Source organism: Pelodiscus sinensis, chromosome 1 (genome assembly GCF_052426305.1).
Source record: "Pelodiscus sinensis isolate ZL-2025 chromosome 1, ASM5242630v1, whole genome shotgun sequence".
Lineage (NCBI taxonomy): Eukaryota > Metazoa > Chordata > Testudines > Trionychidae > Pelodiscus > Pelodiscus sinensis.
This window is the reverse complement of record NC_143052.1, coordinates 222191142-222467920: the sequence shown is the minus strand read 5'-3', so window position 1 is coordinate 222467920 and position 276779 is coordinate 222191142. Positions and strand designations below refer to the sequence as shown.

The window sequence follows — 276779 nt, the reverse complement described above, 5'->3', positions numbered from 1 at the left end:
GTTCAGCAGTCATCTTGGGGTATCCTGACATCTGGAAGCAGCCCCTGTTGTTTGGCTTCCAACTATTATAGCAGTTTTGCGCAATGTGGGAATTCCCCATGTTTAGTTTAAACTTTTTCTCATTTTCAGTAGAAAAGTACAATAACTAAGGTGGGTCCCAGCATCAGCTGATCTAAACACATATCCTTGGGGGAGGATTCTCAGACCCTACTATGGCCAAGTCCATAGGAAAAACAAACCTATTTACAGATCATTGTCTTTATCTATGAGCTATCAAGTTTCTGAAATATCCTTAACACCCCCCACTTGCCATTTGTACATCAGTGATGCAGGTGAATGCTTCATATTTCTAACATTAAATACAGGAATGGTACATGCACACATATAGAATATACACATTCAGCAGATTACAACTTTTCAAATGATGCCTTATGCCTTATGCAAAATATTTTGCATAAAGCATTTTCCAGTTGTGCATATGCATATTAATAAACTTATTTGCATAAAGAATATGGATAGCCCAGTGACAACATGCATTAAATGCTTTTCCAGGCTGGCCAGAATACTCACTAGTTTGCAAGGTTGATTCCCATTATACCAGGTGATTTTTCAATACCTGCCAAACAAACTCATTCTCTCTTACATGAAGGCAGTTATAGACAGGGTGTGATAACCATGCATATTTATTTTTCCCTTTGGCTGTAAAAGGAGTAATTAGCTATGACATAATGATCTAGTTTGTTCTTCAGATATTATGGTACATATGCCAATGTTTGGTAATAATGCTGTTGTAACCTGCTCATCAGTATATCCCTACCTCTGTAATTTCCATTCCAGTGCATCTGACTGTGATTTTTTCCCAAAAAAGCTTATGCCCAAATAAATCTATTAGTCTTTAAGGTGCCACAGACTTCCTTGTTGTTCTTGAAGATACAGACTAACCCAGAGACCTCTCTGAGATTTGTCACCAGCTTGAGTTACTGATCTGCTTCTGAATCTAGTCCACAGGGGATATGGATCTACTGCAGCTCTTTAACTCAAGCTGTAGAAATGTGTGCTTTGAGTGCACAATCAACCTGTGGAACTCCTTGCCTGAGGAAGATATGAAGGCTAGGACTATAACAGGGTTTAAAAGAGAACTAGATAAATCCATGGGGAAGTTAAGTCCATCAATGGCTATTAGCCAGGATGGGTAAGGAATGGTGTCCCTAGCCTCTGTTTGTCAGAGGCTGGAGATGGATGGGAGGAGAGAGATCGCTTGATCATTACCCGTTCCGTTCACTCCCTCTGGGGCACCTGGCATTGGCCACTGTCAGCAGACAGAATATGGCTAGATGGACCTTTGGTCTGATCCAGTATGGCCATTTTTATGTTCTTATGAGCAAGAGAAAGTCACCTCTGGACCCCAATTCCATCACTGCTGCAATGGCCAAGACAACAAAAATACAAGCTAAACTGGGATTCAAACCACTGTTTCTAGTACAGTTGAGAACCAACATCTGAAAATGCCAGGCTTCTTTCTGGGTTTGCTTTGAATCGTACCAACACTGGTATAAAGAAGGGGTAAAACAGTCAAAGTCAGTAGAATTAGAGCAGTAATCAACAGTGTAAGAACATAATCAGTGGCAAAGATTTTTATTTGATATATCTCTTCTTCTTTGGCCAGGCATTCTCAAATTTCTTTGCACTGTGACCCTCTACTGTCCACAAAAAGTACTGGATGACCCCAAAGGGAAGGATTGACACCTGATCCTTCCTGAACCTCACCACCACAGAGTGAGTGGCCAAAACCAACCCCCACCATGCCGAGCAAGAGAAAGTAAATCAGTAACTCAAGCTGGTGAGCAAGGAGACCAAAGCTGAAGCCCCCAAGGCTACAGCCTTGAGTATGAAGCCTCTAACTTGAGCACACCTGCCAATGGCTGATGCCCTCAGGCCATGGGCTGTAAATCTCAGGCTTCAGCTCCAAGCCCCCAGAAAGTGTAAGGCAGCGTCTACACTACCAAGTTTTGTCACCAACATACAAATTGAAATGCAACTTTTAGCAGGAAAAAATGCCCAGTTTGGAGACAAAATACCATCTCCATGACAGACTTTTTAAATTTTCCCTTCCTTTTATTGTCAAGAAAGAGTCAATGTAGAAACCATGCCTGCTTTAATAGCTCTATTGCCTACTCTGATGATTTGTTTCCTGTAAAGGTGCACCACAACCCCTGCAAAGACTGTGTTCTTTTGTCCATGTGCAATCTCCATCCCCACTCCCCCTCCCCACCATTCTTTGGGTGTTTGCAGGGATGTGTGCCTGGCAAGGGTCAGTGAGAAAGTGATTGGCATGTTGCAAAAGGTGCATAGAAGCAAAATGTTTCAATGCTGTTATTGAATTTAACAATCCCACTTCTGTGATTATCCCTTGTACTTCACCAGATGTGACCTTCACGAACTCTCCATGCACCACTGCTGACCATCTCCACCAGATAAGAAAGTGGCCAAATTGCAGCAAAGAAGGCATGTTCTGGTACATACTGGAGTGCTCCACTACACAGTGAAGGAAATACAAGGTGCAAAGAACGTCTATAGAAAAATGGCATGAAAGAAAGCCAGAAACCAATATGGGGGCTGAGACAGAAACTAATGCATGAGAGGACAGTTACCATGGTCCCAGGAAGCACAATGATCTGCTTCATTTTCACACAATAGCTAGCAACAGAACATGTCACAAAGCACTCTGGGATACATACCCATAGTGCTTTGCTCATACTTTCAATCATTGTGCCCCAGAGGGAGCTAGCATGTACAATGTATTTCAATTTTTATTGACTTGACTTTTGGGAGTCAGTATAAGTTTAGTTGTCATAACTTGATAGTGTAGACAAACCCTAAGTCATTCCTGGTAACCGTCACAATCCACTTTAGGATCTCAACGTACAGTCTGAGACTGCTGTCTTAGAGAGTAAATCTTGATAATTGTTGTATTACTAATTCACTGTTTTGAAGCCACATTTTATCAGGCTGGTGGAAAGTGAAATAATTTTCATTCTTTCTTTAATTCTTGAGTAACTGAGGGTACATCTACACAGCAGGGCTAAAGTCGAATTAAGCTACACAACTTTAGCCACGTCAACTGCGTAGCTGTAATCAAAATAGCTTAATTTGGCTTTTGGCGCTGTCTACACAGCAGGAAGTCGAAGGAAGAGTGTTCTTCCTTCGACTTCCCTTACTGCTCGTGAAATGAGGGTTACCATGAGTCAGAGTTAGAAGTCTTCCAGCTTGACATTATTTTGAAATAAAGGCCTGTAGTATAGATGCACACTATGTTATTTTGGATTAACTTCAGTTATTCCGAAATAACGCTGCTGTATAGACATATCCTGAGTGTCTCCGGTGTGCCACTGAGGACTGCTAACTCATATTGACCTCATTGAAAATTAAAGGCACATTTCAGAATGTTGCCCTTTCATTTTACTGCAAAATTCTTTGTTCAATAGCAGAAATAATAGAACAATTTTGACCAGTTTCCATTAAAAAAGCCCAGGTATTTTAATGCAAATAGTGCATAATCATAATCAGCGAGTTCCATAAAATTTGATTTTGATAGGTGGATTACAAGTTCTCTATATCAGTTGCAGCTTGTTTGACTTAGTATCAACTGGGCATTAGTATGGTAATTTTCTATTAAAATATAATATATTGTTAAGAATCAAAGTAAAAAATTAAATAGTAAATTAGAATGTGTCACAGTTTTGATGTTATATAGATATTTTCCAGATGACCAGCATGTCTAACTTGTAAAATAAAGCAAAAATGGCCCATTTGGAACTACTCTGAATTCCTTTAATCATTTTTTAAAGAAATGTGTCCCAAACACTTTTTAGTGTAGCACATAATTCTCTGGAAACCATTTAGCTAATTTATAAAAACAAACCCACTGTTTGGAGTGTGGCCTGCATCTAGCAGGATATAATGATGCTGCCTTATGTGTTGTTCACTCTGGAAACAATCAGTCACACACGTGCCAGGAGTAGCAGTTGATATATGCTCTGAAAGTACCCCAACTCCAAAGGCACATGTGTCTTGTTGACAAAGTGAAAAGCATAAAGGGAAATAAGAGTGCCATTAAAAAGCACCACATTATGATACCCAAATCATCTTTTACTTCAAATGTTAGTGATCTCAGAAATTGCTGAGCACTTAGACCATTTATTTAAAAAAAATACATGAAGAGGTGTGGGTAGTCACAGAGTTTAAGGCCAGAAGGGATCATTATATCATCTGATCTAACCTCCTGTATTTTACTACACAGAACTTGCACATTAAAACTAACAACAGAAATGATACCAAAGTAATCGACACCCACAGGAGGCTAGGCTATAATGTGCCAGAAAGGCAGGAGGGAGGAGGAGAGGACGAGAAGGAGGAGGAGGAAGAGGAAAAGGAAGAGGAGCAGGGGGAGGAAGGATGGGGAGAACAAAAACATTTTGTATCACAAACTTGCATGGCTCCAACTGTATTTGAGCTGGGAGTATGCTTCCCAGCTTTCACAGATGTACCCACACATGCTAGAGACAGCATGCTGAAAATGACCACATGAGCTAGCTGCTCAAGTGTGTATCTAGGCAGTCTAGGAATGTTTGCTCTCCGTCAACTAACCCAAGTGGCCATTGTGCTAGCCCAGATACAATTTCATTGTTAGCACACTACCTCAAGCAGAGCTAGTACGGGTATGTCAATGCAAGCTGGGAATCACATCTGTCAGCTCAAAAGGAGATGTAGCCTAAGAGTAAGAGGAGATGCCAATCAAACATCACTTAAAAATATGGTCCTGTTTCTGCAACTCTCACTTTGACAAAAACCATTATACAAGTCATTCTATGGATTGAGTCATTTTCATATAAATGCAATGCTATGAGTTGTTGGCTGCCCCGTTCCTTGCCATGGCCCTGCTCATGGAGTAAAGTACTAATTACTGTGACTAAAATTGGCAGAATATATCCCATAATGTTTATCTGTATAATTAAGTGTTTTGGGACTGGGACTTATTCTCCTAAAGCTCTCTGGGCACTAACTCAGCCTCATTGACTATAGAAGGAAAAGAACTTTTGCTGTGTTTCCTGCCCATCCACTGCTATAGATTAGTGAATGTGGTTGGTGGACCAAGTGGGAAGTCACACTTGCACAGATTTAACCTGGAGTCACAATTCTGAATTTGGACAAGCGTCCAAACAATAGATATGGAAATAATCCACTATGTTTAAACTTTAACTTTATGCCTGGACATCACCTAGAAAACACAACTGGCATCCTAAGATGGAGAGCAGGTGGAAGGTCCTGGAGATCCTCTCATTATTTAGCATAAATGAAAAATGTCAAAGGAAACAAGATTAAACTGCATGTGATGCATAACTTATAAGCACTGGGTCTCTTCTAGGTCATTATAAGCTCAGGGTCTCTGCTAGGTCATCTTACTTAAGCTGCTCTTTTAATTTCATAGTGGAAAAACCTACTAGCAAGTAATCTTTTTGTTGTTGTTGTTGTTGGCTTCTTCACCTAACATATTCATTACCTGGCTTTACATTTATGTTCAGTGAATATTTTTGTGTATACTTTATATTCTTATTTAAATAATTAAAGTATGATTAATAAGAAAATTGAAGGGAAGCTATTTGTTACAAGGGGTACAGGTCATGACTTAAGACCTTGTCTTAAGATCCTGTTTTCAGTTGCTTAAAACTTTGTAAATTTAAATAGTTTGGAAAATAGACAGTTTCTAGGCTTGGTATCTACCCTCAGGCTGAATTTTCTGAGAAAATTTCAGCTAAAATGGTTTAATCATTTCTGAGAAAAAGGTTAGTGAGAAAAATACCTTGTTTCATCCATATAAAAAATTGAACTATATCACTATATCTACACGACAGATAAGATTGCAGCAATTGCAGTTAATATTTCAGGGTTTGAAATCAGCGGCGGATATAGGGAAGGGCGAGAAGGGCGGCTGCCCTGGGCCCCGTGCTGCAATAGGCCCCGCTTGCTCCCACGCGGCGTCCCGGCTGAGCGACGCAGAACTCAACCGAGCACCACAGTGGGAGGCGAAGGGGGAAGGGGCGGTAATGTACACGGCCAGGGGGCGGGAGGCGAAGGGCATGACAGAGGCTCCAGGTCCTGCCCCCTGGCCATGTACATCACCTCCTCGCCCCCCTTCACCTCCTGCTATGGTGCTCGGTTGAGTTCTGTGCCGCTCAGTCGGGACGCTGCTTGGGGCCCAAATGGCTGTTTGGGCTCTGTGATTGAGAGGCAGGATGGGAGAGGACTAAGGAGAAGAGAAAGAGAGAGTGAGGCAGGAGGGGGAGGAGAAGAGAAAGAGAGAATGAGGCAGGAGGGGGAGGAGATTTAAATACAAATGAAAATTTTTAATTATTAATGCAGAATTTTGTTTAAGAATGACTTACAATATAATTAAAATAAAAATTATCCAACTAAATTAAGTTTCTATCAAATTTACCCAATTCACATTTAAAATGAAAATAGCCTTCAATTTGCGCATTTGACGCCTTTTTTCTATTTTTTCTCCAATGGGGGCCCCCATGAAATTGTGCTGCCCTGGGCCTCGCAAAACTCTCATCCGCCCCTGGTTTGAATTAGCAGGTCTAGTGAAGACACCCCGGTTGATGCCGTAGTCCTGTTTCTAAGAGGAATAAGGGAAGTCGAACAGAGAGTGTGCTCCTGTCAACCTCCCATTGTGTGGACAGCGCCAACATTTGAGTTAAGCTACACAATTAATGTAGCCGATGTTGGATATCTTTATTTGAATGTATCCACTAGTCTAGACCAGGTCTGAGAAAGTCTAGTGTCACCTTACCTTGGACAAAGGACTTGAAATGTAGTAAGGGTTCCATGCTAGTGTCAGCAACATGCCTTTTTCCACTCCCATGAAAATCTGTCCAAATTCGGCCAAGCTGTATGCCTCTGAAAAATTTCAGGGTTCATATTCTCAAAAGAAACTTCTTAGAGTTTGGCAAATAAATTCTCCAAATGTTCCATCTGCACAAAGCATGCTCCAACCCCTCAGAACCCTTAATGTGACCAGATTCCACATGTGCCATCTCCATTGAGCATACTCCATCCAAGAGCATGACAGAACATCCAAATGCAATTGTGACTTGCATTTGCTAAGAGCCACTGTGATAGCTCTGGGTACTAGAATTGAGAGCAAGGAGACCATTTCTCCTGTGATCATGTAATAAAAGACTGTCAACATGTATACACACACACAGGAAGATGGATTAATTTTTCAGGGGAAACCTTAATTCTGGACTTCTAAGAGTTTGACTTTTCAATTTGATGTTGTTTTAGTATAATATTTGGGATGTAATTTTAGATACATAGATAGAGCTACAGAATATTAAGGGTCAAATACTTTCTTCAACAATGAATGCTACCTTAAATGATACTATAGGTAGATATGTCTTAAATGATGCCATATTGTATTGTTCAATTGGATATTTCAGCTTTTGTGTTCACCTAACAGAACCAGAGACATCAATCAACAAGAGCAGCGGTGCTGTCTTACTGGAGTGACATATATATTTACCATTAGAAGTGCGTATTGGTATGTACTACCACTGATGCCCCTCACTATCTCTATGACATATTTGTTTGTCCAAATTTTTCCCGCAGACACGCTCACAACTGCATAAGAATTAGTGCTTGGATTATTGTTGCATAGCATACTAAATAATTAAGCATATGAATTCTTTATATTCCTAATCAAAATCATGTCTACATTATGCTTTAGTTGCAAATAAAAAGACTTTTATAAAAATATCTGGTATGAACATGGGATTTTGTTTTTGTTTTAAGTATATAACTGATGGCATTTGGTTAAACCTACTGGGTGGGTTTAAATTCACTGATGAGCAGAAGAGACCTAAGAGAATTTCTGACCTAGGTCAAACTGACTCTGTAAAATTGATAGGATGCAAAGGTCAAGCCCTCTGTTAATTAACCCCAAACCATGTGACCATTATTAGATAATTACAGTAGTAGCTCTCTCAAAGTTGATTTACTATGTATTTGCTATTCTGACATTAAAGAAAGCAGTTAGCCATAAAATGCACAGTAGATTTCTGTGGTCCATTTACCAGTTAGATGATAAATCCCAATACTTTAAAAAATGCTTTCAGCCATATAGGTTTTAGTTTATAAGATGCAAGTCAGATCTAGGGCCAGAAATACTGTCATTAATCAGACAAAACTACCACTGAGATCTTAGAATAAGCAGAGACAGAGACTTTTCATCTCGTTACTGACAGGAAACTGCAATGTGACCTGCTCCTCGACTGATTAAAGTCAATGTGAGATAAGCAGTCTAGATAGTGAGACAAACAGAAGCTCATGGGAAAATATGGGATGTATTAAAAATTGTTGATTGATAATTAAATATTAAAGAAATGCATTTATATGTACTATCAATACAAGAATGATGAAATCTAGACTATGAGCTGGTTTTATGTTGTTAAATTCTCAGATCCTTCCCCAATTTATCAAAACGTTATTCATGGGAATAAAACTATGAATGTAGTCTTTATTTATCATTTGAAAGGGCCAGAAAATTTCACCCATTATTAGTGGGCACAATGTAACCACCACAGTATGTAGTATCTCATCTCCAGATTTAAATATTGTTCTACGTGAATTTAAGTACACTAAAGAAAGTTCCAGCTAGGACAAAATGTGTTAGCCCATCTGCTTAACAAAATTAGTTGCCATGAACATATTGCCTTGGTGCGCTACCTTGGTTTCCTGTAATAAAGTGTCTGCTAGCCCTTTAAATACAACTCCCTCCCCCCAAACCCTCCCCCCTATGTCTGTCCTGTCTTAAGACCAAGGCAGTGTAGGGATTGTAGTAAACTGTGAGTTGGTTCCTAATCCAGGAACTATAGGCTGAAATCAAAGTCTACTGGGAAGGTGGAAACAGCATAAGTCCCCTTCCTTCATATAAGGAGGAGATATATGAAGGGGAGCATTAGCTGTTTGTGTGTCTCTCCATTGAGGGGGACTGAAAGGATCTGCAGCGGTGGCATCAGCAGCAATAGCATGTTGGAATAACTTGGGAAGAACCAAAGGGCTGAAAAGTGAAATCCAAGAAGGGAACTGAGTACAGGATGAACTTCTCTCATCCGGCACCCTTGGGACCTGACCAGTCCTGAACAAGGGGATTTGCCAGGCCAGTAGAGATCCCTCCCCTCATGGTCTGTGCTGCCCTGCTGCCCCCGGACTAGGGCTCTAGCCCAGCCTTGCTGCTATTCCAGTCCCGTGGGGCTTTCTAGCTGCTGTTGGCTCAGCTGCTGCCTGAGCCGAGCGCCACGGCCAGAGCTCCACAGCCCCGTCTGCATGGCCAGAGCTCTGCAGCTGTTTGTCTCTATGGCTGAGGCTGAAGTTCTGGGGCCAGTGCTACCTGGCTGCTGCTGAGGCTGGAGCTCCCTGGCCATGGAACTCTGGCCCCATTCTGGCTCCAGCGGCTGGCAGCCACTGCTGTCTAGGGATGATCAAGCCAGGTATAAGTGGAAATGAGGATTCTGTAAATAACTGTTGGAATTAGAACTGTAGCTTTAATTATTGCCAAGGATGCCTAGAGCTACCATGAGGTAATCTTGTTCTCACTGTACTAAAAAAAAATCAAATAGATTAAAATATTTCTCCTACAGGCAGGGAAGGAAGGGAGTTTGTTTTTCATTGTTTAAATCTTTGGGAGGTACTTGGATAATCTGAGAATGGGGGCTAGAGAATTGCCAAGACAGATTGCTTTTGTTTTCATTATTAATGTAAAATAGAAGGCATCCACCAGCAGTTATTCATGATGAATCTTCAAAGACACAGATCCTCCCTTTATCTTTTATCACTATTTCTTGTTTTCAATATTAGCTGTGTTGACAGCATAATCTTAATGCTTGAAATGGCAAAACAAAATCTGGAAGCACTTCGAAAGCGCAAATGAAGCTGGGATTTAAATATCCCGTGCTTCATTTGCATAATCATGTAAGGGCACTCTTTCGAAAAAGCGCTATTTCGAAAGAGAGCCATTACGTGTTTATGCAAATGAAGCGTGGGATGTTTAAATTTCAGCTTCATTTGCACTCTCAAAGTGCTTCATTTACATCCCTCTGCCAACAGAGGGATGTAGTCTACACACACCCACATAGTTTAATGGATATTTGCTTCTTCTTTTGTGTTAAAGAGAATACATTTCATCTTATAAAAGTACTTACTAAACAATCTTATTGACAATCTGACTATGCTTAGAATTGATAGGTAACTGGCAGTGCAAGTTTCCTCACTTCATGCTCTGATATACCCAAATTCTGACCTGGTCAAATATTAAATGAGAAGTTTCCCATTTACTGTGGGAATTAAAGATGTGAGCACTGTGTATTCTGATTCCAAGAATAATACAACATCAATATGATGTAAGAAGAGAATCAATTAAACATACTTTTCCCTTCTAAAATTCAGAGAATATTTATATCAGATATAAAGTAAATGATGATAGTTTACCAAAAAAAAATTACTAATGTCAAAACACATATTAGGCCAATGCTCAGCAAACTCAGACAGACACCACTGTTAGAACCAGTGGCAAATGCCTTAGTTTGACTCCCTAGGTTATTACATCTGAATTAATAAATTCAGTTGAATTATAGACTACTTCTACAGACTACTTCTAGCTGGAAATGGATTTTACCAACCTAGGTAACTCGTAATTATACTGGATTCAAGCAGGTAGATATCAGGCTGAGATGTGCTCCATAAAAGCCTAAAATAAACTAATAGATTTGGTGGATACAATAATCTCAAACAGTCAAGAATACAGGTGATCTGGAACAAATCACATAGTATTTCTCCTATTTTAGTGAATCAGATTAAAATGGAAATGCAGACAGCAAAATATTATCAATTTACAGCCACAAAAAGTTATTAATTACCCATTTCTTGTTTGTTGTTCCATTTCTGACAAAAGCAAAGGCTCAATTTGGATATTCTTATGATTCTAGTACAACATGTTATACAGGATTTATATGTGTGAACTTAAATGTCCATTTCAAACTAAAGATATGAGGTGAAATCCTGGCAAAATGCCCATTGACTTCACTGGGACATGATTTCTTGACCTTTATCTACTAGCTGTCAGTATGGCAGTATTCAAGCTATAGGAATAAATGCAGAAACAATTCCTCATACACGTATTCAGGTTTTTTTAAAAATAACTTACTTCAGCAATATATACCTTTACTTTTATATATCTTTTTCATGCCTATTTAAACAATCCAAATTCCTGGGGAAAATGGTCACTGAAAGCTAAATTTTTATTCATATATCAGAAATGCTTCGATGCTCATCTAGCCAGAAGCAAAGTTGTGTGATTTACCTGATCAATCACAATTAAACAATATGGTTTGATATATGAATATTTGCAATCAATTCATAGAGTAGACAAGACAAACAGAGAAGAGTATAAATTCAAATAGATATTAGGACATTATAATTTCATTGCATATATTACATAGCAAAAAATAGGTTACATTAACTACTTTTTGCAAATTATTCATTCCACTTTGATTCTCACTAACTGGATCCAGTATTTAGCGCACCCTTAATCAGTGATATTTTGTATCTATACAAAAATATTCGGTTAGTTACTATACAAATAATTAACATAAGAAAACATAAAGAAAAATATATACTGCTGTATGATAAGAACTGATGGGCCAAGATTTTTAAAAAGCAGCTAGGAATTTTATGTGTCTCATTTCTTGGGCACCCAGCTGTTAAGTATGCTCAGCACTTTGTGTATATTATGCCCCTTTTTGGAACGTAAGTTTAATGCAACCAAAATAACAGCTTATCATCTAAATCTTGGCTTCTATTTGTTAATAGGGATTAAGTAACTTTTTATTCCCATTTGAATTTAGCACAATTTGCAAATACTATTCTTATTAATATTATCTTGCATTTATATAGCTCTGTTCAGATACATACAAAAACACAATACAGGGTTTAAGCAAAATTGTGGCCTTAGGTATAGACAATGGGCCATGAAAAAGATGCATGACCAATACATTGAACAGAATGATTTAAAACATGTTGAAATCTACATGCCATGTAGGACTAGGGATCCGTCGATGGACCCATGTAGATGAGTGTACTCGGCAAAGGGAAATGAAGCGACAATTAAAATAATCGCCACTTCATTTACATCAAAATGGCCGCCACGCTGTGCCAATCAGCTGTTTGTCGGCACAGCGCGGTAGTCTAGACGGGGACCAGCTGACCCCAGAACTCTTTGTCGTCAGATCCTGTAAGCCTCATTCATAGGCAATGAAGAGTAAGTGGGGGCAGGAGACTCAAGCTCACAGTTTATATTGGTTACTGACTGTCTTGAAAAAAAGTCAGTAGCAAACAGTTCATGGAGCATATCTTAATAGGAGTTTTTTTCCATCCAATTATTTATACCCATTCTAATCCCTACAGCATCATAAGCATTTATAAATTCACATCGTCCTTTACAATAAGGCTTTGTCACACCAATCTGACAATGTAAAGGATTCTTAAAATTGTTATACCTGTTTTATATTCCTGGGGGGGAAATTCACTAAGAACAATGTGAACAATTCACTAAGCAGATGGATTACTACCTTCTGCTCTACCCAAGAGACAGAACCTGTTCCATGTATACCTCCCCAGAAACACACCAAAGTTCTTAATCAAGTATGCTAAAATAGCTAGAGAGAGAGACAGATTGTCTTTCATTCACACAACTTCCCTGACAGTGATTTACCTCCGTACCAGAAGCTGTGAGAACCCAAAATGATCGGCCTGCACTGTTGGAGATGGGCATGTGACTGTTCTTGCAACTTCCCTTTGCTTCCCTATCAGGCTACGACTGCACTGCAGGCTTCTTGTGCAAGAAGCTTTTTGCAGAAGAGATCTTTTGCAAAAATTTCTTGCGCAAGAGCGCATCCACACTACAAAAGAGCATCGCAAAAGTGGACTGCATGGACGCTCTCTCAAAATAAAGCTCTGATTGCTGTTCACAGAGGCTACATCTAGACTACATCCCTTTTTCGGTAAAGGGATGTAAATTAGGCACATCGATATTGCAAATGAAGTTGGGATTTGATTTTCCCATTTTTCGTTTGCATAATGGCGGCTGCGACTTTTTTTTGAAATGGGGCTTTTTCAAAAAAAACCCGGCAGTTTAGATGGGGCATTTTTGACAGAAATGCCCCATTTCAAAAGATCCTGTGCTCCTCAAAAAATGCCCTGTCTAAACTGCTGGGTTTTTTTTTCCAAAAAGCCCCATTTCGAAAAAAAGAGGTGGCCACCATTATGCACATGAAGCATGGGAAATTCAAATCCCGGCTTCATTTGCAATATCAACTTGCCTAATTTACATCCCTTTACCGAAGAAGGGATGTAGTCTAGACACTGCCTCTAGAATGGCCTCCAGAACACTTGTGCTTTTTTCTATTGGCTCTTTTTGCGCAAAACCCCCCAGTTGCTCATCCATACCTTTTTGTGCAAGAACTCTTGCACAAAAAGGAGTTATTTCTCATAGAAAGTGGAATACCTACACTGCAAAAACCCCTCTGTTCTTTTGATTTACTGTAAATTTACTTGCGCAAAATTGTGCTTGAGGTGTGGATGCTCCATGGGTTTTGGTGTAGAAACAGCTGGTTTTGTGCAAAAACTCTGTAGTGTAGACATAGCCTCAGAAGTCATTTTTGTAGAGGGAAGCAAAGAAATCTGTGGGGCCGTGAATTCTGTACAAGAGCAGTGATGCAGAATTCCTCCAGGAGTAAAAATATAGAAGCTTTTGCTTCATGGGAAAATAACATATGGGAACAGAAAATTCTGTGTGGATTCCCTTGCACTATGTCCGTGGTCTCTTTGCCTCAGGAGCTAGAGTCTTCCCTCTTCTACCACAAGCAGCAAAGTCACCCTACTCAGCCTACATATTTCAGAAAATTTGCTGGAGAGCAGCATAATCTAAGTAGAGACCCATTGTTCCTGCCCTACTCAAAATCCCTTGAAGCCTTCTCCCAGTTCCACATCTTCATCCTGGTCTACATAAGGAGTTATTTCAAAATAACTCCCCTTATTTCGAAATAACAAGTGCAGCGTCCACACTACCAAGCCCATTATTTCAAAATAAAAGGCTGGTTATTTCAAAATAGTAACTCCTATTTTCCACAAGAAATAATGCTTATTTATTATAATAATAGTTATTTTGAAATAGCGGTACTGTGGACTCCCCACTGCTGCTATTTCAAAATAACTACTCCCCAGAGTCATTCAAAGTAATTGCTCTCCAGGAGTTCCTGGGCTCAGCTTGAAGTAGCCCATCCACCAGAAGGGAACCTGTCTTAGGCTAATTTCAATGCTTCCCTGTAGCACAGACAGGCTATTTCAAAATAGTTATTTTGGAGGTTATTATTTTGAAATAAGTTAATTCAAAATAATTTCCTAGTGTAGACATGCCTTTCTCTCTGCTGGAGTCATTCTTAAAAGGGGTTTCCCCAGACTTTTCCTGCTCTAAAAGGGGTCTCTACATTACAAAGGGACTGCTCACAAATTATGGATTAATCCGTCTTCCTCCTCAAACATGGATTTGGATACTAGTCAGGTGTTTTCTGCTGGAAAGTTGGGAGTGCATGTGAAATGCTGCAGAGGAGACACACCTTACCCTGATTTCCATAAGATGAATTCTCATACTCTCTGCAATGTGATCACCAGTTTTTTTTTCAGTCTTTACTCTGGCAAAATACAAATCTCTTTTTAGCTTCAATGAGAATTTCAGGGCTTGGCCCTATGTATTAGCTAAATCTATTTTTAAATAAATGCTTAAAGTGAAGCATCCAGATAAAGAGTTTAATTTTGGACTTAAGCCCCTTATGTAGGAGATTAACATTAGGTTTTTAAAAACAACAAAAATCTTGGCCTTGGGTAAGTTCATTGAAAACTAAAATACTGCTGTTGTGTTTGAGCTGTTCTGCACCTGAAAATTAGCCCCGCGAGCCAGATTCTGACCTCTGCATTTTCCCATTTGTTCCATTTCAATGTGCAAAAGAGCCACAAGGAAATACTTCCAGTTCTAGGAAGTTCTGTACTTGCCTTCCCAGTATAAGGGGCATGTCAAGGAGGTACTGTGGAGGTGCAACTGGAGTATGGTTTGCTCTAAAACCCCTGTTCATATAGCAGCCCATAGGTGCCAGTATGAATTGATGTAATGTAACAGTGCTGAGGTTGCTCTAAGTTATGCATACTGACTAATGGGCCCCAGTGGATCAGAGAAGCATAAAGATTAATAATTCTGTTTTCTTTTTGCCCTTTCCTCAGCTGCGGTGAGCAGAACTTTGATGCATCAGAGGATTTTGGCCAATAGATTTAAAAAATAAAAGCAAAGAATTACAGGATGAAATATTTTAATCTGTGCTGGAATTTAGCCAAAACCTCACGTTGAATAGCTCTGAAAATACCTTGGCATCCTTTCATGACCATGGATCGTTATGCCTTTATGTCTTCATAGTTTACCCAAAACAGAAGTATTTATATAGAGCAGTGGTCTCCAACCTTTTAAAGCACAAGATCACTTTTTGACTTTAAGTGCAATCCAAGATCTACCTCAAACCCAAATATCCTTGCCCCGTCTCCTTTGTGCTCCTGTGAGGCCCCCGCCCCTGCTCATTCCATCCTCCCTCCCCTGTCCTTCCTCACTTTCAACAGTCTGTGGCAGAGGGTTGGGGTGCAGGCTCTCATCTTGGATTAAGGAATTTGGAGTATGAGAGGGGCTCTGAGCTGAGCCTGGGTCAGGCAGTTGGGGTACCAGAGGGGTTTCTAGGTACAGGCTGTGGGAGGGTGTTTGGATGCAGAGGTGCTTGGGGCTATGGCAGGGACTTGGGGTGCAGAATGGAGTTCATGACTGGGGTAAGGTTTGGGGATGTGGGCATCAGCTGGGCACTACTTGCTTCAGGTGGCTCTTTGGTGGTGATGCAGTGGGGCTAAGGCAGGCTCACCCCTGTCCTGGCTCTGCACCACTCCCAAAAGCAACCAGTAAACTCCCTCCCAAGTCCTGTTGTTCCCCCTCTCTGCTCTGTGGAGACAGGATACAGGGTGGGAGTGGAACACCTTGACATCAGCGCCCCCTCTTCTTCCACCCTTGCCCTGCACAGAAAGCAGAGGCTCCTGAGGGGACAGCTCCAAGGCAAAGGGCCGGAGATGTGCAGCAACTGGGGAGGGGAAGGGCAGCTGAAGTGCTAGATTGATAACTTCATGGCCAAACCTGTCAGGATCACCTGTCTGAGGCTTCAAGATCTACTAGTAGATCCTGATCTACTCGTTGGTGACCACTGATATAGAGACATGCTTTATTATATGATTAATAGGTTAACCTATCATGGGATGGATATTTTTGTACAGCCTTTACTAAGGTGCCATAAAGTTGGTTATAAAGTATACTACTAACATGTAGACATGGTAATAACATACTATAACGTGCTATAAGAACACGTTCCATCACACGTACAACAATATGAATATTGTGAACTGCTCTAAATGAATTTCTTTGACATTTTACTACAAAGAATACAGTAGCATGAAGGGTGACTAGACTGTGTCCTAGGATGATATACACAGTCTTCTGGGCATATCAACCTGTCTTTGGGGACATGGATTTGAAAATGTTGTCTCCCATTTCCAATGTTCTACTGTGTACATTAACACCCTCACTATTAAAGCAATTATCCACCTGCATCTCTTCTTCTATATATTTGGCAAATATGCTGTAGGAATCTAATTGTGCTTATTTGGTTCTACTCTGACTAGACCATGTTAACGCACCACACCAACAGTTAATTTTTGCCAGTGGAGACAAGCATCTCATTGATCATAAGGAACATGACAAATTTTTATTAAGTTTCACATATTTTTAAGCTGAGCAACTGGCAAGCTTAGAAGTTGTTTCTTCCATGTACTAAAGAAATTGAGTATGCAGGCTTAGAGAGCTTTGCAGGCTGCTCTCATCTGCCTGGGAGCTTAATTTAAACAGGAGCAGTTCAAAGCACTTACATCAAAGACCTCATTATTTCCCATTAAGGACTGTGGAGGTGGGTTTGGCAGGCTTTGAGTTGTGCGTTCAAAGCCTGAAGCACATTTGTATATTTCCAGGCTTGTTCAGCTCATATTTTCATTAACTGCAAAGAAAGCATCATTTGAGGCTCACTTTACATCACAGATACCACTAAGTTTCCCAGTGTCCTATATTTGAGATGTCTTTAACTCATTCACAAAGTGATTCCATATTTCAAGAGTAAAAAACTCTTTGGCCCCATTTCTGGCTGGCATCACATGATGACATAGCATGGATTTCCATGAACCCATGCCTCCATCAGCACTTGGTGATGATGCATCCTGAACCCTAGTGATGTTAGCAATTCTAGACTCCCTGAGCTGGTTTGTGATTAACTCTTGCATGGGAGAGTTATGAGGAGGAGGAAACTGATGAGAGTTACTTCTTGGCAGGCCCCACCTGCAGGATCCTGGACTGTAGTGCCAATAGAAAACAAGCTTCATTTGTGTCCGTCACACCTGCAGTGACCCGCAGAGACACCCAGAACCTCAGTTGTCCTCCCAGGAGGGAGAGAGGAGGATTATGATTATGAAGGGGCAGTATTACTCAAGTAGTGGAGAGATTCTCTATCTTTTTAACAAAGAGCAAGCAAGGGGAGAAATGAAGGATGGTGGAGGAGGATCTACAGAGTGGAAGAGGCCCTCTTCTCCCTTTCTTGGTGGAAATGGGAAATAAGGGCTATCAAAAGCTCTGTTTACAAATTTGACATGCCCACAGTTACACCAATCACACTTGGAAATCACCTGAACTATGCCACATGGGGCATGCATTTGAGCCAATTTTGTTATTCTAATAGAAAGACTGTATATATAGAAATAAAACAGGTTGGACCTCCCAAAATGGGAAGTCTCTGGTCCATCAACGTCCGTGGTCTGGCAAGACCATGGATGTTCTTGGATGAGCGAGTCCTGGCTGGGAGCCCCAGCAGCAAGAAGGGTGGCGTCTAGAAGCCCAATGGGGCTGAGGCTGAGACTGGGGCAAGAGCTCTGGTAGTGCAGCTGGGGCTGCAACAGCTCAGATAGTGGGGCTGGGGCTGAGGCATGGCAGCCATAGCACTCGGTAGCAAGGCAGGAGCCAGGGCCAGGGGCATAACAGCTGCTACAGTCCCAGTAGCCGGGCCAGAACCAGGGATGTGGCAGCTGTGGTAGTGGGGCCAGAGAAGCGGCAGCCTAGGCTGCCAGATCTGCAGCAGCAGAGCAGCCTGGAGGAGTGGGGAAGATGGCTGAGGATGGCGCCAGGGAGATGGGTGACAAGCTGGGAGGTCAGTAGCAGGGGATCTCCCCTGGTTGGTCCTTCATTTGGGACCGGTCCTGAGGGTGCGGACCAGAGAGGTCCAACCTGTATACAGCTCAGAGAAAAACAAAATAAAATAATATGAACATATGTTGTGATTCTAGAGTTGTTTCTTTCTCTCACTCTCGTATACAGCTCACTAGTTGCCTGGAGCAACCTCCCGACCTACCTGCTCCTTATATAAATCTCTCCTAAAGACCTGTGTCTTTCCATAAAGCCATAAATGTATGGTTGGTCATTTTTAGACAGCAGATTAAGAAAAAAATGTTAAATTATCTGAAGTGATTCCTTCCTTTGTGTCTTTGTTTTGTCTGACTTCTAGATTGCACATTCTTTGGAGCAGAGACTGTACTGACCTCTTCATCTTCTACAGCATCCTGGGGCTAAACATATATACGCTTTTTATTAATACACAAAGTGGCACCAGGGCAATAAAAAGCTCTCAAATCCCCCTTCCCCATATTTCCAAAATTGTCAAGAAGGCTGCTTTAGGGGAAGTGCATAGGCAAGACTGGACCACATAGAATTGGGTTTGATGTAGCCCAGAACAGACATTTAAGTTGAGCTGAAGTAAGGGCAAAGTTATGACTTTGCTGATAGAGCCCCAACATCTGTGAACACCTTCAGGCCAGGCTGGCATCTAGCCAATATTCTAGGACAAGGGATGGGGAGGGGCTTTGGAGCTGCTGCACACGCTGACCATGCTTAGAAGGTAGATTTGGAAACAAACTCTCCTTGTTTCTAATACTCAAAGGCTCTTTACTGAGGCTTTGTTCAAGGAACAGGACCTTAATTTCAGACACGGTGATGATGATTGAGTGGAAACAGAAAATGGAGTTAAAGTAATTGCAATATGTTAGGTCTACATTTAATTCATGATTTCCTCTACATGCAAAGAGAACTGTTTGCATTCAGGCTTTTTTAAATCCATCCCATCTATCTTATGTCTTAGAGCACCCAATGTTCATTCCCCTCTTACATTCCTTTTGGTTGCTACTTGGCTGGTACTTGGCTGGTACTTACAGTTGTTATACTTCAATAGGTCTTTATAGTACATATGGTGGTTTTCAGGAGATGCAGTGATTGATCATCACACTACAAAGTGCATGAGTGCTGCCAGCAGTGCCAGAAAACTTTTGAATGAAGATGACAAACAAACAATGATGATTTCTATGCTGTCGTCGTCACCACCACCCTCCTTTATGGTTGCAATATATGGACTAATTAGTGATGCCGCCAAAGCACTTTGACAATTCTCCTACAAAGTCATCAAGGGGATAACTACAAATAAATGTCAATATTTGGTTATAAACACCAAGGTCTTGGCTGCTGCAGCTGCACAGGCACTGAAGATTTTACAGTGCGTACATCAGAAATACTGGCATCGGTATGGCTGAATGTGGACTAACAAAGGCTGTCTTCTACAGAGAACTGCAGACTGGAACTTGTTCTAGGGAAAGACCAAGGAAGCATTACAAAGACATTCCCCAATCTCCAAATTTATCCTGAACATCCTGAAGCTCTTAGCCCATGTCTAGATCCAGTAATGGCAACTCTGTCACCTTGGACAGAAGGCTTTCAGAGTTTGTGTGTTGAAGCAATTAAAGAGAGACATGTGAAGCAGAAAGTTAAAAGCAGTGCATATTCATCTACAATTGTCTTCACTTGCAGGTGGGGCTGCATATCCAAAAGTGGTCTTTGGTCCTATTCAAGGACACATACTAAGTGACTGTAGCTCATCTCTTAAACTCTATGGAGAGACAGCATCATCATCATCATCATGTATCATTCTTAACACAGAATTGGACACATGGGATGAATCGGATGAAGCTTTTATTCATATGAAAGCTCAAATACAGTCCAAGGCTATGTCTAGACTACATCCCTCTTTTGAAAGAGGGATGTAAATTAAAGAGATCGAAATTGCAAATGAAGCTGGGATTTGAATGTCCTGTGCTTCATTTGCATAATGGCAGCTGCATGTTCTTTCGAAAAAGGGCTTTTCTAAAGTAAAAGGGCTTTTCTAAAGTCTAAACGTGGTTCTTTTGGGAAAAAAAACCCTTTTTCAAAAGAATCGGTAAACCTCATTTTTTCAGGCATTACAGTTCTTTCAAAAAAGGGGTTTTTTTTTAAAGAACCGTATCTAGACAGCAGTTTCACTTTCAAAATACCCATTTTCGAAAGAATGTGCATCTGCCATTATGCAAATGAAGCAAGGGAAATTCAAATCCCAGCTTTATTTGCAATTTCGATCTGTTTAATTTACATCCCTCTTTCGAAAGAGGGACGTAGTTTGGACACCCTGAGCGGCACTGGTCTATAGTGGCCTCTGCTGGCTGAGTGTAGTACTGCAGTCACAGTTCTGCCTCAGTTTCCTCCTTCCCATTGCTATTGTCTATCCAAGAGTTCATCACTCTGTCTAATCACTCAAAGCAGGGATCAGGCTGTGAGGGGGCGGGGAATCATGGGGAAGGATGCTGGAACAAAGAGGAGATGTGAAGTGAGGATACAATTTTCCTTTGCAGAATCTGCTCTTTACTTTGCTGCCCACTTCTTTGCCTCCTCCCCCCCCCCCCAGCATGATCCTCTTTGCACATTATCGTTCTGTTTAACTGACAATTTCAGCCTGTTTGCAGGTACTGCAGGAAAACTGGCAGGTCTGTACATTGTTCAATAATCTGTAGTGCCCCTTGGCATTAGAGCTGGGACATTTGCTCCTGGCCAGATTTCCAGCAGAGTAGTTGCCAGTGCACATTTCTGCTGGCAACTCAGACACTCATTAAGTATTTTCCCTGAGCTCTGAGCTGTGTCTGTCTGGAGCTCATTGCTTTTCCATGAATCAGTCTTCTCCAGTCCCTGTTCTGACCCCGAAGTTACTGACAACACCTCATTGTGATTGCCAGAGAACAAGTCAGGCAGAGGGAGACCTCTCCCTTTCATTAAACTGAAGACTTGTTGGCTTGGGATTTTTAAGCTAAATAGCTGCTTCAACATCTACATATAAAAGTGAATCAATGTTCTTCTTTTACTCTTATTTTCAGAGCCACATCAGAAGCACAAATCTCCGTCATAACCCAGAAAGGCATCAGTGTTCATTCTCCTTCCACAGATGGGAGAACAATAATCAACCAGCCAAAAGGGTTTTGATGTGAAGCTATTTGGCTTCATTCTCACCCTCTTTTCTGCATTACTTCCCCAACCCCCTCCCGCCTCCGAACTCCCTCTTGTACCCCATCCCACACCCTCTCCTGCTGCCAATCTCCCTTCCAGACCATGCCCTTCTGTACCCCACCTACCACCTAGATCCTGCACCCCATCCCTATCCCACTTACTGGCAACCATGTCCAACTCACTGACCCCCTTATTTTTGTTTCCCTCAGAGCCTAACAGGGTCCACAAAATCCACTAACTCTGGAACTCCAGAAAAGTAAATCTGGCCTATGGGAAGCCCTAAACCTCAGTCCTCCCTGTCCCTTCCCCTTGCCTCGTGGAGCTGGGGCACCAGAGGAGGGAGATATCTTAGTTGGGGGCCACATCAGTGAGAGTTGAGTGTTTTGGGCGGAGTTTTTTTGTTTCGCATATGTGTGGTCCCCTCATGATTTTTCTGTGGGTCAGTGCCCCCCAGGTTCCCAAAATTTCCTCACCCCTACCATAAATAAAGAAAATATGGGAACCTTTTGCATTGGAGAAAATTAATATTTTATTTAAAATGAAGTTTGATAAACTAACATGAGAAAGTTAAAACACTTCATCTATTTAATAAAATGAATTAAACCGTTCTTCCCAGCTGAAGCAGTAGCAAAATGGCTCAGGTATAATTATGTAACTAATGATGAGTTTCTATTAGCAATTTGTGGTACGTGGGAAGATTTGCATTTAGCCAGGTGGTCCATGGGCCAAAAAGTTTGAGCACCACTGCTCTAAGTTCAATCTCCTTTCTGGGTAATTAGTCTGAGTAAAAGTTTTTTCTGGCCTTCAGGGCTTCTCCAAAGCCTGCCTTCTAGGTTAGCTTTCAGTCTCCATCTTTTCTTGAAGAGGAGCTCCAGCTCTCTTCCTGGAGCTGTGTAAATTAAGGAATTATTAATCTAACCTTAGGTCAGAATCCCCAGTTTTCCTGGATATAATTTAGCCGCCTGTAGAATAGAAGTCTATTTCTCCCTCAGCTGGCCTGTTTTCCTCAATTTGTCCTCTTGAAGTTTCAGCAAGGCCCCCTTCCCCTGATGGTGTCTATGTAGCTGCGAAGGAAGAGAGAACATAGATGGTGGTCCCTTCGCCCTGATCTTCCCCACTTGGTTAGGTTAGATGAGAAGATGAACTTGCCTGTCCACTCTACAAGGTTTCAGGCCACAGATCCTTAAAGACACAGTCATAATATTTCCTCCCAAGCACCACTTATTCTTAGGCCTCTTCCTCTCTATCAACATCTCCTAGGTCTTTGTATCTATTGTTGACTGTCAAAATCTCAAAGAGCCATGCTGTATAACAGGGTTGGATTGACCACTAAGAAACAATACTCTTAAAAGGTATCCTTCAAGGATTTTGAGGACATTGAGGCACATATGGAGTAACTGACAATCTTGAATTGACTTCATGGAAGATACTCTGATTTTAGAGTAATGGATTTTATAGTAATAGAACTCAAATAGATAGATAGATAGATTTCAAGGAGTGGTGAAGTACTGTGTGTACTGTGGGCAAAGTATGGTCCTCAGAGATAACATTTCTGACAACCAGAAATGAAGGTAACTTTGCAACTGTTAGATTTGTTCTTGTTCTTTGACTGGATGCTCTCCTTAAATATAGATTTCTCCACTGTCTTTCTTCATCTTGTATTGATATTTGTATATAATTGTTATGCGATGGAGCTTCTGGATTAATACTAATTAAAGTAGCTCCCAATTAGCCTCAAAAACCTAAATACTGTACAACAAAAGGAAAAAATATGTAGCACTTAAAGACTAACAAGATAGTTTATGAGGTGATGAGCTTTTGTGGGGCAGACCCACTTCTTCAGATCATATTCTGAAAGTGAATTGGAATACAATGAAGAAAGTAAACAAATGATGTACTGACAAATCAGATATTAGAACAGAAGGTGGGGGTGAGGGACAAGGAAGAGATAAGGAAGGAGGAAATAGCTTATTGTAAGTCAATAAGTGGCTAATCTGGAGTTACTATGACTATCAATAGGTGAGGAGGCTGTCTTTGTAACCTACCAACCGCTATGCCTACCTTCATGCCTCCAGCTTCCATCCTGGACACACCACACCATCCACTGTCTACAGCCAAGCACTGGGGTACAACCGCATTTGCTCCAACCCCTCAGAGAGAGACCAACACCAACAAGATCTTCAACAAGCATTCTTAAAACTAAGATACCCACACAAGGAAGTAAGGAAACAGATCAATAGAGCCAGACGTGTACCCAGAAGTCTCCTGCTGCGGGACAAGCCCAAAAAAGAAACCAACACTGTCTACACTGGCCCCGATCCTCCGGAAAAAGTGCCCTTTTCCGGAGGGTCTTATTCCTACTTTGTAGGGCACTTTTTCCGGAGGATCGGGGCCAGTGTAGACACTCTTTTCCGGCTTTTTTAAAAGCCGGAAAAAAGCGGCGGACATTTTTATTTAAATGCCACGGGGGATATTTAAATCCCCCGCGGATTTCCCTACGACGACTGGTGAAATTTACATGCCCCTTCCGGAAAAGGGGCCAGTATAGACGTAGCCCTACAGTCCTCAGCTAAAACCTCTCCAACGCATCATCAGTGATCTACAACCCATCCTGGACAACAATCCCTCACTTTCACAGGCCTTGGAAGGCAGGTCAGTCCTTGCCCACAGACAACCCGCCAACCTGAAGCATATTCTCACTAGCAACTATACACCGCACCACAGTAACTAACTCAGGAACCAATCCCTGCAACAAACCTCAGTGCCTACTCTGCCCACATATCTACACCAGCGACACCATCACAGGACCTAACCAGATCAGCCACACCATCACTGGCTCATTCACTTGCACATCTACTAATATAATATATACCATCATGTGCCAGCAATGCCGCTCTTCTATATACATTGGCTAAACTGGACAGTCCATACACAAAAGAATAAATAGACACAAATCAGATATTAGGAATGGCAATATACAAAAACCTGTAGGAGAACACTTCAATCTCCCTGGACACACAATAGCAGATTTAAAGGTAGCCATCCTGAAGCAAAAAAACTTCAGGACCAGACTTCAGAGAGAAACTGCTGAGCTGCAGTTCATCTGCAAATTTGACACCATCAGCTCAGGATTAACCAAAGACTGTGAATGGCTAGCTAATTACAAAAGTAGTTTCTCCTCTCTTGGTGTTCACACCTCCAGATCAGCCGCTAGAAGTGGGCCTCATCACCCCTGATTGAATTTACCTTGTTATCTCTAGCCTGATTCTTGCCTGCATATTTATATCTTCCTCTGGAAATTTCCATTACATGCATCTGACGAAGTGGGTCTTTGCCCACAAAAGCTTATGCTCCAAAACATCTGTTAGTCTGTAAGGTGTTACAGGATTCCTTGTCACTTTTGCAGATCCAGACTAACACGGCTACCTTTCTGATACTTGTCTTTGTAATGCGTAAGGTAATTAGCATCTTTATTAAGACCCATTTGCAAAGTATCTAATTTAAGCATGAATAAAAGTTCTGAAGTCTCTCTGTGTAATCTGGTGTTAAATACTGTACAGTATTTCTAGTTTGGATAGCTTGAGTTATGCTTAATTTTGTTAAGGCTTTCTGAAGTACAACGAGTAATATCTACTATGAATATTAGATACCTCTTTCCTAGTTTCCAACTCATGGCTATCTCAAGTAGCTCTGAAATAGAACATACATGATTAAACACTTCAAAAATGCAAAACATGAGATCTAAATTATATTAAGACTGCTCTTCCAAACAAGATAATATCTATTTGGGTGCTATTCTTGGGAAAGCCTGTTTACACTAAGAACCAATGATATAGAAGCAGACCAGATATATGTGAGCTTGGAACACAAAAAGCTAAAGTAATTTCTTAAACCATTTGCTCCTGTTTATATCTGTGTGACAGAGCATGAGATACCCTGTCTGGTATGAAGTGGATGCACCTATCCTTCTTATGTTCAACGGATGTGCCTGGTCTGCTACCAAGTTTGCTCATAGTTGTAGGGGGCAGATTTAATAGCCAAAATCACTACAGTGGCCCACATTCTTAGGGCAGTAAGGCCTAGAGGCCAGCATTCATAAGGGGAGGGATGGCTCAGTGGTTTGAGTGCTGGCCTGCTAAACCCCAGGTTATGAGTTCAATCTTTGCAGAGGCCACTTGGGGCAAAAATTTGCCGGGGTGGTACTTGGTTCTGCTATGAAAGCAGGGGACTGGACTTGATGATTTTTCAAGGTCCCTTTCAGATCTAGGAGATAGGCAATCTCCATTAATCTGTGCTCCAAGCTATAATTCACTGGGCTCACAGTCAGTAGGGTTGCCCTTATTCTAAGGCAGTAAACCCTAATGGCCAGCATCTATAAGGCTGACCTTATCTGCAGGGCTGTATGGTCTGATGCAGGGTTTTCCCTACCCTCCCCAGTTTTGTGAACTATGGTGCCATACAACCCACCTTCACCCTCACAGTCTCACCCCTCAGTGGCCCTGATTCTCCCCCACCCCTGTAAATTCAACCCCCCCCCCCTAATTTCAATTCCTGGGGAGGCTACTGGTCTGATGGCCACATTCATTAGGGTTGCCTTTGTCCATGGGGCAGTAATGCCTAGTGGCCAGAGTCCGTACAAAGGGCTGCCACCTAGGAGTCAACGGTAGCCAGGACAAGAGGGTCTGACCCCTTCCCACTCTACCAGGTCCCAGTAAAAAGTTCTGTCGGTGGCAAAAGTTTCTACCACTGAATAAACGGGGATCTGACTGAAACATACTGATGATACTTGAGATAAGGGATAGCCCTTCCTCCATTCCTCCCCATGGCTACTGCCCACCATATCCCTTGTAGTCATAGTCAAGATGTTTCTGGGTCTGAGCTTGTTAGCACAGGTGGCTCCCTAGGTTCTTCCACATATCCAAGCAAGTATGGGTCTCAGTGTTCCTGGTTCCCATTGTCTGATACTTTGACACTTTCTGGGCTGCAGCCTGCAGCAAACAGCTGCAGCAGACATCCTTCTCCTTCAGCTGTCAGCCCAGGCTGAGCTAAACTGCTTTCTTTCATCTTACTGCTGCACTTCAAGTAAGCCCAGTGGGGATTCAGAAGAATTCTCCAGCTCACTTGTGGAGTTTACCTTTCCCAGTCTAAGGCAGCTGGGAAAGGTAGACTAGTCACACACAACAATTGAATAAACTAGTGAAAATTGAATAAACAAGTGAATATCAATTTGCTGGTGAAGCTTGAATATAATTACACAGACCTCCTCTCTTCCCCCCACAAATACAGGACAAAGTCAAGTCAAAAAATGCAACTTCAGCTATGTTAATTGCATAACTGAAGTCAAAGTAGCTTAACTTGGCTTTTGACACTGTCGACACTGAGGGAAGTCGAAGGGAGAACACTCTTCCTTCAACTTCCCTTATTCCTCATAAAAGCAGGGTTACTGGCATCGACCAGAGTGCCCCTCCCACTTCAAATTAGTGGTCTTAACTAGACCACTCATTTGAACCCTGGAAGATCGACAACGGCAACTTCAATCTTCCTCTGTAATGTAGATGTACCCTGAATGTTTTAATGATATGATGTAGCTCCACAAAATAGGGAGGGAGGGATATGAAAGATTTAGGGACATTTAAGAGATAGAGAGGTAGTCAGGGAACTCTTGTTTTATGACACAGAAGAAATGCCTACTGCGTTACAAAAGGTGACATTTATTTCAGACTTGGAAACAAATAAAAATATTATGAAACATTTTGTTATATGTTCAGGAGGATGAGGAAATGCCAAGTCCTCAAGAATAAGAGTGAAAAATGTAACAAGTGTGAAGAATACTTACTATGAAGTTCACAAAACAGCATTCAAAATACTTATACTAGTGTTGTAGCTCTGTGTCTCTACTGCATTTATAGAACTCTCAGAAAGGTGTGCAGGTAAACAGTTTTCTATAGAAGGACAATCATAGAGTAGGTTGAATCGGGAGAAAGGAGATATTCACTTTGAGGGAAGATCCATATGATACAGGACTGTTGAGATGAACAGAACAGTTATTAGGAGTCACTCCTGAGCATACTTTTAATATAGTTGTAAACACTGGGGAAAGATCTTCAACTGTTAATCAGTGTAGTTCTTAAATCAATGGATCTGTGATGAGTCACATCAGCTGAGGAACTGTCCTATTATTTTCAAAAAGAAATCTAACTTCAGAGAAATGTAAATTGTCCCCAAGACAATGTCTCAAGACAGGGATGTTATCATAAGGAACAAGTTTACTAATTTCATTTTTGATGCTACTGATCCAAAGAGAGTTGCATTACCCTTGTTCACATTGTGAGTTCAGCTTTCAAAATTTCACCTTCAAAGTTTTTTGCCCTATGGGATGACAGTTATTAATTGTTCTGTGACAGGAAGGATAAGTGTAATGAAAGATGCTGTCCTTAAATAGTTTATGATTGCTTGTTTTCTTGCCTTTCCTATCACGAACAAGAATATGCACTCTGTCAAGATTAGAATTCAGTAGGTAGAAGTGCCCCTTTCTGCAGTTGTGCATTAACAGCTATGCATTCACTGCTCTTTTGGTACACATCACTGAAATAATCCCTGATATTTTTATAGTTTCTGAATGATAAAGTTTGACTATGGAGTGTTATTAGCAGAAAGGGTACTGCATAATTTAAAATGGAGTTTGTGTTTCTTAAGTATTGGGAGGAATGAGAGAATGATTGTATAAACACATCAATGTCCCAAGTGACCCTCAGAGTCCAATCTACATAAAGAACAGAGAACGTGATACAAATTAAAATATGAGTTATTCAGTCTTGAAAGTTCAAACTTCAGTTCAGATCCACAATTTTTTGTTATGGTCCCACGACTATTAAGAGTTTTAATAAATAAATCCATATGTTTTCACTTTTTTTCAGACTCCGGTGTCCTGCCTGCATTTGGCTTCCATCTCTGCATTTATAGAAATCAACTACTCAGTCCTTTCTCTTTACAACTGCCTATTTTACCTCCTCATTAAAAATTATACAATAGAATAGTGGCATTTATAGCATGTTGGCTGTACTACATCCATGGAAGGAATGGTGTGAAGATGCTCTGAAATCTGTGATGAGGATCACCAGGTTGATAGGGAATTAACTCATTAGTGATTCTATTTATTAAAAAGGAATGACTGCTTGGTATGGTACTGAACATCTAAAATGATTGTTTACCTTATAGAAGCACCTATGGACTGAAAACAAAAGAATGATTTATTTGTATTACCACAGTGCCTAGAAGCCCTAGGCATGGCTCAGGACCCTGTTGTGATAGGTGCTGTGCAAACAGAAGCATGAGATGGTCCCAGCTTGTGATCTTGTGTGATAAGTGATAAGAGAGAACAGATGGTATCCAAACAAGATTGGTCAGTATGATAGCAGAGGTCTTCACACTCTGGTAGTCTCATTCTGCTAGGTTCTGTGTTTATTGACATAAAGCAAAAAGCAGTGCATGGCCTTACAACTTTACAATCTAAATATGCGAACGAAGGATTCTGATGAGCATTTCACCAGTGGGGAGCTGATGGATGGATGGAGGGAACAGCAGCTTGTCAAAGGTCACAGAGAAAGTCCGTGTAAGTCTGGAATTCAGACACCAGATTTCTGAGTCAAGTGCCTTAACCTGGTGGTTAGCCTCTCTGAGAGGATGTGTAAGATATGATACAATGCTATGTTCATGGTATAGGAGTGAAAAATGTGCTAATGCATTATTTCCTCATGACACTACCTATGAGACTCCTCAATATTCCCTAAATCTGGTGAATCTGCACCCTTCTTGGCAATGAGGAAGGGAAATTCATTGCTTACAACAGAGAAAATAAATCTAAATGACCAAAAATGGAATGACCACAGTAGAAAGTTACTGTAATTGTTAAATTAATGACTGTTTTGTCATAATATTTCACATAGGGTTGCTCAAGAAACAAGCACCAACATTGTACAAGGTATTTGTCAATATTATGTAAGTGGGAACAATTATCAGTCATGCATGGAGAAATATTTAGTGATGATGGAAAACCCAAGCCAAAACTGTCCTTATTTACATGTGATAATATATTTCTACTGTATGAACAATGTTACAGTGTTCCCCAGAAATATACATAGATATCCTTCTATATTTGGCATCCATGTTTCTTTCTAGCTTCTTGTCTATTTAGCATATATTTACTCTTCCTATACAGCATTTATCTATTCAAGGAAATGGCATCATTGTCTTAGCATAATATCTTTTACTAATGGTATCCATGTTTTATTGGGACACTTTTTAAGACATATGTGCTATAGAGAAAATGGCAATGCATGATCTTCAGAACTGGTGTCTTTTAGACAGAAATAGATATTATTTGCATTGTACCAGTTTTGCATATCATCAGCAAGTCTGCTTAAACAGCAGAGAATATTCCATCAGCAGCTATGATGGGATTCGTTTGGATGCATCTACACAGCAGCATTATTTTGGAATAATGGCTGATATTTTCAAATAACAATGCAAGCACCTACACATCAATTCCATTAATTTGAACTAACATTCTGACTTCTTTAATCTTCATTCCATGAGGAATAATGCCTATTTTGAAACTGCTATTTCAAAATAGCAGTAGCGTGGTGCTCCACTGCTGCTATTTCAAAATAACTCCTCCCCAGGGCCATTCAAAGTAATTATTCCCTAGTGCTTTCTGCGGCTCTAAATCGAGGTAGTGCATCCACATTAGGGAAGCCTGCATCAGACTAATTTTGAGGTTTCCCAGTAGTGTAGACACGCTATTTCAAAATAAGCTATTTAGGAGTATTTCTTCAGGAATAGCTAATTCTGAAATGTGTGCAATGTAGACGTTCCCTGAGACAATAAGGAACAACTAAATGCCAGTAAGGGCAGGGTCCTTATTGGGTGACTATCCTATTTCATATTAATGTAAAAGACATTTTTTCCAAAAGCTAGACAGAGAATCAAAAGATGTTTTTGCACTGATCACAGAATGCTCTGTGTGGTAATCCATGTCTCATGAATCCATATCCTTCCTATGTCACTCTTGAGCTAAAACAAAAAACAGGACTATGTAGCACTTTAAAGACTAACAAGATGGTTTATTAGATGATGAAACCATCTTGTTAGTCTTTAAAGTGCTACATAGTCCTGTATTTTGTTTCAGCTACACCAGACAAACACGGCTACATTTCTATCACTACTCTTGAGCTAGTGAGCAGTCTTTCTTAGCAGTAAGCCTCCTGTGCAATGAACTTGCAATATCACTTTCACATATTCTAAGCATATTGGTTCTACATAAATACGAAAATGCTTTAATTCCACTTTAGACCAGGGGAAAATCGGTTCCAAAAATTACCTTGAAATGGGAAAACAATAAGTTCACAACACGTACAGATTTAATACAGCAATACAGAAATAAAAGAAATAAAACAACTGAGTTTTAAAACTCCTGTGCAACAGACATAGTATGAGAAGCACTTTTGTAGGCAGTAGGTAGATGTCTCTAGCACAATGGTTCCTGTAAACTTGAAAAACCAAGGAGCTGATTGTCTCTTGCTTTCACAAATGGAGAAGAGCAAGAACTGAGAATGTATTCAGAGGAACTAATCATGTTGTAAGGAAATAAAATCAGTGTGTATAAGGGGGGCATGTAGCTTAAAAGTCCAGTCTTTTACTCCTATAAACATCTACTTAAGTGACACTAGTCCAGAGTAGTTCATGGAAATAGTCATATATGTAAGGCCTATGCTTCTGAATAAGGGCTAGAAGGACTTTTGGGCCCATGGTTGCCAAGTGGACCTATCATAAAGTGAAGTATTTGTGACCTGTTGTTACTTGTAATGCTGAAAGCTAAAGAGAGAGAGAGAGAAATTTGATGGAATCATAAGATTTTCATTTCAGACTCTGGACTTTTTCTTATGCAAACAATCCATCTCACAGGTATTAAAGTCCACATTACTATTCTCTAAATAGTCCAATACCAGAGCCCTTTTTGGGGTGGAATAATAGCTCTCTCAACTTCTCAATGTGAAAATTGCTCAAAGTAATTAGAAGTATTTCTGTAACTAGCCAATTAGCCCATCACAAGATGAGATTTTCAGATCTCTTCTCCATGTAGGTCTTCTCTCCTGAGCCTCCGGTCTCTCGCTCCGTGTCTCTCTCTCTCCTCCTCCTCCTCTGCCTCCCCCCCTCTCTCTCAGCTCTCCTCTGCCTTCTGCCTCTCTCTCTGTCTCTCTCTTTCTCTTCTCCCCCTCCTGCCTCTCACTCTCTCTCCGCTCTCCGCTGTCTCCATCGGGGATGCACGCTCGTCCAGGCTCTGCCCCCTGGACGTGTACTTCACTGCCCCACTCCCTTCCCCTCCCGCCATGGTGCTTGGCTGCCTTCTGCACCACTCAGCCAGGGTGCTGCAGGGGAGTAAGCAGCGCAAGCAGCTGTTTGGGCCCCGCGCTCCCCATGCAACATGGAGGTACTGCATGGGGACTGCGGCGCCCAAACGGCCACTTGAGCTGCTTGCTCTCCCGTGGTGGCCCAGCTGAGCAGCGCAGAAGTCAGCCGAGCACCAAGGTGGGAGGCGGAGAACGTGACTCAGGCAACAGCGCCACCCAGAGGGAACAGCCAGCATTTCAGGCAACAGCGTCCCCCCCTGAGGGAACAGCCAGCATTTCAGGCAACAGCGCCCCCCTGAGGGAACAGCCAGCATTTCGGTGTTATAGACTCTCAGACACTGGGCTACTATATATATGATGACAGAGTAGCACTGATGTTCTGAAATATAGCACTTTATATAAAGTTGTATAATTTATTCATGATTGTTGAAGTTCTGTGTCAGATTTATATTTTCCATCGTTGTGTGGGAAGACAATAGATGTATTTACCAAATGATATCTGCTATTACATTTTAAATCTTCCATTTAAGCCTTATATCTTACACTATTAATAGTAACTAATAATAGTGCTGAAATGTTTAAGTTAAGAACATATTGGTTCATTTCATTCTTTAAACTAGGGCAATTTTCTGTGTAATTTTGTGTCAGTTTCTAAATGTACTTGGGTTACATTTTGTTTCTGTGTCAATAGATGTGCCACCATGTTTGTGGTGCTTTGTTTCTAGACATAGTTGTGCCATTAAGGCCACATTAAAGTTAATGGAAAACTCCCACTGATTTAGAAGTGTGGATAAGTAGGCTGAAGGGGGTGCTGGCGTGTCATCTACTCCATCCCTCCATGGTAAGGAAGGATTAAGTATTTACACCCTCCCTAGCATGTGTTTGGCTAACCTGCTTCTAAAAGCCTCCATTGACAGGATTTTCACAGCCTTCATAGATAGATTGTTCGGCTATGTCTAGACTACATCCCTTTTTAGGAAAAGGGATGTAAATTAGACGTATCGCAATGGCTAATGAAGCGGAGATTTAAATCTCCCGTGCTTCATTAGCATAAAAATGGCTGGCGCTTTTTTTCGGCACGGAGTTTTGTCGGAGAAAAGCACCAGTCTAGATGCTGATCTTTCGAAAAATAAAGCCTTTTCCAAAAGATCTCTTATCCCTTATTTCAACTGATTAACTGATTCCCTGATTAACTGATTATTTCAAGAGGGATAAGGGACTTTCAGAAAAGTCTTTATTTTTCAAAAGATCAGCATCTAGATTGGCACTTTTCTCCTACAAAGCTCCGTGCCAAAAAAAAGTGGCAGTCATTTTTATGCTAATGAAGCGCGGGAGATTTAAATCCCCACTTCATTAGCCATTGCGATACGTCTAATTTACATCCCTTTTCCGAAAAGGGGATGTAGTCTAGACGTAGCCTTCCAGGTCTTAACTACCTTTATAAAATTTTCCTAGTATCTAACCTAAATCTCTCTTGCTGCAAATTACTCCTTGTCTTGCTTCAATAGAAGCAAGGATGATCATGTCAAGGATGATAGGGGTTCAAGAGAAGCAGAATGATCATGTCATGGGGTGCCATGGTCTATCCTAGTCTGTGTAACTGCTGAGACCTCCAAGCCACCATCCTGGGCTATCTCTCACACTGTGATGCTGATCTGAAGCTACACACCTCTGATGGGCACTGCACTTACACAGACATCCACATTCAAGGACATATTCAACTGAATTACATGAATTATCTCCCAGCCACTCATGAACCATGAATAGGGAGGCCTCAGCCAACTTCCTGTAGTTCCCCCATCTTGCACCAAGAAGTGCACTGGTCAGAAGCCAGGTCAATGTAAGATCATTACCTAGCTCAATACTTCTTCATAGGAAATTAGACATGCACCAGACTTTGTGTCCTGACCTGAGATTCCCTTAGCACTTTAATCCAAAACACACTGGATTTGGTAAAATATAAAACAGATTTAGTAACTACAGAAAGATAGATTTTAACTGATTATATTTAGCAGGCATAGAGAAGAAATCTAGTTACCTTAGGGTATGTCTACACTTGCAGCCTATTTCAGAATAGGGCTGCAAATGTAGGCATTCAGAATTGCAAATCATTGCCTCATTGCAGGAGGAATAACAGGTAGTTTGAAATAGGGCTTTATTTCGAACGCCTGTTTCACTGCCGTGTGTAGACGCGGGCAGTTATTCCGGGTTTGTAAATTTCAAAATATGGCGCCCGGCTGGGAAGATGCAAATCAAGCGCAGGATATTTAAATCCCGGGCTTGATTTGCAATTCTGAATGCCTACATTTGCAGCCCTATTCTGAAATAGGCTGCAAGTGTAGACATACCTTTAGAAACAAAAAGTGAAAATGCTGCCTATTCTAATTTAAACAGACTAAGCAAGATTTGAATCAAGCAATGTCTCACCTGAACAGATGGTACAAGCAGGTTACCATTCCACAGTTGTAAGCAGTGAGGTAGCAGAGGATGCTGAGGTACTGAAATAAATTAAGCAATACTCAGGGGAGAGCTTTTGGTACCTCACTGTGTCTTTTTCCTGCAGACATTCTTTCAGGAGTCAAGATGGATAGGGGTGGGGAGAGCCAAGGGAAGATGTCACTGCTTCTCATTTATACTTTCTTCCATCTTGCTGGAAAGATCTTTGTTGTGACATGGGTTAGTCCACCCTGTGACATATGTGCCTTCTTCAAGAGGTCTCTGGGACAGCGTATTGATGAGCCATTAATTCTTGTCTGACTGGTAATAGCTACTCCTTTGTGGTAATGAGGCAGACTTAACCATGATTCTAGATGTTTGTGGTTGGGAAGGCCAGGGGTCACTCCATTTACCACAGCTAAAACACTGAGGGAACAAAAACAAAAACAAAAAACTCACAGTAACTTTGACCACCCTTAGGGAAAATGGTTATAAAAGAAAATAAATATCTTTGGCAATAAGGTTTTGCTTAACTAAAACTCTATGCAAATTCTTGAAATTCTTCCTGAAAGTATATTTTTGTAAACAGTTCATTTTCACAGTGGGTTGAATCAACATACACTGAATGCAGGAAGCAATCCAAAGGACAGAATCCTGCTTATAACAAATTTCAAACCATACTTCTTTTGTTGTGATTCTATCTTTTGGCTGATTTATTGTACAAAGGTTTCTTTGGTTCTGCTGCTAGCAGGCAGGCAGGCAAGAGAGGATGGGAAGATTCTAAGATGAAGCTCTACAATGAGGCAGAAAGGCTCAGAAAGAATAGATGAAGGGATAATATTGTCCTCCTTTATCTAAAGGTGTGTGCTCACAGTTAGAAGACAAAAACTCTTTGTGATTCCTTGCCAGTTTTTTACATGGCACAGTGTCAGAAACTGAATAATTTTCAGTTATTCAGTTAATAAAAGGAGGAAAAATGAGCTTATGTTCAACCCTCCATGAGACAAGAGTTTATTGAACTCCTAGCATCATCAGAGGGGAAGGAGCATTTAATCAGATATTAAAGAAACAAAGCTTAACAGAGAATGATGAAGAACAAATTGCTTCATTAAATTATTCAATGGGGAGTGAAAATAATATTTATAGATCAAGCACCTTTGCTAAAGAAGAAAATAAGAGGAACTATGGTATCAGTCCTTAAAAAATCTTATTAGTATTCCATTCTAAATGGATATGTAATGCACAAATAGGTGTGCTTGGCCAGAGTACAAAATGCCAGAATAAGGATAGGAGCATTTATAAGAGCAAATAATGAAGAAGTGCAATGTGGGCTTTGATATTAGTAAGGAACATTAAGTAATTGCTTAGTTGTTGGGATATTATACAAGGAATCTTTATATATATATATACAGTATATGTAGTGGCTGAACTAACTCTGAAACATTGATATAAATATATGATTGTCTGACCTAGTAAAAATTTAAGTAAAAGAGTATGGGAGGAAGTTGCTCAAAAATTAACACAGAAAGAATTCCTGTGGGAACCTTGAAGATCCATCTTATGAGACATTACTTCCCAGGACAGAAATATGGTTGGTATAAACAAAAGAGAACAAAGGAAACTTGGTCTGCTTAGCTAGTGGAAGCATGTACAGTAAAGTAAAGGAAGAATGAACAGTACTGAGATTCTTTCAAAGCAAAAGAAATTGGTGAGATTGCCCAATCAAGGATGCGTGATACTGGTTCCTGGAATCTTTTTCCAAAAACAGCATCTATGGACAAGTTAAGGAGAAAATCTCAAGATTTGGAATACTGCTTTTAAGTTTATAATTGATTCAGGGATAGAGGTGATTGATTTGTAAGGAGATGTTACTAGAGAGGATCCATCATCCCAAAGTGGAGAAGTTAGTAGCTCAGAGGAAAGGTCAGTTGCCTAGTTCAGTTCAAAGCCTGTACTAGGTACAAAGGAAAGGTGAGATCATCCAACACTATTCGTAAGCATTTGATGTCAGTTTCCTCCCAATTTAGTGTTATCTTTGAATCTTAGGGTATGTCTAGACTGCATCCCTCTGTTGGCAGAGGGATGCAGATTAGGCAGGTCGACACTGCAAATGAGGCAGGGATTTAACTATCCATAGCCAAATTTGCATAAAAAAAGGCCGCCAAATTTTGCTGACTCAGCAAACCTGCAAGGAGGTTTACAGGATCTGTCAAAAAAGGCTTTCTTTCTCAACAGATCCCCTCTAGACTGCCGCTTTTTGACGACAAAGTGCTGAGTCGGCAAAATGTGGCTGCCATTTTTAACAAACTAGGCTTGGGATATTTAAATCCCTGCCTCATTTGCAATGTCGACCTGCCTAATCTGCATCCCTCTGCTGACAGAGAGATGCAGTCTAGACATACCATTAGAGTCACCAGTGTTCTGTTTAATCCCAACTTTAGATCATTAATGATAACATTAAAGAGTACCAGGCCTAACACAAATATTTCCTATAGAACCCTAATCACGTTTTGCTAATTCACTACTTTGCCACCTATCACAATTCTATGCTGCATACACCATTTTGCAGTCCATATCTCCATGTGCATATTTAACATAATTTGGTTTAACTTTGAGAGTGAGCTTTCATGTCAACTGATTTGCAAAATCCTGCTGTTTCCCACCTATTACTTCTCCTTTATCAATTACTTATTTCAAGTCTGCCAAGAAGAGACAGCACTGACCCATGGCAATGACTGTTATTTGGAGATTTTAGTTGCTTATTGTTCACAGTTACATTATCAACCTGACATTTATCCCCTTTCTCCTCCTGTCAATATTTGTGTCATTTGTTTACTGGAGATAGTGGCTACGCTAAAGTGGATGGTAAATTCCAGTATTAGTCTTTCATTATTTTTTTACATTTTTCATGGTTTTTGAAAAATAATTGCCAGCAGTAAAGTATAGGCTGCATCTGATCTGGACTAAGCTAACTTATAAGAGTATGTCATGACAGCTTGTCATCAATAGCTAAAATGCTGTTTTATTTCCTTAACATTCTGGTTTTTTCCTGCGCTAGTGTTTTCTCTGAAAGTCGTAAGTGACTTAATGTAGTCTTGTTTGGATGACCATTAGCTGATGCCTGGAAAAACAAATCCCCAATTATAATTCTGTAAAATTAAGTCCAGTGTGTCTGGGCTTACATGGGAGAGGATAGTTCTCTGGTATTGATCAGATAACTGTTGGTCCATGCCAGTACCTATGCAGTTGACCTCACCATAATTCTTGAACAATTTTATAGCCCATTAGTGAGTGGCGGTTAGTAGGGAGAGATTTTACAATCTCTTGTAGAAATGTTAATGATGCTTATTGTAAGCAAAATGGGAAAGTAAACATTTACCCACTTCCAACCCACATGCCATCTCACAAGCCTACAATAAGAGTTTCTTTAGAAACTTGGCTGCACTGTTTGCCATGCTGTTTGAGTCTAGATGTACTGTGCATAGCAAGCCAAGAGAAAAATTTGGGTAAAGTCTCCAAGTTTTATTTTATTTGAGATCAAATTCTGTCTGTATTGAAGGCAATGGAACCATGATTTCAACACAGTCTCTGGTAAATTCACTGACACTCTAGTTAACAGTAAGAATAAAAGCATCCATACTACTTTTGCTTCAAAGACAGTTGCTTTGACTTCTTTGTCATTTGATTTGTCCATAATGACAACCCAATAATTTAGGGTGTGCTATAATATTTTCCTTATGCAATTTTATTGTTAGCATGAACTAGGATTTTTTATTACATTTAAACCATACTTTCACTTCCAAATTGATCATTTGACTATCCAGTTAAAATTATGTTATAGCTTTAGAGATGAGCTAAGCTACAAAAACCACATTCTTAATTAATATTGACAGTATAAAAATATACTGACTTAATTAAACTAATATTGGCTTTGAAAGAATCATGGCTGAAAAAATGCTAGTAGTTCTTAGAACAGAAATTTACTATTTTTTCTGCGGTCATAGCTTGAATTGCAGGAAATAAAAGCATCCCAAGGTAAAGTATCTACACTTTCAGAATTGCACTACTACCATTGCTTTGTCTGATTCCCAAGATGCATTTGGATAACTAGTATCAGACACCTCTAAAATAAAAATCTCCTTTCTTGTTATGGATTCAATGTATGGAACAAAAATGGAAATGATCAAGGTGACACCTCCTGAGTAAGAATGAAAGAACTGAGTATGTGTTAATAGTTAGTGGGAAACCAAACATATAAAGATGATTTAAGAAATGTCAACGTTGTGCTTTTTGATATTGTCCAGGCACAAAAACCTATATTGCTCTTTCTTGCATATCTGTCCATCTAACTGCCTCTGTTACTCATCCATGTCTCCTGTTCTGCAGAGGAACTACAAATAGTTTGCTCTGCAATCTAGGCCATTTATTCAACTAACCTGAGTATAATTTATGGCATATGCAGTGTTTGCCAGTCTATAGACACTGCTGACACCTACCAGTTCAATATGTTTTCATGTACTTTCAACAATTTTCTGTAGCTTGCATTCTACCATTAAAATTGACAGCAAATATGTTAGATGCTATAGCAAAATAAGACTATATTCTATAAGTGTTGAACTGACATAAAATATAGTGTACTAGCAATAATTTATAGATACAAATAAAAATGCTTTGCTAAAAGGACAGTTTCTTTAAATCACTTCTCAAATAAATTAGATGAATGAGGGTTCACTATTTGAATGATTTTATTTTCTTTATTGGAAAGATATTACAAGTTTAAAGCTGAAGTAATGTACAGTGCAGAGGGGATATATATAGAATAATTAAATTAGAGCACATTACAGATGACCTATCTATTTATCGTAGGCAAGACCTTAAATTTCATCCCAGCAACAAAAAAAATTGTTCAGACTGATCCACAATAGAAACACTTAGGCTATGTCTACACTCACGGCTTCTTGTGCGAGTAATATGCAAATGAGGCTAAGCGTGGAATATCGCTGAGCCTCATTTGAATACCTAATGAGCCACCATTTTTTCAGAAGAGGCTCTTGTGCAAGAAGGAGCATCCCTACACTGCATCTACGCTGCTCCTTCTTGCGCAAGAAAAACCCTCTTGCGCAATGCCGTTCTTCCTGTCAAGTAATAGGTATAACGGCATTGGGTAAGAGGGTTTTTCTTGTGCAAGAAGGGGCAGTGTAGACGCTCCTTCTTGCACAAGATCCTCTTCTGAAAAAAATGGTGGCTCATTAGATATGCAAATGAGGTTTGGCGATATTCCATGCTTGGCCTCATTTGCATATTACTCCCACAAGAAGCCGCGAGTGTAGACATAGCCCTACTGGGGAGATCAGGTCAAACAGTTGTGGGAAATTAGCAAAAACTTTACAAGATGAGAATCTAAAATGAGAGTGTAGCTTATGGGGCTGGTTCACCACTGTACACCTGCAGTAACTCAGTGGTGGATTAGGCCTTTCAATAGAGTAGAAAACAAAATAATTTGCGGTGAGCCAAACAGAAGAATTCTGTTCCAGGAAGAAAAACTGCATGATTCTTAGTTTTTCGAGGTTCAGTGAACACCTTGCTGTAAGGACATTATAGAAGGGGCTTCAAGAGAATTAACATTTGCTTTCTACAGTAAGCTTCCAATGGACATTCAAGGGCCATGTCTACACTACAAATAAGATTGAAGCAGCTGCTGTCAATTTTCCCAAGTTTGAATTAGTGGGTCTAGTAAAGATACGCTATTTCAAACAGAGGTCACTCCCGTTGATGCTGGCGGTCCTGTTTCTATGAGGAGTAAGGGAAATCAAAGGGAGAGTGTGCTTCCTTCAACTTCCTGCAGTGTGGATGATGCCAAAATTTAAGTTAACATACTACGCAATTAACATAGCTGAAGTTGCATATCTTAATTTGAACTTATCCCCTAGTGTAGACAAAGGGTAAAAGAAAGCAAGCCAACATAGATTAGAAGTGTGGGGCATAGTGCAGAGGGTATGTCTACACTTGCACCCTAGTTCGGACTAGGGATGCAAATGTAGACATTTGAAATTGCTAATGCAGTGGGGATTTAAATATCCTGCGCTTCATTAGCATGATCTCGCCAGCGCACTAGTTCAAATAACAGCTGATTCGAACCAGGAAGTGCGTGCCAGGACGCGTTAGTTCGAACCAAACCCCTTGGAGAACTAATGTTACTCCTCAAAAAATGGAGTTTTCCCTCACTAAACCCAGAGCATGACTCCTCAAAAAATGAGGAGTAATGTTAGTTCAAACCAAGGGAGATGGTTCGAACCAATGTGTCCCGGCACGCACTTCCTGGTTCGAATCAGCTGTGATTTGAACTAACACGCCGGAGAGATCATGCTATTGCAGCATGGGATATTTAAATCCCCTCTTCATTAGCAATTTCGAATGCCTGCATTTGCATCTCTAGTTCGAACCAGGGTGCAAGTGTATACATACCCTGAATGAATACTACTGTTTCCCAGAAATGTTACTGCAGGGCTGTGTCTACATTGGCACTCCTTTCCGGAAAAGGGATGCTAATGTAGACTTCGGAATAGCAAAATCCGCGGGGGATTTAAATATCCCACACGGCATTTGCATTTACATGGCTGCCGCTTTTTTCCAGCTTGGGGATAAGCCTACTTTGAATAAGAGATCCTCCGGAAAAGAGCTTATTTTCTGGAGAATCATGTCTAGACTGGCGCTTTTCTCCGGCTTATCCCCAAGCCGGAAAAAAGCGGCAGCCATGTAAATGCAAATGCCGCGGGGGATATTTAAATCCCCCGCGGATTTTGCTATTCCGAAGTCTACATTAGCATCCCTTTTCCGGAAAGGGGTGCCAGTGTAGACACAGCCCAGATGTTTAAAGGAATTCTATGGCTTTCCCTGTCTTTCAGTGTTCATCTTCTGAATTCTCTAGGTAAGAGGTTAGATAATACTTACAGACATGTTCATGGAGATTCTGAGATGATTAAATTTAAAGCAAATGTTGCAGAATATGTTTGAAAAACTAATTTTGAGCTTCACTGTGAAAGTTTGTGAGCAGAGTCTTGCTATCAGTCATTATTCACATTGGAACCTGCCCCTGTCACAAGATTTGCTACTCACCGCTGGGGTATTTCCTTGTGGTTCATCAGGGATATGCTCACAACCAGTCTGATGCCCCCCTCCTTTCGTTTCTCATCCCATTGCCTGTCTCTCTCTCTCTCTCGCTCTTTCCCTCTCTCTCTGGAATCAGTAATTCCCTCTTTATCACTTGAGGTGCTTCCTCTTCATGGCTCAGTCCTATCTAGGTCACTATAGGTCTCCGGGTATGTCTACACTAGCCACCCTAGTTTGAACTAGGGTGGCTAATATAGGCATTCAAACTTGCAAATGAAGCCCGGGATTAAAATATCCCCAGCTTTATTTACATGTTCCCGGACGCCGCCATTTTTAAATGCCCAGTAGTTCAGACTCCCTGCCTGTGGCTACACGCGGCACGGGCTAGGTAGTTCGAACTAAAGCCCCTAATTCGGACTACCGTTATGCCCCCTGCAATGAGGAGTATGACTTTGCAAGTTTGAATGACTACATTACCCACCCTAGTTTGAACTAGGGAGACTAGTGTAGACATACCCTCCTATATCAGGATATCAAAGTTCTGTTGGACAACTATCTCAGGTAGTTTTCCCATCCACTTCCCACTCTGTGCCCCTTCCCCAGTGGCTGGTAGGGTATCCTGGGCACATCATGACTCTAAGTTCCTGCCCAGGGATCCTACATCCAGCAGTGTCCTACATACTGTCCAAAACCTTGCTGCTGTCACTGTCCCCCTGGACTACTTCACACTTTACCTCTGTCTACTTGACTTCCCACTTCTGAGTATATTCTCCTGGATCCAAGGGCTTCTATTTTCCCCTGATTTCCTCCTTTCTCTCACTAAACCCTGCCAGCCTTCTGCACTGCAGCCTCCTTCTTACGCATAACTTCCTGATTCTATAGCATCTCAATCTACCTTTTCCTGCTGGGTTTTATCTCTTAAAACTTATCAATCCTGATTCTTCCCCAAGTGTAGCTTGCTACGGGTTAACTGGTCCTTTATATCCACTCAGGCCTCCATCACACACCTCGCCCTCCTTAGGTAAACAAACATACTATATGAACTATACACTATATTTACTACTCTTGTAAAAGGGAACAGCTCTGTTGACTTCTGTGGGATTTGACATTGAATATTAGTCAACAACTTGATCCTATGTGTCTAAAAAAAATTCTCAATTTTTTAGTTAGCCACTGATATTGGCCACTTGCAATGAACTACTTTTCCAAGGCCATCAACAGAACAAGAATCATTTGTAGAAATTATCTGACAAATCATTTAATCAATACATTTGAGAAAAATCCTATTTTTTCCCCAGACAACTTGCAAGTAAAAGAGTTTAATCCATCAAAAATATGATTCATTACAAATTGCTATTTTGGTTGTAGTTGAGAATCATAGTTAGGTATTCCCAAAGTTTATCTGCATTTGAGGTGGAATAAATGTCTTGGGAGAAGTCGTAGGCTTTGAAGAACTGAGAAGAGAATTAATTCAACAGGAATATCCTGTTGAGGCATCAGTTCATTAAAAACGTGGCTGCTATAAAAGCTAGAATTGTCCATTTAATGTTCCCCCTTCATGAACAAGTCATCATCATAGGTGAAAAAATCTTCAAGCCTATAACCATAAATTGCTCAGATCTAGACATATGTCACAAGCAAATATTTCCATCAAGTTTCAAGCTGCATCTCCACATTATTTATTATTGTAGGCTGATGGCATGGCCATTATTCAAATCTTCTCACAAGGGCAGATGTTGCAAACAGAGCAAACAGAGGAAGTCCTACCAGGACACAGTGAGTCACACTGGCATCAAGTCATCTGACTGTTTTATACTTTGCCTGCACTTCAAAGCTCATACCCTCACTCCACTTCATAGTGTTATTTCTTTTACAAATGTTGTGATGTCAGTGAGTGGATAAAGGCCAATATTTTAGCTCAAGGCTTTCCTCCGGGAGATTGGCATTTATCCAGGTAATGACAATACAACACCTATAAAAAAGAAGAAAAGAGAACTAAAAAATTATTTTGGTTCATGAGGTAGTGCAATTCAATGAATGTACTTTGAAGTTTGGCTGCAATGAAGCTTTTATCTGTACTGCTTTGTGGGGCTTGAATGGATTCTATTTTGTTACCCTTTATGCACTCCATGTATGATAGCTGCAGAAAACCCGATAAATGATTATAGCTTTCTCCTTTGAGTAGGTACTTAAATGTCCCCTCCCATCATCATATTATCCAAGCACGTTTATGGACAAATATCATTGATATACCCATAGCTGGACACAATAGCATCACCTCACCTAAGTGCATGTGGAGCTGAACATTTATTAGTGGGTAGGGAAATAAAAATGAATGTATAGCTTGAGTCACAACACATGGGCAGGTTGCCGTCAGCACATTCTCCATGGTCGATACAGTGTGTATTCTACAATACTCAGAAATGTTAGCCATCAGGATATTTAGACTGGGCCCTGGTCTACACTAGGGAGATATTTTGAAATAACTCCCCTTATTTAGAAATATCAAGTGGAGCGTCCATACAAGGCTGTAATTTCAAAATAACAAGGCTGGTTATTTCAAAATAATAACTCCTGCTTTACACAAGGAATAATATTAATTTTGAAAGCTATAATTATAAAATAGTGTGGATGCTCCAGTGCCGTTATTTTGAAATAGCTACTCTTCAAACTAATTCAAATTAGTTACTGCCCAGTGCTTTCTAAGTCAAGGTGGTGTGTCCACATTAATGGAGCCTGCCTCAGACTAATTTTGAGGCTTCCCCGTAGTGTGGACACACTATGTCAAAATTATTATTTTGGGAATTATTATTTCGAAATAATTTTCTGCTGTAGACATGCCTTGGAGAGAACCTCAAGAGAATAGGTCTTTGTATACCTATTCAATAATGTTCACCTACTGTCTTGCATTTCAAAGAGAGAAGCCTTTACTTTTAATGGTCTAACATGTATACTGAAAACTTCAGAGGGAGTAGCCAAGTTAGTCTGTACGGGATAAACTTAAATACAACAAATAGTCCGGTAGCGCTTTAACAAAACATGTAGATGGCATCATGAGCTTTTGTGGGCACAGCCCATTTCTTCTTCATCTGAAGAAGTGGGCTGTGCCCATGAAAGCGCATGATACTATGTATATTGAAGTTGACACTGATATTTGCTTTAATTAAAATAATATATTTTTAACAATGGGGAAATAGGAACAGGGATCAAACTCAGAAGTTCATAATGGAGTACTAATTGATTTCATTAGAAATTTCAAACATGGAACATTTTTAGGGCCATTGGGTTTATAATTGGCAACAGATTAATTTCTTCCCCGTGCTCCATTTGTAAAAAAACAAAGGTGAATGAATAGTGCCACTATGCAATCTCATATTAAACAGAAACACTGTCTAATTTTTCTACTGAAGGATAGTAACCAGAAAGTAAATGTTTCAGAATATAAAGGACTCGCAATGTGAAATCGCAATGTAATGTGAGATTTTTGAGACTACTTCCAAAAGTTAAAAAACCACGATACTGCAGAAATTGGTGTTATAAATAGTGATTGCATATGTGATGAAAGCCTTGTGAGATGAGAACTGTCAAGCTTTGAAATACTTAATTAAAACAGGATGCTGTCTCATTAACATTCTCCAGAGCCTGACATGAGACACATGGACACAGAAAAGATACACCATTTGAAACTGGCTTATGGAAGGAGAACATAGAGCTAGGAAATAATAGAAGCCAAAGCATAAGCTCTTCTGCAAGAGATAATTGTGACATTTTCTTTATGAAAATATGCTTATGAGGTGGATATGACATACCTGAGATGTACCTTATGCAAGATGGCTCCAGTAAGATATCATTGGAAAGGTTTGGGTTTACTGAGTGAGATCCAGTTTGCATGCCTGTATCATGTCTGTATCTGAAGCTAAGAATATTGATACAGACCATGAATCTGCATTTCAAATGTGCTGATCGTTGAATGTCATCCATGCTAGCCATACAGGTACAACAAAGAAAAAGCCTGGAGGCTGATGGCACATTAGCCCAAACAATGGATTGTGAAAGCTTAGTTTTCCTGTGGACACTCCCGTCAGCCAGTGTGTCATGCTTGCCATGGGCCCTGCAGAGACAGGGATCCTAGTCATCTGGTATTGTGCACTCCTACATTCCCCCTTCCCTCCCGGAATGCCAGTGTTTTCCCACTGGAAGGCAAAAGGTTCTTGCCTTACACAAGAGTTATATAAGGCAGGGGAGTGACATCAAGATTCTTTCCCCAGTCTCCTCACCCAAAGAAACACCTGGAAGCAATAATTGAACTGGGGGAAGAAGAGTTGGGCCCTAGCTTTAATGGCATCCTACTTGTGAGTAATAATACCTGATGTTTTAAGCTGCAGGCCAGTGCAGCTACCTTTCAAGACTTTCTGTAATTTTCCTTTAACAATATGTAGCATACAGAATTATAATGTGTGACTAATTTCTTTAGTGAATCAAGCTTAGTCTGTGTGCTATATTCTATTTGCTTAGTTATCTGCTTTGCTCTGTTTGAAACTTATTTAACCACATAAAATTCATTGTTGTAATTAATAAACATATTTATTTTTTATATTTTAACCCCATTTGCACAATTCATAACTGGGAGGTGAGCTAAGAAGCTGTGCATGCCTTCTTCCAGATTGAGGGAGGAAGCAAATTTCATATAACTTTGGGTCTGCACTCTAAAAAAGGTGGGCACCTGAGTGCCAGGACAAGTCCCTTACGCTGAGCCTTCCCAGACCTCATCTCAGTGTCTGTCTCATTCTGCAATTGGGTATGGCCCTGCCTATGTGTGTGCTGAAGGAGGCTTAAGAACCTGGTTCAGTAAGACAGTGTTAAAAGGCACTCAGGCTGGCAGAACAGGTGGCTCAGTGTTATCTCAGCACATCAAGTGGCATCCTAAGAGGGGTAGCCCATGAAATAATAAAGCTAAATTTCCATGTAGAAGGATAGTTTATTACTTAAACAGTATGTACAAATTCTAAACATAAAAATACTGAGTAACAGAGTATCAGACTCTATTTACAATTACATTTGTTTTTTACAAAATGTTTTTACAAGAAGCATTTTTGTTCTAAATAACATAACAGACACATACTCACAAATCAACCCTTCTGTATTACCTACATAAATAAATATTGACTTTAAATGACAGTTATGGGAACATAATTTCTACAGACAATTTCAGTGACAGATCAGCAGTTCTGTCATATCTGAACTACAATATAATTAAGTAAAAAGGAAAAATAATTTTACATATAGACCTCTGTTAATTACTTCATAAATTGTATTTTACTAATATATTCAGTAGAGGTAAGACAGTCATTACACTTCATGCCTATAACTGAACAATGAGTTTGGGCATGCAAAACCATATATAATCATCATCCACATCTGCAGGTATTGATTTACATTTTTAAATAAAGTTTTATTTATTTATTTAAACTACATGCAACAGCTTATTAGCATCAGATTCTGGGTTACAATGCACAAGTTTGCTTAACAGTATGTATAATAACTGATGTTCACAGGTACTGATAAAAATGTCAGAATATACTTGGTATACAGGGAAAGAAAAGGAATTAATAAATAAGTCAATATCACAAATACCTTTACAGATACATAGGACAAAAATACATTTTAAAGGGTGTTGTACAAGGGATTTAAAACAGTCTGGGCCATATCCTGTCATCTTTAAGGCGCTGATTTAGGAAAGTACGTAAGGGCATACTTAAGTCCATTCCTATTCAAGACAGAAATTAAATACATGTTTAATTTAAACACATGCTTATGTCCTATTAACATCAATGCAGTTAAACACGAGCTTAATTTCTGTCCTGAATAGCAACGATTTCCTGAAGCAGGGCCTCTATGTCCAGTACTCTCAGTGATTTCAATGAGAGTCTTGCTTATGAAAGGAAAGGAATTCAGATTAGGCCTCTGAAGTAATTCATCCTTGATCCTGCTTCCACTGAAGGCAAAAGTAAAACTCCCATTCACGATGCAAGAACAGGCCAGTTTCTTTGATTTTGTGCGTGATCTTGCAAGGTACTATTGCCACCTGTCAGTAGCTACATTATGCCCTCAACTCCAGATGAATTCTGTGAATGTTGAAGGTGTTCAATGTCTTGCAATTCAGACCTTTAATATGTAAGAAGTTCTTGTCCCCTTCAGCAATATTCCAAGTGACTATCACAACACCCATATTAGTATGGCACATTTCTCCTTTTACGTTTTAAGACTGAAATATTTTCTAGTCCTTACTCTGCTCTACAAAAAACTCAACAATTAATTGCCATTAAAACAAATCTCATTCTTAAACAGTATTCAATGTAAAAAACAGTTTCAAATGCACTAAAATGTTAGAGCAAAATGGCATAATTCTATAATTTTCCATTAGGAAAAAAATAGCAAACAATATGTATGTCATCCAGGATTTACCTGATCAATCAATCAGAATAGTAAGCTAAGTAAGCTAGTAATATGTAAGTGAAAGGTGCAGTATACTTAGAAATATCCCACTATCCATATTAGACCTTTATTGATGAGAAACTGAGAAAAAAATTAGAACATTATCTTTAACTAATAATCTCAAATATGATTTCAAACTGTGTTGCTGAAATCAAGGTTAGCATGATTTAGGCTAGTCAAATTAGATTAACTGTAATATACCCTGTACAATTCAATAAATGAGGATTTATGAACTAGGTACCCTCTTCCTCAAAGTATTTAGGTACCTAACTCTCACTGGATCTGGGCATAAAAGTCTTCAAACATATGATGTTAAATTCAAATAATTATATGAAAATGGCTGGTATTTATGAACTAATAAGATAATCAGTGCCCCATTTGTTAATAGTCTGGTTGACTCTTATGATTTCAGGATCATTTATTCCCATGAAATTTTTATAGCTGAATGTTGAATTGAGAAACTGATCATTAAAGAGTAAAATTACAGTCGTAATCATCTCTTTTTACAAACCATAATCTGTTCATGCCACTTCCAGATCCTTCACTTTTATCTCCAAGACCAAGCCAAATCCCGCTAACCTTATTCAAGCAAAATTCAATAGCATTTGTTCATTGACAGTTTTGTATGAGTGACATTGATTGATTCTATAATAAATAATTTACTTTTTCATATATATATACAAAATCCAGACTATTTTATAAATATTTTAATGAACTTTAGTCTCCTCCTGAAGCATCCAATTAAGAAAAAATAATAAATCTAGCAAGCAGCTCAAAGCCTTTGGAGGAATACGACACTCCACTCAACAATCAAGATCTACCATATAATAATCAAGAACTGTTAATTGCCAGCTTCTACCTTTTTTGATCTAAGGTTTGTCATCAATGTTGGATTTCAAAAAGACAGAGGCCAAGTCTGCACTCAGTAACATCAATGTGAAATCATCATAACTTCATTAACATCAGTCAATTTATTCTTAATTTATTCCAGAGTTACTGAGAATAGAATCTCACCAAAAGGTTTAGGATGATGTTTTCAAAGGAACCTAAGGGAATTAGGTTCCACAATCTAACCACAGAGCACTTTCCTTGTCTTATTTAAGTCCAATGCAATTTAAATGTATGAGTGGTGCCAAATTGCAAAGATTTAGTAATTTCTTTCACAAGATCTGAGTACTTTGATGCATGACAGATTTTCAGATTTCAGCTGGGTGAAAATAATTGACCTTCGGTCAGTTACTGTTCCCTTCAAAGCTTAATTGCATTATGTAATAGGGAAAAGAAGTTGTGGGAGGTGGGAGGTGGGAGGTGGGGAGGGGTTGTTTGTTTTTTGTGAGGGAGTGTTGTTTGTTTTTGTAGTGTCAAAGCATAAACAGCCCTTATTACCTTATGAAGTAATTATCCAAAGCCTGGGACTTGTAGTCCTAAAGACAGCTTTGTGAAGTTACTTGTTCCATGAGTGTATATATCAAAAAGGTACCAGGAAATACAAAGAGAATAGCAGAACTAATGCAATAATCTCTAGTTCTCTTTTCTCTACAAATATTAAAATGTTGCAAAAACTGAATGAACAAACTACTCAGAAATTACTCTTGACTTTTACTATCATTTATTTTGTTTTCTGCAAAATATTTATTGTCGTTGTGACACTGAGTATTTTTCTCCTTCTGGGTATCTCAGGACGAACTAGTGTACAGAATATCTGTAGTCAGATTTGGGTGGGTTGGTTTGTTTTTGTGGCACTTGCTCTTGGGAGATTCCATAAAGTGACTGTTGGTTTATTTGTCAACTTTAAGTTACAGAAATCTTGAGATGTAGCATCCTCCTTCTGCAACTTGAGAATGCACAGGCAGCAATTTTTTGGACAAGAGGTTGCATCAACAGGAATATTTGTATGGATAGGGTGTGTATAGAGAACCTCTCCATCATTTTTTATTATAAATCCATGCCTTTTCTGCTTTCTATTAAAGGCTGTCTCTCTGTGTGGCCTGTTTACATTGCTCAATAAGGTCATCTGTACTCCCATGAAAAAACAAGGGACACTTTATGCCTGAATTTGAAAAATGAATTCAAATAAATTATAAGCCAATGACTCCCAGATAACCGTGTATTGTCACATACTTTGGAGCACCATGCATGTAGCTAGTACATTTATTCTGCTGTTCTAAAAGATCCTTGGGGAACATAGACATGCATACTAAAATGCCAAAGAAGCTCCAAAATAGCACTAAACCTAATCACATAACATGTGCCTTGGAATTTCCATGTGCAAAATGAGAACATTTCCTATTTAGTTCTCTTACAGTCATAATATATATGGCTTCCTTCAAAATAGCAAACAGCAAATTAGGAGATTTTCAAAGGCATATATCCAGCTGCTATAGAACTTCAACAAAAGATAGGCACCTAACTGCCATTTGTGCCTTTGAAAATGTCCCCCGTCAACACATTTTGTAAGAAGAGAGCTTCATGGTACCATTTCCATACAAAATATTCCCTAAGGAAATACATCACGCACTACAATATACTTTTTTATTGTTCATGTAATAGTAGTTTCTATTGTAGACTGAATTAGATGTGTCTATTGTTGCTGCTTATTTGGTTGTATACTAACTTTAGCTAGAGATCTCCTTTCTGGCAAACTACATTACTGTATGGGGTTAGCTGGTGTAAACTGGCATAGTTCCACCGAGTTCAAGCAAGAGATGCTAATTTACCTCAGCTGAAGATCTGGCATCTGGCTTTCAAAACTATGTATACATAAAAAAACAATATTTCAAATATTGTTATAAAGATTAACAAAACAAAACCCTTTGTTATTCACTGCACCTTTCTATTTTAACTCTAGGAAACAAGATGTTATTACAACAAACATACATTTTTCTCAGATGTATTGAATTGGATGAAATCTTCAGTTAGCAGATTAGGGGGGATACTGTCATGATAATGGCTGTACATTTCATCCCAGCATTGGTATAAATGATATTCTTCCTGCCTAAACTATGTAGAAATAGCTACAAATCATACAGGATTGTAACTTCCACTGGAAAAAATTGATTAATTGCTCCTACAGAAGTGCGTTTTTCTAGTCTTCTTGTGGGAGCTCAGTTTTTTTTTTCTGTTACTTGGTTGACTCTAGGAAGCAGTCTAGTATTTTTCTGGGGGTGGCTTGTAGTGATGTGAATGGTGCTGTTTCAGATGAGGTCCTAAGTAAAGAAGAAAGAGTATTCATCACTTTTAATCTTTTGCCATATGTGCAATACAATCATTAGGCCCCCGTTATTATACTGAACACCTTGCAATCTTCAAGATACAGTTTGAACCTCTCTCGTCTGGCAACATCCATGGTTCAACATGATTTTAGTTAGCAGGATGTCCGCTTATCATGGGTGTGGCCAAGTTTCCCTTGGTCCCATAAAGTTTCTTTATAGCCACCAGTCCTGGCTCTCAGTGTTCTGAGCTGCTTGGTGCTAATTTACCCCTAAATATTTTCTAAGAGCCCAGTAAGCAGTGGAAGACAATATTGACCTCCCCATGGTTTGGCAAATTCTCTGGTTTGACATCAGTCAGGTCCCAATGGTCCCAAACTAAAAAAGTTGGACCTGTATTTAAACCTTACAACAATCCTATATGGTACAGTGGTGCTGTTATCACTTTTTTCAGAAGCTGAGAAGTGAGGCAGGGAGATGCTAAGAGGCTTGCACAGAGTATGTGACAAAGAAAGCTTGAAGCTGGGCCTCTGACAAGCCAGGCTGCCATTGTAGCCATTGGACGATACAGTTTTTCAGTTGAATACTTGCATACAAGGCCTTGAATCTGCAAAGAATTTTGCCACTGGTGACATAGGCTCTCACACTGTTCAGATGTCTTCAGTGGCACTCTGCAATGATGGAAGCATCCAAGCAGGTGAGGTTTTTTCTTACTTCGTTGTTGAATCAGGACTAATTTGCCAGACATTTCCTGGGCTCCCATAAAAATATTTCAAATGCTTAGGAAATAGCATTTTGTTACAATCAGCTCCTTAAAATCTAACTGCACAGAAGTGCTGCAAAAAATAACATTTGTTTTTTAAATGAGGAGTCCTGTGCAGCTTAAAGACTTTTGTCAGCTGGAGCCCACTTTGTCAGATGCATTAAGTGGCCTGTTGTCATAGGATTCCTCATAGTTTTTACTGAAACAAACTAACATGATTACCCCTCTGAAACTTGTCATAATTTTTTGTTTATGTTGTGCAATCAATTTATATTGATTAATATTGTTTATGTTGTGAAACAATATGCGATGGTTTGCGGGCACATTCTTCACAGGGGAGAAGGAAATAACCACAGTTCATATGTATACTTCAAATGTAATCAATAACAAATATTCTATAACTTAAGGCTTTGATGGGAAACATTGAGAAGAGCTAATTATGTCCCTTAGGTTTGCTATGCTATGAAGTTCTAAACTTATTACTATGGGTTTTGGGAACTAATGGAACTCCATGACTCAGGGGATAGCTACTAGTATTCAGAATCTTTTACTTCTAGATACTATCTTCTTTGCCCTTAGCAAAGCATAGGCCATCAACAATTTCATTCCAAGCCTCTCTGTCTTGTGCCACCTTTTCTAATTCTCTCCAGCTTTTGCCCATTTTCCTCACATTCATATCCAGGTCTCTTGTACAACTATTCTTTGACCTTCCTCTTCCCCTTTTTCCCTGTGGGTTCCAGGATAGAGATTGTCTGGTAATCCTAGTTGGTGGCTTCCTCAGTATATGGCCAATCCATTGCCATCTTCTTCTCAATATCTCTTGCTCTACTGGGCATTGCACTGCTTTTTCCCATAAGCTAATGTTTGTAACCTTGTGAGACCACTTCAGGCCAATGATCTTACGCAAACATTTATTAATAAAAGTTTGCAATCTTTTGATGTTTGTCCTTGTTGTTCTAGATACTATATTTTTTATTTATTTGATTACTTATGGGTAGAGCCACATTACCCCCCCTGTGGATGGTGGAACTAATGGAACTCCATGACTCAGGGGATAGCTACTAGTATTCAGAATCTTATACCTCTAGATACTATGTTTTGTATTTATTTGATTACATATGGATAGAGCCACATTAGCCCCTCTCTTGATAGTGGAGAAAAAAAACAGTGGAATTCTGGTAAAGGGGACATGGAATGGAAGTTTCTATGTGTAACATCACTCATCCTTCTCCCTAAAAGTCCTTCTATGGGAGCTCCATGGAGTTCCAGATCCACAGAAAGGTGAGGAGATGGTATAGCAGGGAGTTGGTGGGATTATACAATATCTACCCATCAGACCTCTATAAACCTAATGTGAAATAACCCCACAACATTAACATTGTCTAAAGAGCCAATAATTTTCCTGTTTTGTAGATGACCCTTTTGTGGGATTTTGAATACACTAATAAGAAGGAGAGTCCTTAATAGCATGTCTGTATCACTGCATTGTAGTGGGACACATACACAAGAATCATAGCAGAAATAAGGTCATGTAGGATGTGCAGGTGGGCATCCTTGGAAATCCTCAGAGAAATTCATTGTTTCACAGAGCAATGTAAATTCTTCCTTGAATGGCCCCCATCTCCCACTGTCCAATTACTTGGAAACTGAAGGGAATTTCCTGGTGCTTCCAAAGTCCTATAAGACATGTACAGTGGGATGACATGAACCTTCTTTTGTTTCAAAGTGACTTTGATGCTCACACAAATATGGGGAAAATAGAACCAAAACTGTATAGTAAATGTACAGTGAATGGAATTAAAAAGTTCATTCTAGTTTCAAAGTCAATAAATGTCGCACCAGGATTCTCCATTTTCATTACAAGCAATATCCCCAGAATCCATAATATCGCTAAAAACAGAACAGTTTAATATTGTTTGCTGTATAGAAGATTACAAGAATAGAACCTTGAGACTTTGTTTGAATTATTGCAGTAGATAATATTGTGAATGCCTTTCTCTGCATGTACACTAGCCCAAATACTTTTATGTCAAATCGCAACACTTACTGTGGGGTGCAGGTGGCAGCAGGTCAGGTGTTCGAAAAGATTTTATTGTAGCTGGTCCCTCTCCGCCTGTAGTCAGCACTTGCACTTCTAATCGGTAAAGCGTTGAGGGCCTCAGGTTGGGCACTGTCAGCACATAGTGATCCTAAAAATATATGAATGGAATAAATTCTTATGGCAACCAGAAAAAAATAGATACAGTTGCTCCATGCACAGATTGTATGTTAAAGTAGATACTTTCTTTCTTAAAAATATTGGTTTTAAACTGTGTTATAACTCTCACAGATTGCTTTCTTAAGGTTTTATTATAAAGGATTTGTACACTTATTATTTAAGTCACTACTCTTCTGGTTTGATTAGCATGTTCATAAAGAGTTGGTATCGACAAATATTTGGCAGAGCAAGAATTTGAAATAAAGCCAGTTTTCACGCCTGGTTTACACCTAAAATTTAAGTCAACCTATATACATTCATACCCATCAGAGAGACTTTAAGGTTCACAGAGTCAACATACCCATAAAGTTAATCAGATATGTTTCCCGTCTCTTAAAATATAGCATTCCTTATAGTTAATATTTCACTTGCTTATATTTGTGATGTCACTTTCTGATACTTCCAATTTCAATTTTCTTATCAGTTTTCTGAATTTAAAATGTCAGTGCCGTAAATTAAAGTTATTTCTAAGTTGTATTTACTTTTAATTTAACAAATTCATTTTATGTCTCATAAAATATTTTATAGAAGCCAATGTCTGTGTTTAGATGCCAATGATTTGATTTGGCCCTTTTTGAGTCAAGAATGAGAGCCTCAGCTAGTGAAAATAAGGCCAAGTCCTGGTCACTGAGTGCAACTTTCTGGCTCAAGGATGGAATACCACCCCCATGAGTGTAGCAAGATACAGCACTGTGAAGCACCAGTGTAAACGGTGCTACAGTGCTGGAAGCACAGTGCCCAGCACAGCCAGCTACTCCCCTCATGGAGACCTTTCTTCCAGCACTCTTGCCACATCAGCACTTTAAATTTTTAAGTGTAGTCTCACTATAGATCCACTCAGCTACTCAAACTGATGATCTGGCCCTAATTTTAAATCTTGTTTTTGAAGTGGTCAGAGTTGGAATGTTCATTAACATGAGCCAGACTTTGCACGGCTTTGAGCAGAGTAGATGTAAAAGACTTCCAAATTAGAATGCACACTGGCAAATGATTCAAGGAAATTTTCAAGGCAGTGAAGAATCAGACCTTCTGTTCAACTTCTTCAAATCAGTTTGAATTGTTGAATCACCAGACAACCATCCACTGGTCTAGTCTTCAGACTGGACTAGTGGCATTAAACTAAGGCCTCTGGAAGGACATACTGCAAAAGAGATGACACATAAGTGGCTTGCTGTCTGGTGACTGACTGCACGCACCAGACACCACAGTTTACAGCATGCAGCCAATGCCAGCCAGAAATGGGATGACAGTCAAGAGCTGGCACACAGCAGGGGCTGTGTTGACAGATGTGGGGGGAGCAACCAACCCTGCACCCTCCATTTTCTCTCCATCATCAGCTTCGCATGCCCACCCCCCATTGTCAGACACTGGAACCCACCCTCACTGCTGGTGTGAGGGCCACTGGTAAGCACTGATCTGGCCAACAGCAGGAATTGCTACTACTATTGTGGGGAGATAGAAAATACAGGACAATTTGCCTCTTTTTAAGAAAAAGTTGGGACACCTACAAGAGGTCTTAAAAATGGAACTGTCCTTTTACAAACAGGACTGCTGATGATCCTTTGCCTTCATTAAGGCACATCTCAAATAAAGCTGCTAATTTGATAACGTGTGGTGCACCATCAAGATGAGTAGTTGTACCCATTTGTAGATACAGTTGTAAAGGTATCCCAAAATAGGGAGGGAGTCAACCCATTTCCTGCTCAGATACGCAGTACCAAAAAAATCCCAATGGTGCCTTGCAGCTAACTCATGATTAAAAATACAAAAATATTCATGCACACAAACATGCAATAACCCCGGCAATGAAAAGAAAACTTACTGCTGGCAGTATCTGAGACTGGGAAATGATGCTGTTGGGTAAGCTGTTTTGTCTGCTCTCTGTTGTAACCTCTGCCCAGGTGACTTGAAATCCTGTCATGGGCTGGTGAAGATTTGCCTTTGATATCTTCCATGAAAAGTGACCCGTAATGTTTACTTCCTGAACAATGAAAGAGGCAGATAGATTCTCGGGTTTGGCCAGCACTTTGGGGAGAACTGGTGCTGCAAAAATTTGAGGTGAAAGAATGAGTTTAATTTTGAGGAACAGCTGAAATGGTGCTAATATAGCTTGAGATCTCAGGGTTATAGTCTGTTTCTTGACAAGTTTATTGTATTTCTCTATCTGGTTTTCTCAGGACTCTACCAACTTTTTGCCACCTCTTTTCTTAAGGGCTGTGTCTACACTGGCATCAATTTCCGGAAATGCTTAAAACAGAATAGTTTTCATTATAAGTATTTCCGGAAAAGGAGCGTCTACACTGGCAGGCTGCTTTTCCGGAAAAGCCCTTTTCCGGAAAAGAGCCCAGATCGTCATTTCCGCGATCGGGGCTTTTTTCCGGAAAAGACTACTGGGCTGTCTACACTGGCCCTTTTCTGGAACAGTGTTCCGGAATAAGGACTTATGCCCGAGCAGGAGCAGAATAGTTTTTCCGGAATAGCGGCTGATTTTGTACAGTTCAATGTCGTTGCTTTTCCGGAAATTCAAGGGCCAGTGTAGACAGCTCGCAGCTTATTCCGGAAAAGTGGCTGATTTTCCGGAATAAATGGCCCAGTGTAGACACAGCCAAGATGTTTAGCAATGACAGGCTTATTTCAGATGACTTCTGGCTAAAATTCAAACTTCTGATCAAGTTCCTCTTAGCTTGAGATGATGTAAATGGTGACCTATGACAACAGGGAGTGCCATGTTAAAAGTCAGGCTTTTCACGGACAAGTAAGCAGTATTTCTTCACTAAGGTCCAAGAACACAAGCTTGTCTCTTCTTGGCTGGGAGTTCAGGAAAACTCATGGAATGGCACCATAAACCTGATGCTGGCTCTGATAAAGATACTTCTGAAAAAGGAACAGTATAAACTCTAATTTAGGAGAGTTTCAAATTGACTTCTCTATGGCTACATCTACACTGTGGATCAATTTTGGGAGACCTCCTGGTATCCCAAAATAGCTATACTGTGTCTGAACAGCACGCCCATTATTTTAAAACATAACGGGCTCGCTATGCCGACATCGCTATAAACCTTGTTCCACAAGCCGTAAGGGACATTTTGAAATAGCGTGTTATTTTGAAAGTTGGCACTATATAGACAGCACCAAATTATGAAATAAGGTGTTTTGAAATTGACTAGAAATAAGCTATGGAATTTGCTTAGCTGAAATTGCATAGCTTATTTCGAGCTACAGGTGCAGTATAGATGCACCCTATATTGCATCTGGTAAAAAAGGTATATTATAGTCCCATGGTGTGATTCTCAATGGTCTTGTATTTTGTTGGTCACTTACCTGTCCAAAGTGGTACGCAATCTGCCAAATGAAAATGAAAGCTTTTTTATACTCACTTTATACCGGTGTAAATAACTACATAATGTGCAGGCAATTCAAGCTCACAATTTGAAGCCTTGTCAGCAAAGGAAAGTACTTTGGGATATAAACTAGATGTGAATTTAAACTCATATCTATTCCAGTATAATCCTATGTGTGGGCACCTATACCAGTATAAAAATGTTTGTTGTTGTTGTGTGGCTTTTTGCTGCAGCTTATTTGGGAAGGAGGTAAAGTTAAACCTAACCCAACCACTCTCACACTAGAATAAAAGTATTTACAAAGTGGATTATAAAGGTATAGCTAATATTTGTATAATTCTCTCTGTATAACTGATAAAACTTTCCTTCACAAACAAGCCCTTAAAAGACTAGCAATGTCAAGGATAATCCTGCTACAATATACTGTTTATTTGAATAATCCCCTGAAATTCTTATTTAAGTGTCCAAATCTTACTATAATAATCTGTCAGGTAGGTAAAACTAAACCTCTGTGTATTTAATTTGATTGAATTTATAATGAAGAAAATTTTTGAAAGTATTTGTTAGACAAATTTCCTACTAAAAGAATTCAAAGAGTTCATCCAGATCCAAAAAAAAAAAAAAAAAAAACCCTTTACAAAACTTGTATTTGAGTGCCTTGAAGTGTGCTTGAATCTTCTCTGCAAATTCTTCAGATTATGACTTACCGCCTTCAGCAGGACAACTAATGTGCTTGTGGTTTTTTCCTTTAAGAGCAGAGCAAGGTGGGGTGGTAAAGAAAATACTTTCAGCCTTCAAACGACCTTTAGATCTTGCTGGCTGAACGGTCACTTTATATTTACATGAAAATGACAGATCCTGAAGAATTATGTAGTTTTCCTAGACCAAGAAAAACAGTATATGCTGCGAATAAACCATTTTTTAAAAAAAACATAACGTTGGCATAAGATTAAATGTTTTTGTTTCAAGGAAAGAGTTTTTACTCTACATGATTAGCACATGCAAATGTGGTTTTTATTCAGAGAACAAAGCAAATACTGCCTAAAGTATTATTAAATTATAATTTGAAAAACATTATCATGGTAGCGGGATACTTTCTTCAATCCTAAACTGTACCTTCGTCGTGCTGCTTCAAAGTCGCTAACTTCTAACACAGGGAACAATCCCTTGGCAAAAAGGTAGTGGGAATGGCAGTGAGAGGATGAAAAATGCTAATCCAATTAAATAAATGCAAGGAATCTGATTTAAGCTGAGATGAAAGACAGGCTTAGTCTACATTTAAGAACTCCTTTTAAGATACATGCAAATCTCAAAGGGCCTTATATGTCTTTCTTTAAGGACTTCCTACTTTTACCCTTTGATATAGCATGATATCCCCCTAAGCAGGAAAAGATCCATAACTGAGCAATAAAACATAATTATGTGTAGAGTGTAGCTTTAATGTAACAACTAAACAAGATCCCTGATCCCTTTGAAAGTCCATATGTGTTTTTGTGCCAATCAAGTTTAATAAGAGACATGCTAGCTTCTGGTTAAATGTCAAAAGTCACCTAAGTGACTTAGGACCCCAAGTCCCACTGATTTTCAGGCCTTTAAATTGATTAGGTACTTCTGAAAATGTTGTACTCTGTGTCTGATAACAGAGAAAGACTGTTAGAGCTAAGCTAAGTCAATTTTCTCATGATTGACATGGAAAGTGCATTATTAGAGAGCTAGTATTTACTGGACCGACTTTTATTGGTGATAGAGATACAAGCTTCTGTGCTTACACAGAGCTTTTCTTCAGCTCTGAGAAAAGAACTCAAAAGTGCCACTTCTAAATAATAGATTCTTTAGCATAAGTAGTTAACACATATTTCAATATATTTTAATGGGCAACTTCACCTTAAATGGTCCTTTGAAATATGTGTTAACTACTTATGCTAAACAATCTGTTCCAATTTGTAGTTAGCAGTGATACTGTGAACCAGGCCCAAAGAAGAACTCTGTGTAAGCTCCAAGATTTGTTCCTCTCACTAACAGAAGTTGGTCCAATAAAAAATATTACCTCACTCACCTCACCTCTCTAATATCTTAAGACCAACATGGCCACAGCAACAGTGCATACGTGAAAAGTTCATAACTAATAGACTACTGAGAACATTCTAGTGCAGTCCCTCTAGAACAGCACTTGTAAAAAAATTGTCACTTTGATGCTGAAGTAACTACTGGCACGAATAAGGACTGTAGGGATAAGTTCCTTATTTGTTAATCAGATTGTTCAGGGTACATCTGAAGGAGAATATTACAGTATTAGAAGCTGCGAAGAGTATCCTGCAAACTCAACAGGCCTGTATTTCCTACTTCAGATTATTCAGAAGTCAAGTTGTGAACCGAGTAGAGTCTGTGAGAGTTTTACCATTGATAACATTAGAAGCAAGATTAGACCCAAAGGGAGTAAGGTTTTAAACATCAAGCCCTTTTTAATCATATATTGATTGAAAGAAGTTTCTTAACTATTTTAGAATAATAGATAAGATCTCATAAGCATAGGGGTTTCTAAATCAGACTACATGAATTACAAGTAGGACCTCCCTGCTCCAGTACCCTGGGGACCTAACTGGTCCTGGATGAGGGATTTTGCTGCACCAGGAGAGGTCATTTTTTACCCCTGCTATTGCCCCTCTTTCCTGGCCGTTGGCCTCCCAGCCAATTTCCCACCTCCTGCTGACCTCACTGCCCTGCTAACAGAGTGGGCAGCCATCGCTGCTGTGGCTCCGTCAAATAGCCCAGTGCTGGGGCTCCAGGCAGGACTCTGGAAAGCTGCGTGCGCCGGGACTCTGTGGGCAACCCTGCATGTTGGAGCTTCCTGAACAGCCATGTATGCATTGCGCGACAGGGCTCCCAGCCTTGCTGGGAAGCCACACACCAGGTCAACCAACCCTTCTGGGAAACGCCACTGCCACGTGCTGAGTGGCCCTGCTGTCAGCTCCCTGTGCGCAGCCCACTGCTCTGCAGGTCCCACAGGGATCCTTACTGCTGGCCCTCCAGGGGAACTCTCTGGTCCTGCAACATCCATGCCAGACCATGGCAGTTGCTGGACCAGAGAATCACGGTTAAGAGAGTTTCAACCTGTATGTAAGCTTTCCCTGCCCTTAGTATGTATAACTCCAAATACTGTTACTTACCACACACAAAAATCTATCCTCTTTTTAAATCCATCTACACCATCTGACAGCAGTAAATCCCACCTCTTCCATTTGATTTAGACTAGCATTTAGTCACCTGTAACTTCAGTGAGTTGACTTCTTAGAAAGAGGCAGGGTACAAAAGAATGGCTGATCAAGGTTTCTTATATTGAAGTTTCCTTCATTATTCACTGACTTGTGTGTGGTGTGTCAATTTCAGTAATGTAATTGTGACGGGGCAGAACCGCCCCACCACTCGCAAGCGGCAGCGGGGGCCGCGGGAGAGAGGGACGCAGACGCCTCAGTTCCGGAGGACGCAGGGAACGGGGACGGGGAGGCCGTGGCGCGTCATCACGGCGCGCCCGGGAGCGTGGCGGGTGACGTCACGAGCGCGACGACGGAGGGGGGAGGGGGGAACCCAGAAGTGGAGAGGAGCAGAAAAAGGCCGGGACCAGAGCGGCAAGGGGGAGAAGCCAGGAGGAGGAAAGGCGAGCCGCAGGCAGAGGAACCCGAGTGGGGCGGTCCCGGACGGGAAGGCAGGAAGCGGAGCAACCCGGTAAGCGGGGCAGCGGCCGGCGGAGTGGAGTAGGACCCAGGGCGGGTCGTGGATCCCGGGAGCAGGTGTGTTTGGGGTACTACCCCCCTGCTACCACCGAGAGGCACGCTCTCGGTGTCAGGGCCCTGGGTCGGGGTCCGGAGTGAGGGCGGGCCCGGACCCCCCACTCCGCCAAGGAGGTACGCGAGCAAGCGGTGCATTGGGCACTACCTGTCTGTAAGCAAAGCGGTGGGGGCGGCGGACTGGGGCCGCACCCCGTGACACGTGGTGGAGAATGTGGGCAGTTTTGCACCCCTGAAACCGAGGGTGCGAGGGTGGTGGTTTGTTTTATTTTCCGTTCTCGCTGGCTGGTGGCCACTCTATCCTAACTACCATTTCAAAATAGGACACGGCACCATGGATGCCGACAAAATTGTAGAATGGCTGGTGGATAGCCAACGCCAGCTCCAGAAGCAACAAACGGAGGCGTTGCGACAACTAACCTCCGAGTTTAGAGAACAGCAGAAGCAGCTGGTAAGGGAGCTGAAGGATGGGGCGGGCCTGATCGGACCCACCAACGACGAGGAAGAGGAGGCGGCGGGCCCAGCGCGACTCCCCATCAGGCTCACCAAACTGGGGGCCGAGGACGACGCCGAGGCATTTTTGGTAACTTTCGAACGAGTGGCCACGGCGGCCCGTTGGCCCCAAGAACACTGGGCCACTATACTCGCCCCTTACCTGTCCAGTCCGGCCCAACTCGCCTACCGGAGTTTGTCCGACCGGGACTCGCTGTGCTACTACAAGGTCAAGGAGGCGATTCTCGACCAACTTGGTATTTCGCCCGAGACATATAGGCAGAGGTTCCGGGCGGCCAGATATGCAACAGGGGAGCGGCCGCGGGCAGTGGCGCAGCGGATCCGGGAAGCCGGGTTTCGGTGGCTGGAACCGTCCACCAAGACCGCGACTCAGGTGGCCGACCTGGTCGTACTCGAGCAGTACCTGCAAGTGCTCCCCGCGGAGGGCCAACAGTGGGTCCGGCGACATCTGCCCGGGACCCTAGAGGAAGCGGTCACGCTCATGGAGCACTTCATGGCAGCCGAGACGCTGGAAGGACCTGGCAAGGTAGGCGCAACGACCAACCCGGTGGGTCGGGGAGGCCCTAGCCCCAAAGGGAAGGAAGGGCGGGACAACACGGGGCCCAGGGCTGGAAGCCCCCCAGTCCGAGGACCGGAGCGGCGATTGGCCCCGGTATGGCGTGGCACTGAGGACCACGGAAAAGGGGAACCCCGGGCCGAAGTCGGGAAGAGGGCAGAGGACACACAGAAGATCCAACCAAAACCGACGTGCTACCAGTGCGGACAGGAAGGCCACATCCGGCGGGACTGTCCTATGATGGACTGCACTTACGGCCAACCTAGACCCCGGAAGGGCCCGCGGCAGGAGGTAAGCCGGGCCCGCATGATAAGGCGGATACGCTTGAACGGGGAGGTAGTAGAGGCCGTTCTAGACTCGGGGTGTGGACAAACGTTAGTGCGGAGAGACGCGTTAGGAAGATCAGGGCACACGGGGGCCCAAGTTTGGATCAAGTGCGTACACGGGGACACCCGGCCGTATCCGACGGCCCGGGTGAGGCTACACGACGGGAGCCAGGGCGGGGAGTTACGAGTAGCAGTGGCTCACCGACTACCCTACCCCGTGTTACTAGGCCGGGATTGGCCCGGGCTACGGCGGCTGCTAGGGGAACGGGGCCCTACCGGCGTAAGGGACACGCGGGAGGCGTGGGCTACCCAGGAGGAGGAGGAGGAGACGATGCCCCCACAAGGGCTAGATGGGGAAGAGGCACGGATGACCCTAGAGGTCGATACCGGCGACTTCTTAGCCTTGCAGCGGGAGGACCCGTCATTACAGCACGCCTGGGAAAACGCGTTAGAGCCCCGGGTGGAAGACGAGGGGACCCAACAGCAAAGCGAACAGGGACCCCACTTCGAGATCCAAGGGGACCGGCTGTACCGGGTCCCAGGGACAGCAGGCGGGGAAACCCAGCTACTCGTCCCAAAAGCGTACCGGTGGCGGGTGATGGAGATGGCCCACGACAATCCCTGGGCCGGGCACTTGGGAATTGAGAAGACGCAACAGCGGGTGATCCAACGGTTTTATTGGCCAGGGGTATACCAGGATGTCAAGAACTTTTGTAGATCATGCCCCCAGTGCCAACGGACAGCGGAGGCACGGGTCCCACGGGATGCCCTCGTACCCATGCCGCTAGTGACCGAACCCTTCGAGAGGATAGGTTTGGACCTCGTGGGGCCTTTGGAGCGGACTCGGAGAGGGCACCAGTATATACTAGTGGTGGTGGATTACGCCACCCGCTACCCGGAGGCTGTCCCCCTGCGCAAGACCAACGCGGCTACGATAGCCGATGAGCTGGTGAAAATGTTCGCCCGCGTCGGGCTCCCGAAAGAGATCCTGACGGACCAGGGGACGAACCTGGTATCGCGCCTAATGAAAGAACTGTGCAGATGGCTGCAGATAAAGAAGATTCGCACCGCAGCCTACCACCCTCAGACGGACGGGCTGGTAGAACGCTTCAACAAAACCCTAAAAGCCATGTTGCGGAGGCTGGTCCAAGACGACCCACGAGACTGGGACAAGCTGCTGCCACCCCTGCTCTTCGCAATACGAGAGGTACCGCAGTCCTCGGTAGGGTTTTCTCCGTTCGAACTATTGTACGGCCGACGCCCGCGGGGCATACTAGACTTGGTGCGGGAGGGATGGGAAGAGCAGGCATCCACTGCCCTAGGGGCGGTCCAATACGTAATCAAGTTGCGGGACCGCATGCGAACTATAGGCAGGTGGGCGCAAGAAAACCTGAAAAAAGCCCAAGAAACCCAGGCCCGCCATTACAACGCAGGGACGCGGCTAAGGGTCTTTAACCCGGGTGACCCAGTGCTGGTCCTGCTGCCGGCAGGGGAGTCCAAGTTATTGGCCAAGTGGCAGGGACCTTACCGGGTGACCAAGAGGATTGGGGAGGTGGACTATGAAGTCCAGGTAGGGGGAAAGCACCGGCAGAGCCAAGTGTACCACATCAACCTGTTAAAACGATGGGTACCCCGGGAGGAGCCCCCATCGGAAGCCCTTAGTACGGAGATCGAGTTCGGACCCTGGGGCGAGGAAGAGGTCACTTGGGCGGCCAGCCCCATGGGGAGGGAGCTAAACCTTACTCAACAGGCACAACTGCGGGCGGTACTACAACAGGCGGCCGCCAGCCTGACGAGCCGACCAGGGAGGACGACCCGGGCGTACCACGAGATCACGACGGAACCGGGGAGTCGAGTGAGGGATCAGGTACGTCCCATCCCCCGGAAGTTGTGGGACACGGTCCAAAAAGAGCTGCAGGACATGTTGCGGTGGGGAGTGGTGGAGAAGTCACGGAGCGAGTGGCGTAGCCCCATCGTACTGGTCCCGAAGAAGGATGGAGCCATACGGTTCTGCATAGACTTCCGTAAGTTAAACGCGGTATCGAAGTTCGACGCATACCCCATGCCCAGGGTGGACGAGCTACTGGAGCGCCTGGGGCGGGCGGAATACCTATCAACGATCGACCTTACGAAAGGGTACTGGCAAATACCCCTGGCGCCGGCGGCCAGAGAGAAGACAGCATTCGCTACCCCGTTCGGTCTATTCCAGTTCGTCACCATGCCGTTCGGGTTACACGGTGCAGCAGCCACATTCCAGAGGTTGATGGACGAGATCTTAGAGGACCACCGCGACTACGCCACAGCATACATAGATGACATCGTCGTCTTCAGTAGGACGTGGGAGGAGCATTTGCAGCAGCTGGGAGCCGTCCTGCGAGCGCTCCAACGGGCCGGGCTCACGGCTAACCCCAAGAAGTGCCAGTTCGGGAAGAGGGAGGTATCCTACCTCGGGTACACGGTGGGGAGGGGCCGGCTAAAACCACTGCTAGACAAGGTATGCGCCATTAGGGATTACCCCCGGCCCCACACCAAACGACAAGTACGCCAGTTCCTGGGCCTTGCGGGGTACTATAGACGGTTTATAAAGCACTTTGCCTCCCTGGCGGCCCCTTTAACAGACTTGACAAAGAAAGAGAAACCCCAGAGGGTGGTGTGGACGCCCCAAGGGGTGAGGGCGTTTGAGACACTACGGCAGTGCCTGGTGTCGGGCCCAGTACTACGGTCCCCCGATTTCGAGAAGCCGTTCCTCTTGCAGACTGACGCCTCCGAGGTAGGGCTCGGGGCAGTCCTCGCACAGGAGGAGGAGGGCGCAGAGTACCCCGTAGCCTACCTAAGCCGGAAGCTGTTCCCTAGGGAGAGGAACTATGCCGTGATAGAGAAGGAAGCGCTGGCCATCAAATGGGCCATAGACTCCTTACGCTACTTTCTTACAGGCAACACCTTCACGCTGGTGACGGACCACGCGCCACTGAGATGGATGCAGTCCATGAAGGATAACAACGCACGGATAATGCGATGGTACCTGAGCTTGCAACCTTTCCGTTTTGACATTAAACACAGACCGGGTAAAGATAACGTGAACGCGGACTGTCTTTCGCGGCTGCCGGGTGACGAGCAACTGGAGGGCGGACAGACCGTAGGAAGGGGGGAGATGTGTGACGGGGCAGAACCGCCCCGCCACTCGCAAGCGGCAGCGGGGGCCGCGGGAGAGAGGGACGCAGACGCCTCAGTTCCGGAGGACGCAGGGAACGGGGACGGGGAGGCCGTGGCGCGTCATCACGGCGCGCCCGGGAGCGTGGCGGGTGACGTCACAAGCGCGACGACGGAGGGGGGAGGGGGGAACCCGGAAGTGGAGAGGAGCAGAAAAAGGCCGGGACCAGAGCGGCAAGGGGGAGAAGCCAGGAGGAGGAAAGGCGAGCCACAGGCAGAGGAACCCGAGTGGGGCGGTCCCGGACGGGAAGGCAGGAAGCGGAGCAACCCGGTAAGCGGGGCAGCGGCCGGCGGAGTGGAGTAGGACCCAGGGCGGGTCGTGGATCCCGGGAGCAGGTGTGTTTGGGGTACTACCCCCCTGCTACCACCGAGAGGCACGCTCTCGGTGTCAGGGCCCTGGGTCGGGGTCCGGAGTGAGGGCGGGCCCGGACCCCCCACTCCGCCAAGGAGGTACGCGAGCAAGCGGTGCATTGGGCACTACCTGTCTGTAAGCAAAGCGGTGGGGGCGGCGGACTGGGGCCGCACCCCGTGACAGTAATGTTTGTAAAGCATGTGACTTGAGTAGAATAGTACTAGACTGAATGGCACATTCAGAAGGAAGAAATGCCATTGCTAAAATATAATTGAGATAAAGTATTTATTTATACACAAGGATAATAATCTAGAACCTTTCTCTCTTTTATCTAGGTTCTTATATTGCATCACTACTTGACTTTAAGGACCGTATGGACCACTGTGATTATCTAGTCTGACTTACTGCATAATACAAGTCATGAGACTTCCCCAGATTTAATTCCTATTTGCACTAAAGCATATTTTTAAAAAATTAATCTCGATTTTAAATTGCCGGTGATGGAGAATAACTGTGATATCTTTGCACCTTCCAGAATTAATATCTAGCATCTATCATTTGAGGCTCTTTTCTTCATCTCTTACTCTTCTCAGGGGGAGCCTGGAAACTTCCCTTTGTTTGAAAACAACCCTAGCTGCTTATTTTGCTTAATATTCAGTATTTGTATTGCGGTGGTTTCCAGGGGTCCATCCATTAGGACCCCTTTGTAGTAAATGCTGTATAAGTATATGTGCATGGTACAAACAGGTTTGCCTTGTAGTGTAATATAAACACTTCAGATACTCAGTTAAAGCATTTGAATGCACTAAATTCATTTAGACTACTTTTTATGTTTGTTTAAATTAACAATCCCAAATATATCACTACTCTTCCATGAAATAAAGAAAACCCACTCCTACTGTACCTGTGATAGGCATAAAACATGCTTTGTTCTATTATATATCCTTTCCCTCTTCCTTTCCATCCTCCCCATGTCTCATTCTTGATGACTGTATACTACTACAAGTTAAGCAAGAGACTGAATGTCAACTTACATAGGTAAGGCCAGTTGCTTTTTCAGGCCCTTTAGTTTCATTGTGCGCACAGGATTCTGGGAACCACTGGACATGATATCGACTCATGCTAGTGTCTAAATGAACAAAACAACAACACAAAAAGGAAAAAATAAACACATATTACAGCTATGCTTGAGCCCTCTGCAGCTTCCCTGACGTTCTGGATATAAAACTTTGGGGCTTTAACAACTTTGGAAGTGTCAATTTCTTGCTCCTCATAAGTATTTAAAGCTCTCATGAATTAAGAGAATATTATACAGGACAATAATTTAATCCATGTGTTAATGCAATACAGGTAAACTCAAAAAATATAAAGAGATTTGACAAAAATGTAAGTGTTGATGAGAGTGAGAAAAAGTACCCATGGCTTATGCTGCTAAACATCTTGGGAGTGATGGGAATGAGACAATGCCAACTGTCTGTAATTGCTTATATCGTCAGATCATCACAATGCTCCTGCATGGCACTATTCAATAAATCTGTGTTTGGACATGTTTAAAAATTTCCCGGAACCTTACACTTTCAGAATGTATCGTGAAACCACTTCCACAAGTGGCCATCTTCAAAGTTAGTCAGACCTCTTAAGAACAATACTAAAGGCTTGATTTTGCTCTCATTAAAGCCAGTGGCAAAGGTCCCATCATGTCAATGGTGCAAACAACTATTCCACAGTTATTAGAGTGATTCCTGGTATAAATTCTCTGAGCACTCCATACAGAATTGTAGTGGTAGGCATAACATTTATAACCACTCCTCTCAACCCAGACGGCATGATAAAGCAGATTAGGGCAAAACAAAGATCAATGAAGAATTAAAACAAAAAATCTCAACATAGTGGTACAAACATATCTTGTTATTTTCCTGGATTGCTCATTCATATTTCCATGTATAGTAAATATGCAATTAAACATCTATTACAATAATTAACATCATGTGCCATGTTTGTTCATGCTAAGTGCATTATTATGGTTTTCTGGAAGCAAAAAGAAATATCTTTGATGGCATTAGGGTTGATATGGCAATAGACTGCTATGAGCAATTTGGAAGCAGAAGAGAGAGATTACAAATTAAGGAGAAAATAAGTGAACTCAAAAGCGAACACAAATGGTATTTGGTAAGAAAGACTAATTGGAAGTTTGCTCAGAATGGATTTTTGTAGTTGTCTTCATAACAGCATATACACTAATATATATTTTCATGGTGGTTCTCAAAGCCCTACATTTTTCAGTAAGAAATGAATAAACACCCAACTGTGTTCTCATTATTGTCTCACATATTTTTTAAAAATGTAGATGTTCTCACTTTCATCTGACTTTTGTGAGTTTGGTATTACATACATCTGTTAGAGTGAGTTACAAGCTCACAGTGCCTCTGCAAGTAAGTCTCATCTGATTTCATATGATTCATTCAGTTATTGCCTAGTCTCTGTTTGTTCCCTCTCCTGAGACAAACACATATGACATGCAGTCCATCATCTGGCATCCAGAGACCTGAAAACTCAGTAGTATTCTATTAACCATCTGAAGCTTCTTTTGAATAATTCTTTTTATTGATCTCAAACTATCTGATAACACTGATCTACAGTCAAAATGCTTCTGAAATAAATGTAGTCAAACTTTACTAATTCTGGGTCACTGAGAATGAAAATGATGCTTAAAATTGTTGATTGGCTCTAGTTTTTAAGATTGGGTCAGTATATACGACTATTGGGTCAGTATATACGATCCTTGACTTGTGAATGGCGGAAGATAAGTGAGTTATAAAGGGAAGGGATCTCAATTTAAACCAGAAATGACTAAAATACATCTTTGACTGGATCTATGAATAAATCTATGACTGGGTTTGGACAGTACTTGCTTTTTAGGCAAAACAATGAATGTTGTAATCTGAAGCTGGTATTGCATCATACATGATATGAATTGCATCATGTTATTCCTAGAAGTTATGGATGTTTTGCTGCATAATGGCAATGTTTTACCATCAATTCCAGTTGGTCATGCAGTCCATATGAAGGAAACCTATGACAACATGAAACAACTCTTGAGGTGCATAAACTATGACCAACATCAGTAGCAGCTTTGTGGTGATTTGAAGGTTGTTGCTCTCTTGCTTGGTCTGCAGACTGGATACACAAAGTACTACTGTTTTCTCTGCGAATGGGATAGTCGTGAAAGAGATTCCTACTACATCAAGATAGATTGGCCACTCCGACAGTCATTGGAGCTTGGGAGGAAAAGTGTTCAGCATCCACCACTTGTTGAATCAAGGAAGATTTTGTTACCACCCTTACACATCAAGCTGGGTCTGATGAAGAACTTTGTCAAGGCCATGGACAAAACACAAGCAGCTTTCAAGTACCTCCGTGCAAAATTTCCAAGGTTAAGTGAAGGTGTCTTTGTTGGTCCTCAGATTCGTGAACTTCTTCGAGATGATGCATTTGACCATGCAATTCATGGCAAGGAAAAGATGGCATGGTAAGCCTTCCAGTTAGTGGCAAGAAATTTTCTTGGAAACAACAAGGCAGACAACTACAGGTTGTTGGTGGAAAACCTCCTCAAGGCATACAAAAGCCTTGGTTGCAACATGTCACTAAAGATACATTTTTTGCACTCTCATCTAGATTTTTTTCCACCGAATTATGGAGCAGTGAGTGTCAAGCACGGCGAGCGATTTCACCAGGACATTGCAACAATGGACAAATGCTATCAGGGCAAATGGACCCCATCAATGCTTGCAGACTATTGCTGGACAGTGACAAGAGACGCTCCATTTAACGAATACAAGAGACAAGCCAAGAAGCGCCGAGTAGACACTGTAGATAGGATTAAACTATCTACATAATAATTTTTTGCCTTTTATTTCATAATAAATTTTATTTATATAACCCTTTTGCTGATTTTTAAAGTGTTACATAAACAGAACAGGTGAAGTATGACCATGTAAAGCAACCATAAACACATGAAAGACCTAGGTTTACAATTTATGATTAAAACTCTACTATTTACACAATATACATAGACGTAAAATGTAAAAACGTAAATATCTTGGAAACAGTAGCAAATCAGTTGTTTTAATTGTCATATTTGAATTCAGCACATCAAAATACATAATAAATAGCACATTTTATCTCTGAAGCAGTCGACTTCTAAAAAATTGTAGACCGGTGTAATCAACAATTTATTCTTTTAAAATATACTTTTACTCGAGGCAGACCATTTATAGATCCAGACAAACTTTAAATTCAATGCACATGAAAGTATTGCTGTAGGCTTTGGTAGAGATTGACTGCAGCCAGGTTACTTGTCCACCAAGAACTGGAGAAGACCACTATTTCATATAGACCACTCAACACTTCCCATATGAACCGTCAATGAAAGATGGAGCTGGCTTTGATGACCTCTTGAAGTCCTTGTCAGCTCTACATCTCTATGAGTCTATGAAGCTTGAGGTTTAGAAGTTTATCTAATTCACCAGTCTGGAGTTTAGCTAATCTTTGGTCTGAAAATCTCATGAAATAAGGCTTTCAATACAATATTTTGTGTGTTTCCTGGTTTTGACCAGGTAGGAAACTCTATGGGAACTGTTTGGCTCTATCCGGATTCCCACTTGTTATCTAATCTTTCCACACATCCCCTGCCAGGACCTCATTCCTTTCATCCTTATCCTGCTTATCCATGTAGGTAGTGACAGCCTCTTTATCACTCATTGGTAAGATTCTGATGATCTCTCTCTACATGAGCCAAAACAAAATACAGGACTATGTAGCACTTTAAAGACTAACAAGATGATTTATTAGATGATGAGCTTTCGTGGGCCAGACCCACTTCCTCAGATCAAATAATGGAAGAAAATAGTCACAACCATATATACCAAAGGATACAATTTTAAAAAAATGAACACACATGAAAAGGACAAATCACATTACAGAACAGAAGAGGGATGTGGGGGTGGGGGGAAAGGAAGATGAATGCCAGTGAGTTAATGATATTAGAGGTGGGGAAGGGGAGATGTCTGTGAGTTAATAGTATTAGAGGTGATAATTGGGGAAGCTATCTTTGTAATGGGTAAGATAGTTGGAGTCTTTGTTAAGTCCCCTGCGGAGAGTGTTGAATTTTAGCATGAATGCCAGTTCAGAGGATTCCCTTTCAAGTGCAGATTTGAATGTCTTCTGAAGTAGGATGCAGGTTAGCAGGTCATTCAGACAGTGTCCTTTCTGGTTGAAATGACAAGCAACTGTTTTTTCTTTGTGATCCTGTCTAATGTCTCTTTTGTGGGCATTGATTCTTTGGCGAAGTGTCTGAGACGTTTGTCCAATGTACATAGCAGACGGACACTTTCGGCACATGATAGCATAGATTATATTTCTGGAGGCGCAGGAATATGTATTCTTGATCTTATAACTCACTTGGTTAGGCCCAATAATGGTGTCAGCAGAGTGAATATGTGGACAAAGCTGGCAGCGGGGTTTGCTGCAAGGGAAAGTACCAAGGTTGGTATTAGTGTGGTATGTCCTGTGGTTGTTGGTAAGAATCATCTTGAGGTTAGGTGGTTGTCTATAGGAGACTATGGGTCTGTCTCCCAGAGCTTCTTGTAGTTTAGTGTCCTGTTCCAGTATAGGCTGTAATCTATTGATAATGTGTTGGACAGGTTTAAGTTGGGAGCTGACGGTGATGACAAGTGGTGTTCTATTGTTGGTTTTCTTGGGTCTGTCTTGTAGTAGATGGTTTCTAGGTATTCGTTTGGCTCTTTCAATTTGCTTTTTTATTTTTTATATGATCAAGAATACATATTCCTGAGCCTCCAGAAATATAATCTATGCTATCATGTGCCGAAAGTGTCTGTCTGCTATGTACATTGGACAAACGTCTCAGACACTTCGCCAAAGAATCAATGCCCACAAAACAGACATTAGACAGGATCACAAAGTAAAAACAGTTGCTTGCCATTTCAACCAGAAAGGACACTGTCTGAATGACCTGCTAACCTGCATCCTACTTCAGAAGACATTCAAATCTGCACTTGAAAGGGAATCCTCTGAACTGGCATTCATGCTAAAATTCGACACTCTCCGCAGGGGAATTAACAAAGATTCCAACTATCTTACCCATTACAAAGATAGCTTCCCCAATTATCACCTCTAATACTATTAACTCACAGACATCTCCCCTTCCCCACCTCTAATATCATTAACTCACTGGCATTCACCTTCCTTTCCCCCCGCCCCCCACATCCCTCTTCTGTTCTGTAATGTGATTTGTCCTTTTCATGTGTGTTCATTTTTTTAAAAATTGTATCCTTTGGTATATATGGTTGTGACTATTTTCTTCCATTATTTGATCTGAGGAAGTGGGTCTGGCCCACGAAAGCTCATCATCTAATAAACCATCTTGTTAGTCTTTAAAGTGCTACATAGTCCTGTATTTTGTTTCAGCTACACCAGACTAACACGGCTACATTTCAATCACTATTCTACATGAGCCAGGAAGCTAAGAAATGAACTCAAAGGACAGCTTGCCAAGAGGTCTCCTTTTGCTGCAGTCAAATGAGACTGTTGATGGGTTGATGTGAAGAAGGTCTGTAAGATCTCGAATTACTGCTCATATTTTCTGTTGTTTTTTGTTGCCATTCACATTTCATCTCCCAATAGCAACCTGAACACTGTGCCCTTAGACAAAACTATCACAACAAAACCATGTTCTTTCACTTTTTTAGGTTTTATAAACAGTTAACATTACCAGAAATACTTGTTTCAACATATCTATAACCAGTCATGGCAGGAATCAATGAATAGTAATAGATACAGTTAAGGTTACTCAATGTATTTCACTATTTCATTGAAATGACTTTCTTAAACTTGGTCTTTTGGGGCTAAAATTTTCTAGGTCTTGTTTTTGGAGTGTTTGAGCAAGAAGACTGAAAGGAAATAAAATTAATAATACCCCAAAAACCCACAAACAAAATCCACAACTCTAAAGCATGTGTGATTTGGACAGAAAAGTAAAATGTGGGTGGGTAAGAGAGTATGTGGGAGAATGTTAGCAATGCACTTTTCACAAATGGTTGAATGGATATTTTTGATTTGGCAGAGCAACAGACATAAATTATTCTGTTTTCTGCTTGCAGGACAAATGTTCAGTAACGTCAACTTTAAAATAACTACATCCTTATATTTAGAGAGCGTATGTCTACACTTGCAGCCTATTTCGGAATAGGGCTGCAAATGTAGGCATTCGGAATTGCAAATCAAGCCCGGGATTTAAATATTCTGCGCTTGATTTGCATCTTCCCGGACGGGCACCATTTTTGAAATTTATAAGCCCGGAATAACTGTCCGCGTCTATAAGCGGCAGTGAAATGGGCATTCAAAATAAAGCCCTATTTTGAACTACCTGTTATTTCTCTTGCAATGAGGTTTAACAGGTCGTTGAAATAGGGCTTTATTTCGAACGCCCGTTTCACTGCCGCGTATAGACATGGGCAGTAATTCCGGGCTTGTAAATTTCAAAAAATGGCGCTCGGCTGGGAAGATGCAAATCAAGCGTAGGATATTTAAATCCTGGGCTTGATTTGCAATTCCGAATGCCTACGTTTGCAGCCCTATTCCGAAATAGGCTGCAAGTGTAGACATACCCTATGAAAACAAATAGGATCTAGTGTATCTGGGGTTTGAAAGCCAAACATAGTGAGAAACTTCTAAACCTTTGAAAATATATTTCCTTTTTGTGCTTTGAGTGTAAATTTTGTCACTCACTGATTTTTATCTACGGGGTAGTGTATATCTGTCAGATTTAAACACAGGCAAAAGAAAAACTTCCTGTAGCTTTTCCCACTGAGATCACTATTGTACTTTTATTGGGATTTTTTTTGTTCATCAATCAAATATAAATATGGCAAGCCGCAGTTTAGTTTAAAGGCAGGGTCACCAAGGCTTATGATTCAGAATTATAGACAGTTTAAGTTAATACATTATAATATATAAAAATGCCCAGAAGTTGCATATGAGAAGGTGTTTGTGAAGTTAATATTAATAAGCATATCCAGTATGCAGTAAGACTTTCATGATCAGAGTTTTAGAACAAAAACCCTTTTCTATAAGAAAAAAAAACATCAAATGGTCTGGTAGCACTTTATAGACTAACAAAACATGTAGATGGTATCATGAGGTTTCGTGGCCACAGCCCACTTCTTCAGATGACCCAAGATTTGAGTTTAGGATGTGCAGACCCACAATAAATGGGAGAGAAGGGAAGGAGAGGGAGGAAAATGAGCAACTTACTTACAGTGAATGATATTAAAAGAAATTGAGTTTCAGAGGGTAGCCGAGTTAGTCTGTAACAGGAAAAAGTGAAAAAACAACAAATAGTCTAGTAGCACCTGAAAGACTAACAGAACATGTAGATGGTATCCTGAGCTTTTGTGGACACAACCCACTTCTTCAGATGACCCTTTTCAAGAAATTGAGTGTACTTTTGGACACAGGAAGATTGTAATTTCCTTTCATTTATTCTCGATTCATAATTACTCAAATCATTTGTTGTGTGGATTCTTCGCTTTATAGATGGATGGCAAATAATAAGTATTCTATATGATTTGAAATGTGTTGATTGGCTGTAATTAGCCACATAAGTGACATGGTTTAGTTTCTGTTCTTAAGGATTTGACCCTTTAAGTTTCTGAGCTCTTTGGCTCTGATTTAATGAAGCACTTAAGCATGCAAGCAGTCCTGTTGAGTTCCACAGTTAAGCACATGCTTAGGTGAATTACAGTTAGAATGCTTGGCCCCTGGCAGGATCACATCCTGGATGCAAATGCAACTTATTAACAAGAGAAGGGCTTGAATGTGTTTCTAGGGCATGATGCTCTTAGAAAGAAGGTAGAAGATAAACAGGATGCAAGAAGTTAAACAGTTTCCTTTCTGGATCATGAAGAACTATTCCAACTCATTATTTCTAGAAAATTACATGACACCAAGATTTATTGGCTGGCTAAAGTTTTAAATTTAGCTTCACATCACAAAGTTACATTTGTACCAAGCCGGTGAAGTCTTAGTAGAAAGGGGCATGTCCAGAGACTTCTCTACCTTATTTGACTATCTCTGAGGCAAGTGTTATCACAAGAGATTTGGAGAACTGCATACATAGGCTGTCATGAGCAGTATTTCATCATCCTATATAGAATATACTATTTTCATAGGGCTAGATGGTCACATGAACGGAATCAAGTGCAGAATCAAGAGCAATGTGATTTTCTGTTGCTTGTGGAACAGCTTAGGAACATGATTCTGACTCTCCAAGTCATAGACTCTCTTCTTGACTTTCTGCCACTAGCAGGAGGGAGAAAACAATGCTGGGTCTATCCCCTCACAGTATATAACCCTTGGCAAGCCAAGGCAGCTACATTGCTGGATGGGCTGGAGGGAGTAGAGCCAAGGTTCTTCTCACTGCTCACCCGGTCCTACAGAGGGATAAGGCATGGAAGCTCAGTGGAACCTATTTCTGCTCCCATGCTACTATCTATAACACCAATAGCTGGTGCATATGCAAAAGGAGACATCTTTTACCTCTGTGCCACCATGGTAGCTGAACCATGCTTTAGCTCTGGGTGAATACTGAAACATGAAGTTGAGTATTTACTTTTCATAAGCATTCAAATACTAAGACTTAATTGCTCTGATGTCCCGGGAAAGCAAATATAAAAAAGCCATGGACCTCAATAAAGTTCAAGTCAATGCATGTAACGTAAACATTCATTTATTGATTTGTGTTGCTCCTCCTATCGACTTATCTCCACTGTTAAAAAGCAGCAAAAGCTATGGTGATGCAGAAAGTAACAACTCTTGATAGAAGACAGTAACCCTATAAAATGGTTTAAGAAAGAGAATGAAGAAACTGCAGATAGTCAGAATGTAATTATTGGTTTCTAAACTGGAATTTGACTAGTGTCCTACTGAGGTTAACAATACTCTTTTTGCAAACAGTGCTGTGGGACTGTTAAGAGACTGCAAGCAAACAGGCCTTTTATGTCTCCTGTGAAATGTGGTGACTTTTGCAAACATTATAAACTCTATTCCAGAACAAGGGCACTAAAATTAGAGGGGAAAAAGTGAATCTATTCACTGGCTCAGTTCTCAATGCCATTTCCCTTGTGGAACATATCGTAGGATAAAGTCCTAATTGTAACATGTGAGCAACAAACACTCTTTTCCTTAGGTGAGTGCCCTGTACTGTCTTACTGGTTTAGTGTGTGTTTGGGGGAGAGGAGGAGTCCCCATAAAAATAATTTACTTTCCTGCAAAGTTATGGTTCTTCTCTGAACTTTTTTAACCTCCTGTGTTATCCTCAGAATGTTTGCTTCTGCAATAACATTTGCATGACAATCTATCTGTTTGTTCCTTTTCCCATCCAATGGCATAGGAAGAAAAGGTTCCAAAATGCTAAGCAGTGGATTTTATGAGCGTTAGAGTTTTAATGACAGCATCATACAGAACAATTAAAATGAACACCAAGAACCCTTGGCTCACATTTAAACTTCTTTCAAATAAGCAGTTATTTGAAAAGGCAAGCTATATTGTTTCCTGCTCTAATATGAAATATTAGCAGTTGTGTTTATATTGTTAAGAATTTGGTTTTGAATGCTTTGCCAGTTAAAACACACACCCACACCCCCTCCCACTCACACACACACATGCATCATTTGGATAATAACATGGTAATTTCCTTCCAAAAATGACATTAACAGAAAGTTTATAATTTAAAGATGGACTTAAGCCACAACATGTGTCCACATCTGGATGCATACTGTACCAACGATAAAGGGTGTTTGTATCCAGGGATTTTGTGTGAGCCTGTCGATAGAGTACATGAAACAGTATATTGTACTGTTTGTCAGTAGTGTCCACAGGCACCCTATGCTTTATAAGGGAAAATTTTTCCTCTTGTAGAAACAATTATGCCTCAGTTTTCCATATATGATACCATAAACTAAGATTTAGGCTAGTTATTCAGGGCTAGATTTTCATAGGTGCCTAAAGGTACTGATGGATGCTTTTGAAAATCTCACTAGATATATAACTCTTATTGCTCAGGTGATTCTGAAAATCCAATAGAGACCTCTCTGTATTTTAAGTAACTAAACACTTATGAAAATCCGCCCCTTAATTAAGGTGGTTAGATCAGTCTTCAAATAAATAAATTGTAATGTTTTTACATGTAGCTTAATAGTGATAAGAAGTCACTTTATGAAAGTCCTTATTCATGGTAAACTACACAAGAAGGAAGCTGAAAAAGTGGAAGATGTAAACTGTATAAACAGATGTTACTGAGGCATAAGAAAGATGATGTTTTTGGAAACATACCAGTCTTTCTTGAACAGTAAAAGAAACAAAAACAAATTCAGACAAACAGTTTGTTCAATGGTTAGCCAATACATTTTTTTAAATTCCTTGTTTAAATGAGTCTGTTCTGGAAATAATTTCCCAACTAATGTGATATTGTATGACTTGCCAGCAATCTTCTAACATTCCACACTAGGGTAAATACACCCTGGACTACATTCATGGCATGTTTTGTTTTTTAATTTGCCCTCAGCTTTCTATTGAACTTTTAATGCAAACTTGAAAGAAATTGTGCTGTTCAAACTTGTACTCTAAACAAATGATATTCTAGAAGTTAGTAGCAATAGAGATCCATCAAAATGATTTTTTCCATGGGGCTGGAGTAACCATGGAAAAAAATAGTTGTGTGCTCAGCACCCACTAGTCACAGATATTTGCTGCCCCAGCTTATCAGCTGAGGTGGGGGAGGCTGCCTCTGCCAAACAGCTGTTGACAGTTCAGGAAGAAGTTTGAGGGAAGATGGAGAGTGGCAGGTCTCAGAGAGGGGGTGGAGCAGGGGCATGAAGAGGTGAAGTGAAGGCAGGGCTTTGGGGGACAAAGCAGAATAGGGATTGGCCTTCAGGGAAGAGTGGAGGCACAGGGTTGGAGCACTCCCAGGGGAAGGGAAAAGTTGGTGCTTATGCTCAGGAGTGATGTTAAATATAGGCATAAGTGTTAAAGGATAGAGACCTACACTTTTTCACACCTACTTACATTTTGAGGTGAGGTTCAGCATCATGGAGGACTGGAATAGAGTATCCAGAACTGTTTAAACCCTGGGATGAGACTATACATGGAAGCAGCAGGTAAAACAGTCTTGTATAGAGCCTCTATATCCAGGCCTGGCCTTAGGGCAAGGCGAGCATGGCAGTTGCTTTGGGCCCTGCACCTTTAAAGCTTTATGCTTCCCAGCACCCACCTGCCCAGCTGCTCACTCTCTGCCTGGTTGGGAGCCACCTGGCCGCACAGTGCAGCCAACCACAGCATGCCGCCTTGGGACCCGCCAACTCTTTGGCCAGTCCTGTTTGTATCCATGCTGAATATGAAGGTTGGATGGGAGGTTTGGGAGTGACTCATGAGCAATGGGCACTGTTTCCATATAGGGAGTATCAACATCTGTAGACACTATTCAAGGCTATTGGGGTCATGAAGAGATTTTTCTGAGGTTCAGGGGATTGTCTGTTTTTGGTGGCTGTGTTCCATTAAGCGTTTCCCACCTGGCAAGCATGAATTTCGCCATTAGTGTTCATTTCTTCTCTTATATGTTACTGTTTCATCAAACTCACCAGGTAGAACTTAAGTTTTGCCAGCATTTAAAGCTTAGGCATAGCACCCAGAATCTAAGCCGGGATGGGCAACAATTTGTAATGGGCCACTCCAAGATTTTGGTAAGTGGTCAAGGGCTGCACTTCTATTGAGAGGCTGTGGGGTCTGGCATGGAGGCTGGGTGCAGAAGGGAGCTTGAGGTAGGAGACTGGGGTGCAAGAGAAGGTCTGAGGTCTGAGAGGAAGTTTGGGTGAAGGACTGGTTATGATCTGTAGCAGGGGCTTAAAGTGGAGGGTCCAGGAGGAGGTATGAGTGCGGGAGAGGATTCTGGTCTGGAGAAGTAGTGTAGGTGGGGGTGCAGGGTCTGGGAGGGAGTTGTGACCTGGAGGAGGTGGACAGGGGGTACAGAGGGTTTGAATGGTGACCTGAGGCAGGAGAGGGTGGTGGCCCGGGGCAGGCTGTTGTAGGTAGAGAAGGGCTGGGGTACCAGAAGCAGACTCTGGCTGAGAGGTGATTACATAGATGGCTCCCAGCCAGCAGCCCTGTAGGTATCTGAGGCAGGTTCCCTGCCTGTCTGCTGCAGTCCCAGGTTGTTTAAAATAGCTGGCTGTTCCATGTGTCTCTGCTTTGGCAGGGTGGAAGGGATGCAGAGGGGGAGGCGGGTTCAAAGGCTGCCCCTACTCCTAGCAATTTCCCACTGAGATTAATGCTGGTAAATGAGCATTAATTTCCCCATCATCACATTAGCTCCTCCTGGAAAAGGTAGGATTGCTTAGCAGTGGTAAGGAACCAACGGAACCATGTAAGCCAATTGGGAGACAAATTGTTCAGTATGGGGAATTCATACAGAGCTGGTCCCCGTGATCTCTGTAGCAGGAGGCAACCCCACTCCTCTTCCTCCCCGTTTCCTTCCCCCTGCTCTGTTCAGTGGTAATGGAGGGGTTATACACACACACACACTTATTCTATAGGCATTGGCATCAGACTTACATAATTTCTAGAGGAGCCCAGAATGGATCTAAGTCCTGCCCTTCACACTTGCCTTGTAAGGTGATATATTTTTAAAAAATAGTGTAAAAAAAGTCAGTTGAAAAGTTTCTCTATATTGCACAAAATCACCATCGCAGTCAAAAATATTTAACTAAGAATGTCAACTTTATTAAAACTTCTTATGGATGACACGCTGAGTTTGAGTACATTGGTCCTGTCTATACATGATAATGACATGGCTCTTTTGAATATAGAAACAACCAGGCACTCTTGGATAAATAACCCTCAAAAGCAAATAGTTTCTAAAATTAAAACAAAATGTAGCCCCTTCTTTTGTGATGTTCTTCTAATTGTTTTCAGGTAAAACACTGTACTGACTGCTCAAACACTCCACTTAAATTAAACCAGAATTTAAGTGCAAAATAACTAGGAGTGTTCATATTTAAAGCAGTATCAAAGACAGACCATGAAATGAATTATATGATATACAGTAATGAATGGTAATTATAGACTCATAAATATAAAGAATGAAAGCAATAAATAAAATTAATAACAAGTGAATAAATTAAATTATTCTCCACTGCATATAAATGTGGTATATAATCATATATAGCTTACAAGTGTATACCAAAATAATTTAACTTGCTGTTAGGGGAACCTGGATGGCCCTGCCTTGACCACAGTGTGGATCCCTAAAAAGCAAAACCCAGTCCTGTCTCAAGTCTGGTGCACATAAGCACACTGCCAAGGTTTGAGAGGCAGGAAACATTTTGCATAACAATTCAGATTAAGCGATACAGCAAGACCAGGTCAAAAACATACAACAATCAACCTTGTACTGGTACTTTGTTTCTGATAAGCAAAAATTATAGATGCAGCCATAAAACTGTTAATTATAGTTTTTTGCAATATCCTGAGTAGCAGAAGGTACCCCAAATAGGGCATTTGTCATTTTAGGTATCTTATGCAATAAGTAATCAATTGGCAAATATTATTAGGATGACCGAGTCTCGCTTTGCTATAAAACGGGCTTAGTAAGAAGACTCAACGAGAGGAAATAAGCAGGATTAACCCACAGCTCCTGCTTGTTGTCACTAGAGGTAACTAGTCCCTTCACACTGGAGACCCCAGTGCATGGAGTTCTGATGTGTGGAAATCAAAGGAACCACAACCTTCTGCCTGGTACTATAGGTAGCATATGGGTGAAGCGTAAGTGAATGAGGCTTTATTATTGTATTATTGTAGCTCTTCTATTAATTGCTTTTGCATTGCTTTGTGCTGTATTAATTGCTTTAGAATTTATAGTATTTAAGATTTAAATTGTATAGTTATTGTTTTTAAGACTTGTAAAATTTAAACAACTCTATTAACTGCTTAAAGCTTATAATAAATAAAAAAGTGGTTAAGTCTCCCTGGAGAGTCCTGGTTTCCCTTGGATCTAAAATAAATTGAACCATACGACACTTGCACATGACAAAAATTAAATTCCCACATGTACACTAATATTATAAAGCACATGAATAAAGCACTTAAATTTCAGAAGAAATGCAATTGAGCACTTACCCTTCAGGAGGCAGAAACACTTTTTGTGTTTGTTCAGTTCTTGAAATGAAGTCATCCAGGGGTCTTGCAATGTCCCAGTCAGAGGTAGAGTTCTTATGAATGGTCTGACATGCCAAGTGATATAGTTCTTAGCTCACTGTCATTCACATAATTTTTTCAGTGTATGCCAGCATCAGAATGATTGCTCAGTGGTACAGGTTGCAGTTGGAATTGCACAGAGCAATTTCAGGAGAACTGTAACTTCTGGCAACATGTCACTCAAGCCTTCTGTGGCTTTACTTGGTTCGCCAAATATCACGCCACGTTTCTAAATGAATAGAAAGCCTCTCGGTTTTAATGCCACCTTATAAAGCTTCATGTATTGGGATGCCATCCTGATCCGAGCCATTTATTGCATCAGCTATATGCTTCTCCAATTTGACTGTGAACATGAATGTCAGTTTTGTAAAACCCAATAAACTCGTAAATCTCCCAGTCTTCACTAGAAAAGAACCTTAAAGAAAAACTTACTTGTTCATTTCTTGACAGATAATTTCATCCATTACAATGACATACACTTAAAAGCCTAAAAAGCTATCATTGCCATCACTTTGATTATTTCATTAATAACCTCATGTAATAACCACGTGTATTTTGTACAAGGCTATTTAGTTCCTCTGAATCTGTATTGTGTAGCAACAAAAGCTGCATCAGATTTGAATCACTCTTATTATGTCCATGTAATGCTATTTCTTGTTGAACTAGGGACTGAACATTTGGCAAAAATTTTGTGCAGCGCATTCTTAGCTGATTGTGATTCCTTTCTGTACCTGATGGACCAAGAAATTCAGAAACATTTACTTGCAATTGCAGAGTGGCAGACTTCATTACCACTTCCTTGGGACAGGAGAATTTTTGTGTGATATAAAACCATGTATTGCATGTCTCCAATCTTGTAATCTAGATGCAATAAACATTGGTTTGGCCTTCACAGAAAATATTAAGATTGTCTTTTCGGAATAGTTTTTGCAGACTGAACAAAAAGCTCTAATTCACTCTTGTAGTCTAACTACTTTAAAACTTGACAGGCAGGATTCCTGAAAATTTCTTTTCTTATCTTGTAAATTTGCCACATTTTTCTCTTCAGTTTGCAAGCTCGTGGTTGAACTCAGTCCATCACTCTTTTCTTCTTTTTCTCTGAGTAACTTTATTAAGAACTTATCCATTGTTGATTATTATTACTGGTCTTAGAAACCGAGAATTTGTTGTAAGGAGAAAATGAAGTGACAGTGCACCAGTGCCACAGCACTATGAGGTGCTATTAAAAGTGGAAAATCAGAAGTAGCACTCACCTGCTTCGATACATTATACTTTCTTATATGCTTAGAGTACCAATTCTATACTTTAATGAGTATAAAATAATCAATTAGTTTGCTAAACAGGATTATACCCCAAGCAAACTGCCAAATTGAAATTGTGTTCTATTTCTCATAGGTACTCATATAGTGCATGAATGCCTTTCACATGAAGCCAGATCAGAACATTATTTGTAAGAGATGCAACAGTGCAGAGTGAGTGAATTTATGACACAGACTTTCAAGTGTCTGCTTAGAAAATGACTAAAGTTATCCAAGTCTGCATCTCAGTATGACCTTTTACATCTGCACTTGAAAGGGAATCCTCTGAACTGTCATTCATGTTAAAATTCGACACTTGTCAACAAGGACTTAACAAGACTTTGAACTTTCTCACCCATTACCAAGACAGTTTCCCCAATTATCACCTGTAATACCATTAACTCACAAACATCCCACTCTCCCTACCTTTAATATCAGCAATTCACAGACACTTACCTTCCTTCCTCCCCCTTCCCCCCCCCCCCCCCCCCCCCGCATCCCCCTTCTGTTCTGCAATGTGATTTGTCCTTTTCATATTTGTTCATTTTTTTTAATTGTATCCTTTGGTATATATGGTTGTGACTACTTTCTTCCACTATTTGATCTGAGGAAGTGGGTCTGGCCCACGAAAGCTCATCATCTAATAAACCATCTTGTTAGTCTTTAAAGTGCTACATTGTCCTGCATTTTGCTTCTCAGTATGTGTTAGTGTTGTCTTGTGTATGCAGACTGTTGCAAGCCTGCTGTCATGAAAAAACTCTGATTATTTAAGCCTGTTTTCATGACACAGGGCTGGCCTACCTTAAGAAAATAAGGTTAAGCATGCCCTTCAAGTGGATGCGCAGGGAATTATGAATGAAGATATTGTTCACATAAATAAGTAAGTAAACTATAAGTCCAAACATCGGCCAAACTTTCCTGTATTTCACTGGGATCTTTTCCTGTTGGAGGGAAGTATCTGGACCAATGTGATATCTTTAAGTGAACCTGTGTAATTGTTTGTGGAAGCATAATGAGATAACATGATACATTAGTAACTGGCCAAGTTAGATATCATACTAGGAAGGATTCACATTATTCTTAATCCTGCAGGATGAAAATGTCTCGTGAGAAACTGTCTGCACAAACAGTCATATCCTCTTGTACTAAAAAAACCTAGTTTTGCTTTCCTGTGATCTGGCTATAACAGCTTTTGTGGCAGCTTTCTATTTGCTTTGCATTGCTGTGCCCTGTGTTTTATTCTTCTGTCATTTAATTGATTATTTCTTTTCAGTTGTTTTATCTGACAGTGCGGGATAGATTCTATGTCCCTTCTTGCTTCAACCCCTGTTTGAGATATTAGTTTTTTGAATTTCTGGTAAGTATTAAAGTAAGGAATCAAATCTGAAGCCAAGTACATATGTTTTTTAAACATCTACACTTTGAAACAAAAGCAAAGGGTAAACAATTCAGCACTAAGTGAAAATACTGATGAACTCGATAAAATTATGTTTAATTTGGGCCAAATGCTAAAGTCATGACTCAGGCATAATACTGATTGAATGGAGTTTGCCTACATAACAATTGCTGTCTTATCCCTAACTAAGAGAGACCACAACCTCAACTGTGTTGCAACTATGGGTTTAGAATACAGTACAGTGACAATTTGCATTGGAAGGAATTAATTCTACTGAATTACCCTATGCTACCCTCACTGATGAGAATTACTACAGTAAGGGTATGTCTACACTAGCCCCCTAATTCGAACTAGGGAGGCTAATGTAGGCATTCGAAGTTGCAAATGAAGCCCAGGATTTAAATATCCTGGGCTTTATTTGCATCTTCCTATCCGGGCGCCATTTTTAAATCCCCCTAGTCCGAACTAACTGCCCACGGCTATACGCGACAGTCAAACGTTAACTCGAACTAAGTCCTTAGTCCATGAGGTGTAACAGTTAACTCAAACTAACGACTTAGTTCAAGTTAACGTTTGACTGCCACGTGTAGCCGCGGGCAGTTAGTTTGGACTAGGGGGATTTAAAAATGGCGCCCAGCGGGAAGATGCAAATAAAGCCTGGGATATTTTAATCCAGTGCTTCATTTGCAACTTCGAATGCCTATATTAGCCTCCCTAGTTCAAACTAGGGGGCTAGTGTAGACATACCCTAAGTGATGAGAATTATCCTAGTACATGTATAGCAGGGTTCTCAGACGGGCTTGTAAACTGGGGTCACAAGGTGGTTACACAGGGGTCACGAGCTAACTGCTCTATGGGGATGACAATTCCTAGTTCCCAATAAATTAAATTAAATTATCCCATCCCATTTTTAATGTAGAAGCAGCTGCTTAGAGGCATGCTTTGTGAAAGGGGTTGCAAATACAAAAAGTTTGAAAACCACTGATCTATAGAGAATATAGTTCCTCTTTTTTTTTCCATGGGAAATATCTCATCTAAAATCCCTGAGGGTATTTCATATTGGAGGAATTTGAATGAGTCTCAACCAAAGTCCAAAACCCTAGCTTCCAAGTCAGCAAACTCCTGTGAAGCAAGGAAAATGTGAGAAACCTTTTATTTTTACAGTTTCAGTCTTAATTACTGCACACAAGTTTTTTAGGATTGTAATTGTCATAAGCAGCTAATTCTTTTAGGCTAGAGATTTAGAGCGCATCCGTTCCTGGCAACAGACTACTCCATGACATTGTAGTTCCTAGCGCCACAGAGTTAAAAGTGATTTGTTTGACTTGGTTCCACTTCATTACATAAATAGCACATAATTTCTAATTTCACACAGTCAAGATGGCCAGAAAATCCAGCCACAAGCAAGTTCTTCCTTTCATTGACAAAAGTTTAATTCATGCTGCTTAAATGTACAGTATTTCTCTAATCCCAGCCCCATGTCCAACAGAGCAAATGCAAGGCATGTTTTTCTTCTGAACTAGAAACCACTGTATTTGTCAAATTACTGTATACTTTTGTGATAATTACACTGGGCAAAATGATGTGGGTTTGCTAAGTGCTTTGCACAACTTGAGGTGCGGTGTTATTCCTGTTAACACACATCTTAAAGTGCATGTATAATTATCATCATAAAAAGATGTTCAGCCTGAATAATATTGCGAACATTGATTTATTTTAACACAGAAGGTCAAGACCAACATTGCTTGCATGCCCTAAGTGACATTAATGGGACATTCGGAATCCAGCCTCTAAAAAAAGAGAAGATCAAGACTAGAGAAATTAATTTTGTCTTTCAACCTGTAGCATTTGTTGGCATATATGTATATATCAAGACTATGAAAGTGTACTCTGAAAGTCCACTCATGCATAAACAGAAATATACATTGGAGGATATAATAAAGCCAAACACTTGTAAAATAATGTATTGTATTATCTCCTTCACTTCCTGGGATAGGAAAAAGTCTGTGGATTCCCATCTGAGAATTATGGAAGGAGTCTATATAGTCTTTATGACATCATTCGTCTCTTCCTTTGGCCCCCAGAGACTCATCTGAAAATGCCACAGAGGGACAGGGGTTTCCTGTGCAGTGTTATAGTGGTTTTGGGACTGTGGAGATGGCTGCAACTGCATCACTGCATTTCCTTGAAATCCTCCAAATTTTTGCAGTGAGTGAGAGTCTCTTTGTGCTTGTGCCTGTAGTAAATCATGGGCTGAAGGCTGAAAACCCCTGCTATTCAATATTCTCATCACTGGCACTCCTATCTAGCACTTCCAACCACCACAAATCCAAAATTCAAAGACAAAACAGAAATACCTTAAACAAACAAATCAGCTAAAACAAACAACAACAAAAACAATCCTAAAAGGGGAGAAGAGCCAGATACTCAAAACTACCAGTGACTCCACTGTCATCAAGTTATTTTACATAAATGTTTACTCAGATATTGCAGGAATGGGCAGCAGCAGAAACTCTTGGATAGATAGGTCCATGGTTGAAGAATAAACCCAGTTTCCAGACAGAAATCCAAAGAAACTTCACCTGTCCAAAGCTGTGGTTTTCCTGCATCTACACAAAATGATCAAGCTCATTGCAACCACATATACAAAAACAATTTCATAATGATTATTATTATAGTACATGAACAACGTTTCATTAATGTTTTATTGAGAAAAAATTTCATGTAATTATTTATTAACAATAAATGGTTTCTCACAGTTAAAATGACTATTTATACCAATATTTCACATTTTACATCAGTTTAACTGTCTTTTGTTTCAAAAGATGACAATAAGTGAAGAATAACACAACCACTTGCAACAGTGGTGGCAAATTGTTTTCTTAACTGTTATCTGTGCAAGACATTGGTACTGAGATCCAGATTCTTGTTTAAAAGATATGAGGCCCCCAGTGCCGGCTTGAGCCATTCCTGCGCTCCGGGCAGCGGGTGCACAACGCATGCGTGGCCCCGCCCCCAGCGTGCTGTGCACCTTTCAGCTGCTATTGGGCGTGTGGCACCTGATGGCAGCTCTAAGGGGTGCCGCATGGCCGGTCATGCGATGCTCCTTACAGCTACCATCAGGCACCCCCCATAGGCTGGCACCCTGGGCAGCTGCCTAGCTAGCCCCCCCCCCTTAATCCAGCCCTGGAGGTCCCTATTTTTACTGAATTTGTTATGCTACTTAATTAAAATGAAATGTTATATTTAAAATATTTTAAAAAAACCCACATGCACACAAAAATAGGTTAGAGTTTTCAGAAGGAGTGGAAAACCACAGATCTATACTTACTTTAACTTTTCATCCCACCATATGTTCCATTTAATGTCTTTGAGGCATAGGAGTGAGTATAGCTTTTACAATGCATTTCATTTTTATGTGTTTGAAAGTAGTAGTGGGCTCTGTGTAACTGCAAAGCTATCTGACTCCCTGCCCCAATGAACTTTCAGTCTAATCTTAAAAAACAATGAGCAGTTATAATTATCAGAGCAAAGACAAGAGTAACAGGAATATAAGCACATACGGTTATATAATCTTGTGGTGGGCAATATAAAATCATTAATTATTTCTTTTAAATACTAAGAGAGAAATCCTTAGACATCACTGACACACCATCAACTTGAATCTGCTGTGGTAAAGAATCGGGAGCCATGATCATGGTCAGGAGAATGATTGTAACCATTGCATGTTGAATGAACCTGAATGGTGGCATTGAATATTGTTCAGCCAGAGAAGAGTAGGCTGACATAGCAGGGACAGGAGATTATGAAGATTTTAATCATGGGCACAGAGAAGAAAAGATCTTTGAACTGTCCTGGAGAAATAAGTGCCAAGATTTGAAATACCCCAAATGTGAGGAGATAACGATGAACAGAAGAATCTTCAGTGTTCTGAAAATCACTTGCAAAAGTCAAGAGAAAAATGGGATCATTCCTTTGGCAGGATTTAACTTCAAACCTGATACTTATTGTAATGTATTTTTATGTGCATATTAACTTGAGAGGCACATTTATAGATAGCTACAAGGCAAAACCACTAACATTGTTAGCATGTATTCAAGTAACCGTGTTGGGATATTGACTATTGTACTAAAGTGAAACAATGTGTAACAATCCCTACTTGATTCTGGAAGGCAGTGAAGACTAATCCCTTTTTTGGCTTCCAAGTCTAATTAGACACTTAAATTTTATGGTATTTGTCTATTAGGAACAATGAAAACATTAAAAAAAGTTGTTAGGCACGATATTTACTGAAAAGCCAGGGATCATAAAACACATGAAACCAGCCCAGTGTGAAGATTTTCTTTTTCTGCTATGAGGATAAATTCTTCATCCATGTTTACTTCGGGGCCTATGCTGGAAGATACTGTGTTGGATTCTGGTGCATTGATGCTGCTGGCAATCAGCACAACCCCACATTTAGGTGGAGGCAGGCCAAGAAATGGACAGAGGCAGGGCAGCCAGGAAGTCCTATTGTCTTTCCATTTACATTCATCTCCTCAATTTCCTGTCTTATAATCCTGATATTAGGCCCAATTCTACAGAGAGGTTCAACAGACCTCAGTGGGAATGCCACATGCAAATTGAGGCTCTTTGGCCTCACTCACCTAAACTACTGCCTACTTCAATGGGAGTTTTGAATAAGGACAAATTCCACACACTCTCCTCCCTCTCCCACCCCACAGTCTTACAGAGGGTATTTTAAGGGGAGTGTGTGTAATCCTCCCCAAGCCCTTAAAGTAGGGAATAAAGGAAGGAGTACCAGACCCTCAGTAGAAAAGGAGGGCCCATCTCCAAGGTTCTACCCCCTGATCATCTTCTTCCCCCTGAGGCCCTGCCCCCTAGCCAGGTCAGAAGTCAGAGCTGAGCAGTGGTAAGAGCCACCTGGAGAGCCCTATACCTTCCACCTGCCCTGGGCATCCCACCCAGGGATGGAACAAGGTCCAGTGCTTCCCACAGCAGCTCAGGATCCCTGAGCAGCTCTTAATAGTGCCCAAATCTGGCTTCCAGCTTTGCCAGAGGTTGGAGCCTTGTGGGGTGGAGGAAAAAGAGGAATGGAGGAAGAGACAGAACTTTTGGTGGGGGGCAGCTAAGGCCCACTCAATTCCCACCTCACCACCTGCACACACATACTGGGAAAAGGCTGGTGCTGCTGGAAAGTGCTTTACCTCACAGTGGGGAAGTGAATTACATGGTGCCACTCCATCGGTGCTTAAAGCTAACAGTTCAAGGGAACAATGCAGCCTCTTGGTCTCAAATTATGCTTGTGTTAAACAAAGGGCATTGCCCTCCTGCTTTAAAAGTATAGGTTCCAGTTGGCCCTGAGTATAGATGTTCCACACTTGTACTTCAATTCCCTGGCTATTATTAACCGCAAGTTTTGGTCACTAGAGCCTTGTAATCACTTCCTTTCACAACATATTACCTCCCTCCAACTGTACCCTAAAGTCCTTCCTTATATACTGCAACAGAGCTCTAGTAGGAAATTTTGGGGGCAGAGATGATTGATAGGGTTCACTAAAAATATATCAGTGCTGGAGCTTCCCCATCTCTGAGATAGAAGGATTAATTGTAGTCCCTGCTTAAAGAGAGAACTTTCAACAAACCTTCTGTCTTCTTCCAGTAGACTTTGACCTGAAGTTGATTGTCCTGATAGAAAGGAGCTCCAATTTCAAGAAGACGAGTCGGTTTCCTTCTTTGAAAGGGTGGAAGAGGATCAGCTAGTCCCTTCTGGATTTTCCCAATTGGCGAGGTCTGTTCTTCTGTAACACACAACACCATCAGAAAATGACTTGATTCAGTACAGTGCAACCTAAACACTGAAGCATTATGCTAATGATGTTTCAGAGTCAGAAAGTGAAACTGACTAGAAACTAACCATTCGTGTTTCATTGCCCCAACGGAGTGAAATAATAATATTTTAAAAGCTATTTTAATGTAAGAATGTTTTATAGTTTTATATTCTCTTCCTTCAAATTCCTACTGTATTTATACCTAGATTTAATTTAATAAAAGTATTGAATGTTTAGTCCTGCCATGAATGTCGGGGACTGGACCAGATGAGCTCTCAAGGTTCCTTCCAGTCCTATGGTTCTCTGATTCTATAATCCTACAAGCAAGAAATGTTGATACTTTCATATTCTAATAGGCATTATATGGTTGCTGTAGTTTTGTATAAAATTTTGGGTGCTATATTTTCATACGGGAGTTAAATACACACAAATGCACAAATACAGTGTATTGTATAACCTACAGAGATGGGTACTACATTGAAAAAAATGTGCCTTTGGTATACTGAAACAGCTTACTAAAATATGCCAGAATTTAGGAACAGAATTTGAATATTCCTCGGGCATCTTCAATATAGAAAAGAGTAGTATTTAATCCAATCATTGAATTAGCACTTTCAATACCTGATACTTGCAGATTCCAATTTAGAGGATAATATTTACATCTGATTTTGAAATATGATATGTTTCATTACAGTGATTGAATGGAAAGTAAAAATGCTAATGATCAAGAAGCTGCTATTGAATAAACAGTACATTGCAAAGAATGGAGAAGAGACTCAGGTTTGGTTTATTACATAAAATAATTAGGTAAAATATAAATTTGAAGGTTCTGCCTTGTTTGCAGTTAAGTTTCAACTAAATCTCCAATTGCTTTATGTTCATAATCAAATAAGTTTTAGTACATTGTTCCTTTCCTTAACCAGATTATTCACTTGTTCTTTTCCTTCATTGAAGAAAAATGAATCACCAAAAATTGATAATTTTATTCTTCACACACACTTCTATAGTGTGACTTCATTGCAACTTATTATAAGCAGGTTGTAAATTAATACAAAGAAGGGTAAACAAAAACTGGACCCATAGCTTGTGTTTTGGTTTACATATGCATATCCTGTTCTCCCTATCTTGGTCTGTCCATTCTTGGGAATAAGGGCCTTGAACAAGATGATCCCTACATATCTATCACTTCAGAAAGAAGTATTCATGTTGTATGTTGCACAAGAAGGAAACAGACAAAAAATGTGGAATGATGAGGTAATATGTTCCTAAGTGTGAAGAAACCTCTTAGGGTGCATCTACACTGCATCCTTAGCTCGAAATAAGCTACACAATTTGAGCTACACAAATTGTGTAGCTTATTTTGAGTGTATTTCAGAATAGCTTATTTGTAATTCCAAAATAAACCACTATTCCGAAATGCCCCTTAATCCTTGTGGAATGAGGTTTACAGGAACTTCACAAGAGCATGCCCATTATTTTGAAAGATATTTCAAAATAAGGAGCATGCTGTCAAGACGTAGAATAGTTTTTCAGGACACTGGAAGTATCCCGAAATAGTTCTGCACTGTAGACAAAGCCTTAGGGTCCTTCTACTAACATTAGTTACCTTATTGTACTGGGCTGTAGATCAAATCCTTTGTTTTCTGTAGTTGATTATCTAGCTGATACGGTGAAACCAAAAAGATTTTCAAGATTAGGAGACATGCTCCAATATATGGCATGATAAGTGAAATTTGGTTTGTTATCCTTGAAAAGTTGTTTTCAGTGTTGTTGCAGCTGGGTTGGTCCCATGATGTTAGAAACTCAAGGTAGGTGAGATAATATCACCGACTAAACCAACATCTGTCAGGATATGTCTACACTACAGCGCTAATTCGAACTAACGGATCCAGACTAAAAAACTAGTTCGAATTAGTGTTTTGCTAATTCAAACTAGCATGTCCACATTAAGTGGACCCTGAACCGGGCTTAAGGATGGCCGGAAGCAGTGCCGTCAGGGCATCAGATGAGGACTTAGAGCGTAGAGCTGCTGCCTCAGGCTAGCCGAGGGCTGTGCTTAAAGGGACCCGACCCCCACCCCAGACAGACAGTTCTCAGGGATGCCCCGCTTGCAAAGCAGTCCTGGCTTGGAGTGCCCAGAGTGCCCACACGGGGCACATCACAGCACTCGGCCATCATACCGGCTGCACTTGCCGCAGGCTGCCATCTGGGGAGAGGGGGCAATTGGGGAGCTGCAGGAGAGCTTCCACCCCCAGAAGCCCACAGAGCCAGCCCAGTCCTCCCCATCGGGGGCTCATACCCCATTCCTCCCTCACATCCTTCCACTTACCCTTCCCTAGCCCCCCTTCCTGATGTACAAAATAAAGAAAACGTGTGGTCAAAAATAGAATCTCTCTTTATTGAACAAAACTCAGGGAGACTGGGAAAAGGAGATGGGAGAGGGGAAGAGAGAGGCTGGGAGAGGGGAGGGCAACTAAAATGATCAGAGGTTTGGAACAGGTCCCATATGAAGAGAGGCTAAAGAGACTGGGACTTTTCAGTTTAGAAAAGAGGAGACTGAGGGGGGATAGGATAGAGGTCTATAAAAGCATGAGTGGGGTGGAGAGGGTGCATACAGAAAAGTTCTTCATTAGTTCCCATAATAGAAGGACTAGAGGACACCAAAGGAAAGGAATGGGTAGCAGGCTTCAAACTAGTAACAGAAAGTTGTTCTTCACAAAGCAAAGAGTCAACCTGTGGAACTCCTTGCTGCAGGAGGCTGTGAAGGCTAGAACTAGAACAGAGTTTAAAGAGAAGTGAGATAAAGTCATGGAGGTTGGGTCCATGGAGTGGTATTAGCCAGGGGATAGGAGTGGTGTCCCTTCCCAAAGTTTGTGGAAGGCTGGAGAGGGATGGCACAAGACAAATGGCTTGATCACTGTCTTCGGTCCATCCCCTCCAGGGTCCCTAGGGTTGGCCGCTGTCGGCAGACAGGCTACTGGGCTAGATGGACCTTTGGTCTGACCCAGTACGGCCATTGTAAGCTCAGGGCTCAGGGTCGGTGGTCTCAGTGGTCCACCTTGATTTTCATGCACACCTGCTCCTGGGTGGCCAGGCTGGCAGCTCTCCTGCCCTAGACGGCCACTTTCCTGTGCCTAGTGCGGAGGTCATGGACGAGGTCCACGATGTCCGCACTGGACCAGGCGGGTGCCCACCTCTTGCGGTCCTGGGCAAGCTCCCAGGAGCCGCCAGCCTGGTCCCAGGAAGAGGGGAAGGGCTGGGGGGCATCGGGTGGCTGGCTCGAGCCGTGCCAGGTGCAGGGTCTGCTACCTGGGTGCTGGCAGGCTTGCACCTGGCACGGGCACCGTAACCAGCCCGTGCCCCTTTAAGAGGTCCGGGGCCGGGAAGGGGGCAATAGAGTTTCCCTGGTGTTGGCCAGAGTTACCACCAGGGAAAGCTGGGGAGGGCTAGCCTCCCACTAGTTCGAATTAAGGGGCTACACACCCCTTAATTTGAACTAGTAACTTCGAACTAGGCTTAGTCCTCGTGCAATGAGGTTTACCTAGTTTGAACTAAGCGCTCCGCTAGTTCGAATTAAGTTCGAACTAGCGGAGCGCTACTGTAGCGCCTATCAAAGTTAATTCGAACTAACGTCCGTTAGTTCGAATTAACTTTGTAGTGTAGACATACCCTCAGTGAAAGAGACAAGCTTTCAAGATGAACAACATTGAAGAAGAGCTCTGTTTAGCCCAAAAGCTTGTTACTCTCAGCAAAAGAAGTTATTTCACTTATCTTTTTTATGTAAACATGCTTGAAAAGTGGCTCTTGGCAATGAGAACTGATAATATTTATTGAGCAAAATGCTCTGTAAATCTCCTTTAGAACTGGATACTGGTGATATACCTATAATGGGATACAGGCTGAATTTAAGGCAATTAAGCATCCAACTCTCTGAAATTTGGCTTTACTTCCTTAGATTTACTGATTCCACAGCTAGAAAGGATGGTTGTGACCATCTAGTCTGACCTCTTGTGTAACACAGTCCAGAGAACTTCCTCCAAATAATTCCTAGAGAATATATTTTAGAAAAAAATGTCTTGACATTTTATCCAATCTTCATTTAATTTCCCTGAGTGACTTTAGAGTGGAACAACAGTAAACAATAGGTAGGAGAAATAATGCTGATAACCCCATTACAGAGGCTTTAAATATCATATTTAGTGGAGTATATCACTTTACAGCAGCAGCTCCTTACCACCAGTGAACTGCTGGCTGCTGGGACGTGGGGACTCTGGGGGTCAGGGCTGGGATCAGGGTTTCCTTGCCCACCCCTTGAGCAGAGCCACGCAGTCACAGCCCCAGCTACTCCTGGGGGCAGGGCCACCCCGTCCCACCCCAGGAGCAGCTGGGCAGTCACCACGCAGCCTGTGTGGTAGCTGCCATAGCTGAAGCCTGAGCTGCCGTACGAAAATGTTGCCAGTCTGCGAAAGGTTTATAAATGTGTTTGCAGGTCCCTGGCATAAAAAAGGTTGGGAGCCACTGCCTTACAGTATGAGAATAAACAGTCTGGAACACATATTCTTTCTGGCATTTTACATACTGAGTAGACAAAAGCAACTACAATATATAAACAATCTATAAAAAATGTATAATCAAGCATTGCAAAAGTCTCTGGGTTAAATTTTCAGTTGATGAAAATTGGTGTAGCTCCACTGAAGTTACTAGTGAATAAATAGTATCTTGACATGCATCTGACGAAGTGGGTCTTTGCCCACGAAAGCTTATGCTCCAACACTTCAGTTAGTCTATAAGGTGCCACAAGACTTTTCCCCATTTTTAGTGAATAATTAACAGCTAGCACAATCACAATATTCATGCCATATTATGCTTCCCATGAATATCCTCACACACATGAGCAAGCAAGTTGTTTGTGCAAATGTTCATGTAAAAAACGAATAAGAAGTTGTGAATTAAAGTGAATTGAATTGATCTGTGATCAAAATGAAATCATTGGCTTTAATTGAGTGAATGTTTGTGAATATTTGCATGCAAATCTACCAAAGACAAGTCTATTAAAGACTATGAAGGTTTGAGACCACCCAGAAATATAGCTCTGACATGTAATTGGATTTAAAAAGCTCTAAAAAACCAGTCAAAGCAATACCCTAAAAATTCACCAAAGTATTATAAATTATATCATGTGCAACAAGAAAACAGAGATGAGGTAGATAGCCAGGGCTGGCCCTCAACATTTTGGCACCTGAGGCGGGGAGCTCAAATGATGCCCCCATGCCCCCTTGCTTGGGCCAAAACTTTAAAAGGTCTCAATTCTGCCTTCTTCCTGTTCTGTTCCTCTCATGGTACTGCTACTGCTCTGCTACCTACATATGCACCAGCAGCAGACACAATTTTGTATACTCTGGGTCTAGTGGCGCACCCCCTCCCCTCCCCGACACACACAGTCTGGCACCTGAGGCGGCCGCCTCAGTTCGCCTCATGGTAGGGCCAGCAGACTTCACAGAAATATAATCCAGTGTATTTTCTTAAGCTAGAGAGGGTAAAAGAGTAAAGGAGAGACTAGACTCTCCTAAAGAAACTGTAGCAGATAATTTAAATTTAGTTGTGACGATAAGTACTGTTGAAATGAACAGAAACTGATGATACCACAAAACTCACGTGCTCAGATTAAGATCACTGAACCCCGGTAGGCAAAAGTTTTGTAAGACAAATATTATTTGCACTGGAGTCTGGAAGAGCAAAGTGTCAGAAGGTAAAAATGAAAGTGAAGCAAACATTCTTTATTCTCTTCCTTTCTCTTCCTTTCCCTTCCCTTCTCCCTCAGCAACTTGACCTGCTAGTGAACTCAACAATGAGGCTGCTGAGGCTCAGTACCACAGTCTCTAGAGGCACTTTTGGGCATGGGTGATGTTGCAATACTAGGCCCAAAACAGTGAGCTAGATTTGGACATTAGTGAAACCAGCCTAAGTGCAGTAGAGGCTACATTAAATAAATGGAGATACTCCAAACTTATAGCAATGGGAGAGTTCACACTCTGCCCAGTGACTATGCTTCAAATGATCTAGTAACAGCAGTAAATACTAATTCATTACACTGATATACCAATTTACATCAAAGAACCTCAAGTTCTTACTAAACGTAACTGATTAACAGATCCTCATGAAATAGAAAAGTACGTTATTATCCTCATTTTATAGGATAAAATGTTTCTTGTGCAATGTCACTCAGTAAGCTAGTATCAGAGGATGGGATTTTTTGTTCCTGATTCTCAATTCAGTATTCTATTTACTTGATCATATCTCATTGTGTCCATAATTTGCATGATTTTCAATTATTCTGTGAAGTTTTTACTTTAATTTAAGCTCCCTTGCTTAGTTTTATAATCAAAATCTACTGATTATCTGCAATAGATCCACTAAGTCGTACATTGTTGGAGTTAATTTTAAAAGCATTTTTAACCAAAATGTCACTAGGATGATGAGGAGTTATGAAACATGTTTCAATAACACATCACCAGCCTCATACAAATTTTCTCAGACTCTTATTTATATCAAATATTGCCACTTATGAACCTTACTTTGAGACAGCACAATAAGCATGCATCTATACTGCAGAGCTTAACTTGAAATAAGCTACGCAAATTGAGCTGCCCTATTTTGAAATACTGTAACTGCTTGCTGTGCAGACGCGGACTAATTTATTTCAGAATAGCACTAATTATTTCAAAATAGTGTTGCAGTGTAGACGTACAAAAGTGAGAGCCTTTGGCCTTTGGAGTCCTGCATTCATGCCTTTGCTATCAGACAAGCAACAGCTCTGCTTATATTTGAACTACCCATTTTAGTGATCTGTTACTATCATCTGAATAACGAGTAAGGAGATTTTGCTGACAGATTCTGGGCTGATTTTGCTCCCCTGAAAATAAATGGTAAAAATTCCCACTTAATTCAATGGGAGGAGGACTGAACCTTTAATTTCCAGTGTTTTGCTAACTTCAGCCAGAATAAGTCTTAGTATTTTCATGTGTGTTAGTGTTGCCTGTTCTCATGATTTTATGGCAGGGCTCCCAATATGTGTTGATTTTCTTTAAAAAGCCTTAGAACCATGTTATGTTATGGAAGAATCTCTGCTTCTGTTTTTTAAAAACTAAGGCCCTGATTTGCAAAGGCATTGAATACAATGGGAATTAGTCACTTAAAAGCCTTTGACGATCATGGCCTTACTTTTTAAAAAACAAAAGCAGAGATTCTAACAGTTCAAAATCCAGAAGGGAAAGAATAACTTCTCTTCTCCCCTAAGTAATTACAATCAGGGCTGGCCTGTGGCTATAGGCTGACTCAGCCATCACCTAGGGCGCAGCCTTCAACAGCACCCGATGATGATGTCACGGGGAGCTCGGGGCACCCGGTGATGATGTCACCCCATTGACGGCTCATTGACGGCCGTGCAGGCAGGGGTGCCAATCGCATGTTCTGCCTGGGGCGCCAGATGCCACAGCCCTCCTCAGGCTGCTCCTGATTACAATTAATCTCATGATTATTTTTAGAGATCAGCATATAATTTTTGAAAGTTTGGGGCTGGCAGTTCTGGGCCATGCTGAACAATTTTTCAACCCTTTCTCACATCTATGCACTTACATAAACCAAACACAATTTACCTGTACTGACTGCAGTGATACTTCTATAAACAGATGTAGTCTGAAGATTTGGGAAAAATGGCAAAATAATCCTGTGGGGGGGCATATATCCAATTGTAATTGACTCATTTCATTAAAAAAAATAATGTATGTGTGTTACAGGCAGAGGGGCAAGGAAACTCAGATCTGTCTCTCCCTCCTGCCAGGCCCTATCAGAGATGTGTGTGTGTGGGAGAAGAGGGAGTGGGAGGACCATTTGGCCCAGGCCTCAGGACACAAAGGGCCCTCAAATTTTGAAACTTTTCTACCAAGTCATTTCCATTTATTATACACATTTTAGTTATAACAGAGACTATAAAAAGCTATATATATTATATACCTGCAAAAAATTCATTTACATCTTTGTGGGACCTTGGGCCATCACCAAATTTTTGGTCACATCCAAGTTTTCATCCGTGTGACTGGAGACTGGAGTAGCATCAGTGATTAGTGATTTTATGTTATGAAGTGCTGTTTATAGTCTTTGCATACTTTAGAGGTTTTGAAAGTCATAATTAATTCTGTTACTGTCCAATGTTCATATTCATAATAAGACACCAGTTATTAGAGGAGTTTAATAACAGGAACATGTTAGCAGATGAAATTTCAAGACTTTGCAATAAGGCTACATAGTCCCCAAACCATTATGATGTAGTATTCATTGTGAAATCTATACAATTAAAATTTTGTATAGCCAATAGCATTTAGTGAATTAATTTATTATGTGTTATTGTATTTTAAAAGAACTCCTTTATAAAAACGAAGTGAAGATTTGACAATGGTACAAGTAAGAGATGGCAAAAGCAATAGCGTGAAGCAGCAGTTAAGAGTTAAAAGTTAACAACATCATTTCTCACAGAAAAGATCCCTCTTCCATTAGATGGCGACGATACTGACAGCAACATTTCCTCAGTTCTGAAAATGAAAACTTTGTACCCACAAATGACACTTCAATGCCACTGCCTCAAAATGAGGAGGTCATTAATCAAGACACAGAAATGCTAGCAGTAGTGACAGATGCAGAATCTACACTCGATTTAGAGACTGTGCAGGCAGAAAATGAAGAGCTCGGAGATGCTGCACAGCAAGAGTAAGAACTTATGACTCACACAGGACACAGTGTAACAACAGTGGCATCAGAACCTGATATTGGACTTCTTGATAAGAACAATGTTGTTCAAATGCAGTCGTTTCTCAGTTAGTTGTTTTCAGAATCCAAGTAATATACCAAAAGATGCTGAAAATTATGCTTTCCCCACACATCTGCTGACATAAAGTCTTCCAAATGGAGAGATCTACACAAGAGACTGGCTCTACTAGAGCATGGAAAAGCAGGCTTTGTACTGTGTACCCTGTTTCATTTTTAACAGTAATACTTCAAATGAATCAGTACTGTCTGATCCATCCAGTTGGAACATCAGTAGAGGTTGGAGGAAGTTAAAAGTCTGAATATCTGCACATGAATATCACATAAAGATAACTATATTACATAGAAATCAGCTAGTAGAGCAGCACTAGCTGACAATACTATTGAAAACTGATTACCTTGGTTGTTCAATATTTTAAAATTGCAGGGAGTTCAAAGGTTTTAATTGAAGAAAGATTCATTTTGTTTGGTAATTTCACAAAAAAGAAACTGGAAAAGAAATAGCTGCTCTTGTATTAGAAATTCTGGAAGGCTTCAAACTAAATTTTCAAGTCTGCATTGGCCAAGCCTATGACAATGAATCCAATATGGCTGAGAAGTAAAACGGAGTACAAGCAGTCCTTCTTGAGCAAAATCCAAATTGTATTTTCTCCACTTGTGGCAACCACACATTAAATCTTGTCAGCATTGATTGTGTTGAATCATGCAAGGAAGCAATCACATACTTTGGAACAATCCAACAATTGTACAACCTCTTCAGTAGCAGTCCTCGAAAGTAGGAAATTCTAAAGCAGCATCTGCCTGTTTCCCTTCACGGCATGTGGACAACAAGATGGTCAGCACAAATTGACTGGCATTAAACCAGTTGCATAGCATTTGGACTCTGTGAGAAAGGCTTTAAGTGAGCTTGAATCTCTTACTCTCACAGCTCAGGTTCACACTGAGCTTAAGTGAATTCAGAAGTATACATCCAAATTTGAATGCATTTTAATGTCACCATGTGGATGAAGCTGCTAAAATGATCCATGAAACTAATCTTGTAATTGAAGCACACACTGCTACATTAGATAACACTGAACAACTAAGAGGGATAACAATTAATGACTTCTTAAAGATATTAAAAAGATTTGTGATCTATGGGATGAAATCTTTTCTGAGTCTAAATAAGTTGTCCAGGGTATTGACATTTCATCTGAGTTTTCTACCAATCTCAGCCTAACATCTCAATCTGATGCAGAAAGGCACTATCGAGTCAATGGTTTTTTTGTTATTATTGACTCCATCAAATCTGGTCTTACACACTGATTTGAGTCACTGCAATAAATTTGTACTGTTTTTGGATTCCTTTGGGAGTTCAGAGAACTAAGTGATGAAGATCTATATTCAGTAGCTGAACAGTTTCAACAAAGGTACAACCACGAAATTTCAAGAGATGTCTGTGATGAGATCATCTTCCTGAAACATTCCACCAACTTCAAATCAGACTGAAAGCCAAAAGAATTGCTTCAGGAAATATTCAATCTCAGCCTGTTGACTGAATTTCCTAATATCACAATTGCATTGCATATTTGTGTCAGTCTCCATGCATCACTGGCTTCAGGTGAATGCACACTAAACATGTAAAAACAAATAAAGAACTGTCATTGTTCTATAATGGGACAGGAACGTTTGGGCTTGCAATGCTTAACATTGACAGTGATGTTGCACGTAAATTAGTTTTTTCTTCAATTATAAATGAGTTTGCACACAAGAAAGCCAGAAAAGCATTCCTAACATGAAGAGTTTTGTTTGAAGTGGAAACTCACAATTAAAGTTACATTTTAATATACATACTATTGGTATAATGACTTAATTGTTAATAAATAAATGTCTCAAGTGTTCATTTTCATATATTCTTTTGGTTTAGTATGACTCTGTGGGTGAGAAATCAGATACATCATGGACCTGGGACTGGGGCTAGGCTGGGGCCTCTAAACTTTGGCTATGTCTAGACTACAGGTTTTTTTTTTTTTAAAGTGGCCTTTTTTCAAAAAAACTTCACTTGCATATAGACTGCCACTGAATTCTTTCTAAATTAAAATCGAAAGAATGTGGCAGTTTTTTCGAGCTCAGTAAACCTCATTTTACAAGGAAGAACACCTTTTTTCGAAAGAGCTCTTTTGAAAAAAAGGCATTCTTGAATGCACACAGGGCTTTTTCAAAAGAGAATATCCATATTGTCTGGGTGCTCTCTTTCGAAAAAGCAGATTGCTTTTTTAAAAAAAAGTGGTGGCTGTCTAGACGATCTCTTTCGAAAGAAGCTTTTTCGAAAGATTATTTTGAAAAAGCTTCTTTTGAAGGAAGCGTGTAGTCTAGACGTATCCAAAGTGGCCTGGGCCTCTATCATTCTCTAAGAGGGCCTGCCTCCTGCTTCGGGGGGGGGGGGGGGGGGGAAAGCGCCATTGTTTATAATGGGATTCTTGTATGGTTGTCAACTTTTATATCTAGGTATATAGAGAATATATCTTATTTCATCCAAAATAGACTGAACATGCTCGCAGAACAGTTCAAATATCTTAGCAATCAGAATATTCAGCACTGGAATACAGAATGATATAAGAGTTAGGAAATTTGTTGTGATTAATTTTCATATTGCTTGTAATATAAATGGGAAACTAATGTGAAAGGAATGAAAGATGGGAAGGGCAAAGATGGGGGAAATGGCAAGCTTTGGAAACTGTGCTCTAATCCTGAAAATTATTATTGTCATAAGCGTCAATGGTTGGATGTGGTTAATCAGATGACACATCAGCCACTGGAAAGGCAGATCAATCTTGACCTTAGCCTCAGACAAAGTATTATTAAGAGAGTATTTAACTAAGATTGAGTGTCACAGTATAGGCACCTTGGGATTTGAAGAATTTTTCCACTATGTTGTTTAGTATGTGAGTTTAGTTTAAGAAAGAACTTAATACCTCAAGACTTCATATTGTAGCTAGGTGCCATGCATGTGATACATGTTTGGGATTAACTTCTTGTCAACCAGGGACATTGTTTTATAGTTTGAGATCCTAGTAGGAGAACTACTTTGCCTGAATCCACAGCATATATAAATGTGCGCTAAGATCTGAATTTATGGGCTACTTGAAATTCTCAACATTTATAAAATTTTTGCCATGGAAAATTGTACGTTAAGCTAGTAATACGGGATTTGCTTCTGCTCTTTTTATTGGAAGGTTCAGTGTGTGTTTGTATTTGGGGGGATTTTAGTACTAATTAAACACTACAGGCCTGATCTTGCAAATACGCACTCTCTTAACGTGGTTTTTTATGTTTTTCAAAAGAGGCAAGGTATGTAAGACTGACTATTCCCAATTTACAGATGAGGAAACTGAGATAGGAAAGTTAAGTGACTTGACCAAAACCACAGAGGCATGCTTCAATGGAGACACTTATAATGGGTGAATTTTTTGAAATCTAAGAAATTATCTATTAAAACAGAGGGTAAGAGGAATTTGGAGGAGGTTACTTACTATTAATAGATGTTTGAGTTGAACTGAAATAGAGAGACACCTTGGCACTTTTTAGTCGCACTTGTCCCCAGTATGTTACTGCCTGTAGTTCCACCATGTAGTTGCTGTTGGGTTGTAGTCCCTCCAGGACCACATAATTCTGGGACTATAATGAAAGAGAATATAAATGCTGAACAATTTTGAGATTACTGAAACACTGACTCTTACTAAATTAAAAGCAGGAATGTTGTCTTAGGCACACAAAACTCTTCTTGGAATAAGAAAGAATTATTTATAAATTTCAACAGAACTCAACTTGCTTTCTTCTCTGATTTTTATTTGATGCTTTCTCTCACTTGGACTTGGTTTTGCTATGTGTTGTTTTAAAATGCTAAACTTAGTGATGTCTGTAGAATTTGCCAGACTTCAGTAACTACAGGCATCAGCTGTTTAAGCCAAGACTAAATTTCTTTTTTATTTCTATAACAAGTTTTTATGATGCCAAAAAGAATCTGGCCAATGAAAGCTAAACTTTGCTCCTCATCTCCTGGACAGACTGGATTAGCTAAGCAAAAGGAAGCTTTGTCTAGAGACAGATAGTCTGAACACAAATGGAACATACTGTGCGGTATATGGAACAATATTTATTTCAATTTGCTTCTGTTGTTGCTAAAAAACCAACAAGAATGCTTTTAATTTTTGTAATAGAAAGAAAAGAAACAAAGAAAAAAGCCAACAACATTTCAGTTCTCCAATGTCATCGCATGGAGAGGCACATGAACTGGATTTTCATTCTCTTGTTAACAATTCACAAAGTAAAGCAAGCCCCATGAGACTGTAAACAAGAGACACAGCCTCTCCAAATTATTTGTTTATATATTTATGCCTAAAAATGCACCCATTGCATATTTTGCCAGGCACAAATATGCCATATTTTACTCTGAATTCTTTTGCAACTTGCCTAAGCTTTCTTGTATCAACTAGGAGTGATGTGTCAACCATATAGTGTTGTACATTATATATTATACAATATTAGTACATCTAAATTATTGCAAATTAAAATAATTATTAGGTTTGTTCTAAGATCACTTTATAAAATTGATTATGCCTCTTGATTTACCCAGTTCATGTAATTGCACTATTCATTTCTAATATTGTAGGCCAAATTCTCTGTTGACAACTCCACTGACTTCATACGGATGTAATCATGAAAACCTATATTCATTTACTTCTAAAAGTAAAATTGGTTAATTACTTTCTGAAGGATCTTATCAAATAAGAGGAATACTTTCCTCTCTCTCCCTGGAAATGGGGTTAATTTAGTACAGTGAAATTTTGCTTTTTTAGAAAAGTTATTCTAATATGCAACGGATCATTGATTAGAACTGACTTCAGTGGAGTTCCATCAAGGAATTTTCCTCTTTCTTGCTATCACAGCATCACTTTTACAGTGTACTGTAAAAGAACAAAGCACAATGAGATACATCTCTTTAGAATAAAAGGAAAGATATTCCAGGGGCTAATTTCTGCTCTTGAATGTAGTACTTGCTTGTCATAGGCTTCAAGAAAGCTGTGAACATTTCTTAAGGCCAGAATTTGAACTTACTAACATAAAAACATGTCTGCTTGTATGATGGAAAACTGAGATAATGATACTTAATCCTTTGTAAAGTGCTTTTGCATCTACTGATGAAAAGTGCTATATAAGAGCAAGGCATTATTTATTACCTGTTCTTAACGGATCTTGATGTAATATACTTACTACTCATACATCTAAAATGGTGTTAAAAATAACACTTGGATCCAGTTCTATTTCAAATTTCCTTCCTTACTGCATATTTGGCTAGGGATCCATGGTACTGGGGCCTCTTTGCTTGAAGATCTCTGACCTATAGTACTTTACCAGGAAACTGCAGACTTCAATTACCTGCTTTTTATAAGCCAGCTCTAGTCCTGTGCCACCCAGTGGAATTTAATATAGTGGTTCTAAGATAGCAGAGAAACCATGAAATGCTACCCTTCCTTTCTAGGTGTTTTTACCATGGGACTTTGAAAGTAAGCTTTTAATTGAAAAAGAACAAAACCAAACCAAACCCCAGAATCTTTGGTTCACTAATTTCACTTTATGTTCTGTGAAACATGGCTGGAAATAGCTAGTGAACTTCCCTTGCATAAGGATACTGTGTTGGTGTAACCATGATGCCCTTCAATCTTCAGTGTGAGGGGAATGGAGCATGTGTCATTGGTGTTCCAGAAGTAATTCCAGGGAATAGAGCTTCACTATGTCTGAACCTCTCTCATAGTTAGGGCCCAAAATATTCACAGTCCATTTTGGTTAATTTCCCAGTCATGGGATTTTCAAAATCTTAAATTTCATTTCAGCTATTTAAATCTGAAATTTCACAGGGTTATAATTGTAGGTGTTCTCACACAAAAAGGAGTTGTGGGATTGTAAAGGAGGTTGCAGTTCTGCTACTTAATTTTGCACTGCTGCTGGTGGCATTGCTGCCTTCAGAGCTGGGCAGCCAGAGGGCAGCAACTGCTAGCTGGGAGCCCAGCTCTGAAGACAGAACTGTCAGCAGCTCAGAAGAAAGAACAGTATGGTATGGTATTGCTACCCTTATTTCTGCACTGTTGCCTGCAGAGTTGGGCCCTCATCTCTGAAGCTTCCCAGCGCTGAAGGCAGCAGCTTAGACGTATGGGTGATATTGTATGGTATTGCCATTTTTATTTCTGTGCTGCTGCTGGAGGGCTCTGCTTTTAGATCTGAGCACCTTGCCAGCAGCCACTACTCTTCAGCCACCCAACTCTGAAGGCAGTGCAGAAGTAAGGGTGGAAATAATGTCACCCCTTAAAATACTCTTGCGAACCCCTCTGCAACTCTCTTTTTGGTCAGGATCTCCAGTTTGAGAATGTTGGTCTCCCCTATGAAATATGTATAGAATAGGGTAAAGACCAGAGTAGGCAATAATTCTTAATAGGGGTCCACTCCAAGATTTTGGTAAGTGATCAAGGGCAACACTTCTATGGAGGGGGCATGGTGTCTGGGATAGTGGGTAATGTGTAGAAGGGAGCTTGGGATAGAGGACTGGCATGTGGTGTGTGAGAGGGAGTTTGGCTAACGGAGGGGGTTATAATCTGGGACAGGGTCTTGGGGTGCAGGGTCTTGGAGGGGATATGGGTGCAGGAGAAGATTCTGGTCTGAGGGATTAGTGTAGGAACAGGTATAGGGTCTGGGAGGGAGTTATGACCTGGAGAAGGTAAGAAGAGGGGATACAGAGGATTTGGATGGTGACCTGGGGCAGGAGGGGGTGGTGGCCTGGGACAAGAAGTTGGGGGAGTGAGAAGGTGGGGTGTCAGAGGCAGGCTTTGGCTGGGAGGTACTTACCTCGGCAGCTCCCAGCCAGCAGCCCTGCAGGAACTTGAGACAGGCTCCGTGTCTGTCTCCTCAGCTAGTTTCTCCACATGGCTCTGCTCCAGCACAGGGAGGGGGGAGTGAGGGAAGGAGGAGGCTTTGCTTACTGCCCCTTCCTCCAGCAAAGTTTCTCAGCTCCTACTGGCTAGAAACTGGCCAATGAGAGCTGAGGAACTTTGCTAGGAGGTGGGGACAGTGCATGAAGCCTCAATGTCCCTCCCCAGTGTCAAGTGCAATGAGCAGCCAGCTCGGTGTATTAAGGGTGCGATCAAGGTGGGCGCGGGCCAGATCCAACAGGTTGTGAGGCCAGATTTGGCCTGCAAGCCTCCTCTTGCCCACCCTGGTAAAGACAAGGAAAAGACCAAATTTTACAGGGGGAAGACCAGATTTCCCAGACCATGGCACATTTTTCATGGCCATGAATTAGGTAGGTTCTAAGTCGTAGTGTAAATTAAATAGGCCCCCTGCAAATCTCACTTCCCCTAGGGCTAGGTGGATGAGGATCAGAGCTGGAATCACCTCCTTGTCATCCAACACTCTGCACTACATTCTCAGATGCATTGGGGAATCAAGACTGTAATATATTGATAATATATTGCTCTTAGAGACAAGAGTCTTGCCTCTGTCCTTTAATTGTTTCTATTTCTATTACCTATCACCTGTTACGCTATTGTAAAAAAAAAAAAGTAATGTTCCTAAGGAGTCACAGAAGCTGTTTTTTCATTAAATCAATGAGGTACATATCAATTCAGAAGCTGACATTAATTTTCTCCTATGGAAATATGTCACTTCATTGGTACAGCAGAATTATGTAAGAAGGATTTTGTTATTCTCTTGGACGTACATGATAACCAAACCATCAGAAATCACTCTGACATGAGGAAACATCACTTCCAGAAATCATTTGTATTAATAAAAGAGCTACACTACAGATGACATTTTATTAAATGAGCAATCCATTGTTCAAAGGGTTCCAGTAAAGTAAAGCTTATGTTAGAGAAATACTTTTATGTTATGTATTAATTGTATATCTACGGACTAGGTTCCATTTTATCTGGATTTAGAGACTTAAACTATTTCCATCCATATATATATGTGGATTCAATTAAGTTATCAATCAACTTTGGCTCCTCCCTTTGATTTCAGTTAGTGTCTATGGAACAATAACAATGCTTATTTCAAAAAGCAAAACTGGTTATTAAACTATCAGAGACATCTTATAAAAATACCTTTCCATCAGATTTCTTTATGTGACATCACATTTATTTAGTACAAGACAGTTTTGTTTTTTAAACCAGAAATATGTTTTAGTCTACCATGACTGAGAAGGAGCATTTGTGCCTCATTCTCAAAGTTTGCTCCTTACCCCATCAGTAGTCTTCCTTCTTTTCTTCTTAGCTGGGATGACAGACTTGCTGCTGACTGTCCAGCTCCAGAAGACTTTATAGTGATGAACTGGGATATCAGGTTCTTCGGGGAGATCCCAAATAACCCTTACAGTTACACTTCCATCACTATTTGTAGTGGAGTTGGCAATTCTGAGATTAGTTGGGGCTGGTGGAGCAGATGGGTCTAGAGAAAAAAACAACAATGAAAACCAAAAATATGAAGAAATACTGATTAAGTAAAGATGACCTCGCTCAGTAACTCTTCTACTACAAATGTAACTGCTGAACTCATAACATCAGCTATCATCATCAAAGTTTGCTTCATTCTTAAGAAACACACTGACTACGTTTCATCAACTTTTGTAAATTATACCATTTGGAATTCAAACTCTTTTTTAAATGTACATTCTGGGATTAGGTTTAGTCATGCCATTATTCTGCAAGTCTTGTTCAACATTTATCATGATGCTCAATGAAAAAAAGAATTAAATTGCAAGTTTTACTTCTGGCTGAAATACAAAACACATGTAACACGCTGTATAAAAGAAAAATGTTTTAGAGATGGTCCAAGAGAAAACATAACCTCCTTTCAGGAATGAAGAGAAGAATACTGAATATTTCTGTTAAGTATCCTAAAAGAATTCTCAGCAGATAAGATCTATGTTTACCCTTATCTGTCCATCCTTCCAGGTTCTTATATTGGTGCCCAGCACAGTAGTATTCAGCATTTCCTTGGAATAAAACTTACAGAGATATACCTCTCTTCCTTTCCTGCCAGATAGAGGAGTCCAAACCCAGAAAGCTAATACTTTACATGCTAATCATTCTAATCTGTGTATTCTGTTTCAAATAAGAGCAATGAGCCATCCTTGCATCTTACAAGCCCTTCTGTTTTAAGTTCTGGGAAGTATTATGTGAAACCTACAGCTCCTTCTGTAGTTATGGATGAATGAACCAACCCAATGATTTATATAAATCAGGGGTGGGGAACATTTTTTGGGCTGGGGGCCCCTGATGCACAGAAAAATCCGTGGGTGGCTGCACACAAGTGAGAAGCAAAAAAAAACCCCCAAACCTCCAAACCCTCACTGATGTAGCCCCCAACTGAGAGGAAGAAAGGCACTCCCCTCACACACCAGAGTTTAGGGGGGCCCAGGCAAGCTGGGGGCTGCATCCAGCCCCTAAGCCTTAGGTTCTCCACCCCGATATAAGTTGACAACATGATTCTAATGTCTCTTTCACCATAGACACTAGGCAGCAATAGTCTCTTCATTCAAGGATCTCAAAGAGCTTTATGAACATAAATTAAGTCTCACAGCACTTTGAGGTTGAGAAGTAGTATAAATAGCCATTATATATATATATGGATTTATAATATAAATAATTTTAAATTCTTTAAAACAAAACATTAAAAATATAGCCAAAATCACCCACCTCAAAACCTGAAAATAATGACAAAAATAATTATAACATTCTTACAAGACTGTCCACCCTTATAATACTCCATTGTCTCCAAAAGCCTGAGTAAAGAGGGCATGCCTTGAGATTCACTTCAAGCTCAATGCATGGACCGTTCCTTACCATGCAAGAAAGTGAATTCAAAGCTCAGGACTCTCTCAAATAATGTCCTATCAACTCCATCCCTCAGTTCATGTAGAGGAAGTATTCAGCTTGGGCTTTTCTTCTGACTTCAACTGGGACAGCATAGCATGGACAGAGTGGCATCTATATCATAGGCCAACAAGTCAGTAACAGAGCTGGCGGAGAATTAGGAGGAGGTCCTGATTCTGAAGACTCTGCATAACTGGAGCCGGTAGCATTATATATTATTAAAGTTCTCTGGCACTTCCCAGTATAAGAGCCTACATTTTAATTGCTTATAACCTTGCTAAACAGTAAGGGCTCGTCTACACTGGCCCCTTTTCCGGAAGGGGCATTAATTTCAGCTATCGTAGTAGGGAAATCCGCGGGGGATTTAAATATCCCCCGCGGCATTTAAATAAAAATGTCCGCCGCTTTTTTCCGGCTTTTAGAAAAGCCGGAAAAGAGCGTCTACACTGGCCCCGATCCTCCGGAAAAAGCGCCCTTTTCCGGAGGCTCTTATTCCTACTTCAAAGGAATAAGAGCCTCCAGAAACAGGCGCTTTTTCCGGAGGATCGGGGCCAGTGTAGACGCTCTTTTCCGGCTTTTCTAAAAGCCGGAAAAAAGCGGCGGACATTTTTATTTAAATGCCGCGGGGGATATTTAAATCCCCCGCGGATTTCCCTACTACGATAGCTGAAATTAACATGCTCCTTCCGGAAAAGGGGCCAGTGTAGACGTAGCCTAAGTGTTTTGGCTGAAATTTTCCATGTCAGGTGTCTGCCGCTGGCCAAATAGTTTTGCAGAATTTCAATCCCAAAAGTCCAGATGTTTCTGAGACTGAGATTAGAGGAAAATACATTGTTCAACCATTGTTAAATAATTATGGAAATCTTTTCTTTGAAATGCTCTAACAGCCATCCATTGTGGGGCAGGTCTTGACATTTCACAAGGGATGATCTTTGTGTCAAGAGGTGCCTTTTGCCAACCCTGTGAAAATCCACCCACATTTCACCAAGATGTGAGCCTTTGCAAAAATCATAGTTTGCACATGCTCAGTAGAGACTTGCTAGAGTTTAATTCTTTTAATCTACACAAATTCCACCCTCACTGAGCGTGTTTGAGTCTCTCACAGCTCCTTGTACTCCCCTAATATGCACCAATCCCTACCGAGCAAGTGATCATGCTTGAGCCTCAGGTGTCAGTGGCTCAGAAGTACATTACCTATAAGGGCTGCCTGAGTTGCTCGGGGCCAGTGTAATGCCCATCACAATAAATGAAAGAGATCCTATCTCCTGTTAGCATCCAGACAGCTGGGATGAAGAAGTCATATGATTTAAATTCAAAAGATAGGAAATATCAAAATTAAAGTTATTTGTGCAACCTTAACTTGCCCCCATTGTGAGTATGCATTACATGCCAGTTTTTAATTACATGATCATATCCTAAGAACATAAGAATGGTCATACTGGCTCAAACCAAAGGTCCATCTAATTCAGTATCCTTTCTTCGGACTGTGGGCAATGCTAGGTGCCCCCAGACAGAATGAACAGAATAGGTAATCATCAAGCGATCCCACCTGCTACCCATTCCTAGCTTCTGACAATAGAGGCTAGGGACACCATTTCTACCTATCCTGGCTAATAGCCATTTATGGACCTATCCTCCATGAATGTATCAAGCATTTCTTGAACCCTGTTAAAGTCCCTGCCTTCACAAAATCTTCTGGCAAGGAGTTCCAGAGGTTGACTGTGCATTGTCTGAAGAAGTACTTCCTTTTAAACCTGCTATCTATTCATTTAATTTGGTGATCCCTACATCTTGTGCTATGGGAACAAGTAAATAACTTTTCCTTATTTACTTTCTCCATGCCAGTCACAATTTTATAGATCTATATCATTTCCCCTCTTATTCTCCCATTTTCTAAGATGAAAAGTCCCAGTCTTTTTAATCTCTCCTCATATGGCAGCTGTTCCAAACCACTGTTCATTCTTGTTGCCCTTTTCTGAACTGTTTCTAATGTTGAGATATGTTTTTGAGATGAGATGACCACATCTGTATGCAATACTCCAGATGTGGGCATATCATGGATTTATACAGCGGCAATAAAATATTCTCTACCTTATTCTCTATCCATTTTTAAATGATTCCTAATATTCAGTTTGCTTTTTAAACTGCTGCTGCATATTGAGTGGATGTTTTCAGAGAACTATCCACAGTGATCTCTGTCTTAATAGCTTATTTAGTCCTCATCATTTTATATGTATAGCTGGAATTATGTTTTCCAGTATGCAAGAGCGGCCTGAGGTGGAACACGCGATCAGCGCCTCCACCTGCAGGGCCATCAATGGACTGATGTCATCGGCAGGCGCCCCAGGCGCCCCCATGACATCATCATGGAGTGCCCCGGGCAGCGGTGCCCTAGGCGGCGGCCAAGTCCAACTATAGCCACGGGCCGCCCCTGCCAGTATGCATTACTTTGCATTCATCAACATTAAAATTCATTTGCCATTTTGTTGTCCAGTTTCCTAGTTTTATGAGATCCTTTTGAAGCTCTTCACAGTCTACTTTCATCTTAACTATCTTGAGTAGTTTGGTATCATCTGCAAATTTTGTCATATCACTGTTTACCCCTTTCTCTGATCATTTATGAATATGTTGCATAGGATTGGTCTCAGTTTAGACCCACTAGTTACCTCTTTCCTTTCTGAAAACTGACCATTTATTCCTGCCTTTGCTTCCTATCTTTTAACCAGTTATCAATCTATGAGAGGACCTCCCTCTTATTTGACAACTTACTTTACTTAAGAGCCTTTGGTGAGGAACCTTCTGGAAATCTAAGTACACTATATCCATTGTTTCTCTCTTGTCTACATGCTTGTTAGCCCCCTCAAAGAACACTAGTAGATTATCAGAGGGGTAGCCGTGTTAGTCTGAATCTGCAAAAGCGGCGAGGAGTCCTGTGGCACCTTATAGACTAACTGAAGTGTAGGAGCATAAGCTTTCGTGGGCAAAGACGAAGTGGGTCTTTGCCCAAGAAAGCTTATGCTCCTACACTTCAGTTGGTCTATAAGGTGCCACAGAACTCCTCGCCGCTTTCACTAGTAGATTAGTAAGGTATGATTTCCCTTTACAGAAACCATGTTGACTTTTCCCCAAACAAATTATGCTCATTTATATGTCTGACACTTCTGTTCTTTACTATAGGTTCAACTAATTTGCCTGGTGATGTTAGACTTACTAACATTTGACTCATCCTGTTGCTCCCATGGGACCCTTGCCACATTCAGTGCACAGGATGGTTCTATTCTCACAACCCCCTTGTTATTATTTTCCTTTTATTCTCTAAGGCACAGAGAGGTTAAAGTAAAAAATATCCATTAAATTGGGGTTCTCAATTTTAGATATTTTTCAGAGTACTTAGCACCACATAGCACCTTATAATTTCAAAGAACAGCTCCCGTTGACTTCAATTACAGCTGTGAATGCTCAGCACTTCTGGGTCTCAAGTCAGGCATCAAGAGAAAAACGAGGAACATACAATTAGTGGCCACCCGTGAAAAGTTTGGTTTAAGTGACTCGTCCAGCATTACTCTGAGATGGAAATCAGTTCCTCTGATGAAGAGACCTTCCTTTTAATTACTGCAATCCCATCTCATTCACAACATGACTCCCAGCTTCTGGAACAAATGAGACTGGGGTCCTATGCAGAACAGTCTCCTTTACTACATGCCCCAATTGATCTCCAGGTCAGGTCCATCCTGTACACTGATACAGAGATCCTGAGGAAATATAGTGTGTGATCATGTGATTAAAGACTGTATCATATTGCATAGACATAAGGAGACTGAATTAAGGTAAATGACATTATTTTAAATGATTAACTCTATAGGAAAAACAGGACAATTTGTTTTCATGTTTATGCTTGTTCTAGCCAAACATCATCAGCTTCAAACCTCTTTGGAAGTGTGAAGAGAAGTCCTTGATCCAAAATAAAGCAGTGAAACAAAAAAGATTTACACTTACATTTAAAAGCATATCAATTAGAATAACACATTTTACAAAATATTAAGGCATATTACTAGCTTATAATAAACAAAGTAATTTGGTTGAAAAGACTTATTTTGCACTTGAATTGTAAGCCAAATAAACCATCACTTATTACCAGAAATAAAGCTGGAGGTGTAGAAAAGGGATACCAGACATTCCTATACTTCATGATTTACCTGAGTGTTTTTATAATAGTAAATGAGCTGTTAAATGAACTTTCCAGGCTCAGAAAGTTCATCAGATAATCCCTATGATAAATGATCTCACTGAAAAATTCCATCAGTTAGGGGATGCAAGCTAACATGATCACAATCAATAAAAGGACAAAATTTCCTACTTAAAGATTAGCAGATGTGAAATAATGAATGACTTATTAATATTACTAAAAATAATTCCAAATAATAATGGTTGCTTCTGCTCCTGATATATTCCACTCAACCTAGTTTGTGGTCATAAAAATTACTAAATTTATTTGAGTTGTATTCTGGCAGATCCATCTGACTTTCCCTATTAATGAAGATTCCTCACTTTTTCAAACTTGCTCAAAATCTTTCAGCTCTCTTGGAAACCAGTTTCCTTTTTTCCCCTCAGGTGATGTGGTGTCCTTATTGTCACATTTCACTAATTGTTAAAAATCCACTGCTTCCTTCTTAAGTACATAATTAATATAGCTATTGATATTGGGGGAACAACTCAAAGTGATGCATTTCCCTGCTTAATCTTAAAATAATGTCAGGTTGTGTGTTCTAATATAATTTATCATCTACTATCTATATTTGTTAAAACTATCTGTACATGAAAATTGTCATCGTATGAGAAGATTTATTGAAATTAATTTACAATAAAAATAAATAAAAACACATTTAAGTTTCATGATTTAAATGTTATGGACCAAATTCTGAAAGTGTTACTCAGGAGAAATCTTTGATTGACTTAAAGATTTAACTATCTATTTGCAAATACATAATTTGTATATTGTACGATGGTGTAAGAGCAATGTATGTTTATCAGCAGGAGTGCTGGATGTGCTCCAAGGCACCAAGATAATACAGACAATAAATACTAATCATGATCATACTGCCTGTGATAGGGCAATTGCGCCACACTGCAAAAGAAGAAGTAAGAATAGCCCTGGGAGAGGACTGTGCCAGAAGCCAATTAGGAGAAGGCTTAAGGCAGCCAAGCAGGGCATGGCTAGGTCTATTAAATGGGCTGCAGGGCAGAGGGAGCTCAGTCTCTTTCTGGCTCTAGAAGGAGAAGGACTTGCTGCCTATATAGAAAGAGGTACCACAGACAGAGCAGTGCTGGGGAAAGTCAGGGGAACTGTGGCCTGACCAGTTACCAGGCCAAGGCCCTGATGCAGTGACTTGAGAGGGTACTAGGGCTATGGGAGATGGCTGGGGTGGGGAGAAGGAAATAGGCATCTGGTCCACCTCCCTTGACAGTGATGAAAGTGGGTAATTCTAAATGCAGCTTGCCCTGGAGGGAAAGGCTAACCAGTTCCTTGAAGGAGAGGAACCCTGGAGTGGGCACCACCAGAATGTAGTACTTGTGGGCACCACAGTCTGGGAGGGGGTATGGGTCTTGATGAGGTGGAGGCAGATGGCGGTAGGTAACCACAGGTAAGACACTACCAGAGAAGGGAGTTCCTGTGCTGGAAAGAGCGAATTCCCAGAGAACCAGCAGTGGCAGTGGGTGCAAACCTGTTACATTGCCCAAGATGGTAAAGCCAAAGGTGAATGTCAATTTAAAACATGTAATACCACTATGTATATGTTACAGATGAATTATTTAGAATATTTTAAATAGTATGTCTTTGCACATGGAAGGATATAAAAATAAGTTATTGAGGCTACTTTTATCCTTTTATCTATAAAGACAGTTGGCTTCATTTTATAGTACAATTGTAGAGAGCTCCGTGGGACTCATAAAAAAACTTCTAAAAATGAACTGAAATAGTGTCTCTAGATGTTTAACTGACAATTTTAAAGTCTGTTATTTCAGGCTCATTAAGGGCTAGAAACAAGTGCTGTGTGTCCCTTTGGGAAGCTGGGACTCTCCCCTTCCCAATTGGATAAAGTTTGTGCTTCCAGCCTTATGGGGATTGCAAGTAATGGATATTTTTATAGAAAAGTGTCTGGTACCTGGAACTCATCCTGGTGCATCATGTAAAGTGACTGTATGTCCTTTTTCACCTGAAACCTCCCAGTGCTCTGGGAACATCTTTCGGAAAGCCTGGAAATGTCCCTATTTTTTTCATTTCATCAGTGAAAACATATAGGGTGAAACTGAAGCCTCATAGAAGCAAAAGACAAAACTTCCACTGAATCACACGATCAGTATTTCACTGAGGGCATTTAAAAAAAAATAATGACAGAACGTTGGTGGAAGACACTGCTATCCCATGTAACATTTGCTCCAACTTTACCAGAAACCATTAGTCCAGGTGACCAAACATGCAGTGTGATTAAAAAAGTGTTTGGTGAAAGTCGAATGGGAATAGATATTACAAGAGCTGTTCTTTTGTTAATGGGGAATGTTAACACCATTCTTCAGGGCGCCATGAAAAACTCATTCAGAATTCTCAGGTCTCAATCCTAACTATTTTAGCTGCCTTTAAATTCCTTTGAGGATCTGGGTCCATGTTCCTGGAAAAGTTTTTTTTTCTAAAGAATTTGTCACATTGCTGAGTCAGAAACCAATAGTAGTGACACCGCTCTATTTTTTCATGTACTTTTTTGTGTACCTAATTTGTGGCCCTGGAAAGATCACCACAAATGTTTCCTGTTTTTTTATTTTTATTTTTATCATCCTGTACCAAGGGGAGGATTACTTTAGAGGGTGAGGGAAGGGACATTTCACATTTGAGGGAGAAACATGTACAATTTCTCTACACTGGTGATTTTTTTAAAAAAATGTAGCCCTGAATAAAGTTGCTTAAAAGTTTGGAATACTAGAATAAATCCTCGGAAGATAGATTAGGAGGCTGAAGGCAATATGAATACTGTCTGTTTGGAGAGAAGCAATAAAATATTGCCTGGAGGTGGAGAATATTTCCAGAGATTGTGATGTAGAGGCAGAACTCCAGATGGTATAAATTGGCATAACTCCATTTAAGTCAATGGAGTCCATTGAAATCAATGGTGCTATGACAATTCACATCAGCAGAAGATCTGTTCCATTTTATCTAAAATTAATATATCATTACTTTGTCCAATGTCTTTACATGCAAATACTAATACACAATTTTATTTTCATCACCACTACAACTGACAAAACTACCTCTTTAAAACTCCAAATATTTGGAAATCTCCCCCTTTTCTGTGATTTAAAAGGTTTTTATTTCTCAGACAAAAGACACAACTGAGAACCAATAGAGGATAAGCCAATCATAGCATACCGTGAACACAAATAAAGTGTGATGTGAAACAAATTTCTTAAATATAATATAGAATTAACATTGTACTAGCCCCCCCAGAATGCTCTTCCCTAATAATGTGTTCCCCAAACATCTGCTATTTTCAAATTATTTCTATTATTGCATTGTTGTGCTTGTACATGCTGCTGACAAACCATATCATGGTTTGTAAATCAAGGCAAATGCTATTGGGAGAGAAATTTTGTATAAAAATACTGCAAAAGCTTGAGGGAACTGTTGATCACTTATATAAGAAAGTTTACAGAAACAAAAAACTGATTAATATGACTACAGTGCTACCTTACTGTAATACTTCATAAACCCCTTTTACTGATCACCTTAAAATATAAATTAGATAGATGCATGTATCTTGATACCTTTTTGGAAGATTTTGCTATTTTATAATTGTGGTTTTAGAATGGAGGCTACTACTAGCCTCCATGTATACTTTTTTCAAATGTATACTTTTATTACTGTTATTGTTGAGCTCATCTGAAGGTACAATCAAACCTTTTAGTTGCAGAAAAACTGGTATCAGTGTTTTGAACTCTGTCATTTGTGGTTGGTACTGTAGTTCAAGTAAAAAAAATCATCATATATACTTGAATTTGGCAAACAGACCCGTCCTCAATCTGGAAGTAGTTGTGGGTTAAGCAACATGACAAGTAAATCACTTATCACCCCAAGAAATGATAGCTTCATTAGGTCAAGGTTGATGTCACTGTCACAACACATTGGACACATAATGCATTTCTCTTCACTATATCTAGCCTATATATACCCAAAGGAGTTAAATTCCTGTGTTGCTGGTACTCTGCCTTCACATGCAAACCTCTGTCTCCATATCTTCCTCACTAACCGCCCCCTCTCAAAAAAAAAAGAAAAGAAAAAAGAGTCCATGTTGTTTAAATCCCTCACTATAGACACAATGTGTACTAGATAATTAAAAAGCTGAGAATTGCTATATAAATTACATTTTATATGTTGAAAACAATGTTGCATGAAATGCACTTTATAACTTTCACAAACAAATATATACAAACTACACAAGGACCACTTCATCCATTACCAAAATATAACCATTTATTCGTCACAAGTTGGCAATTGCATAATGTGCAATGAGCATAGTGAATAAATGCATTGTATTGTATGCCAGCGAGGAAAAAAGGACTCTAGAACTTGGAACTTTCTTTCTGAATTCTGATAGAGCAAGTTTGGTTCTAATTTAGAATCCTTTTTCATTTTTCACACACATAAATATATAATGGATCACCAAACACTGTCTTTTAAACCTTATGCCTTGTAAGTCTTTACAGAATTGTTGAAACTGCATCACAGACAAGTTTCTAGCTATTAAACAGTTCCAAGGCATATGCAGAGAATCAGTTTTGCCCATTGGAAATGGCACACATAAACCAGCTGTGCAACAGAATAAAAAAATCATTGGTCTCATAGGAGCAACAGAAAGGGTTTTATTGTTGGGAGTGGGTGTCTGTTCTGGTTTTACTAACACTCAGTAATGTATGCATGAAATCACATCCAGCATGGTACTAATGTGCTGTGAAAACAATGTTGTCTGTTTCCTTTTTCGTGGTAATTTATACTATGTACACTAGTAACTACCATCATGCTGAAGACAAAAGCAGAGCTAGAGTGTTTTAGCTGTTTGTGTGTGTGTTTGATAACCTATATAGCCTCTTTTTTGCTTAGGAAAATGGCACATTAATCTACAAACAGGCTTGAAAAATAAATGTATTACATGTCAATCTTTAATGTTGATCCCTGTGGTTAACTGAAGCGCCTGTTCTTGAGAGACTAAACCTCCATTATATACAAAGCTCGATTAGGTTAACAATACAACTGGAGCGTCAAAATCCTGACACAAATGCACTTTTGTTACTTCTGTGTAAGTGAATTTCATATCGGGTCACTGACTAGCAAGTCATATTACCACCAAGCACCTTTCAGCCAGGCAACTGAATATCCCTACAAGGTGGATCTCGGCACAAGTAGCTTTCTACAATCTTCTGCTGCCTCCCACCATACACGCTAATGGAGCATAGGGGTTTCTACATGCCAAGGAGCCCTCCTCCTTCCAAGTTTCACCTGATCCAGCATGATCTGGGTAGCAAGTTTGTATTTCTTAACTGTTTAAATAGATTGTTTTCTATGCTACACTGGATCAGGAAAGTTGGCTCAAAGTATGCAACTTCAGCCTCTTAAAATATGTAGTGCGGGAGGCTGATGGAAGCAAACACTCCTATTGGCTTCCCTTCCTCTTCACAAAAGGAGTATGGGATGCCAGCAGGCGCTGCCCTTAGCATTCGATTTATTGTGCTAAATCAACTGCCAGAAGATTGAACTCTGGAGCTTTGATCTTCAAGGTAAATGTAGATGTGCCCCTAATGTGTATTTCTCTCTGCACTATCTTTTTCATATTATTTCACTTATTTAATTTCTCTTTCTGCCATCATCCTCTTACTGTCCCATTATAGGAATTTCATTGCTACTCTTGAACAATAGGTACTGGGAAGTGACTCTTTATCCCTGTATTATATAATTTTTGCTGCTTAGATATGCAAGAATTGTATACAACTTAGGAAATTTTGCTGTTCCATTTATTCACAAATTGACTTTATATTTTACCCAGTGTATTGTAACAGTGATAGCTCTGATAATTAAATGTATCTTCTGAAATATAAAGGATTTAAAAATATATATATTAAAAAAACTTTTTAAAAAGACAATCTTTCTAAAAGTAGACCAAAAGAGTAAAAATAATTTTTTCAGCTACCAATTTAGGAGACAGATTGGAGGGCTAAGTATGATTCAAGGTAGTTGATAACTGTTAGCCACCCAATCTTTCTCATAAATCGGTAGCTGAAAAAATTATTTTTACTCTTTTGGTCTGCTTTTAGAAAGATTGTCTTTTTAAAAAGTTTATATATATATATATATAGTAAAACTCCATTAGTCCGGCATCCAATGCTCCCCTGATGGTCTGGCACCATCAGGAACCTGGAAGTGCTGGGACAGCTGGACAGGCTTCCCCCATTCAGCTGCTGCTGAAACTGACCAGCAGCTGAATCGGGGAAGCCAGGAGAAGAACAGCTGGGGTGCTGCCGGGTTGGTCTCGTAGCGCTGCCCCTCGGGGCTGTGGGACCAACCTGGCAGCACCCCAGCTGCTCTTGGGGACGCCTGGGGCAGAGCAGCTGGAGTGCTGCCGAGTTGGTCCCGCAGCGCCAAAGGACGGTGCTGCGGGACCAACCCGGCAGGACCCCAGCTGCTCTATTGCAGGCATCCCCGATTCAGCTGCTGCTGAAACTAACCAGCAGCGGCTAAATCAGGGACGTCTGGGGCAGAGCCGGACTATCGTAAGGGGGGGCTATGAGGGGTCTGGGGTGGGAGGGGATGCCACCCCAGACCCCTCATAGCCCCCCCTTCTGATAGTCCGGCATATCTGATAATCCGGCACCCCCTGGGTCCTAAAGGTGCCGGATTATCAGAAGTTTACTGTATATGTATGTATGTATGTATGTATGTATGTATGTATGTATGTATATAATGCTGTCCTCCCCTCAGCTCTGGGGCTGATACCCCCCCCCCCCTTCCTGGCTCTGGGGCTGTTGCCCTCCCCTCAAAGGATGCTGCCCTCCCCGCAGCTTTGGGGGTGCTGCTCCCCCCCAGTTTGCCCTCCCCTGGAATTGCTGTCCCCCCCACACTCTGGGGATGCTGATCTTCCCCCTGCTCTGGGGCTGATGCCCGCCCCTGGCTCTCCGGCTGCTGCTCTCCCCCCAAAGGATTCTGTCCTCCACCCAGCTCTGGGGCTGCTGCCCACCTGGCTTGCCCTCCCCCATAATTCTGGGGCTGCTGCCACACCTTGGTCTTGGGCTGCTGCCGGGGGGCCAGGAGCCGTGTGGCACTGAGGCAGGTGGGCTGCTTGCCAGAGGTGGTGAGGGTGGCCTGCCAGGGGTGTCGGGAGACAGGTGGCAGAGCACACCTGCACGAGCTGCTGCAGGAGCTGGCGGGGTATGTGCGCAGGTGAGGCAAGTTGAAAATCCCGTGACAGATAGACAAGAATGGAGACGGCTTAATAGAAAGATTGTCCAAAAAGAAAAAATGCTCAGTGATTAAAAAGGAGAATGATGCCATTGTCATGCTTCAGGAGCCCCATCTGACAACATGAAACTTGTAAACATATGAAATGCCATACTGAATCAGACCAAAGGTCCATCTAGACCAGTTTCCTGTTTGTCAACAGTGGCCAGTGCCAGATTCTCCAGAGGAAGTGAACACAACAAGTAATCCTCATGTGATCCCTCTCCTGCCACCCATTTCCAGCCCCTGATAGAGGCTAGGGACACCATTCCTACCCATCCTAGCTAATAACCATTGATGGACCTAACTTCCATGAATTTATCTAGTTCTCTTTTAAACCCTGTTATATTCCTAGTCTTCACAACCTCCTCAGGCAAAGAGTTCCACAGGTTGACTGTACGCTCAAAACACACATTTCTACAGCTTAAGTTAAAGAGCTGCAGTAAATCCATATCCCCTGTGGACTAGATGCAGAAGCAGATCAATAACTCAAGTTGGTGACAAATCCTGATCTTCACAACCTCCTCTTGCAAGGAGTTCCACAGGCTGACCGTGCACTGTGTGAAGACAAACTTCCTTTTGTTTAAAACCTGCTACCTATTGATTTCATTTGTTGACCCCCTAGTTCTTATGTTTATGGGAACAAGTAAATAACTTTTCCTTATTCACTTTTTCAAACCAGTCATGATTCTATAGATTTCTATCATATCCCCACTTAGGCTACGTCTAGACTGCATTCCTCCGTAGGCAGAGGGATGTAAATGAAGCTGGGATTTAAATATCCCACGCTTCGTTTGCATAATCACGTAATGGCGATCTTTCAAAAAAGCTCTATTTCGAAATTGAAACTGCAGTCTAGATGCACTTTTTGAAAATGGGGCGGTCTAGACTGCGGTTTCAATTTTGAAATAGCGCTTTTTCAGAAGAGGTTATGCAAATGAAGCGTGAGATATTTAAATCCCGGCTTCATTTGCACTTTATAAGTGCTTCATTTTCATCCCTCTGTTAACAGAGGGATGTAGTCTAGACGTAGCCTTAGTTTCCTCTTTTCTAAGCTGAAAGGTCCTAGTCTTTTTAATCTCTCTTCATATGGGACCTGTTCCAAACCCCTAATAATTTTTGTTACCTTTTTCTAAACTTCTTGCAATGCCAAGATTTCTTTTTTGAGATGAGGCAACCACATCTGTACGCAGTATTCAAGGTGTGGGCATACCATGGTTTTACTAATTATACATGAAAAGTTTAATATTAATATTCTGAGGATAATTTCTGACAATGAGATCAGATTTACTGTTCACAAGGCTGAAACTGGCAATTCTAAAATTATCTTTGCCAGTCTCCATAGGACAAACCAAGAAGTTTCCAAATATTTTCATGAGTGTAAATGACACTATTGTTACAGCTGGTGATTTTAATAACACTCTAGATCCAATTCTTGATAAATCTTCTCCATCTTCATATAAAAAGATACAGACAGACATACAAATGCCATTTCTCTTGGCCTGCTGAAAGCTGCTGAGCTGTGGTCAGGAAGGATCTAGACCGAGTAGTAGACCTGAATTGTATGCAATGAGTGTCAAGGTGGAAAGTAAGAAAATAGTACACTTGGGGTACGTCTTCACAGCAACATTATTTCAAAATAACTAGTATTATTTAGAAATAACTTAGCTCCATCTACACAGCAGTCAGTTATTTTGAAATAATGTCAAAATACTGTCAAACTGGAGGACTTCTTACTCCAACTCCTGTAGCCCTCATTGTATGAGGAGTAAGGGAAGTCAGAGGGAAGAGTGCTCTATTTTGAAATAAGTGCTATGTAGATGCCCCCAATTTTGAAATAAGCTATTTCAAAATAAGCTACGCAACTGATGTAGCTCAATTTGTGTAGCTTATTTCGAGTTAAACCCTGCTGTATAAATGCACCCTTGGGGTGCATCTACACAGCAAAGTTATTTCAGAATAATGGTCATAAGTCGACCGTTCGCAACTCAGGGACCCGCTGTAGAAAGAAATGTGGTTCTACGGAAGTGTGCTGCATCAAACATCACCAAAAATGTGTGTCCCCTATTGCCAAAATGAACAAAATCTTACGGATTTATACTGCCTCACATCACCACTTCAGTGCCTTCTATGTTAAACCAATAGAAATAACAAAGTCTCTAGCAAAGTCCATGAAATTTTTAGTATTTCTCCCTTTTCAGAGTAAAAATGATGCATGGCATTATGTTTTTGAGGATAACAGAGTCCTTATGATTTCTGCTGGTAGGGGAAGAGTATGCTCAGAATAGCAGAACTAAGTAAAATACTGGCAGTATAATTTCTTGAGCACAACCAACAACATTATGAGCATACTGTTTGTCCAGAAAATTGCAGAAATATATTGCTTATGAAAAGAACAAATACTGAAACAACTTGCAACTGCATATGTTGAGACACAATTCTTTCATGTTTGACATTCAGTATCATGTGGTCAGGAGAACATCAGTTCTCATACTAGCAGTGTTGAAAGAAGCTGAAAGATGGTTCATTAATTCAGAGACCCCTTCCAGATACAAGAATAATGGCACTGTTAACCTTTAATTTTGTAATAACTTCACTCAAATCTAGGCCATTGTTTAATCAAATGACTAAATACAGACAACCCACCCGCTGAACATCTTCTATGTGTTACCAAGACGGGGGGGGGGGGGGGGGGGAGGTGAAGGAAATGATCACAAACCTTTAGAGGAGCGGAAGTGCTTGCTAGGTGCTGTGAAGCCTCTTGTCCCATGCACATTAATGGCAGCCACTCGGAACTGGTACCACCTGCTGGGTCTTATGTCAGATAGTTGTACTCTCTCATCTGTAGTCTGGTGGGGGAAATATCATAAAACACAGACTTCTTTTATTCTGAAATGTTACATTTGCAGTCTCTCATCTGATCCAACACTCAGTTTGCTCAGTGGGGTTTCTGAGGTTGAAGACATTGGCGAAATTGTTTAAAGTGCATATAAAACTGCAAGAACATAAGTGCTGGCAGATTCCATGCAAACTACCTTGCATTACTTTGCAAGCCCACCTCAGTCACAAGCTGCTGCTCACCTGCAATTCTGAGCAAAGGCTTCTTACTGTGCTAATCTGTACAGAGCAGTGTGGATTTTTATTTATTATTTTTTTAAATCAGTTTAAGTGGCAAAGCTACTTTTTCTTGTGACTTACGTGACAAGATTCTGGTCGTCGCTACACCAGCATATATTATGGGGAACTGGATGGAAATTCTTTCCAATTATAATTACTGTGGAAATCAGTCTGGAGGATGAAATCTCCATAAGGTTCTTCTTGCAGAGATGGAGCAGCATTTGTTTCTAGCAGAATAAACATTGAGGCCTATCCAAAAACACCATACATCCTAAGGAATGCATAGAAGGCAGAGTCTGCTTTCTGAGTGGATATATGGCCATCCCCTATATCCACCAAATACAGCATATCCACCTCAAAGTGAGGCCCCACTATAGCCATCCTACCTGCCTCAGCTATAGCTGCATCTTGGATCTATTTTTAAAGAGGATCTTAATAGAATCACAGAGTATGAAGTCGGAAGGTACAATTGCAATATATTATAGTCCAGGGGTTCTCAAACTTTAGTGACCCTTTTCTGACAAAAATTACTACATATTGCTCTGTGTCAATGACCCCTCCTCTGAATTATTTAAAACTCCTCCAGTCTTTGTGTTACCTACAAACTATCAGTTATGGGTTTTTCCCCATGTCATTGAGAAAAAATGTTAACTAGTATAAGGGCAAGAATAATCCCTATGAAATGCACCTAGAAACACGCCCATGCAATAATGATTCCTTGTTTGCATTTACTTTACGAGATCCACCATTTGGCAGTTTTTAATCCAATTAATGCATGCTGTGTTTGAATTTGTCTAATTCTAGAGTCTTAATAAAATGTGTAGTGCCAAATTAGATGCCTTATAGATATCTTAATTCAACATTATTACCTTTCTCAACCAAACTTGTAATCTAATTTTTAAAAGGAATATCAAATTAGTTAGACAACATCTATTGTCTGTTAATCCGTCTTCCCAGTATCAGATCTATTACTGAGACGCTATGAATACAAATCTGTGGGGCGTACAGCTTTGTTCCACGAGGCGTACAGCTTTGTTCCACTAGTCTGTGCCGCGTGTACCGCGCAGCACGGAGTCCGAACTAGCCGGCATTTAAAAATGGCGCCGGTCAGCTTTATGCAAATGAAGCCTGGGAAATTCAAATCCCGAGCTTCATTTGCAACTCTGTATGACTACGTTACCCCCCCTAGTTCGAACTAGGGGGGTAGTGTAGACATACCCTGGATGTTTGCTCCACATCTCCTCCAGCATCATGAATTCCAAGGCCAGAAGGGATTATTGTAATTATCTAGTCTAGCCTCCTTTGTTTTATACTGGCCGAAGAACTTCCCCCAAATAACTCCTAGAGCAACAATTGCAAACTTTTTGAGCCAGGCCCCACCTCCAGACTTTTGAGTTACAATTTTTATTTGCACCCTCCCCCAACCTAGACAAAACTAGACATAATATGCTTCCTTCTGTGTTTGGGATTGTCACTCAGCCCCCTGAGTGTTCTTCCACACCCTCACCACCATGAGGGGCACACCCCTGGTTTGAATGCCTGTGTCCTACTGCTGATCTTTTGGAAAAAACATTCAGTCTTGATTTAAAAATTGCCAGTGATAGGGATCCCACCATGACCCTGGATAAATTGCCTACCTCTCCAGTCTTTGTTTTAAGCTATTGTGATTATGGAATGCTCCAGGCCCAGCCAACTGCTGCTGTTGCCAGCTCTTCTCCCTCCATCTGGATGCTCAGATCTAGGACTTCCTTAACTTATTTCTGCAGCAAGAGTGGAGGCTACAGACCTTTCCTGCCTGCTTCTAAATCATATTATTCAGTATCATTTTTAGTAGAAATTCTATATATCAAGGAAACAAAATAGTGTGTGGTATAATATTAAATACTGTTTGGCTGAAATTCATTACACACCTGCAGCTTATATGAGAGACCATTAAACAATATAATGAGCTTATATGAGAGACCATTAAACAATAATTATACTAATTCTAATATTACATTGGAGCTGTTACCCCTTCACCATCTCTTTGTTAAGTTAAAGAATTTGAACTCTATCACTATAAAGTATGTTTGATATTCATATGTTATTGTCCTATAATACCTAACCTCAAATGTTTAAGTTATGAAAATGAGTAGCATAAGGTACATTAACACAGCCACTTATGATACTGTACAATATATTTATATGGTAATTGATCTTTCAGCCTCATTTTGGTGCCCTGTATCAATCTACACATCTAAAATAATATATTTTGCCAAAAATATGTAGAACGGCAAATTATGCTGTGGCAGTTTTAGAATGGTACTAGGAAAAAGCTATGAAAAAAAAATTCCTACATTAGTGCAATGACCAATTCGCATATATTAAATAATATAATGCAACTTTGTTTTTTGTGCATTTGTTATGCACATTGTGCGCTAATGGTTTCTACATTTATTTTTAAAAAGCAGGATTTTTAAAATTAGTATTATAGTTCAGAACTGATAGGATCTCAATTACCCTTGGTCCACTAGTTACAAACATGATAATAAACCTATTTTTTTAATTAGCTAAAAGAAACTGTGATAATTTAGAAGCAGCTATTGCACACATTTTATTCCCACAAGCACACACAAATCCAGATCCTTGGCTCCAGTGTCAGTCACTTTCCATGAGCACATCTTCCTCATCCCATAAAACCTGAGCTTAAGAAACGGCTGTATCAACAAGCAGCAGCACCTCCATAACTTTGAACTAGAGGAAGATGTGCTGGCCTAGGAAGCCAAGAAGAGACCACTGACTTGTGTCAATAACACCATTCCCTTCACCTAACTGATTACTGATCAAGGCCTCATACCCAAAATTTAGGAGGTAGTCAGATATAATTAATGTCATTTTATAGCTAGGGCAAGCCTAGGGCTGCACATAATCATTTCAGCTAGGATTAGGACTCTAACCCTGTCTCTAATATGGCAAACCAGATTCATCCACTCAGCCAGATTGCCTTTCAGAACAAATGTATCAAATTTGTGCTTGTGCTGTCTGTAACTACTAGCCCATGTTTACCTCCAGAGCCAATCATTCTGACGCTCAGTATTCCACTATGATGTACCAAACAGTTGCATAAGCTGTATGCGGTGTGGTCCAATTGTGATGACAGTCTGGGATCCTCTCAGTTACACTTAAGATTCAAGTAGTAGCATTCTATGCTGTGGAGATGGAAGCTTTGGGATTTATGTTTCCACATCACATACATTTCTGTATTTTTGGGGGGGCGGGGGGCAGGAGCTGTTAAAAAGACACCACGTACATACACATACCTTGGAAATTACATATCATAAACTACATTAAAAGAGCATTACTATTATAGAGTCAAGCACTCAGAAGTTAGGAAATACCAGCATTAAGGTTGCCCAGTCAATCTAAATTCCATCACTTCATTCATATGCAATACGATATAGTTTTAAGTGACACTTTCACATACTGTTTGTTCTGTGGGACTCCTGTGTAATTTATTTCACAAGATTAGCAGCAAATGAAGCTGAAAGTTGTAAGAAGAGGAAGTTGCCTTGTTAAGGTACCACACTGGGACTCCAAAGAGCTGGATTCTATTTCTGGCTCTGCCACAGACTTCTTATGAGACTTTGGGCAAGACGCTGTTCCAGGGTACATGCACAAAGGTACCAGATTAAGGCTGCACAGTCAGGGTTCGTTCTCGCACTTACTAATTTTTTAGCACTTGACTTTACATCCACAATGTACTCTTACTGCAGCATTATTTATATGTAACTTCCATAGAGAATGAACTCTGATCATCACAGAACTTAAAATCCTGGCTCTACTGGTGGAATTTCTTTTTTCTCCCCCTTTGTTACCGCTACAAAGACATTTCCCTGCTCTTTTAAAAAATCGTGATTTTTATTTCCTTGTCCGCAATGATGCGGATGCAGCAGTCAAGGTTACCTGCTGGAATTATGCCAGGTGCGCTGTTAAGAAACAGACAGAAACAGAGAAGGAATTAAGTGAAAATTTATATCAGTTGGCTGCTTTTCATTAAAAAAGCACTTGTATATGAATAATATATATATTTTATGGATTGTTATGAGTGATAAGAGCATGACATCACAGGGTTTGCTGAACTGATAGATAAATGCCACGGAAAATACAATTTAAAGAAAGCAGACCAAACAAAAATATGTTATATTCTTTTTGCACTTTGTTTTTTTTTAATATAATTTTATTTTATTTTATTTTTAAAGACAATTGGCTTTTATATCAACAAATGTTCTACAATTTTTATTAGAGGCAACCTTTATCTCTGGATGTTATTCTGCTGAATTCAGAAAGCCCTGGGTCAGTCATATGCATCTAGTGTCAAAATTTGGTACCTAAGTCTAAGCTTTCAAAAGTGACTCATGCATTTGGATACTTTTGTTTTTAAATGCCAAACTTGACACATCCTAAAGGAACCTGATTTGTAGACAATGCTGACCATCCACCACTTTAGCCTGTAAGTTATTGCAAAATGAGCACATAAATATTGAGACATCCTAAACTACTCATCATTTTTTAAAATATAGGTAGAAAAATGTTGTTTTAGGAGAAAGCTTTACATCTTTATTGGTAAACTCATACTAACTGCTTTTTCACCACTTTCTACATTCTACCGATATAAAATGCTAAAATTATAGCATTTGGTATTTTTATATTAATACTAGAAGCAATAATATACATGTTATGTTATGTTTATGTTATGTTATGACTGAGGGAAATGAAGTTATGTTCACATGAAAAAAAATTGATGGAAAAACATGTCTTACAGCACAGAGAATTGGACCTTGTCTACACTGGCACTTTTGGTCACCTTGTGGTGACAAAACAGTGAGAGCATTTACACTACAATGCAAATTTTGTTGGGAAAAACACCCAGTTTTGGCAACAAAAAATGTTCATCTCTGTAAGAGACTTTGGTCTTTTCCCATCCCTTTACTGTCAACAAGGAGCCAGTGTGGACTCTGCTGTTTGTTTTGTCAAGAGAACTGGCTTCTGCTGGTATACCACAATTCCTGCCCTAATAGGGTGCTCAGTGTTTGGTGATCTCTGCTGCTTTGCAGGCATGCACCCCTCCCCTTTCAAAGCTCCACAGAACATCTGACAGCTGAGTGAGCTAATCCCTTTGGGGAACAAAGAACAAATAATTGAAATGCGTCAGTTCTGCCCTGCATTAGAAACAAAGTGGCAGGCAGAATCCTGCTACAGGGGGAGGGCTGGAGAGAGTGCTGTGCTACTTTGACATACTTTAGCATGGAGATCTCAGGGTATGTCTACACTACCCCGCTAGTTCGAACTAGCGGGGTAATGTAGGCATACCGCACTTGCAAATGAAGCCCGGGATTTGAATTTCCCGGGCTTCATTTGCATAAGCCGGGCGCCGCCATTTTTAAATCCCGGCTAGTTCGAACCCCGTGCCGCGTGGCTACACGTGGCACAGAGTAGCTAGTTCGGATTAGGCTTCCTAATCCGAACTAGCTGTACTCCTCATTCCACGAGGAGTACAGCTAGTTCGGATTAGAAGCCTAATCCGAACTAGCTACTCCGTGCCGCGTGTAGCCACGCGGCACGGGGTTCGAACTAGCCGGGATTTAAAAATGGCGGCGCCTGGCTTATGCAAATGAAGCCCGGGAAATTCAAATCCCGGGCTTCATTTGCAAGTGCGGTATGCCTACATTACCCTCCTAGTTCGAATTAGGAGGGTAGTGTAGACATACCCCCCGAGAGTTACAAGGGAATCTCACAAAACACAGGGATCAACTCTGCCTTCCCATAACACTGAACTATGGGATGCTTATCCACATTGCTGTGCTCTGTCTGTCAACAGGGTGCTAGCAATGTGGTCATGAAATGTCAATAATGAGAGGAACTAAAACTGGTTTGACTGGTTTTCATTTTTGGCAACTTTTGCATGGCGACAGAACTTTTGTCTCCAAACCTTTCTAGTATAGATATAACCTTAGACTGAGCCTCAAGAGACCTGGATTCTAGTCCTGGTTCTGCCTCTAACATGAAGGGGGACCTTGGGCAAATCACCTTAAATTTTCTGTGCCTCAATCTCCCCATCAGTAAAATGGAACTAATGACCCTACTTTCCTTTGTAAAAGCACTTTGAGATATACTCATAGGCTGTGTCTAGACTGCATCCCTTTTCCGTAAAAGGGATGCAAATTAGACACATCGCAATTGCAAATCCCCGCTTCATTTGCAATTACGATGTGTCTAATTTGCATCCCTTTTACGGAAAAGGGATGCAGTCTAGAGACAGCCATAAACTGCTATACAAGAACAAGGGAATATTATAGAAAGGACTGACCTGTGCCACTGTTTGCCAGCTGGTAGCATCATCCTCACTGGGATGGATTCCATAATTCCATCTCCTCTGTACCACATAGATCACAGGCTCAATTGAAATATTGAATTTCGAAGACCACTTAACCTCCAACTGTCCAGACTGAAGTTCTGTGAATCTTAATTCTTTCCTGGGTTTTAATGGAACACCTGAAATAGGAGCATACAGAAAAAACAATAAGATGTTTAAAAAACAGGGTGTGTATGTGAGAGCAAAGTGTTGTGGGGTGATTAAGATGGAAATGACTGGTCAGACTGAAATAAAGTTAAAGAGTTTAAAGTGTATGAGGAGTGGAATTTTCCAAAGTATTCAGAGTTGTCTTAACTGTGTCCCTATTGTAGTCAGTGGTAAACTTATATTAAACTTCAGAGTAAAATTAATACTAAGTGTATACCCTATTTCATTATTTCCTTTAGCCACCCCTACACTACAATCTACTGATATTGCCTTTTAAAAGTTTATGACAATCACGCACCACATGCTGATAGAGTATTATGTTCTCCCTGCAGTTTTGTCACCATGACTATAAGACCTCTTTTCAACACTTATAACTGACTGGGGGAAGGAATTACTTTCTAAAGCTGGTCTATTTTGATTACACCAGCAAATCAAGTTGTTAGTTGCATTTCTATGGATACTCTTTTGGAACTCATCTATTTCAGTATCTAGTACTCTTTGATTTCAGATCATGTCACAAATAAAACTGCTGTGTTGACATTTAAACCCCCTTATCAGTTTTGTTCTATATATTTTAATTATGTAATGACTTTAATAAGGCTCTGCACAGATGCTAGGGTTCACTGTGTGGATTGGTGCCATAGGTTTTAACTTAAATATGTTCCTCATCTAAGCATTTATGCACAGATGACTCCAAGAACTGACAAGTAGTTTTAATATTAAGAGCTCAATATTTTTACATTAGAGTTGAATCAAATGAGGGGTGTAAACCAGCCAACCATTAGTCTAATCAAAGTTGGAGTTTTGCCGCTGATATTAAGGGGAGAAGGACTTGATTCAAAGAGCATATATAAATCAGGTCTTTGATGGTTTTTCCCTCTGTATTCATAACTGATATTGCTGAATGGGAGCATCTGTGTCTTCTTAGCAAATCTAAAACTGCCAATGTGTAAACAGAAGTTATCAGAATGTTGATCCACTTGTCTCTATTTACCAAAGATTAAATCAGGAATATCTGAAGATTACTTTTCCCAACTCCTTCACTTCCTTGGATCAACAAACTGTTTTTTGCAGAGCTTTATAAACAGACATTTCCCAATTACATAAACTGCTGCAGTAAATAAAGACACATATTGTAACACTTAAGAAAGCTAAAGACATTATGAGGAAAATTCAGAAGTCATAATCTAATGTAATTAACATCAAGAACTATGTCAATTCAAATTTCTACATTTTCAAATCCTCTTTAATTATGATGTACAATAATCCTGCAATTTGCATATTAAGAAACCTTCCATCTGCTTTGCATTAGGGTCAGTTGGATTCACTTGATTGGAAGTAACTCAGCCTCTCTGGTGTATGTAATTGTGTGCAGATGGATCTTAGCAGAATAAACAATTAGAGCATAGCAAAGTGTATTTTAAAATAAATTTGTGGACCAGAATTATCAGTTCCATATCCCATGTGTGGATGCCGTCACTTCTCAAATGATCATTCCTTTGACCATTCTGGAACAAATTGGTGTTCCAAAATTCAGTGTTCCAGTGAGGAATTCGAACCATGCCTTGTTTTATATGTGGAATATCAGAGTACAAGAAATATGTTAAAAAAGGTGTTTCTCAGCTAATGCATATGTATCTGTCCTGTGAAAAGCAAATATATAAAGATCAAACATAGTAAAGCATATTTATGACTCAAATTTAAGCATAACTTAATATCTTGGTGACGAGGAGGGGGTGTTCTTTAGAATTTATGAATAATTGTGTGAATAGAGTAATTTGTGACCATCTTTTCTGATTTGATGGCTCACAGGAAGTTTATAAAAAACCCATAACATGGGATGGACACAGAAAATAAACTTGATAGCTTTAAAAATGCCTACACTTATGGACATTATTTAAAGCAGGAAAAGAGTAACTTTATATATGGATATGTGTCACAATGTGTATGGAAAATGAAACACCGCCTGTCCCAAACATCTTTGATTAGTCACTTTGCTTTTACAATGCCCTGTCCCAAATAGCTTAGAATATAGTTGAGACAAAATAATTAGATGAAAGTAACAGTCATCAGAGAAGTGGGGAAAGGGGAAACACAAGATTACATACCCTAGCCATAGGAACAAGTTGAAGGTACTATAGAATCATAGGACTGGAAGAAACCTCAAGAGGTCATCAAGTCCAGTCCCCTGCACTCATGGCAGGTCCAAGCACCAGACAAACCATCTCTGACAGATGATTGTCTAACCTGCTCTTAAAACAACCTCCTTAGGCAATTTATTCCAGTGTGTGACTCCCTGACAGTTAGGAACTTTTTCCTAATGTCCAGTCTAAACCTTCCAATCCTTGCTGCAATTTATGCCTATTGATTCTTGTCCTATAATTAAATTAAAGAGAATTATTGTTCTCCTACTTCCTTGTAACAACAATTTAGATACTTCAAAACTGTTATAATGTTCACTCTCATCTCTTTTCCAGATTAAACAAACCCAGTTCTTTCAATCTTTCCTTATAGCTAATGTTTTCTAGACTTTTAATAGTTTTTTTTCTCTTCTCTGGACATTTTCCAATTTGTCAACATTTTTCCTGAAATGTGGTGCCCATAACTGGACATAATACTCCAGTTAAGGCCTATTCAGTACTAAATAGATCAGAAGAATTACTTCACGTATCTTGTCTACAATAGTTTTGCTAATATGTCCCAGAACAATGTTTTCTTTTTATGCAACAGTGTTACATTGTTGACTCATATATAGCTTGTGGTCCACTATGACCTCTAGATCTCCATAGTACTCCTTCCTGTACAATGTATGGGTATGTCTAGACTACATGGTCGACGGAGCCATGTAGATGAGTTTACTGGACATAGGATAATGAAGCAATGATTTAAATAATTGCCGCGTCATTTACATGAAAATGGCTGCAGTGCTGTGCCGATCAGCTATTTGGCAGCACAGCGCAGTAGTCTGGACGCACTGCTGTCGACGAGGGAAGCACTTGTCAACTGCTCCAGTAAACCTCATTCACAAGGCATAATGGAGTGGTCGACAAGGGCTTCCCTATTTGTCCCTAAGTGTATACCCTATTTCATTATTTCCTTTAGCCACCCCTACACTACAATATACTGATATTGCCTTTTAAAAGTTTATGGCAGTCACACACCACATGCTGATAGAGTATTATGTTCTCCCTGCAGTTTTGTCACCATGACCATCACCCTCCAGGATTTAAGAACAATGAGGAATGTTTAGATACATTAACTCACCTCCAACACCTTGAGAGGCTTGTATATTCTGATGCAAACTGGATTCTCCAGAGACCAACACACACTGTTTAGTCAAGGACTTTTGACTAAACAGTATGAGTTTAAACTGAGTCAACACCTTCTTTTTGATCCAGCAAATGGACTGATATTTCTGTCCAAAACAGAAGTGAGAGGGGCAATCCTTAGGGAAGGGTAGGAAAGATTGACACCTACCATACCCAAAGATGAAGTTGGGATGATCCCTTTTAAGCTTTTTACCATGCGTGTAGGTTCCTCTATTGTTGTTATTGTTCTTTCTCATTTTTTCACTTTAAGAACAGGTGTACACTACAAGTACAGGTTGATCTAAATTATGTAATTTGAGTTACATTAGTAGCATAACATAAATCAATGTAACTTAGATTTATTTACTGTGGGGTCCACACTGCAAATGGTCAACAGAAAAAAACTCTACTGTTGACTCTCCTTATTCCTCATGTTCTGCTTGTGTAGTGGAGTTGATAGGAGAGTGATTGGCAGTTGTTTTTAGTGGGTCTTTATTAGACCCACTAAACTGACTGCCAATGGATTGACTGCTGCAGCACCAATCTATCCCATAATGGAAACAAGCCTTAAGAAAGAGCAGTATGCTGGCCATTATACTGCTCAAAAGTATTAGAAGACTAACCAAAGGGCAGATGCTGGCTGATGCATGCAGTCTTGCTTCCTTGGAACAACACAGTGGCTGTGTCTACACTGGGCCACTTATTCCGGAAAATCAGCCGCTTTTCCGGAATAAGCTGCGAGCTGTCTACACTGGCCCTTGAATTTCCGGAAAAGCAACGACGCTCTACTGTACAAAATCAGCCGCTATTGCGGAAAAACTATTCTACTTCCGCTCGGGCATAAGTCCTTATTCCGGAACACTGTTCCGGAAAAGGGCCAGTGTAGACAGCCCAGTAGTCTTTTCCGGAAAAAAGCCCCGATCGCGAAAATGGCTTTTCCGGAAAAGCAGCCTGCCAATGTAGATGATCCTTTTCCGGAAAAACTGGAAACGGAATAGTATTCCATTTTAAGCATTTCCGGAAATTCATGCCAGTGTAAACACAGCCAGTGTGTACAGGAAACTATGGGGCCTGGAAAAACCCCAGTAAGGAGGGAGAGAGACATGAATCTCTGCTCAAAATAGGTAATAGTGAGGATCCAGATGCCTAAAATTGGGTTCATTTGCTGGACCAAGGAGAGAAAATTACAATGCAGTTGCCCAGAACTGTGACAGCATATTAATTAAACATTTTCTTTAGATATTTCTGTGCATTACCAATCTCCATAGCTTAATCAATGGTGAAATTGTAGCAATTTGCACAGGGCTATTCTACTAGAGATGACTTTCAACGGGTGCCAACAGGAGAGAGCTCTCTTGTTGGCATATTACAACCATCTCCATGAAAGGAGGCAAAACCTCTCCTGCCAACACAGCTCCATACACCCTGGCACTTTGATTATTCTGATATAGCCTATAATGTAGACAAACCCATAGACACTTTTACATTTAATCTGAGTTCATTTTCTGGCTATGAGTGCTGTCAAAAAGATTAGCTTGAGTTTTAGATTTGTTCACTTGATGTTAGTCATGCTTGCAATTTGTTCTTCCCACTGGGAGGGAGGTCATTTGCCCTTGGAGAAAATGAAAAGCAAACCTGCCCAGCTCCATCATGTTCGTTGTTGTAGGAAGACAATTTTGAAGTGCTAATTAGCTGAATTAATCATCTGAGAAAGCAGAAGAGCACTGGTTCTGCCCTTCTGATGTAATACCTCTTTGTGCTTCCAGACAAATACCTACTAAAGATAACTGATAAGATGTTGGAGCAGATTGTTAGTGCTACTACTTTTTAATTAGACCACACTTCCTCTTTAGCAGTCATCTAAGTATATCACATCCTGGGTATGCTTTGTCCCCTACATAAATCCATTTAATGTCATTCCACCTCCACACATTTCCCAAGTATAAATTACTTTATAATGCATCCATTAAAACTTACTATATAACTTCATGTTTGACGTTTGGTCCTATAAACCTCTACTCCCAAGCAATACAGATGTTGTATTACTTTTACATATTAATATGTGGTATAATAATGTATTACAGGGTTGTGTTTATATAAAGCCTGAATGAGAGGCCACTGAAACCATTGGGAGTCTTTCCATTGACTTCAGTGAGCTATGGAACAAGCTCTTATTGCAGGTCATTCCAAAATCACTTTCCATACAGTGCCTCTGAGGTTTACCGTGCTTCAGTAACTTTGACCAAATTTGCTCCATTTATATAAGCAAATAAAAAGAGTTTTCTAAGCCCTAACCTTGTCTCAGATTAGAAAATCAAGCTAGGTAGAATTAAGTAGCATGGGCTTGATTTGGTCCTGTTCTGTTAATTATGCCCTTGAGAGCGCTAATGGATAGAATTTAACCAACAGAATTTTGATCAGTTTCATGGCTACGGCATTTACACATCTGTAACTTACATTTCAATGTATCACATATAGTACAGTATAAATAAAGTCATTATATGGAATTTTAGTTTGTACTAACTTCATTAGTGTTTTTTATGTAGCCTGTCTAAAACTGGCAAAAATGTAGATGAGTTGTACCCCTGAGTGAGAACCACTGAACTAGACCATTCCTGACAAGTGTTTGTCAAACCTATTATTTAAAATCTTCAGACACACAGATTCTACAACCTCCTTACGTTTTCTAAGAACAAAAGCAGAGGTTTAACCTTCTGAAATGTTTTTGTCACTTCTGTCTCCTTTTACAATTATAACCTCACAATTACCTCTCTCTCTCTCTGGCTGGCTACGTCTAGACTGGCATGATTTTCCAGAAATGCTTTTAATGGAAAAGTTTTCCGTTAAAAGCATTTTCGGAAAAGCACATCTAGATTGGCAGGACGCTTTTCCGCAAAAGCACTTTTTGCGGAAAAGCGTCCGTGGCCAATCTAGACGCGCTTTTCCACAAAAAAGCCCCGATCGCCATTTTCGCGATCGGGGCTTTTTTGCAGTAAACAAATCTCTTCTGTCTACACTGGCCCTTTTGTGCAAAAGTTTTTCGGAAAAAGACTTTTGCCCGAACGGGAGCAGCATAGTATTTCTGCAAAAACACTGACAATCTTACATGAGATCGTCAGTGCTTTTGCGGAAATTCAAGCGGCCAGTGTAGACAGCTGGCAAGTTTTTCCGGAAAAGCAACTGCTTTTCCAGAAAAAGTGGCCAGTCTAGACACAGCCACTATGTCTAGATTGCAGGCTACTTTCAGAGGAAGCTTTTCTGGAAGAGATCTTCTGGAAAAACTTCTTCCGAAACAGTGCATCCACACTGGCTAAGCGGATCAAAAAAGTGATCTGCTTTTTCAAAAGATAGCATCTAGGCTGTCTCACAGATAAGACTACCTGGAATCACTTCAGGCAGGGCAGGTCACCAGTTGTTCCTGAGTGCTGGTGCTGGAGTCTAGCAGGGTATGTCTACACTACCCCCCTAGTTCGAACTAGGGGGGGTAATGTAGTCATACGGAGTTGCAAATGAAGCCCGGGATTTGAATTTCCCGGGTTTCATTTGCATAAAGCCGGCCGGCGCCATTTTTAAATGCCGGCTAGTTCGGACTGCGTGCCGCGTGTAGCCGCGCGGCACGAACTAGCTAGTTCGGATTAGGCACGCAGTCCGAACTAGCCGGCATTTAAAAATGGTGCCGGCCAGCTTTATGCAAATGAAGCCCAGGAAATTCAAATCCTGGGCTTCATTTGCAACTCCGTATGACTACATTACCCCCCCCCCCCCCCAGTTCGAACTAGGGGGGTAGTGTAGACATACCTGCAGAGACATGCGCTTAAAGGGACCCCCCTGAGCAGGCGGTTCTCTCCTTCTGCTAAGTGCTTTCCTACTTCTTCGAGGGACAGCAAAGCTCTCGCAGTGCCCGCTGTGATTGTCCAGCTTTTTTTGATGCCACAGTTTTTTCCTTTGTGCCATGGAGCCAGAGCTGCCCCTGCACATGATATGGCTCTACACAGCCATGCTGCAGTTTCTGCAGCACTTTGTGCCAGCTGCCTTCCTGGTCCTGACCGAGCTCGATCCCGAGCTCATCCCGGGGACCCTCTTCCTGGGTGCAGGAGCAAGACTCTTGCAACCACAACGCACTGTGGAGAGACGTGTCTGGAGGCTGGACATCAGTTCTGACTGGTGGTACCAGCTGGTCATGGAGCAACAGATGTTGGCCATGAGTGGAAACCCTTCACTTAACCACAGACAGTTGCCATCCGTCAGGCCCATCAGGCCAGGGTGCACATCCGGGAGGCCCCGAGGAAGAGATCTCTCAAGTATCCCAATAATTCTCCCCAGAGCCTCCCACCTACGGGTCTCTGGCTTGCTGCACTATCTCTTTCCCACCACAACCCTTCCCTTCGCCCCTTCCCTGACCGCTCAATAAAGACACCTGTTTGGTTTTAAACAAAACAAACTCATATTGGTCTTTCAATAAGAAAAGCTGGGGAGGGAGGGATCATAACTTAGAGGAGGAGAGGGGCTTATAACCTGGAGGAGAAGGGGGGCTCAGAGTGGCATGGGGGCTGGTTGGATGTGCCATCTCAGGTGCGGGGACTTCATCAGACTTGGGGTTATGTGGTTCCTATGACCACAGTGGGGTGTGCAGGAGGGGGGCCAGAGCAGAGTCAGGGATGGCGTTGGCAGGTATAGGGGCCATGGGCATTGCTTGGGGAAGGAGCAGACGCATTGCTTAGAGGGCAGCGGGAGGGGGAATAGGCATAGCAAGGGGGCAAGAGGGTGGTAGGCAGGAGCAGTGACAGCAGGCGGTTGTGCCATCATGTTATACATGATGGCACACATGTTGTCACACCGCTTCATGAGCTGGTCCCATGCACGGTTCCGCCACTCTGCATCCTCCCAGATCTTTTGTGCCAGGGTCTGCTGCACACCACGCAGGACACTGACATGCTGGCGCATGAGGTCTTCCTGGAACCTGGCATGCTTTTGGGTCTCCCGGGCTCTGGCAACTGGCTCGGGTAATGTGGCTTGTCCCTCAGTCCCGACTGGTCCGGCTGTGGAGAATACAAACAGGGAGAGGCAGTCAGTCCCCCACCCAGGGCCAGATGTGTCTGTGTGTGGCCTCCCTTGATCCTGGGAGCAAGATTCAAGCCATGCTCAGGGGCTGCCTGCTGAGTCCGTGTGGCACACACTGACGATGCATGTGGTTCCACGTGCACGGACTACAGCATGATGTCCAGCCCGAGCAGGCCGAGAGACGCTCTCACTCCACCCCCTATGTGCCTGCTTCCCCAGCCCTGTGTGTGTGACAAACTAAGAGCACTCACCTGAAGATACCTCCCCGGTACCAGAGGAGGCCTGGGAGACGTCCATGCTCACAGGAACCAGCTCTAACAAGAGCGTGATGGTGGCCACGTTGTCTGCCTCCTCCTCCTCCTGCTGCTGTCCCTGGTCCTCCTCCTCCTCCTCCGCTGTGACCTCCAGCCAGGCAATGACAGGCATGGTGAGGCCAAGTCAATGACGACGGGTGGGGAAGACGTCTCCTCACCCCCCAGGAGTTGGGGAAGCTCCTGGTAACAGAGGCAGGTGTGCAGTCCTGCCCTGAAGCGTGAGCTGCACTCTCTGGCCCTCACCTATCCCTGCAGGAGCTCTTTCACTTTACACCAGACCTGTTCCAAAGTCTGGGGTGGGTGTCCACACTCTGCCAGGGACTTGGCCACGCGCTCAAAGATATAGGCGTTACGCCACTTGGAGCGGAGATCCTGCAGTGTCTCCTCCTCACCCCACAGATCAAGGAGGGACAGGATCTCTGCTCCAGACCAAGAGGGTGTCCACTTCTTGGTCCCCCTAGGTGGGTTCTGGGACCTCTGGGGCTGCTCCAGAGGCAATGCCTGTGGCAGGGAGAGCCACGCGGTCAGGGTGTTGCTCTCAGGCCAGCTTCCTGCCACAAGGCTTGTCCAGGGTACCTGCAGTTTTAAGAGCGGCCAGGAGACAGGAACTATAGAATTGTGATTACTTTGGATGGAGTGGCCACCAGGGCACCTGTGTTATTTCCTAGGGGCCTCTTCTTTCGAAAGAAAACCCTCTTCCCTGTCCACACATGCCTTTTTCTGAAAGAGCTCTTTCCAAAAAAGGCTTCTTCCTCATAGAAAGAGGATTACCAATGCTAGAAAAACCCCTCTATTCTTTCGATTTACTTTCAAAAGAACTTGATTGCAGTGTGGACGTAATTGAAGTTTTTTCAGAAAAACATGTCTTGATTTCCAGGCAACATTATTACAAGCTAAAATATTTAGTACACTCAAAGTGCCTCCTAATGATCTCTACCTTTGTACAGATTTTTTGGTACTTGACATGTATGTCCACATCCATTGGAACAGCATTTCTTCACCCCAGAACATTCACTGTCAGCCTCACAGCTTTCAACGCAGGCAGCAGCAAAACCACTGGCTCTCTCAGGTGCTGGGCAGTCTCCTTGCTTCACAGAGAGGATGTATTTGAGGAATTCACAGCTAGTTAGGCATTCATAGTTCTTCTTGGGGAAAAGAGGCTACAGGGAACATAAAAACAATTATTGTACAGAAGTTTTCAGTGGGGGAAAAATAATGCTGAGAGATTTCCAAAACCTTTGTAAAGAAAATTCAAATGTTTAGCTATTGCAAGATTACCCCAGAGGTAATATACATCTAACATCTAAACAAAACTTGCAGAGTACAGAATGGTGACTTTTTCAAGTAAGACTACTGGTTTTTATAGAATTAAGTTGTTTTTATCTTCCAGATTTTCGTTTGTTTTTCTCATATTGACTACAAAGATGCTTAATGACAGATTGAAAACATTCATAACCAAAGGGAAAGGACTCTCTGGGAAGTCCATTTGGGAACTATTGTGCATTCTTCCCTTTGTATTTCATGGCACTTTACCCATACTATACTGTAAAGCTGTGGTGCTAGAATTACGGATGCTGGGGGTGCTACTGCATCACCTTGCCTTGGAGGAGTAATAATATCAAATACATGGTTTCCATCATCCCTACTAAAATCATTCCATCACCCCTGATGCATAGGGACACCCCAAAATACACAAACAACATGTACTATTAATATTTTCTTTTGGTTACTTGAATCATACTGATATGATGGGACTTACCCATGTCTTTAAGCTAGCATTGTTTTTAAGGAGAGAGATTTTTCAATTAACAGTTATTTCTACTTCTGTGAAAAATTACATTGCATTTCTACAAAAAGCTGAAAATTTTGTAAAAGTGTGTATCTCCTTTGTTCCAATAATTGCTTCTAATTGCATGATGAATTTTCTCAGAGGGGGTATGTCTACACTACAAAGTTAATTCGAACTAACAGATGTTAGTTCGAATTAACTTTAATAGGCGCTACACATGCAAACCGCTAGTTCAAACTTAATTCGAACTAGCGGAGTGCTTAATTCGAACTAGGTAAACCTCATTCTACGAGGACGAACGCCTAGTTCGAATTAACTAGTTCAAATTAAGGGCTGTGTAGCCACTTAATTCGAACTAGTGGGAGGCTTTTCCTGGTGGCCACACTGGGCACCACCAGGGAAACTCTTCTGCCTCCCTCCCGGCCCCGGAGCCCTTAAAGGGGCACGGGCTGGCTACGGTGCCCATGCCAGGTGCAAGCCTGCCAGCACCTAGCCAGCAGACCCTGCACCTGGCACGGCTCGAGCCGGCCACCCGCTGCCACCCAGCCCTCCGCCTCTTCCCGGGACCAGGCTTTTCCCGCAAGAGGCGGGCGCCCTCCTGGTCTAGTGCAAACATTGTGGACCTCATCCATGACCTCTGCACTAGGCACAGGAAAGTGGCCGTCTAGGGCAGGATAGCTGCCAGCCTGGCCCCCCAGGAGCAGGTGTGCATGAAAATCAAGGGGGTCCACTGAGACCCCCAACCCTGAGCCCTGAGCTTACAATGGCCGTACTGGGTCAGACCAAAGGTCCATCTAGCCCAGTAGCCTGTCTGCTGACAGCGGCCCACACTAGGTACCCTGGAGGGGATGGACCGAAGACAGTGACCAAGCCATTTGTCTCATGTCATCCATCTCCAGTCTTCCACAAACAGAGGCCAGGGACACCATTCCTACCCCCTGGCTAATACCACTCCAAAGACCCAACCTCCATGACTTGATCTCACTTCTCTTTAAACTCTGTTATAGTTCTAGCCTTCACAGCCTCCTGCAGCAAGGAGTTCCACAGGTTGACTCTGCTTTGTGAAAAAGAACTTTCTGTTATTAGTTTGAAGCCTGATACCCATTCATTTCATTTGGTGTCCTTTAGTCCTTCTATTATGGGAACTAATGAAGAACTTTTCTTTATGCACCCTCTCCACCCCACTCATGCTTTTATAGACCTCTATCATATCCCCCCTCTGTCTCCTCTTTTGTAAGCTGAGAAGTCCCAGTCTCTTTAGCCTCTCTTCATATGGGACCTGTTCCAAACCCCTGATCATTTTAGTTGCCCTCCCCTCTCCCACCCTTTCTCTTCCCCTCTCCCACCTTCTTTTCCCAGTCTCCCCGAGTATTGTTCAATAAAGAGAGTTTCTATTTTTGAACCCACGTGTCCTTTATTTTGTACATCAGGAAGGGGGGCTAGGGAAGGGTAAGTGGAAGGAGGTGAGGGAGGAATGGGGTACGAGCCCCGGATGGGAAGGACTGGGGTGGCTCTGCGGGCTCCTCGGGGTGGAAGCTCTCCTGCAGCCCCCCGATTGTCTCCCCTCCGGATGGCAGCCTGCGGCAAGTGCAGCCGGTATGATGGCCAAGTGCTGTGATGTGCCCAGTGTGGGCACTCAGGGCACTCCAAGTCAGGACTGCTTTGCAAGTGGGGAACCCCTGAAAACTGTCTGTCCGGGGTGGGAGTAGGGTCCCTTTAAGTATAGCCCTCGGCTACCCTGAGGCAGCAGGTCCACGCTCTAAGTCCTCCTCTGATGCCCTGCTGGCACTGCTTCTGGCCATCCTTAACTTCAGTTCAGGGTCCACTCAGTGTGGACATGCTAGTTCGAATTAGCAAAACGCTAATTCGAACTAGTTTTTAAGTCTAGATGCACTAATTCGAATTAGCTTAGTTAGTTCGAATTAGTGCTGTAGTGTAGACATAGCCAGGCTGATTTTGAAGCCCTACTCTAAAAACCAGTACTCTTGTGAGTAACCCTTCCTTACACAACTACTCCCACTGACTTCAGTGGATGACTAATAAATACTGAATGGGGCCGTTATTTCCCAGCAGAAACTTTATGAACTCTGAAGCTAAATTTTTGCTTCCAAATTTTATCCCGAATAAACAGAAATTGACAGAACTCCACTGCAAATGAGACTGGCCTGGATTAATTAAATCAAAACAACAGTGAGGCTAATTTCAAATCTTAAAACATCACAAATTTGCAGCTAGTTAATTAAAAAATTTTATAGCCCCTTGAGGCATAATATGTCCTCAAGGCTTCTCTTCCGCACTCTGTTTCACAGCTCATTTTTCAGCTAGCTGCTAACCATGCTGCTCCTCATTACTTGCCTTTGAGGTTCTAAATTTAGTTTCAATCATAAAATCACTAATCAAAAAAGGATGCTAGCACATTTTAAATACAATAAATCATTGTTCTGCTAATGGTTTTCTTTTAAACCAAAATGTGTACATTCATATTTGTATATGTAAAGCAACAGGGGAAAAGAATGTAGGAGATGATGTAAGTTATACTTCCTTTATACTACTTTAGCTCTTGTCTACAAGAGAAAGCATCACAAATGTAAACAAGTTAAGGCTATGTCTATGCTACAGACTTTATAGGAACACAGATGTACTCTTGCAGCTGCACTCATGCTATTAGGTCTTCCTTTTATCCACTCTATTCTGGTGAGAGATTGCTTTCCTGCCAGCATAATTGAACCATCCCCAACAAGCAGTGGTAGCCATAACTGCAGGAGAGAATTTCCCGCTGACATAGCACTGTCCATGCCAGCACTTTTGGCAGAGAAACCTATGTTGGTCAGGGGTGTGTTTTTTGACAACTCTGACCAGCAAAAGTTTTATCAACAAAAGAAGTAAGTGTGGACAAAGCCTTAGTTTAAGGATATGTACAGACTTCTTTGCACAGGGAAGTTTTATCAGCTATGCCAACATAGTTATTTAATGCATAGTTATATCAGTATAATGCAGACAAACTTATTCTGGTATAAAAATGCTTTTTTAGATTCAGTGTAAACTCCTTCCCAAGAGACGTAAACTAAGCCAAAAAAATATGAATATACCAGAATAAAAGAGGGAAGGCAAAGAGTGTGTATGGTTATAGTGGTATAACATTAGCAATTAAATTAACACTTTCGATTAAACAAAAACACTTCCCCATGATATAAAAATAATTGTATATGCAATGACTTTCACTAATTTAACTGAATGATGTTATAAAATTGATTTAGTTATACCAGTGCAAAGCCCTTTGTAGAAATTCTCAATTTGGGTTAAATTCAGTTTAGTTAAAATCTGAAAGGATCTAATAAAATGAATGTACATAAACCAGTCTCAAATCAACTAGAAAAATCTATACAACATTTTGCACTGGTTTAACTAATCTATGTTAGAAAGACTTTGCTGATACAGCTATATCGGTATAGCAATAGTGACAGAGCTCCCCTAATGGATACACATCTTATATTGGCCAAAGAGACATGCCAAGATAGCTAAACCAGTTCCGTAAACAACATACATTATACCAGTAAAAGGATTCTCGAAAGTATAGCTATGATATTTGGATGTGTGGATTTTTTCACTCCCCTAACCACCATGGCTATGCAAACAAAACTTTTTATCATAGACCTGGCCTGTATCAGGGTTTGTCTGCATATGAAGTTATTCCAGATTAGCAATTCCCAAATAACTCTTTCTGGGAATGTCTACAATATGGAGAAGATTGACCCTCCAGAGGTCAATCTTCTAGCATTCGATTTAGGGGGTCTAGTGTAGACCCCCAAGTTGATCGCAAAGGGCAGCCCCCACCAGCATCCTGTATCACCCATTCTGTGAAGAGTAAGGGAAACTGATGGGAGCATGTGCTCCGTTTGGCCTCCTACAGTGTAGGTGCAGTGGTGACCAGGGTTAAGATAAGCTGAATCCAGCAATGCATTTTGTGTAGCTGGATGATGTACCTTAAGCTGACCTGCCTGATTTAGTATAGATCTAGGCCCTGATATACTCCACATTTGGGCATTCTTGTTGTGGAATAAGGCTAGTTTTCTGCAATTTAATTTAATCCACTTTGGAACTGGATTAATGTAAACCAGAACAAGGCTTTTTTAGTCCAGAATAAGAGTGTCCACACATAGTAGTAATCGGGAATAGATGATCTGCACTACCTTATTCCAGAATAATTTTCATGTGCAGACAAAATATGAGTCTTGTGTCATCTACTCTAGAGTGTCTTCTGATATGTGTTGCAAACATTTTTTCCTACATATGGTCTGAAGGACTAAAAGGGAGTATAGTAGGCATAGCAGCTAACAAAGGGGATTTAACAGATCTTCTCATACCTGAAAGTTAAGTAACTGTTTTGAAGATGGAAAATTAAAGCTTCACCTTGAGGAAAACGGTTGGTATAAAAAACTCAGTAACAAATTGTGAAAACAATGTCTGTTACTCAAATTTAAAACTACTAAATTATTATACTCTCAAGATATAGGAGAATGCAACATATATAGATTGTGTATGTTAGCTATGACCTTAACATGCCAATGTCTAGAGAAGTACAAATGAAAGAGACAGCCCAAAGAAAGTGAGCAAGAATGCCTCAGGGCCAACCTACCTCACAGAAACTTTGGCAATGATTTTTCTTCAGGTCCCAAGATTCTTTGCAGGGCTCCAGGCACTTGGGAAAATCATGAAAAAGAGAAAAGGGACATGTTAGTAAAATAAAAAGATAACATTCATTGCTGACTTTATGCCTTTTTTGTTTGTTTGACAACATAGGTAGTCAATGATAGGGTTTGTTTAAACTACTTCTCTGAGGTCATAATCTCAGATCAAGGTCATTTTGAACTACTGTTAGATTATAGGAAATGTTTCCAATATTTCTCACTGCAGTAGGCAATATCATTGGTTGTGCATGTGCTATCCCCTTACTTATTCTATTGAACCTGGATATTGTTGACAGTTAACATCATGTTACTGGACTGCTTCATGGAATGTAAGAGGCAATGGTTATTGTCAGAAGTGCCCTTGCAATCTAACCCTTATCTCCTGTGCTTTTACCTAATAAGTAGGCTAGCAATTTGGCTCTGCCAGGCTGTGGGAGGGATGGGAAGAAGGAATACTGCTTCCTGAGGCCATGGAGTAGTGGTAGCAGAGTTTTCACCACTCTTCTTATGCATTGTGAGGGTCATGTTATAGTCGATTAATCAGTCCCAAATCACTACTTTCTCATCTTCAAACACCACTACAGGATAAGCACTGAACATAATACTATGAAATGTCTGATGTGCAGACTGCCAGTATAGAATTTCCAAATGTGATCCAAGCCGCACAGCAAAACCAGAGCCACAGTGTCCAGGACCCTCTATTGCCATGGAGAAAGGAAAAGATTTGTCCTACAGTAAGCCAGGTGCCACTTTCTAAAATCTTTGCTCTTCCTTTTTGTTTATTGAGAAACAGTCCTATTCCAAATTCATCCCTTTTTTCTGGCTCATCTTGGTTTTATGAGAAGCACTCCCATTCCAGGAACATACCATTTTCTGGCACAACCCAAACCCTTTTATTGCTTTAAGTAATAAAATAAATAAGAGGATGCTGTATGCCAAATTTGTGTTCCTAGCTCTTACTGTTTAGTAGGAATTCCTGATCAAACAGAAGACAAACTCTCGAAAAAATATAGTATATATCTAAATATAGTAGCCCATATATGCCATGGCAAAAAATTAAATGCACTGAAACAAGATTTGGCTTTGTTCCTACTAGTGAAAGAAAGCCATGCATTTTGTAGGAAAATCATAAATGTATTAGTCACAGGGGCTAGAAAAATGAAATATAGCTATTTTCCATTTCCTATTTTGGTGTTTTAATTCCAGTGTCCGGCAGTTCACTAACCACAAGATACATTTTAGCACAATTAGACAGCTATTTTTAAAGCTTTCACTAGATTGTCAGTTTAATGAACTCCAGAGTTTTCTTGCTTCTGTGCTATACGTACTATACGTCTGAGCCTGATTCAGCTCTCACGCCAATTTTACAACCCTTAATTGCCTTTGATTGAATGAGTCTTGATATACAATGGTGTACAGGTGAAGGCACTATGGGTGAAACCCTTACTCCCTAGGAGCTCTTCCATTGACTTAAATGATCTTATACCATGTCCTAACTCTTGAAGAACCACATAAAGCTTTCTTAAGTAAATAACACCAGGCCTGACTAGATCCCCCAACTAAACACAAAAGGGATCTTCTATATGTGCTTCATATTCATCCCATATGAAGGGAAGGCATTGCTGCCCCTCTACTAAGTCTGAGGACCTGGGGTGATGAGAGAGTTAAAACAGTAAGCTTAGAGACCAGTGTCAGGTGTTCTCATACATGCGTAGGGTTCCCAGGTGTCTGGTATTGAACTGGACAGCCCAGTATTTGGGCCTTCCCTCCAGTAAAAAAATTCAGAAAATACCGGACATTTCACATGTCCAGTATTTTCTGTTTTTCCTGGCTCGGGCGTCTGCTGGAACATGCATAGCTTGGGTGGGTGGGACGGGAGGAGGCTGGAGCATCCCGGCAGACTTCAAAATGGCTTCCTTAAAAGGGCAATGGCTGTTCTGCTCTTAAAAGGGCAAACTGGGGTGTTTTGTTTTGGTCAGCTACTGTAAACTTTTCCCCTTTTTGTTCAACAATTGTAAACTATTTTTTTTGCTCAACAGAATTTTTTCCCAGTGTGTGTGTGTTTTTTAGGGGGGAGGGTTTGGTATTTTTTTGTTAAACTATCTGGCATCCCTAGACATGAGGATCAGCCCGTGAAGTGTTTCTGATGGCCATGACTCCACAGCTTCAATGGAGCTGCATTGTATGGATAGGTGAAGAGATGTCACCGGAGACAAAGTGCAGATTGGCCTGGCATACTGCTGATAACCCTGGATTTAGGATACTCTCTTGCATAGGTAGATATATACCCCCCAGATCCATTGGAAAGGAATGTCTCACTCCCATTAATGAATGTGCATTTAGCCTCATGTTATGAGGTAAGGAATTCTTGATACAACTGAAAAAATTGGAACACGGATATCAAGGTCATATGGCATAGATGAGATTCAAACCTGCTCTCTTGTATATCAGTCCAAGGCAGCTATTAACCACAGGGAGCATCCCTGAGTTCTCATGTGCTATTTATAGGCAAGGCAAATCTTACTCCCTTGATGGCAATGTTAAGACACAAATCTCAGGGAGGAGAACAGTGCAGAGATGTTTCTCTCTGTTTTGATCTGTCCTCTGGATTTTCTCATGGAAGGGAGCAGTATGTCGCGTAGTGGACAACATATGTTAGTTTCTAGGAAGGTATTCTGTTCTGGTTTACATTACATATACTCTTCCAAACTGCATTTTATTTATTATAGTTCAATAAATTAGCACATTCCCTTTCCCTTCCTTGGAGCCACAGCTGTGTTCTGAAAACCGCTACAAAAATAAGCTGTTTATTTCTGTGTGTTTTGCAACAGATTGATCCTGATCCATATTTGTTGCAAGAAGTTCCTAAAATGCGGCTGAAACTATTGCTATTGAAAATCCTCCCTCCCCCCTCCATGACTAGTCCATCCAATCAGGCCAGGCACTCAGCTAATTATTCACCCTTAGAAACAGGCATTTGGCATATGAAAGTGATATGAGAAGCAATCCCTCAATCAATAATGCCTAAGAAGATATTTTAAGATATAAAATATGTCATGTTGAAAATGTAAATGAAATAAACCCATTGCTACTACCAGGGGCAGGCATTATTTGTTTTTTACATCAAACTCTTCAGAAATTACTTGAACAAAGTATGCATGTCTTGAAATTAAAAATCTGGATGACACATTCCAAAGACTTTGCTGAAAGTATCCAAGGGCCTGATCCAAAGTGCACTGATCTTATTTCAGACCAGATTTCATGATGGGGAGAAGAACATACAACTCTTCTGGCCAATAAAAAATATAATCAAACACCTACAACACTCATGGGAAAAATAGTCCATTCTAGGATTACCAGCTTTCCCAATAGACAGACCATACACCATTTCTGTAACAGCTGGCAACCTTAGAAACACTTCCTACTTGTCCAGATTATTGTAAATGTGTGTCTGTAAAAGGTTTCTGAAAATCCTTCTTGTAGGACAAGGTAGAATTTATTCTAGGCACAGTTTTCTGTTGATTTTGACTCTATTTTACTTAGAAAGGGGTGGGGGTTGGGAGGTAGAATCACCTGCAGCCATACCACTAGTTCTCAGCAGCTAAAAAGTGCAATGCTTGGAGGCCAGACCACCTATATACACTAGGATGCTGCAGGAAGTGGTTTTGGTGATTCAGCCAGTAGATGGCACTGTTCCCTCTGAGTTACTACTGAAGCAGTTTTCCAGCATGATGTTGTGCTGCTGGAGGAAGATATGTTTTTAATGAGAGATAAACTGAGGCCCTAACCACTATAAGAAGAAGGGTGTTAACTCTGATGGTCTTTCCAATAACTGAATTATGCTTATGTAAAAAATCTGCTGTAGTTTAATATGGCCATAGCCATATTTCTTTCCTGTTCTAGTCTGTTTATAGTATTGCTGTACACTGTCAGTAATTGCTATGTTTCAATACAGGACCTGGTTTTAAATGATAACTGAAATGATCCCAGTATCCTTCAAAACCAACGTAAGTATGAATGGGGTCATAATGAATATGTATAATAGGAATAATATTAAGTTATTGGTGCTGTTTGACTTGTACACATTGCTTTGTTTTGCAATACTTTTATTGTGTTTTTAAACTTAATGGTCAGGGACAATATTAGCTGTGGAAGGAATTTCATGCAGAATTTTTAAATATAAATACGTATTTACAAAGATTATGAGATTATCACGTGGCCTGTCATTGTTAGAATATTTAAGGAAGGAATTTTCAAAAGTGCTTAGCATTGGCTTAATTCTGTGTTTTATTAGAGTTGGCTATTAATTTCCTAACTAGTTAATTAATTTCCTAAGTTTTTGGTAGGAAATGGGGATTTGTCAAAAATATTTGACAAAAAATATTTGTCAAAAATATTCAAGATGAATCGCTATTTTAAATAGTTTCATCTTTTGATTTGCAATTAATTAATGCTAAAAGGAGTTAAAATATATTTTAAGTGAAAATCAAAATGTTTCAAAATTATCAAATTTGAATTGGCCTGATCTGAATTTTTTCCTTATTATCATTTCATTTTTAAAAAGTCAATTTTTTTTACTTTACTTCTTGTTTTGAGAAAGGGAAAAATTTTGAAATCTCAAAGATTCTCATGGGACAGGAAAATGATTTCTCTCTGAGTTCTAAGTCCTTTGACTTCAGTGAGAATAAAATTAAGCCAACACAGCACTTTTGAAACTCTTACACTTAGTGCAGTGCAAGTTTTTTCTGGTATTCCGTATATTTTTAAATACTAGTTTATTAGCTACTTTAGGGGGGGAAGCCTTTATTTTTGTATGTATTGTCTAGAGCTTCTTATTGTCCCATAGGCGGTAACTGCAATCATGCCAAGAATGTTGTCAAAAAGTTGTTGTTTAAGCATAACATTATTTTCTACCTTCAGTTGCCATACCCATTTCCATACCTCTAGGAGTATGTCTACACTACAGAGTTTTGTTGGAAAAACAGTCATTTTTCCAACAAAACTTGAGGAACGTCCACACTGCAATTGCATTCTTCAAGAAAATTGAAAGAACAGAGGAGTTTTTCCGGCATTAGTAATCCTCATTTTACAAGTAAGAAGCCTTTTCTCAAAAAGACATGTGTGGTCGGGGAAGAGGGAGTTCTTTCTGAAGAAGAGGAAAGAGGAAAAAGCACAGGTGCCCTGGTGGCCATTCCATCAACAGCATGCACAGCTTACATGCGAGAGAGCATCCATTCAGTCTGTACGCTCTCTTTCAAAAAAGCAGATAGTTTTTTCAACGTACTTTTGCAGTGTTAACACTCTCTTTTGGAAGAAGTTTTTTCAGAAGATCTCTTCCGAAAACAGCTTCTTCTGAAAGAAGCCTGCAGTCTAGACGTAGCCTCAGAGAGCGGTTCTCACACTGTTCCGCCTGGGCCACCACTTCCTGTGACTCTCCTTAGCTGGAAATGGTGAACCAGAGCCAATGGGAACCACAAGTCTCCATAGCTACAGAACCTTTAGTAAACAAAGTGGTGTTAGCCTGCTAGTAGCATTCCCAAAGCGGGCCCACGGCACAGTTTGAGAACCACTGCTCTAGGATATTGTATTAGAAATACTGTAATTTACTATTTTTTAAAATGTGTACTCTGCCATCTTAAGGCATTAGACGAACTAGGACCTAAATAACTAAAGACATCTGAAAGACACCTGCACTCCAAAGGGACAAAGCTTCTGGAAAGATGTAGGTTGTGGCTGTCCAGCACTATGAATAGGATCCCAACCACAGAACTTCTTGCCAGAGTGATCAGACTCAGCTTAGAATGGACATGCTTCCCAAAAAACCCTGAAAAAAAAATCTTACACCAAAGGTTAAGTTCCTCTGCCCAAAGGAAATGTGAGAAAATGTCTTTTTAATCTGGCTGCTGGGTATCTTAATTTGTGTAATACTTCATACATTGGTTATAAATACTACCTAACCACCTAAATGAGATTAAATTGGAATAGAAATCATTACACTCTGTGTATCAAAAAGTTTGCCATGGCTTGCCAGAATAATGCAGTCTTTTGGCTTTAGGATAAGAAAAACTCACTCAATCCAAACCCAGATACACTTAACATGACCATTTATGCAACAATATTATGCATAAGAAATTTCCAAACCATATTTTTCTGTGAACACTTTTCTTCTTTACCAGATAAGAGTCATGATATGCAGGCTACATTTACTGAAACTATTTTTCGTAATACAACTGAGTGGTGACATCAGGAGCTAACTGTAATTTATAATCTAAGGTATAATAATCTAAGGTGCTACAGAACTATTTGTTGTTTTTTAAATTATTTCATCTGTGAATCTTTGGTTTTTTTATTAAATAAACTTTGTTAAAATTTTTATTCCAAGCATGTCTCTGGTTTGCAATCTGTGTAGCATGTACACAAAAGGGATAGTATGACTAGGTGGGCTGGTTTTACACCTCAGGGATGATGAGCCAGAGGGCAACACTTCACTTGTTCGGTAGTTAAGAACTTGGGAAAGACAGATTTGAGGAGATCCAGAGCTAGAAAGGCAATTGATATCACTCTCCAAAGAGCAACTAGGCTAGTGACAGCCAGAGTGAAACCTTGGGCTGGCTGCCAGTGTTACAAAATTCAATCATAATGGTATAGCACAAAGGACCCCAAAGTGACAGAATCTCTTTACTGGTCTGGGTGGATCCCAAAATTTCATGCCAAGGTTTGAATTCAAGACTTATACTTATCAAGACATGGATTAATATGTTATCAGACTATAGCCATGAACTAAGAAGAAACAACCATCACACCTCTCTATCAGCCTTCAATACGAATAAACCCCTTCAACTCTACTGACACCAGCTGCACAAAGGCTGTGTCTAGACTGCCAGTTTTTCCGGAAAATCAGCCACTTTTCTGGAAAAACTTGCCAGCTGTTTACACTGGCCGCTTGAATTTCCGCAAAAGCACTGACTGTAAGAAATCAGAGATTTTGCGGAAATACTACGCTACTTCTGTTCGGGCAAAAGTCCCTTTTGCGCAAAACTTTTGCGCAAAAGGGCCAGTGTAGACAGCTGAGATTTGTTTTCCGCAAAAAAGGCCCAATCACAGAAATGGCGATCAGGGCTTTTTTTTGCGGAAAAGCGCGTTTAGATTGGCCACGGACGTTTTTCCCAAAAAAGTGCTTTTGCGGAAAAGCGTCCATGCCAATCTAGACGCTCTGTTCTGAAAATGCTTTTAACGGAAAAGTTTTCTGTTAAAAACATTTCCGGAAAATCATGCCAATCTAGACGTAGCCAAACTGTCTGGATTGAGTTGTATATGTTACACTGAAAAAATGTGCGTTCATCAAACTGCGGTAATAGACAATAGCATAGCATTCCCATGCTATTTAAAAGATCCCTGTGCTATTACTTCATGTTCTCCTTACTTTAGGTTTTTGTACAATATTAAGGCAAGGGACCAGATCCTTAGCTGATATACACTAGTGCAGTGGTCCCCAACGTGGTGCCCATGGGTGCCATGGCACCTGCTGGGGCATTTATGTGCACCCCCCTGGTGACCAAGGGCGGCCCGAGCCATTCTTGTGCCCCGGGCCCTGGGTGCCCGGTGCATGCACGCCGCCACCCCCGTGCGCACGGCGCCACTCCTGTGCACACGGCGCATGCGCGGCCCCTACCCCTTGCACGTTGCACATGCACAGTGCCGCCTCCGGGCATGCGGCACATGCACTATGCTGCACCTGTGTGCCCTGCCCCTGGGTGCCCGGCAGCCCCAAAAGGTTGGGGACCACTGTACTAGCGTGATCCAATGCATCAAACCAGTTTAAAGACATAGAAAATTCAGACACACATTGACTCTGAACAACATGCAACAAATAAAACACAAGAGACGAAGATGCACTAACAAACTACTTAGCTCCCTAATTCAAAGAACTCACAAGACTCAGTAAGGAATACTAAACTATGGAAGCAGCAGCTGTCAGGCCAATTTATGTCAATGCACTGCCTCAGATACCACTGAGCATTTTGCATGATTCATCCTAAACTGAGACATGCTCCTCTCTGTTTTTCTTTCCCACCTCCCACATAGGCTGAAAACCCACGGCATCCATGGTCATCTCCTACAAACGAAATCTGACATTCTAATTCCTAAACCACAATCAATGCCACTCTAAACTGAGAAAGATAATTAAGTAACTTTACAATACTGAATATATCTGTTAATAATGACAGATATAAAGTCTGCTAATAAATACAAAGCATCTGCTCCACATGACTGCCCTCAAGTTCTCCTTGTATTTACGTTAAAGAGATTCTCAAGGGAGACAAACTAAGTAACATCTCGCCTGAGAACTGGGGGGAAAAAAACCAGGATTAAATGATGTAGAAGTATTCCCAGTCTGTGTTGTCCGTGTTCTCACTATTGTAGGTCAGAGAACACAGCCATTTGGTAAAGAGGGGCAGTTTTGTCTTTGAGTCTTAATTAAATTAGTTACGGTGAGGGTTATTCCGCGACACTATCATGCTGGCTGGGAACCCAGCTGATACAGCCTGAAAGTACTTGCTAATTGAAGAGCTGGTTTTGAATGAAGGCCAGGTCTCAGATTTTAAATGGTCACTACATTTGTAGATGAGATTATGAGTAGATTGTTTTGGCACTTCAAAAATACTTCAGGATCCTTAGATGGTCCCCCAACATGTTTATTATCTTTATTCTCTAATGAATTCTACCTTGAATTCCCTAATGAATGAACTACACCTTGTGTGTAAGGATGCTGCAGTGGTTCCCAAACTTTTTGGCATCATGCCCCCTTTTTGATTCTTGAGAAACCCTTACTCCCCCACACAAAAAAATAGCAGCAAAACTTGTTGAGCATTGCCCTTTTCAGGTGGCCATTTTGAAGTCTGCCCGGGACACTCCATCCTCCTCCTGCCCCAGCCAGGCTGAGCTGAACGTGTTCCAGCAGATGCCCAAGCCAGGAAAAACAGAAAATACCAGACATTTCACATGATATTGTCTGAATTTTTTTACCAGATGGGCCGGACTCTTTCTTGGGGAGGGAGATTGATGGGGTGGGGGTCTGGGTCATCTCGCGCCACCCCTGGAATTTCTTATAGCCCCCCAGAGGGATGCACCCCCCCCCCCAGTTTGGGAACCCATGCAAGTGTAGCTGAAGCTAAAATCCATTTTATTCCATTAGGTTATGGCTGTGAAATCCCAACTCTTCCATATTCACTCACTATACCTTTAGGCTTAGAAACAGAAATCTTAATATACAACAAGGAGAGAAGAAAAATCCTGCAATTACAAACAGTATCCAATCATTGCTTTCTTTACAAAAGAAGACTGTTAATACTACTATTCTTCACATCCCAGGCTTTAACCACTCAAGAGAAAAATAAAACAGCATGTGATACTTCAGACTAAAAATATACTGCCCCTCTGAATTAAAAGCATAACACATTCTACAAGATAAATAATCAGGACCAGTTTCTGTTTCCCTTACTAATACTGAATTGTGCCATCATTCCCAAAATTGCAGTGAAGTCAGTTGGATTGCTCATGGAGTATGGTGCTATTTAGTGTGTATAACAGTATTGGATTCTGACCCTAAGACATAACAAGAATGTATATTTACATAGTACTCTTTGTTTCAGGCCCTTTCTAAGATTTAATTTCTGAAGCTCCATAGCACCCCAGAGTAATACAGAAGTATTTATTTAAACTGTGAAAAAGAAAGGTTAAAGGTGTACTTAAGCAGTGATGGACACCCCCTTGTACAAAACGCCAGTTCAAGGGGCCTGTGTCAGTCCTTGACCCAGGCAACATTAGCTTAAATCAAATCAACAAGAAAGAAAAAGAAAGAAAAAAAGAAAGAAAAAAAGAAAGACTCAAATAAGTCAAAAAGCTCTTGGCTCTCAGAGTTTCCATCTATGTTCCTTGTTAGCAATTCAGTGTAGACACTCACTACGAGAATAGGAAGGGTAGAAAAGCCTTCTCCCTGACAGATGGTAGCCAGGTCAATGGAAGCATTTCTCAATAGACCTAGTGCTGCCAACACTCAAGGTGAGGTCATCTTAACTATGTTGCTCAGGGGAATGGATTTTTCACATTCCTGAGCAATGTAGCTGGGTTGACTTAACTTTTGAGCATAAACCTGGCTTACGTCTTTCAGATCCAGCCTGGAACTAATTCCTCTGTCAAAAAGTTCTTACTTCCTTGAAATCCCAAGTCCTTCTGACCCTTTTACACCTGAGCCTTTATATTTGGGCTTGCTCTCATTAGCTACAGCCAATGGGGCATGTCTCTTCATAATTGAATTTCTGACAGCTGAACTGGGTTGAACTGTTTTTACTTTGTGTAGGCAGGGAGGGCTCTTAACCCTTTCCTGACTGTGTTTGGTGAAGGACTCCATCTTAAGAAGGGATTTATTAAAGTGGCTTAGGAGCACAAGATTTGTTAGAAAATTGAAAAACGTAAGGTTAATTGAACATGTATAGGAAAACCAGGAAAACCTGAAAACCAGGGCTGACAATCACAGCCAATTCATATGATTGACTCAAAACAAATTAACTCAATTTAAAAAATTAATCATGATTAACTGCAGTTTTAATTTCACTGTTAAGCAATAACAGAATACCAATTTCAATTTGTTATATTATATTTAAACGTATTATAAATGTTTTGGATGTTTTCTACATTTTCAAATATATTAATTTCAGTTACATTACAGAATACAAACTATACAGTACCCACTTTATATTACATGTTAGATGAGATAAACATATTTGTATGCCCCTTCATGCTTTCACCACTATTCCAGAGGACATGCTTCCAAGCAGATGACACTCATTAAAAAAAAATCCAATAATTTGTGACTGAACTTCTAGGGGGAGAACTGTATGTCTTTTGCACCATGGTTTTACCTACATTCTATCATATATTTTATGTTATTACAGTCTTGGATGACAACACATCATATTTGATTTAAGGTCACTTTCATTACAGATTTATCAAAATGCAAAGAAGGTGCCAATGTGACGTTTCTATAGATAGCTACAGAACAGCACTCAAGTTTTCAGAATCTGAAGTTCCTTCCAAAATCTGAGAGGCACCATGTGTGAAACATTTCAGTAGTTGTTTGTTAGGTTAGTTGTCTCCTATGTCAAAGTTCCCCAGTAGCTGCGTGTTTGAAAGAACAGAAGAACAAATTTGAGCACCATTTCCATGTTGCCAGTCTTTGTTACCAAATCAAATAATGTCAGCTATGTCAGCACAAAATTGGCTTCCAAAATACTAATGCATCTCTGACCAATACCAATAAATCAATTTGCTGATACTGTGTGGTAGGCTTGTTGACATAAGTAAACTAGGTAAGTAAATATTCTTACAGCTTCAAGTTCAAAAGATATTTTGAGCTGTTCTTGCATACAATTCTGTTGATCTATCATTTTGGGGGTGTTTGTGGAATAGATTTATTTCAGTCTTGTTCTTTATAGTATTTTAAAATTGACAAGTTGATCCCCTAAAATACTTAATACTTTATAAGTGCAGTTGCTGAATTAAAAGTCTTGAACAGTCAACTTGCTAAATACTAAGTCAAAATTTCTTGATAAAAATGTTAAGATTATTGTGGTATTTTTTACTTGTTTGTTTTATAATTTGAAAATAATAAAACCTGTACATTTTTGGTGATTTTTTTACATGACAGATTGCAGTTCTTCTGAAATTTCCGAAAGGTTTTTTAGAGCTTGAGTATAAATACCTCTATCTAACCATGATGTTAAGGTCTCAAATGCCAGCAATACAGAGTATATCAAATTCTTTACCTATGATGCAAATAGTATGTTCTCCCAAGTATCCCACTCACTGGGTGAAATAAATGCTTACATAAAAAGAAGCTGGTTGAGACTAGATTTGGGAAAGAGGTATAGGATGTGGGTGAGTAGAGGAAAACAATTTGAAATCCTAGCAACCAGCCTCATCTTTCCTTCCATTACACATATTTGTCCCCACATTTGCCCAGATGGCCTAATCAGCTTGCAATCTTGATATCTTCCTGTTGGACACAAAGAGAGTGACAGCCTCTACAAACACCTTTGTCTGTATTCTTAGCTAACAGATTGCATCTAAACCCTGACATGGACCTTGCCACAGTGAGCTATGCCTTTGTGACCTCCAGGCTGAAGTATTGCCAATGACTAAACCTAGATATGAGCATTTCCACATCAAAAAAACTTCTGTTAACCAAGAATAGGGCAATTTGTGTCCTCAATGGCACTAGCTACTGGGAGCATACCATCCTTGTGCTCCAGTCAAACACTGGCTTCTCACATACTGGAGGAGTGGCCCGGGGAAGCCAACCTTAGTCTGGCTGTTGCTTATCTGAGGTATGGCCAGCATGTTGCACCCAGAAACCCCACTGAGTCCACCACTCTTAGGGCAATGGATAAGGTTCCAGTGGAGTAGGGTTGGCCCAGACCCCATCTGCAACCCCACCCCTTGGATGGCAGCCTCTGGTCTGTAGGCCCAGTGGCATGTGCCCATAAGTTGTCTGCTGGAGCTAGAACACCTGATCCCTGGGATTTGCTTTTTCTCTGCAACTAGGGACCAGAGCTCATTAACTGCTGGTTTTCTCTGGCTCTGCTACAAGTGCCTAGGACTTACATTCTAGCTGTGCCCTATCTCAAATCAAGAAACTGGAGCTAATTGACTAGTTCTGCTCTGGCTCTGCAACAAGAGCACAGAGCTCGTTGACTATTGAGCAGTGGCAGCCCGTCATTACAGGCGAACTAGGCGGCCACCTAGGGCAACAAGATAAATGGCCGTTGAGGGCTTTGAATGCGGGGGCGCCGATGGTGCGTTTCACCTAGGGCGCCAGTTGCCGGCAGCTCATCTAGGGCCGTTCCTGCTAGTGAGTGGACTCTGTCTCCAATCAAGAGATTAGGCTAACTGACTACTGTGTGCTCTGTCTCCACATCAAGTGAACAGAGCCAATTGACTCCTAGATTCACTCCTCCTCTCTAACGAGAGCCTAGAGTTACCTGAATACAGGATTGCTCTATCTCTGCACCAAGGGACATGAGTGGCTCCTGGATTTGCTCTGGCTTTGTAACAAGAGCCCAGTGCAAACTGACAACTGGACTTCTTTATCTCTGCACCAAGGGACCAGAGCTGGGTTTGCTCCATCTCAGCTTCCCAATGCCAGAGCTAATTGGCTACTGGGTTATCCCTGTGATGGGCTGAATCACAGAAATCCCCTTAGTGTTGTCCCTTGGTGTAGTGATCATAAAATGGTTTCATTAAAAAATAGATTTAAGGGGTTGCAAGTGAAAACAATCAGATCAAAGTAAGTTACTAAATTAAAATGATCAAAAAATGTTTAGCTACTTTCTAAGAAATGTGTTATATTCAAATTCTTACCCTAAACAGCTGTTATTATCTCAAGTAAAAGCTTCAAGTCAGAGTTGATCTTTTCTCTGGCCTGGGTCTACAGTTTTTTAGAGTCTTCGTTGTTAAATATTCTCTTAGGGTGGGCCAGGCAGTTTCAAAAGCCAGCTGAAAACAAAGGCTGGTTGCTTCCCATTGTTTAAATAGACTTTCCCCAGGGTGGGAATCCTTTGTTCAGCACCCTCCATCTCATCCTCATGGGAAAATACCAGGTTCAAGTTGGATTCCAGTACCAGGTAGCATGGTCACATGTCTTTCTAGGACCAACCAATTTGGGCTTATAGGACAAACAAGACTATTGGTTTGAGTACTGAGTCACTATGTACTTGAAGAATCACTAATGAGCCTCATTAGCACATTTATAACTATAAACAGATTCACACTTCATATTTCTAACTTCACATATAAGAATGATACATGCACAAAAATAGAAAGTACACATTCAGCAGATTGTAACATTAAAGTTGATATGTTACATGATCTGTTTTGCATAAAGCATATACATATTCATACCCAGAAGCCCATATTCATAATGCATGTGGGGCCTATGACAGCGACATCCTGGGCTAGCCCAGGTCCCTGCCCCAAGGGCCCCAAGGCTCTGACTAAGGTGACCAGCCCCTGCTTGACAATTTTGAGGGCTATAGATGGTTGGCTAGTCAGCACATTAGACTGATCACGACACTAATGCCTACATTAATTCCCCTGATACTGGGCATAGCCTTCCTTCCAACCCAGAGGTGGAAGGACTACTGTTTCAACACTACAAAGATGAATTAAGCTTCACTGATTTTGTAAGTGATTTAAACAAAACAGTATCTTGAAGAAATCAACATGGTCAAACCTCTTAATCTTCCCCTCAACATTCAACATCCTTCTTCCTTTCTCAGTCACTGTGGACAATCCCTTCCTTGTCCCCCATTGGCAAGGCCCATAGCAAGGGCATTGTCTTCAACTCTGTTCTTTTACCTAGACCCTCACATCCAGGCTAAATCTAAATCCTGCTAAACTTTCAGAATAATAAAAGATAAAGATTTCCCTATCCATTCACATCACTAAGGGTATGTCTACACTACCACCCTAGTTCGAACTAGGGTGGTAATGTAGGCAACCGGAGTTGCAAATGAAGCCCGGGATTTGAATTTCCCGGGCTTCATTTGTATATTGCCGGGCGCCGCCATTTTTAAATGTCCGCTAGTGCAGACTCCGTGCCGCGCGGCTACACATGGCACGGACTAGGTAGTTCGTATTAGGCTTCCTATTCCGAACTACCGTTCCACGAGGAGTAATGGTAGTTTGGAATAAGAAGCCTAATCCGAACTACCTAGTCCATGCCGCGTGTAGCCGCGGGGCACAGAGTCTACACTAGTGGACATTTTAAAATGGCGGCGCCCGGCAATACGCAAATGAAGCCCAGGAAATTCAAATCCTGGGCTTCATTTGCAACTCCGGTTGCCTACATTACCCCCCTAGTTCGAACTAGGGGGGTAGTGTAGACATACCCTTAGACAGGCTCTCAGCATTTCTTATCCTGACAACTGCTACCTCTTCTCCAACCTTGGCAAACACAATCATGCCTCACTCGTATCCACTGAAAATACTGCTGAAAAACGCATTTTCACCACCACGTCAAGCACCAACTATTTCTCTTTGCTTTTAAAGCTGTTCACAGATTATTCCTGCTCTACCTATAATCTCTACATGGTACGAACGACTCCTTTCTGCTAACAATGTTGACCTTCAACTTTAAGTATTAGAATAAACACCTTTGTGCTTTCTTTCAAATCACTCTTGATGTAGGGAAGCAGTTCTAATACCTATCTGCAAAGCCATCTCATCACCATTCTTTAAACTGCTCCTTAAAGCTCTGCTTTGCTGTCATGCCTACAAAGACTTAACTGTGGTTAGAGGGCTGGTGTACTCTGACTGTTGTTCATCCTGCTGACAAGTATTGTTTTATTTTTTCTTGTACTCTGCTCTTCTATTTTCTGTATTCACCTGGGGTATGTCTACACAGCAAAGTTATTTTGGGATACTAGAAGTATCCTAAAATAGCTACCCTGCGTCTTTTGAATGCGTCTACTATTTTGAAATATAGCGGACACACTATTTTGCCAACCTTATAAACCTCATGCTATAAGCCGTAAGGGATTGCTCAAAATAGCACTTTATTTCTAAATTTGGCACTGAGTAGGCCGTGACAGATGACAAAATAAGTTACTTTAAAATAGACTCAAAATAAGCTATGCAATTTGCATAGCACAAATTGCGTATCTTATTTCAAGTTTCAGGTGCTGTGTAGATGCACCCTTGGGGTGTGTCTAAACTACATGGCTCCGTCGATGGAGCCATGTACATTAGGCTGATCGACAGAGGGAAATGAAGCCGCGATTATTTAAATCGCGGCTTCATTTCCCTCTGCCGATCAGCCTAATGTACATGGCTCCATCGACGGAGCCATGTAGTTTAGACACGCGCCTGGTGTCCTGTAATCTCTGCTGGGCAGGACCCATCTTTCTATTAGTGTGTGTGTTACAGTACCTACCACAATGAAACCCTGATCCATGATGGGGGTCCTAAGTTATATAGCAATACAAATAATAAATAATTATAATAATATTAATAACAAGATGGGTTAAATAGTAGCAGCTCAGCTGCTTTAGCTCAAATCTTCTCTCTCAGGTTCTAGTCTTGGTTCTGCTAAAATGATGTGTGTTTTTATCAATTTTCATCTCTGTTCCCTTTGTCTATTATGTCTATTTATACAGTAAACTCCTTCAGACAGGGGCTGTCTACTATTATATGTTTGTCCACTCTTTAGAACAATGAGGCATCAAGGAATTACTATAATGAAAATAATATTTACAGTTAACTATATGAGTCTATATGAAGTAGGGTTTTACACTGTTCAAAATTACTTATAGTAATTATTATTCACTCCCGGTAGTGCCATCAAGTTAGGTTCTGGACAAATTAAAAAGATGTCACAAACTCTAATCCAATCAATTTTACACTGTAAGATGCTATTTTTTTACCTGCTTCTTTTTCAGTTTGTAATACTTTACACTATTTGCCTTAATATTCAAAGACCACTTTTAAAATCAAAATCACTCCTAAATATTTTGACACTTTTATATCTACATGTCATTTTCATTGGCAAAATATGGTTCTTTTAATCTCAAAAGAAGGAAAGGAAGCAAATATTCCACAAGCTGGCACTTTCCCCGTCCAATCTGTTAGAAAACAGCTTCAGATAACCATGCACAGCCTCACAAGCACCATCTTGTTACGGTACTCAAAGTGTCTCTCAGATTAGCACTACTCTCTCAAAGCAAAGTCAAGTTTTTTGTTGTTCTTCTTTTATAAATGAGCAAAACTAGGGAACTCTTCAAATAACAGATGATTCTTCTTGTACATCTCTCTTCAAATTCACACATACATGTCTGAATGATGAAGTCACAATCAAATGCTCCTTTGCCTCATATCCACCTCAGTGATATCGTTTTATAGGCCACCAAACAACCACAGATGGGGGAGGGGGAAAAGGCCTTCTTTGTCTAAACTGCTACTTTGTTTCTCTTCTCTGGCTTTCCACTTCCCTCCCAGCATTACCATTGCCATCAGAAACGACATATTCCGCATTACTAAATAGCAAGAGCCATGGGGCTTTTCACTTCTAATTTCACGCCATAATAAAATGCAGTGGTTGTTTCAGTGGGGGATCTGAAAAGCCTTTGTTTGTGAGGCCCATTTGATGGTCAGGTTAAGTACCACATTCTGGCAGCAGGCAACTGAGTTTCTTCATGCAGTCATGGCAAAGGATGAGGAAAAGGAAGAGAAAAAAAGGGCAGGGAAGGGGGAGTTCATCAACAATCATCCTCTTTTAAAAACAAATTACATTCTACTACTTGACCAAAATATTTGGGAAACTGGTGCCTGTCTCATTGATGGCCCAGTGGATTATACTGTAAAAGAGAACAAGGTCTGTCCAGGCTGGATTGCTAAACGTGCCAAGTATGACACTTTTTGCTCTCACAGAAACAAAACAAAATGACGTCCATGGCTCAGAAGCTGATTAAGATGATATGAATTTGATTGGGCAAGAGAAAACAAAAAACGCTGAAGAACTTGATTTTGCATTTCTTTTATTCCTTGGAGTGAACACACATGCAGACCAGGAATAGGAAAGGAACACAGTGTTCCTAAACAGAGCCAACTTTCTATTGTCTGAATGTGATCATAGTTAGGCTGTGTCTACACTAAAGATCTTCCAGCTGCACAGCTGTACCAATGCAGCTGTGTTGCTATACGATCTCTCATATAGCCACTGTGATGGACGGCCCCCTCCCCCCATGCTTTATGAAATGGACTTATGGACACAAATATGCATACCTCAAAGAAGCTTTGTACAAATTGCCTCATGTAACCTATTAATCTTAATGTCCTAATCAACTAGGTCTGTATATCTTATTTTGGTGAATGTATCATTCTTGTGTCCAAACTTAGCTATATGGAGCATGGGATGATTTATGGTTTTAAAAGTGTGAATGCAAGCCATCAAGGGTGTATCCCACAAGATCTGGGCATCTGTAAACAACTCTTTTGTCCTTTAAGTCATAGCAGTGGTTGGTCCTAGATAATCATGTGTCCTTCCTATTTGGTATGGGGTGGCCAGGTAACTTCACATGGAAGGGTGGAATGTAGAAAGAATTCCCAGCCAAAGGTAGAATCTATAAAACAATGGGAAGCTAGCAGTTTCTTTGTCTTTGGCTGACATGGCACTCCCAAGAAACTGAACCAGTAACCCCAGGGCGAGGAACTTCCCTGGTTTTGAAGGCTTAGCTGGAACAAGAACAGTTTTAGGGTGAGTTTGTAATAAGTTTGTACTGAGGATTTAGGGTTAGAATTAGCTATGTGTTTTCTGTTATTTTAAATGTATCTATTTTGCTCTGCCTGTTCTCACTTACAACCACTTAAATCTTATTGCTTTTACTTAATAAAATCACTTTTATTTACTATCAAGCCCAGTGTCAATAATTGTTACCTGGGGGAGCAATCAGTGAGTACATCCTCCTTTCATTGTTAAAGGAGGCTTACCTAAATAATTCATTTGGGATTCTGATCCCATTTGGGAAGTGGTTTCCTTGGAAGGTGGGCCCCAAACTGCATTTTCTTCAGACCTGAAGAGTTTCAGTGTGGGTATGTCTACACTACCCCGCTAGTTCGAACTAGTGGGGGTAATGTAGTCATCCGCAGTTGCAAATGAAGCCTGGGATTTGAATTTCCTGGGCTTCATTTGCATGAAGCAGGCCGGCGCCATTTTTAAATGCCGGCTAGTTCGAACCCCGTGCCGCGCGGCTATACGCGGCACAGAGTAGCTAGTTCGGATTAGGCTTCTAATCCGAACTAGCTGTACTCCACGAGTATGTACTCCACGAGGAGTACAGCTCTGTGCTTTGGCTGGGGGAGACCAGCTGAGCTGGCCCAGCAGGACAGGGTAGTGAGAAGCCCCCAGAGGGCAAGAAGGTGAGTGTCAGTGGCTTTTTCAGCACTCCAGGAAGCACTCCCAAAGGGTCTTCTGTGATCACACCCCATCACAGCCATTCTATGCCGACAAAAGGGAGCTCTCCTCTCAACATAATTAAAGCACTCACAATGAGTGGAGGAAGAAGCTCTCCTGCCAACATAGTGCCTTGCACACTACTGCTTATGCCAGCAAAACTAATGTTACTCAGAGGTGTGTTTTCTTGACATCCATGAGCAACATAAGTTTTGCTGACCGAAGTGGCAGTGCAGACATGGCCTTGATATCACTACTACTTCTTTCCATAAGGCTGGAGTTACACTAACTCCAGTTACACTAAGGCCAGAAAATAATGCATTACATGGTCCTGAAGTAAACAACTCGTTCAGTGTTCTACACTTTGCTAAATCTCTCTCAGTTACGATTCATCAGCACAAATAATGTTTTCTCATTTGAGCCCTGATCCCACCATGCATCCCTGTATGCAGAATTCCTTTGAGTCCAATAGGTGTTTGTGTGAATATTCATGATAGGCTTTTCAGAGTGGGGAGGGGGGAGGTTGGACACACCTAGTCTTTTTAAAGACATTGTTTCTAAAAACTACATCTTGATCATAAAGCCAGTAATGAGGCTTTGCACAAGTTGGGATTATGGTGGTGAGGTAGGCCAATGTAGGTGAGGTAGGCCAATGTAGATGGATTGTCCTCCCCCCCCCCCCCGCCCATAGGGGCAAGCTCTCTGCCTTCTCCCCAACAGGCAGCAAATGGTCCCAGCTTCTCTAACTCTGGAGCACATGGAGGGTGGGCATCCCCAGCCTCTGTGCAGTTGAAGCCCAGGAAGCCCTGGGAAATTGGAGGGAACCATACTGAAGTGGGGGGAGGGATAAGGGCACACCTGGCAGTTTGGGTTGGCATTAGATCCTCTGCCTCTTATACTCACCTCCCATGGTGCCCAAGTAACCCTAGGCTATGTCTACACTGGCGCAATCTTGCGCCAGAAATATGCAAATGAGGCTAAGCGTGGAATATTGCTGAACCTCATTTGCATATCTAATGAGCCGCCATTTTGCGGAAGAGGCTTTTGCGCCAGAAGATGCGTCTACACTGCCCCTTCTTGACCAAGAAAAACCCTCTTGCGCATTGCCCTTATTCCTGAAAATAATCAGCGTAGCAGCATTGCGCAAGAGGGTTTTTCTTGCGCAAAAAGGGGCAGTGTAGATACTCCTTCTGGCGCAAGAGCCTCTTCCACAAAAATGGTGGCTCATTAGATATGCAAATGAGGCTCGGCGATATTCCACACTTAGCCTCATTTGCATATTTCTGGCACAAGATCACATCAGTGTAGACATTGCCCTAGCGTGGTTCACTGTCCCATTTAGTGACAGACTACTTACAGAGAGAAATAAGAACAACCTAAGCTGAGAGCCAGCTGGCTTTATAGCTCAAGCTGTAGAGGTGCCTACACTAAGATCCAAATCTCCCAGGTTCAAATTTGCCCAGTGGTGGATTATAGAGCAACACTTATGTACTACACTACTACGGGATGTAATTATAACTGAATCATCTCATGCCTCTCTTGCCATATTGGGAGCCTGGAGCCTATGGATCTATAGCAGGAGTGGGCAACAATTTTTGAAAGGAGACCATTTCCCAAGTTTTGGAGGTGGTTGCAGACTGCCCCAGAAGTGATGGGGGCTCAGGCGGAAAGGGTCGGGGCCTCGGGCAGAAGGGGAAGGCCTAGAGGATGGTGCAAACCCTTTCAATAGCAGGAGTTGGAAGGGCTTGCGTCTCCCCAGAAGCTCCCAGGCAATGTATTAGTTGCAAGGCCAGGAGCTGCTGCGGGCCAGATGAAAGTGCTAGGTGGGCCAGATTCGGCCCACTGACAGCTTCTTGCCTAACTCTGATCTATAGAATGTTAGATCCTTTGGCTATTTGTCTGCCTTTCCCATCAACCCCCACCATATCTTCTCTTTGCTGCCATGGATGGAGAGACATTACGTAACATAGCTCCAGTGAATGCAAAGAGATAAAGTCCTCCTACCCAGACTCTAAACATCTAAAGCAGAATCATCATCAGAAACAGAACCCACTGCAGTTTCATTGTATATAGGTTTCTCTACACCAAAAGACAGAAGCAATATTTGTTTCAAAGAGCAAGTAGACAACAAATGGACTAATAGCCCACCACACACCATCTCCAATCCATACACTCACCATTTTATTTCAATAATGAAAATAAATTAATATACTTGCTCTTGGGCAGAGATCTCATAAGCCAAGTAAATCAGCAAGTTATTTCATGGCAGAGTTAAGAATTCCTGAAAATAAATAGTTATAAATAAATGATGCCAAACTCATGATTACAGAGGAGTAAATCTTGATTGTAGCTTAATTAATCTATTATTGTAGAGTTAGGTCATATCTTGTAGGCACACTCCTACACTGAGGATAGCATGGAGCTGGCTAGCCCTACAGGGTACTTTAGGACTCAGTTTTGCCTCCTAGAATGCTCAGATAGCTAAGCTCTCATTGTATGTGACTTCATAGGCCATCTAAATGGCCTAAGAGTTTGCTTAAGAAAAGCTGGATCTTCCCAGATATCTAAGTGAAACTGTGCTCTCTGAAGAGAAAAATATCGAACAAGCAAAGGGACAGATATTCACAGCTGCATGCAACATTCAGTGGCCTAGAATAGATTTATCAATCCAACACCAACAGATAACATCAGGATAGCTTAGTCTGGCCTTCTGTATAATACAGGCTGCAGAACGCCCAATAGTACATAATTAGTATAATACATAGTAATATAAGAACATAAGAATGTCCTAATTGGGTTAGACCAGTATCCTGGCTTCTGACAGTGGCCAATGCCAGATACAGCTATCATTCCCAGATACCGAGGGAATGAACAGAACCAAATATATCTCCAGTGGTGCACAGAGCAGTGTGAATATTGTACATACATAACTTCTATCAATAAATTAATGACCAGCTACTCAATGACCATGCTATCAAGTCATAAGAAAATGGTACTTATTTAATGTAAGCAATGAATTTCCCCTCTTTCCCTATGATATTAAGATATGTCCTAACTCTAGAATAGTAGTACAGTCAGCAGAGGCATAGATACTAGACCCCTTTGATAAAATAGAGATTGACTGACGGGTAGACTAAGTACTGTGTAAGACCACTGGGCACGTGGAATGCCCTCCTGCTTACAAATAGTCCAGATTTGATTACTTCCAGAGTACATGCAGGGCCTATTTGATTCTCTGGGCATTCTAATTTTAAAGAAATGAATGGGTGCATAGGCTGTGAATAATGGGCTCTTTATTTATTCTTGTAGTGAGACAGAGTGGCCACTCACTGACATGTAGGGGAGGAGTCACTCCTAGAGCCTGGTGGAGCCCAGCCCCATCCTATCACCTGACCGGAAGTCAGGAGGTGGGGCTAGAGTGGTAAAAGGCCAGATTAGGAGCCCAGTCAAACCCCAGCCACCAGAGGAGCCAAATGCCTACCCCGTACTCCCAAGCTGGAAAGTGGCTATGGACTAAAAGAGGCCAAGGACTGGCCACAACTTCCAGGCCTGCAAAGAAACATTGATGTGAAGGAACTACCAACCCTGCCAGAGCTTCTAGTGCCCAACACCCCAGAGGACCTGCACTGGAGCCAGGTATGCCTGGAGGGAGAGTCTGGAAGTAGCACAGGGACAGCTGATCTTAGTCTGGCTGGATCACAATCTATGACTGAGTCAACATGTTGCAGGTAAGATTTCTGTTGACCCAGCAGCAGGTTGATCTGCCACTGTACGGGCCTTGGGCTGGGATGTATGGAGCGGGTGGTCCTGTGTCTCCCCTGCCACCCAACCTGTGGGTGGCAGTCTCTCCCTCTGCCTGCTGTTCTGGGCCAACTACCTATGCTTGTTGGCCCTCTGACAGAGCTAGGAGACCCGGCTGTTGATTTGCTGCCCTGCCCTGCCCTGAACCAGGGCCAGGGTCTATAGCCTTCTTGTGTTAAAGCTCAGCCTGAACCTAGGTCTGAGCTACTGAACTGTTTGGTGGTTGTTGCCCACCCGGAGATAGGGTATGGGTTGTGAGACTATTGATTACCAGCTCAGCCTGAGCCTAGGCCTGGGCTCTGGACTCCTGTTGCCTGCCCAGAGTGACGGCTTGGCATAAATATCTGTTGGCTTGGCCCACTGATAGGCGCAAGCCCCTAGACTTTTCTGGACAGTCTGGCATGAGAGCTGCAGCTTACTGACTGTGGACATAGTCGGACCACAGGCCTGAACCCCGAACTAGTGGCGCAGTGAATTGCCCATGAGAGACTAAGTAAACAGATGTTTAACAAGGTGGAGTGGCCAACCACTGACTCGGAGCCAGAGGAGTCTCTCCTAGAGCCCTGGTGGGTCACACTTCTACATAAAAATATATAAAAGAATATGGATAAAGTGCACCGTGTACATTCATATTAGCCAGAAATGAGGAAAATTTCACTGAAGACAGAAACAAATATAAAACAGAAAACTAAAGATTTCAGTCTTCAGTCAAAACCCAGAAATTTTGGGTTTCTATTCAAAATATCTTCAGTTGTTCTTTGATTCAATAAAAATTTGACATTTTTGATAGAATCAGATATTTTATTGGAAAAAAATTATCAAATCCCCAGGTTTGCTTTCTTCTTTCCCCTGAATAGAATTTTTTAATAGCCTTTTGTATTGTTTCCAGCAAAAGTAAGGAGTCAAGACATGCAGATAATTAAAAACTATATTACTTTTTTTAATATAATTTTATGTGATGTTGAAAATGCTTAGCACAGGTGGCATCTTAGCACAACAGCTCTTATAGATGTTTTAATGTTTCTTTTAGAATGTTAACTGGCTAGTCAAAAAGCACTCTTACATGTTTCACTTTACTGGAAGATATTACCGGCAGAATGTGAAGGATTGTACTTTACCCAGCGAGATTAGCTTGGAAGCTGAGTATTTTGATTGACTTGTCCACTGATTTCTAACATTATTAAAATTATTGGATCCATCCAATCGTAAAGCACACCCTATAAAGAGAAACACGGATAGTAACACTTATATATTCATTGTTACGTGAGCTGGCATACTGAGTACATGGCAGAGTGAAGAAATAGAATATAATTGAATGCTCTGTGGTAAAAATGCTGCGGACACATAGCAAAACTATGAAGTGGGAGCTTGGGAAATGTAATGCTCCATCTCACTTTCTGCCACTCATCTTAATGGGATTCCTTAGGAAGCTCTCCAATGGAACAAATATGGTGAAAGTATGGCAGCACGTTGGTTTTAAATCCCTGGGGCAACTGTCTGAAAATGCAGTTCCTCAGGAGGTTTTTTGCACAGCACTTTATAGGCTGACAGATTTGCCTTTACATGTAAATATATGCAGAGAAACACTCATCAGTGAAGTAGAGCCAAACAGCCACATCCAGAAGTTCTAACTCAAAGCTAAATCCTCAGAGGTACTAAGGACCTGCAACTTAGTACAAACAATAGAAGCTGCAGGTGCTCATCTCATCTTAGAATTCAGTTTACTCAGTTCTTACCCAAGGACTACGTAAGAAGTTAACCTCCCAAATAAACCTGCAGCACACAAAGCATACTGTGTCTTCTTGTGGATACTTAAAGCACTATATAAAGAAAATAACCCAGTGCATTTATCTGTAAGTAAGGGTATGTCTACATTACCACCCTAGTTCGAACTAGGGTGGTAATGTAGTCAACCAGAGTTGCAAATGAAGCCCGGGATTTGAATTTGCAAAGGAGGAGTAACGGTAGTTCGGAATAGGAAGCCTAGTCCGAACTACCTAGTTTGTGCCGCGTGTAGCCGTGAGGCACGGAGTCTGAACTAGCGGACATTTAAAAATGGCGGCACCCGGCAACATGCAAATGAAACCCGGGAAATTCAAATCCCGGGCTTCATTTGCAACTCCGGTTGCCTACATTACCACCCTAGTTCGAACTAGGGTGGTAGTGTATCATAGAATCATAGAATCATAGGACTGGAAGGGACCTCGAGAGGTCATCGAGTCCAGCCCCCCGCCCTCAAGGCAGGACCAAGCTCTGTCTACACCATCCCTGACAGATGTCTATCTAACCTGTTCTTAAATATCTCCAGAGAGGGAGATTCCACCACCTCCCTTGGCAATTTATTCCAATATTTGACCACCCTGACAGTTAGGAATTTTTTCCTAATGTCCAATCTAAACCTCCCCTGCTGCACTTTAAGCCCATTACTCCTTGTCCTGTCCTCAGAAACCAAGAGGAACAAATTTTCTCCTTCCTCCTTGTGACACCCTTTTAGATATTTGAAAACCGCTATCATGTCCCCCCTTAATCTTCTTTTTTCCAAACTAAACAAGCCCAGTTCATGAAGCCTGGCTTCATAGGTCATGTTCTCTAAACCTTTAATCATTCTTGTCGCTCTTCTCTGGACCCTTTCCAATTTCTCCACATCTTTCTTGAAATGTGGCGCCCAGAACTGGACACAGTACTCCAGCTGAGGCCTAACTAGTGCAGAGTAGAGCGGCAGAATGACTTCACGAGTTTTGCTTACAACACACCTGTTGATACAACCTAGAATCATATTTGCTTTTTTTGCGACAGCATCACACTGTTGACTCATATTCAACTTGTGGTCCACTATGACCCTTAGATCCCTTTCCGCCATGCTCCTTCCTAGACAGTCGCTTCCCATCTTGTATGTATGGAACTGATTGTTCCTTCCTAAGTGGAGCACTTTGCATTTCTCTTTATTAAACCTCATCCTGTTTACCTCTGACCATTTCTCTAACTTGCTAAGGTCATTTTGAATTATGTCCCTATCCTCCAAAGAAGTTGCAACCCCACCCAGTTTGGTATCATCTGCAAACTTAATAAGCGTACTCTCTATCCCAATATCTACATCATTGATGAAGATATTGAACAGTACGGGTCCCAAAACAGACCCTTGAGGAACTCCACTTGTTATCCCTTTCCAGCAGGATTTAGAACCATTAACAACAACTCTCTGACTACGGTTATCCAGCCAATTATGCACCCACCTTATCGTGGCCCTATCTAAGTTATATTTGCCTAGTTTATCAATAAGAATATCATGCGAGACTGTATCAAATGCCTTACTAAAGTCTAGGTATATGACATCCACCGCTTCTCCCTTATCCACAAGGCTCGTTATCTTATCAAAGAAAGGGTATGTGTAGACATACCCTAACAGCCTACATAAATATATGCCAACTAGCCACACAGCTCAGGCTTCTGGCAAATTGCCACTGAGGCACTTGTTGAACAAATTGTACTCTTAGGATCTAATTTTGCTTCCACTGAAGTCAGCTTTGCCACTGATCTCAACATGAGCAGGATTAGGCTTTAAGAGTCCATGTGGAGGTGGTAGGAATACATGGTTTAAGAAAAGGGGGTAAAATCACAAGACATAGTGTAATGAGAAGGAAGAAAAGGGAAGAAGCAAGGTTGGGGGAAAAGGAGCACTGTATAGTGAATTTCAATTGCAAAATTTTAAAATGTGTCCCACCAAATCCATCAATGGCATGTATCCACTGAATCAATGTTTTTGTTTCTTTAAAATAAATTGTCTTCATTGCTTTGGACTTTCCACAATAGTTCACTGAGTAAGGGTATGTAGAGCCAGCGACATTATATCGAAATAACTAGCGTTATTTCGAAATAACTTAGTCCAAGTCTACAAAGCAGACAGTTATTTCTAAATAATGTCAAAATACTGTCAGCTGGAGGACATCTTACTCCGACTCCTGTAACCCTCATTGTATGAGGAGTAAGGGAAGTCAAAGGAGGAGTGCTCTATTGCGAAATAAGTGCTGTGTAGATGCTCCCAATTTAGAAATAAGCTATGCAATTGACATAGCTCAATTTGCGGAGCTTATTTCAAGTTAAGCCCTGCTGTGTAGATGCACCCTAAGAAACGTCTTAGTCTGAATAGACACACCTTTCATTGCCCAGAGGGAGAACTGTTATAGTTATAAAGATGTCTGCAGAATGACATGTAATATAAAATAGACATGCAGTGTGTGTTGTAAATGCAAGCTACAATTAGGGTGACCGTACATCCCATTTTGGCTGGGACAGTTCCTTTCTAAGTCCTGGCCATCCTGATATTTTTGGCAAAATTGGGCATTTGCCCCATTTGCTCTTGCCAACTGATCATAAGGTGGCAAGAGGTGGAAACTGGATAAATGAACAATTTTGTCAAGAAAATAAGATGTGACCCCTAGTGAAGCTTGGAGGAATGTGCGGCATGGGAGGGGGATGAGCAGCAACTAGTTGAAGTTGACACCAAAATGATAAAACCATGGCATGGCACCTTTAAAATTCAAGTATTCAAAAAAAGTTCTAGCTAATGGCAGATATAACTGCTTTCCTGAAAAACGTGTCATATTTCTAAGGCAGAAATATGAACTAAGAGCAAAGAAGAAAATATTTTGCTCTTAGTCTGCAATAGAGAACAATTTCAATTCATTCACTGTCTCTAATTGTTTTCCGAACCAGTAAATAGTCTTGAAAAATGATGTGTACAGGAACTCTCTTTAAGAACTTTGCTTTTATTTGTGTCATGTATTGGTTTGGTGCATTCTGCTATTTTGCATTGCTTAAGGATGGCAAAATTTCAAGCACTCTTAAAACCTTCATGTACAATTACAAAGAAAACAAACAAATGTTTAAGATACAGTTTTCTTACCACAATAATAGATGAACCCTTCACCATTCTCCCCTTTCCCCCAAAAAACAACTAAAACATACAATTTGACATATATATGGAATTTTGGTCATTTGTTTTGTTTTCCTCTTTGGAAAATCCTTTGTTAATTTTTGCAAGACATGAGCTTAGCATCAGAATTGCTTAAGGCAAAAGAAAAAAGGCAGCTTTTAAAAAGAACATTGATTTAATTAATTACTTCAAAGCCACATGCCACTTCAAGCCCAGCACAGGACTTGATTCTCCATTGCCATGCACCTGGAATAGTCATTTACAACAAGTGGGTGTAAAATGCTGCAAAATTAGAAAGATTATGTTTTACAACCACTTCGGACTCACTTTTCCCTGATATAAACTATTACAAAGAGGCAGGACATCAGAGAACCAGAGTCTTTACAATGCAGGCAATGAAATTGAAGCATGAATCACATGACTGAATGAGTATAATACTCATTTGACGAATGACACACTCTTTCTTTTAAAGTATCAAATAAAGTGGAATTTCATTTAATCTTGATTAAAGTTTGAGTCCTGACTCTTCTCTTCATTTACACCATTGTAAATCAGAAGTAATTCCAATGAAGTCAATGAAGTTACCCCTGTTGTAAAAGTGGGCTAAGTAAGAGGGGAAGCAGGACCCAGGGCTCTTTTTAATGTGAGTTTGCTCTCAGGTGAGCTATGGAGTTTATTCTCTTGTTGTGGTTGTTTCACACAGGAATTGAGTTTTGACTTCTTTATATCCATCCTTCACCACAAGGGCATTCATTCTCCTACAAGATGTAAAAAATGTCTTTAGACTGCCAGAGGGAAAAAAAAATTGGAGAGAAGGTGACTGATTAGTGCTTTTTAAAAAAGACCTGATAGCATCCCCCACTCACCAAAAAGAGTCCTGTACCAATATCAGTATGTGATCTGAGCATTCCAATGTGGAGTTCACATATGTTCTAAACCAGGGGCCTGCCCTTGGAACAGGGACCAAACTACGACCCTGAAAATCACCCTGACCCTGACCCTGATTCCACCTTTGATTCAGTGGGTAATCTGACAGATTTGTAGGTGGGCGAAGTAACATCTTTTATTGAACCAACTTCTTGGAGTTCAAGAAGTTCTTCCAATAAAAGACATTACCTCATCCACCATGTCTCTCTGATAGCCTGATACTGTCATGGCTAGAGCTCCACTGCATACTGATTTGGTAGTCACTCACTTTCAAACCAGAATGTGCCACCGTTGTGGTCATCTATTCTAACCTTACTTCACCTGCTGCTCTGGCAGGCACATTTGGGGGAGCAGACTCAACCCACTCCCTGGCTCTGATCACCATTTCCCATCCTGTGGAGCACGAGTAAGGTAAGTATCAATCCCTATTAAGATATAGTAGCTTGTCCCCAACTGTCCATGTCTGGCAGCACAGTCCACAATCTCCACAGCATTACACACAATGGCATTTACTTCAAAGGGCTTTAAACTGGGCCATAACTGCTTTAATCCAGTCTTGAAAAGCAAGTAACCAGTGCCCCTGTGCATTACAGTAACCATAAATGGTTGAAAAAATTGGGACATTATTCACAAAAGTTGTTTTTTTTTTCATTTTTAAAAAATGAGGTTCAAAATTGTTAAACAACTTCACAACTGTCTGTAAAAAGGGATGAATTCTTTGCAAAGATTTTGCAAAAAAATTATTTTGTTTCTCAGCAAAAAACGTTTTGACCAGCTCTAGTTTCAATTGTGTGAAATACAGTAAGGATGAAATACACAGACAGCTCCCCTCAGGGAGGGATGGAAAGCTCCCAGCACAGCAGAATCACTGGTTCCACTCCAATGTTGATGGAGAGCTGCTATATAGAACAGGCATATAGGGGAATGCCATACACACTGTGCCTGGCAGAGGTAGTTCAATGCCAATTTTGTGTATACCGGCCTGGGCAATATACAAAGCTATGGGCAGCTGGAGCAAGATCCCAATTGGAAGTATACAAGGGATGAAGTGCTCCTGTAGGTCTGGGATGGGGGCCTGACCCGTATCCCTGAATTTTTCCCATATGCAAAACCCATTTCCTGCTTGTCTTCTGGATGTCTCCCTCGGTATGTTTTTAATTTATACAAGATTTAAACAGGCTACCTTCCCTCATAATTTTAAGATAAAAATTATACTTCTGATTAAAAATGTATTCCAATATAAGTAATGAAAAAAGACAGATTACTGTTTCCTATTCTGTAGCATCAAAAAAAGAGGCATCTGTAGTTTACATTAAGAAAACTTCAGAAATTTAACAGCAATAAATTTTTTATGTGACTGTTTCAATATATTTTTGATAAAAGCAGTAATGACATCGTGTTGAATATATGAGCACACCGTAACAGAAACCAAATGCTGCTGTGAATTAGCAAATGAGTTATTTGCTTTGAAGTATAAATAGCAAAACTCCTATCTTCTAAATCTCTTCTAATACAAAAATGATTATTTAAGTTAGCTCCTATACAGAGATACCATTGTACTGTTTTGCTAACCATCGTTTCAGTTTCAAGAATATTGTATCTAATTATTAAACGTGATCATTAACAAGTTGTATAATTTCAACAGTCTTTTCAGTGATGTGTTCATATATATGTTATAAAGAGTTGTTCAAAGAAAATGTGGGTTACTCCATCCACATTTCTTAATTGCTTAAGCAGAACCAAATTAGCATTCATAGCCAGTATTTCCCTAACAACAGGCTTTCAAGCTACAAATAATTTGGAATTCAAAAAGACTTTTGGTCAATAGATTCTGAGCATGCAAAACATGTTTGGTACTTAAAAATTCCAAGAGCTGTTGAACACAACTTATTAGTTTATATTTTCTTGTTACCTGTTATGTGTCAGTGCAACATTATAAAAAAGCTGTGTGATTTGATAAAGTGGGAATTTTAACTAGAAATTCAGGTCAGAGTAGATCTATTGCCAATATTATTTAATGCAATCTTAACCTAAATTGATCACAACCCTTATTTTGGCTTCAAATGTTGTAGTGTTCTTTGCCCAGAGGGAAAGATGCTAAAAAAATAATTTTATATGAAGGTTTGAAAGTTACCAGTCATCACTGCAGATTTTTGAAGTCTGTCTTTACTACTGGAAGTAGGTATAGCTATTGTAATATTCTTACTTCAGTAATTGATGCTACATGATTTAGGCTGATTTACTCATCTATATTGTATATTTCATTGTTGGATAACACTAAATTATTACATCTGACTGCATTCCTTAAAAATAAGTTTTTTATGTACATTCTATAGCAAATAGCAAATCATTAATTTAAAAAATCCTATGATCATTTCTTGTTATTTAAAAAAGCAAAGGATCACTAAAACAATACTTTTTTCTTCTTTTTATGAATCAAAGTAATTTATTTTTACTTTTTTATAATGTAAGAATTCTCTGTACACATTTTGATGAAGGTAATAAAAGTGCTTCATTGTTGGTTTGTATACACTTACTCTACTTTTCTAAGAAGAAAGTTGTAAAGAAACTTCAAAGAAACTTCCAATAAAATGGAAAATCCACTTTCTCTCATAGCTTACACAGTACCTGCTTTTCAGTTAAGGATATGGAAAGAAATAGGGGAAAGAGAAAAGGAGGATAGGACTGTAGACAGAAGAGATGGATGGGAGAGGAGAAAGAAGGGGATATGGAAAAGGAGAAAGTGATTATTTCAAAGAGAACAAGATCAACATGCATTAATAAACTGCTAATACATGTCAGAAAGATCCACAAAGACAATTAGGTGAGCAGTTGAATGCAGGACATATTTACACCAAGTTTGCCACAAACTAAAGGCTCATTAAATAAGCCCCTAATCAAACCCAACCCCTTACTTCCCTAGAACTGCACTTTCTGCACATTGGGGGTACGTCTAGACTACAGGATTTTGTCGACAGAAGTTTTGTCGACAGATACTGTCGACAAAGCTTCTGTCAACAAAGAGCGTCTAGACTACATTCAGTTCTGTCGACAAAGCAAGCTGCTTTGTCGACAAAACCCTGTAGTCTAGACATAACCCTACATGCAATAACACCTTCTGTCGACAGAACTCTGTCGACAGAAGGCGTAATGCCTCGTAAAATGAGGTTTACCAGCGTCGACAAAACTGCTGAGTTCTGTCGACGTTATGTCGACAGAACTCAGCGGTAGTGTAGACGCAGGTATAGTTTTGTCAACAAAAGTTCACTTTTGTCGACAAAACTCTGTAGTCTAGACACACCCTAACTTCCCTGATGTCCGTTCAGTTTAGGGTTCACAGATGGTTTCAACAAAAATACCAGACACACTTGACATTACATCACAATCTACATTACATCTTATTTAGAAAATACCAGACATTATATTTTCTCAATTTGTGTCCCAAACAGAAAGCTCAAATACTGGACTATCCAGTTCAAAACTGGACACCTGGCAACCCTAATTGAGTTACTCTTGATTTTCCAGGGTATACCTAAGATCATAACTAGACTCTAAACTGGGTTCCTAATTTACGGTCTGATTCTGCTACCACTCAGGTATGCAGGATGTAGCATGGCCAAATGTCCTTGAAAACCAGGAGCGTCCCCATTTTCAAGCTCTGTTCCACTGTCCCCATCAGTGTTTTGTCTCAGCTTTTGTAAACCCCTACAGCTCCCAGGAACTCTTATGTGCCACAACACAGCACAATAATGACAAAGAAATTGCAAATTTTTCTATGGAATTTGTGAAACTTGTGTGACTGGAACACGCAGGATGCAGGGGTGAGCCCCAAGCCTCACAGGCCCAGTCAAAGCAATCCCAGGCCAGATTGGGCCTGCAGGCTGTGCTTGGCAAAAGGAAGGAAACAGCTCTGTGCAGGTGAGTGCTACAGGGAAACTCTCCCTTCAGGCACCTCTGTCCATTGTTCCCATTATCTGGGAATCACGGAGGAACTGTGCCAGCAAAGAACGCTTCCCTGCAGCATGCAGAGCCATGCAGAGCATCTTTCTTCCCCTCCCCACACCCCCGGTAGATGTACCAGACAGATGACCCCATCCCCTGCCTCCTCCTGCCAAGACCCCACACCCTCACCTCACTCTCAGACCTTTCCTCTCACCCAGACTCTTCATGTAAGTAGGGGAATGGTCCCGCAATTGTGGGGAACTTTCCTGGCTTTTATACTACCCCGGTGAAATGGACCAGCAAAAAGATCTGAGTCCCCGCTCCCACTTCTTTTACCCAAAGGCCTCCCTGACCCTGAGGGCTCCCCTTCCACTTTCCTGAGTAGCAGAGTCCTTGAAATCTCAACAAGGCTGGGCCCAGGTTTTCTGGGGCTTAATCCCTGACCTTGTAGTCATTTGGGGCAGGGGCTCGGGTGTCCCCACTCTGGGGTGCTCTCGTCACCCTGCATGCTTTCTTGACCCACTGATCATTTCGTACAGTTCAAAGCAAATACAATTTATTAAACAACAACTGATTAAAAAGAAAAGAATAAAGAGAAATGAGAAATGTTAAATGAGAACACATAGTCCTGCTCTGTGGCACAGGGACATCACAAACTGCAGTCTGCAGAGCGTAAGGACAGTTCACAGTCTGTTCCTTGTATGTCCCAGGGCTCTTTCTCAAGCCCTGGCTGTGCTGCAGGGGCTCTGCAGGTTGGACACGCTTGCTCTGGCAGTGACCATACAGACTCTAGGTGGCAGGACCTCTCTTCCAGTTGGAGTTACAATCCCTCTCCAAGTCTGGCCTGCAGGGCCTCTTGGCTGCAGAGAGCCCTGCCCAGAGCCTCTCCCGCCCCACTTCACTAGTCCCAGATGCTCACCACACCCAGCTGCAGATTGTGCTAATTTGCCAGCCTCCAGCTCCTTGTGTTTCTTCTCTAACCCCTTTGGCTCTCTGGTCATTGCAGGTCTGCTTCTCACCACAGGCTCTGCGTTCCTTGGGCTGTGTGGCTATGTCTACATTGGCATGATTTTCCGGAAATGCTTTTAATGGAAAAGTTTTCTGTTAAAAGCATTTTCGGAAAAGCTCGTCTATATTGGCAAGACGCTTTTCCGCAAAAGCACTTTTTGCGGAAAAGCGTCCGTGGCCAATGTAGACGCGCTTGTCCGCAAAAAAGCCCCGATCGCCATTTTCGTGATCGGGGCTTTTTTACGGAAAACAAATCTCTGCTGTCTACACTGGCCCTTTTGCACAAAAAACTTTTCGGAAAAACACTTTTACCCGAACAGGAGCAGCATAGTATTTCCGCAAAAGCACTGACACTCTTACATGTGTTCGTCAGTGCTTTTGCAGAAATTCAAGCGGCCAGTGTAGACAGCTGGCAAGTTTTTCTGAAAAAGCAGATCATTTTGCAGAAAAACTTGACAGTCTAGACACAGCCTGTGTGTCTGGCTCTGACACTGCAGGTCTGTCTCGCCACACAGCTTGATTTTCCTGCTGCTCTTCTCAGCTCTCTCTCCTTTCTCACAGAGACCCAGAAAATCCCAGCTCACACAGAGGACTAGTTTGCCCTGTGAAGAGAGACCTATTTAATCTAGGACTAATATACTTCACTTCTATCACTCTCCTGTAACCCTCTGGCCTGACCCCATCACATACCTAGATACTCTGGACTCACAGCACTGTTAATACTTAGATTACTGCTAGCTTATTTTTTCTACTACTAATGGTTTAGTTTTCTAGAATATAGAGGATCAGCAATTCCTCACAGTATATTATGTGATGTTTCAAGGGGTATCCTGTAGTCAAAATGTAGTATTTTAATGTTAGTATAAGAATATACATATAATGATGGTTATAAGCAAATCATTATATAGGACTCATTAATTCTATATGCTTTGTTTCACCCTGCCACTTATCCTTCATGAGTAGACAATGGGCGCTATAAGGTCTTGCTTCTTATTGATAGAAATGTAGCCGTGTTAGTCTGGTGTAGCTGAAACAAAATACAGGACTATGTAGCACTTTAAAGACTAACAAGATGGTTTATTAGAAGATGAGCTTTCGTGGGCCAGACCCACTTCCTCACATCAAATAGTGGAAGAAAATAGTCACAACCATATATACCAAAGGATACAATTAAAAAAATGAACACATATGAAAAGGACAAATCAAATTTCAGAACAGAAGGGGGATGCGGGGAGGGGGTATCCTTTGGTATATATGGTTGTGACTACTTTCTTCCACTATTTGATCTGAGGAAATGGGTCCGGCCCACGAAAGCTCATCATCTAATAAACCATCTTGTTAGTCTTTAAAGTGCTACATAGTCCTGTATTTTGTTTTTGCTTCTTATTGGCATTACAAATGAAGTTATGTCTCTTATCTACATTGCAAACTCAATTGTGTAATTATTTTTTGTCATTTCTTTAGTAACTACATACTGCTTTCTATAATGTAATCCTGTCTGGAATTCTCTGTAAAATTATTTGGTGTGAGTGAAGGATGCATGTGTAGTAAAGGATAAGATTTAAAGCCATCACGAATGCCCAGATGGTAAAGAAGTGAGAACTCTGAAGACAACCTGGAAGCATCCTTTGTGCTCAATGCTAGAATGAAGTTAGCAGAATTGACAAACCTTGGAGACAGGACAACACACTGAAGAATGAGACAACAAACAAGAGATAACTATGGGAAGCCTGATGATAACTATCAAAGGATAAATGTGAAAAACTCTGAGATTAACACCATTTAAGGACTAATGATTTCAGCATGACATTGCAAAGCCCATAGATTCGAACAAGAACTTACAAGTATAAAACTGTGATGCTTTTGACCTGGCTTTCTGAATTCAGTCTTGCAAAGCATCTCGAAACTTCAGATCATGACAACAGATCCCAGCTCCTCAATCATGTTCCATCTAACTGGCCACTAGATTGACTTGAGCTACAACAGACTGGTAACTGTAAGGTTATCTGCAAGAGCTGTGTGTATGTGAATAAATGCATATCCTGCTTCTCATGTTGTATTTTCAATAGACAAGGGCTATGTCTAGACTGCCCCCTTGTGCTCAAAAAATATGCAAATGAGGCAAAACGTGGGATATCACTGCACCTAATTTACATAATTAATGAGGCTCCATTTTTGCGCAGGAGGCTTTTGTGCAAAAAGGAGCCATCTATATGACGCAAGAGCCATGCGAAAGAGCTGTTCTTCCTGAAAAAAATATAGTTGACTGCATATATGTTCTGAAGGTAATGCCCCGCCATTAAAAAAGTCAACATCTGCTATCAGTTACCACATAAAGATTTAGGAGATAACAGTGGCATCCTAGGTCTCGCCATGTGGTATCTGTTGACAAGAGCTCACTTATTATTGTCAAAAGTTTTAGAGGAGTAGCCATGTTAGTCTTTAACTGAAAAAAGGTAAGAAGTGGGTTGTGCCCACAAAAGTTCACGATACCATCTACATTTTTTTGTTAGTCTGTAAGGGTATGTATGCACTTGCCCCCTAGTTCGGACTAGGGAGGCAAATGAAGCATACCAAAGTTGCTAATGAAGCGTGGGATTTAAATATCCCGCACTTGATTATCATATTTGCGTCCGGTCGCCATTTTAAAATGCCGGTCGCCTGAATTAATTCGCCGTGTGTAGATGCGGTAGTCCGATCCAAAACCGTTCCCCCAAATTAACTGTTACTCTTCGCGCAATGAGGAGTAACAGTTAATTCAAGGGAAGGGTTTTGGATCAGACTACTGCATCTACACGTGGCACCTTAAATCGGGCAACTGGCATTTTAAAATGGCAACCGGATGCGAATATGCTAATCAAGCACGGGATCAAGCAGACCTGTAATGACCAGAGAGCCAAAGGGGCAAGAGAAGCAACACAAGAAGCTGGAGCCTGGCAAAGCAGCACCATCTGCAGATGGGTGTGTTGAGCAGCTGGGACCAGCAAAGTGGGATGGGGAGGAGAGGCTCTGGGCACAGACACGCCACCTGCCAAGAGGCCCTGCAGTCCAGACGTGGAGAGGAATTGTAACTCCAACTGGGAGAGGGGTCCTGCCACCTAGAGCCTGAAGTTGTGTGGTCACTGACAGAGCAAGTGTGTCCAACCTGCAGTCCCCCTGCAGCACAGCCAGGGCCTGAGAAAGAGCCCTGGGACCTATATGGAACAGACTGTGAACTGTCCTTACACTCTGCAGACTGCTGTTTTTGATGTCCCCATGCCACAGAGCAGGACTATGTGTTCTCATTTAACATTTCTCCTTATTCTTTTCTTTTTAATCAGTTGCTGTTTAATAAATTGTATTTGCTTTGAACTGTATGTAACGATCAGTGGGTCAAGAAAGTATTCAGTGTGCAGAGAACACCCTGGAGTGGAGACACCTGAGCCCCTGCCCCAAATGACTACAAGGTCGGGGATTAAGCCCCAGAAAACTTGGGCCCAGCCTTGTTGGGATTTCGAGGACTCTGCTACTCAAGAGAGTGGAAGGGGAGCCCTCAGGGTCAGGGAGGCCTTTGGGTAAAAGAAGTAGGAGCAGGGACTCAGATCCTTTCACTGGTCCATTTCACCGGTGTAGTATAGAAGTCAGGAAAGTTCGCCACAATAGCGGGACCATTCCCCCGCTTACATATGGGTCAGGACACCGTAGTGGATCATGACCCCATTTTAATTGTGTTGCCAGGGCTGACTTAGGCACAAACCAAAGCCGAAGCCCCACAGTCCAGGGCTGAAGCTGAAGACCAAGGGCTTCAATCCTGGGTGTCAAGACTAAAGTTACAGGTTTCCTCCCTGGAGCTGAAGCTATTGGTGTTCAGCATTGGGTCCTCCCTCCCATCAGCCCAGGGCAGTGGGGCTTTGGCTTTCACCTTTCTGGAGTCATGTAGCCACTGAGTCATGGTGCCATGAAGTTCGAGAACCCCTGGAATGCAGGTTCCTCCAGCATTGGATATCGTGGTCTATATTCACTATTGAATTACTCCAGCTTAAAGTGGCATAACTGTCCTGAAATCAGAAATGATTTAGAATGAAAAATGCAGATTTCAATTGTAATTCATTAAAGTAAAACTGGAATAACAGAGTGATGAATTAGGTCCACTATATGGAATGCTAGAGAAACCATATATGTGTTTCCAAATTGTTTGTTGCACAAATCAAAAACATATTTTTCCACGTAGTCTTCTACTGCCTTCCCTTCCTTCCTGATACATAATACATTAACTACATTTGTAACTCTCTCCCCCACATATTACAGACAAATCACATGTGTTGTTCAAACCTCTGCTGTTTAGTCCACTTATAATAATTTAATCTACTATCAAACTGGAAATTTTAAAGGGATATAGTTAATCCTAAAAATAACTTCAGGCTGTTTACATCCCAACCACAGAAAAGCATTCAACCTGAAAAAATCAGGGCTGCAACTTCACAGTTGAGCAGTCCTCTAACCAGGTCTGAGTTTTGCTGCTTTCATGATCATACCTATGACATTTGTGCATACTCGTTTCATACCTCTCTCCTTTCTACAGTGTTCATGGAATCTTAAGAGTTAGTCTTGCATTGGCAAGGACGCCTACCAGTGACACTGGATATCAGGTTTGTCTAAATCGACTGAATTATTTATCCTACAATGACATCTACAGTATTTGTCACTTTGAATCACATCTGCATCTCTCTTTTCCAAGTGGACAGCTACCAACAAATATAACCTTTTCGTTCAAAGCACTGAGCTCAGAAACTCATTGATCCAAGAATGCCCTCAAGAAATGTAATGCCCGCCTTACAGAATACAAATACTTTTGCAATTCTGTAGTACAGCCGTGGATCTCAATACATTTTACAAACTTTAGTGAACTAACCCTAACAAGATGCCTATAATTTTGGTATGATTCCCATTTTACAGATGGGGAAACCAAGGAAGGAAGATAAGTGGCTTACAGAAACGACAATGACAGAACAAGGAATAGAAACCAGATCTCATAATCCCATGTTTAAACTGCAAGGTCATTATTACACCCTCAGAATGGAAGTCACTCCTGTATGGTGGGTCAGGCCAAGATACTATACAGTACTTAAATGCCACTTAAGTCTCTAAAATAGTGTTTACGTATTGCTTAAATGATGTATAGATGTTGTGTTGTCTCTCTGCCAAGTGAATGCTTGCTGCATACAGATTTTTATTAGCTGCTATTTCCTTCATATTTAAGATACATAAAATAGAAATATGTCTGGACGCTCCCCTGCTGACATCAAAGCCCTTTGTCGGCAGCCCTGGTAAACCTCAGCCCACGAGGAATAACGGGGGTGCCGACAAAAGGCTTTGATGTTGGCAGCGGAGTGTCCAGACTAGCACGCTGAGCCGACAAACAGCTGATCACCTGTTTGTCGGCTCAGCGCGGCAGCCATGTAAATTTAAATGAAGCGGCGATTATTTAAATCGCCGCTTCATTTCCCTTTGCCTATAACCGTAATCTACATGGCTCCGTCGACGGAGCCATATAGTCTAGACACAGCCTAAGAGATGAGTTTAAAGGTCAGGTTCAGGATGTAGAAAGCATTAAATAATAATGAGTTATATTTTCTGTACAATGAATTGGTAATTCCAGCACTTTCTAAGTTACCACCCTTAGGTTATTGGGTGAACATTATTAACCATATAAGTCCTCCAGGTTTATACAGTATTTTAGGAAACAACTTTTTTTGAGAGATCTGACTGCAGGCTGCAGAATCCTGCATTAAGAGGGCCCAGAATAGAAGGGAGACCATGTTAAGTGTCTCACTTTTTTGGATGGGAAGATATGGGTGGGGAGAGTTTATAAAGTATGTTTTTCCTTAAATAAGTTTTAGAGACTGTTGTTCTCTCTCTCTCTCTCTCTCTCTCTGTTTCCCCTCCTCCCTTTTATAAGAAAACCTCATCATTCTTAGAACTAATTTCTCTTTGCAATACTTTGTCATTTTCTTCAAAACCATGGGGTTTTGTGTTCAAGTCAGGCAGTAAAATACATTTGTTTTTGCAATGAAGCACAAATTAAATGTCTCTTTAGTATTCTCTGTGTGGACCAATTGTAGTGCTAAACTGCATTTTCTGAATACTAATGTTGTAATCTATGTCTGGGAAATGAAATTATTTGACACCCTTTGCTGTTATAGTTCATGCTATAAAAATTAAGCTGTTGTTTATACTCACATTCAAGTTCTGGAATTAAACTTAGTTTCTCATGGTACTAAAGGTGATAACAAAGTAGCTTTCTTACCTCTTCAAATTCATTCATCCTCCCTTTGCTGTGGTGTATGTGAATGAGATACAGAAAGAAACGTAGGTGTATTTATATATGCATTTATACAGAACCTGATCTTTTTTTCAACAAACTCTAACCTCAGATATAAAATTGCAGTCAGTGATCTTACAATCCTTGCTCCTGAATCCTTGCTTTCTTATTAAGCCAGTGGGAGTTTTGCCTGAGTAGGCCCTACTGAACTGATCCATAGTGCTATTCTACCTATTTCAATCAAGCTGACTGGAGTTTACCAAGGCACTTTTATAACAGAAAAACGTTCTGTTCTTAGTGGTCAGAACATTTGAACTGCCTCTTGTGTCCTAAAGTGAAGAAACCCTGCTGCTAATTCCCATATTTGTGCATATAAATCTCTAGTTTGTCAGTCCAGTTCCCCATGAATAGTCTATTTAGGTTGGGCTTAAAGCAGTGGGAAGTTGACCTAAGTGAGAGAGTTCTCTTGTAAAATGACCGGAGGTCAGTGTTATTATCTCTGTAGGCTACCAATGGTGCATTTGTTCCACCCTATGTATGAGTCATTCATTTATAGCAAGCTCCACTGCGCTTTGAAAGTGCAGGGAGGGATGGGTATGGAAGCTTATCTCCTGTCAATTGGCTGAAGCAAAAGAAGACTCAGAAAGAGATGTTCTCAGTATTTAACTGATCAACTAGAAAATAATTAACTTTGTTATAAATAAATTAAAGACAGACCTTAAGCTGAATACTGAACGGTATACAAATAGAAAACCACAAATTCTATTCTGCCACTTTACTATGCCCTATGTCTCTTGTATTTATCATTCTTTTTTATTACAGGAAGATTTTTACTGTCAACAATTATGTTTATCTTTAATATTTTAAAAACTAATTAAAACAAAAGCTAATAATAGCAATTAGGTCATAATCCAGATACAGTATCAAAATGTGTAGGGGGTTTTGTTTGGTTTTAGTTTTGTTTTTTGTTTTTTGTTTTGTTTTGTATTTCAGCCTTTTATCTACTCCACACATGAAACTCTATAATAAAGCAAGGTTTATCATCAGACAACGAAATAACAATTCAAAGCAAATTCAATTATTTTGTATTGATTTAAGCTAGAACTTTCAAAGGCATCTAAAGGGGGAGCATGCCAACAGAGTTGAGCACCTAGATTCCTTCAGTTTCTTTAAAAATCTCAGTCTTAGCCATTTCAGTGGTTTACCACAGTCACCAATTAGTTGCATTAACTGACCTTTGCAATCAAGACCACATGCAAACATGTTCTACACCATTCAACATATTTCAACAATACATCTATCTAGGAGATTCAGTTATTTATAAATTCTAAATATATAATTATGTATAAATTATAACACTAGATATTCTTTAAAGGTTTGCATGTGTTTAAATGACAAACTTATCAATCTCAGATAATACCCTAGAAATCTTAGTTGCCTTTCTCTTCCTCCTAACTTATTCCAGTTTACTAGGGTCTCATCTATAAAAGCCTTCTGACCTGTTCTCTTTATAGTATGTGGCATTTTTAGATTGCAGACTATAAAACAAAAAGGAATTTGGTTAAGACTTTCTTAAAACAAGAGAAGAAGATGTCAAGAGAGATAAAATTATGTGGCATTGCCTTGAAAAGGTACAGAACAATGCAACTTGGCGGCTTGACAGTTCTCCCAGGCTCTGTTTACTGTTCTTGCAACGTTCACAGTAAATGAGATCCCCAATCAGACAAGGTCAGAGTGTCACATATCCGAATGCTGGATAAAATATAATGCAGAGTGTGCAAAGTGAATTTAGTACATTACTGAGATAATGCTCAAGTTACTGCAGGCACACAGAATGCCACATGTTAATGGTATTAGGGTCTTATGCATGTATTTACCACTTAGAAAGACTGTCAGCCTCAATTTTACATTAAAGTAATATGGACAAGATAACTATTAGCCTTTGTTTAATATTTAAAGGCCATTTATGGAAAATGTGTTCTGTTTCTTGAGCTCTAATATAAGAATATAAATTTGCAAAAAATTTTTAAAAGGGTAGTTGTGGATGATATACATTACACAGACACAATTATTTACTTTTCAGGTTGTGACACATTTACTTTCAAGTCAGATTAAAATACCAAACGTGAAGTCACTTGCAAAACTGAAGCAGTGGGGTATAATAAGGGACAAAATAGGTCAGAATGGGTGGGACACCTTAACAGGCCTGTGGTCTAAATGGCAGATTTCTCAAACACCCTGAGCTTCTTGCTGAGCAAATCTCACAGTTTTTTCATTGTCTCTGTCTAAGGTGCTAAACAGCTCAGTCTTGTTTGATGACCTCTCCCCAGTCACCAAATGTGAGCAGTAAAAAAAAGTGTCACAATCTTTCCATAATGGTAAGATAAAGCATATTTTAAAACTTTTGAATAAATTCACTATTTCATAAACCTATATTAAAACAAGTAAAAATTTATAGAGAAATATTTTTACTTAGGAGAAAATGTGAAGCACAATTCAACATGCTATTTCATAACCCAGCCTAGTAAAAGCTTCTTAGTAAAAATGGAACACTCCTAAAAGGACTTATCAGGAGTTTAAATTGTAGACATCTATTCTGATGATCACCATGGGACTCATGATCAGAAGATCTTTTATTTTACAGTTAATAAGCCCTTTCCATGTTCTTCGTTCTGCTGTGAACATCTTGATTTCCACGAGGAGTATAGATAGTTCGGAATGGCTACGTAGTTTGAACTATCTAGCCCGTGCCGCGTGTAGCCGCGCGGCACGGGGTTCGCACTAGCCGGCTTTTAAAAATGGCGGCACCGGCTTTATGCTAATTCAAATCCCGGGCTTCATTAGCATGTTCGGTATGCATACATTACCCCGCTAGTTCGAACTAGCGGGGTAGTGTAGACATACCCGAGGAGGCCTTACAAGCCCTAAAAAGCCGGCGACGAAATGCAGACATTTATGGCCGCATGGCAGAGGCCCTGGCCCAGAAAGGGCACTACCGCCGCACCCAGGACCAGGTGCGCTCCAAAGTTAAGGAGCTGCGCCAAGGGTATGTGAAAGCCAGGGAGGATAGCTCCCGTTCTGGGGCAGCCCCCCACTCCTGCCCCTATTATACTGAGCTGGACCAGATCCTGGGTGGTGGTGAAGCACGCACACCACGGCATCTTGTGCAGTCAGGCTTGGTGGACCCTGTGGTGGACGCGCCAGAGCAGGATCCAGAACAGTCTGGAGACGGGGACATGGTGCCACAGGAGGAGGACAGTGAGGAGACGGTGACCCTCACCCTGGAGCCAGTCACCCAGACCCCAGAGGCCTCCCAGGTGTCATCTGACGCCGGAGATGAAGCAGCAGGTGAGTGCAGTGAGGTTGTGTAACACCCGGGGGAGGGAGGGTAGGTGGGTGCACAGTGGGTGATGCACAAGGGAAATCTGTCATGCTCAGGCTGATGCCCAAGTCACACATGGTGTTACCATCAGAATGTCTGATTCCCCTGTCTCAAGGAGAGGGCATGCCCTTTTGGACAGCTGTTGCACACATGACTGATTGTGATAGAAATGTAGCCGTGTTACTCTGATCTGAGGAAGTGGGTCTGGCCCACGAAAGCTCATCCCCTAATAAACCATCCTGTTAGTATATTAAGTGCTACATAGTCCAGTTTTTTATGACTGATTGTGTCTTCCTCTTTTCCTCCACAGCCGGACCGGCTGCGCAAGAGGGCCGCAGCACGCCAGCCCCACCTCCATTGCGGGGACATGGGAGCCGCAGACACAGGCGTGTGTATGCGGACATCCTGAGGCAGCATGTGGAGGCCGTGCATGAGCTCAACACCATCCTGCGAGAGAGGGCGGAGGCAGAGGATCGGTGGCATGACCGGCTGATGGAGGAGCTGGTCCAGCAGTGCACGTCCCTGAGTGCCACTCTCAGGGAGGTCTGCAGCTTGCCTGCTCCTGTGCCTAGTCCTGCTCCTCCAGCACCCCATGACCCCGCCCCACCAAACCCCCCTTCCACAGCAGCATCCCTTTCCCCCCTTGGACCTCCCTCTAACCCCAGCCCCCCCCCCAGTTCCCCAGCCCCTCTCTCCCCCTGGCCCTCCTCTCCCCCAGGCCTCCCAGTCCCAAGAGCACCTACCCGCTGTTATCCAGCCAACCGACAGGCGCACCACCCGATCCCGTGGCCATGGTGGACCCCGAACACGAGGCCCAAGCAGGAGACTGAGATCAGGCAAGCACCGTGCAACCTGATCTCCTTCCCCCCTCCAGGTTTAAAGTCCCCTTCCCCACTCCAGGTTTCAAGTCCCCTTCCCCCCTCCAGGTTTCAAGCACCCCTATCACCCCAGTTAAATGACAAGGAATGTGTTAAACAAAATGTTTATTGTACATAGTTTGGCATGAAAGTATATTTTCTACATCAAAAATGAACAAAAGCTTTGTTATGTTTACAACAGTTATACTATTTTCCAGTGAGTGATATTTAAAAAAATAAAACAGAACTTATTATTTTGAGACAAACCCTGGTGTTTATTATTTCTCCAAACAGAGTCAGGAGATGGGTTGTGGAGGGAAGCTTCTATTGGGCCAAGGCCCAGACCCCAGGCAGAAGCCCCTCAGTAGAGTCAGTGGTCTCCAATTGAGAATTGCTCCCATAGGGCCTCCCGTATGCAAACAGCAGACTGGTGAGACTGGCGGATAGCAGCTGTCCGGGGCTGGGCAAAGTGCCTCTCCTGACCATCAGTACCTGTACCCCACCCTGGTAGGAAGGCCTCCCCTTTCCTCTCCACCAGGTTATGGAGAACGCAACACGTGGCCACCACCTCAGGGATGTTGCTCTCCCCCATGTCTAGGCATGTGAGCAAGCACCAGAATCTGTCTTTTAAACGTCCGAACGCACATTCCACCTAGTTGCGAGCCCGGTTAAGGAGAGCATTAAACTGCTCCTTGCTCGCATCCAGGTGGCTGGTGTAGGGCTTCATCAGCCATGGCATCAGGGGGTAGGGGGCATCAGCCACTATGCACACCGGCATGTGCACATCCCCCACCGCAAAGTCGTGATGCGGGAAAAATGTTCCTGCCTGAAGCCTCCAGTAGAGGTATGAGTTCCTGAAGATGCGGGCATCATGTGCCCACCCTGACCACCCAACACAAATGTCAGAAAACTGGCCACGATGGTCGACCAGGGCCTGGAGGACCATAGAAAAGTAGCCCTTTCTGTTAATGAATTGGGCTGCTCGATGGGGCAGTGCACGGATTGCAATGTGTGTGCCATCGAGCGCTCCTCCACAATTCGGGAAGCCAAGGGCAGCAAAGCCGGCCATGATGCAGTCCAGATCTGCTAGACAGACGAGCCTGTTGAGCAGCTCCAAATTGATGGCCCTCACCACCTGCAGAAAGAGACAGACAACAACATTTTAGAAGGGGTGCCTTATCTCTTAGGAGGAGAACCCATCACCCACCTTCCCTCTCAAACACCCCGGGAATCCCCTCCTCAGAACTCCCCCCCCAACAATTCAGGGTGAGTGGAGGAGCTCCCTCCCACTTCCACTCCCACTCCACTTGGCCCTTCCTGACAGTCTCCCTTCCCCCCACCCCAAACTGTGACTGTCCCCAGACAATGACTTACCTCCATCAGGATGTATCCAACAGTAGACTTGCCCACTCCAAATTGGTGTTCCACGGAGCGGTAGCTGTCGGGGGTTGCCAGCTTCCAGAGGGCAATGGCGACCCTCTTTTCCACGGGGATAGCGGGCCACAGGTGGGTGTCTTGCTGTTGCAGAGCAGGGGCGAACCCGGTACACAGCTCCTGGAAAGTGGTCTTTTGCATCCGGAAGTTGCGTAGCCACTCTTGGTCATCCCAGAGCTGCATAACGAGCCGGTCCCACCAGTCAGAGCTGGTGTCAAGCCTCCAAACACGCCTGTCCACAAAGAAGTTTGGAGGCAAGGGCAGTGGGGCTGCATGATGGACGATCCCTTTGTACCTCTGGTCTAGGTCCAGATGGGGAAGTAGCCTCATGACTGTGTCATGCAGATGCAGCAACACTTGCAATATGATGGCGTGGGGCCATCGCCTGCCCAGGGGCAGCTCTGGCTCCATGCCGAAAAAACGGGTTTAAAACAGAAAAACCTCCAAACAAAAAACCTGCTGGGGTGTCCCAGGAAGCTGAGCACTGCAAACCAGCACTACAATGCCTTGCTTACCTCCTAGAGGGACAGCAAAGGCAGCTGCAGAAGCAGAGCAACGGGTGTTCAGGGGCGTCCCTTTAACCACCCGAATCTGCAAAGAGCAGGCAGCAGCACCCGGAAGGAAATGCTGCCCCCATGCCCTGGCAGAAGCGGTTCCGGGTGGCGTTTAATTTCGAAAGAGTGTCCAGCACTCAGGACGCTCTTTTTCGAAAAAGCGGATCGATTTTCCGATCCGCGTATTGTAGTCTAGACGCGCTTTTTTGAAAGAGGCTTTTTCGAAAGATACTTTTGCAGTCTAGACATAGCCAAAGGCACAGGTACTTACATAGTCATTAAATATATAAAAATATACTTTTTCACTATACAAATGCACCTCCCAGCTGGCAATCATTCTGGCAAACTCAGGGAGGAAGACAAGGATTTAAAGGGAAATTCAGGCTGAAGTTTTTGCTTACCCTTAGAAGTTGTCCCTCCTGATTAGCTGAAAGACATTAGTGTGCCCAGGGCCAATATGGGGAAGGTTACATTGTGGATCCTCACTGTATTCCTCTTCAGTGAATTAAGGATCCAAACATCCTCAATTCCCAGCAATTTCAGTTGTGGCAGGATCAGGGAAAAACAGCCAATATAATTTCCCAGCCTGATAATATGGGAGCTTTCACGAACAATACAGCCCAATCCCAAAAAACTGTTCCATGCAACTGGCCTATACTCACATGAATAAGGTTCACTCACTTGGACTATGTCTAGACTGCAGGCTTCTTTCGAAAGAGCCTCTTTCGAAAGCATCTTTCGAAAGAGCCTCTTTCGAAAGATCGCGTCTAGACTGCAGGCGGATCTTTCGAAAGAGCAATCCGCTTTTTCGAAAGAGAGCACCCAGCGAGTCTGGATGCTCTCTTTCAAGGAAGCCCTATTTACATTGAAGAACGCCTTCTTTCGAAAGAGGAACTTTCGAAAGAAGGCGTTCTTCCTCGTGAAACGAGGTTTACCACCATCAAAAGAAAAGCCGCGTTCTTTCGAAATAATTTCGAAAGAACGCGGCTTGAGTCTGGACGCAGGGGAAGTTTTTTCGGGAAAAGGCTACTTTTCCCGAAAAAACCCCTGAGTCTGGACACAGCCTTGAGGAAGATTTCTAGGGTCAGGCTTTAAATTACTTTAAAAATTACCCTAATTTCTAGGGTCAGGCTTTAAGTTACTTTAAAAATGGGAAGACAATTTGAGAGGACTTTAATATATGACGAATGGGTTCTAAATTTTGATATGCTATATTTTGATATGTATTTGGTCTGACAAACTTAACTCAGTGCGATGGATCTCTAGACTTCCTGTAACTGTGCCTAACCCTCAATTCTAAACCAGAAGGTTCTTGGGAGACAAGCTAGCCCTGATGTAATTAAAATCGCCTGAAACTGCGCTTACCGGCATTATAAATAACAGTTTGCAAGGAGTTGTTCTGCTACTCATGATTGCACAACATACTTCAATGCCAGCCACTCTCACTCCGAATACACCAGAAAATGACCCTGGAATATGCCCCATGAACCAGACCTATGATACTTTAACCAGACCTATGATTCTCTATGCTAAGAAAATCCACAAAAGATGTCTTAAGGCAGCTTTTAATCTCCCTTTTTTGCCACAGATATAGCACAAAGGGGAGTAAGGACAGCTCAATATTTGAGCCAGTAAGTCTACTTGAGTGAGGTCCTTTATGCTGCCAAAACATTAATACACATGAATAGTTGTTGTAAACGAGTTTTATCATCAACAGTTGTCTCAAAGGAAAAGGCTGCATGGATTTCTTCAAAGTTCTTTATTTACTTTAACTACTTTCAAATTTATTATATAATAACATGCATAATGCTGGACCAAGAAATAATGAGTAAATATTTCACAGACGATGATGATGACCTACTTATTTTAACAATGTAAGGGATTAAATCCCTTCTATCTAATACTTTCAAACTGTCATTCACACTAACAAATATGAAAGTCAGATGACTTCTCCAGCCAAGAGTTACTCTAAGATAAATATTATAACTTCATGCAGCAATGCTCTCAGTTGAAGAGAAAGAAAGAAAGAAAGAAAGAAAGAAAGAAAGAAAGAAAGAAAGAAAGAAAGAAAGAAAGAAAGAAAGAAAGAAAGAAAGAAAGCTGCACTTTTTAGTTTTGCTGGTTTCAACTTTAATGTACATTGTTAGAAGGTTAAAAAAGTGATCATTTATTTGCCTTTTAATCTGTCCACATTTTGATGTGAAACTCTATACTTTAACTCTAGATTAATTTTAAAATGCTGAATTATGAATATCAAAAAGAGACTGAAAGTCCTGGTGAATCTCACAGAAAACTTTGAAAATTCAAGAGTTGATTTTCCCCCTTTTCCTCCTTTCATATACTATTAACTCTTTCATGCAAATACTCTTAATCTTCTCAGCTAGGTCTGTGCTACCAGAAACTCTAACGTTCTATATGTAATTTCACAATTTACATAGGAGATTATTGTTATTACACAGAGAGGATTATGACTTCAGATGGGAGAATATAAAGCAAGGATAGCTAAACTCTTAAGAAACATAATACTTTTGTCACAAAGATGTCCTTGGTAACAAATAATGAAAGAGGGAAACAACTTGACTCACTAATATATAGACGGAAGGGTTCCTAAATACAATATTGTTGAAAGTTGCCTCTCTAGGACCGGCTGTTCTTTACAAAAATATTTGGAGAGTGCAAGATTTTCTGAGGTAACTATGATGTGCTGAGTATTGTTTTTCTTGACATGCAGAGTTATTTGTCAGTTGTCTTTGTGTCGATGCATCTTTTCCAGCTACAACTTCTGACCTTGCCAAAAAATTTTTAAAAAAACAACCCTCGTACCTGCCACCCAATGAGTGAATAATGAGACAGAGAATGATCCCGAACCAAACAAAAATTAACAACCATAACCAGGCTGAGCCCTTCCTGCTGGGTCTAACCAAACCTGCCCTAAGTGCTCTTGCCACCCAGAAGCAAGCATGGTTAGTTTTGATATGAACAGTGACTGAGTGAACTAGGCTTGCTTTATTAGAAATAATAGGGGGATATGTTTTATATTCCAAGGTATATTCTCCGGCTATATGGATGTTGATAAGTATACATCAGCACATGTAAATTCCCTTGTCTGTAGGGCCTGACTTCAGTCATTTGCAAGTAGAAGTTGCATGCAGTGAACATACTAGCTTTAGTACATGTGGCAGCCATTATCATATCATACAGTTATTAGTGATTTTTAGTTAGTCTCTAATGATGTGTTTGTAGATATATAAAACATAAAGAAAATTCAGTTCCCTCCATTAACAGTTTATTGTCACAACACTGAAGAGGCACTGGAAAGCTTTAAACAACTTGCACATCTGCGGAATTCCCGTCATGCAGTACCAGCCTTTTTGAGCTTTTTTTTAAGGTCTGATCTTTCAATCTTAGTTATGGATAAGCTCCTCTTATTTTTAAAAAAATGTAATTTGTCCCCAGGTTGTTGTTATTAATATATATTTTTTAATTTCAGTTCATAGCTTGGAGGTTACATCTACATTACAGAACCTCTGCTGGCATCGCCCCCTAGTGCAGATGCACCCTAAAAGAGGAATTTTTTCTTGGAATTAGGACACCCTCTTCCCAAACAACATTAGCCGCATTGAACAAAAGCTCTCTTCCATTGACATAGCTGCAGCTACACTGCGGGTTTTGATGGCATAGATCTGTTGGCCACATATGTGGGGTTGGTTGGTTGGTTTGTTATTTTATATTCCTGACTGACACAGTTATAGAATCATAGAACACTAGAACTGGAAGGGACCTCGAGAGGTCATCGAATCCAGTCCCCTGCCATCATGGCAGGACCCAGTACCATCTACCATCCCTGATAGATGTCTATCTAACCTGCTCTTAAATATCTCCAGATATGGAGATTCCACAACCTCCCTAGGCAACTTATTCCAGTGTTATACCTAGGCTCTTGGTCCAGGAACATCTGTGGTCCTACTGGACCACAGATGTTACTGGACCAGAGAGTCCCAGTTAAGGGAGGTACTACCTGTAGTAATATTTCATCTCCCCAGGTTTTTATACCCCACCTATCACTTTGGTGTAGGAGCACTTCTGTAGTGAACTACGGGTACATCTACACTTGCTCCCTAGTTCGAACTAGGGATGCAAATGTAGGTGACCGAAATTGCTAATAGAGCTGGGATTTAAATATCCTGTGCTTCATTAGCATAATCTCTCCTGTGCGTTATTCCACTCAATAGCTGATTCGAACCACGAAATGTGCTCTGGGACACGTTAGTTCGTCTCAAACCCCTTGGTTCGAACTAACGTTACTCCTCAAAAAATGAAGGGGTGATAGATGGAACCCACATCCCCATCCATTCCTCAGAACACCATGCTGTCAAGTACATAAATAGAAAAGGATATTTCTCAATGGTGCTGCAGGCTCTGGTCCACCACCTTAGCCAGTTCACTTTTGTTGGTTGGTCGAGGAGGGCGTACAACTCCCATGTATTCAGAAACTCCAGCCTCTGGTAGAAAGAATAGTAGAGGCTGGAGGCTGGCACGTTCTTCCCTCAGTGTAACTTCAGGGTCGGGGACGTTGAGATGCCACTGTGCATCATGGAGGATGCAGCCTACTCCCTCATGCCATGGCTGATCAAGTCATACACCGGCCACCAGGACCTAAGCAGGGACAATTTCAATGCCCCTCTTGACAGGGCCCACATTCAGGTGGAATGTGCCTTCAGGCATTTGAAGGCGTGGTTCAGGTGCCTCCTGACCTACCTTGATGTGGGGAGCACAACATCCCGTAGGTGATCTCTGCCTGTTGTGTTATCCACAACATTGTGGAGAGCAAGGGGGAAGCCTTCCTTCCAAGATGGGGGTCAAAAGCCGGGAGAGAAGGGCCTTCAAGCAGCCGTGCACAGCTGCCATCAGCTGGGGGTGCGCATCCAGGAGGCCCTGAGGGAGAGTTTGAACTAGGGTGGTAATGTAGGCAACCGGAGTTGCAAATGAAGCCCGGGATTTGAATTTCCCGGGCTTCATTTGCATAAAGCCGGGCGCCGCCATTTTTAAATGTCCACTAGTGCGGACTCCGTGCCCCGCGGCTACACGCGGCACGGACTAGGTAGTTCGGACTAGGCTTCCTATTCCGAATTACCGTTACTCCTCGTTTCAGTAACTCTCCCCAGGTCTTCCCACTAGGGGCCTATGCCTTGCTCCTCTGTGTCTTTCCCATAACAATCCCTTCCTCCCCTCTATCCCTTCCCTGTACAGTCAATAAAAACAACAGTTTTGTTTAAAAAAAATAAGTCTTTGATGTTTATTGATAAAGAAAACCGGGAGGAGAGGGCTGAGAACCTGGATATGGGGGGGGGGGGGGTGAGAACCTTGGAGCGGGGAGGAGAGGCTCAGAGCTAGGGCTGAGACTGGAGCGTGTTTCAGGTGGTAGTTCCACCTTGTGTCCGGGGACCTCAGTGATCTTGGAAGGTAGGGGGGTCCTGGGAGAACAGGGGGATAGGCAGGAGGGGGGCAGGAGTAGGGTCAGGCATGGGAGGGGAGGCGGGGGCTGGCATGGCAGGAGAGGCAGGGACAGGAGCAGAGCCAGGAGCCAGGTAGGCCATCATCTCCCGGATGGTGGCACACATGTTGAGACCCTGCTGCAGCAGCTCAGTCCACATCTGGGCCGACCATTGTGCGTCATCGCGGACCTTCTGGGCCAGCGTCTGCTGCATGTCCCAGAGGATGGATACGTGCTCTCTCATTAGGTCCTCATGGACCCTCCAGTACCTGGGGTTAGGCGGCTAGGTAGGCTGGTGGTGATCACCCCACAGTCACGGCTGGGCCAGCTGGGGAGAATAAAGAGAGGTGCTCAGTCATCCCTGGAGGCATTGTTCCTGAGGCCTTGCCCTCACCAGCAAGCTGAAAGCAACAGTCCTAGGGGCTGAGGACGGTAATGTCCCGGGAGGAAGGCCATGCGTGGCCTTGACAGCGGGCCCTGCCTCACAGGGGCCCAGAGGTGCCCAGGGGACCATGGTTTCCACCCTGCCCTGTCCCACAGACAAGCAAGCAAGGGAAGTATTCAGACATACTGGGATCCAATGGCTGGGAGAGGGGTCTTGAGCAACCTAGGCTTCCATCAGGGTCGCATACACACAATGCTGGGAATGGTCAGTGCCTGTGTGCCATGTGCGGCACTCCAGAGTCTGTGTGCATGTGTGTGTGTATGCCCTTGTCCCCATTCTCCTTCCATCAGTGACTGATGGTGGAAGGGTTCCCCCCTCCCCACTGGGGGTCAGACATGTGCCTCGTCTCCCCAGGCCCTGTGAGCGGGAGCTCGGCGGTGCTCTGAGGCTGCCTACTGAGTGGCACAGACTGGCGCTGCATGTGCATCCACATGCACGGACTGCAGTATGAGGGCCAGGCCGAAAAGGCTGAGTGACAATTCCACCACAGCCCTGTATGTGTCAGAAACACTAAGAGCACCCACCTGATGATCCCTCCCCAGCCTCAGAGGATGCCTGGGAAACATCCAGGCCCTGGAGTACCGTCTCCAGGGTGATGGTGCTGGCTGCCTCTTCCTCCTCCTCCTAGGCTGGGACCCCCAGGCGGGCGACAATGGGTGTCTCCAGCCCTGAGAACACCACCAGTGGTGGGGAAGAGGTTGCACCACCCCCCCAGGATGTGGTTAAGTTCATTCTAGTAGGGGCAGGAGAGGGGTCCTGCCCCAGAGCAAGAGCTGCTCTCCCTTGCCCTGGCGTACTCCTGTCAGAGCTGCTTTACTTTGCTCCGGACCTGCTCCAGAGTGCGGTGGTGGCCCCTCGTGGCCAGGCTGTAAGCCATCCAGCCATATATGTCTGCACTTGTTCCTCTGGAGTGGAGAGATCCTGGAGGGTCTCCTCTTCGCCCCATACCTCCAGGAGGCCAGGATCGCTGTCCCAGACCAGGATGGCACACACCTTTTCTGGCCTTTGGCAGGCTCCTGGGAGCCCTGTGAATGCTCCCTGGGATGGGCAGGGTGCTCTTCTTGGGCTTGTGACTGGGACATTGGTGTCCACACATCAGGAACTGCCATGCGGTGTGTTGCAGCTCCCAAGGCAGGCTTCCTGCCACAAGCCCTGTCCCGAGTGTCTGCGGCTTTAAGAGCTGCCGGGAGACAGGAACTATAGAGTTGTGATGAGTGTGGACATAGTGGCCAGGAGTATTATTTCCTGGAGGCCTCTTTTTTTGACAGAACTCCCTCTTCCACATCCACCCACACCTTCTTTGGAAAATGCAGGACAATGTAGCACTTTAAAGACTAACAAGATGGTTTATTAGATGATGAGCTTTCGTGGGCCAGACCCACTTCCTCAGATCAAATAGTGGAAGAAAATAGTCACAACCATATATACCAAAGGATACAATTTAAAAAAATGAACGCATATGAAAAGGACAAATCACATTTCAGAACAGAAGGGGAATGCAGGGGCGAGGGGAGGAAGGAAGGTAAGTGTCTACACCAGACTAACACGGCTACATTTCTAATACTATTCTTCTTTGGAAAAAGCCTCATTCATTGTAGAATGAAATTTACTGCCGTCAGAAAAAGCCTTCGTTTTTTTTACTTTTTGTCGAAATAACGCTATAGCAGTGTGGACGCAAGTATTGTTATTCTGGGATAACACCTGTTATTCTGGAAAAACACTGTAGTGTAGATGTACCTGTTCTGTACCTATACAATGGTTTGAACATGTTTACTAAAATATTATGCACAAAGCAATTCAGCCATATTTAAACTTTGTCACTTAACGGTGGATATGTGCAACCTAGTCCTCCACTTCTTTTCTACAAGATAAAAGCAAGACCAGCCACCTAAACCAGAATAGTCTATCCTGTTTTGGATCAAGTGATTAATTAGTTTAAAATAATACCCTTACATTTAATAAGTTAATGCAAGACGCTGATCTTAATTGCAAAAAAGTAACTATAGGATAATATTACTGATTTCAGTGGAGTTATTAATATTCCAGATTCACATCACAATGAATTTGCTGAACTAAAAATATTGTTGGAAAATTAAAGTCCCAAGGACAGCTGCACTTTTACAGTTTTTACAATTATGGAGAGCAAAATAATTGAAAAATGAATGCTACATACTATGTGAGAGAGACCTGGATAATCAGAGACATGGGAAGACTGTCTAATGATGTAAAGTGATAAATTTGTTACTTACTTTGAAGCAGACTTACTGCTAATTTGCCCTAAGTCTCAGAGGCACTGTCTGTCTTTAAAGCATCTGATCAACTCTGCTTCACTGATGATTGGGATACTGTTAGATGCTACTTAATCAACTGCTTTCTAGATGGCAAAGATTTACAGTTGATTAGTCTGCATAGTTTAGGGTTTTTTTCAAAAGGTTCTAGGAAGGATTATTTTTGTGCCCAAATAGCTCTAAAGAAAGGACTTGCTCAGGGTCTGCAGTGTGAATATCCCGAATTCTTAACACAATGTTCACTGAAGCAGACAAAGCTAAGTTAAAGAAGAATTTAGTGTTTCAGAATGCCAGCCTGAATAAGTATATTTTTGTGAGGGGAAGGACTTTTTTAACCTACTGCACACATTATTTTTTTCCACTGATCAGGACCACAGAGATAAAGTTAGCTATATAAGACAAGATTTAAATGTTCCCTAAGGAAAGTGCCTCACTTTACTTGAAACCACACAGTGGAACAATTCAGCCAGTAGTGACAATACTGTGTCCTTTCCTTGGGAAAGAGGACTAATTCATCTTTGGCAGGCTGAGTTCAGTAATTCAACTATGCAAATTTAGAACACCACAGTGATCAAACTCAGTGGAACTGATACAAACATCCAGTAAAGCAAGATCTGAGGGATCCAAGCCATTTCTCTGTACAGTCCTATCCAAACCCATAAGAAACTGCAAATGTCTGTATCAGTAAATCTGGAGAGGCAGGGGAAACCTCAGTGTGATTCTTTCCTATCCATATAAATATTTCTCTTTTGTGCCATAGTCATTAGCCATTTATAGGGAGAAAAAAGTTAAATAAATGCAAAGGGCATTATATGTAACTGACTCGACTATCTGTAAACTTGACAGATTATTTAATAAGATAATATAGTGTTATCACCAGGGGAAAATATCTGTTTCTCCAAAGTTTATTCTCTGCTTGAAATTGAGAAATATTTTTAATTTAAGCATATATATTCATTAAAAGAACACACTGAGTTATAGTAATAAGGATTTAAAAAAAAAGTCAAAACCAGAAGCTGGGACGGGATATTAGCCTGTGTGCTTCACATCATAAATCAATCGCTGTCCCATGGAGTTAGAAAGAAATTTTCCCTGGAGGTGGATTATTTTGTAACTGCAGGTTTCCCATATTTGCCCCTGAAGAGTCTAGTACTGGCCCCATCAGAAAAAGAGCACTAGATTAGAAAGACCACTGGTCTGATCAACTATGGCAGTTTCCATGTTCCTAATCCAACCATTCTTACTATTTTTGCCTTTCCTTTTTGAAACCTAAAATATTGACATTTACAAATCTAACAGAATTATCAACAACTGAAAATATAACTCATATTTAATTTCTCTTTTTTGAAGAGCTTCCTGAAGCAGTAACACCTTTATTCTATTGTTGTCCTGATGGCTGGCATCACAGCACTATTACAGCACATCTACATAGCAGTGCTAAAGTCGCATTAAGCTACGCAACTTGAGCTATGTCAATTGCGTAGCTGAAGTCAAAATAGCTTAATTCAGCATTTGGTATTGTCTACACAGCAGAAAGTTGAAGGAAGAACACTCTTCCTTCAACTTCCCTTACTCCTTGTAAAATGAGGGTTACAGAAGTCGGAGTAAGAAGTCCTTCAGCTTGACATTATTTTGAAATACAGGCAGTCCCCGGGTTACGTACAAGATAGGGACTGTAGGTTTGTTCTTAAGTTGAATTTGTATGTAAGTCGGAACTGGCTCCAGATTCAGCCGCTGCTGAAACTGATCAGTGGCTGACTACAGGAAGCCCTAGGCAGAGTTGCTCTGCCCCCGGCTTCCTGGAATCAGCCGCTGATCAGTTTCAACAGCGGCTGAATCTGGACTCCTGGGACAGAACAGCTGGGGCACTGCCGGGTAGGTCCCCACAGGACCAACGCGGCAGCACCCCAGCTGCTCTACCCCAGGCGTCCCGCAACAAAAGCCTAGTCTGCTGGGGGGGGGGGGCACTAGCTGCGCCCCTTCCCCCCCCAGCAGACCAGGGAGACCCGAGCAAAGCCGCGGAGGCGCAGAGGTCCCGCCGCCTCTGCGGCTTTGCTCCTGTCTCCCTGCTGTGCTGGGGGAGTCCCCCACAGCACACCAGGGAGACCCGAGCAAAGCCGCAGAGGTGGGGGACCCCGCCGCCTCTGCAGCTTTGCTCCAGGGCAAAGGAGCAAAGCCGCACGGGCAGCGGAGTCCCGCCAGCTGTGCGGCTTTGCTCGGGTCTCCCTGCTGTGCTGGGGAGTCCCCCCCAGCACACCAGGGACACCCGGAGCAGCTTTTCTCGCCCCGGAAGACGCAGTGGCGGGACCGCTGCTCTCTGGGCGGTCCCGCCGCCCGCGAGCTCCGGGGCGAGAAAAGCCCCTTTCGTAAGAGCGGATCCGACATAAGTCGGATCCGCGTAAGTCGGGGACTGCCTGTAAAGGCTTGTAGTGTGGATGTACACTATGTTATTTCGGAATAATGTCAATTATTCCAAAATAACGCTGCTGTGTAGACGTACCCTTGTATACCAATGACTGCATGGAAACAAATGTTTAAAAAAAATTACAAAGCACTTTTTGTTGTTTCGAAATCAAACACCCAGAAACTTCAGTCAATCTATTTTTTTAACCAATTTAGTTCTACTACTAATGCTCTACCATCCCTATCTACATTATTGTGAATAAACCCATTACAACTGTCAGTATACAATCACTGCATAATGAGTTTACCTCCAAATTTTTTCATATGGCCAGTATTACTTCATATATCTTTGATATCATAGTCTGTGTATATGCCATCAACTCTGACTATACCAAAAGGCTTTTCTTAATCTTTCACCAGATGACAGAAAAGTCCTTATTTAGGAAAGCAAAAACAGAAATGTTCACACTTTCCTCCTAATCACCCTTGCAAACTTTTAAAAGCCTAATATTAAATGCACATTATTTCAACTTATTGGTGGTATTTAAATCACGATATAGCATCAGTGAATGCTATTTCTCCTAAATCTTACAAAGCAACCCCGCTGTGCTGTAAGTTTATAGTGCATATAACAGTGGCTCAGCATACTTTCCAACAGAGAAATGAGTTTCTAGGCTAAGAAACCTGGAATGTTCCCACTACTGCAGGCTAATGATCCTTCAAATGCACACTAATATGTCTGATAAAAGTCTCCCAGCATGAGTGCACAGAATGCTTACCATAAGAATGACAGTACTGTGGGCAGGGCAAATCACTGACATCATTTCAGGCTGAGTTAGATGCTGGAGGCACAAATTAAAACAGTGCGATTTCATTTCAGTGGGCTTTGACAGATGGGAGAGTGCATCAAATCTCTAATTGTTTAAACCATTAACTCATCTTTCCACCTGCATTATCTCTGGCAAGGACTCTGTTGGAAGCCTTGAACAAGTGCTCACAGAGAGAATTATGGAGTGCATGTTATTCCAAAGAGAAATCAGCCTTCTCTTTCAGGGAGAGTGTTTATTTGGTGGCTGTGTTTGTAAACTTTTTTTATCTTGTCTTTCACCCACCCTCTTTATTCTGCAAATTTAAAACAGTTTTTCAGATTCACCATTGAAACAGTCAGGCCCTTAGCTGCAGTGAACAAGAAATTCAGATTGAGATTCATGGTGCTTTAGGAAGATTCCCATTTATTTCCAGTCTTTGTAAATGCCACTGCACACACAGTACTAAATTAAGCCTTCTGGTCTTTGACTTTCAACTCCTCACAGATTGTGAAACTTGTAGTGTAATCAAAATGACCTTCACTAAAGGATCCTTTTTTAAACGGTCTTCAACTTTGTATAACATGCTCATCAGGAATAAATTCTACTTTTCATTAAACCAGTATAAATCTGCAGCATTCACCATTTCATTCAGCCACTCTTAATTTGCATTGGTGTTAATTATTACTAGGTTTGTTTTTTTGTTGTTTGAATGAATGGGAACACCCACCAAATGTTCAGCACTTTCCAAATACCCAAGAAAGGCAGTTTTTGCTCTGAGGACTTCAAAATCTAAGAAGAGACATGTAGACAGAGGTTAGATGAAAGGGAATGATAACAATTGTGTACATTGTATATATGATTCAATATGATTCATTTTAAGCAGCACAGCAGAAGTTGGGTATTAAGTGAGGTTATATATGAGTTTATGTGGATGAGCACACAGAGGCCATACTATGTATAGGGCCATATGTAAGAAGGCAGGTATGTGATTGTATGAGCAACAGACAAATGGACTAGGAGCAGTAGCAGAGCAAAGGCGATTGGTGGGAACAATGTGAAGAGCCTGAAAGGAGAATAAGGAGACAGAGACAGTTACACAGAGCTTTTAAGTCTCAGAGGAGTAGCCATGTTAGTCTGTATCTGCAAAACCAGTGCGGAGTCCTGTGCCTCCTTAGGGCATGTCTACACTAGGAAATTATTTCAAAAATAACTAAACTTGACATCATAACTCCTAATTTAATAAAATTGAAATACTGAGTCCACACTCGGGGAAGCATCAAAATTAGTTAGAATTATTTTCAAATAGCGCATCCACACTGATTGGAGCCTTCCTCATACTTAGAGCCCTCAGAAGAACTTTGGGGAGGGCACCAGGATGGCAGAGACTTCTTGTGATTGCTTGGCCAGGCAAGCTGATACATGTGCTTTCAGGGGCTCCTCTTTATGGCCACATCTCACATGCCACTCCTCCACTGCCTCCCCCCTCGTGGGGCACAAAAAGAATTCAGTGTGCTCTGGTTGTCCTTGTGGATGCCACAGCACTCACACCATGGAGCAAAAGCTGTTGCAAACCAGTGCTAGGCTCATAGGTTTCCTGCTGCACCACATGGCACGGATTGTCCAGACTGCCCACATGCTGCTCCAGCAAGACAAGGACCAGCCTGGACCACAGGACCTGAACACCCAGATTCTGGCACTCCTCCTGATGCTCATGCCCCTCAATCACCTGGCATGGTGGGAGCCCAGTTCAGACTGGTGGGTCCGCATCGTCATGCAGCTATGGAATGACCAGAAGTGGCTGCAGAACTTCTGCATGTGGAAGTCCACCTTCCTCGAGCTCTGTGAGTGACTTGCCCTTGCCCTCAGGAGACAGGACACCTGCATGCAACCCACCATTCCCATGCAGAAGCGTGTCGCCATCACCATGTAGAAGCTTGCCATGCTGGACAGCTATCACTCTATAAGGAACCACTTTGGCATGGGGAAATCCACAGCTGGGGTCATGTTCATGCAGGTAGCCAACGCCATCAACTAGGTGCTGCTATGGAGGGCCGTCATTCTGGGCAACGTGGACACCATCGTCAACAGCTTTGCTGCCATGGGCTTTCCCAACTGCAGGGGGGACCCATAGATGACACCCACATCCCCATCCTGGCCCCTGACCACCATGCCTCAGACTAAGTCAACAGGAAGGGGTACTTCTCCAGGTTGTTGCAGGACCTCATGGATCGCAAGGGACACTACACCAATATCAACGTCAAGTGGTCGAGGAAGGCACCTGTTCCAAAAGATGCACACTGGCTCTTTTTTCCCCTGACTGCACTATCAGAGTTGGGGAGGTGGACATGCTCATCTGCATCCTGGGTGACACAGCCTACACCTTGCTCCCTTGGCTCATGAAGCCCTACACGAGCAACCTGGACCCCACCAAAGAGCACTTCAACACCACGCTGAGCAGGTGCCTCATGATCATTGAACGTACATTCGGCCATTTAAAGGGAAGGTTCCAGAGTCTCCTCATTTTCCTGGACCTCAGAGAATGCAACATCCCTCTGGTGGATGTGCTCCACAACCAGTATGAGAGTAAGGGGGAGACTTCTCTGCCAGAGTGGGGGGGGGCTGAGGCTGAACAACTGTCCAGGGCATTTGTGCAGCTGGACACCAGTGCTGTATGGAGAGCATATCAAGGGGCTGTGCTCATCAAGGAGGGCTGGAGGGAGACTTTCATCAAAGGCCAGTTGTGAGACTTTCTCCCTTGCCTCTCCACAAGGGGCCCCTGCATTCCCTCTGGGTTCCTTTTGTCTCTATCCATCCCTTCCCCTGCCCTCCCTTCCCACTTTCCCCCTTCCCCAGCAGAGAAAATAATAAATCCTTCTTTTCTGAAACAACAGGACTGTTTATTGAGGGGATATACAACAGGGAAGGGACTGGGGAAAGAACCTGGAATAGGGAAGTGGGGAGGAGTGGGGAGAGGGGCTCAGGGCTGGGGCTGGGAGTGTTGCCTGTCTCCAGTTGGTTGGGAGTCTTCAGCTTCCCAAAAGGTCCCACCATCATGTGTTCTTGGGACCAGGAAGCCCCTGGGAGAGGGGAAGCCATGGAGGAGATGGGGAGGTGACTGGTGGCTCGCTCCGTGCACAAGGCTATGTGATCCATCACCAAGGTGAGGGAGGAGCACACAGCCTCATACTGGTGTGCCAGCTGGTCCCAGGTGGCCTTCCTCTGTTCCCAGTAAGTGGCCTGCTCCTGGAATTTCTCCTTGAGCTCTTGGACAAGTGACTACAGATAGGCCATCTGCTCATGCATCACGTCCTCATGGAGCCATGCAGATCCTGTGGAGCCATGCAGATGGCATGGGAGGTGGGGGATGTGCCAAGGTCACAGCTGGCCCAGCTGTGAAGAAAAGTTACAAGGGCAGTCATCACAGAAAACACTGCATGAAGTGTAGCCCTAATCTCTGAGACAACACCAAAGGTCTCGGTTCAGACAGTGGTGATGTGTTTAGGGCAAGGTCATATGTTGCCTAGACAGCAGGCTCTTTCCTGCAGGGCACAGACATCTCAGGGGAACATCACTACATCCCCGGCTTGGGGACAAGAAGGCATGGGAAGGAGCCTGCCAGTGGGAGGGGGGACAGGGTGGCTTGGCTTCCTTCAGTGTCTGCACACACTGGCTCCAGCACTGATGGCATCCCAGAAAGAGAGAACTTCTATCCCTGCCTGCTGGAGGTGGGGGTATTGCAGGAGGTGTATGTGAGTAGCATACACTGCTTGCCAGAGAGAGTGCTACTGGGTTGCTCGCCTCTTCCTCCCCCCAGCAGGTTCCCATACACGAGATTTGTTTCCTCTGCATTGCCATGCTTGACCAGGAGAGAATACTTCCTGAGTTCAGGCATGACCCTGTGCTGTGTGCAGAATTGCTGTGTGGTTCCAGACTCAACAGTTGTGGGAAGGTGTCCTACCACAAAGGCTATAGTAAGTCAGGCCCCTCCAGACTTACTTGTGAGAAGGACCGAGGGGTTCCGGTGTGAGAGTGTCATGGGGGATGAGTGCTCCAGAATGGCACTCCATGTGCACCCATGTGCAGAGGCTGTTGTGTGGCTCCCAGGCTGAGTAGGTCAAGCAAAGAGCGTACAGCCCCTCACAGCCTATTGCCTGCTCCCACGTGTAGATAGGGAAAGTTATACAACTCACCTGAAGTGCCTTTCCTGGGTTCATCCAACACCTGGGAGATATCCCGGGATTCGGGGACTGGCTCCAGGGTGAGGACAGGTCCTCAAGGGTGGGCATGATTGCCTGGCTGGCTTCCTCCACCTCCTTCTCCTCTTCTGCAACACCTCCCCCCTGGAGGCTGATTCTGTGGCCTTTGCTGGCCAAGCTGATGGCAATCCAGCCATAGATGTCCACATTTTGCTTTCTGGTGCAGAGATCCTGGATGTTGGTCTCTTCCCCTCAGACTCGATGAGATCCAGGATCTCTGCACCAGTCTAGGCCAGAGCTCTGCTGCGTCTCTGGACAGTGGCAGCCAAGGGGCAGCAGGAGTGCTGACAGCTGTGGGAAGCTCTGAGGCAGCATTGGGGTCAGTCATGGCTCTCTTGGATGCTGCTGTCTTGCACGAGGCTGGCAAACCTGGCCACATGCGAGAAGCCCTTCTCTGACTTCCTGGAGTTTTAATGCAGCTGTGAGAGGCCTATGAAGGCCAATTATTTTGAATTAGCAGCACCGGAATATCCACACTAATGTTATTTTGAAATAACAATTTTGACATTAGTGTTATTCCCCAAGGAAAGCAGGAGTACAGATTTTGAAATAATCAGTCCGTTATTTCGAAATAACACACTTGGTAGTGTGGACGCTCTGCTTATTAATTTGACATAAGGGGAGTTATTTCAAAATAACTCCCTAGTATAGGCCAGGGCTTAGAGACTAACAGATTTATAATTAGAGTATAAGCTTTCATGGCTAAAGCCCACTTCATCAGATGAATTTAATTTTTATTTTTGTGTGGTATCAGATGGAGAGCCAGTGGAAATATTCCAAGCAAACTTAAAGTAGAATCTGGTCCTGTGTGCACATAAAGTCACTTCAGGCCTGATACTGTCCCTCTTATTCAGGTTGAGTAGTTCTTGTTCCACAACTAGCCTCATTTGTTCAAATTCTGATAAGCACCTTATTCCGCAAGTAGTTCCATTTACTTCAGTAGGACTATTTGTTCTGGAGGGTGCTAGTCAACAAAAGTAAAGTATCAGGATCTGGCCCTTTGTGTTCAGTGTGATTATACATGGAGTATGGCACTAATCAGCATAAATAAATGTTGCAAAAACTGGATCCTTTGTATGCAATAGATCAGAGGTAGTGAGGCAAGAAAAAATACTCCTCACTTATAGGCAATGGGTTATCATGTATCATAGCAGATTTCAGTCATGAAATGGAGGAGAATATTTTTCGTCCTCCTCCCCCCCTCGTTAAGCAGACGTATTAAGTATTTCCTCTTGAGAATCTGTATAATGAAATTGCCAGATGAGAGCAACTACTCAAAGAATAAAGCCAAGTATATTATTTTCCACTGTCAAAAACATTGGGGAATTTACAAGTGAAGATGGAGAAAAACAGCTTAAGAAAAGCATGCATACAGTAATTACTATAACTGGGCAACATTCTTCTCTCTGAGCTGCAGATTTCTACTGAGTACTCTGTATGTAAATTTTTCACTGATTTCAGTGGGAATTCTGCTGACAAAAGGGCTATACAATCTACAATCGAGGTCAACACTTCAGGTAACAGGCCCTGAGCATGGGATTTTTTATACCTGCAGTCTAATTTTTGAAATATGCAAAACCAACTCACAGAACATTGATACTGTAACTAGAAGGTGTTGCCTCTAAAGCCAGTTTTCCCCTTGATGCTTTCAGGGTCATGTTAAGAGGGGGAAATACAAGATTGCTAAACTTATTAAGAAAGATATAATGACCTTTACACAGTGCGCTGTTGTTTTCATGAACCAACAATATCTAAACCACAATAGACAGGAATATTCAAACAAAACATACAACCACCGACAACAACAAAAAAAGAGAGTAAACAGCAGATATTAAATATGCATTTAATAAATACATGACATATGACAGAAAGTCTCAACATGTACTAAAATAAGATACATTTGATGGTAAAAGTGAGAACTGCTGCTAGAAGTTAAAACTGTAAAACCCCCTTCCCTCTCCCCTGCACCCCAAGAATCTATATAGTTAGGCTATACTGAGAAAGTTTGGTGACAAAATCAGAGTCCACACTGGCTCATGGTTGACAATAAAGGAGAGGGGGAAAGAGAAAAATCTCTCGCACGGGTGGAAGTTTTTTGTCACCAAAACTGGATGTTTTTTGACAAAAGTCACATTACAGTGTAAATGCTCTCACTGTTTTGTCACTAAAAGGCAGCTTTTGGTGACAAAACATGCTAGTGTATACAAGGCCTAATTGAGACAGGCAGAATGCCAGAAGGCAGAGCTGGCACAGTCTGAGGATCACTGAGATCAGATGGACCACTACTGCAGGGATAGGCTCTAAGGTTTTGATTTCCTAACATATCTTTTCTGTTATGTGTTGACTAACCATTGCTTTACAAACTAAGTCCAGTTTGAATATTGGAAGTCTTGTTCATTACTGAATAAATTTGAACCTGTATATTTTTGTATGACTTTTGATGGTATACTAGAAGATTTAACTGCTGTTGCTCATGTCCTCAACTCAATTCATTTTTGTTTTTTTGGAAAATAAAATATAAATATACATGCTTCATTTAAGTTATTGCTCTGGGGTAGGGCTGAAGATGAGGGGTTCCGTTTGGAGGCTATCCTGGGGAGAGAGGACTACCGTAACCTTCTCTCACCGCAGCTGCTTTGGGACAGGTGGGAAGCACCTCTCCATGGTTCCTGTAGCTCCAGCCAGGGAGAGATGCACATCCCCCAACTAGGGCAGATCCAGGTTCGTCTGTCCCCTGAGCTTCCCTGCCAGAGTGAGGAATGCAGCAAACTGGGCACTCTCCTCTTGCTCCCTAACAAAAGGGAACAGTCAGCAATGTCCCAGTAAAAAAGGTGAGGGGAAGCATCAGCTCTTCCCACCTTCCCTAAAGGGCCCCTGGGTGGAGGTGGAAGGCTTTAGGCCGGGACAGTCTCGGATGAGGGGGGCACCCCCAACCAGCCCCTTTCACTTGCCTGGCGATTCTGTCTCTTTTTTGGTATGGTTTTATGAGAAACAATCCATTCTGGGCACATCCCATTTTCCTCTCTTTCTAGACTGAATTTGTCCAGCTTTATCATCTAGGCATTGGGCAATGGTATATATTTTTCTGCTACATTGAAGCACTAAGTGTGTGTGTGTGTGTGTGTGTGTGTGAGAGATATTTACTTGGTTTGGTCTTCATTCTGTTTCCACATCTTAATTGTGATCATTCATTTTTAATTTTGTGATCAATTCTTTGTCACAATGAGATGTCCAATATAGAATTCCTGCATGTTGCATGTTTCAATGTTTTTTGAATTAGGTATCTATCATCTATAATATTAAGAAATTCCAATACTGGCCACATATTGGCCCTCCAACATATGCCACTCAAATTGAAATCCCCTGTGATTATGCAGCTTTTCCCCCCTTATTCATTATAGGTAGGTGCATAAAGAACCAGTCATCTTGTTCTGTACTGTAGCACCGATTAATATAGCATCTTGTGCTTTGTCTGCTAGGACACTGATCAGTAAGCATTCAAGATAATTTTCTTCCAAGTTTTCAGTGACTTGGAAACAGGTAGTGCCATTTTTTACGTAAAGCACCACTCCACCTCTCCTTCTGTCGTCTGTCCCCCAATCCTGGGGGGTGCAGAGTCATGTTTCTTAGCAGTACCTGGCCACTTCTGGGAGCAGCATGGCCAGGGCAGTGGCAGGCAGGCAACCTGCTTGAGCATCCTATTGAGCTGCAGCACTTTTAGAAGGCCAGAGGGCCATGAAAATCTTGAGGGAAATATTTGCTGGACTGAACCTAGCCTGTGAGCTGTATTTTGACCAACCCTGTGCAAGGTTTCGTCTAATTATTTTCCATCCACATGCAGAATAAATTTTGTCAAGTGTACTAAGGAATGTGCAGGAGTGTACCACCTTTAGGAACATATGCTGTTGACTGTTGGCACTGTGGGCACTTTACCAGCTGGGCAGCATTTGCATCTAATCAGCTAATAGGGAACACTGCCCCTGTGATTTATCAGCTCTGAAGTTCTTGTATGTATGTGATTGCTTTACCATTTAACAACTGTCTTGCCATAAAGAGAAAATGACAAGATTAAGAGAGAGAGGAAAGAGAAATGCAAAATCACCAAACAATAATATATAGGGAATATTTGCTAACTCAAACAAAAAAATGTGGAAAATTAAATAGAAATGGTAACAGGAAATTAAAACAAACCAACAAAAAACTGATTCTAGTCCTTCTCCCATGAAAATTAATGAAAAAACTCCCACTGACTTCAGTGGGAGAAAGTTCAGGCCTTTATTAATTATTGTGTATGTGTTGGACTTAAAAAGAGATTCCATAAAAAGAAAAACAGACATATTAAAAGTATATACAATAATTCCTCCCGATGGCAATAAGCTGAATTTTTATGTAGATAATATATATGTACTAAAACCTTTAGGAAGGCTTAGAAATCAGTCTTCATCTGTGACATGCTATTACTTAAAAGAATTCAGAAGAGATGTATGGGGCAAATCCTAGGACAACCAAAAGCCAAAACAGAGATCTATGGCTTTTTTGATTACGAGAAAACTTAAGTTCCCCCCTTGATAGAGTGATGGGGATGGGATTTTCTTCCCCAAAGTTCTCACATGTAGGTTTTGCCATAGGAGACAATGATGGCAAAAGCTCTAGAAAAAAAATAAAGGAACAATCCTGGGTGGGAGACAAAGTGGTGGACCTAACTGGCCTCATCTCCCTCCTATTTTTCTCTCTATATAATGGATTTTAAGTAGTTAGGAAATGTAAGTGAAATATTAAGTGTAAACCATCTAGGTAGTAAAGAGTGCACACATATAAAACACAAGGGACATGTGTGATCATGCCAAGGCCTTTCAAATCTGTTATTTTTACTACCAAATTTCCTTTTCCACTAAAACTGTCAACAGATTTGAGGAAAAAATTACTAATTTAAATAATGGAATGTAAAAATAGATCAATGAATTAACCACACTGTCTCTACTGACTTGATTTCTTGACAAATTTCTGTCATATATTAGATGTAAATAATTGTAGTGGTAAATGACATCACCTCAATGATTAACTGAGTGCATTTGTTAACAAGGTTAAAGGTAACATCTATTGCCATCACTTGGATCTATAATTATTTGCTCAACAAAACTGAGACCATAAGGACTGGAGGAAAAAAATCTTTAGACATTTTGTAAAAGTTGGATGGTGCCCTTTAAAAATTTTGTTCTGAGATATTAAAAAACTGTTCACTTTATATCTGTGGTTGAGATGACCAGAGCAGAGGAGGAGTTATAGATAAAAGTTGCCGGGCAAAATCCTCTGTACTGCTTTGCAATCTCAGCTCTTATGCAACCCACTTTATTTAATAATACATTTAAAAATATGATAGGGATAAATCCTGCTGTAAAAACCTTCTGGAAAATCACATTTTCCATTTAATCAAAACCACTAAGAATACATTTTGATACATATCTACTTATTTTCCTTATAAATGGCAAAATTATTGTTATGAATTATTGCTATGCAAAATATTTATGTTACTATCCTACCCAGTTATGGAACAATAAGACAAGCTATCATGTGCACTCTAGACATTCAGCTATACAAAATCTCAATAATGTCCATGTTTTCAGCTCTTTTGAGGAGGGGAGTAATCTTAATTTGGAACATTCAGTCTTTCTTTCCTCTCAAAACAGTAATTCAATATAAAGGTTGTCCTAAAATTGATGCTAGATAAGATATATGTGCATAGCTTCTATGTACTTGGCAGTGACTCAAATGGATGTTCATTTAACCTCTGCCCTGCTTTAGAAGTTGGGCCACATTTTTGTTTGTTTCCTTCTTTTTTCATTCTGACAAAAGCCATTCATTGAGTTTCTTTCAGAGATTCACAGAGGTACAGTATCAGCCTCAGTAAAAAAAAAGGGAAAGCGACACCGAGTTCATTGAAAGGATGTGAAAGTCCCTGCATATTCTTAAGGAGGTGATTTAATTATGATGTATCACATGTCTGAATGAATCTCTTTTATGGGCAATGAGGTTTTTTTCGGTAACAGTATAACAAGAAGAACCTGTTTCCCTGAGATTTCAGGATGGCTGAGTATGAAATTGAGCAGAGATAGTAGGAATAGTTTTCACTCATTCTTCTGATACCAGCATGCCATTGTTCATGTGCAGCCAACATAACTTACAAAGATAGCATTTTTATCATTGATAAAACTGATAATCTTTCTATGTTGTATTTTGATTTCTATGTAATAGAATACTCAATAAAGAACTGATGCTCCAAAGTCATCAATCAGAGAAATGTCATTTGTCTTCAAATGAAGCTGGATTAGACCCTACACGATCTAAAACCCTTACAATGGAAACATTGATACAATATTTATGAAGGGTAACCATTTGCTAGCGCTAATATTAGCATCAGCATTTAAGCCAATTACTTTAAAACAGTAAACCACAAGCTTTTTTTGTGTATGGGAATTCTGGATTTCATAAAACAGAATAAACTCAGCTATGCCAATTAAATAATGTAAATGATCTATTCCATTATGCTACTGGATTTTGATCCCATTTATAATAAATCTATTGGGGAATAAACAGTGAATATAGATTACTACATGATACAATGCCTAAATTATTGTAGGCTTATATCATTATGAGAATTTAGGGTCTATAGTCTTTTACCCACAGTTATCAGGTGTATTACTAATACAGGAAATGGAGACATCTAACATCGTGTGCTTATGAAAAGAGCAGTCAGTAACTGGACCTTGTAGTTCCACTTTAACCCTCTAATATTGGTGAAGCATTGTTGCTTCTCCCACAGGCAACCTAGCAAAACTCTTGTACAGCAAAATCAGTTGGTTATTATCAGCTCACTTACTCCCTAAGATTTTGGGGTCAAAGAGTCAGCTTAAGAAAGGGCAACAGTAGAGCCAGTGTGATTTGTGGAAAAAAAATTGTCCAAGAAATTCAGTCCATGTTATATATTAAACATCCAGCTGAATAAACTGTCTAATGTTAGAGTACCTCAGAATTATGTGCACTTTAACTAGTTTGGTTACTTCATTCACTTCTCTACAACATAGTGTCAAACAGGAAATATGGGTCAGATATTCAGTTGGCATATATTGACATACTTCCTCTGATAGCCACAGGCCTATTCCTATTTCCAACAGAAAGGACATTGCTCTCTGGATGTTTTATCTGTCTATACAGATGACAGGACTATGTTTTATTATAGAGGGTGTTTTTCAGATGAAACCTCTATCAGCTCCTTCAGAAGCAAAGTTTCTTAAAGTCAAAGACAAGTTTCATTTCCAGAAGTCAGAGTGAAGGCTTCAGAGTGGAAGAAACACATACCTTTGAACACTGTTTGTGATTCTGGCACCAAATCAGGGAGCCATTGTTCTGAAAAAGAAAAAAATATGCATATTAATATTAAATATATCCTTAAAAATTGCCCAGATCATGCCCTCAGTTTTTACATTGAATCCCTGTTCTAATTCTGTTTAGAAACTGAGGTTACAATATAAGCCCAGTAACAATCCTGTCCACTGTTTAGTCGTTATTGGGTGAGGTCTTCATCACTGCCTTGACCTCTGTATATTGGGTAAAAAGGCTTTGAATAGCATAAAGGTCCCTGGTTAAAACTGGTAGAAAGTTCCACCAGCATAGGTACTGGCTGCCTTCATAAGGCTACCTTCTGCAGACCTCCCCTGGCCTAAGAACTGATTATAGAGGCATGCTAAGGAGCAAAACTGAGAACAGGAGGAATGTGTCAGAGTACATCAGGCAGTACTGTGGAGATTCTAACACACAGGGCAGGCTGGGGAGGCTGGAAAAGCTTTGCAAGCTCCTAGGTCAATCAGAGGCCTTGTTTACCCTACCAAGTTTTGTCAACAACGATTATATCAACATCCAAAATTCAACAAAGCAAAAATCTCCAAAGGACATTCACACTTTCTCCCTCTCTCAAGAGATCATGTCTGCATTGGGGGCACCACCGTTGACAGTGTGAGCAATGCACTGTCAATATGTAACCCACAGTGCAGTGTTGTGGGAAGGTAGGTCTGATTGCTGTGCATGGAGTTCCCTCCAAGGTCTCCCACAGCTTCCTCAGCTCTCCATACTGAGGAATATTAAGGCTGCTCAACAGTCTCACCCACCCGCACCCTGTTTCTATTCCTTGTGCAGGACAGAACAGACGCATTTCAGAACAGAAGATTTACTCTTTGTTCCCTAAATGTGGCAGCTCACTCGGGTGTCAGATTCTTTCTGGTGCTCTGAAAGGGATGGGGCACATGCTTGCAGGGCAGCAGAAATTAAGGCACTGAGCAGAAGGATCAGAATCGGCATTGTGGGTTACTGGCAGAAGCCAGTCCTGTCGACAAAATGAACAGCAGTGTCTAAACTGCCTCTTCACTGATAATAGAGGGAGGAAAAAGATAAACATCTCTTGTGGGGTAGAAGTTTTTTGTCACTGAACCTGGGAGTTTTCCCCAACAAAAGTCACATTGAAGTGTGTACGCTCTCGTTGTTTTTTTCACCAAATGGCAGTTTTTGGTGACAAAACTTGGTAGCACAGACAAGGTATGGGGTCGTACAGCCCCCAGGATAGGAATGACAAAATGGAAAAGTGGATTAAAGCCACTATCATTGTTCCATCCTGCAAAATCTTATCCATTGTTTTTCATCTGCTTTGTATAGTGGGTCTTTGGATAAAAGCATAGGAAAAGAAAATCATTTAGTTACAGCAACTTACAGACACTGAAGCCCTAACACGGCATAGCACTTAAACATGTGTTTAAACACATACTCTTTCCCAGATATCAACGGAACAACTCACTTGCTTAAAGCTAAGCATGGGCTTAGGTTCTTTTCTGGGCTAGGGGCTGAATTACAAAAATTGATTTCCATATTGCTGTGATAATAATGGAGAGCTCATATTGACATACACTTTAGGAATCAGGACCCATAGATGTTAGAACTAGGGGTGCTAGGGGTCCTATCACAGCCCCTGTCTGAAAGTGGTTTTCTTCATATACAGGGTGAACAGTTTAGTTCAGTGGTTCTCAGCACTCCCATAATACTCTTTGTTCTCACACCCCTGTTAGGACCTGCAAACTAGACCTGTTGCAAAGCCAACTGAAGTCAATGACTGTCCATTGATTTCTACAGGATTTGGATCAGACCTTTTGTGAAGTAGGGACAGACATTAAAAACTCTGAAATTAACAAGAATTACACTTCTGCGAGCTCAAATAATTCAATTAAAATAATGTACATGCTTGTTGGAGATGAATATGGAAGAAGAGAAGACCTGTCATCTGAAGATCAGGAAAATCTCTCTAACTCCAGTAATGAATTCTAGTTCTGGTTGTTTTTATATGTCATAATAGATGTTTTTAGCATCAGAACTATTTGCTAGACTATCTAAGAGGAGGATATATATAAAGACTAGCTGGAGTTACCCGGCATTGCTCGGGAAACTGGAGGAACAAAATGTAGAAAAACAGTTGTCCATTATCTTTTTTGAATACTAGAAAAGTTGCACTGATTTCTATAGGGATTAAAATATAGGTCCGTGTCATCCCCGGAGTGGGGGGGGGTGGCAATCCCAGGTGGACGGGAAGTTAAACGTGGGAGGGGTTCCCCAGCTCACATCCAGGGCTGCAGGTGCCGTGGGGGGCAGGGTGGGTGCCCGAATTGTGCACATGAGGGGGGGAAAGAGGTTCGCTTATGTAACCTCTCTGGTGGGAGGGGGCGAGTCCCAGACAGCACTGGGGGCCACAGGCAGCGGGCACGGGACCGAGGGTGGGCGGGGCAGCCCCTGCAGCGCACCGTGGCAGGTTACTTTTTTATTTTTACACCTTGAGCTCGGGCCCAATCGGGTCCAAAAGTACCTTAAAACCTTCTCCTGGATGAAAGGTTATCCCATGCAAAGTTTGGTTGCAGTAGTGTCCAAGTTATTAGTGCACAAACTTACAAACATTCTCCTTTATATATTAGGGTATGTCTACACTACCCCTCTAGTTCGAACTAGCGGGGATAATGTAGTCATCCGCAGTTGCAAATGAAGCCCGGGATTTGAATTTCCCGGGCTTCATTTGCATGAAGCCGGCCGGCGCCATTTTTAAATGCCGGCTAGTTCAAACCCCGTGCCGCGCGGCTAGACGCGGCACGGACTAGCTAGTTCAGATTAGGATTCTAATCCGAACTAGCTGTATGCCTCATTCCACGTACAGCTAGTGGCATACAGCTAGTTCGGATTAGAAGCCTAATCCGAAGTAGCTAGTCCGTGCCGCGTCTAGCCGCGCGGCACGGGGTTCGAACTAGCCGGCATTTAAAAATGGCGCCGGCCGGCTTTATGCAAATGAAGCCCGGGAAATTCAAATCCCGGGCTTCATTTGCAACTGTGGATGACTACATTACCCCCGCTAGTTCGAACTAGCGGGGTAGTGTAGACATACCCTTAGATAAGCAACAGGCACTCTGCTTATTCAAAGCACATAGTAACAGTCTTAAAAAGCCCTTGATTCATATAATTTGATGTCAACATTTTATGTACATTTGCCTTTTCATCTTCCCAATTATCTGCTATAAAACCACTGCTTCATGCTTAAAATCTCATATTTAATTGTGATTATTTCAGAATTTTATTAACTACAATGTTGGCAGACACAAGAGTAACTAAATATGAAAACAGAAGTTACACACAACCGTTCAAAAAGACAAAAATAACTGAAAAAAAACTTTAGGATTCCTATGAAGAACACACACCAGTGGGAATACTTTAGTATTTTCCTCAGTGTCACTCTACATTGTTTTCCTTTTTCAAATCCTGCCAGTGAAAATGTTAAAGCAAGATTTTACCTACAATAACAGAGTGTAGCAGCTTGTTTAATTTCTTAGTTAAGCTATTGAATAAAAAAAATCTTGTTTTTTAATTATATCAGTGACTTGCAGTAACACCTCAGTAACTATCCACATGGATGGATTTCCTTCTTTTTTTTAATGTTTTACATCCACAAACATTTGTATTGTCCTAATGTAAATTAATATGTATTCAATTAAAAAATAATTTCAAGTTCAGAGCCACATAAAAGCACCTTTTAGCAGAGCCAGCTGTATACAAACATGAACTAAATGCTATACTTTATAAGGTGAAAGAATACATTTTCTATGCTTTTTTGAACAATATGGAAGCTAGAATTTAAAACCCTGATTTCCCTATCTTTGCAAATGGCTAATTGACAAATAGCATTTACGTTCAAAAAGTGATTTTTTTTAAATGCAGAATCATCTGGAAAGAACTATGTTTCAAATTATCTGAATTGCTTACTTATATCTTGGACATTTTACCAGCTAGATTCCCTGGCATCAACTGAATTTCTATAGCTTTACCACTGATTTTAATGGGACCATGATCTGACTATTGTATATGATGTCTACATTTAAGGCCAGATTGCTTTTAAAAATGTCCTCCTGGATTTTAAAACAAGGGAACCAAAAATGCAAAAGCAAGTGATTAGAAAGCAGCAACTGACACTGGAAATATTAGAAGTACAAAATTCAAGTTATTTTCCCTGGAAAAACAATCTAGACCTCTCTGGGCTGTCACCCTTGGGACCTGACTGGACCACGGGAGATTGGCCTCTCTGCTGCACAGACTCCTGGCTCTCCTGGAATCTGTCAACAAACCACCAGGCTCCCCTGCCCCTGGGCCATTGGGCTCCCAGCTCCTTAGCCAGCCTCAGGGTTAATGGGGCTGTTGGAGCTCTTGTGTCCCAGGGCGACCAGGGCTTTGCTCTCCTGGGACCACCAGGGCTCCACTGCTCCGGGGCTTCACTGTTCCGCTGCTCTGGGGCTCCACCACTCAGTGGCCACCAGAGATCAGCTGATCTGGGCCCAGTGGAGCTCCATGGCCACTCTATAGCCCTGAGGCTGCCCCAGGGAGCCAGGACTCTGCTTCCTCAAGCTGGGGATGTCTAGTCCAGGGGCTCTCTGATCTGTCAACGTCTGTGGTCCTGCTAAAGCATGGATGTTGCCAGACCAGAGAGTCCCGGACCAGAGAAGCTCAACCTATATTACAAGTACATAATTCAAGCCTTTTGATAAAAACATAAGCAATAAATATTTATAAAAAATTTGAGAAAGATATTTAGAGGCTTTGTTTTTGACAAGTGTGGATGCATTATCCGATTGTCCAGACATAAAGTCATTGGGCATAATCCTTCAACAAACAAAGTACAGGTGTTCTGTGCCTTCTACTCCACAGTAAATGGAAACAGAGGGAATCCAGCTGTGCACAGAAAATTCTTTCCCTAAATACAAAAATGATATCCACATCTGCATCCACATTTTCAAAAATGATCAGCAGATAACTACTGCATCCACATCTACGAATGCAGATACCCACAGATACAAAGTAGATATATGCAAAGCGGGGCTCTAGATATAAAATTTGTATCTGCATCCACATCCACAAAAATGAGCCACAAATATATGTATCCAGAACTGCAGATGCAGATACCCAGGGATATAAAGCAGATATCCACAGATTTGCAGGGCTCTATTGAGCACATTGCCAGATCAGAGGATTTGTAAGCATGTTAAGCACTGACAAGTTCAAGAACCTCATCAATATTGATGGCCTGGAACAGGGAAGTATTTTTAATAAGTGTTATCACAATACTCTTCCAAAACATCAGAAAACTGCCTGCCATGACAAAAATAATTTCCCTTATTGACATCTTATTCCATAATTTTCCATTATGAGGTTTCTGAAACCTTCTTTTGAAGTATCTGATATCTGACACTGCTAGAGATAAGAGACTGGTCTAGATGAACTACTCATCTGATCTATTGTGACAAACTCTGTGTGCATATTATCATTTTTGGAAGTCTGTTTCTTTCCGTAGTCCGCGATTCACTTTTGATTGAAACTCCTATTCTTCAAAAGCACCTTCTGTCACAAATAAAAATCCTGCAAATGAATAGCAAAACCTAGAAATAAGGCCTTCATATGACAGTCTGTCATCTGCATGAAACAGAGCTACTGAGCAGACAGATCAGTAGATGCTACTGAGGCAAACATTAAGGGCATGACATGAGTTAACAATACTACAAATGCACCTCATGCAGGCATTTTATTCCCAACATTTTTCACTAGTCTGTCAGCAATCTCTGCAGCCTCAACTTTATATGCTGTGAAACAGCACTTTCTCCTAACGATATAACACTCTCCCGCCACCCACCCACTTACTAATGAACTGTGTTCATGGTGTTTGCATATTATACATATGTATGCACAGCATAAATAAATGACTGAGAATTTCTTTCAGGTTCTTAGGGATTCCTTTTACCTAACCAAAAATGACAGGCAATCTACCTTCAGAAATATGGAAATGAGTGCATTTGAATGGGGAATAGCATTCTCCACATCCCTTTAACTTCCTGCAACTTGCAGAGGCTGGGACTTAAATGCATAGACAAGGATTTAGGTATCCAGGCCTCTAATGGGGTGGATGTGGGAGGAGGCAGAGCTGCCTTTATTGGCCCTCTTTCACCAGGTCCCACTATCCATTGTTTACCCTCTCTTCTACTCTAGTTGGCAACAGGTCGGGGGGAGATGACTGGAATGAGAGCCAGTCTTTCAGACAGACTCTGGATGTTTGACTTTATCAGTTTAGTCTCTTGAAGTCTATTGATTCACTGAGAGCTAGGGCAACTCCAGGAGCAGTGTTTCCTGATTCCCCAGCTTGTCTTCTCCTCAGCTGAACTAAACTCTGTTAGTCTCTGTCCCTGGGTGGAGTATCCTTCTTCCTGTTCACCACTCCTGTGATATGTTTCCCCTTTTAAGCTGCCCCTCCTCCAGGTTCAACAAGCCTTGCAGATATACCTTGTTAGCACGTCACAGGCTCAGAATAACTTGTTAGTCTCATCCTTCCCAGCATGGGTGCATGTCCCTTCTCGTATCCCTCCCCACACCTCATGATAGGAAGGCCATTCAGAGAGGGGAAGGTTACCTCCATCCCTGACCACTGGTGACAAGAAATCAGCATTAGTGTGGAATAATGCAAGATATCATCTAATTGTCTTCCTATGTAGGTATAGGATTGATGTTCTTCTTCTCCAAAGTCCTATGAGAGGACTGTGCTGAGACTGATATTCAAAGCATCTGTATGCAGTATGAATTACTTGGAAAAATTGGGGTTGAAGAGCCTGGGTGCCAGCCATAGTCATGTTTTCAGTTCACTGGACAGCACTAGATCTTCTTAGGGTTGCCTCCTTCATCAAATTCTCCCTAGTAAACATTCCTATATTTCTAAGTTGATTTCATAACTAGGATGTATCAGGTCATGCACAAGGACCCTGCATCTTTCTGGACCTTTTACTATTTTGGGGAGAATCCATCTGTGAGGTGGTGACCAGACATTCATCTGAGGACTCCACTTCATCCCTCCAGGATACCTGGCTGTCCCATAGGCCAAGTTGCCTCTGGGCTCATTCTCCTGGTCCTCCTAGGGATGCTTTGAACCTAAGGTGCAGTCTCCACCACAAGGGAGACTACTATTGATACTGGCTCATTTTCCTGATATTCTTGCCTTTCTGATGTCCGAGTGACTCAGTTTTGAGTGACCTCTCAGTGTCTGCAAATTCTTCCATTAACCTGATTGCTTCTAATAGTGTCCCTGGATAATGCCATAGTCTTCATTCCCTGTCTTCGATGGGACTATCTTTATAAATTGCTCTGTCACAATGGCTTTGGCTAGTTGGATCACTGATCACTCCTCTGAGTGGAGCCACTTCCAACAATACCCCTCCAGTTGTTGTACTACATAGGTCAGCCCTAAACTGTTGGTATCTGGTTTACTGAAATATCCAAGTAGTCCAAACTGGCAGACTTCTCTTGCTTATAATCCTTCACACGTTCATAGTCCAGATTAGTTGGTGACTCTTCCGGGACTCATCAGGTATGGGGTTAGGATAAGAGCACATTGTTTTAGGATACACTGAGATGCCAGTGCCACCTTCTCAAATGTGATTAAAAAGATTCATTCTCTGGTCCTATCTTAGTGAGCTTTCCTGGTACAGGAAGAAGGACCCCTTTAGTGGAAGCATGCACCCCTGGCACTCCGTGCAGATGTAGGACTGGTATGATCTGCTTTAGCATTTCCTTTTGGAATTCCTGCTACTGTTGTGGTTGGGTGGTCTGAATATGCCACTGGGCAATACATTGCTGCAGCAACTGCTGTTGGAACTCCTATTGTTGAGTAATCTGCTATTGCTGCATCTCTACCACCCACCTTTCTGGTTCCATCTTGAGCAGAGCAGCTGAACTCTATCCTCCTTAAGGTTTTTGTTTTTAAGCCCTTTGTATCAGGCATAATTTGCCCACATTCTCCACCATTTGCGGGAGAGGGCAAGTCTCCCTAGACCCTTCCAGGTCCCATTGCCTATTGTTTACCCTCTTTTCTACCCTTGCAGGTATGCCTCATTAGGGCAACACAGACCGAGAACAGCTCTGTACCCTCCTCCCACCCAACATAAGGGCATGTCCCATCAGAGATAGCATTAGCAAAACAATGTAAAACATCATTAAGTAGTATAAAGAAAGCTTCAGGTTAAGAAAGCATAAGAGAAGGAGTGTTTGTATATGGGGCAGAGAGATCTCACAAATACAAAGAACTGCTTTGGCTCACCAATTATTCCACGCAATATAATGGGCGATTGTCTGTATAGTGTCTAGTTTTTTCATTTCTGTCACATGTCCTTCTTGGCCACTGATGATCAGTGAAAACTAGTGGACCTGCCTTTTGTTATGGTTTTCAATTTCTCTATGGAGAGTCACAGGATGTCAGTTAAAAAAATGCTTTTGCAAGTTCTCTGTTCAAAAAGCTCTCTTCACATTGGAGTATGTCTTCTCAGCAATTGAAAACCTTGGGCTGGTCTGTGTGAGCTGACTCAGGCTTGATGGACTTGGGCAACAAGGCTATAACATTTCAGTGTACATGTTTGGGCTCAGGGTGTAGTCTGGGGTTTGGGACCCTCCTCTCTTGCAGGGTCCTAGCATTTGAACTCCATCAGAAGCCTGAATATCTATACCATAATTTTGCAGCTCCACAGACCAAGTCACACAAGCCCAACTCAGCTGAAAAGGACCAGCCATGCGTGTTTTATTACTGGGTAGACAGTTTTGCTAAGTACTGATCGATATCAAACTTCTTGGGCAGGTCATATGGGGGTAGTCAAGTAGATTTTCAAATTGAAGAGCAAAATACAGCAAAACATTGCTGTACTTACTATTAGGCTGAAAATCAATGAGGAGCTACATATTGTTTTTGGTCCATGAATACTTTCCTAGTTGGAAGTGAAAAACACATCATCTTTTCAGTTGACTCAATGCCACTGATGAAACAGATAACAAGAGCTACCTATGGATTAAATAAGTCGTGTAATAGACCCAAACACACAAGGCCAAAATCTTGGAGTGCTGTTTAGGATCCCATGTCCCCTTTCAAACACCCATGTGCATGGAAAGGAGGCCTGCATTGCAGAGGAGGAGAATTCTGCCTCTGTGGTATGTCCCCCCTACAAACTCCAATCCTGCAGAAACTACTTGACTGGAAAGAAAGGAGGGGGTAGGATCCAGCACTGCACATTTGGAGATGGCAAGAGGAAGTGGGTGAAGAACCAGAACTCCTCTCCTAACTGCACACAGTGATACAGACTGTGATAGCTTCTACTTGCTTATCCCTCTTGAGTGGAGTTTTCAAGGTGGCATTTGGAAGAGCCAGCAGGGAGATCCAAGATTGCATATGGTGGTCTGCCAGAGTACAGAGCTTTCTAGGATAGGCTCAGTTCCTAGGGATTTACTGGTTTGTGGGATGGGTCCACTGGCATCTTCCATGGAAATGGTGGAGGAACACCCAAAAGAATACCCAAGACTTTTTTCTACATAGGTTGTTCTTTTACTGTGAAATTTTCCTCAAATAACAACTGATCAGCTATGGAGTAAAATCTCTGTATTTGGCCTACAGAAATTTGTTCTAATAAGTAAAAGAAATAACAAAAGTAATTATCAAGGTTCAGTGACCTGGTAAATTGTAATTTGAGAGGACAAATAATAATGAGCATTAGTATTAAATATTATTTGCGTAAGGAAAGTGGAATAGTTGTAGTTGATATTTAGGAAACAGGAATGGGGCTTATAAAATAAAATCATCATAGCTTGGTTTTCCTTGCATTTCCTCTAGTATCCTTTAAGTAAACGAAAAGGGGGACTAGTTCTTAAAAGCCAAAATGGTAATCCCTATATTTGGAGTGCATCTATTGCTTTGAGTAGGAGAAATTTGTATATTGTATGATCCTTCATAGCAAAATGAAACACATATTTCTGAACAAAAAACCATAACTATATCACAATTACCCTAGCCTACAGAAAAATAAACTGGATTTCCAGCTATCCAGCTATATAGCAGAATGAAGCTATAAGGATCACTGCTTGTTAGAAAAAGTTATGAAGCTTTGACATGTCAAATGATTTGTTTTTAAGACTTAATTGCAACCATATAAACACAAACCAACATTCAGTTACCATGGATAACCAAACAGCCTAACAATAAAGATGGAATTTAATCATCAAGATCAGCCACAATACAGGCAGTCCCCGGGTTACGTACAAGATAGGGACTGTAGGTTTGTTCTTAAGTTGAATTTGTATGTAAGTCGGAACTGGCGTCCAGATTCAGCCGCTGCTGAAACTGACCAGCAGCTGACTACAGGAAGCCCGAGGCAGAGTTGCTCTGCCCTGGGCTTCCTGGAATCAGCCGCTGATCAGTTTCAACAGCGGCTGAATTTGGATGCCTGGGACAGAGCAGCTGGGGCACTGCCAGGTAGGTCCCCGCAGCTCCACACCTCAGCGCTGCGGGGACCAACCCGTCAGCACCCCACCTGCTCTACCCCAGGTGTCCCCAAGTCAGCCGCTGCTGAAACTGATCAGCGGCTGATTCCAGGAACCAGGGGCAGAGCAACTCTGCCTCGGGCTTCCTGTAGTCAGCCGCTGGTCAGTTTCAGCAGCGGCTGACTTGGGGATGCCTGGGGCAGAGCAGCTGGGGTGCTGCCGGGTTGGTGCAGAAGCGCCGAGGAGTGGCGCTGCGGGACCAACCCAGCAGCACCCCAGCTGCTCTACCCCAGGCGTCGTCGGCAAGAAAAGCCTGGTCTGCTGGGGGGGGCGCACTAGCTGTGCCCCCCCCCCCCCAGCAGACCAGGGAGACGCGGGTAGCGGGGCTTTTCTCTCCCCGAAGGACGGGAGCGGTGGGACGCCCAGATGTGCCGCGGTCCAGCCGCCCGCGGTCCAGTCTCCCAGGGAGACAGGGAGCAAAGCCTTGGAGCACGCCGGCAGCGGGACAGCTGCGGCTCCCCCCCAGCAGACCAGGGAGACACGGAGCAGCTTTTCTCGCCCCGGAGGACGCGGGCGGCTGGACCGCTGCGCATCTGGGCGTCCCACCGCTCCCGTCCTCCGGGGAGAGAAAAGCCCCATTCGTAACTGCAGATCCAACGTAAGTCGGATCCGCCTAACTCGGGGACTGCCTGTACTGCATTAGGAAAAACGACATCCCAAATTATTAATCAGTGTCAAATTATGAACAAATTCTGTCATGTGCAGAAAATATCAGTCTAATTTCCCTATTGCTTACATACTTTCCAGACAAGCACACAGTAAGCCACATCTATGAAAGTAGATTAGGTGAGTTCAATGGGACTATGTATTTAAGTAAAGTAATTTTACACCATTACAACTTTATGGCCCTCAGTGAAACACTGGTATCAATGTTTCATTTTTATAGAAGATAGGAAAAAAATGATAATAAAGTATCTTCTCCTTGACATTTTACTGCTCTTTCCTATATATTTGCTATGAATGATCTCAAAGATTGATCTTAATTTCCCTAACAGACTATGTTTATTCAATTTATGTTTGAATCAATTGATGTTGTTACATCAAAAATATATGAGTCAGCAAAATAAAATTCATTAATACTTTTCTGATTGATTTTTTAAATCAAGATCTAGAGCTACAGAAACTCCAGAAACTAAAGTGCTTCCTGACTGGCCATCATAACTAAGCATCTCCCAGAGAGACAGCTGTCAAAATGTTCTCATTAACAGAAGAAAGAACAGGAGGATCAGTAGTCTTAAAATTACATACCACACATTGTTATGGCTTACTTTAGGCCTTTAATGAAGACTACATTTGTTCTGTCTACCACAGTGTCTACTAAAAACGGACCTAAAACTGTTAGATAAACAAAGCTGTATAAACAAACGAGCATGGGCAATCTTTTTTGTTTCCACAACATTTGTGAGTTATAACTACCTTCTTGTGGTTTTATGAACTACTCTGCTACATTCCCTTCCAATGAAGTTTTACTTTACTCAGCAGCCATTATAAAAAAAATAGATTTAAAACAAACTTTAATAAAGAGTGTGAGACAAAGAACCAAGAGCAAAAAACAATAACTTGACGGAATCTCACATTGAAAAATATTTAATATTAATTGAGATAAATCCTTCTTGCTTTACTCAGGTGCATAGTCCCATTGAAGTCAATAGATTTTCATGCATGACTAAGACAATAGTGCACATGTCTGAAAACTATGTTACCTCAAGATACAACATGCTTCAGGGGTAGTTTTTCTGTCAAGGTACACAGCAAAGATTACTGGATCTGAATGTAGAAACTAGCAAAGTAGGACTCATTTAGGATCTGCTAGGATGTAACCTCTTGAAAATATTTGTTACCAGAAGTAAATAACAACTACAGGTTGAACTGGAGAGTCCTTGCACCGAAGAACCCTGGTTCAGGGAGCAGAGTGCCAGTGGCCCATGGCTGGCCATGGAGCTTCACTGGGCCCGGAGTAGCTGATCTCCAGAGGCTCTGAGGCAATGGAACACTGGCAGCCCCGGGATAGCAGAGCTCTGGTAGCCCCAGGACAGGGCAGCAGCGGAGCCCCAGGACAGTGGAGGCCCGGAAGAGCTTGGTCGCAGAATCCCGGTGCCATAGAGCCCTGGCACAGCAGGGCAGTGGAACAGCAGAGCCCCAGCAACAGCAGAGCAGCTGCATCTGGCAGCCTTGGGGCAGTGGAGCCCCTGGAGCTCTGGGGCTGGCCAAGGAGCTGGGAGCCAGGTGGCCCAGAGCACAGGAGCCTGGAGATTTGTTGACAAATCCTAGGAGAGCCCAGAGTCTGTCAGCAATCTCCCTTGGTCCGGCAAACTGCCTCCTTTGGGACCGGTCAAGTCCCAAGGGTGCCAAACCAGGGAGATCCAGCCTGTAATCACAAAATATAGCAGTGATATTTGGCCTGTATTAATAATCACATTAAAGTCTGACTGAATCACAAACTAGGTACATTTAACAACTCAGCAATGTTTCAGGTCTGGGAAAAATATTTGTGCAACCTATGTTGCAAATTAATTTGATTTTGTAACATACTAATAGATATAATATCTATTAATCTTCTATTGTACAGCTGTAATATATATTATACATATTATACACAATATCATTAATTAGGGATGTAGTACATTGCAAAGATACTTGGGTCAAGTGTATTTATGATGTACTGCACTTGCCTGAACTCTGCCCACTAATCCAGCTCTCCCAGAATTACTTCCAACACCCCAAACAGCTGAGTAGCTTCTAACATCTGCCCCCTATATATCAAAAAGCAAGAGAAATTTCCCATCGTTCCTCCAAACTGTGACATACAATGTACTAGGAAAAACTTAAAAGAAAAACAAATAGCCTGGTAGCACTTTAAAGACTAACAAAACATGTTGCCCATGAAAGCTCATGATACCATCTGCATGTTTTGTTAGTCTTTAAAATGCTACTAGAATATTTGTTGTTTTTTAAGTTTTTCTATTACAAATTAATTGGGCTATCCCCCTGAAGCTTTTGTACAATGTACAAGACAGGAGCTACATAAATGATTTTAATGGACTATGACTGGCATATACAGAACATTACTGAATATTACAGGATGCTTCTCTTGTCTCTTAGGTTGCTGTGAAAAGAGTGTGATGTTACATTGTGCTAAATATAGAATTCAGTGAATTATGCACTACACATATAATCTTCCTTAAACAGACACTATGCTAAGAGAGCATTACTAAAATTGCAAAACAAATTCCCAAAATGTGGGTAATGCCAATATTAAAGTAGGCCATGTAATTTTAATATGGCTCTCTTTTACATATGTATTACAATGTCTGCTTTGATAACATCATCACAGGCTTTCTTTTCCACAGGAACCCTGCCTCATTCAGTACATAGGATGTGGCTGAGAAGCATCTATCTACCAGGTCCACTAAAACATTTTTAAATGGGTCCTACCCAATCTGTGGTAATTCAGGAACCAAAGAACTGAATATGAGCCTTCGGCACAGCAGATATTCACTCTGAATATTTAGAAAGATTTTAAGAGTAAACTCAAAACTGTATTGTCCATGTAGTGCTATTTTCAAATGCTCAGTCAATTCCAAGCCAGTTTTCACCAGAACACTTAAAGACACTTTTCCTCAGTGAGGGCTTTTTCAAGGAAAAGAATTTGTTACACGCTTTCTCCCTACCCTCCCTTTAATTAGCTTAGCTGTTTTTAAATCATTAGAAATATATTTCTTTTCTCTTTCTCATGCTCTTCTTATGCCACATAGCTGAAAAAATTGCTGAAACCATACAGGAAAAAAAATCATCTATCCTGGAAATAAAATCAGAGACCAATCCAGAGAAAAAAAAATTACCCTGAAATGTGAATGTTTCAAATAGCTGAGTCATAAAAAGGAACAGAATGGTAACTATTCTAAAAGCCTGAAGGATAGGGGGGCTACCACATTTCTCTATAATAATGATTTTCAGTGGCAGATAACAGAGGAAGAATTAAGTTAGATTTCTCTCTATCATATACTGATAATACTTTCTAGAAATCAGAAAGTCTTTCATTTACCAATTGCTCAGAAGGACAATCTAACAACTGGTTAATGTGGATGTACTATAAAAAGAAATCATCTATCCCTTCAGGACAAGACTGAAATATTTGACACTGACACATGGCTGGTCATCAGAGATGTAACTTGTGTGCACAGGAATCATTTTCCGACAAGTTGTGTTTCAAATGTTTTTGGCATCAGGTAAAGGAAGGGAAAAAAATAAGCCATCTCATCTATGCTCCAGTTGTTAAAAGCTGTGTAAGACCTCAAAGCCACTTCTCACTTTAAACCTCTGCATGACTCATAGCATTTTAATGGCGTCTGACATTTGGAGAGTTGGCTATGGAATACTTTGAACCAGTTCTGAAGTCTTCAACTGTATTATTTATTCTTTCTACATTCTTCAAAATTCTTAACCCACACACCATATAACTTGTACTCAAAAGCAGAAAATTCAAAAAATTCGGCTTCCTTTTCCCAGCATATTACAGCTTTTGCTTTCAGCAGTCTCGGATACCACAAACTTGTACTGCTTTAAGCAGTCTTCAATACAACAAACCCATACTTTTTTCTTAAATCATCTATCCCTATAGCATTATATAATGCTACAATGGCTCCATCTTTGGAAGGTTCCAGGTATTGCTGATAGACAGCTTACCTGCCCAGCAACTTTCATCCCATTTTATTCAGTTCAGATTCTCATATCACGCTCATCACTATAGTATCTGAACAACTTCCAGTAGACATGGAGTTACATGACTAACGTTCATCAAGTGTTATTCCCCATTATATCCCATTTTATTAATCTTCCTGCATGTATGAGACAAGTAAGACAGGTAATGAGGTGTGTTTGGTTGCATCACTATCAATATGTTGATGACTTTTAAATCTCTCTCTCCTTTTCACTGAACCTGGATGGTGTGGTTTATTTAGTTTCTTAGGCTATGTCTACACAGCAGCGTTATTTCAGAATAACTGATGTTATTCCGAAATAATATAGTGTGCCTCTACACTACAAGCCTTTATTTTGGAATAATGTTGAGCTGGAGGACTTCTTACTCCAACTCATGGTAGTCCTCATTTCAAGAGGCGTAACGGAAGTCGAAGTGTGAGTGTTCTTCCTTCAACTTCCTGCTGTGTAGACAGCACCAAAAACCAAATTAAGTTATTTCAACTTAATCTACACAATTAATGTAGCTGAAGTTGCGTGTCTTAATTCAACTTTTGTGTGTAGACATACCCAAAATATTTGGCACTGAGAGTGGCTTGGATGAGAATGATTTGATTCAAGCTTAATCCTGATAAAGTGTATGCCAACAGCTATAAGCAAGTATCATAAGGGCAAGAAGGGATGACATCCACCTCCATTATTGAAGGATTTATCCTGCATTTGTTGATGAGGTTTATAATTTGGGACTGTTTCAGAATCTGAAGGCAGCTGGACACACGTGTTAGAATAATAACCATAAATTAGCTCCTTTTTCTCATCTGGGTTATATTTAAAGTGTTGATCTAGATTTAAAAGTCCAGAATGGTGATTCCTAGCTGTATTAGAGGCTGCTACTCCCCCATCTACCACTGTGGGTGATAAGACTCTCTGGAGTAATTCTTCTAACATCCTGTCCCTTGATTCAAACTTTAGGTGGTAGGTTAAAGGTCATTTTTAGAGAATGGCCCTGCCTCAACTATGGAATTCACTCTCTGTGTTGACCCAACAAAACCAAATTTGATTTTATCTTCAGGTATATCTTCACAGCAAAGTTATTTCGAAATAACAGCCATTATTCCGTTATTTCGAAACAACTTTCCTAGCGTCTACACAAGCCAACTGCTATTTCAAAATTAATTCAAAATAGGGAAGGCTTATTTCTAAATTGGTAAAACTCATTCCACGAGGAATAGCGCCAATTTCAAAATTGCTATTTCGAAATAAGCACTGTGTAGACACTAATTTCCAAATAGGGGGCCTCCATCCCTTCCCAGGGTGCCCTGCTGGCTGCCCTGGCCACAAGGTAACCTCTGACCTGATGCCCTGCCGGAATCAGTTCTGGATGGCCTTAAATGTGATTCAGCATCCAATCAGTGTAGATGCACTATTTCAAAATAGCAAAAAGCTATTTTGAAATGCATTTTGTGTGTAGATGTGTTATTTCAAAATAAGATATTTCGAAATAAGTATTTTGAAATTAGATATTTTTAAATAATGCTGTAGTGTAGACATACCTTTTGTGACATGGCTTATGTTACCTATTCATTCTGGCCTTGAACTATGGAAGACCATGTTGAAATAATTAATTGCACATGTCAATAATCTGTATCCTGTTTTTTGTATCTGTATCCTGAAAGAGGCCAACACTCCAGCTCAGCCTGACTGACAGGTTGGACAGACCAATGAAGGAATTAGGAGGCCACGTCCCGTTCTCCATGTGAGCTGGGATTTTCTGGGTCTCTGAGTCAAAGGAGGAGAGAGCTGAGAAGAGCAGCAAGGAGAGCAAGCTGTGTTGAGGAGCAGACCTGCAGTGACCAGAGCCAAAGGGATCAGAGAAGCAATGCAGCGGGAGCAGGAGGCTGGTAAAACAGCATAGTCTGCAGCTGGGTGTGGTGAGCAGCTGGGACCAGCAAAAGGCAGAAAAGAAGCTCTGGGCAGGGAGACACCACCAGCCAAGAGGCCCTGCAGGCCAGACTTGGAGAGGGATTGTAACTCCAACTGGGAGAGGGGTCCTGCCACCTAGAGTCTGAGGCCATGTGGTCACTGCCAGAGCAAGTGTGTCCAACCTGCAGCCCCCCTTGCAGCACAGACAGGGCCTGAGAAAGAGCCCTGGAACCTATAAGGAACAGACTGTGAACTGTCCTTACGCTCTGCAAACTGCTGTTTGTGATGTCCCCATTCTACAGAGTGGGACTATGTGGGTATGTCTACACTACCACCCTAGTTCGAACTAGGGTAATGTAGGCAACCGGAGTTGCAAATGAAGCCTGGGATTTGAATTTCCTGGGCTTCATTTGCATGTTGCTGGGCGCCGCCATTTTTAAATGTCTGCTAGGTCGGACTCCGTGCCCGCAGCTACACGCGGCACGAACTAGGTAGTTCGGATTAGGCTTCCTATTCCAAACTACCGTTACTGAGGTGTACCGGTAGTTCGGAATAGGAAGCCTAATCCGAACTACGTAGTTCGGGCCGCGTGTAGCCGCGAGCACGGAGTCCGAACTAGCGGATATTTAAAAATGGCGGCGCCCGGCAACATGCAAATGAAGCCCGGGAAATTCAAATCCCGGGCTTCATTTGCAACTCCGGTTGACTACATTACCACCCTAGTTCAAACTAGGGTGGTAGTGTAGACATACCCTGTGTTTTCTTTTAACCTTTCTCATTTTTTCCTTATTCTTTTCTTTTTAATGAGTTGTTTAGTAAATTGTATTCACTTTGAATTGTACGTAATGATCAGTGGGTCAAGAAAGCATGCAGGGTGAAGAGAGCACCCCAGAGTGGGGACACCCTAGCCCCTGCCCCAAGTGACTGCAAGGTCGGGGATTAAGCCGGGCCCAGCCTTGTTGGGATTTCGAGGACTCTGCTACTCAGTAGAGTGGAAGGGGAGACCTCAGGGTCAGGGAGGCCTTTGGGTAAAAGAAGTGGGAACAGGGACTCAGATCCTTTCGCTGGTCCTTTTCACCAGGGTAGTATTAAAGCCAGGAAAGTTCCTCACAATAGCGGGACCATTCTCTCGCTTACATAAGCAAAAAGATGTGGGAGCAAAGTTACCTAAGCCAAGCCTTACAGAAATGTATTTAATTGATGAGCACACTAATGAGCAGGGCTCAATAAATAGTGTAATCTACTCATCCATGGCGAGTAGATTACACCCTGGAAGAGCTGGCGCGGAGTGATCTGCGCATGCACAGAGCGCAGAACCGCCCGACTAGCGAGCGGGGCTCGCCACCACTCGGCGAACTCTGCTAATGAGGATATGGTATGCCATCGATGTTCCCTCTATATTTTTTTCCTATTTGTGTGTGTGATAAATCTTGTTATGTACACTGAGGTATATGTGAACGTGCATCACCAGTAGAAATGCATGCTGCCAACTGTGGGCCCCGGTAGGTGCTCTGCTAATTATCTGGGAGGCATTTGAACCTCACCTGGGTGGCTACCCAAGCACTTAGCTTTCAGGGAACATTACATGTCACCCATCTTTTGGGGTTCTTAACAATAGACTTTGAAAAAAATCATCCTCCCCCCAGCTCATCCTCCAGCCTGTCAGCACTGCATCTCTACTTACCTCATCTTCCTTCACCTCAAGTCAGAAAGAATAGACCTATCTATGGAAATTTACCCAGAGGAAGGACTCCTGGCCTTGCTTTTCATCGAGGAACTTTGTTTTCACCTGCAAGTGCTGAAAGTCATCACATTATAATGACATCCAGTCCTTAGCCTATCAGTGGGGATCTCTAATTGTCTACACCACAAAGGCGACATAAGATCTTGTATTGGGTTTCCCTTCCTTTGTTGGGTTGATTTCTCCCTATTCAATCTCTCATTCTCTCTTTTCATTGAATCCTGAAATCAATTATATTCGTCCAAGCCTGCCTTGTCTATTGAGAAAGGATCCAATCAGATGGCATCTATGATCAGATTGTTAGCTGGGGTCCAAGCATCAGATGTCAGGGTTGATGTGCAAGCTAAAGCAGCCACACATAATTAATCAGTGTTCCAAAAACATCAACAAAGCTATCTTTTCTGTGCTCTCTCTCCTCAACCTGGTGTCTGTTTGTAAAAACAAAATATATATGAATACCCTTCAGTCATCAGGACTGAGAATAAAATCAACCTTTTCCATTTCATCAAAGAAAGGTTATGCATAACAATAAGAGAAAGATACTTTAAGGCCAATAGGAGAGAGATTTTGGTAGAGCCTGATTAGTTTGGTTTGCATAAGTGCTCAATTTCAGTTTCAGTGTTCCTGTTTGTTTCATTTCTTGTTTTTTAATGTGTTTGATCAATAAACATTCAGTTTTAGAAGGGAGTTTTATGTTGCTCGTCAAGAAACTAAATAAACCAAGATCTCCATAGAAAAAAACCCAGACCTCTCTGTGTAGGGTTGCCAAATGGTTTCAACAAAAATACCGGTCACGCTTGACATTACATCACAATCTGCATTACATCTTATTTAGAAAATACCGGACATTTATATTTTCTCATTTATATTTTCTCAATTTGTTTCCCAAACAGAAAGTTCAAATACTGGCCTGTCCAGTTCAAAACCGGACACCTGGCAACCCTATTGCCGTGTCACTGTTTTCATGTTGTTTTACAACACCTTTAACTTTTTTGACCTATGAAATTAATACAACAACCCTCATAATGGATTTTCCTAAAACAGCCATCATTGGTCTAAGTTTAGTCCAATTAAAATAAATGGAAGTTTTACCATTTACTTAGAAAGGACCAGCATTGGCCAACACTGAACTCTTCTGAAAATCCCACCATCAGAATGTTAATGATAAGAGGGGATTTTATGAAGTGAAAATAAATACATAAAAATGCGAAGAAAAACTGAAACATCAGAAACTGTAGAAGACCTACTGGCTGTCAGTCACAACAGTGTGCATGTTGTTAAATTTTTTAAAATAGGTAAATGTTTATTTATCTGTAAGTAATGATCTCCATTCCTGAATGAAGACAGCCAGTATGAATTTCAAAGATTCCTCCCAGGAGTGCCGATAGCCTCACTGTGCCTCCGGCAAGATGTGGGAGGGGGCAGCTATGTGCTCCCAAAAGGAGCGAGGCCTCAGGGAGAAGGGGCAGGGCTGAGGGCAGCCATCCCTCAGCACCACCTGTATTATGGCAGTTCCCACAGCCCTCAGCACTGCCTGGAGTGTGCTGTGCAGCGATCCAGTGGTGATTTAAAATGCTCATAGTGCTCCTGCTGCTGCAGTAGTGGCTGCAGCAACTGGGAGCCCTGGGCCCTTTTGAATGACTGGGGCCTGTGGCAACTGCCCCAATTCCCCTGCCACCTCTCCAGTTGGCGGGCCTGCTTCTCCCTTCTGTGATTTACAAAATGTCTGAAGTTAGTTGTTGTAGCCTGTAGGTCTGGACCAGGTAGCCTTTTTGTCTTGTAGAAACTAGAGATCAGTATGATTTCCAACAACTTTTAAATTATAAATAGCAGTGCGGGGTTTGATCACCAGTAAGAATTTTTTTCCAGTTCCAGTGCGTTTTAGGACTAAAGGTGTATGTGTGTGTGTGAGAGAGAGAGAGAGAGAGAGAGATTAAAATGAAAATGTATGACACAGTAAGTAATATGTTGCATACAAAACATCCAATAGCACACATACATACGCTCCTTGCTCATCAAGAATTCATTAGTTACTGGATGGGAGATATGTTTACACAGCTGACTTGAAAATAGCCTGTTATGTTTCCTGCTCTTTAAAAATTCAAAAAAATATCAAATATGAAGATTCAACAGAGGCTGTCACCTGCCACTAGGATGCAACAAAAAACATCCCCTTTCCTTAACTAGTCTGTAAAATGTGTCCTTTAGCTGATATTCATCACCATGTGAAGAGACAGAGGGATACAAAAGAGTGCTTCAACCTGCTTCTGTCAATTTACCTAACCCCACATGCTTCTTTCACCACCTGCAGATCTACATTGATCAAAGGACTGTTAGTTAGCTCATGATCTATTAGCTCAGAGTGGTGCAGAAATAAATCACAACATTGAAAAGAAAATGGGGACAGCTCAAGGTTCCTATGTTCACTTCTCTTGACAGAGTTGCTATATATGGATCAAAAGTAAACACATTATGTATTCACTTTGTGGCTAAGGAGAATGGGGTGTGATTCATTACTGAGTTACTCCAGTTTTACATCAATATACATCCATTGCAGGGGTGAATCAAGCTGTATATAAGATCTTAAATTCTAAAAAAAATCCATGACTGAAGATCATTGTGCTAGGGACTGCTTTTACTGTTACCTCATCCTCCTTAGCTTTCTTCCCTTTCCTACCTTGCTTGGTTCCTTCACCTGATGTGGTCTGTTGTAATCTAAATTATAAGTTCTTGAGGGTAGGAACTTCTTAGTAAGTGACTATATAGGTTCTAGCACAATGAGGTCTTGATTTTAGGAGCTCCAGTAATTCAAATACACAATAACAAAAATAATAACAGATGAGTGTGAATTATAGGGGTTGTCTCAAGAAGGCACTGGCAATGCCAAATCACAGCAGTGTCTCAAATGTAATTACTTGTGAAAGCAAAGCCTTAAAATATAAAGACGTTACAGTACTTTGGGGGTCATTCTGTAATAAAACTGAGGAGAGGGGATCCAGGAAAAAAGAAAAAGAGATAGAAGAATTATATAGTGAGATAAAAATAAGTAAGAAGAGAGGAGTCAATTGTTGCGATAGGTAAAAGTAAAAAGCTATTACCTTCCTGTTCTCACTACCAAGGTCAACCTTTGTTTCACTTGGAAATGTAAGCAACAGAAATCTATTCCCAGAAATTCCAACATCCGCTCCTTCATCAAGACTATACTAAATCTGTCACTTTCCCTTATCCTCCAGGTTTTTTACCCTGCCAAAGAAAACTATCGGGTTGGTTTGACATGATTTGTTCTTGACAAACCCATGCTAAATATTGCTTATTATTGTATTATGTTTTAGGTAGATGCAAATTGATTGCTTATTTATTCCATTACCTTTCCAGGTACTGAAGTTAAGCTGATTTCCCTATAATTACCCAGGTTGTCCTTATTTCCCTTTTTATAGATTGAATATTTGCCCTTTTCTAAGTCATCTGGAATCTGTCTTCCATGACTTTTCTATGATAATCACTAATGGTTCAGATATTTCCTCAATCAGCTCCTTGACTATTTTAGGATGTATGTCCTCAAGTCTTGGTGACTTGAGCTCTTACTTGTCTAAGTAACTTTTAACTTGTCCTTTCCCTATTTTCGCCTCTGATCCTACCTCATTTTCTACTGTCATTCACCCATGGAGAAATGGAGAAATTGGAGAAGGTCCAGAGGAGCAACAAAAATAATTAAAGGTCTAGAAAACATGAGCTATGAGGGAAGACAGAGGGTATGTCTACACTACCCCGCTAGTTCGAACTAGGAGGGTAATGTAGGCATACCGCACTTGCAAATGAAGCCCGGGATTTGAATTTCCCGGGCTTCATTTGCATAAACTGGGCGCCGCCATTTTTAAATCCCTGCTCGTTCGAACCCCAATTATTTGTACCCACAAAAGACTAAGGATGCAAAATTGGAGATCTTTTTTTTTTAGTCTGTCAAAAACTCTAGTTCTCCTAAATTCATTTGTTGACAGGAGAATGGCGCATTTAGAACAATTAGAAAATTCTCTCACCACAGTATAATTATTTTTACTAAAGTTTAGACTACCTGGCTTGATTACACCTGATTACAACTAAACAGCATTATACATCCTCCTCCTTGAAAATTCAAATCTTCTCAGATATTATATTTAAAGATATTTTAAAAAATTGCAAGTATCCCCAGTACCTACAGTTTTCAGACACACAATATTTTTTCTACCATTGCAACACATTTGTTTAAAAAACGTAATCATAGCAGGGCAGCCCCCAACCCAAAAGAGGTTCCTCACTCCTGGTTTAGAGCATTCTCTCATAGGGAGAAAGAATTTGAAGTGGGATCTGCCACCTCTTGCAGAGTGTTCTACTTACTGGGCTAAGGGACATTCTATTGCAGAGGGTCCTCAACCTCTCCACTGAAGATGTTCCATTTCAGATAGATACTTAATGGGCCAGTGAGCCAGAGAGAGAGAGAGAGAAGTGGAAGAAAAGGCAGTATGAAAATGAGTCTTCTAAGAGCACCTTACTGAGAAATCCATGGCCCAGGTCTTATGCTCCAAGAACTCCTTGTCAATCAAGTGACAAAGTTATAGAAATGTAAGTTTGGAAGGGATCCTGAGAGGTCACCAAGCTCAGTCTCTCATTCTGAGGCAGGACCAAGTAAAACTAAATAAGGTTGGTTGGATCACTACCAATTTAACTGCAGATTAAGGTGCAAACAGCTCTTTGTGGAGACTCCTATGTCAGGAATGATACTATCAATTGACTTTGATTCTTATCTACTTCGTTTTAACTACCTAATCTTCAGATACTTATTGATTCCCTCTAGCTCCCTGTCTCCCACCTCCCTTCTTTTTTTCCTTCCCTCTCCCCTTCCCCTCTCCTATTTATTTTGGGTCTGCACATCCTAAACTCATAACTCCGGTCATCTGAAAAAGTGTGCCCATGAAAGTGGCCTTTTTTCAAAAAAACTTCCCTTGTGTCTAGACTGCTGCTGTGTTCTTTAGAAAGAAAATCAAAAGAATGCGGCAGGTTTTTTTGACCACGGAAAACCTCATTTTACGAAGAAGAATGCCTTTTTTAGAAAGTGCTCTTTCGAAAAAAGGCGCTATGTAATGCAAACTGTGCTTTTTCGAAAGAAAGCATCCAGACTGCCTGGGTGCTCTCTTTCGAAAAAGTGGCTTGCTTTTTTGAAAATACTGGTTGTAGTCTAAAAGCTCTTTTTTGAAAGAGCCTTTTTCAAAAGTATCTTTTGAAAAAAATCTCTTTCAAAAGAAGCTTGCAGTCTAGACGTAGCCCAAGATCTTCCTCAAGCCCAAACACCCTTCCCCTGCCTCCTTTCCACCCCTTCTCCAAGTCCCTCCTCCCCATTCATTCCATCCTTTCTCCCCCATCCTCACTCACTTTTATCAGGCTGGGGGCAGAGGGTTGGGGTTTGAGGAAGAGGATTCAGATGCTGATCTTGGGCTAAAGGATGTGGAATGTGGGAGGGGTTCTGAGCTGAGCCTGGGGCAGAGAGTTGAGGTGGAAGAGCGAGTTCAGGGTGCAGGCTCTAGGAGGGAGTTTAGGTGCAGCGGGAATCATGGCTAGGACAGGGGTTTGGGGTAAAGGAGGGGTTCAGGACTGGGGCCAGGATTTGGAATGCTGGCTACAGCTGGACATCACATACCACAGGTGGATTCTGGGTGGTGGTGCAGGGGGCTAAGGCAGGATCATCCCTACCATGACCCTGCACCACTCCCAAAAGCAGCCAGCAAACTCTCTCCATCCCTACTGTTCTGTGGAAATGGAGTACATGGTGGAGGGAGGGACACTCTGACCTCAGCAACCCCCTTCCTCTTCTTCTGTGCCCTGCACAACAATCAGGGAGTTCCTGGGCTTGAGGGGCACCCCGAAGTCAGAGGGCAGGAGCAGCAGGGCAATGCTGAGAGGGACAAATGAAGTGCCAGCACTTGAAGCCTCCAGGCCAAACCTGTCAGAGTCATCTGTCAAAAGTTCCAAGATCTACGAATAGATCCCAATCTACTCGTTGGTGACCACTGTCCTAACCTAAATATCCCTTGCTGTAAATTAGTCCTATTACTTATTTAGTGTACATGCAGAACAGTTGATCACTGACCTCTTTATAACAGCTCTTAATATATATGAAGACTTTTATCAGGTCTGCCCTCAATCTTCTTTTCTCAGGACCAAATATGCCCAGTTTTAAACTTTTCCTCGTTGGTCACGTTTTCTAAACCTTGTATCTGTTTTGTTGTTCTCCTCTGGACTCTCTGTAGTTTGTCCACATCTTTCTTCAAGTGTGGTGCCCACCCCTGGACAAAGTACTCCATCTGAGGCTTCACTAGTATTGAACAGATTGAGACAAATACCTCCATGTGTTACATAATGCATCCTGTCAATACATCCCAGAATTACATTAGCTTTTTTTTCACAACAGTATCATACTGTCAACTCATATTCACTTTGAGCTCTACAATAACCCCCACATCCTTTTCAGCAGTACAACTTTCAGCCAATTATTCTGCATTTGGTAGTTGTACATTTGTTTCTTTCTTTTCCAAGTGACATGCTTTGCAATTGTTTTTATTGAATTTCTTCTTATTGATTTCAGACCATTTTTCCAATTTGTCAAGGTTGTTGAATTTTAATCTTGCAGATCTGATAAGCACACTCTCCACTCCATTCTCCAAGTCAGTAATGAAAATGTGGACTAGTATTGAATCCAGGACTGACCACAAGGCTCTACTAAATATCACCTTGAACCATTGATAACTGTTCTCTGAGTACAGCATTTCAATTAGTTTTCCATCTATGTTTTTCATCCAGCAGCAGCACCTCTCACCAGCCTGCTCAGGAGCTATCTGGCTAACCCCCAACTACTGAGGGACTACAACTGAGGTGTTGAGGAAAAATTAGGTCTTCTCAGGACAGGCACAAATTTGTGCCAGGCCTCTGTCAGTGGTTTAGCAGCCCATTGTCCTGGCACTTCTGGGCTTCCTAAATCAGTCATAAAATTTTAAAAAATTGCTTGTGCCTCAGCACCTCTTACATTACAAACTAAGCACTGGCACTGAGCAGTCTCAAAATAAAAAAGGAGTCATATAAAAAATGGAAACTAGGACAAATAACAAAGGATAAATATAGGCAAGCAAGACGGGAATGCAGGGGCAAGATTAGAAAGGCAAAGGCACAAAATGAGATCAAACTAGCTACTGCATAAAGGGAAACAAGAAGACCTTTTATAAATACATTAAAAGCAAGAGGAAGACCAAGGACAGGGTAGGCCCACAGCTTAGTGAGGAGGGAGAAGCAGTAACAGGAAACTTGGAAATGGCAGAGATGCTCAATTACTTCTTTGTTTTGGTCTTCACCGAGAAGTCTGGAGGTGTGCCTAACGTAGTGAATACAAGCAGAGAGAGGGTAAGTTTAGAAAATAGGATACACAAAGAACAAGTTAAAAATCACTTAGGAAAGTTAGATGTCAGCAAGTCACCAGGTCCTGATGAAATGCATCCCAGGATACTCAAGGAGCTGATAGAGGAGGTATCTGAGCCTTTAGCTATGATCTTTGAAAAATCATGGCAGACAGGGGAGATTCCAGAAGACTGGAAAAGGGCAAATATTGTGCCCATCTATAAAAAGGGGAATAAGAACAACCCAGGAAACTACAGACCGGTCAGTTTAACATCTGTCCCAGGGAAGATAATGGAGCAGGTAATTAAGGAAATCATATGTAAACACTTGGAAGGTAATAAAGTGATAGGGAATAGCCAGCATGGGTTTGTGAAGAACAAGTCATGCCAAACTAATCTGATAGCTTTCTTTGATAGGATAACGAGCCTTGTGGATAAGGGAGAAGCGGTGGATGTCATATACCTAGACTTTAGTAAGGCATTTGATACGGTCTCGCATGATATTCTTTTTGATAAACTAGGCAAATATAACTTAGATAGGGCCACGATAAGGTGGGTGCATAATTGGCTGGATAACCGTAGTCAGAGAGTTGTTGTTAACGGTGCTAAATCCTGCTGGAAAGGGATAACAAGTGGAGTTCCGCAAGGGTCTGTTTTGGGACCCGTACTGTTCAATATCTTCATCAATGATGTAGATATTGGGATAGAGAGTACGCTTATTAAGTTTGCAGATGATACCAAACTGGGTGGGGCTGCAACTTCTTTGGAGGATAGGGACATAATTCAAAATGACCTTAGCAAGTTAGAGAAATGGTCAGAGGTAAACAGGATGAGGTTTAATAAAGAGAAATGCAAAGTGCTCCACTTAGAAAGGAACAATCAGTTCCATACATACAAGATGGGAAGCGACTGTCTAGGAAGGAGCATGGCGGAAAGGGATCTAGGGGTCATAGTGGACCACAAGTTGAATATGAGTCAACAGTGTGATGCTGTTGCAAAAAAAGCAAATATGATTCTAGGTTGTATCAACAGGTGTGTTGTAAGCAAAACTCATGAAGTCATTCTGCCGCTCTACTCTGCACTAGTTAGGCCTCAGCTGGAGTACTGTGTCCAGTTCTGGGTGCCACATTTCAAGAAAGATGTGGAGAAATTTAAAAGGGTACAGAGAAGAGCGACAAGAATGATTAAAGGTTTAGAGAACATGACCTATGAAGCCAGGCTTCATGAACTGGGCTTGTTTAGTTTGGAAAAAAGAAGATTAAGGGGGGACATGATAGCGGTTTTCAAATATCTAAAAGGGTGTCACAAGGAGGAAGGAGAAAATTTGTTCCTCTTGGTTTCTGAGGACAGGACAAGGAGTAATGGGCTTAAAGTGCAGCAGGGGAGGTTTAGATTGGACATTAGGAAAAAATTCCTAACTGTCAGGGTGGTCAAATATTGGAATAAATTGCCAAGGGAGGTGGTGGAATCTCCCTCTCTGGAGATTTTTAAGAACAGGTTAGATAGACATCTGTCAGGGATGGTGTAGATGGAGCTTGGTCCTGCCTTGAGGGCAGGGGGCTGGACTCAATGACCTCTTGAGGTCCCTTCCAGTCCTATTATTCTATGATTCTATGATTCTATGATTCTTCCTGTAATCTTTAGTGAGACAAAACATCAGCAGTTGATCTGGGTTAGCAGCTGGATGAACACTTTATTTACCTGATTGTCTGCAGACATGGAGCCCTGCAGATCCCACTGGCTGCAGTTCAGCTTTCCCCGCCAGCAGGAGCTGCAGAAAATGGCACATGTTGGGCCACCGCTTCTTGCATTTCCCATTGGCTGGGAATGGTGAACCATGACCACTGGGATCTGTGGAGCTCCATGCTTGTGGACAATCAGGTAAGCAAACTTCCTGGCTGCTCACCATGGGCTCACCCATTGGAACCACCTGCAGCTGGTGGGCTGGAGATCCCCCACTTCTGCAATACAACATTTTGCTGTCCTGCTGAGCTAATGCTTTTGTCACTTCAAAGGCTAAGTCAGATAATGAGATAATGTGGCATCTTCTGCAGTGAAGAACTTCAGCAACAGCTGCTTTAGAGATAGAAGTTGAGGGTAATCCTCCTCTTTGAATAATGCCACATAGGTCTGTATTATGCATATCAGAACAAGTCTCACGTTGAGTGCGGGAGGTTAAGGTTGGATATTAGGAAAAAGCCTACTTCGCTAGTAGCACTGGAATGGGTTGCCTAGGAAGTTGGTGGCCAGTCCATTCTTAGAGGTTTTAAGGCCAGACTTGACAAAATCCTGGTGGAATGATTTAGTTGGGGTTGGTCCTGCTTTGAGTAGAGGATTGGACTACATGGTCTCCTCAGGTCTCTTCAAACCTTAATCTTCTATGATTCTATGATATCAAACAATGAGTGTACCCTATGAAATCACTCTTCCTTCTTACATTAAAACAACGAGAAGCTTAACTTTTATAAACCAGATCATTTTCTTCTAAACATTACAGTCATTTCATATCTAATCATATCTAGTCATTTTAATCCCCGAAAAGTTAATTTCATTGTGTTTTACCAAGTTAGGGTTAAAACTTCTAGATTTGCAATTGATTACAAAAAATAAAAATGGCCAGTTATTAAGTCCTAAATGAGTAATTTGCAGCTTATTTCACCCTAGCTAATTAAAATGTAATCAGTATTGTTTGGCAATGTGCATTCTGTCAGCAGTTTTACTTTGGAAAAAAATCATGCCAAGAAAACACAAAAAAAGCCTTTGACTAGAAATTGGCTTGATCTAAACTGCAGCCTTAGCCACTGACACTGTAAAACAAATAAGTTACAACCCACTGACAATGCAATAAAATATACTAGGAACTGCTTTTTCATGTTTTTTCTGCTTTCCAGACATTTTCTTAGCAAGCATTTTACTGTTCCAAAATCCAGGGCATCTTCAGGGAAAATCTTGGGACTGCAAGTACTCTTTGCCACACAAATGAATATGCAAGTTCAGATACTTTTCCCTTCCCCTTTCTTTCTCATATGGACAGTCAGTAGAGTATCTCAGGCTCTCCATCTCCATTTAAGAGGGGTTACTTTGCATTCTTTTGTAGACTTTTTATTTTTAAATTCAGCTACAGATACTAGACAGCTCCTGTTGGAATGGAAATGTCAAAGCATTTGGGCGTTATTTTTTGATTGAATTTAAAATATTTTATAGGTGATCCAGTTTTTTTAAAATACAACACTTCAGATGAACTCCTTTGCTCTGCATAAACAAAGCTCTTTATGCAAACATTTCTCTGGCAGTTTGTGTTTGTTTCAGTGCGCTCTAAAGGGCAGGGAAGAAACAGGATCACTTCCCTCTCACCTTATCCTCATCTGTGTTTGGGGACAGAGTACTAGATTGCTAATATATTCCTCTGTTCAAATTGGTGGAAGGCCAGTTTATAAAGGGGAATGAGGGCTGCTTTTATACGCACTTCAAAGTGTTTTCACCGTTTCCTTCTGGTCAATGCGATTCAGTGTTTTCGTCGCCACGGAACAGGTGGGAAGGGCAGATTGGGAGGCTGGAAGAGGTACTAAAGAGGGAAGCTGTGGACACGGCGAGTGGGAAGGATACACGATTTCCTAATAAGATAAGATCTCCGCAATGCTTTGTATTTTTGAGCCATCCGTTTAGGGGTGGCTCATTTTACCCAAGACAGGTCTCAGTCTCATGCTGTCTCTTGACCTGTATCCCAATTCCCATTCCTCCCCCACTCCCATCATTCATCATCACCTCCACCACTCCATAGAGACTTGTCCTGCATGACTGTGGCACAGGGCAGAGTTGTATTATAATCATCGTCTCCCCTTCCGCTTTTTCTGTGGCAGAAAGGAACAGAGGCTCCAAACCCTTGGCCACTTCTCCGAAGAAAGCGCCCTACATTTTCAAGTCGACCATAAGAGAAACCCCACTAAGATCCGATGCCCCGTAATGCACACCTGCTTCTTAACATCAGAGCAACCAAAACTTAGAGCATCTGCCTCCCCTGCAGCCCCTAAGCCCCCCCTCACATCCACAGACCCCAGTGTCTTGTCCTATTTCGTTTTCACCCCGCTCTTAAGTCTCCCAAGTAAAAAGCAGTCGTGCGCGCTTATGGAACCATCCCAGGACATAGCCCCGGCGTGAATTCAGGAGCCCTCGGAAGCGCGGGGCTGCAAGTCCTGTTGTTGTCCAAGTACCGATCAGCGCAAACGGGGCACCTGTGACAGGGGGAAGAGAGCTGCCTTGCCCCCTCAAGTCACCTTTCTAGGGCACAAGCTGACTGCTTCAGTGGAAGATCTCAGCCAGCAAGCCCGCCCCGTTCCAGCAGGGCTAAGAAATCCCCACATGCCATTCCTAGTGCTTGCGAGCCTGTAGCCAAGCCCGCCGAGCACAGCGCTCTGCGCCGGCAGGAGGGCACTCAGCAGCCTCAAAGTGGTGCTTGTCTACACAGCGTAAGGGCGGGGGCGCGGTTCCACTCCTAGTTCTGGGTGCTCCCTGCGCTGGTGGGAAAGGGTGTCCACCTGCCTAACCTCTGGGGCAGGGACTTGTGTGTGGGTCGGTGTGTGTGTGTGGGGGGGGAGTCTATCCTGCGACATAAGCAGCCCCTTTGGAAACTCCTGCGCGAGGAGTTTGCAAAGAGGCGCTGAAGTCCGAGCCGTCCCATATACCCTCCACCCACGCCTCACCCTGAGCGCGCGCACTCCAGCCCCGGGGCAGCGCTGCCCAGCAAGTGTCCCCGTGCCCAGGGCTTGCGCGCGTGGCGAGCGCGTGGCGAGCGCGTGGCGAGCAGGGCCAGGTGCGGGTGCAAGGGGGGGGGGGGGAGGGTCTCTCCTCCGCTACTGCGCTGTTACCGTACCTGGAAATGCTTGAAGAAGGCAGATATGCGAGTGATCTGCAGGCTCAGGCACCTGGAGGTGCATCTGGCTCTGTAGACACTGACAGCGGAGAAAGACTCGTCCTGCTTGCGCGCTGCAGCCACCCCGGCAGCCGCAGCCAGGCAGCCCCAGCAAGCCGTAATCCAAAGGCAAAGGGTCAGCGCCACAGCGGGATCCTTTCGCACCATCGCGCAGCGGGCGGGTGGGTGCGGAGGGGGAGCAGGGGTGCAGCTGAGCGCAAGAGCCGCCCGGATAAGCTCCCGTGCACCGAGCTGGTGCTGGACTGGACTGGGGGGGAAAGCTCCGCGCTGCAGAAACTAAACAAGAAAGTTCAATCATTCAACTCTCTTCACCCCCCCCCTTCCCTCCCTCCTCTCCGACCTCCCCTCCCCAGAACACACCCCTCCCCTTACTCCCTGGAGGGGGTGGGGTGAGGGTGACAGGAGGCTGTGCCATTGGCTGCGAGAAATGGGAGTGACAAGCCGAGCCGGGCTGTCTGGCCGCAGACAGGGGACAGAGAATGCAAGGGAGCTGGTGAACTTCTCTCCTGGACACATACCCTGGCACACAGATCCTACCCGTACCCCCCTTTGCTTGCTTAGCGCTCAGCCCTCAGCTGCTCTGAAGTAGACACCCCAAAACACAAACACCCCTCGTACGCGCGCAAACACACACACACACACACACACACACACACGCGCGCGGCTTGCTAGTGCCAGGTGCTGAGCCCTGTTAGCTCTCCCTGACATCACAGGGAAAGGAAGACACGCAGCAACCTGCCGGATCTGGCTCTTAAGCAGGTCTACCTACTTATCAGACACAAACATGCCTAATGCACCCAGGCAAACACAAACACACAGCCCCACAGACCGACTGAGGCATATTGACTTAAAAAGACACGCCCGGTATGTACACAGACAAGCACATCTTGCACGCCTTGGAGTCTGTTCCTCCCCTACCCTCCGTCAAACCTCATATTTATTTCATTCTATTGTTAATACTATTCTTGGGTTCATATGCCTTATTTTTACTTATGAACTCAGACATATTTAGATGCATTCAGCTACTGGACAATTCCTCTTAGTCTGTTCAGTGCTAAGGTCTAAAAAAGTGTAGTGAAATTGCAGCTTACTGAAGACTGGGAGTTTCCCCATAGTAAAATCCCAAGTCAGTGCTAAACATTTGTTCCAGACTGGAGCTTGCATGAAATCTCATCCTAGTGTGTTATTTAACAATAAATTTTACAGGTCATTAGTCTACTGCCTTTAGGCAATAACTATAAAATTAAAATGATTAACACCTTGTGCTTTATAAAATAAAATAGCTAAAATACACATACAATAACTATTCTTTTGTTGTTATTGTTTGTGTATTTACAGTGCATGCACACAGTACAAAGCACATAGGTTACATTATACATTAATTTTAATATACTGTATATAAACACCGATTGCTGCCATAAATAATACAAGGAACAAATATATTCTTTCCCAACTGTAGTCAGTATGTTAAATCTTCCAAACTAGGTGATCCCAAGCTTGTATCACATGACAGAGCTGATAATTGGAGCCATTATAGGAGGTGTAAATATGTCCACTGTCAAAATAATGTATAGATTATTATGTCAATGGTTTATAGACTGCTGTAGTCTCTTTTGCTCAATATATTGTAAAATACAGCTAAATGTATGTTGGAAAAATCGCCTTCAATGAAACAAGACTCTGACCAGTGCTCTGTGTAAGCTGTGCATTTATAGCGGCCACAAAGGATAGATTCCAATGCCACCCAGCTGATTAGCAGAGTGCTCACAGCTAGGTTTGTGTTTCTCCTGGTGGTGTGCATTCACACGTGTTTGGTGCACATAACAAAATGTATTCCGCACAAGGATCGAAAAATATTTGCACATGGATGGAAAAGTTTACAAGGAACATTGACTGTGACTGATCTCACTAGTACAGGTTAGACCTCTCTGGTCCGGCACCCCCAGGACCTGACTGGAACTGAACAAGGGAATTTGCCAGACCAGGGGAAGTCCCTTATTACCAGCCCTACAGCCCACTGCCACTTCCCACTTCTGGCTCCAGCTGTCACCCCCATCCTGCCAGGATTCCGGGCTGCTGCGTCCCCAGCAGCCCAGGCTGCCACATCCCCAGCCCTACTACTGCACTGCCCCAGCCCTGCCCTGGGACTGCCATGGCTACTGGGGCCCTGGCCCTGGCTCCTGTCCCACTGCTATGTGCTGTGGCTGCTGTGGCAGTGTTCCTGGCCCCAGCCCCATTACCCAGGCTGCTGCGTCCCCAGCTGCACTACCGGAGCTCTGGCCCCGGTCCCAACCCCAGCCCTGCCAGGCTCCCAGACACCAGCCCTCTTGCTGTTGGGGCTCCCAGCCAAGACTCTCTCTCTGGTCCAGAAACTTCCGTGGTTCTGCTGGACTATGGCTGTTGCCGGACCAGAGCGTCCCGGTTTTGGGAGGTCCAACCTGTACTAGTTTTACAACAGAGTAATGCCATGTTCCTCACCCTTGGACTGATACCAGCATAATGTATGCAAGAAGCTCCTGTAGGTTATTCTATCCTGAATACATACATATAAGGCAATAAAGAAGTATAACAGCGAAGAATCAAACCTTAAAAACTTAAGTTAAGTCTGTCCAAGGACATTATTAAGCCTAAAGCAAAGATATTCATATCTATGCTATAATTCAATTTCATGCTGGGCATGATATAAGAAACTGAATAAATGAAAACAGAGCTTGGACTAGGTGTCATATTCCAAAGGAATCTGATAACATCAGACATTAGTTTCAGTCAGACACTTGCAATAAATAGTGATAGAAATGTAGCTGTGTTAGTCTGGTGTAGCTGAAACAAAATACAGGACTATGTAGCACTTTAAAGACTAACAAGATGGTTTATTAGATGATGAGCTTTCGTGGGCCAGACCCACTTCCTCAGATCACTATTTGATCTGAGGAAGTGGGTCTGGCCCACGAAAGCTCATCATCTAATAAACCATCTTGTTAGTCTTCAAAGTGCTACATAGACTTGCAATAAATGTAACTATAATAGGGATGGAGGAAAGTCTTCACTTTTAATTTCTTTTTGTGGCTAGAAGTATTTCTGGATCAAATTCCATCTTTGGGTCGCCATCAGTAATCTGGATAATTTGATAGTAGTTTATGGCCAGATTCATCCTATGGGTGGCTGGGAAATTGCAATTAGAAATAACGTCCTCCTGTGCCTGAGGGAGCAACTGTGGCAGGGCAGAAGAGGATTGGCCTGATGGTAGTGCTACCACAGCTTATGGAAATGGGTTCTGTAAGGGAGGGAAAGCTTAAAAACTAATCAGTGCAGTGTGCTATCTGGGTACATCTACATGGCAATAAAACATCTGTGGCACCATACATCAGAGCCAAGGTCAACTGATTCAGTCTCAAGGGGCTCTGGCTGTGGGGTTAATAATTCCAATGCAGGATTTCTGGGGCAGACTGGAGATCAGGCTGTGAGACGAACCTCACCAAGTCTCAGAGCTCAGGATCCAGCCAGAGCCCAAACTTCTATACAGCAATTTTTCAGGTTGCGGGGTTTTTATCCTTGCATTGATGTACCCGTGACCCACCCTCGCTCACTGGGTTTCAGAGCCTAGGTCTGAGCCTGAACATCTACAACATAGTTTTTTTGTTCAGCAGCCCAAACCTCGCAAACCCAAGACAGCGGACCCAAGACAGCCACAGCAGTACAGACACACCCTAAACATAATGAATAGAAGGTTACTTTGGAGATGCATAGATGAAGCTCAGGAGCCATCCCAACTACCTCTCCAGAAGGCTCCACATACTTTGCATGTTATGATGAGCAGTCCTGAGCCCCTCAGCTGAGTGGAGGCTATTGGTGGCTTGTAAACTGTGCCCCACTTCTAGTAGATTTTGTATCTCTGAAGGCCACAGTCTGGGAACTACTAAGTAACATCTGGTGTAATCCACTGATTCAACATGCCCAAGGTAATCTGCCCCAACCTGGCACCTCAAGAGTAGTAAAAATAATCATCTTACTTATGAAATTATGGTGTAGCCTTAACAAGGCTGCTAAAGTCTAGCGCTATAAGCTTGCTAGTCAGAGATGGCCAGAGTATGCCTTTCCAACTCAGGAAATGTCTGTTTCTAACCCATTCTGTCTGGTTTAGGTTTTGCAAAACCTAAGAATTCTGCAATTCCTCTGTGACACCCCAAGGCTATAAAGGAACAGAAAATTGAAAGCCCATTACCCTTGACTGATTCATTATGCGTAGAAGCACACCAAATGCTTTCAACTTTCATTATAATTTTATTAAATAATACTCCCTGTCAAAAAAATCTTCAGCCTTCTTTAATAATTGTATTTGGTGCTCAAATACTACAGGTATGGAGGACAGACAGCTTTTTCCCTCCTGAGTTACTAGTATTTCACTAACCCAAACAATGTTTCATATTAAACTACAAAAAACTAAATTAAAAGTCCATGAGTACTGCTGTTTCATTGATTTTATGAAGATGGGTAGGAAGAGGCACAGGGTCCTTCATTGGTAAAATGTTTGTTACAGTTTATTCAGTTTGAAAGGTCATGGTTACAAAGATCATCTGTCGGGTCTCTGAATTCCTTTTAAGTGAAACTGAGTTGGTTAGCACATAAAAGGCAGGCTGTTCAGTGCCACTAAACCCAAATTCTCACAGAACATGTGCCCTTACAAAGAGATTAAGAAACCAAAGGAACTCAGGAACTGTGGTATAAGCGCTTGCTAAACAAGTTTGGCAGTCAAAACCTATAAGGACTAAATGTATACATGTTTGATAGAGAGAGATTTCATACACATATACATGCACATTTATGAATGTGGGGGTTGGATGTGATAGGGAAAGATTTCAGTAAAAAATTCATGAAACATAAGCTCTGGAAACATGTAGGATGCACAAAATAGAATGTTTTTTCAAACTCTGAAAGTATACAAAAGATTGTTGTAATTTATTAGACATACACAGCTTTTAGACATCCTATAGAATAAAACTAGCAATTTGTTAAAGCACACAAGCTTTTCCTTTTGAGTGAATTTTTCTGCTGATTATTGCTAACCACTTTTAAATTGTTGCTCTTAAAAATCCTTTTACTTGTGAATCATGTAACTTTGTTATAGTACACCTCTTTTCCTATTTCATATTCTAAAATATATTTATCTATTTTGGGGGTTTTTTTGTTTGGTTTGATTCCTTTATTCTTGGAATTGTTGGCTGTCTCCCCCTCATAAACAAAAAAAAAGGTCATCCCTTAGCATTAAAAACATTAAAAACTCAAGCAAAAATAATCCTTTCCTGAAAAGCATAAAGCATTGACCTCTTGCTACTATAAAAACACAATTAGTTCTTTTTCAGTGTTTTGCTGTGACATTTACAGCAGGCAATGTAAACACTAGCTCTACTGAAGACCAGCTTTGTGAATGTCAGGACTGTTTTTTTGGCAGGAGACAGCGCCACATACTGGTTGTTTGAAGCAAGATTTGCAAGTGACTAATAGAATGTTTTATTGTAGAGAATTAATATGATTTAATGAGTTGCTTTTCATCAATTTTAAATAAAGGTGTATGCCTTTTAAGTAATTATGTCTTACTATCCACATTAAATAACAAGCCCACTTGGGCAAATAAGGATGATATTGTTTATTTTAACAGTATTTGCTGTTTAAATAAGAAGCACCAGAGTTCACTGATTTGATTTATTATATTAAAAGGCCTCGATCATGCAGTCTTTCCGTAAGTAAAATTCCCATTAGCTTCATTCATGTTACAAACAGAAGATTTAAGGTAAGATAGACGGCCCACACTATATAAGTTCTTAGAAGAGCCCATTTACAACCACATTTCCCAATAATAAAAAGACAGAGAAATCAAAATAAAAGCTATAATATATATAGTCAATGTCACCTCTAAACAAAATGTTTACCATAGTTCCCCCTAAAGTTGTCACAAGATCTTTCTCTGATATAAACATTTATTTAATGTAATAAGAAAACTGTGTCTATTTAATCTCCATTTCAAAAGTGACAAGTTGCTTATAATTGATCTTAGCCAACTCAGAATAAGTTGAGTTCTTCTTTTCCTTTTCCTTTTCCTTTTCCTTTTCCTTTTCCTTTTCCTTTTCCTTTTCCTTTTCCTTTACTTGTTTTACCTCCAATAGCTGTTTGAAGTCCATCTGTGCTGACTCCTTTCCACATATTTCCTTTACTTGGGTGTGAATGTCATGATATTTGTACAGCAATCATGGTATATTAAAAACACAGCAGGAGGGCCAATAATTATTTAAAGTCAACAGTAAAGTAGGCTGTTTTGTGTTTTGAAGAGTTAGGAAGACAAAATTCTAGGCCACCACAAAGTTTAGAAGTGTTTAAAAATTACACTGCAGGGCAGAGCAAGATAAACATTTATTTGGGAAATATTTGTGAGTTTTGTAAGATGCCTTGCTTACCTGGAATATTTTCTTCCGTTCTTGATTGTGATTTCATATTAGTAGCAATGGAGCCAAAGGCAAAAAAGTAAACAAACAAAAAAAAAGGAAAAAATATTGGTCCTCATTTTATAATTTGAGTTCTGGATAAACTTTTGTGTTCATTGGCATTTATCATTCCCTAAGGGAAGTTCAAAGCAATTACCATGGAAATTGAAGTTACTCCATGAAATCACTTATTTTTTAAATTGAAGTTAAAATTCATAATGAAGTGGCTTGAGTTTACGACAAGAAATTTTTCTATAGGTCATACTGCTCCTGCCCTAGTAAATGTAGCAGGGAGGATAGGGCCAGAAGCCATGCCTCCACTTTGAACATTCTACTCATGGACCAACCACAGTCATTGTTCCTATGCTACAGGTATCTCAGAAATTCCAGGTGCTTCCAGGGAAGCAAATTGCTTCAAAAGGGGCCAAAAGCACAGGGCCATAGCACACCACTGGCATATGCAAGACTGGTGGAGATAAAATCCCTGCTGCAGTTTCTTTTGATGCTGTGTGGCTCTGTATTCCCCTAACTTGAGCCTGATGCTATATGCCAACATCTAAGCTTGCAGGCTGGCCTCAGGCATGGGCTGCTCAGGCTGTCATGAACTCCGGTGCCGAAGCAGACTCTGTTCGCAGCAGACAGGGATGCAACCTTGAGAGGTCATCAAGTCCAGTCCTTTGAACTCATGGAAGGACTAAAGATGTTAAAATGTGATTATCTGGCTAATGATATAGTCAATACAAATTGTATCGATTAGTCTGTAAGCATCACTCTGCAGAGCCGTAGCAGGGGTAGCTCCAGAATGTGACTTGAGCTGAAAAAAGAGGCTACTCTGGCTCCAGCTGCTGGTGTTTGACCAGCCCCTACCCACAGCCAGCCCTGGCCACTGCGAGCAGAGGCTTCTCCTGCACCAGCCTCTGTTTGCAGCAGACAGGGCTGTCCGCTGCAAAGAGGGGCTGCTGGACTCAGCTCGAGCCAAGACCAAGCAGTCCTGGCTCATGCTGATCACTGTGCCTCTGCATTTTAAATGAACAAAGAGCCCAGGGGCTCTTACTCTTACTACATTTAAAATGCAGAGCTACCGCACAGGTGGCTGGGAAGCCAGAACATCTCAGTTCCATCTTGAGCTGGCTCCTGTAGCTAGCCCCCATTGGAACTCTGCAGAGCGACGCTTATCAACTAATCGTATAGTCAATACAAAATGTACCAACTATATCATTAGCCAGATAATTGAATTTTAACATCCTAAGTCTTTCCATGAGTTCAGGGGACTGATCTTGATGACCTCTCAAGGTTGCTTCCAGTCCTACTGTAACCCACACACCGACTGTCCTATATAATGGCTCTTAGATCTCTTCTAGAGAGAGAGAGAGAGAGAAAATGAGTTTGCTTTACAGCCTTAGCTAAGAGTCAGCTGGCTTTTAGCTCAAGCTGTAGAGGCTCATGCAATAAGCTGCCAGATTCAGTTCTGCCTGTCAGCATTACACTACAATTCTATGATTCTATGATAACTGCTGCACCTCAGGAATAGCCCTGGGAAGGGGATCTTGGAATCACAGTTCCCCCTGTTCCTCCTTTTTCGCTCCAGGAAAAGGGGGTAGCCTTTGAATGAATGCAAATGCCTTGGAGCCTATTCTGTCCTTCACATAGCAGATAAGGTCAAGGCTCCACTAACTCTGCACCTCTCTCTGCCTCTTGCTCATAGGAAGGGCATATCTGGGAGCAGCTGCTGTCCTTCAAACCAGACCATGACCTGCAATCTATGAAAACCAAGCAAAAGGGAGGGAAGAGAGTTATTGCCTTTCTTGGCCCACGTAGACAAGAATTCATTCTGGCCCGTCATTATTTGGGGTCTAAATTTGCTACTCCTTTTAATCCATTTGAGCAAACCCCTTAATATCAATGGGAATATTTATGAAACAAATAACAGCGGCAGAATATCTTATTTATTTAATGTATGTAATGTGTCTATCTCAGATATGAGGTTTTTTTCATTTACAAATAATTTTATATAAAATTGCATTCCAAAAACATCACTCTATGTCTACGCTATGGGACAAGGTTGAATTAAAATACACAACTTCAGCTACATTAATTGCGTAGCTGAAGTCAAAGTAGCCTAACTTGTCTTTTGGTGCTGTCCACACAGCAGGAAGTTGAAGGGAGAATGCTTTTCCTTTGACTTCCCTTACTCCTTATGGAAGCAGGACTACCAGCATTGACCGGAGTGCCCCTATCAGCACGATTTAGCATGTCTTCATTGTACCCGCTATTTCAAACCCTGGAAGATTGACAGTGGCAGCTTTGATCTCTGTAGTGTTAGACATACCCTTAATGAGCTATTCTGCTCAGAAAAGTGACTAAAATGGCATTTTGAGCTTGCCTGTTATTTTGTCTCTTAGGCTAGATTGTGACTTTAGTTAAATCCTTGAAAAAGGGATGATGCAAAATCTGAACTCCCCCAAGATTTTCTCCAAGGAGACACGGTGACTAAGGGCTTGCCTACACAGCAGGGCTAAACTGAAAATAAGTTACACAACTTGAGCTAAACTAATTGTGTAGCTTAAGTTAAAGAAGCTTATTTCGACTTTTGGCGCTGTGATCACAGCAGTTATTTTGAGATAGAGCAGTCTTCCTCCGACTTCCCTTACTCCTCGTACAATGAGGGTTACAGGAGTCAGAATAAGCAGTCCTCTAACTCTCCATTATTTTGACATTATGTTAAAATAACTGCTTGTGTGTAGACACAGACTATGTTATTTCAGAATAATGTCAGTTATTCCAAAATAACGCTGCTGTGTAGATATAGCCTAAGAGATGAGTCTGAATTTCCCTCCTGCTTCCCCTTACCTTGGAGAGACTCATTGATTTAGATTCCAAAGCTGAAAGGAAACATTATTATAATTTATTCTGTTCTCTGGGCATCACACAGGCCATAGAACCTCAGCCAGGATTCCTGGATCAAGCCCATATGTTCTGGTTGATCTTGAGTATAGTCTATAGATCCAGTCTCACTCTCGCTCTCTCTAACCCCAAAACTATTGAAGTGTTTAATACAGAGTGGAACAGCTGCAACGGGTAAGACTGAGAGTGCTATCCCAAAATACACTTCAATACCAAACACACTTAGATGGGAGACCTGGATTTGGTTCAAGTCCTTGTTCTAAATCAAGCAGAAAAGAAATTGGAACTGGCGTGTTCCATATTTTCCCTAAGTGCCCTAACCACTGTACTAGTAGTTATAAGGGGGTTACTGCTGGCACCTCTGCGTTTTGTATGAGGCCCAATTCAGTTGGGAGCTAATGGACTGGATCCTGCAGATGAAATGGAGGAGAATGCCATTTTATGAATCCTATCAGGGTTTAGGAATGAGCAAGTCGGGGAGCTTCTTGGTGCTGTCATGTATGAAGAAGCTTTTGTTCATACCCACCTGCAGAAATTGAGGTGCCTAGGGAATTGTGCTGATAGAAACGCAAGCAAATATAGAATTAGGCAATAGCTAAGCAGTGGGTTTTAATGAATGACATTGGTGTCTAAATGTTGGACTTCGGCACCCAAATTTGTGGTTAAATTCCTATGTCCCCTTGTGAATCTATCCCCTCTTGACTATCGTGATCCTAAATAGATTGAGCTGTCCATGTGTTTCACTGTATGTATGTTTTCCTGTGCTTCAGACCATTTTTAGAGCTTTCTTTTTCTGAACCCTTTCAAAATTGTCACCATTTTTTGAAGCGTGGCCATCAGAATTGGACACATCATTCTAGGAATGGTCTAATTCATGATGTAAACCAGGGGTGGGCAATAAAAAAAATGGCCACCGTTGCCATGTTTACCTGTGCTTCTGTAGGTGTCGGATGATCTCAGCTCTCAGCCTCAGATTACCATTTGTGACCAATGCAAGCAGCAGGAAGTGGTATGGACCAGGATACTGCTTCTCGTTACTCACATTGGATGTGAACAGTGATTCACAGCTAAGGAGAGCTGTGCTTGCAGAAGTGCTGGCAAACATAAAAGTGAGAGCCTGCCAGAGATTACCCCGTGGATAAGATCCGGCCTGTGGGCTGGAATTTGCCCACCTCTGTTGTAAACAAAGGTAATACCAATTCCCTACTCCAGCTCCATATCCTTTTCTTGGTCCTTCAAGAATTGCATTAGCCCTCACAGCATCACATTGGCAGTTTATGTTTAGTTGATTACCCACCAGACGCCAAATGCTTTAACAATGTCTAGTAAAGACCCACTAAATTAAACTCAGAGGATGCCCCCATCAGTGTCAGTGCTCCTGCTCCGGGGAGGAGTAAGGGAAGCTGATGGGAACATTTGCCTCTGTCAGCCTCCCACTATGGGGATGGTGGGGAAACATGCATTAAGGTACATCGACTCAAGCTCAATAATTAACATAGTTGGAGTCACATATCTTAATTCAATTTTGGTATAGACCTGGCCTGAGATTCATGTCTCCACAGCCAAATAGTTTGTCTGAGTATTTGTATGTGTAGGCATTATTGGTATTATTATTCTCTATGTCTTCTTGTCTATGCCATTGTGTTACGGGACAGGCCAAAGTAGAATGTCCTCTTTTATCACAGTACCATGCTGCAGCTTGATGAAGAAATAATGATTTGATTAATAAATAAAACATACTCAAACAATAGAAGCATAGATCTTTGTGATTTGTGGCTGTAATCTCTTAGGATTCCAAGTCAATAAGATTCCTGAGTGAGTCACAAATTAAATGGACGGAGATAAATGAATCCATCACCATGTGGACTACTTCCAAACCCTAAGGCTATATACAATAAAAACAATTTCTCTTGATTCCCTTCCATGCTTATGTTGAATTGAGCATCTTGAACAACCATTGTCCTGGATACCTGAGAAAAGCTTTAAATGAAATGAAGGGAACAGACAATATAGGACAACTTTCTTTTTAAGTGTGTAATTCCTCAGAAATATACATTCAGTTGTATGCCTGAACTTATATGCACAATTTTCACTAGTTTGTATGCAAATCGGACAATAATGTATCCAAATTGGCAAGGATTAGATACTCAGAACCATTAAGTCTGATTTGAGACTTATCTAGGAAAAATGGTGAGTGACTGGAGTGCCCATGGATTTTAGCAAACTCCAGACAGGGAAATTGCCCTTGGAAGCTGCTGGCATTGAATACAATTTAGAGCAACTCTCAGGCTGCTCTAAATTATTCTGGAGTTTGGGCACTTCACCAGTCCCTCATATTGAATGGTACTTTTGCACCCCCACTTCCCACCTGTCAAACAGCTGATCAACACAGTGCGGCAGCCATTTTGATGTAAATGAAGTGGTGATTATTTAAATCGCTGCTTCATTTCCCTTTTTTGAGTACACTAATCTACATGGCTCCGTTGACAGAGCCATGTAGTTTAGCCATACCCTTAGAGACTAACAATATATATATATATATAGTATCATGAGCTTTCGTGGGCAAAACCCATATCTGAAAAAGTAGGTTTTGCCCACAAAAGCTCAGGATACTACATATATAATTTAGTTAGTCTCTAAGGCCATGTCTACACTAAGAAACTATTTTGAAATGACTAAATTTGACTTAAGAACTTACGATTTAACAAATTCAAACTAGCTTGTCCTCATTATGGGGAAGCATCGAAATTAATCTGAGGCAGGCTCTATTAATGTGGATGCTCTACCTCAGACATAGAGCCCCAGGAAGCCCTCTGGGGAGCTGTGGGAGGCCTCCCGGAGGCCAGTAAGTTCGAATTAGTGACACTGGAGTGTCCACACTAATGTTCATTCAAAATTACTATTTTGGAATTAGCGTTACTCCTTGTGAAAAGCAGGAGTACAGAGTCTGAATTCTGTAGCCTGTTATTTCAAAACAATGAGCTAAGTAGTGTGAACACACCGCTTATAAATTCGAACTTGGGGGAGGGTGCTATTTTGGAATAAGGGCCTAGTGTAGACCAGAGCTAAGGTGCTACAGGACTACTCAGTATCATTGTTTATTATTGTAAGGGCAAAAGTTTATATTTCGATCATGGTCTTCACTGGGAGTACTCATTTTTTTTAATGGCTTCAAATTACTTATATAACTCACGTGTCTATTATCTGTTCAGCAATATGTTCAGCAATAATAAGATATGTATGTACATCCTTTTTTATGTGTTTCCCAATGCTGTGTCTTTGAATGATATGCATTGAACCTCTATCGAAACCCTACCAATAACTTAGAAATCCTAATGATTTCAGCAGCAATAATGCCAAAATAAATTACAAGATGTGTCCCTTTTAATTTAAGATAGTATTTTATTATGATACCTAAAATAACGAGAAAATTTCTCTATTGCTCTATACTGTGTAATGCACCAAAAGCCACTACAAATCTACAGTGAGAATAAATTAATGGTTTTATTTTCCATTTGCTAGTTCTTTAAACCTGATCAATGCAGCACACACCTCAGGATATAGTGTATTTTGGACTATATATCAAAACTAAAAGCAACCTTTATGCTTTAATACTTTATACCACTGGGTATGTAACTCTTCAGTGATTGTACTTTGATAGATAACTTAAGGCTAAACTTTCAAGATCTCCTCTAATCCTTGGTTAAATGATACTTCGCTCTTAGCCTTTAAAAGCCCCAGTGATTCCTTGACTGAAATGCTATTAATTTTTAAAAGGCTGCCATTCACAAAGGATTGTTTCTCCAATGGATTTAGTCACCTTCTTTCTTTGTTTCCCTTTTGATCACCACCACCAAGCTCAGCTAACAGATGGTTCAGCCTCTGAAAATAAAAGTTGGTGTGACTTTGATGAAGGAAGGTCATTCCAGTGTGCTGCATGAAGTTTGCAATACTTCCTCAAGCAAAAAAGCACTCTCATCTTACCAATCAGCTAATAGCACCTTGCAGACTCGTTTCTCATGGTATTGATACTCAAAGTAGTCTAAGGCAGCCTTAGTGAGTGACTAGTCTGTGAACTGGCACTGGTCCCTATGATCTCTTAGACACAGTTTAGGAAGGCAATAAGCTGGTTCCTAGTACCAAAACATTGAAAAATATTGGTCTGTGGGAACTAGACAAAAGCTTCCCTAAGAAGGCTACCCATAGAGTAAGGTGCCATTCAGTTAGAATATGTGTGATAGGATGAGGACATCAAGGAAAAGGCCCCTTTCCTTTTGCCTACCTCTTCCCATATAGACAAAGAGTATGTCAACACTGGAGCTGGAGAAGTACTTCTGCTAGCTCGGGTCACACTAGAACACTAAAAAGAATGGTGGAGCCACAGCAATGCAGGTGGCAGGATTGGCTAGTCACCCAACATATATCAACAGGCCCTGATAGGGTTGTACTCAGGGAAGCTAGTCCCACTGTCCATGATTCTCCAACTACACTGCTATTTTGAGTATACTGGCTTAACCGACACTGGCATGCATACTTCTCTATGAGTTGGAAAGTACAGTTCCATCTCCAGCATAGGTGTACTGAAAAGGTTAAGTTGAAAAGATTCAAATCTATATGATTTATTCCTTAGCATGCTCTACGGGGGCATTTAGTCACCTCACCTATCTATGCGTCCATTGTCCCATCTCTAAAATGTGCTTTGGATTCTTTTCTAGATGAAAAGTATTCTAGAAGTACTAAGTACTATTATTGTTGCTGCAAGAAAAGGGTGTCAAATATCAAGTTCAACTTATTTTTAGGTATTTAATTGTTAAGTAAAGGAGAAGTCAAAGGAAAGGCCTAAGTTCAAATCTGGGCTCTGTCAACCCTATTCCATGTCCACACTACTAACTTTGGTCAATGCAAATTATATTGGTATGAAGTCACCACAATGCATATGCATAGTTGACTCTTTGTGTTGGCACTGCACATACTCATCAGAAATTCTTGGGTCCACGCACAGTGCTGTGTACCTGAGGTAGATAGGTATCCCAGTCTGCAATCCATTACTATCCAGGTCAATGTCTTTTGGGAAGCTGTGACAATGCATTGTGGGATCAAAGCAAATTTCATAGCACAGTAGTGACTAGGAGCAAGGAGCCAGCTTTCCAGTGTGCAACTGTCTTCATCCCATAATGTCACCTATATCCCATAATTTTTGCACCTTTAAAAAATATCCCACAAAGCTGAATGGATCTCTTCATCTCTGACAGAAGGATTGGAACCTGAATGGCTCTGCTCTAGTTCTATAAGCAGAGAACTAGATGTACAATCCTTCAGACAGAAGAGTAACTGAATCAGCAGGGAACATGGTAATTTCTTGTAGGACAGATTGCTGTAGTAGGACATAGAGTGAAACAATCAAAGTTGGTGGTGGTGTGCACAGAGCAGCTGCAGATAGTGGAGCACAGGTTCTGAATCTGAGATATGAGCAGGGGCGGATGAGAGTGCCGTGGGGCCCAGGGCAGCGCCGCGGAGTCCCGGGCAGCAAAATTTCGCGGGGCCCCCCCCTTTGACACAGCACATGCGCCGTGGTGCCAAGGCACATGAGCGGAGCCTTGGGAAGCGCGGGGCCTGGGGCAGCCGCCCCGCTCGCCCTGCCGTAAATCCGCCGCTGGATATGAGCACTGACTGGTGGGATTGCATTGTGATGCAAGTTTGAGATGACGAGCAGTGGTAGCAAAACTTTTGGATGCACAAGGCAAAATCTCCAGATTTGTGTACTGAGATTGACTCTGACCTCCAGATGAGGGACAACAGAATGAGAGCTGCTTTGACAGGAGAGAAGTGAGATGTGATCATGCTAGGAAAACTGACAGTGTCAGATAGCTACCAGTTGGAGGGATATCATTTTGGAACTGGAAAATCCACGGTGGGGGCCAGGGAAGCCAACAGCCTCTGTGAGGGCAAAGACAGAAGGGGCAGAACAGAGGACAGCAGGATGCCCCCTTTCCAGCCCTTGGCATTGCTCAGAGCACAGAGCCACTCTGGTGATGATTTAAAGGGCCCTGGGCAAATGCAGCTGCTGCAGGAGGGGCAGTCAGAGCCCCAGGCTCCTTTGAATCACCTGGCCCTGGGGCAAATGCTCTCTTCCCGTCCTCCCCCCACTGGCAGGCCTTGTGCAAGCCATTGTCAATATAAGCCATTGTCAATGCTATTACTTGTCTCCTACTATGCAGGGCTCTGACCCTCAACAATGGTAAGACATTGGATGGATTTGTAGAAACTGAGTTCCTAAACTGTGATGGAGCAATAGACAGGACACATATGCCTATATTGGCACCAGACCACCTTGCCATAGAGTAGACCAGCCCACTGGTATATTGAAGAGATGCTGGCATTCTTGTCATTTTCACATCACCTTTAGGGTAAGCCCAAGAAAGCTTTGCAATAACCAAGTCTTGATGTGACAAAGGCATCTAATGCTGTGGTTGGGTCTGTGCTTGAAAGGTAGGACAGAAGTCTGGAATAAAGCATCTCTACCTGGGTTCTTTAATTGGGGATATTCTTGAGCCCAAAAAGATCCTGCACCATTTTGATAACTGGAGAGAAGGCACTCTCCAGTGAATGACAGTGGGGTCCTTATGGAAAAATACATAAAGAGAGAGAATTAAAGTTTCCTGGGTGACTCTAATTTTGATATTTTTTAATTTTAGAGCACTTGGATTTATCATCTTAATAACAATCTTTTAAAGTAGGGTTTTTTTAATGTAATATGCACGCACAAAAATAATCACGACAACAGTTGTCTCATACCTTTCATATCTACATTTTGATGAATGTTATGAAGCACAGATGTTGCATGAAATACACTGCAATAAAAGGGACATATAAGGATTTGTTTACTAATATCATAATTCCTCCAGGAAAAGTCTTATTTTAGTATTATGAGGAAATCAATTCTCTATCCATGACTTATATGTGGGCTTTTTTCTCTGAAAGGACAATAATTCCATGAGTCTCAGCTGGATAACTAGAACATTTGTAGTATTATATCACAGTAATGACCTGAATACACACATTTCTCCCCAAAACATTCTAAAAATAAATATTCAGAAATGAGCACTGAGGTCTTTTATAAATCATTTTGATATGGTTGCACTGAACTCACCCCGGGTGATTAAATGGGATGATACATATTCCCACCTGTCCAGTACAGAGCAGTGCATACTAAACAAATTCAGGAGATATGAGTACAGTAAAAGTTCAGCTGGTCTGAAGGACAGATGGAAGCTTTTAAGAGATTTATTTGAAAACTCAGAGCTTTGTGAGGTATAAGCTTCATTTATTTTTAATACCATTTATTAGGTTAATACATTCTACAATAGCACATTTTTGTCATAGGATTCCCATCTGTAAAATATTTAATAGCAACTCTTTTTGCTTTGTTAAGATTTATTATATGATTAATAAATACAGTTAAACACTGGCATATGATACTTGAAGTAGTAATTTTGTACAAGTAAAATAATCTTTTATACTTACTGGATAACCAGTATATAGTAGTAAATCAATTTGCCGGTTTAACACCTGATTTTAAATTTTTTAACGCCATTGAATGTTGTTCTATAATTGAAAATAATATCAGTACCCTATATTAATAATTAAATGAAAATATTCCTTCCAGGATGTAATCATTCTCACATGTACATAAAATATAAACAGCATATGCCACGATGCATAGTGAGTAATGTTATTTCCTTCGGTGAGGCTACTCTTGTGTGTAGCTCTGCACCTATTTAACCGTTTGAAGGATTGGAGCTTACATAAAGGGGGAAAATGCAAAAATCCAACAACAGAGGTGAATTCTCAGATGAATAAATGTGTAATTATTATTATCACTATGATAGTGCCTTGGTGTTCCAATCATGAACCTGGCCCCTGTTGTGCTAGGTGCTGAACAAAAAAGACAGTTTTTGCCCTTAAGAGTTTATAATGAATTTTCGGTACCTCTTCAGCATCCAGGAAGGCTGAGCAGAAAGAGGTACTACCAGCCTTTTCAATGATATCTATTGGCTTCTTGATCAGACCCTTACTGTCTAAAGGAGAGCACTGATCTTATTCTTTGGAGATCTCTACTTTTACCTGTTACCTCTATTCATACCCTACCTTGTACCTTCAAGATGCTGTACATAACTCCTTACACAGACAGTCTCACAGAAGTCAGTGAGGTTATTCATACGCATGGGGAATTTGTGTGAGTACACCAGAGGAGCTGATGCGGGGCGGGGGACAAAAGAGAGCAACTTCCCTGGGGCCTGATGATTCAGAAGGGCCCAGGGCTCCTAGCTGCCATCGTCGCTACTGTGGCAGCAGTGGCGGCTGCAGCCCTGAGCCCTTTAAATCATCACCAGAATATTCTGGGCAGCTCTGAGGGCTGGATGGAGGTGGGGGGTACAACACAGTCTGGACACTGCTGAAGTTTTTAATTCCAAAACATAAAACCGGTGAAAGTTTTATGAAGAAATTTTAATGAGGAAAGTCTCTTTTTCCAGATGAATAGGACAAAACATGTTTAGAGATGAAATATGCACGGAGGTGACTCAAGCATGAATACTGTTTTCCAATGTTTTATGAATCAGTTTTTACAGATTTTTCATTTTATGCTTTTCTTTTTGCTCTGAAAAGGTTATTTCATTTGCACCTGCCTCTTACTTTCTTTTCACCTTCTTCTTCCACCTCTCTATGATGATTATATACATAGTACAGACATTCTCCAAAATTTCTGTTAACTGACCAAGCATGAAATCTTGGCCCCATTGAAGTCACTGAGAGTTTTGCCATTGTTTTCAGTGGGGCTCTGATTTCACCCCAAGTGTTCTTGGTAGATCCTTAGACACCTAATTCATAGTAATATTGTTACCTTTCCTATCACAGGAAGGAGACAGAGCATGATTTCTATTTGTGGGAATAAGATCTTGTATCAAATTCTAATGGGGGCACTCCTACTGGCTGGGGGTAGTATTGCAGTCCTCTGGGCTCAAGTCCTTACTCCACCACAGGTTTCCTGCATGACCTTGGGCAAGTCACTCAGCCTCTGTACCCCAGCGCCCCATCTGTCAAATGGGGATAACAGCACTTCTCCACCTCACACAGAAGTGTTATGAGGATAAATACATTAATGATTGTGAGGTGTTTAGACTCTACAGTGACACAGCCCATGCAAGTATCTAAGATAGACAGATAGGCTGTGTCTACACTGGGCCACTTATTCTGGAAAAGCAGCCGCTTTTCCGGAATAAGCTGCGAGCTGTCTACACTTTCCGCTTGCTTTTCCAGAAAAGCAATGACGATCTACTGTAAAATAGTCAGTGTTTTTCCGGAAAAACTATGCTGCTCCCGTTCGGGCAAAAGTCCTTTTCCGGAAAAACTGTTCCGGAAAAGGGCCAGTGTAGACAGCACAGTAGTCTTTTCCGCAAAAAAGCCCCGATCGCGAAAATGGCGATGGGGGCTTTTTTGTGGAAAAGCGCGTCTACATTGGCACGGACGCTTTTCCGGAAAAAATGCTTTTCCGGAAAAGCATCCTGCCAATGTAGATGTGCTTTTCTGGAAATACTTATAACGGAAAAACTGTTCCGTTTTAAGCATTTCCGGAAAAAGGTGCCAGTGTAGACGTAGCCAAAGAGAATTCACTTCCTTGCAGCTATGCTAAATATGAAGGGAAGAGGGAGATTTTTAAAGAGCAGGATATCTATTAATTGTTGTTGTTGTTGTTCTTTATCATAGCATGTGAACATTTAAATCCGAGACTCAAACTCTGAACTAAAAATCCTGCAGTGCTGTTAGAACCAGTTGACTCTCTCTAGCAGCTACCTGACATGAATAAGGGGAACTGAATCTGGCCTTATTCTTATAAAAATAAGTTTAAGAACATAAAAACATAAGAACGGCCATACTGAGTCAGACCAACGGTCCATCCAGCCCAGTATCCTGTTTGCTGACAGAGGCCAATACCGGATGCCCCAGAGGGAGGAAACACAACAGGTAATCCTCACACGATCCCTTCCCTGTCACCCAACTCCAGAGAAACAGAGACTAGGGACACCATTCCTACCCATCCTGGTTAATAGCCATTAATGGACCTAACTTCCATGAATCTATCTAGCTCTTTTTTGAATCCAGTTAATGTCTTAGCTTTCACACATCCTCTGGCAAGGAGTTCCAGAGGCTGACTGTGTGCGGAGTGAAGAAAAACTTCCTTTTGTTTGTTTTAAACCTGCTACCTATTGATTTCATTTGGTGACCCCTAATTCTTATATTGTGGGCATAAGTAAATAACTTTTCCTTATTTACTTTTTCCATACCAATAATGATTTTATAGACCTCTATCATATCCCCCCTTAGTCTCCTCTTTTCTAAGCTGAAAAGTCCAAATCTTCTTAATCTCTTTTCATATGGGACCTGTTCCAAACTCCTAATCATTTTTGTTGCCCTTTTCTGAACCTTTTCCAATGCCAATATATCTTTTTTGATATGAGAAGACTGCATCTGTACTCAGTATTCAACATGTGGGCGAACTATGGTTTTATATAGAGGCAATTAGATATATTCTGTCTTATTCTCTATCCCTTTTAAAATTATTCCTAACATTCTATTTCCTTTTTTTACTGCCGCTGCACACTGAGTGGATGTTTGTAGAGAACTAACCACAATGACTCCAAGATATCTCTCTTGAGTAGTTGTAGCCAAATTAGTCCCCATCATATTGTATGTATAATTGGGATTTTTTTTCCAATGTGCATTACTTTATATTTATTGACATTAAATTTCATTTGCCATTTTGTTGCCCATTCACTTAGTTTGGTGAGATCTTTTTTAAGTTCTTCACAGTATGCTTTGGTCTTAACTATCTTGAGCAGTTTGGTATCATCTGCAAATTTCACCACCTCACTGTGTACCCCTTTCTCTAGATAATTTATAAATAAGTTGAAAGGATGGTTTCCAGGACAGACCCTTGGGGGACTCCACTAGTTACCTCTCTCCACTCAGAAAACTTACCATTTATTCCTACCCTTCATTTCGTGTCTTGTAACCAGTTATCAATCCATGAAAGGACCTTTCCTGTTATCCCATGATAACTTACTTTACTTAAGAGCCTTTGGTGAGAGATCTTGTCAAAGGCTTTCTGGAAATCTAAGTATACTATATCCACTGGATCCCCCTTGTCCAAATGTTTGACGCCCTCTAAGAACTCTAGCAGATTAGTATACATGATTTCCCTTTAGAGAAACCATGTTGACTATCTCCCAACAAATTATGTTCATTTATGTATCTGACAATTTTATTCTTCACTATAGTTTCAATTAATTTGCCCAGTACTGATATTAGACTTAATGGTCTGTAATTGCCAGGATCACCTCTAGAGCCCTTTTGAATATTGGTGTCATGTTAGCTATCTCCTAGTCATTAGGTATGGAAGCCTAGGATAGGTTACAAACCACAGTTAATAGTTCTGCAATTTCCCTTTGTAGTTCTTTCAGAACTCTTGGGTGAATGCCATCTGGTCCCGGTGACTTGTTACTGTTAAGTTTATCAATTTGTTCCAAAACCTCCTCTAATGACATCTCAGTCTGGGATAATTCCCCAGATTTGACACCTAAAAAGAATGGCTCAGGTTTGGGAATCTCCCCAATATCCTCAGCCGTGAAAACTAAAGCAAAGAATTCATTTAGCTTCTCTGCCATGACTTTATCATCTTTCAATGCTCCTTTAGCATTTCGATCATCCAAGGGGCCCACTAATTGTTTAGCAGGCTTTCTACTTCTGATGAACTTAAAAAAAATTGCTATTGCTGTTCTTCAAACTCCTTTTAGGTTTTTCTTATTATATGTTTACACTTAATTTGACAAAGTTTATGCTCCTTTCTATTTTCCTTACTAGGATCTGACTTCCACTTTTTAAAAGATGTCTTTTTATCTGTCACTGCTTCTTTTACTTAGTTGTTAAGCGACAGTGGCACTTTTTTGGTTCTCTTATTGTGTATTTTAATTTGGGGTATACATTTAAGTTGGGCCTCTATTATGGTGTCTGAAAAGTTTCCGTGCAGCTTGCAGATTTTACTTTTGTCACTGTACCTTTTTATTTCTGTTTAACTATCTTCCTTTTTTTTGTGAAGTTCCTCTTTCTGAAATTAAATGCTACAGTGTTGGGCTGCTGAGGTGTTTTTCCCACCACAGGGATGTTAAATATTATTACATTATGGTCACTATTTCCAAGCAGTCCAGTTATAATTACGTCTTGAACAAGATCCTGCGCTCTACTTAGGACTAAATCAAGAATAACCTTTCCCCTTTTGGGTTCCAGAACCAGCTGCTCAAAGAAGCAAAGAAGTTTATATTATTTTTTACTGCTTTTAGGACTTCAGTGTCAGTATTGGCTTGGGAGAGAGAACACCAGCTTCCACTGGCTAACGTAAATATCACTTAACATGGTATGGCTGAGATTTTACAGTATTCCCAATGAATATTAAGATAAGAGTTTTCATATGTTCTACAAAATCATATTTTAAGCCTTACTTCTGCTGTGAAGTCCCCGAGAGCTGGGACCTCCAGGAAGTTGGACTAGGATAAGTTCCTTGTATAGACACAAGCTGGTGACCATATTCGGCTAGTTAGGCCTTCAACTAATTATTTTAAATATATTCTCAGCAAAGCAATGAACAAATCATTCACCATCCCATCAAAGCATCAGAGATATGTCATTTTGACTTTTTAAAAAATATTTGAAGCTTCAGTTTAAAAAACTGTCTTCTCTCCTTTCTTCTACCCTTTCCCTCCAATAAGGCAATTTTGCATGTGAAAACAGTTTCAGACAGCTCTAATCTTGAGAATAGATTTGGCTTTCAGCTGAGTAAAATAGCATAGGCCTAATTTTCTAAAGTGCTAAGTCCCCGTAACTTGAACCAAAGTCAATGGGGGAAGCAGTTGGAAAATCAAGCCCTGTATACAGCTGAGTGGTTTTGATAACTTGAAAAAAACCTCTGTTTATGTAGTTGCCTTGTATGTTTCAGATTTTACGTTCATATTACAGTTTAATAGGTCACATCTTCAAGGCACTTTGGGTCTCCAAATATATTACTGAACCAATATGAACTAAGGATATTATGGATTCCTCAGTCCTGGTGTACAGAAGTGGGGCAAATGCAATTCACAGTAACGACATTTGTTTTTTAAAAGTACACAAATCTGTGAAGCTAACACAGGCTCCAAATCAGTTCAAGAGAAATAAACAGTAATATTCAGTGCTTACATTTTTTCCCTAAATGCTGTTAATAGATATGTTGACTGTGTGCACTCATATATGCATGCATACATCCTACACACACACACGTGTGCGCACACACTCAAAGCAAGTGTTACAGGGAAATAAATATTTGGTCACCACACACTGAAAGGAGTGTCCACTGCAGTGGTATGGAATATAAACTCTATGACATGGGTTACATCTAGCATCTTCGTTGTCCAAGAAGACCAATCATATAACTATTATTTGGTGGGAGGGGAGGGAGCAGTGGAGACAATAGTCTTGCCATGCCCCTGGACAAAGTGTGCGGGGAGCCTAAGTCCATTCTCCAGGAAGAAGCAGGGCCTCTGGCAGAAGGGGTGGGATTGGGGCAGCCAGCTATCAGAACTTCCCAGACCAACGTGCCCTCATCCCTCAGAGCTACCCATGCCACACAGCAGCAGGGGTAGTGGCCAGAAGCCCTAGCTCTTTTGAAACACCAGGTCTGGGAATACTTCCCCTCCTTGACCCTCTTCCCCCATCAGTGGGCCTGGGACCGAGGTAAATAGGCTGAATGGAAGAATGTGCAGGGCATATTTACAATATGTTTGAATCATTTACTCAGTGGCAATCCATTGATAAAATGCTGCTCTCAAATGTCCCAAATCTCCTCATCTTCAGGAGCTAATGGGCAGAGAAGTCGGAAGGGAAGGGAAGTGGCCTCCCCAGTTGGCCTGTGCTAACTGATTTGGGCTGGTGGGGCTCAGGCTGCAGGGCTATGAAACTGCAATGTAAGTGTCTGGTGGGGCTCAGGCTGGAGGGAAGGCCCTGGAGTAGGGGTGAGGAACCTTCTTTGGATCAGGGGCTGCTTGCCCCCAGGCTAGAAGATGTTCTGTGCTCCAGCCCCACTGTGGGATAGTGGGGAGGGGCTGGCACACCAGCACAGGCTCCCAAATGCTGGGGGGCATCCCTTAGTCTTAGGGTCCGGATCCAGGCAAGGTGATGGCTGCAGGTTCCCCACCTGTGCATTAGAGCCTGAGCTTCAGCCTAGGCCAAAATGTCTACATATTGAACCTCTCCAATCTGGCACTCTCTGGTCCATCAACATTCATAGTCAGGCACGATTTTAGTTAGACAGATGTCCACTTATCATTGATGTGGCCAAGTTTCCTATGGATCCATACATTTTGTTTACAGCCACCAGTCTTGGCTCTCAGTGTTCTGTGCTGTTATTTAGCTCTAATTTACCCCTAGATGTCTTCTAAGAACCTAGTAAGCTGTGGAAGTGTTGGTAATGCTGCTAGACATACTGACCTCCTGTGATCTGGCAAAATCTCTGATTCAGCACCAGTTGGGGTCTCAAGTGTGCCGGACTAGAGAGATTCCGGCTGTACAATGAAGTTTTATAGTCCCACAGCTTAAGACCTACAATCCCGAATGAGCTGACACAGCCCAGCTGTGGGGTTTAATTGCAGTGTAGACATAATCTTGCATGCTCCTGTGGCACTAAGGCTGTCAAACTGGTTTAAAAAGCCAACAAGGAAAAATCTGCATACAGCTAGTCATGAGAGCTAAGCAAAAACTTTCAGCAAATAGAAATTAATCAAAATATGCATTTTGAGATGAGCACTAAAACTATTCAGAAATTCAGTTTGTATTTGGCAGTTTCACTCAAAAAATCTGAAAAACAAATTTCTTACTCCCCCACAAACCAGCCATTTTGAAAGGGTTGACTCAAAATGACAACATTCAACTTTTCATTTTGAAAAGGTCATTTCTAAGTATTATTTTGAATCAATATTCAAAATGTTTTGTTGTGACCTGAACAATTCCCCTCTCCTCCCATCCCCCAGATATTTTTCATTCTGGCAGTAAAGGAGAAAAATCAGTTTCAGTTCAAACTTACCCACATTTTTTCCCCATATTTTTCAGTGTGGCCAGTAAACCTTCCTCCCCACCCCAATCAATTATTTGATTAGTTCTATTGGCTGGGCTTCGCTCCCTTCCCAACTCCCTGGTGCAAAACAGAACCTTTCACATGGACCTTTGGTTCAGCTGGAGATCTGAGCCAATGATCTTGCATTTAAATGTTTAGATAAATACATGGATATAAAAATGTTATTTACACATTTTATTGTATTTCCTTGATAAAAAAGTGAAGTAAGTTGGGTAGTGTTTGAGGAGAGAAAAAATGGAAAGAGTGAAAACTGGATGAGAGAGGGAATATACCCAGGTTTTCATTCTCTACTTTGAATACTGCTTAATATACAAGTTTCTCATAGGATTTTTGAGCCTTATATGACTTGAAACAAGTTAGCTTCTAGGTCCTGGAAAAAGACAATAGCCTGAGATTTATCCTCATTTTTTCCCCTCTCCAGTGATTTTTAATTATTAATCTGCTGTTTACTATTTCTCTGTCCCAGTGCAACATCTACTGAAAACACAAAGAAGCAGGCTGGTGAAGAAAAACACAAAGGTTATGTCTACACTTAAACTGCAATAGCAGTACAGATGCACTGCTGCTGCTGTTCCACTGCAGTGCTCCTGAGGAGACACTGACTGCAGTGATGGGTGGAGTTCCAACATCTCTGTAATTAACCCACCTCCCCAAGAGGTTAGGTAGGACATTGAGCTGGACTGTGCCTTTCATCCTGGAAAGGATCAGTTGACTTATCTTGGTGTTAGTTGATAACAGACAATAGAAAAAAGTATTAATCCATTAGCCAATAATGACACCTATCCGTCTCACAGAATTATTTTTAATTTTGTAAAAACTGTGAGGCTGAAGAGTGGCACATAAGAGCTAAGTATTAATCTTGTGTTTATTTTTCATATGGTTAGGTCTTCTGGAGGAAATAGACACATTTGAAAGCATTTGACTCAGATAAAGTCTCATCAAGAAAGAACACCAGAGCCTTCGAAAATGATAAAGTTTCTATATCTCAAGAAGGAATTTTGACTTCATATGACTCATATATAGGAGATCTAATAATGGCTCTTCCTATTTCTGGTAACTGTTTTCCAATACTGACATAAGTCCACTTTGCTTAGGCTCCTGTTTTAAGGATTTAAAATGAAAACTGAATCAAGAAATACATTTCGATTTCTATCACAAAAGTTTCCTCACAACCTTTATAAATATCTTCTAATCTCACAACTTGTTAACTGCAGAGCTAGAACAAGGGTGATTTAAGTGGCTAAACTCACTACATTTCTCACCTAGAATATAAACACAGGATATGATATTCTAAAACCTGCAAATGTTCTCATCTGGATCATCATCTGTACAAGCCTACAAAATAATGGAATTTATTCTTTCATACAAATGAACTTTAACTAAAAAAGCTACATTAAAAATAATCCAGCCCACACTCCTTCTGTTTCTGTTTCCAGTGAATGATGTTCATATGTAAGTGTCAGATAATGAATATGTTGTTTGGTCTTAGTAATGAGATGAGAATGAGCAAAACAGCAGGAGCTTTGTGCTCAGTTTATTACTTTATTATTAGCTTAAAAATGCTATGTTAAAGCCAAAATTTATTTATTTACTTTGGTTGCTTATAATAGTAATGTAGTTAAGCAAACAGCATTCAGACATCAGTCACATGTCATTCAATGTGACTACAGATTCTGAGATGAAGGCTTAAATACTAAGGTTGTTTTAAGCATTTTCTCTAGGAAATACAGTGAGATCATACACCACAAATAGGGCATCAACTCAGTTGTCAGCTTTTGAGAGCTGTATTTTTCATAAGAAATTACTGCCTCATTTATTATGGGCCAGACTGTGTGATAGCCCCTCACAATAATCAATGCCTCACTCCATGACTTTTCCCTTGATTTCCATGTGAGTACTCATAGGTAAAAGTCTGCCCCCCTTGAAGTCAACTCTCATTGTCTTGGATCCCAAGAGAGAAAAATGGAAAATTATGCTTTTAATAAAACTGTGCATTCTGTCTAGAGCTAAGGCAGACGAGCGCGAATAAGCCAGGAAGTACAACAAATGGAGGCAGCAGGAAAATGGGGGAGATAAGGAGCTTCATGAAATACACTGGAATGCAAGTTTTGTCTAGATCCAGAATATCTTTCACATTATTAAGGGAGTCAAATCAGTGAGGTTTGTTGAAATTACAGCAAAATAGGAGGTTGACTCTCCTAAGCACTGTAATGATGAAGATCATGGAATCATAGAAACATAAGACTGGAAGGGACCTTGGTAGGTCATCTAGAGTAGACTAGTCCCCTGCACTAGGGCAAGAATAAGTATTAACTAATCCACCTTTGACAGGTGTGTTTTTCAGAACAGGTTAAACAACCTCCACTGATGGAGATACTACAATCTACCTAGGACATTTTTTCTAATGTTTAAATCAGATGTGAAAGTAACTTAAATTTCTTACAGGCACTATCATATTGCACCCAGGGGTGCTCAAGACAGAGGATTAGAGGAGTTGCAATATGACAGTATCTGTAAAAAATTAAACTGTGGGGTGGAGTGCAGGGGAAAAGGAAGGGATTGGGGTAGGGAGGGACTCAGAACAGGGGGGCTGGGAAGTAGATGAGGAGATGCAGGAGTCAGGGCTGGGGGTGTGAGGAAGGGCTCAGGACAGAGGGTGGTATGTATGTGTAGGGGGGAATACGAGAGCAGGGGTGTGGGGGCACTATTTAATGAGGGCAGCGAGGGTAAAGGCCCCTCCAAGATTCATACCAGAATACTGTTTGCTGTTCCCCTTTATCATTGTTCAGGAGCAACAGGAAAGCACAAAGCATGGATCATTCAATCTGTGCCCTGTCCCAGCCAGGAGGAACAGGAATGCAGGTATGTTGAGCACTTTCCTCTCATTTCCTGACAGTGACAGGAAGCAAGCAGCATCCTGGTACAAATTTTGGGTGGAGATTCACTGCCCCCTTGACCTCTCTAAATGGCATCCTCGGGCAGGGCGAGAGGCCGAAGCAATCCTGGACTGGTAAGAAGGCCCCCAACTGACCCATTTATCCTGCTTGGCTGCCTGCTGCTTAACACAACAGTCTGTGGAAGAGCCCAGGATCCTGTCTGGAAGCTCGTTCTTGTTGGAGCGGTGCACGGGGACACAGAGGCTTACTTTCACTTCTCGCTTCACTACCCGTACAGTTAAGACATTTTTCCTAATGTCTAACTTTGCTACAATTTAAACCTATTATTTATAGTCATAAGAACATAAGAACAGCCAAACTGAGTCAGACCAAAGTTCCATCTAGCCCAGTATCCTGTCTGCTGACAGTGGCCAATACTAGATGCCCCAGAGGGAGGGATCACAACAGGTAATCCTCACGTGATCCCTCACCTGTCACCCACCTCCAGAGAAACAGAGACTAGGGACACCATTCCTACCCAACCTGGTTAATAGCCATTGATGGACCTAACCTCCATGAATCTGTCTAGCTCTTTTTTGAACCCTGTTAAAGTCCTAGCCTTCACCACATCCTCTGGGAAGGAGTTCCACAGGTTGACTATATGCTGCGTGAAGAAAAGTTTCCTTTTGTTTGTTTATATGGATAGAGACAGAAGTGCAAAGTTTGAGAACCACAGATTACAGTAATCTTCCTGGATATAGAAAAAAGCCTGCAATGTGTTATGAAGAGAAGGATTTTTATTTAAAAAGTGGCAACCCTTACTTCAGGAAGAATGTAGAGATGGACATACATTTTCCTAAGCATAAAAATATAAAATATAATTATAAAATCAGGGTAGGAAAAGCCTTTCCATCATGTATTCCATTATAAATGGAACTATACAGGGGAATGTCACTAGCTCTACCTTCTTTATCATGATAAGTGACCTTCCAAAAAAACATGTGTTCAGCATATTTGCTGATGATTGTGCCATATGGACCAAAAGCAGAAATCCTGAAAGTGTCATCCAAAGAATCAACAACGTACTTCACAGGAATGCAAAATGGGGAAACAGATAGGGCTTCAAATTCTCTATTAACAAAACTAAGGAAATGATCTTCATAACACAGAAGATTCAATGAGAGATAAAACTGTATATTTATGACCAGCAGATAAGTATAGTGAAAGTACAAATTCAATGATATTTGATAACAAGCTATCTGAGGGACTGCACTAAAAATGCTATAGATAAGTGCAAAGAAAGAATAAACTTACTTTAAAATATCTCTGGAACTTCCTGGGAAGCAGATAAGGAAAGTGTGATAATGCTATAGAGGACACTAAGCAGGCCTCTTAAGTATGACTATCAGGCCAGCATAAAAAACATCTGAGAAAACAGGACTGTATTCAAGTGTAAGCATTGCTTATAGAATGTGCTGCCTTAATTAGTATGCCTCTGTGTGTTATGAAAGTGATAGTTAGAGAAAAGCTTATCACTCATAGGCTATGTCTACACTACGAGTTTTGCCAGAAGAAGTAATGCAAATGAAGTACAGATTAGCACTTTCTCGTGATTTATTTGCATAATCTCTTCAGATCTGTTTTTGCGCAAAACCTCCCCTTTTGCGCAAGATCCTTATGCCTCAAAAAAGGAGGTATAATGATCTTGTGCAAAAAGGGTTTGTTACACAAAAACAGATCAGAAGAGATTATGCAAATGAAGCGCAAGAAAATGCTAATCCATGTTACATTTGCATTGCCTCTTCCAACAAAACTCGTAGTGTAGACATAGCAGCTACGTTTAGACTACAAGACTCTTTCGAAAGAGGCTTTTTCAAAAGAATCTTTCGAAAAAGCCTCTTTCAAAAGAGAGCATCTAGACTGCAACCACTTCTTTCAAAAAAGCGAGCCACTTTTTCGTAAGAGAGCACCCAGGCTGTCTGGATGCTGTCTTTTGAAATAGCCCTGTTTACATTCAAGAACGCCTTTTTTCGAAAGAGCACTTTTGAAAAAAAGGAATTCTTCCTCGTAAAATGAAGTTTACCATGGTCAAAAAACTGCTGCATTCTTTCAATTTAATTTCAAAAGAATGAGGCGGCAGTCTAGATGCAGGGGAAGATTTTTCGAAAAAAGGCCACTTTTTTTGAAAAAACCCTGTAGTCTAGACACACCCTTAGAGCACATCTACACTTGCTACACCGGAGATCAACATTCTGGCATTTGATTTAGCAAGTCTAGTACAGACCCATAAATCAAACACTGAGGATAGCTCCATCTAGCACCTGTATCCATCACAATTGCAAGGAGTAAAGGAAGCCAACTAGAGCATTTGATCCCATTGGCCTCCTGCTGTGTGGATGCCACTAAGCTCGGCTTAGTGTAGTGTAGACCTGGCCTTAGAATGAAGCAACTAGACTTAAACTTTTGGGCCAAAGCACTGGATAACACTGATTGTTGGGATAACAATATACTGATTGTTGGGAATTAAGTGGAGGACAAAATCCTCAAAAAAATCACATGTAAGTAGGATAAAGAATCTCCATAAGAGGAGAGCATTAAAAGAGGTCAAAATCTATAACTATGGAAAACTATAACAGGAAACTCATATCCACCTTCTCCCATAATAGACATGGAATGATATAGTAAAATAAAGAAAGGGAGAAGAATGATAAAAATACAAGAGATAGCAAATCAAGATATCTGAGATAAGTGGGGACACTATTGTCAAATGGATACTGATGTTTCCAAAGAGGTAGAGTGGGAACTGCTTTCTGAGCGCCTATATTTGGACTCAAGAAAGCCATAAGGCTAACTAATTTTACCTTTCTCTTTACTGCTAACAACTGAATTGGCACAGTCAGGTGTGACCAGAGTACTGGCATGTATCCCAGCTCATGTAGAGACAGTGGAAAGAACTTAGCAGACAAAGATGTAAAAAATGCCATTAATCACGAACAAATTGACTTAGAGATCCCTATAAGCAAAATGGGATTTAAATAATTAGTCAAAAATAAGCTACAGGAGGAATGGCAAGAACTGTGGACACATGAAAGAAAAACAAATTCTGTGACATATTCCCAACAGTTGAAAATGTTGCTATAATTTAATTCTGAGTGAAAGAGCAAAATGACTCATTCAGAATTGTAATAAATCAGTGGATGAAATAGTAATCTATTTGTAATAAATAAACATCAGGATGGATGATGCAAAACATACAAGGGCTAGGAAAAATAGATAATCACTTATTAAACTGTAAGGACACTATCAGTGAAAGGATTGAAAATTCATAAACCTAGAGCAACAACATTTTCTTTGCAACACCTATCCATAATGCAAGGAAAATGGGGCCCAAGTGAAAAAGTTATATTGCAGTTCTGTGAAAGGAGGCAGACTAAGTCATAATCT

General features: G+C 41.5%; 1 protein-coding gene across 2 annotated transcripts; it reads right to left on the bottom strand.

Annotated features, from left to right (window-relative positions):
* Positions 1-48723: 48723 nt before the first annotated feature.
* On the bottom strand, positions 48724-246183 carry ANOS1 (anosmin 1). 2 transcript variants are annotated; one of them, XM_075915284.2, is made up of 14 exons: positions 245803-246183; positions 214548-214595; positions 145300-145362; positions 139812-140034; positions 129979-130163; positions 123235-123364; positions 107347-107552; positions 102587-102731; positions 90069-90224; positions 67440-67534; positions 58371-58542; positions 56145-56365; positions 54113-54254; positions 48724-51299 (listed from the first exon to the last, which is right to left on the bottom strand). In XM_075915284.2, the coding sequence occupies exons 1-14, from the start codon at positions 246007-246009 to the stop codon at positions 51241-51243; spliced, it is 2052 nt and encodes a 683-aa protein (XP_075771399.2). In that variant the 5' UTR covers positions 246010-246183; the 3' UTR covers positions 48724-51240. The 2 variants fall into 2 exon arrangements, with proteins under 2 accessions (XP_075771399.2, XP_075771408.2); XM_075915293.2 differs by having other exon boundaries at positions 56145-56303; positions 245803-246161.
* Positions 246184-276779: the final 30596 nt, after the last annotated feature.

What these genes read in the sequence shown, in the direction of transcription:
- ANOS1 (XM_075915284.2), bottom strand. Translation starts at nt 246,009, where the DNA reads ATGGTGCGAAAGGATCCCGCTGTGGCGCTGACCCTTTGCCTTTGGATT. An exon ending in GCACTTCCGCTCCTCTAAAG is followed by an intron (nt 107,553 to 123,234) that starts GTTTGTGATCAT and finishes TTTTTTCTCTAG; the next exon opens with ACCCATCTGCTCCACCAGCC. An exon ending in TAGTTGTCCTGCTGAAGGCG is followed by an intron (nt 56,366 to 58,370) that starts GTAAGTCATAAT and finishes AAATTTTTGCAG; the next exon opens with CACCAGTTCTCCCCAAAGTG.